At 40.7% G+C, this 288358-nt stretch overlaps 10 protein-coding genes, 3 long non-coding RNA genes, 1 other non-coding gene and 4 pseudogenes across 36 annotated transcripts; 10 read left to right on the forward strand and 8 right to left on the reverse strand.

The window, feature by feature from the left end:
* The first annotated feature begins 12016 nt into the window (after positions 1 to 12016).
* LOC146361458 (uncharacterized) lies at positions 12017 to 73366 on the forward strand. Of its 3 annotated transcripts, XM_084921023.1 has the most exons (28): positions 12017 to 12307; positions 13883 to 14074; positions 20610 to 21038; positions 21181 to 22819; positions 22936 to 23196; positions 28474 to 28896; positions 28996 to 29403; positions 29549 to 29956; positions 30126 to 30533; positions 30721 to 31119; positions 33697 to 34116; positions 36716 to 37129; positions 40377 to 40781; positions 44370 to 44804; positions 50506 to 50937; positions 51515 to 51964; positions 53529 to 53957; positions 58289 to 58723; positions 60193 to 60600; positions 63859 to 64290; positions 65144 to 65407; positions 65524 to 65778; positions 65864 to 66112; positions 66254 to 66511; positions 70179 to 70481; positions 70582 to 70851; positions 70973 to 71056; positions 71203 to 73366. In XM_084921023.1, the coding sequence occupies exons 3-28, from the start codon at positions 20648 to 20650 to the stop codon at positions 71264 to 71266; spliced, it is 10344 nt and encodes a 3447-aa protein (XP_084777149.1). In that variant the 5' UTR covers positions 12017 to 12307; positions 13883 to 14074; positions 20610 to 20647; the 3' UTR covers positions 71267 to 73366. The 3 variants fall into 3 exon arrangements, with proteins under 3 accessions (XP_084777149.1, XP_084777151.1, XP_084777150.1); XM_084921025.1 differs by lacking the exon at positions 50506 to 50937; XM_084921024.1 differs by lacking the exon at positions 13883 to 14074.
* A 23407-nt stretch (positions 73367 to 96773) lies between these two features.
* On the forward strand, positions 96774 to 101805 carry LOC146361459 (uncharacterized). The gene is made up of 6 exons (XR_014799494.1): positions 96774 to 97601; positions 97811 to 99922; positions 100076 to 100225; positions 100658 to 100721; positions 100861 to 100939; positions 101097 to 101805. It is a non-coding gene; the product is annotated as an uncharacterized LOC146361459 (long non-coding RNA).
* Positions 101806 to 107551: 5746 nt separating this feature from the next.
* Positions 107552 to 108705, forward strand: LOC146361460 (uncharacterized). Its single transcript, XR_014799538.1, has 3 exons — positions 107552 to 107627; positions 107721 to 107780; positions 108597 to 108705. It is a non-coding gene; the product is annotated as an uncharacterized LOC146361460 (long non-coding RNA).
* Positions 108706 to 112462: 3757 nt separating this feature from the next.
* Positions 112463 to 120812, reverse strand: LOC146361461 (NACHT, LRR and PYD domains-containing protein 12-like; annotated as a pseudogene).
* A 4555-nt stretch (positions 120813 to 125367) lies between these two features.
* On the reverse strand, positions 125368 to 137116 carry LOC146361462 (prolactin receptor-like; annotated as a pseudogene). The gene is made up of 8 exons (XR_014799468.1): positions 137024 to 137116; positions 133907 to 134048; positions 132221 to 132390; positions 130772 to 130950; positions 129295 to 129448; positions 128593 to 128680; positions 128260 to 128329; positions 125368 to 126692 (listed from the first exon to the last, which is right to left on the reverse strand). The product of XR_014799468.1 is annotated as a prolactin receptor-like (transcript).
* A 10885-nt stretch (positions 137117 to 148001) lies between these two features.
* Positions 148002 to 148898, reverse strand: LOC146361463 (uncharacterized). The gene has a single exon (XM_084922352.1). It carries the CDS (start codon positions 148896 to 148898, stop codon positions 148002 to 148004), a length of 897 nt encoding a protein of 298 aa, XP_084778478.1.
* Positions 148899 to 149548: 650 nt separating this feature from the next.
* Positions 149549 to 150445, reverse strand: LOC146361464 (uncharacterized). Its single transcript, XM_084922353.1, has one exon. It carries the CDS (start codon positions 150443 to 150445, stop codon positions 149549 to 149551), a length of 897 nt encoding a protein of 298 aa, XP_084778479.1.
* Positions 150446 to 156056: 5611 nt separating this feature from the next.
* LOC146361465 (uncharacterized) lies at positions 156057 to 156965 on the forward strand. The gene is made up of 3 exons (XR_014799509.1): positions 156057 to 156084; positions 156222 to 156290; positions 156453 to 156965. It is a non-coding gene; the product is annotated as an uncharacterized LOC146361465 (long non-coding RNA).
* A 1876-nt stretch (positions 156966 to 158841) lies between these two features.
* Positions 158842 to 161283, forward strand: LOC146361466 (uncharacterized). Of its 5 annotated transcripts, none has more exons than XM_084922503.1 (7): positions 158842 to 158965; positions 159040 to 159131; positions 159241 to 159355; positions 160032 to 160133; positions 160335 to 160503; positions 160629 to 160784; positions 161021 to 161283. In XM_084922503.1, the coding sequence occupies exons 4-7, from the start codon at positions 160131 to 160133 to the stop codon at positions 161095 to 161097; spliced, it is 405 nt and encodes a 134-aa protein (XP_084778629.1). In that variant the 5' UTR covers positions 158842 to 158965; positions 159040 to 159131; positions 159241 to 159355; positions 160032 to 160130; the 3' UTR covers positions 161098 to 161283. The 5 variants fall into 5 exon arrangements, with proteins under 5 accessions (XP_084778629.1, XP_084778633.1, XP_084778631.1 ...); XM_084922507.1 differs by having other exon boundaries at positions 160335 to 160497; XM_084922505.1 differs by having other exon boundaries at positions 160036 to 160133.
* Positions 161284 to 164029: 2746 nt separating this feature from the next.
* On the reverse strand, positions 164030 to 167283 carry LOC146361467 (uncharacterized). Its single transcript, XM_084922354.1, has 4 exons — positions 167042 to 167283; positions 166426 to 166591; positions 165323 to 165633; positions 164030 to 164113 (listed from the first exon to the last, which is right to left on the reverse strand). The coding sequence occupies exons 1-4, from the start codon at positions 167222 to 167224 to the stop codon at positions 164030 to 164032; spliced, it is 744 nt and encodes a 247-aa protein (XP_084778480.1). The 5' UTR covers positions 167225 to 167283.
* Positions 167284 to 170469: 3186 nt separating this feature from the next.
* On the reverse strand, positions 170470 to 172820 carry LOC146361468 (E3 ubiquitin/ISG15 ligase TRIM25-like; annotated as a pseudogene).
* A 2217-nt stretch (positions 172821 to 175037) lies between these two features.
* On the forward strand, positions 175038 to 176168 carry LOC146361469 (general transcription factor II-I repeat domain-containing protein 2A-like). The gene has a single exon (XM_084922355.1). The coding sequence runs from the start codon at positions 175038 to 175040 to the stop codon at positions 176166 to 176168; it is 1131 nt and encodes a 376-aa protein (XP_084778481.1).
* Positions 176169 to 177941: 1773 nt separating this feature from the next.
* On the reverse strand, positions 177942 to 230825 carry LOC146361470 (CLIP-associating protein 1-A-like). 16 transcript variants are annotated; one of them, XM_084920956.1, is made up of 42 exons: positions 230531 to 230825; positions 229695 to 230126; positions 225020 to 225098; positions 223449 to 223552; positions 222936 to 223027; positions 222425 to 222500; positions 220954 to 221051; positions 219959 to 220029; positions 205023 to 205163; positions 204809 to 204885; positions 204610 to 204702; positions 204375 to 204520; positions 204118 to 204253; positions 203704 to 203774; positions 202925 to 202984; positions 201561 to 201638; positions 201273 to 201440; positions 200029 to 200075; positions 199557 to 199760; positions 198908 to 198934; positions 196675 to 196770; positions 196256 to 196444; positions 195739 to 195843; positions 195462 to 195518; positions 194114 to 194211; positions 193958 to 193987; positions 193383 to 193630; positions 192589 to 192652; positions 192024 to 192187; positions 191408 to 191630; positions 191133 to 191228; positions 188365 to 188517; positions 187771 to 187877; positions 187075 to 187197; positions 185289 to 185439; positions 184919 to 185156; positions 184773 to 184826; positions 184474 to 184676; positions 184256 to 184384; positions 183964 to 184170; positions 183629 to 183745; positions 177942 to 183075 (listed from the first exon to the last, which is right to left on the reverse strand). In XM_084920956.1, exons 2-42 carry the CDS (start codon positions 229902 to 229904, stop codon positions 182992 to 182994), a joined length of 4914 nt encoding a protein of 1637 aa, XP_084777082.1. In that variant the 5' UTR covers positions 229905 to 230126; positions 230531 to 230825; the 3' UTR covers positions 177942 to 182991. The 16 variants fall into 16 exon arrangements, with proteins under 16 accessions (XP_084777082.1, XP_084777080.1, XP_084777079.1 ...); XM_084920954.1 differs by having other exon boundaries at positions 193964 to 193987; positions 196250 to 196444; XM_084920953.1 differs by having other exon boundaries at positions 196250 to 196444.
* Positions 225414 to 225542, forward strand: LOC146361471 (U4atac minor spliceosomal RNA). Its single transcript, XR_014799579.1, has one exon. It is a non-coding gene; the product is annotated as a U4atac minor spliceosomal RNA (small nuclear RNA).
* Positions 230826 to 234001: 3176 nt separating the features above from the next.
* On the reverse strand, positions 234002 to 243159 carry clcn4 (Cl-/H+ antiporter 4). The gene is made up of 12 exons (XM_084921563.1): positions 242955 to 243159; positions 242282 to 242436; positions 242075 to 242174; positions 241664 to 241851; positions 241460 to 241582; positions 240980 to 241186; positions 240772 to 240852; positions 240147 to 240692; positions 239877 to 240063; positions 239262 to 239660; positions 238961 to 239177; positions 234002 to 237254 (listed from the first exon to the last, which is right to left on the reverse strand). Exons 1-12 carry the CDS (start codon positions 242968 to 242970, stop codon positions 237164 to 237166), a joined length of 2310 nt encoding a protein of 769 aa, XP_084777689.1. The 5' UTR covers positions 242971 to 243159; the 3' UTR covers positions 234002 to 237163.
* A 2541-nt stretch (positions 243160 to 245700) lies between these two features.
* LOC146361473 (E3 ubiquitin-protein ligase TRIM21-like) lies at positions 245701 to 247335 on the forward strand (annotated as a pseudogene).
* Positions 247336 to 260947: 13612 nt separating this feature from the next.
* Positions 260948 to 262705, forward strand: LOC146361474 (E3 ubiquitin-protein ligase TRIM39-like). The gene has a single exon (XM_084922540.1). The coding sequence runs from the start codon at positions 260962 to 260964 to the stop codon at positions 262609 to 262611; it is 1650 nt and encodes a 549-aa protein (XP_084778666.1). The 5' UTR covers positions 260948 to 260961; the 3' UTR covers positions 262612 to 262705.
* A 14209-nt stretch (positions 262706 to 276914) lies between these two features.
* On the forward strand, positions 276915 to 278803 carry LOC146361475 (E3 ubiquitin-protein ligase TRIM21-like). Its single transcript, XM_084922128.1, has one exon. It carries the CDS (start codon positions 276924 to 276926, stop codon positions 278616 to 278618), a length of 1695 nt encoding a protein of 564 aa, XP_084778254.1. The 5' UTR covers positions 276915 to 276923; the 3' UTR covers positions 278619 to 278803.
* Positions 278804 to 288358: the final 9555 nt, after the last annotated feature.

Genomic DNA, 288358 nt, shown 5'->3' on the forward strand with positions numbered 1-288358 from the left:
AACACCATAGTTCTCAGACGTTACCGCTTGTTTTACAAGCACAGTCTTCTTCAGCTCTGTTTATGTAGCTTTTATGAAACTGATTTTCCATAGTACAAGTAGCATTTAATTTTTCTTTGCTCTCCAGTATAAATGCACAAATTTGCAGGCTTCATTGAAACTGTCACAAATGTAACACTCAATGCCAAAAACAGGGTTGATTAATGTTTCTATGAACACTGCTGCGTATATCAACAGCTCTGAAACCCCCCTTTATTTTTTTTAAAGTAATGCAGGACAGGCTCTCTGTTACTCTCTGTGTCTCTAAAAATCCCAACAAAACTTCCACAACAACCTCTAAACAATGGTTTATGGATTTTTATCACCTGCAACACCATGTAACACTTGGATGTTAGATTCTTTTACCAGTCAGTGTTGTTAGCCCCAACCTCCAGGCTCCAGGTGTCTGAGCTCTAACAATGGCTGCCAAATGTCCCCCTGAGGCCTTTGTGTCTTTAACACCAGACTAAGTTTGTAGTCCTATCTACTAATATTATTTATTTTTTATAGCATAAGGTTCAGTTAGGTTACTACTTTGACTTACTCACTTTGAGCACATTTCTGACCCGATACTTTATCAAACCTTTACTCGAGTGTTTTTGACACTAGCAGCTGTACTTCTACTTAAGTAAAAATTGCCTGCACTTTTGCCACATCAGTTGCCACTTTTCTGGAGTTTGTGCAGTTTTTATATTGACACTTTCAACGTTTTGCGTGTTATCCTTGATCACAGTTCTAAACAAATTAACTTCTTGACATCAAAGTAACCCAAAAAAGCAACTATATATCCAGTTCTCTTTACTCCAAAACTGGTTTAAGGCTATTCTGTTGTCGTGATATGGCCATACAAATAATATTAAGTTGAATTATTCTTAAGAAAAATATGGTTGCTTCATGGCTACCTGTTCAGAGAATTTGCAGGCTTTTATGGAAACTGTCACAATGTAACACTCACACTGTCAAAACAGGGTTGATCCATGTTTCTATGAGCACTGATTCATATATCAACAGCTCTGAAAATCCTTTTTTTTTTAAAGTAAAGCAGAACAGGATCTCTGTGACTCTAAAAAACCCAACCAAACTGGCAATCACCTTTAAACAAATGGAAGTAGTTTTATGGCTCTTTATCACCTGCAACACCATGTAACACCTAGATGTTAGACTTTTTTTTACCAGTCAGTGTTGTTAGCCCCCCAACCTCCAGGTGTCTGAGCTCTAACCCTTTCTGCCAAATGTGCCTCTGAGGCCTTTGTGCCTTTTACGACCACACTAAGTTTGTAGTCCTATCTACTAATATTATTTAATTTTTTTTATTATAGCACACGGTTCAGTTAGGTTACTACTTTGACTTTCTCACTTTGAGCACATTTCTGACCCGATACTTTATCAAACTTTTTACTCAAGTGTTTTTGACACTAACAGCTGTACCTCTACTTAAGTAAAAAAAATGCCTGCACTTTTGCCACATCAGTTGCCACTTTTCTGGAGTTTGTACAATTTTTACATTCACATTTTCAAGGGTTTATGTGTTATCCTTGATCACAGTTCTAAAAAAAAGTTAACTTTCTTGACATAAAAGTAGCCCAAAAAAGACAAATATATGTCCAGTTCTTTTTTACTCCAAACCTACTGATCGGAAAACATTATGTGATGCTGGAAGTTTTTATCCTATCCACCTCCAAAACAAGTTTACCTGTAAGCCAACACATTAGACTTATACAAATTTGTGAAATTCCTGAACAATATGCTTTGTGCAGTAGCAGTAGTACTAGAACTAGTGCTAGTAGTCGTAGTACTGTGCAGCAACCAGGCTTCAAGAGTGATCACTATTCTGGCTTGCAAATGGTGAAAACATGTCACAGTCTTAGCTGCAAATCAGAAATGTTGGTAAATTTAAAAAAGGAGTTTAAACTTCAGGTTTGGCATAGACACAGACTTTATTAATGCCACACTCGGGAAATTCACATGTTACACATGATTTAGCTCACCTGCTAAATCCCCAGAGCAATAACCACATCAGCATCATTAGCCTGAGTGTTGATCCTCCAGGTGAGTGAGTGGAGTTGAGTGTGTGTGTGTGTGATCAGAGGTGAAGCTGCTTTCTGCAAAGTCTCATCAACAACATCTTTAGAAACAAACATCAACAACCAGGAAGAGTGTAAAAGCACTGAATATGAAACAGACCATTTACCATACCCAACACTGAGCTCCTGCACAGTCAGATGGAGTGAAACATAAGGTCCCAGTGGTGTTCTGTTGGATTTAGCAGGTGAGCGTTGTTGCCAGTCAAAACCTTTTTGGAAACTCTTTACAAGTATCAATGTAATTATTTGTTTTACAAACAAATGTATTGGTTTATATACCTGAAATAAAACTTTTTTGGAAACCCGTTACATCAAATAAAACTTTCTTGGAAAAGCATTGCAAGAATCAATCGCGTTATTTGTTTTACCCCGTTCAAATCTATTGGTTTCATTACATCAAATAAAATAATTTTGGAAACTCATTACATCAAATAAAACTTTCTTGGAAAAACTTTACATGAATCAATGTAATTATTTGTGTTACTCGAATCAAATGTAATGGTTTATATACCTGAAATAAAACTTTTTTGGAAACCCTGTACATGAAGTAAAAGGTTTTTGATGTTGTAAGTTCTGGCTTTAATATTTTCAGCTGATAAAGTGAACTTCATACAAACTCTGTGTTAGAAAAATCAAACTGTGTCTCGTGAGTGTGTATTGTGACTGCTCCATCACAATGTATAATTTGACTTGTGAGGTACACACAACAAGGCCAAGAAGAAAAAGGGGATAGTTTACAAAGTGTGTGTAACCCTCAGTGTTACTGACATGTTCCACACTGATGCACAACAATACTCTGTGCCCCACACTGTTTTATTAAGTATGTCTAATCACTGTAGACATTACATGTACCTTCTTAGAGGAGAGGTCATACAGTGGAAGATCTTGTTTCCATAATTACTGAAACTTTCCAGTTGCATGGGGAATTTGGACTGCTATACCAAGACAAAGACTTTGACAATCAGTTTTTCAGTGTCATCTCGACTGCTGACTTGTATGACAAGGCCACTGTTAAAGTCATCCTTAAAGAGCCAGTAATCACCCTTGACTTACAACCAGTATGTGAATCAGGATCATCGTCTGCATTGAACTCTTCGACCCATCCTGCAAGTACTACTGAAACGGACATCTGCCCTGCCAATCATGATGCACCCTCACAGGTGTCCGACTGCGCATCGTCAAGTTCCAGTGACACCATCATTCTCCCTGATTCATTTCGCCCTGCTGCGTGGCCAGTGCCATTTCAAGTACCGGAGTTTTCCCGAGACATACAACTAATCCTCGCTGAGGCAAACAACTCATATCGCAACACTGGAAGACCTTTCATGGATGCCAGTGTTAAATCAGCAAGAATGCAAGACCTTGCAAAAGTAATTTTTTCGTACACTGCTTACCCAACCAATCAGCAGATCCTCTCAGTGGCTGAAGCCTTGGTTTCAAAGTTTCCATGTCTTAAGGAGCCAGGATCATTTGCCAGCTTATATGGCTGGTGGCAGCGCATAAAAAACAAGATGCACAATTACCGTGCCAAGCTAAGATCTCGAAAATTTTCTTACCCGGAAATTGAAATTAATGCCTTAAAAAGGAAGCATCCAGCTGATGCAGTGCCATCAAAGAATGTAAAAAAGCCAAAAAAAAGCAGAGGTTAATTATCTCCCTCCGCATCCTACTGGAGAAACCCAAGAGACACTGGAGAAAGAGAGGCTGGAATTAATTTATGAAATAACAAAGAAAAACAACGCAAAGATAATTGCAGACAAAATGAATAAAACGTTCTCTAGCCGAAGACTTGGAGTGGTCAGCCTCTGCCCCTCTGTGGGTGAGTTAAAAGAAAGGTGGCCAGCATTATTCACTGAGGCTCAGGTGAGTATGTGTGATAACTTTTCCTTCCCACCAAAAAACATTCATGTTATAACTATGAGATCTGGTCTGTCATTTGAAATGTCATTTTTTTTGTCCCCTTACTTCTTAGATCATCGAAGAGTTCAGACGCATCACCACAGTTTCTTTGGTGGAGACATTCATGCTGAAACTTGATGAGTACACACCAGGTCTTTTGCAGCTTATGCCTGCCAAAGGAGGAGCTGCTGGTTCCAAGATGAGACCTCTGCTGGACACTTTGAATGACGTATGTTATTTGACTTTTTTCACAAATATGTAATTATGGAGGGCTGCAGTGGGTTGCAAGAAGGTCCTGGGTTCAAATCCTGGCCCAGGGTCTTTATGCATGGAGTTTGCATGTTCTCCCTGTGCATGTGTGGGTTCCCCCCAGGTACTCCGGCTTCCTCCCACAGTCAGAAAACATGGCTGTTAGGTTAATTGGTCTCTCCAAATTGTCCTTAGGTTTGAGTGTGTGCGTGCATGGTTGTTTATCCTGTCTGTCTCTATGTTGCCTTGTGATTGACTGTCCAGGGTGTACCCAGCCTCTCACCTGTTGAAAGCTCTGACTTTACCTTCTCATCAAAACGTTAATATGCCACACACTGTCACATTTGTGGAGAACATATAGACTAACTTTTTCCCCTCACATCTGTAGTTCAGAGCTTATGTTTTTGTTTGTTTGCACCACTGATCTCAACCATTCATAAATTCACGAAATAAAAGCAAAGATGTTTTAGCAGCAAAGGGAAGTTAAAGTATAGAAAGTAAAAGCACAGGTGAAACAGTCTTAAATATGCAACGGAATAGTTATTATTCTTGCATTCATGTATATTTTAATGTCCTTCTTCATCTTTAAGTGATTGAGTTGGAAACAGGATATCTTAAACTATTTGGGAAAATGTTTTTAGAAGTGCCTTCAGCTTTGAGATGAATAGGAACTCAGAGATGAGTGCCATGAATGCAAATACCAGACAGTGTCGGACATAACAGGAGAACTTAAACACTGAAATAAATAGATATGTTTAGATTAGGCATCATTATTGTTTAGCAATAAATCAATAAACTAAAAAAGAAAACAAACAACAGCAAGTTTGATCCAAACACAGCAGAGCTCAGAGGATGGCAGATGTTCCAGTGGAAATAATGACACTGGGGGTTGCTTTGTGCAGCTCTTTCAGACTCTGGCAGCTTGCAGGCTGCAGGTTTTCTGGTGTCATGGTTGGGATTTGAAGTGTTGGTGAAGCAGGTTTGTGTGAGTTACAGCTGTATACAGTGCTGATAGTGATTCAAAGGTAATCATTTGACTTTAGGTCCCAGTCTTTGTGACTGAAGCCATCACTGATTCTTAGAAACTGTGCACTATTATCAGCTCCCTTCTATTTGGTTTCACTTTTGGTTTGTAACACAGAGAAAAAAAACCTCATGCTCCCTTAATGCAAAAGTAAACTGGAGAAAAATAACCACCTGGTGAGCAGTTATGGAAAAGTCTTCAACCCTCAGGATGATAACAAAAACACATATACCTTAACATATCGTATATATTATGGTGTACCTCCATAAAGCAATCAAGTTTACATAAGCAAATCTGAAATCTGAAACCTTGCCCTACAGTCACACAGGAAAAAACATTTTTGTGGTCCTTAGTTTCTGTGTAGTTAACAGTCTCATGCATCACTTACCGTCTATATAAACTGTCTACACAATCCTACTGACTTCTATAAAACAGTCAGTTGAAATAATCAGATTAATCAAAAAATCATGGTCCTCCAGTCTCCTAGCTCATATTCTCCTCTCTCGCTCTTTCTCTCTCTGTGTTTCTCTACCCCTCTCTATCTGTTGTCACTAGCCACACCTTGCTTTGTAAAGGCATGTCTCAGCTTATTTGCACCTGGGTCAATTACCACACCTATGAGAGATTTGGTCATCAGACAGATCCCATTTAAGCCACAAGAAGACATTCATTCATTGCTGGATTGTAGACTAAGCTGGTTAGTAAAGTTGGCTCGCCAACATATGAACATTTTTCTCCATCGCCTGTGTGTTCCCTGATACTTAGCTTCTGCTCCTGTCTGTGCAGGAATCCCAGGCTGAGTAAGTGTTCACACTGGGTTTTGGACTTGTTTCTGGTGTTTCTTCTGACCAAGCCCATGACGACATTTGGAGCCTTCAGCCACCTCAGAACCCAGTCGCAAAGATTGTTGCTTTGCTGTGTGATCATGTGTCACTGTAAATAAACACACTGTACTGAAATCTGCATTTTGAGTACTTCCGACCACTAGCCATGACAAAAATCATCGGGATTTGACAGAAGAATAAAAGAAAGAATTCAAACTCGTACTTAGAGAAGTCATTCACATGAATATCACCTCTCTGTCCAGCAGCTCATGTGTATCTCATGTAACTCTATATGTTCTGTTTCTATATCCCTCCCAGTAAAACATATAAATTCATCAGTAGTTAATCGCTCTCCTGTCACAGTTCTATTTGTTTAAACACACCTCTCTGTAATTTGAAACGATGCCAGAAAGTGGTAAAAGTCAGAGGTCAAAGTTCAACCACTGCTAATGGATTTTATTTACCGCCACGGATCCTCCTTATGCTCTCAGGGGCTGACCCACCTTCTCTCTAATCCAGCCACAATTTGTGTCCAAATCATGGAAAAACGTGTTTTTTTTAGCGTTAAACTTTCTATGAATCAAGTTCACACAGATGTGATTATCCTCTTTTTCAGCAAAACGTCCTCAGTTTGTTGAAATAGTCGACACCGTGTGAGAACAATAAATCTATCACTTTATATTGTAACCCACAAGTTGAACAGTAATGAAACGACTCTCAAAGTAAAACATCACTGCTTCCACGTCCAGTTGGTTGGCCTGCTAAAGGCGGAGTCAACTGGACCCACTCTCACTGCCCAGTGCACGCTCCCGAGCAAAGGGGTCAGGTGACGCTTCTTCTGCACTAAATGACAGCTGCACATCAGAATCAGAAACTTTAAACTGCATACATTTAAACATTTAAGGCCACTGTGCCAGTCTAATAAAAGATCTCTTAGCTTGAATGCAGATCAATCTAAAATTAATTTGACTGATTGAAGAACTATTCTGCAGTTCCTGCAGCTACCAGAGTTTTCCTAGTTTTACAGCTTCCTGACTGTTTAAACAGGGGCGGATCTAGAGAAATTAGGGTGGTGTGAGGGTGGCAACGGAATCAAATGGGGTGGAAAAATCAAAGGCTTTTTTTTTCAAACACATATACAGGTGGTTACATATGGTTAAAATTATTCAAATTCAGTAAGTATACACGCTTTTCATATAAATATAATCTTAATTATTAATAAACTTAATTATTTTCTGTAGCCCACATAATTAAACACTTTAGTTACATAAAACATGCAAATTTTGATACTATGTACTGTATAGCCTGTATAATAAATAAATATGTAGCCCACTAAGTATACAATCCAGAAAGCTACACAACGTGGGGCGGTTCATTTACAAACACAAGTCTAACTTAAGTGTCACACTTTTTTGTTAGAAAAAAAAAATCTAATTGTTACAGCTTAAATTACACAAAATGTCAGAAATCTGCACTGTCATGAACAAAAATTTAAACCAAATTTTTCATGATTTGTTGGATTAACCCACTGAGGTCTAAAATATAACCGTCCATTTTTGAATCCTTTTGATTTCACATTTGTATTTCACCTTTAAATTTTTTCATTTTATTTTTTTGTCTTGCCTTGCTTGGTATCATTCTTTTCAGCTCAACCTCACGAGTTTACAGTTGTTTTTTCATTGACATGCTGTATTAACACAACTCATCTGAAATCACACAAAAAACATAAAATCCTAGTCATAGTTTTTTTTTTACTGTACAAATCACAGACATGTTGAGTAAATTATTTTATAAGTTGAAATGTAAATATAAATGTACATTTTGAAAACGTATGCACACATTTTGTAAACATGTACAACTATTTATCTAAAAATGCAGCCAGTACACCTGCCGTTTTTTAATTTTGTGCAACCAATTAAAAAAACTACTATAACTAAAATGAGAGAACAATCAGGTGTCGCAATAAGATGCCCCACAAATTATTTGTTCCAGTAAAAAAAAAAAATGTTTGTCCGCCACAAGACAGAGGAGAACACCACAGGGATAAACCTGCAGGCCTGGCAACAGGAGGTGTATCACTCCTCTTTTCCACCTAGAGACGGTGTTTACATTGTAATCTGCATTTGTGACAGTCATTAGTGCCCTCATTGACACAAAAACAACATAAAAGACTAACTACACAACGCACACTACGCACTCCAAGCTAAACGTCACAAATCTCCCCCATCTCAAAACTCGCTATCTCTCTCTCTGTCACTTTCTTGCTCTGTCTCTCTGCCCCCCTCTTCCTAAACAACCAAATCCCACGTGTTGACTTTTTAAAAATTGGTCGACATGGTACATTTTACTTTACTGTTTTCACGCTGACCTTAGAAAATGCTTTTAAAACAAACAACAACAACAACAACAAAAAAAACTATTTAGAAAAAAGCATGGCTTATATATATTTTTTATCATAACTCTGGATTTAGTGGCCTGTCATTAAAATTTAAAAACCAGTGTATACTTTGAAGTCCAAACCTTCAACACTGACTGAGACTGCAGCAGTTGCAGCTTCAATCAGTCATGTGATTTGGAGGTGGTGTCTGTGGACCCCAGATGGTTAATAACACTCACCTTCATTCCATTTCCAGAGTGCAACAACCAGCCACCTGTGTGAACTCTGAAATTCCCATGGTGTTGTTCAAAATGTGCTCTGGCACAATCATAGGCATTGCTTGCTCCAAAGAAGCCGGTCTGCACTATGGTCTCAACCATTTGTTATTGGTGGACTGGGGGAACACTATGCAATATATTCAGTTTTAGCATTTATATTCACTGTTAACTGTAACTACGCTAAAAGTGTTAATGCTATCTTATTTTTAATAAACAACACTGTCATATGCAAAACTAGGGTGGCACTTGGGGTGGCAAGAGATGATTTTAGGGTGGCACATGCCCCTCTATGCCACCCTTCTAGATGCGCCCCTGTGTTTAAACAGCAATTTTTACATAATTTTTTAACCAGACGGGTTTGAAACGTGGTGATTTATGGCCTAGTTTTTCATACAATGGCGGCATCTAGTGAATCCTACAAGTACTTCCTACTTCCCAATCAAGCAAAGTGAAAGGAAAAACAGCAGCCGGCATTTTTTTGTTTCTTTTTTAACTATCCACAGCTTATGGATGCAGACAAAGAGGAACGATTCTAAAAGATGTGGTCTCTGTGATGTTTGGACACACTGAACTAGTACCATACTGGTAAGATTCATGACGAAGAGGCGGACAGTTTTTAAGCTTTACTTTTCGGCTGTTTCTCTGATTCATGAGTAAAGAAAGCACACAGCCCTACCCTCTGGTTCCCATAAACTGCCTCCCCTCTATGGAGTAAAACCCTAATGTTATATAACTCAGTGAAGTATTCAGAATCTAGACTTTTAGTCTCCAGTGTTTCACCTTCCTGTTATTTTTGCACTAGTAATCTTAAGGAATGGAAATGAATTGTAGATAAATTGTAGTAAAGTGGGTCACTGGGTCCTAGTCCTATGTCCTTGTGTCTCTTTTCTGTCATGTGCCTCCATGTTTGTTTCTTTCCTTGTTTCAAGGGTGAAGTGTTTTCACTTCTCTCGTCACCCTTCTGTATATATTCTGTCTGGTTTCCCTTTGTCCCTTGTCAGACTTTCTGTTCTTCTCATGTCACATTCCAGGTTGTTCAGGTTTTAAGATCTATGTATCTACTGTTTAGTATTTTAGTTCTCCCAGTTTAGTTCTAGTTAGTTTCGTCTGAGTTTCCTTCTACCAATTGTTTTGTATTCTTCACCAGCCTTAAATAAACAGCTGGCTCTTGGTTAAGATTTAGTTTTGCTTCCATGCATCTGCTTCTGGGTTCACATCACAAACTCCACATAGTCTGCAGCTGCAGAATCTGCAGACTATGTGTGTGTGTGGGGGGGGGGGGGGGTGTCTTGGAGAGCTCTATAGATTCTGATTAAACTTCAGTACAGCAGAGCCAAATTAAATAATAATGTACAGCTTAATAACTTGTACATGTATACAGGGAGTGCAGAATTATTAGGAAAGTTGTATTTTTGAGGAATAATTTTATTATTGAACAACAACCATGTTCTCAATGAACCCAAAAAACTCATTAATATCAAAGCTGAATGTTTTTGGAAGTAGTTTTTAGTTTGTTTTTAGTTTTAGCTATTTTAGGGGGATATCTGTGTGTGCAGGTGACTATTACTGTGCATAATTATTAGGCAACTTAACAAAAAACAAATATATACCCATTTCAATTATTTATTTTTACCAGTGAAACCAATATAACATCTCCACATTCACAAATATGCATTTCTGACATTCAAAAACAAAACAAAAACAAATCAGCGACCAATATAGCCACCTTTCTTTGCAAGGACACTCAAAAGCCTGCCATCCATGGATTCTGTCAGTGTTTTGATCTGTTCACCATCAACATTGCATGCAGCAGCAACCACAGCTTCCCAGACACTGTTCAGAGAGGTGTGCTGTTTTCCCTCCTTGTAAATCTCACATTTGATGATGGACCACAGGTTCTCAATGGGATCCAGATCAGGTGAACAAGGAGGCCATGTCATTAGTGTTTCTTCTTTTATACCCTTTCTTGCCAGCCACGCTGTGGAGTACTTGGACGCGTGTGATGGAGCATTGTCCTGCATGAAAATCATGTTTTTCTTGAAGGATGCAGACTTCTTCCTGTACCACTGCTTGAAGAAGGTGTCTTCCAGAAACTGGCAGTAGGACTGGGAGTTGAGCTTGACTCCATCCTCAACCCGAAAAGGCCCCACAAGCTCATCTTTGATGATACCAGCCCAAACCAGTACTCCACCTCCACCTTGCTGGCGTCTGAGTCGGACTGGAGCTCTCTGCCCTTTACCAATCCAGCCACGGGCCCATCCATCTGGCCCATCAAGACTCACTCTCATTTCATCAGTCCATAAAACCTTAGAAAAATCAGTCTTGAGATATTTCTTGGCCCAGTCTTAACGTTTCAGCTTGTGTGTCTTGTTCAGTGGTGGTCGTCTTTCAGCCTTTCTTACCTTGGCCATGTCTCTGAGTATTGCACACCTTGTGCTTTTGGGCACTCCAGTGATGTTGCAGCTCTGAAATATGGCCAAACTGGTGGCAAGTGGCATCTTGGCAGCTGCACGCTTGACTTTTCTCAGTTCATGGGCAGTTATTTTGCGCCTTGGTTTTTCCACACGCTTCTTGCGACCCTGTTGACTATTTTGAATGAAACGCTTGATTGTTCGATGATCACGCTTCAGAAGCTTTGCAATTTTGAGACTGCTGCATCCCTCTGCAAGATATCTCACTATTTTTGACTTTTCTGAGCCTGTCAAGTCCTTCTTTTGGCCCATTTTGCCAAAGGAAAGGAAGTTGCCTAATAATTATGCACACCTGATATAGGGTGTTGATGTCATTAGACCACACCCCTTCTCATTACAGAGATGCACATCACCTAATATGCTTAATTGGTAGTAGGCTTTCGAGCCTATACAGCTTGGAGTAAGACAACATGCATGAAGAGGATGATGTGGACAAAATACTCATTTGCCTAATAATTCTGCACTCCCTGTAAACTTGAAAATGATCTAAATTATTTTATATCAATATGGCACCGCTGAAGATCATTCATGCGAGTCCAAGCTGGTGAAAAATAGAGAATACAATCTAGTTTCTCTCCCAAGGATTGGCTTCTTACCTCATCTTCTTCTGGTATCATTTTCAAAGCATATAAATAAATAAATAAATAAATACTTAAGCACAAACTATGACAAAAAGAAAGAAAAAATCTAAATTACATTGTTTAACTTGAAAGTCTTGAAAGTTTTTATTTACTGAAAATGTTTTCAGATATGTAAAACTATATGTCCAGCAATGTTATTTATTCCCTTCACTCTTCTTACAGTAGTGTTTATTTCCTCATCATTTCCAGTACTCCACACTGTGGCATATTTTTACAGGGCTGATTCTCAGCTGATGTATGTGTTCTAATGGTGACATCTAGTGGATCCTAAAAGCATTAACAGAAAGTGAAAGTAAAAGCAGCTCAGCTGAACACACCCAGAGTGAACACCGGTATCAGAGATTAAAAGAACAAGTTTTGAGAGACTGCCAAAGGAAAACCGTTTCTATGATATCTGGAGGCAGAGAGCAGCATCACACAGGTAAGATTATAAGAAAAAGATGGACAGTTTTCAAACTGCAGGAACTTCGTTTTAAGGTTGTTTCTAAATGTGACACGAAACCATTGTACAGACTTTTTACAGCCTTTTGGTTTCCACATCGCCTCCGCACAGAGGTCACCAGCTGTTGAGGTGAACTGGAAATTTGAGATAACATAATAAATATTTATATATAACTCACTGCGTTATCTCTAACTCTAAACTTCAGGTTTAAACTTTCTGTCTGTCCGTTTGGAGATCCGCGTTTTATGTTCTTTATGGTAAATGACCCGCATGTGTAGGCTAACCCGAGGAGCTCAGTGTTAAAGGTCAAGGTTTGTTTTTTTTTTCGTTTCGACGAAAAACAAACCGGATTTTTCGTACGTCATATAAACCCTTTGTTTACATTATTTTGAAACAAAGGGATTCATGTAACTTTGTGATGTTGCTGGTAAATAAGGAAGTTTTATTCTTGATCAACAGCCCTGTACTTTGTCAAGTTCCAAATGCTACAAATTAAAATCTCCGGGATCATTAACACAAACAGTGTTAGAGACGCTCAGAGAGAAAAACGGAGATCTGTGGTTAGACCGCGTAGACATGTTTTGGGATCAAGCCTATAAACGCAGCTTTCTGTAAAAGAGCCTCTCATGCTCAGTCATTTGGGAGCTAACCACTGCTAGCTCGGAATGCCTCTGTGTCCACCCGGAAGAACTGGAGGCAGCCTCCACAACTGCCAGCTTATGGAAGTCGGTCACGTGGTGGTGACAGTTATCCTCGTTTGTGTACAGCTGAACTGTTATAATGAATTTTAAATTCAGATTTATAAGTGCAAAGTTTATCATTATCATTACTATTATTAGTAGTATTAATTGGAGATGCAACAAGCATTTACAGATGATACCTAACTAAAACGAAACTAAAACCTAACTAAACTTTTAGTTTGGGAGTAAAAATATAGCTCACACTTTTAAGTGCTGAAGACTTGCTGCTGATGTCAGTGTCCTGATGCTGCAGACTTGCATTTTAATAGCGGCTTCATTTCTCTCATTTATTTTCTAACATGCAAGTTTTTTTTCTTTCAAATGTGAAAGTATAAATAAAAACTCTTTTACATCATCTAAAGTATATAAATATCTTCATATTTTACAAATGAATTTGTTTAGTTGTTAATAAAGTTCTGTCTGTATTCCAAATGTTTTATAAATATGTGACATAAATGTTCTAATGCGGTCTTAATTAATGTTAAATTATATCACCATAAAAAGCTGATAAAAAGCTGATGATTTTTGACATATTTGAACAAGCAAACATGTGATCTTTTTCAAAACATTGTCTACAAATAAAGGTGCACATTACACCAAAACTACAGTTAACTAAATGCAACAAATAATTTGTTCAACATCAAGTATTATGTTATTATGTGGAAAACAAAACAAAACATCAAACCGTAGTTTCTCCCCTTTTAGATGCTTTTTCACTCTTTTCACTCTTTTTCACTCTTTATAATTGCTGGACAACAACAACAAATGAGTATTTAAGAGTAATCCTGTCCTGGATTTTTCTCAATTTTTTCAGGCTGCTAATTCTCCTGCTGCTGCTATCTGGACAAAGTTTAAACCATGACAACACCAAACCAATGAAGTCCACTTGGTCTGCAACTCATCATACTTACCATAACACCAGCCAGGATGTTAACCCCCTAGCTTTGGTGTATTAAACATCCACTTACTGGCAAGGGGCATCTTGTCCAGGATCTCCTCTCTAACTGTAAGTTAGACTTCTTGACTGAAACATTGCAACAGACTGGAGACTTTTTCTCACTCAATGAAGCCACTCCATCCGTCTTTTTGAACCTGTCATAATTGAGGCTTAGGGAAGAACAGGGGTCTTGCGATGATCCATTGCAAGCACTGGAAAGTTCTTCCCGTCTCTGTTCCCATCTTTCACTCATTTAAATTCACCACTTTAAAGCTCCCTCTACATACTCTTAAAATCATATATATTGTTTACCGACCACCTAAGCCAGAGAAGTATTTTTTTAATGACTTTGCTGCTCTTCTTACTCATTTCTCTGTACTTTCTTCTAACATGATGATCTTTGCTGATCTCAACATTAATTTGGACAGTGATAATAACTCCCATTCCAGACAATTCACATTCTCCTCTCCCTTAATGCATTAGGTGGTATACAAGTGGATTGCTATGGGCCTTAACAAAGTAGATTAACACTGGGGAAGCAGGTATGTAAGCAGGGTGCCAAGCTTGGTAGCATTGGAGCTGAACTGCATCTATAAGACTGTATGCAGTCTCTGGGTGTCCTCCAAAATGACAGATGTTGCCTCAGGTGTTAAATCACTGGGAAATGAGGAGTAATCTGGTATTGGGTCTGAGTGGCTCATCAGGCAACAGCTGTAGTGTAAAAGAAAATTCCCGTATGAAGCAGACAAACAGAGTAACAAGCTCCAATGCATTTATTTACTTGAAAGAAGCCAATAGCATGCACAATAAATGTCTATGCAAGAGCTCACCAAGGCAATCCTGCGACTTTCATTTATATACTCCCTCCAACGTTATCCTATAACAAAAACTCAAAAGTTATAACAGGGGTCGGCAGCCCTGGGAAGGGTTAACTAATGGCACAACACGCAGTGAATTAATCTGAGAAGGTGCATTAAAAATGAATGCCTGGGTCAGCAGTGCACATCGCAAAATAGCCGCTTCTTAATGACAGTATCATAGCTAACAACCCCAACTACCAGATTCAACTTGTAATTGGCTAAAAGTAACTTAGCCTACCAGTGAGAGGGATGTTGCTAGCTGGCAGTTTTTTCAAGCGATGTTGAAATTTCCACATTCCGACCTTCAAATGCTTCAGGAGCTGTCCACTCAGCACAGCATCAGCACCACGGAAATACACAGATACATCCATAGACTCGAGACAGAATTCACAATGTGTTTTCAGGACTTTCAGGTGTATGGACCAATGTTTTCTTTTCTGATTAACCAGAAAGCTTTAATGAGCAGCTGGATTTGTCTCGCATTAACTGGCTGGACACAGAGGACATCGAAATGCAGCTGATTGAACTGAAAAGCTCGATTCTGTGGGGGTCAAAGTTTGCAGAACTACGAACGCAGCTGGAATCCACAGCTATGCGTGTTCAGGGAGTTTGCATTTTCACCTGCTGGACATCACTACCAGACAAGTTTAACTGTCTTCTGAACATTGCAGAGGCCTTATTGACAGTATTTGGCTCTACATATCTGTGTGAGCAGATTTTCTCTCACACGAAGAGTGTCCTCAGGTAGCCGTCTGAATGCTGGACACTTGGAGACCTGTGTCTCTGAGTGGGAGACCAGAGATCACATTTGCATGTGTATCCCTGAAACCACTGCAACCCCTCCTGGCTTCTGCTCCGCAGCTGCTGAGTGACCCCTCATCTGGGGCTCTCCTCAGCTCTTTCCGGGAGAGTGGCACAGTTGCCCGTCCAATGGTCTTCCTTTGACTCTTGCGCTCTGAGGGTCTCTGGATGTCTGGAGCCTGGATCTCCTCCATACCTGCTTCCTGCCCTGGGGGACGGGGCTATGGCTCCCCACACCCTCTAGCACAGGGGTCGGCAACCTGCGGCTCCGGAGCCGCATGCGGCTCTTTAGTCCTTATACTGCGGCTCCGCGTGGTTTGGGAAAATAAATGACAAGTATTTAGCTGAAGTGTATTTTTTGTGTTAGTTATTTTTAAACTTGTAGTTCTAAATTGGAAGATTATTGTGATTTTGAAATATAAAAATAAAATTATATTTTATTCTTTTTCGTCGCTCAAAATAAGCGTCACACTCGCGGAAGCCGGCATACCTGCCGAAACGCCGTGCATTTACAGAGGACTTTCAACCCCAGGTAGGCCAATTATAATGGCCTGCTGACATAATGTGGATCTTCGGATCCACATTATGTCAGCAGCTGCACCGTGATCTATGTTAAAAACAAACTCCGCTCACACCTCACAGATGACAGCTTACAGCCCTGCGTAAAGATGAAAGTGACTTCACTGTGCGCAGAGGTTCAGGAGCAGAAGTTCCATTGTAAACATACCACGGCAGACCCGATGATGTTTGCATGAACATGCTTTTCAGCATCTCTTTATTGACCACTTTTCACACACGGTTGCTGTACGCATACAGCCGGCTGTAGCTTTTCAGCTCACAGCCCGACAACACAAAAGCAGAGAGAGCACAGACTTTAAGGCGGCGAGGCGTGATTGCGGGTGCCGCTCAGGTGCGTACGCCTCCCATGCAGCGGCACTGCAGACCACGCCCCGCCACACACATTTAAAAAAAATATAAGTAAATAAATAAATATTTATGCAGAATTTTGCAAATATTTATTTTTCTTAGTAAATAGCCTGTATTTGTATAGCGCTTTACTAGTCCCTAAGGACCCCAAAACGCTTTACACATTCAGTCATCCACCTATTCACACACTGGTGATGGCAAGCTACATTGTAGCCACAGCACACTGACAGAGGCGAGGCTGCCGGACACTGGCGCTACCGGGCCCTCTGACTACCAACAGTAGGCAGTGAAGTGTCTTGCCCAAGGACACAACGACCAAGACTGCCCGAGCCGGGGCTCAAACCGGCAACCTTCCGATTACAAGACAAACTGCCAACTCTTGAGCCACGATCGCCCCGTTGCATAGTAGCATAGTAGCACAGTGCTTTTTTCCAATTATTTTTTAAAATTCAGGTCAAGGCTCTGCTACGCTCCAAAAGCCCAAAGGCGATATAAGGGTGGCGGTACACAACAGTTTTTCTTTGCTACATGGATCATTTTCCTTTTTGTTATATTTCTTTAAGAGTTCAAAATGTGTTCATTACATAAATAAAATGTAGTTTTCTCTGTAGCACTTCATGGATTTCATAAGCAACACACTTTAGTTGTTCACACAAAGCATAAAGGCAAAAAACAATATATACAGTGTTATCTTCATTTGAGATGTCAAAAAGTATTTGTGGCTCCCAGTGTTTTCCTTTGCGTAGAAACCGGGTCCAAATGGCTCTTGGGGTGTTAAAGGTTGCTGACCCCTGCTCTAGCAGATTGTTACATGAATGAACCTTTTGAATACAAGCGCGCTCATGCTCACAGGTGTACACACGGGTGCTCACAGACACAAACCATACCTTTTTTGGGTGCTACTTCAAAGCACACTGTGCGCTGTCGATCTTATGTGCTGCACAATAATATTCAATATTTAGTATTTACTGTTATATTCACATAGATTATCAGGATGATGTTGTTTATTATACTGCTCTGTTTTGTTTTGCTTGTTTTCTCTTTTGTTTTTTTCCTCAACAGGTGATCCAGGTGATTGATATATGTGTATATATACATACACACATATGTGTGTATATATATATGTATATATACATACACACATATATATATATATATATATACATACACACACACATACATATATATATATATATATATATATATATATATATACACACACACACACATATATATATATACACGCATATGTATATATATATGTATATATACATACACACATATGTGTATATATATATATATATATATATATATATATACATATATACATATATGTATTAGGGGTGCAATAATACTCGTATCGATATTGAACTGTTCGATACAGTGCTTTCGGTTCGGTACGCATATGTATCAAACAATACACAATTTTTTATTTATTTTATCAACTTTTCTTCTGACGATGCTGTCTGTGTTGAGCGCTCAGTGGATCTGCGTTCGACTACTCCGCCTAGGCTGCACTGTCGAGTGCAGATTCACTGAGCGCTGCGCAAGCTAGCAAGACAGAAGCTAAGCTCGTTGCAACATGGCAACTGCCTCAACGCTACCCGAAATTGAACCTCCCCCACCCTCACTCAGATCTGGCGTTTGGAACTATTTTGGTTTTCATGTAACATATGACCCTGAAGGTAAGCGCGTCATGGACAAAAGTAAAACAGTATGTTGGATGTGCCACGCAATGCTCAATTGGTGGGAACTAGTGCGTTAGCGCAGTTAGCTTGTTAACGTGTTGACGCCGTCCAGCCCCACGCACGGGGCGATCCGCGGTAGCTCGTTAACGGAGATTTGCGTTGCACCCCTAATAAATATTAGGGGTGCAACGATACACAAAATTCACGGTTCGGTTCGATTCGATACTTTGGTGTCACAGTTCGATATTTTTTCGATACAAAAAAAAATGTTCATGCTTTTTTAATTTGTCATTTATTAAAATTATAAATATATATTTTAACTGAAAAGTACAGTTTTTAAATTTTATGTTGCTGAAACAACAAAGTAATAAAATTAAATAAATCTATCTGATCAGAAATCACTCATCTTTGGAAAAGCGAGTTTATTACAGAGAAATGGCTCTTTCCAAAATAAAAGCTATACTATACGCTTCTTCTGGGCTATATTCTCAGCAGCATATTAAACATATCAGGTCCCCATAAGGAGAATCATGTGCTAACGGCTGTCTAAATGACTCGGGTAAAGTTTGTAGCATGCGTGCTTGTTGTTTTTGTCTGCTTCCACTTGTCTTTGCACTAGGATGATGTCGGAGTAAATGTGCAGTCATATTCGTTGTGTTCCCACTAGTGCTGTCAGCGTTAATCTCATTGAAATGACGTTAACACCACAACACGGCAAGTCTCCGTTAACGAGCTACCGCGGATCGCCCCATGCGTGCGGCTGGATGGCCAACACGTTAACGAGCTAACTGCGCTAACACACTAGTTCCCACCCATGTAATTGAGCATTGCGTGGCACATCCGACATACTGTTTTACTTTAGTCCATGACGCGCTTACCTTCAGGGTCATACGTCACATGAAGACCAAAATAGTTCCAAACGCCACATCTGAATTAGGGTGGGGGAGGTTCAATTTGCCATGTTGCAAGGAGAGCTTAACTTCAGTCTCGCTAGCTTGCCCTGCGCTCAGTGAACTTGCGTTCGACTACTCCGCCTAGGCTGCACTGTCGAGTGCAGCCTAGGCGGAGTAGTCGAACGCAGATCCACTGAGCGCTCAACACAGACAGCATCGTCAGAAGAAAAGTTGATAAAATAAATTTAAAATTTTGTATTGTTCGATACATATGCGTACCGAACCGAAAGCACTGTATTGAACGGTTCAATATCGATACGAGTATTGTTGCACCCTTAATAAATATATATGTATTTTTTGCCCCCCCCACCTTTTTTTTGTGCCCTTAATCACTGTTCCTCTTCCCCGCTGTTTTTCTTTCCCTCCCTCTCTTTCTTTCTCCCTTTCCTTTCCTCCAGTCATGTCTGTCCCGTATGTAACAACTGAAAATAAATTGTTGTAAATAAATAAATAATAATAATAAATAAACAATAAAAAGGACAATCAAATGGACCAATACGGCTGGGATGGTCCACTTGGTATAGTAAATCCGTTGGGCATCTTTCTTGGCCTTCAGACAATAATTCTGATGGCAAAAGAACCAAACGGGACAGGCAGCAAAAAAAAGAAAAAGAAAAAAAAAAAGCATGTGTATCCCTGTATTAACAAACATGCCATATTGGAACAGTTTATTTTTCTTATCATTGTTGTGAGGAGACCATAAATAGCATTTGCATTTTCTGTTGTACAGTTCATTTGCTGTTATGGATAAAAAGTGTCTTTTTTTGTTTCAAAATAGCTGATAACTATTCGCTGATAGCTCCCAACATCTGCGAACAAATATAATTCTCTAAAGTTGTTCTATAGAGTGTGTAACTGTTCATATAGAGCGTTATTAAATTTATTGCTAATGCAATCATATGGCACATTGACTTCTGAGGAAATTTTAGATGGCACTCATCGTCAGAAAGGTTGCCGACCGCTGAGTTATAACATACAAAGAGCTGAAATGAAAATCAGTGTTAAAAACAATGAAGTGTCACTGCAGCCATTGTCTGTGCTATAGCTGCATTATTTTGTGATCTTTGACATTTGTTTTCATATTTCTCTCATTACTGGTGAACTCCGTTATTACTCCCTGCTCTATTTCAGGGAGTAATAACTATTTCTTGTCAACCAATATCATTATCACTGTATATTGTTACAGAATTATTCTCAGTATTATCGGATTGCTAATTTTATTGAATTGCAAGTCATTGTTAAGCTGTAAATATTAATTCAGTTTAAATTACATGCATATAAAACCTAATACATCAATGATATAATAACTATAAACAGTTCAAATCTAGTTAAACTTTTTAAATGAACATTTTTAAATTAGTATTTTGATCTGCAGGTCAGTGAAGTTGGGTCAGTGTGTACACATAAGGAAACATGGCCTGCACATCACAGTCTGCGTTAGACTGGGTCACGAGTGCCAAATGCCACCTTATAAGTGGATTAAAGGATCTCTCTGTGATTTTGGAAAACTTGAATCAGAAAAAAGTTCTTGGTGATGAAGAAGTCAGCAATATAAAGGCAGAGAAAACTGATGAAGAAAAAATAAGAACAACACTGATCTCAGTCACAAAAAAAGGGGAAGCAGCCTGCTATGAGTTACTCAAGATTATCGACATGACAAGGAAAAGGACTTTAGAGAAACTGCTTCTTCCTCCTGAGAAAAACAGCGATGCTTCCACTGAGAAAAACAAGTTTGATCTGCATCATTGGATCAGCTGCTTTTCCTTCAAGGAGGAGACTCAAGTTGATACAAACTACTTACAAGGTAATTTTTAGTAAAATCTTGATTTAAAAAAATCTTTGATGTACTAATGAACTGCACTTTAATGCATTGCACAAATGTGTCTGTTATTTGGAAAGACAACTGATTTAATTCATAGTGAATTTGTTTTGTCACTGTTTTTTAGGGCCAAGGTCATGCCACAAATATCAAGAAAAGTTAAAGTCAAAAGCAAAAAAAATATCAAATGACTTTTGGGCAGCAAGTAAAAAATGGTTTGAAGGAAACAAGAGACCTGATCTGTCATACACGTCACTTATATTAGACGCAGAGGAAAGTGTTTGTCCATCTAAAATAAAAAAATTTAAAAAAAGGAAATGGAAGCTGGGTCGCCCTAAAAAACTGAGGACATACATCCCTGAAGAGAAACCCACCATTTCCCCCACTGTGCTGCTGAAAACAGATAAAAACATTATCTTGGTTGGAAAACCTGGAATTGGAAAGACAGCGCTGACTCGTGAAATGTTGAGACTCTGGGCAGAAAGAGAAAGCAAAGAGCTTGATTACATGTTTTACTTTGACATGAGGGAAACAGCACAGATCATGAACGCCAAGGATTTGGAGGAACTTCTTTTCAGCTTTTATTGTGGTCCAGATGAAGGCAAAGATGAGGTCTTACAGGACATAGAGAGACACTCTGACAATGTTACAATTATTTTTGATGGACTCACAGATCTCTCTTCACCAGTGGCGGAGAAACTTCTGAACAAAGACCTACTGCCGCTCGCAAAGATCATCATAACATGCAGACCAGATGATGAGGATGAAGACTTGTTTTCTGGGGACTTTTACAGAGTGGAGGTGAAAGGCTTTAGTGAGCAGACTATAAAAACATACTTATCTGCAACACTCGGTGAAGATCAGAAGAAAGTTTTGAGTAACTTGGAACTGATAACTCTTTGTTATGTCCCCATGTATGCACTGATGATGGCTGTTTGCTTTTCATCAAAAGATGCTCCACAGCCATGTACAGTAACTGAGATCTACATCAATATTGTTCGATTCTGCCTTCAGATAAACAGCAAAAAAAAGAACAAAGATCTAAATTCCTTCATCAAAACCAAGAGAGAAGAAATTCTGTCTCTGGCTGAAGCTGCTTGTCTTGCAACCCAACAAAAATCTGTGAACCTGACAGACCTGACCTGTGAAGACATCTGTGTCCTGTCCTTCCTGAAACCACTTCTCATCAAGGTGGCCCCGACTGAAACAATAACCACACATGCATTTCTCCATTACACAGTGCAGGAGTTTTTTGCAGCACTGTGGATCCTGAAGAATCCTGATAAAATCAGAGATGTTTTTCAGCAGTGCCTCACAGAGGAGAAGAAACACATGAAACATCTGATCCCTTTCATGTGTCGATTGTTGAATGAGAAGAGCCCAAGTTTGATGGAGCATCTGATTCCAGATCAGTACCTGAAGAATACATCTAACTGGTTCTTCAAGGAGCTGATAAACACATTTCTTCCTCATCTGTGTGAGCAAGAAGAGGCTGATACTGAGGACAGTGGGCTCCATGTCGACATACTGTTCTTATGCCAGTGCTTGTATGAGTCCCAGAGTCCTGAAGCGTGCATCTACCTTCTAGACAAACTGGACTACCATCTTGACCTCAGTGGAGACAGTCTGGATCCTTACCCTTGCTGTGCTGTGGCCTATGTGGTCACTCAGTCAAAGGAAAGGAAAATAAGGCTGAACCTCAAGGACGTGATCATATCAGAACAAGGAATGAGACAGCTGTTTGGATGCTTTGAAAATGTCCAATGGTAAGAATGAACATGTAGTTTTAGGGTTATATTACTGCTTAGGTTACAACCTGTAATAAGACTCATATTCTTGGTTAGTTTTACAATGAGATAATGATCTCTTCTTTCAATTATAGGTCTGACTCTCTGGCTCAACAGCTGTGGGAGCTTTTTCTTATCAGTGAAGAGCAGATGGACTTTGTAACATTACTCAGCCTAGATGGAAACCTTCACCTTCCAGTTGATGGTGAAAAGCAGCTTTATGAAAGAGCTGTGGAAGTCATGCAGAGGATGCCTACAAAGGTTAATGTCTGCCTCTACTGGGACAATGAAACTCCTTCCTGTCACAGTCAGTGTGAGTCTCTGCTAAAGGCTTTCCCGTTCATCAGCTCAGTCAGGTATGTAGCTTTTCCTTTCAAATAATTATGTACCTGCTTATTTTTATAGTCTGTGACTGTTAAAAAAAGAGACTTATTTTGTGGTGGCATTTTAAAAAATAGAAAAGGAGCTTTAAATTTTGAACTGAAAGCTGGATAATGTGATTACCATAAATCCCGGACTACAGAGCGCACCCGATTAAAAGCCGCATGCTCTAATTTTAGAAAGAAAATCAATTTTGTGCTTGTACAGGCCGCACTGGATTTAAAGCCGTATGCGTTTCACTTGTAATATGAGATACACAGAAATATTACACGTGAGGATTTTTACGGTTTAATTTAATCCGTAAGGTAACATAAACATGGTAACATAAACATGGTAACATAAACATGGTAACGTAAACATTATGGTAACATACAAAAATACATACTGCAAATGCTTTTTTTCCTCGAACAGCGCCTTTAACACGGCTACCTTTAAGTATACGTACGTATCGGTAACACAGAAATTACGATGCTTGTGGGTTGTTTACGGAACAGTGCACAAACAACATTACAACGTCTCTTAACAACCGGTAAAAAAATATATACCGTATATATACTACTTATCAATTTTATTAGTCTACTGTTACCAGGCAAAATGTTTTTGGCCGCATGAAAAAAAATATGCATTAGCCGCCCGTCAGTATAAGCCGCAGTGTTCACAGTGTGGGTGAAAAGTAGCGGCTTATGACCCGAAAACTACAGTAAATCTGAGGCCTTACATTTCATAGAATCCGAGAGGCCTCAGGCTGGTCTCATGGTGCTTGATGAATCTGAATGTCTAATTTGTTAGTTTTCATTTCATTCATGAAACCCCAATTCTGAAAAAGTTCAGAATTCGGGGATACTATTTAAAATTTACATAAAAAACAAATAGGAAATCTCAAAAACCCATATTTTATTCACAATAGAACACAAAACCTATTAAATGTCAAAACCTGTTGTGAACCAAAGAAAATTTAACATTTTAGGGAAAATATTAGGTCATTTTGCATTTATTGGCAGCAACACATTTTAAAAAATTTGGGATGAGGCCAACAAAAGGCTGGCACTAAAAAGAAAAAGCTGAAGGGATGTTTTGCAACTACTTAAGAGCATTTACCATTCAGAATGTAGTGTAATGTAGTGTAAAAAAAAAAGACTTTGAAGATCTAATTATCTACAGTACATAATATCATCATTAGATTCAGATAATCTGAAAAAAATCTCTGTGTGCAAAGGACAAGGATGAAAAACAATATTGGATACTTATGACCTTTGAGCCCTCGGGCAGCAAACCAGCATGATTATGTCATGAAAATAATAATAATAATAATAATAATGATAACAATAATGGATTGCATTTATATAGCGCTTTTCTAGACACTCAAAGCGCTTTACAATTCCACTATTCATTCACTCTCACATTCACACACTGGTGGAGGCAAACCACAGTTGTAACCACAGCTGCCCTCACACTGCAGATGTTTTTCTGCAGTGTGAGGCACTGCAGAAAAACATCTCTGAGGACACAACAACCAGGACAGACAGAGCATCACTGCATGAACTTGGGAATATTTCCAGAAATCACTGTCTGTTTACACAGTTCACTGTATTATACCAACGCAGTATCATGGCAAAGCCTGTTATAGACATGCTGGCCCACAATGTCCCTTCCATGCTTTCCCACACCAAAGCATGGACAGCATGCAAAGGTGAGGGTATGGACATACACCGACTGCTGAATTGAGAGCTTGACTTTTACACTCAGGTCTCTCTTCACCGTGACAGACCGGGAGCGTTCGGATTACTGCAGCCGCAGCACCACTCTGTCTGTTGAACTCCCGCTCCTCGCTCACGAACAAGACCCTGAGCTACTTACTTTTCTGGCAGAGGATCATGAGCTCAGACTTGGATTTGCTAATTCTCATACCTGCCGCTACACACTCAGCTGCGAACCACTCCAGTGTGAGCTGGAGGCCACCACCTGATGAAGCCAACAGAACCATATCATCTGCGAAAAGCAGAGATGAGATTCTGAGACCATCCAAGTGGAAGTCTTCTGCCACTTGGCTACACCTAGAAATTCTATCCATAAAAATTATGAACAGAATCAGTGACAAAGGACAGCCACTGCTTGCCAGAATCTCTTTGAGGCACTCCCAAAGTCTTTTTCCATGGCCTCACTGAACTCCTCCCATATCCCAGTTTTTGCTTCAGGCACTGTTAAAGCCATGCTCAGCTTAGCCTGTTAAAGCCATGCTCAGCTTAGCCTGTCGATGCCTCTGAAGTTCTTCAGGCTACCCAAGTCAGATAGGACTCCTTCTTCAGCCTGATGGTTCCCTTCAGCACTGGTGTCCACTGTCTGGTTTGGTGGTTACCACAACAACAGGCATCAACATGCCAGCATAGATCTGATAACATGATTATCTAATTGATCATTGACCTGTGGCCTAGAGTATCCTGGTCCCACGTGCACTTATGGACACCCTTATGTTCGAACATGGTGTTTGTTATGGACAAACTGTGGTCTGCACAGAAGTCCACTAGGAGAACACCGCTTGTGTTCAGAACTGGCAGGTCATTTCCCCCAGTCACACACCTCCATGTCTCACTGTTGTTGCCTGCATGAATGTTGAAGTATCACACTAGGACGACAGAGTCCCCAGGTGGAGCACCCTCAAAGACCCCACATAGGGACTCCAAGAAGGCTGGGTACTCTGAACTGTACGCGCAGACCATAATCGGGACCTGTTTCCCGAGCAAAGGTGTAGGGAACCAGACCCTCTCATCCATTAGGAAAAACTCCAATGTACAGGCAGCACGCAGAGAACATACTAACCCACCCCAGTCTGCCACCTCTCATTAAAGGCAACTCCAGATTGAGACAGTCCAGCCCCTCTCCAGGTGACTGGCTCTGGAGCCCAAGCCATGTGTTGAGGTGAACCCAACTATATCTGGCCGGTAGCTCTCAGCCTCATGCACTTATTCAGCATCCTTACCCCACCAGAGACGTGACTTTTCATGTCCCACTGGCTAGCCTTGGTAGCTGGGGATCGGTTTGCCAATGTCTCCACGCCTTCAGTGATGTAGATGGTGGCCCTACAGAAGGGTGAGCCCATGTTCTTTTTGTGAGCTTTGTATGGCCAGACCCCATGGATTCAACTTTCGCCCTTATGCATATTCCCTGTGCCTTGCAGCAGGGTGGGGCCCCTTTGACCCTATCCCAGGCAGGGTCAGCTGTTGCCTAGGTCTTTCACTCATAGGGGTTTTGCATCTGGGTCCTTTTCTCCCCATCACTAATTGTTTCCATCCGCCCGCTCAATCACATGACTGCCTGTGTTCTTCTACTTTTCTTTTCTTTTCAACAGGTGCAGATTATCAGTGTTTTCTCTCTCTCTTTCACTCTCTATCCATCTTTTTCTCCTCTATTTTTCTCTCCCTCTCTTTCTATTAATTTTCTCCCCAGTGTTTCTTTCTTGTTTTTCTTTTCCATCCCCCTGTCTTGTCCATTATGGTTGTAATAACTCAAAATAAAAAAATCCTAGTAAAGTTCTAATAAAATATGACTACCAAGTGGACCATTATAGCAAATGTTGAAATGCTTCAGTAGTGAAAATAAATCTGCTTGACATTTTTTAGGCTTCAGACAACAATTGTGATTACTACACTGCCAGAGAGGATGGGGGGAAAAAAGTTTCAGCCTTGGCCGATAAGGACCTGTGTGTGTGAAACTGGTTGCAGAAATTCGAAATGAAAAGAAATGTGTCACCAGCCCATCGTTATACATGATTCTGAATGAGAGAAATTGTATTAAGTATTTTTTAATTGTTAAACACAAAATCATAATTTATACATGATTTTACTGATATTTAACCACGCTTAATTAAAATACATTAAAATAAAAAATATAATCAGGTCTAAATTTAACCAATATAATGAAAAAGAAAATATCATCTACGAAATGATTCTAATAACAGCATCTCACTGACATTTCATATGGTGTGGCTTGTTTAAGCTACAAGATGGCCTCAGAGACTGTGTGTTGATGTGAGAGAGAAGGATGGGAGGGGGAGTGAGTGAGACACTAAGGAGCAGTAATCTAAAAAAGAATGTCTGACTTTGACATGTATGATTTAAAAATAAGTTATATTTAATATATTGTGACCGACAAAATAAGGTTATATATATGGTATAAATATAAATATTTTTTTATATATATACATATATATTATTTCCCCCTGCTGGTACTGGAACTTCTGCATGTGTGCCCATTTAACACTTTGGAGAGGGAAAATGTGAAATGGCCACAGTGGAACGCCATGTCTATTACACACTTTACCATGATATCGGGTTTAACTCTACATGTTAAAGCTCATATAAGATCGTGTAAAGAAGACATATGAGAACATGAAACACTGCTCCAGAAACATTGCTGTCTTCTCTAGAAAATTTGGACCCTCATCCTCTGGACTAAAGTACTTAGTCCTCTGTTCAAAAGCCTGCATCTCTGACAGTATAGAGCTGCATGGAATCTGCAGCTTGCTCAAACAGAAAGGCATCATCACTGCTAAAACTTATAAACAGGTTTTAGAGCAATATATATATTATATATATTAAGTATTAAGTTTAAAGGCATATTATATATGCCTTTAAACTAAAGACAATGACCTTTTTTTAGGGAAGGCCCTGCATATTTCAGTCAGATAATGCTAAACCAGATACTGCTTCATAGTAGAATAGTTCAGGTGGTGAACTGGCCTGCTGGCAGTACAGACCTTTCACCAGTTGACACATGACAAAATGAAAAGAACCATTGAGTAGCTTGAATCCTCTATCAGGCAGGACTGGGACCACACTCCTCAGATCCCAGGTGTTTAGTGATTGTTGATAAAAGAAGAGAGGGTGCTACAGAGTGGTAAACATGGCCTCATCCCAACTTTTTGGAGACATTTTGCTCCCATCAAATTCATTTTCAACATTTGATATGTTTTTTTTAATGTTCTATGATGACCAAAATACTGCTTCATGAGATTCGCAAATCATTTTACTCTGTTTGTATTTATATGTCACACAGCATCATAGCTTTATTAGAATTCGGTTTGTACAAGCACTGACATTCTGCACAAAATATCCATCATAAATGTTGTGGTTACCTATTTGTACTACAGCATGGCACGGACTCTGTGTCTCTTCCCTGCTGTAAATTGTATTATTTTTTTTTTAAGATTAAGATTAACACAAATGTATTTGTACATGTGAAATTCTCTTATTCAGCTTCAGAGGTCCAGTTTCATGGAGCCAGGAGAAGTACCATGGGACACTGGAGAGGGAGCAGAAGAGGCTGTTCATGGATTTATGCCTGAAAGCAGCACTTCATGATGGACCAAACTTCTACAATGTAGTGAAGATGCTTCTCCCATTGTTTCCTGTTAAAACTGACTTGGACAACATCTTTCTTGATTTGTTTCAATATGTGAATAGCAAAGAGTTTTTAGGTGACTTTCAGGGTTTGAGGCCATTTTTCCAGTCAGCTCCTGCAGTCTGGTCCATAAACCTCTCAGAGAGAAAGACCTCCATCCTCCTGGAAGTGCTGAAACTCCAACCAGAGAAGAAACAGGTGGAGCTGACAGGCTGCTCACATGAAGAGAGTGAAGTGAGGAGTTTCCTGCAGTGTCTGCCTTATATCTCACAGCTCAGGTAAATATGTTGGATATCTATTTGAGTTAAGCTGCTCAATCAAATTATTGTATGCCTTCAAAATATTATGTATTATATTTAGAATCTGTATGATTTCAGATTCATTTCTCAGTTATCAGACCCTTCAGAGGAAATCAGATTCTTGGGAAATCTGATCTGTGCAGCAGCAGAAAGAGATCAGCAGGCAGGAGAGAAAATACTGGAGCTGTTATCATCAGTGTGCAGATACAAAGGATTCCCTCTTAAAGACATATGGTGTGATTTACTGCTTGATCTGTACTGTTATAAGAATAAAACAGGCTTGAGTGTCCTTCCATCATTACAGTCAGTTTTCCAGTCAGCTCCTGCTGTCTGGTCCATAAACCTCTCAGAGAGAAAGACCTCCATCCTCCTGGAAGTGCTGAAACTCCAACCAGAGAAGAAACACGTGGAGCTGACAGGCTGCTCACATGAAGAGAGTGAAGTGAGGAGTTTCCTGCAGTGTCTGCCTTATATCACAGAACTCAGGTAAGTTGTCAGCATTTTTTTATTTGTGTTTCTCTTTGATGTTTTCTTCCTTATGCAGATTTAAATATTCCAAGAACATTAACATCATTTAAAGAAGCTATCAGATTGTCATTGAAAACATATATATATATTGCCTTAATTTCAGTTTCAAGCCTCAGGCTTCACAACCTTCAGAAGAAACCAGGTTCTTTGTGAATCTGTTCTGTGCAGCAGCAGAGAGAGAACAGCAGACAGGAGAGAAGATACTGGAGCTGTTATCATCAATGTGCAGCTATCAAACATTCACTCTTAAACAGAAGTGGTGTGATCTTCTACTTGACCTCTACCCCAGTGTGCTTGAAATGGGCTTGAGTGTCCTTCCACCCTTGTGGTCAGTTTTCAAATCAACTCCTGCAGTCTGGTCCATAAACCTCTCAGAGAGAAAGACCTCCATCCTCCTGGAAGTGCTGAAACTCCAACCAGAGAAGAAACAGCTGAATCTCACAGGCTGGTCACATGAGGAAAATGAAGGGAGGACTTTCCTTCAGTGTCTGCCGTATATCTCACAGCTCAGGTAAAGTATTAGCTTTTATGCTTTTATGTTTTCATAAGAGTCTCTTTGATGTACTTCAGCATTTCGGTTAACAGAACAAGGTACGAAATGTCATACTAGAAGCATTAAATATTTCAACTCACTTTCATACTACAGTTTTCATGAAATGTGCTGATATTCTTGATTTCAGTTTTAGTACTACAGCATCAGAATCATCAGAAGCAGTCAGGTTCTTTGGGGATCTGTTCTGTGCAGCAGCAGAGCGAGAACAGCTGACAGGAGAGAAGATACTGGAGCTGTTATCATCAGTGTGCATATATAAAAATCTCCCTCTGCAGGAGATATGGTGTGATTTCCTAATGGACCTGTACTATTATACAACGAAAACAGGCTTGAGTGTCCTTCCATCATTACAGCCAGTTTTCCAGTCCACTCCTGCAGTCTGGTTCATAAACCTCTCAGAGAGAAAGACCTCCATCCTCCTGGAAGTGCTGAAACTCCAACCAGAGAAGAAACAACTGAGTCTCATAGCTTGGTCAGGTGAAGAGAGTGAACTGAGGACTTTCCTTCAGTGTCTTCCTTATATCTCACAGCTCAGGTAAATTATTGTCTTTGCAATGTGTGTTTGTTTTTTTTTTTATTTAATTATTCTTAAATTAAAGAAATTGCACCATTGTACATTTTTCTAGTGTGTAAAATAAACAAACACATTTTGTACTGTTTAAGCAAATGTTTTGCTCTGTCTGTTAAAAATCCATATCTTAAGGTTCATTCTTTCATTTCAGTGTTGTTCCTGAATTCTCAGAAGAAATCCGGTTATTTGGCCATCTGATCTGTGCAGCAGCAGAGAGAGAACAGTGGACAAGAGACAAGATACTGGAGCTGTTAATATTAGTGTGCACATATAAAGGATTTCCTCTTAGAGAAATATGGTGTGATTTCCTACTGGACCTCTACTCCAGTGACTTTGAAATGGCTTTCAGAGTCCTTCTATCATTACAGCCAGTTTTCCAGTCAGCTCCTGCAGTCTGGTCCATAAACCTCTCAGAGAGAAAGACCTCCATCCTCCTGGAAGTGCTGAAACTCCAACCAGAGAAGAAACAAGTGAAGCTGACAGGCTGCTCACATGAAGAGAGTGACGTGAGGAGTTTCCTGCAGTGTCTGCCTTATATCTCACAGCTCAGGTAAATGAATGACATTTTTCTAATTTATGTCAGAGTTGTCAAATTTATTTCACAATATGGGCCACATAAGCCCACTTTGATCTTAAGTGGACCATGCCAGTTAAATTCACATTTCTGTCAGTGTTAATAAGTTACCATATTTTTTGAACCATAAGGCGCACTGTCGATGAACGGATCTGTTTTCATACATAAGGCGCAATGGATTATAAGGTGTCACGGCTCGTGGGATGAGCCGTGTGGAATTATTAAAGGACCCAAAACGCAGGCAAAGGACGGATGATATGAGTGAATGTTTATTTTCAAAGTGGCAAAAAGACAGCAACAGGCAGTGGGGGTATGAGAAGTAACTGAGGAAACCTAAACTGGGAAAACTAAAGAGCAAACCTAAAATGATAACCAAATGGGGTGAAGGACAGAGAGACACAGACAGATGCAGGGAAACCACTCAGGATGATGGAGGGGATTAATGCAGACGAACCGGCAATAGGCAGGAGAACACACAGGGCTTAAATACACAAAGCAGTAATCAAGGGATGGGAGACAGGAGGGTACAAAAACGTATTTTATTTATTGTGTCTTTTATTGTATCTCAAATTATAGCGTCATAATGATTACAGGACATCAGATTACTTGTTCTTATCACTTAATAATGCAGAGTTCATCATATAGAAATAAAAAACCTGAAGTTGTGCGCTATTTGAACACCTTGCCTGCCTGCAGCACTGAAGGGCTCCGTGAGAGACGTCTGTCTCGCCCTAGCAGCACCTGTCCCTGTCCACTCCTCCTCTTCAGTTCGCCCCAACATACGCTCGTCATATTCTGTGATAGAATTTACTCTGAGGTGTTTGACAACTTTGTGGTGTTACCACAACACCTCACTTTCTTGCCACATGTATCGCAAACCACGTCTCGGCTGTTTGTGGATGTAAAATACGTCCGCACATGACTCCAATTACACTCAGCCATTGTTGTGAGTGCGCACGCCAAGGGGCTGCGACACATTTATACAGCCGTATTTTGCACATGACTATGAAAGGCGGAAGAGGAAGTAGTTCCTTCCAATGTAGACAATACGAATGAAATAGGTTCTTTCCACTGTGTTCCTGTTAATGTTAAACTACAAATTTACCCTAAATTACTAAAATATCAATATTTTAATGTGAGAATCGATTCTAGAACATAAATGACTGGTATCGGAGGAATCAACATTTCAGTATCGATCCGCACATCACTACAAAACACTGAGTCGTCAGACTCAGGACCATGACATAAGGCGCATTAAGTGAAACAAAACAGTCAGATAAGTCAAACTTTATTCAACTTGTTGTTCTTGCTTCCTCCACTTCCGTACCATTGATTCATTAATGCTGAATTGTCTCGCAGCTGCTCTATTCCCATGTTGTTGCAGTATATTAATGACTAACCTCGTATTGTGGATGGATTATCTCAGTTGTTTTCCTGACTGAAGTTGGGTCCGTTTAAAACATCCTGCCATGCGATTGCATTTGTCCCAAACCATCGGGAACCCTTCCTTTTGAGTGGAAAAAAGTTAGCATTCATCCACCAGCTTCACTGTGTTTATGTTATGCTAACATAACTGTGTCGCTAGCGATCACGTAGCACATCATTATATACCAGCTAGTCCAAATTCAGTAACCCTGCAAAAGTCACTGCTGTTTAGTTTTGTGTCTTCATTTGTGTTGGAAGTGATAGCAGTGTTGTACGTTTTAACGTTTTCAGAAATCTTTCATTCAGAACATGCTATATCATGTTTAGGTGAAAGCTAGCGAGCTAACTTTCTGCTAACTTCCTGCTAACTTCTAACACAGTTAAATTTAATAAATTCTGTTTTCATGGATGCCTGGATGTTAAACTTAATTGTTGCACCTGGTAAAGCAGCAACGCTGATCATTTTATTAAAGATGAAAGAATTTAGACAGTTTTTAACTTTTAGTGATGCTGCAGTGTTCGTTTGACTTTGGGACCTGAAAGGACGGAGTTTTGGACCCAGATTACTCCGGGAGGCGCCTGACTACATTAGCCGTAATGCTCTGACAATCCATCAAGCAGTGCGGCTTCGTAGCTTACCAAAGTCATACTAAAACATTTCTTGACAGATTTTTGAGCGTCGCGTACCACATAAAATCTATTCGAGGCCAGTAAGCACAACCAGAATTCATACATAAGGTGCACTGTCGATTTTTGAGAAAATTAAAGGATTTTAAGTGCGCCTTATAGTGCGGAAAATACGGTATGTGTTAAACTGTGTTTCTATATGATAAATAATAAGTTGCTGTGACAAAGAAAGAAATCTGTTACTAGGACTCTGTGGACATATTGCAAGAAATAAATGTGTAAAATTTCAGAAAAAGTTCTGGTAGCACATTGAAAATCTGGGAGTTGGCCAGTGCCCCCACTGGGCCCCTGTTGGCCGCGCTCTGCCAACAGCCATCAATAATGGCATATGAAATTAATGTTGCATGTACATTAATTTGTAATAGTATCACTTTTTCTGTTCAAAAACTATATTTCTTTTTAGTTAAAAACTAAGTCACATTTTTTTACTCATGATTTCAGTGTCATACCTCCATTGTCAGAGCCTTCAGAAGAAACCAGGTTCTTTGGGAATCTGTTCTGTGCAGCAGCAGAGAGAGAACAGCAGACAGGAGAGAAGATACTGGAGCTGTTATCATCAGTGTGCAGATACAAAACATTCCCTCTGACAGAGATATGGTGTGATTTCCTTTTTGATCTGTACTCCCATGTGAAGGACTATGAGATTAAAACAGGCTTGAGTGTCCTTCCATCATTACAGTCAGTTTCCCAGTCAGCTCCTGCAGTCTGGTTCATAAACCTCTCAGAGAGAAAGACCTCCATCCTCCTGGAAGTGCTGAAACTCCAACCAGAGAAGAAACAAGTGGAGCTGACAGGCTGCTCACATGAAAAGAGTGAAGTACTGAGTTTCCTTCAGTGTCTGCCCTATATCTCACAGCTCAGGTAAATGAATTGTACTTTACATGATATACTCTACATATAGAGTGTTGTGATGTAAACTAGGTAAATTAATCAAAGCTTAGTATATTATAAAATTCTGATTTTGTTTTAACATTTAGATTACGCTTTTACAGCAATTTACCACAGAAAAGAAAAGATGCTCTTCTGTGTTGTACATTACAATAGAATTGGGCACCTGCATGTCAGCACTGGATGAACCAAAAGCTCCAAACAAGAGTCAGTAGAAGAATGAGATTTTTTCATGATTCCAACACACATACTTAACTCTGCTGCTCACTACACAAATGCATTTTCCTTACAAGTGTGGCACCATTTAAGAGCAAACACACAGACTTTCCAACAGCTGGTAATGGCCTGTTTGAAGCTGAAGCTCCTGCCCATGGGTAAAAAAAACCTAACACAGTGCTTCAGAAACACTGTGCTGAGGCTTGCTTCAGCTGAACAGAATCATGTGATCAACGATTTCTGAACTTCATTTGGTACATCACTGCTTCAGTACCTGATTCAATGGTTTATAAGGAATTGAATGGCGGGATTTGTGCTGTGTTTTGGTAATTTTGTGTGAGAGATGGCGAACCGGTGTGTGACACAATTAGAGACATGAAGCCAGGAAAAGAGGACGCTCTGCCTATTCCTAAATAAAAACCAGTACATCAGCAATTCTGCTCCCAGGTCTGAAAAGTACATAAGAAATACAAGATATTATTATATTTATAATTATAGAAGTTATAAATGTACCTGTCCACTGGTTAATTACATAATCACATGGAGGCAGCAAACATACTCCTAACTTATTTTAAGATTGTGTTGTACATTGTTATATAGAGTTTTTGTTATTTCTATTAATAAAAACACATCAAGAAGTCATAAACAAAATGAGAACACTCCGTGGTACATGTTTAAACAAGGAAGTCTTATTCACCATATCAGCCCGATACCAGACAGAACTGTCATAAAACAGAAGCTGTCAATTCAGCTCTGTAGAGTGGGAAATCATAATGAAGCAGTTCATTAAAGGTTGTAGATTCAAGCTGTTTTTCATATTTTTTGGCCACCAGATGTCACCATAGATGACTGTGTTGAAACGCTTTGAGTAATGAACTGTTTTTCAATACAAGCTTCAATGCTTCAGAAACCTTCATTTGGCCAGCAACAGCAACAGCAGAATTTATTACTAAGAAGTATTGTGAGAACAAATAAATAGCTGACCAAACACAAATGTCCTTACCTTTTTTGCTAAGTTTATATACAAGAGGGCAATTGGGGGAAGTGAGCAGCTGGATAACATGACACAGGTAATCACAGTCAAGCACAGTGAGACTAAACACAAGACACTGGAGACAAGTAACTATCCAAAATAAAAATGAGCAGTGAGAACCAGAACTAAATGTAAAGACAGACACAAGATCTTAGCACAGAAGAGTTGACATAACAGGATGGGGGAATGAAAAGCAAACTGAGACACAAACTGGAACAAAGAAATCAAAACTAAGAAAAAGGAAATGCATAAAATGTTAAAAAAAAATTGAAATAAGAATTAAACAAACTATTCAGTAGCAGACTAACAGATATTTAACAGCAACATAACTTAAAATTTCATAAACCAAAACACTGGGTCAGCAACCAAGGACCATGAAATGGGCAGTCAGCACACCTTGATCCAGCTAAACATATCTAGTTCATAGAAGGTAGCAAAAGGTAAGTGGCTAAAGCTAACACTAGCCAGAGCTTGGAGCAGAGGTGGCAAAAGTTTAGAAATTATGTATTTAAATAGAAGTACAGATACTTGTTTTAAAAAAAATACTTTATTAAAAGTTGAAGTAGTGATTCAACTTTGCCTATTTTCAGAAATAAGTGGGGAAGAGGTTAAAGTGGTATTCAGCATGGGGGGAGTGGGACCTGAAAATCAGTTGTAGTGGCTCAGGATGGGGAAAAGAATCACATCTCAGAATAATTTTTATTGAGAGCTCCAGTAGATTTTCTTAGTGTTGTTTCTTAGTGTAGAAGTGATGTGATTAGCTGATCTGGGCTGCTGCTTTTCTGAGATTCACAGGTCTTTGAACTAAATTCAACAAGATGTAAGCAGATGTTTTATAAGGTGACTGTTTTCATTTTTAGTATGGCTAGCTAGATGCTGAAGTACTGCAAACAACACTTATGGACACCTGCAGTTGTTTGGGTGTTGTGCCAAGAAAACAAAAATGCCAGCACTATTTAACCCTGATTATGGCACACAGTTTTGCCTCTTAATGTCTTTTTTGGAGGGGGAATGTTTTAGTTTTACATGATGTCAGGTACAGTTGGGAAAATGGGAATCAGCAAAAAAAAATTTATTGGTAGGTCAATCAACAAAATTCCACTAAATGCATCTCTCATTCTCACTCACAGCCGGTAATGTAACAGGTCCAAGTTGTCATGTTTATCTTCAACAGTTTGTGCATCTTTGCACATCCAAATCTCTGGGATGAACCAGGACATCCCTGCATAAAATAATGTTGAAATGTAACAGTTTTATATAAATGATAATGGACATTTCTGTAATGCAACTGACTTCTGACAAAATGTTCAATTTTCCTTCCAGTTTCTCTCCTTCATTTTTACTCTCAAGTCAAACGGATTTGACATGGGAAGAAGCAGAGAGAGAACAGCAACCAGAAGAGAAGATACTGGAGCTGTTAATATCAGTGTGCAGACATGGAACGTTCCCTTTTAATGAGAGATGCTCCTGTGCAGACTGTGATTTCCTGTTGGATCTGTTCTCCCATGTGAAGGATTGTGAAACTAAAACAGGCCTGAGTGTCCTTCCATCATTACAGTCAGTATTTTCAGCTCCTGCAGTCTGGTTCATAAACCTCTCAGAGAGAAAGACCTCCATCCTCCTGGAAGTGCTGAAACTCCAACCAGAGAAGAAACAGGTGGAGCTGACAGGCTGCTCACATGAAGAGAGTGAAGTGAGGAGTTTCCTTCAGTGTCTGCCTTATATCTCACAGCTCAGGTAAATATGTTTTCCTTTAAAAACATATCTGCATGTGTAACACAGTATACTTCACTACTACAGAGTGTAGAGTAAGTTAGGATCTTTGGGCTTATGTTCTCTAGGTACCAACTAAGGAGCAACTGACACACAGCTAAAAGAAAACTTAAAACAATTATTGAAACAACCCCATAAACAGCAGTTTAACATTTCACAATATTGAAATTTCACAACATTTCAGTCTTCTCACTTCAGGTGTCTGTATAGTGTTATTGTTAGTAGTATTACCCGGATAATGTATTGTATGGAGATCTCATAAGATTATCAGTCCAGAATTAATGCAGCTATCACTTCTAAGTAGGCTGGAAATTTTGCTGCATCAAAGCTGGAGATCCTGAATCCTGACTCATCAGAGGTGGATTAATGTGTCGCACTTGAACGATTTTAGACTGCAGAAAAAAAAACAACCTGTACAGGCAGTGAAGCCATTTTGCATCAATGTTGCATGATAACTTCATCACCACAAGTGACTATATCTCTTCATATATAACAACTTAATGCAATAAATAAAAAACTGAATTAAAGGACCTTAAAACATTTTCCATCTACAGCTATCAACACAGTCTTGTCTTTTGTGAACAGCAGCTGACAGATGGAGAGAATAGACAGACTGTTCCCTGTTTGTGAAGGACTGCTAGAAAAGTTTAAAATAACTAATTGTCTGTCCTGAATCAGTCTTATTAGGTAATGTTCAAATAATTTTATCATTCCAGTGTTTTCAGTGTGGGAGAAAGTACTCAGGGCCTTCAAGTTACACACTATGAAAGGCAGCAACAAGTTTAATATTCAGAAACCTAAAGTATGTATCAGCAGCAGAATGGACCTAAAAATAAATGTTTGTTTCAGTTCTATGAAGCTTTGAGTATTTTGGATTAGTAGTACTGCTGTGTTTGTTGCATCATATTGCTGTAATTGTTTATATGCTTTATATATTCTGAGGTAAGTTGATCTATAGTGTTACATCATATTCTATAAGGATGATATGTGTTTGGATACTTTCTGCTCAGTTTGACCCATTTAGCAGAAGTCAGCCAGTTTAAGGCTCTGATATCTATTCTGTATGACTTAAAGCAGTTATGACATGGTCTGATTTTCTCACCCAATAAAGGAATATTTAATATATCAGTCTACTCTTCATTCTATCAGAAACAGTTATCACAGCTCGTACATTTTCTTTTTACACATACGTGTAGGCATTGAGCCAAATTTAGTTATGCCAACATAATAAAAGAACAATATTTGTCTCTTATATATTATACATCTATATATATCTTTGAGTAAATCTTTAAGTGAAGATTTAAGGTGACAGGAAATATAAATAACTGCAACTTGAATCTTTACTGAAGCTCAGTATTGGGCACAGAGTTCAAGTTCACTGCTGTAATAACTATTATGGTTAATATAATAAAATGACTGTTCCGTTTCAGAAATGAAGCCCAACAATCATGTTTTCACAGTCCCGTGGTCTCAGCCTCAGATACTTATCAATCACACAATCATAAAAAAACAAACAAACAAATGAACAAAAGATTTTCTCCTTCATTTCTGTCAAACAATGTTGTATGAAACGTTTCCAGCGGTTGGTATCACGGTTGCTAGGCAACATGGGCAGTGTGACGGAGGCTAGACCGTCCCATTTCAGAAGCCTCGCACTTCCGGCCTTAGCGGTCTTTGAGTACGCGGCCCTTGTAGACTGTTAAGGCTGCGTAGTTTAAGGCTGCAGACCCTGAATTGGGATACAGCCACAGACCCCAAAGCATGTAAAAAAAAAAAGAAAAAAAAAGTAATGGCAACCCAAATATTTAGTGGAGGATTCTCTCCATTCTTTTCCACCATGCTACACTATGCAACACTAACTCATAAAGCTCATTGTATGACACCACTCTGCTGCAAACATTCTTTTTCCATCCAGCAGAGCACATCATAAACAAAACTTCAAATTCAAATTTTATTTGTCACACACACACAACCATACACAGTATGACATGGGGGTGAAATGCTTGTAGCTGTACAATGCCCGACCATTAAATGACAGAAGAAAAGTTTTACAATATTTACAATTTACAGTTTACTACAAAAATTTACAAATTAACTTAGGAATTTACAGTAAAGAATGTGCAAATAGCAGAAGAGATTATAAAGATTATAAAGATTATAAATTATAGGAATTATAGGATTATAGGAAATGTGTGGTGGTGCGTGTGGTGATGTGTGTGAGAGTCCAGTCTTATAGTGACGTGTGTGGGAGAGTCCAGTCCTACACCTGGTTCAGGGCCCGAATAGCCTGGGGGAAGAAGCTCCTCCTCATTCTCTCTGTTTTGGCCTTAAGTTGATATAGTTTTAAAAAATATATTAACTTAATTTTTTCTTTTTTTAATCTTCCAGCAGCACTTCTAACAGTAAATTGATCAAAATCTAAATTAATTATTTACTCAGTAAATATTGGTAAATGCAGTCCTGATCAAAAGTTTAAGACCACTTGAAAAACGGCAGAAAATAATTTTTTGCATGGTTGGATCTTAACGAGGCTCCAAGTAGACATGCAACAAGAAGAAATGGGAGAGAGAAAACATTTTTTGATCATGCAATTTATTAAAAAAACGACGCTTAAAGTGTACAGGCTGTTTTATAGCCTTTGATTTCTGTTTGTCGGGGATACAGGTTTTTTTGGAGGTGTGGTCTTAAACTTTTGATGTGAATATTAACTTTTGATAAATAATAGGGAATATTTCACAGAGCATCACAGACAAGTGTAAACAGCACAAACATAATGTTCATATTTAAGTGACAAAAGCTGTCACATGATAATGCAGGAAAGTGTCTCTGGGACGTTTAAGAGTTTTTTCTTTAGTTAATTTATTTAGTTCATTCATCAAGTTCAACTTTCCTCTGGTTTGTAGTCATTTAGTTTTAGCATACAGGTCAGCGTCCAGTCAGGTTCAGTTCCAAAGAGCTCCTTAAGTAAAGTTCTAAGTTTTCTGACTTACAAAGAAATAAAACAGTCTGTAATTTTTTTTTATCATAGTTTAATTTTACTGAAGAGAGACAGAAACAATAGCAACCAAACATCCAGATTAAACACACAGACATGATAAAGTGATTTGTGTGTCAATGAGTGGAATTAGCATTTCATCCATTAGTAGTGTGTGGTTGTTTTTATGCAGCTCAGATCAAATTATCACTAAATATTTCCTTCTTATTGTTCCAGTGTTGATACTAATACATCAGATGAAGACACAACAAGGTTCTTTGGGAATCTGTTCTGTGCAGCAGCAGAGAGAGAACAGCAGACAGGAGAGAAGATACTGGAGCTGTTGTCATCAGTGTGCAGATACAAAAATAGTCCTCTTAAACAGAAGTGGTGTGACTTCCTCATGGACCTGTACTCTTATGAGACTAAAACAGGCAGGAGTGTCCTTCACTTACTACAGTCAGTTTTCCAGTCAGCTCCTGCAGTCTGGTCCATAAACCTCTCAGAGAGAAAGACCTCCATCCTCCTGGAAGTGCTGAAACTCCAACCAGAGAAGAAAGAAGTGGAGCTGACAGACTGCTCACATGAAGAGAGTGAAGTGAGGAGTTTCCTTCAATGTCTGCCTTATATCTCACAGCTCAGGTAAATGAATTCTTCTTCATACAATTCACACTGCGTCAGAACAGATAACATCTTAAACAAAGAAAGTTGCGACAGTTTTTTTCATAATTTTCATTCATTCACTGCTGCGGTAAATCAACTCAAACAGTACAAAAAAATTTGAACTTTACATAATTAAGTCTGTATAAAATGAGATGCTCCCTGAAATCAACAGTGTAAGTATTTTATGTTCTATGAATTATAATTTAATTGTAAAATTTTTGCGGGAGCAGCAGTCTAAGCAGAGAAGCCCAGATCTCCCTCTACCCAGGCACCGCCTCCAGCTTGTCCGGGGGAACACCAAGGCATTCCTAGGCCAGCCGAGAGATATAATCTCGCCAGCGTGTCCTGGGTCTACCCCAGGACCTCCTTACGGTGGGACATGCCTGGAACGCCTCGCCCAGCATCCTTGTCAGATGCCCGAACCACCTCAACTGGCTCCTTGCAAGGAGGAGCAGCAGCTCTACTCTGAGCCCCTCCCTGGCTGTACTTCTCCCCCTATCTCTAAGGGAGAGGCCAGCCACCCTCCAGAGGAAGCTTGTTTCCACTACTTGTATCTGCGATCTTGTTCTTTTGGTAACTACCCACAGCCCAAGACCAGGGTAGGGACGTAGATCGACCGGTAAATTGAAAGTTTTGCTTTTACACTCGGCTCTCTCTGCACACGGCAGACTGGTACAGCGTCTGCATCACTGCAGCTACAGCACCAATCCGTCTGTTGATCTCCTACTCCCTTCTTCCATCACTCATCAACAAAACCCCAAGATACTTAAACTCCTCCCTTCTCCAAGTCCACAAAACAGATATAGACTGTATCCTTGTGTTCCAGTGTTCCACGACCAGGACTAAAACCGAATTGAGCCTCCTGTATCTGAGGTTTGTCTAACAGATGGAATCTCCTTTCCAGCACACTGGCATAGACTGTCCCGGGGAGGCTGGGGAGTGTGGTCCCCCTACAGTTGGAACACACCCTCTGGTCCCCCTTCTTAAAGATGGGAACCACCAACACGGCCTGCCAGTCCAGTGGTACTGCCCCTGATCTCCACGCACATTGCAGAGGCATGTCAACAAGACAGCTTTACAACATCCAGAACCCTCAGGAACTCAGGGCAAACCTCATCCACCCCAGGGACCCTGCCACCAAGGAGTTTTTTAACTGCCTCAGTGACCTCACCACCAGAGATAGATGAGTCATCCCCCTCATCCCCAGACTCTGCTTCCTCCATGGGCCAGTGGGATTAAGGAGGTCCTCAAAGTATTCCTTCCACTGCCAGACAATGTTCTCAGTCGAAGTTAGTTGCACTCCACCCGCACTATACACACTTCAGGTAGAGCACTGCTTTTCCCTCCTGAGTTTCCTGACGGTTTGCCATAATATCTTTGAAACAGTCCAAAAGTCTTTTTCCTCTCTGACGTCCTCCCACACAAGAGTTTTTGCTTCAGCCACTGCCCATGCATGCCGTTCCGCTTGGCCTGTTGGTGCCTATCAGCTGCCTCCAAAGTCCCACACACTAACCAAGCCTGATAGGACTCCTTCTTCAGCCTGGTGGCTTCCTTCAGCACTGGTGTCCAGAATTTGGGAGTTACCATCACGACAGGTACCAACCACCTTGCGGCCGCAGCTCAGTGCAGTGGCTTTGGCAATGGAGGTGCTGAATATTTGGACTCAATGCCCTCAGTCTTACTCGGAATAGTGTTGAAGTTCTGCCGGAAGTGTGTATTGAAGATCTTGCCGAGCAGGGCCTCTGCCTGGCATTCCCAGTGCACCCTCACTATATGTTTAGGTGCGCCAGGTCTGCCCAATATCCTCCCCTGCCACATGATCCAACTCGCCACCAGGTGGTGATCAGTTGACAGCTCAGCCCCTCTCTTCACCCGAGTGTCCAGATGTTACGGCCCTAGCAGGGCCTCCTCTGGAAATTACCCTTGTGTGGGTGTGTCCTGCCATCTCTCCTGCCTTAGGTGCCATCTTTTTTGTACAGCTGACTCCCATCAGCAATTATGAGTACTTAAGGCCAGAGAAAGGTGAGCTCTAGTTCCAGAGAGCCATGTTGGGTTGCAGCTAGTGAGCTGTGTGTGTGTGTGTATGTTTGGTTCTGGTCTGTGGGGAGGAGTGTGTGTTTGGTCACTAATCCTAGTTACTCCTAGTCCCAGTTTTTTGACCAACAACTAAGTTTTGTTTTGTTTCTGCAAAAGGTGGCTTGTCCGTCTCTTTTAGTTTGGTTATTATTGGAATATAACACCTTTTGTTACTTCCCCTCATCCCATGGACCTTTTTAGGGGAACGTAACACCAGAACACATGGTTGCAGGTCTGGAGATATGACTACAAAATTGATCATCGATCAGCAACCTAGGGTTTCCTGGTGCCACGGTCCACTTAAGGACACCCTTATGTTCAAACATGGTGTTCGTTATGGACAAACTGATTTTGCACAGAAGTCCAACAACAAAAAACAGAGAGGCCGTTCCTCCCAATCATGCCCCTTCAGGTCTTGCTGTCATTGCCCACATAAACACTAAAGTTTCCCAGTAGGATAACAGAGCCCCCAGGTGGAGCACCCTCAGGCTGGTTACTCTCGTCCACTGGGAAAAAGATACAGACAGCAAGCCGAGGGGATACCAGGATACCCACCCAAGCCTGCCACCTCTCACCAAGGACAACTCCAGACTGAGACAGAGTCCAGCTCCTCTCCAAGAGGCTGGTTCCAGAGCCCAAGCCATGCGTTAGGGTGAGCCCGACTATATCTAGCCGGTACCTCTCAACCTCACGCACTAACTCCTCTCTTCCCCACCAGAGAGGCAACATTCCATGTTGCTATTCTTGGAAGACGGGGATTGGTCCGCTAAGGCCTCCACTCCTGGCTGCCACCCAACACACACAGCACCCAACACCTACAGCGCATCCTGTTGGTGGTGGGCCTACAGGAAGATGGGCCCAAGTCCCTTTTTCAGGCTGTGCATAACCTGATCTAAACCAGGCTGTGTATTCACATCTGTTACCATGGTGATCAATCCAGACATTGCCGAAAGACCTGACTTTTAGCTCTACACAGCTAACTAACCCATTAATCTCTTTGTGTTCCACAACTCTGCTGGAGCAGAAATTATTCTTCTCAATGTAATTTGACAAACTTCTAAGAGCAAATTAATTAAAATCTAATTTATTAATTGCTCAGTCAATATTAGCAATTGTGTGATTTCCACGTGTGTGATTTGAGCAGCAGGTGAAGCTGCTGTTGTACAAGATATGAAGTGTAGATGTTGTTGTTTAACTCTGTGTTTCTATGTTGTTGATATTTAGTGTTTTACTTTCTAAAGTCAGACAGTAAATAAAATGACAGCTACAGTTCAGTACACAGTGATTTCACACACAGGATTAGTGTTTGTGTTGTGAGTCAGTAACAGTCTAAAAACAATGTTCAGCTGCTCTGATGGAAGATGGCTTTAAAATGGACTTTCATTATATACAGGACACACATGGACAAGATGGAGTCCATCACTAGTGTGTGGTTGTATTTATGCAGCTCAGATCAAATTATCACTAAGTGTTTCCTTCTTATTGTTCCAGTGTTGATACTGAGTGGTCAGATCATCATGAAGCAGTCAGGTTCTTTGGGAATCTGTTCTGTGCAGCAGCAGAGAGAGAACAGCAGACAGGAGAGAAGATACTGGAGCTGTTATCATCAGTGTGCACATATCAAACATTCCCTGTTCATGAGAGATACATGGATGATTCTTATGTGTCTGATTTCCTGCTGGATCTGTACTCTCATGTGAAGGACTGTGAGCCTGAAACAGGCTTGAGTGTCCTTCCATCATTACAGTCAGTATTTTCAGCTCCTGCAGTCTGGTCCATAAACCTCTCAGAGAGAAAGACCTCCATCCTCCTGGAAGTGCTGAAACTCCAACCAGAGAAGAAACAAGTGGAGCTGACAGGCTGCTCACATGAAGAGAGTGAAGTGAGGAGTTTCCTGCAGTGTCTGCCTTATATCTCACAGCTCAGGTAAATATGTTTTCCTTTAAAAACATATCTGCATGTGTAACACAGTATACTTCACTACTACAGAATGTAGTAAGAGTAAGTTAGGATCTTTGGGCTTATGTTCTCTAGGTAAAAACTAAGGAGTGATTGATACACAGCTAAAAGAAAAGTTAAAACAATAATTAAAACAACCCCACAAAGTGTTGGGTCGCAAATTGTGAAGCCAATATGATAACCTTATCCCACCAACGCTCTGGAGGACCAGCTTTCCAGATCTAATTAAAATCAAGTCACTCAAAAAGATCCTCCGGAAAAGAGTATAATTCTTACAAGACAGAGTTTTATTAAACAGTGTCATTTGGGGTGGCTGTAGCTCAGGTAGAGCAGGTCATCTACTGATTGGAAGGTTGGTGGTTCAATTTCTGGCTTCCCCTTGTCTGCATGCCAAATATCCTTGGGCAAGATACTAACCCCAAATTGCTCTCCGATGCATCCATCGGAGTATGAATGTGTATGAATGTTAGCAAGGAAAGCACTTAGAAAAATGTGCTTGTGCGAATGGGTGTGAATGGGTGAATGCACAAGTTGTATAAAGCGCTTTGAGTGCTCAGAAGAGTAGAAAAGCGCTATATAAGAACCAGTCCATTTACCATATGAACAGCAAAAATGGTACAAATACAGCAAGGAAGCATAGTGAACTCCGGGGTGTAGAGCACAAACAGCAGAGACACACAAAATGACAGACAGGAAAAAAGCAGCCCCGGGCGTATCTGACCCTCCTTCATGTAGGATCAATAACCCCTACTCCTGCTGTTGGGTAACTTTCCATTCCTTGTTTTATTAATCGGACCGAATTAACTTTAAACTAATAAGTATTTTCTCAACTCTACAAGCGTCAATATTATCTCAATTGTCAATGTAATATGTTTGCCAATACTTTTCCCCAATCAGTTGTCAATTTGCACTTTTTTTCTTCTTTAATCTCTGACACTTGTGTTACATAACTTTCTGGCACTATTCCGTAACTTTTGGAGCGCTGTTCCCAGCATCCATCATTTTTAATTGGGTCCCTTTGACAGTTTTATGGGCAGGCAACAGAAGGACCCAAACGCAAACTCGCTGAAACAAAAATTAAACTCCAAAAAACACAGCTTTATTGCTGCTGTGGTGAGACACAAATAACAATTCAAAACTAAACTGGGGAAACTAAATCACAAGGAGACACAGGGAAAGTCACACACATCTATGAGGGAGGACGCGACACTGAACACCGGAAGACTGAGGACTTAAATACACACATGAGGTGATCGGGAGAAGTGGCAACACATGGGGGGACAGCTGAAACAAATGAACATAATGACATCACAGGGGAAGTGTAAAACTAAACAAAATAACACAGGAACACAGGACCCCTTTCAAAATAAAATAGGAACCATAATGAAACTCAGACATGACTACATGAACTTGACCACAAAAGACATGCAGATGTGAAACACATAAAGGACAAGGGAGACTTAACAGGGGGGATGAAAACACAAGGGGAATCTAATAAACAAATGAACTTAGATAACTTAATGAATTTAAACAAACCATAAACATCAAAATAAACTAAAACTCAAAACGCTGGGTCAAAAGACCCATGATCGTGACACTATATGGGTTAAGGATGGGTGGTTCACCACCTTCTGGCAGCGCAGACAGGCGGAGAGGCTCTCAGGTGCATCTTAGCAGGGCCAAGTTTATTTAACCCTATGTTTGGACTTGTCACCGTTGGCCATAACACAGTCAAAGGTTACCTGTTGATCCTAATGACTACGTTTAAGACAGTATTAATCACATATGCTCATACAACAAGTGGCACAAACTTCATTAATATAATTAAAGTTAATATTTGACCTAATTATGTCGGTCTTGTGATTTGTACCTGTAGGTTAGATGCTTATCACAGTGATTCTATTATATAAACATTCCAGTGTAGATACACTTATAGTGTATACAAGTATATATGATTACAGAGTATATATGTGAGTATTTGTCCAGTGTATACAGGTATATATGTCATAAAAAAATCCAGAACAAAACAGCAATTTAACATTTCACAATAAGGAGTTCTAACAGTCCATGTTTGTCAGTCCGCATACTCAAGTTTCATAGTTCACAGTTCTTTTCAGTCTCTTCAGTTCAGGTGTCTGTGTAGTGTTATGTTAGTAGTACTACCCGGATAATGTGTTGTGTTGAGATTTGATAAGATTATCTGTCCAAAAGTAATGCAGCTGTCACTGGAAATTTTGCTGCATCACAGCTGGAGATCCTGAATCCTGACTCATCACAGGTGGATTAATGTGTCTCACTCGCACAATTTCAGACTCCAACAAAACTTCTGTGCACAGAGCACTTAACCATAATTATTCAGTCTCTTTGGGCAGAGCAGTGTTAGAGTACTGCTTAAGTCTCACAAAACTCTGTTCAAGTTGGACTGTTTTGCTAGTTTTCTGCATACTCAGTAAAAAGTAACTTGAGACTCATCTTTGATATATTTGAACAAGTTGTAGCATCATAATTAATGGAGACCATCGCCTGTTACAGGAGATCACTGACAGTATAAAACATGGACTGTGACATCGCTCATTGTTTGGTGAAGTCCCTTCAGTCCGACTGTGAAACCAAGTAGACATCCAAGCTTGTTATCTATTGATATCTAATCATTATTTAATGATTTTTGATTGACAATTCATTAGACAATGAGCATGTCTGGGGTCATCTAATTGTGACATTTTATAAAATGAACTTCATGTTTTATTTATTATGGGCTGAAAGTGAACGCATAAACACATCAGCAAAGTCTTTGCTGAGGTCACAGCGTGATGGAGGACAGAGCCATTTTCCCATAGATTTGAACTGCAAGTCCTTTTGTAAAAAGAGAAGTGGCCCCTTACTTGATGTTTCAAAGAATGCAAGAAATAAGATATTTCCACTTTGGCTCCACGTTTCAGACCAAGAAGTTACATCTATCTTTTATGCTGTCTATGGTAGATATTTAACAGTTCACTTGTCACTAGAGATGCACCGGTCGACCAGCTGGGGACCAAAACTGAATCCAGCCTTGTGATAGACTGGTGATCTATGCAGAGTGTACCCTGCCTCTCACCTTATGAGAGGTGGGATTTTCTCCAGGCCAATCATGACCCTCAATTGGATAACTGGAAGAAAATGGATGGATGGATCAGCACATTGGTCTGAAATGGAAACAAGAGAATCAGTCTGAGACGTTTTCAATTCTGAGCTAGTTAGCGCTAAATGTTTAGCGTTATGCAAGCACAAATTTTAATTTCACAAGTGATAAGACAATAATGTCACAGTCACATGCTGTTAGTGTAGAAGTTCTTCACTGACACTGTACATGAACAAGATACCAAGATCAAAATGTTGTGATGCGTGTATGGCAAAAAGTAGACCATTGGGAACCTCCAGAAAAAACATTTGGAATAACAAACCTTATGAAAGACTTAAAATACCTTCACCCGGCTGAACATGCTCAGTTTAAAGAAACTAAAAACTAATACAGGGATGGCCAACTCCAGACCTCGAGAGCCGGTGTCCTGCAGGTTTTAGATGTGTCCTTGATCCATCACAGCTGATTCAAATGGTTAAATTACTTCCTCAACATGTCTTGAAGTTCTCCAGAGGCCTGGTAATGAACTAATCATTTAATTCAGGTGTGTTGACCCAGGGTGATATCTAAAACCTGTAGGATACTGGCTCTCAAAGCCTGGAGTTGGACACCTCTGAACTAATATGCTGAAACTAAAGCTAGCCAGAGCTGGCTACAAGCCAGTGGCCCTTCTATCTTTCCTTGGTTTGAGCAGTGAACAGACCAAAGCAACTAAAAGCAAAATTATAGAATTATCATCGGTAATCGGTGATCAGCCGTTCTCCATAGATGAGGACAGAGGCTTCAGAAAACTGATAATGTAACTCAACCCAAAATACTGAAACACTTTAGTGAGTAGGTGTTACTTTTTATGTAACACCTACTCATGTTACCAAAGTTGTTAAATCTTGTTTCATGACACACTCAACTGCCACAAGCTGATCACAAAGCAGCAACTGATACATTAATGTATATATATATTTTATAAGTTATCAACATAGTGAAAATGCGTATCTGATCTTTTTTTTCTTATATAAATCTGCTGCAGCTGCTTTTGTTTGTTCAGGTAAAATATGTCCAGGAAAGCTGAGAGTAATCCTACAGCAACTCATTTTCAGTGAATTATTATTTGGACTTGTTTCCAGCAGCAAAGCAATTTCTCATGAGGATGAGAGAAGATCCTGTAACTCAGTGCATTTGGGAAACATTGTAAAGTTCAATAATTAATTTTATTATGAAACCAAAATTCTTCGTCAGTGAAAAGTAGAAATGTGTTTGTACTTGCTCTTAGTGACTGTTCTTAAAAAGAAAATAAATTAGAATCAGCAAACCATCAAATTGGCAAGTCAAACTTAAACATCTTGATGCATGCTCAGTCATCCAGATAAGTAAAGTTTTTTCTGCTCATCTCGACGTAGCGTTTTCAGTGGGAGAAGTGTTTTGTCACTCATCAAAGTGACTTCTTCAGTCTCAGCTGACTGCAGTTTTCCCCAGTCTTATAAACATTACATGTGCATAATGACTGAAACTAGTTGCACTGAAGGAACAATGGGCTGGGAGGTCAGTTCCTTGATCATTAATAGAAATGTTATTTGTCATATACACAGTACAAGATATAATGAACACGTAGTTAAATGCTTGTGTCCGATCTGCAGATGTAGTCGTGCCATTCAAGGGCTTGGGTTTAGCATGGGGGGGGGGGGTGTAAAGGTGCGTAGACTTACCACTACACTATCCAGCTGCCTAATATGCAAATTCTCATGACCATTGATAACAAACCACTGATCAAAGCCCACTGATCAAAGCCCACTGATCAATGGCCATGAGTACCATTCACAGAGAGTTGGGGAATGGCTGCCATTGAAAGATTGTGAAACATGTACCCTTAGGCCCCCTCCTCGATTGTTAATTGCCAGGATTGCCAGGATTTATACATCAGGAAAACCAAACAACCTCTGGCAAAGCGGATGGTACAACACAGAAGAGCTACCTCGTCAGGTCAGGACTCTGCAGTCTATTTACACCTACAGGCCGGTGGACACTCTTTCAATGATGAGGATGTACACATGTGTACACATGTGAAAAGGTAAAGACCATCTGTGAATCGAGGAGGGGGCCTAAGGGTACATCTTTCACCATCTTACAATGCTGTGATTGCAACCATTCCCTCATAGCCATTGATCAGTGGTTGTTGATGAATGGTCATGCAGTCCCTGCAGTCAGCTGAGACTAAAGAAGTCACTTGGATGAGTGAGGAAACAATTCTTCCACTGACAACACTACGTCCAGATGAACAGAATCAACTTTTGGGGGTCAGACTTGAACAATTAGAAATCTAAGACTGTCCATTAAAAATTAAAATCAGCACATCTCTAGTTCTCACTAGAACCAGTAATGTGATGGTTTTGTGGTCCTTTTTTTCTCTACCGCTTTTTACTCTGTCTACATTTCAAAGATCAAACATAATTCCTTGCATGATATAATAATAGTTACTTATAACAGAGTGGTTGTAAATGATAATAGTCATCTATGTTTCTGATGTTATGACAAAATGTTCAATTCTTGTTTTAGTTTCTCCTCTTCATTTTTAAACTCCACTGAAACCAATTTAATGCTGGGAAAAGCAGAGAGAGAACAGCAGCCAGGAGAGAAGATACTGGAGCTGTTATCATCAGAGTGCAGAGATGGAATATTCCCTTTAAATCACACAGATGATGACTACGAAGAGATGGAGTATCAGCCTGATTTCCTGTTGGATCTGTACTCTCATGTGAAGGACTGTGAGACTAAAACAGGCTTGAGTGTCCTTCCATCATTACAGCCAGTTTTCCAGTCAGCTCCTGCTGTCTGGTCCATAAACCTCTCAGAGAGAAAGACCTCCATCCTCCTGGAAGTGCTGAAACTCCAACCAGAGAAGAAAGAAGTGGAGCTGAGAGGCTGCTCACATGAAGAGAGTGAAGTGAGGAGTTTTCTTCAGTGTCTGCCTTATATCTCACAGCTCAGGTAAATGAATTGTACTTTACATGATTAAAAAAAAATTTTTCTTTAAACAAAGCACATCAAAAACGAAACACGATATAGTTTTTAAAAATATATTAACTTAAATTTTTTTATTTCTTCATCTTCCAGCAGCACTTACAACAAAAAAAATGATAAAAAATAAAGCAAACACAATTAAGTACACAATAAATATTTTTAAATATGCATTTTCCACTTGTGTGTGATCTGAGCAGCAGGTGAAGCTGCTGTTGAACAAGATATGAAGTGTAGATGTTGTTGTTTCACTCTGTGTTTCTATATTGTTCATATTTAGTGTTTTACTGTCTAAAGCCAGACAGTAAATAAAATGACAGTTACAGTTCAGCACGCAGTGATTTCACACACAGGATTAGTGTTTGTGTTGTGAGTCAGTAACAGTCTAAAAACAATGTTCAGCTGCTCTGATGGAAGATGGCTTTAAAATGGACTTTCATTATATACAGGACACACATGGACAAGATGGAGTCCATCAGTAGTGTGTGGTTGCATTTATGCAGCTCAGATCAAATCATCACTAAATGTTTCCTTCTTATTTTTCCAGTGTTGTTCCTCTGAGGTCACGTCTTCGTGAAGCAGTCAGGTTCTTTGGGAATCTGTTCTGTGCAGCAGCAGAGAGAGAACAGCAGACAGGAGAGAAGATACTGGAGCTGTTATCATCAGTGTGCACATATCAAACATTCCCTGTTCATGAGAGATACATGGATGAGTTTGAAGCTGAAGAAGTTCAGATTGATTTCCTGCTGGATCTGTACTCCCATGTGAAGGACTATGAGAATAAAACAGGCTTGAGTGTCCTTCCATCATTACAGTCAGTTTTCCAGTCAGCTCCTGCAGTCTGGTCCATATACCTCTCAGAGAGAAAGACCTCCATCCTCCTGGAAGTGCTGAAACTCCAACCAGAGAAGAAAGAAGTGGAGCTGACAGGCTGCTCACATGAAGAGAGTGAAGCAAAAATGTTCCTTCAGTGTCTGCCTTATATCTCACAGCTCAGGTAAATGAATTCTACTTCATACAATTCACACTGCGTCAGAACAGATAACATCTTAAACAAAGAAAGTTACAACAATTTTTTTCATCATTTTCATTGATTCGCTGCTGCGGTAAATCAACTGAAAAAGTACAAAAAAAAATTTAATTCCAGAAAGTTTACTGTTATTGTATGATTTAAAATTTAATGTAATATTCTTGTCTTTGAGTTTGTTTGTTTTTTAGATATTGTGATTTTTTTTGTCACACATCAGGTAATTTTTCAGTTATATTTGTACTCTGTCTAATTTCAGAGGGAAACATTGTTCTCTGTACACTACTGTGTTTGTTTTATTATTTTTAGTTCTGTGTTCCCCTGAAGGCTGATATCTTAATCATGTGTGATCACTTCATAAAAATTAAGCCTTGTTATCAATTCATCACGCTCATATAAAAAAGTAATTTGTTAGTTTCCAGATGCTCACATTGATTAATATATTTTCAAAGTGTCAAATCAGTTGTATTTCAGTGAGTTGTTAGCAGCTGATCCAAGTTAATGAAAGTCACTGTGTGACTGAACAAATGAATCACAGAAGAGTGTGGAGTACACAGATGTTATTATTTGGACTATTTGACTGAAAGAGCCTGAAACATGTGATAATCGTCTCCCTGTATGAAAATGATGACATCATGTGATGAAAAACTGTAACTTAGTAACAACAACACAGTCATGTTGAAACATCATCATCAAAGATCAAATTAATACTAAATACTAGTTTTGAAAAACTGGAAATCAACACTGCTGTTGGGTTTTGGAATAGCATGTCAGATTTAAGTTCATAAAAAAGAAAACAGCTGTTACTATATGTGAACTATTTATATCTTTAAATTTTTTCAGTGACATATTTTTATGTTATAAAAATATATTTGACAGTTTATTTGATCGCAAATTTGAAATTAAATTGGTGTGTCACAGTGCAATGTATCAAATCATGTTACTATAATCATTGTATCATGTTTGTATGCATCCTCTTTGCTAGCAAATATTAATACTTCTTATAAGTACTGACAAACTGAAGGACAAAACTGGCATTGCTTTGTAGAATAGCTCACCAGCGTCAAGTAAAAAAATTAAACAAATTGTTACTATACAGATGAACTAGCATCCTTTTCAGTTTACTCTAATAACACATGAACATGTGTAGAATAATTATGATTTCCAGGTGTGTGATCTGAGCATCAGGTGAAGCTGCTGTTGTACAAGATATGAAGTGTAGATGTTGTTGTTCCACTCTGTGTGTTTCTATGTTGTTGATATTTAGTGTTTTACTCTCTAAAGTCAGACAGTAAATAAAATGACAGTTACAGTTCAGCACACAGTGATTTCACACACAGGATTAGTGTTTGTGTTGTGAGTCAGTAACAGTCTAACAACAATGTTCAGCTGCTCTGATGGAAGATGGCTTTAAAATGGACTTTCATTATATACAGGACACACATGGACAAGATGGAGTCCATCAGTAGTGTGTGGTTGCATTTATGCAGCTCAGATCAAATCATCACTAAATGTTTCCTTCTTATTGTTCCAGTTTCTTTACTCCGGAGTCAGGGGAAATCACTTTTTTGGGGAATCTGTTCTGTGCAGCAGCAGAGAGAGAACAGCAGACAGGAGAGAAGATACTGGAGCTGTTATCAGCAGTGTGCACATATCAAACATTCCCTCTTCATGAGAGGTACATGGACGCAGAGTTCCAGTGTGCCGTTCTGCTGGATCTGTACTCTCATGTGAAGGACTGTGAGACTAAAACAGGCTTGAGTGTCCTTCCATCATTACAGTCAGTTTTCCAGTCAGCTCCTGCAGTTTGGTTCATAAACCTCTCAAAGAGAAAGTCCTCCATCCTACTGGAAGTGCTGAAACTCCAACCAGAGAAGAAAGAAGTGAAGCTGAGAGGCTGCTCACATGAAGAGAGTGAAGTGAGGAGTTTCCTGCAGTGTCTGCCTTATATCTCACAGCTCAGGTAAATGAACTCACTCAGTGGAAAAAAAATATTTTAATTTCCAACAATTTACTGTAATGATACAATTTGATATTTTAATATTATATTTTTGTCACCAATATTTCTGCTTACACATTTGATTTCATCCACTTGGAGTCCATATTTCAGTTATATTTCTACTGTGTACCTAATATCAGAGGGAAACATTGTTTTCTGCACAGCACTGTGTTTATTTAATTATTGTCAGTACCTTGTTGCCTTGAACCTGATATTATAGATGTATAGATGTGTGATCAGTTCAAAACAACTGAATCCTTATGACATATTCTTCAACCATACATAAAAAAGTAATCTTTTATTTTCAAAATATTGTTTTATTTAATTTTATAGTTGTAATCAGTAATATATTTTGAATGTTTAAAATCAGTTGTGTTTCAGTGAGTTGTTAGCAGCTAATCTAAGTTAATGAAGGTCCCTGTGTGACTGAACAAATGAATCACAGAAGAGTGTGGAGTACACAGATGTTATTATTTGAACTATTTGACTGAAAGAGTCTGAAACGCGATAATCTTCTCCCTGTATGAAAATATTTGAAATAATGCGATTAATGAGAAAAATGTAGCTCAGTAACAACAACACAGTTATGTTGAAACATCATCATGAAAGATACAAATAATTCTTGAATGTTCAGAAACACTGTAAATCACCATTGCTGATGGATTTTGGAATATCATGTCAGATTCAAGTTCATAAAAAAGAAAAGAGCAGTTACTATGTGTGAACTAGTTATATCTTGGTAAATGGACTCATTCTTATATAGCGCTTTTCTACTCTCCCGGAGTACTCAAAGCGCTCTATACAACATGTCACATGCATGAAAGCTGGTGCAACAACGGGACAATTATAAACAGTCACTGCTCCCCGAACCTCGAGTACATGTCGGTAAGATGCCGGCCTTTCTTTCTACCGAGAGAGCTAACAGTAGTGATCATCACGGCTGTGTACATTCCACCCGATGCCAACGTAAACACGGCGCTCTCTATCCTGCTGAACACCATTAACGAACAGCAGCGGGCCCACCCGGACGGTGTTCACATTATCGCAGGTGATTTTAATAAGGCCAACATAAAGACTGTACTCCCAAAGTTCTATCAGCATGTCAAATGTCCCACCAGAGGAGAAAACACTCTAGATCATGTTTACTCCAACATCAAGCATGCATATAGAGCCATACCCCTCCCCCACCTCGGTCAGTCCGACCACCTCTCCCTCCTGCTCTCCCCAGCCTACACCCCCCTCAGGCGCAGTGCCAGGCCCACCACAAAGACGGTTACAACCTGGCCGGAAAATGCTCTCTCCAAACTACAGGACTGCTTCACAGAGACAGACTGGGACATATTTGAACACCAGGACCTAGAAACATTCACAGGATCAGTACTGGACTACATCAAGTTCTGTACTGCAAATGTGACAGTGGACAAAAGCATTCGGGTTTTCCCAAATCAAAAACCCTGGATGACCAGCGAGGTCCGCTCACTCCTCAAAGCCCGTGATGCCGCCTTCAGGTCAGGTGACAGAGCTCTGTACAGGGCTGCTCGAGCTGACCTGAAAAGGGGGATTAAAAAAGCCAAGTCAGACCACAAAAGGAACATCGAGTCCCACCTGTCCAGCAACAATACACGAGAGGTGTGGCAGGGAATGCAAGACATCATCAACCACAGAGGCAGCACTGCGAAAACAGAAAACCCGAGTGGGCAGCTGGCAGAGGAAATAAACAGCTTCTTCGCCCGCTTTGAAACACCACAACAGCAACACTCATCTGCTTCAGCCCTGCTCCCATCCTCATCCTCACCTGGTTCCTGCACCGCTCCACTCACTGTAACAGAGCACGATGTCAGACGTGTGCTCCTAGCAGTGAACCCCAGGAAGGCGGCCGGTCCAGATGGAGTACCTGGCAAGGTACTAAGAGCATGCGCACACCAGCTCACCCTCATCTTCACCAGACTCTTCAACCTCTCACTGGATCAGGCAGCCATCCCATCCTGTCTAAAATCAGCCACAATCATCCCAGTGCCGAAGAAGTCTCCCATCTCCAGCCTGAATGATTACCGCCCTGTGGCCCTCACACCGGTAATCATGAAATGCTTTGAGAGACTAGTCCTTCAGCACATCAAGGATTACCTCCCCCCAGAATTCGACCCCCACCAGTTTGCATACCGTGCAAACAGATCCACAGAAGACGCCATCGCCACAGCCCTCCACGCTGTGCTGAGTCACCTAGAGCAGCGGCAAAGCTACGTCCGAATGCTCTTTGTGGACTACAGCTCAGCCTTTAATACAATCATCCCGGACATCCTCATCACCAAACTGGTCACTCTTGGCCTCCCTCCTCTCACATGTGCCTGGATAAAGGATTTCCTCACAAACCGGCCCCAGACTGTAAGACTCGGCCCTCATCTCTCCTCCACTCGCACACTGAGCACCGGCTCCCCACAGGGCTGTGTGCTGAGCCCCCTCTTGTATTCTCTCTACACCCACGACTGCAGTTCGACCCACAACAACACTCTCATCATCAAGTTTGCTGATGACACCACGGTAGTCGGACTCATCTCGAAGGGAGACGAGGCAGAGTACAGAGAGGAGGTCCTGAAGCTGGCAGCCTGGTGTTCAGAAAACAACCTGGCACTGAACACCAAGAAAACCAAAGAGCTCATTGTTGACTTCAGGAGACACAGCACCGACTTGGCCCCCCTCTACATCAACGGGGAGTGTGTGGAGAGGGTCCACACTTTCCGGTTCCTTGGTGTCCTCATCTCTGCTGACATCTCCTGGACAGGAAACATCTCAGCGGTCATCAAGAAGGCCCAACAGCGGCTGCACTTCCTGAGAGTCCTCAGGAAGTACAAGCTGAACTCCAACTTGCTGCTGACCTTCTACCGCTCGTCCATTGAGAGCCTGCTAACCTACTGCATCACGGTATGGTACGGCAGCTGCACCAAAGCAGATAGAGTGAGGCTTCAGAGTGTGGTCAAGACAGCACAAAAGATCATCGGCTGCCCTCTCCCCTCCCTGATGGACATTTATTCCTCCCGCTGCCTCACCAGAGCAGCAAACATTATCAAGGACAGCTCCCACCCTGGCTTCAACATGTTCAGCCTGCTTCCCTCAGGGAAGCGCTACAGGTGCATCAACACAAAAACCCACAGACTAAAAAACAGTTTCTTCCCCAAAGCGATAACCACCCTGAACTCACACATGCACAGATAACACAGCCCCCCCACTTCCCACTTCCTCTATGGACCACCACTGTGCAATACCAATCCTATGTGCAACAACTCAACTGTATATACATAACACTATTTATACCAATTCTATGTGCAATAACTCAACTGTATATACATAACTCTATTTATACCAATTCCATGTGCAATAACTCAACTGTATATACATAACTATTTATACCAATTCCATGTGCAATAACTCAACTGTATATACATAACACTATTTATTACATATTACTTACGGCTTGTATATTGTACATTTTTTATATATATATATATATATATATATATATATATATGTTTTTCCCTATGTTAATACTGTCCATATGTACATAGCCCTGCAGAACTGTACCCCCCCCCAGCATGTTTACACTGAGTAGGAGATGCTCTGTATCTCATTGTACAACTGTATAGTGACAATAAAGGCATTCTATTCTATTCTATTCTATTCACCCAATCTCACAATCACTGACTGTAAACGGAGTGCTGTCTAACTACATTCACACACATTCATACTCCGATGGATGCATTGGAGAGCAACTTGGGGTTAGTAACTTGCCCAAGGATACTTGGCACGCAGACTGGAGGATCGAACCCCCAACTTTCTAATTAGTAGATGACCAGCTCTACCTCCTGAGCTACAGCCACCCCCTTAAATTTAATTCTGTAACACATGAAGATGTGCAGAATAAGTGTGATTTCCACGTGTGTGATCTGAGCAGCAGGAGAAGCTGCTGTTGTACACGATATGAAGTGTAGATGTTGTTGTTCCACTCTGTGTGTTTCTATGTTGTTGATACTTAGTGTTTTACTCTCTAAAGCCAGACAGTAAATAAAATGACAGTTACAGTTCAGCACGCAGTGATTTCACACACAGGATTAGTGTTTGTGTTGTGAGTCAGTAACAGTCTAACAACAATGTTCAGCTGCTCTGATGGAAGATGGCTTTAAAATGGACTTTCATTATATACAGGACACACATGGACAAGATGGAGTCCATCAGTAGTGTGTGGTTGCATTTATGCAGCTCAGATCAAATCATCACTAAATGTTTCCTTCTTATTTTTCCAGTGTTGTTCCTCTGAGGTCACGTCTTCATGAAGCAGTCAGGTTCTTTGTGAATCTGTTCTGTGCAGCAGCAGAGAGAGAACAGCAGACAGGAGAGAAGATACTGGAGCTGTTATCATCAGTGTGCACATATCAAACATTCCCTGTTCATGAGAGATGCATGGATGATTCTTATGTGTCTGATTTCCTGCTGGATCTGTACTCTCGTGTGAAGGACTGTGAGCCTGAAACAGGCTTGAGTGTCCTTCCATCATTACAGTCAGTATTTTCAGCTCCTGCAGTCTGGTCCATAAACCTCTCAGAGAGAAAGACCTCCATCCTCCTGGAAGTGCTGAAACTCCAACCAGAGAAGAAAGAAGTGAAGCTGACAGGCTGCTCACATGAAGAGAGTGAAGTGAGGAGTTTCCTGCAGTGTCTGCCTTATATCTCACAGCTCAGGTAAATGAACTCACTCAGTGGAAAAAATGTTTTCATTTCCAACAATTTACTGTAAGGATACAATTTGATATTTTAATATTATATTTTTGTCACCAATATTTCTGCTTACACATTTGATTTCATCCACTTGGAGTCCATATTTCAGTTATATTTCTACTGTACCTAATATCAGAGGGAAACATTGTTTTCTGCACAGCACTGTGTTTATTTAATTATTGTCAGTACCTTGTTGCCTTGAACCTGATATTATAGATGTATAGATGTGTGATCAGTTCAAAACAACTGAATCCTTATGACATATTCTTCAACCATACATAAAAAAGTAATCTTTTATTTTCAAAATATTGTTTTATTTAATTTTATAGTTGTAATCAGTAATATATTTTGAATGTTTAAAATCAGTTGTGTTTCAGTGAGTTGTTAGCAGCTAATCTAAGTTAATGAAGGTCCCTGTGTGACTGAACAAATGAATCACAGAAGAGTGTGGAGTACACAGATGTTATTATTTGAACTATTTGACTGAAAGAGTCTGAAACGCGATAATCTTCTCCCTGTATGAAAATATTTGAAATAATGCGATTAATGAGAAAAATGTAGCTCAGTAACAACAACACAGTTATGTTGAAACATCATCATGAAAGATACAAATAATTCTTGAATGTTCAGAAACACTGTAAATCACCATTGCTGATGGATTTTGGAATATCATGTCAGATTCAAGTTCATAAAAAAGAAAAGAGCAGTTACTATGTGTGAACTAGTTATATCTTGGTAAATGGACTCATTCTTATATAGCGCTTTTCTACTCTCCCGGAGTACTCAAAGCGCTCTATACAACATGTCACATTCACCCAATCTCACAATCACTGACTGTAAACGGAGTGCTGTCTAACTACATTCACACACATTCATACTCCGATGGATGCATTGGAGAGCGACTTGGGGTTAGTAACTTGCCCAAGGATACTTGGCACGCAGACTGGAGGATCGAACCCCCAACTTTCTAATTAGTAGATGACCAGCTCTACCTCCTGAGCTACAGCCACCCCCTTAAATTTAATCCTGTAACACATGAAGATGTGCAGAATAAGTGTGATTTCCACGTGTGTGATCTGAGCAGCAGGAGAAGCTGCTGTTGTACACGATATGAAGTGTAGATGTTGTTGTTCCACTCTGTGTGTTTCTATGTTGTTGATATTTAGTGTTTTACTCTCTAAAGCCAGACAGTAAATAAAATGACAGTTACAGTTCAGCACGCAGTGATTTCACACACAGGATTAGTGTTTGTGTTGTGAGTCAGTAACAGTCTAACAACAATGTTCAGCTGCTCTGATGGAAGATGGCTTTAAAATGGACTTTCATTATATACAGGACACACATGGACAAGATGGAGTCCATCAGTAGTGTGTGGTTGCATTTATGCAGCTCAGATCAAATCATCACTAAATGTTTCCTTCTTATTTTTCCAGTGTTGTTCCTCTGAGGTCAGATCTTTATAAAGCAGTCAGGTTCTTTGTGAATCTGTTCTGTGCAGCAGCAGAGAGAGAACAGCAGACAGGAGAGAAGATACTGGAGCTGTTATCAGCAGTGTGCAGATACAAAAACAGTCCTCTTAAAGAGAATTGGTGTGACTTCCTCATGGACCTGTACTCTTATGAGATTAAAACAGGCTTGAGTGTCCTTCCATCCTTACAGTCAGTTTTCCCGTCAGCTCCTGCAGTCTGGTCCATAAACCTCTCAGAGAGAAAGACCTCCATCCTCCTGGAAGTGCTGAAACTCCAACCAGAGAAGAAACAAGTGGAGCTGACAGGCTGCTCACATGAAGAGAGTGAAGTGAGGAGTTTCCTTGAATGTCTGCCTTATATCTCACAGCTCAGGTAAATGAATTCTTCTTCATACAATTCACACTGCATCAGAACAGATACCCTTTTAAACAATAAAAAGTTATGACAGTTTTTCTTTTATGTCACTTTCATCCATTCTTTTGCTTCAAATTTTCCCTGAAATGAGTCATGCTACACTTTCATACTACAAAGGTTTCTTGAATCACCACTCTTGGAAGCTTTTTATTCAACTCTTTTCATTTGTAGCAAACATACAAATCACATGTGTGACATAACACTGTATAAAACTGTATTCAAAGAATTATTCAGTTATTTTTATTTATAGCAGACTTTCTTCCATATAAAGTATAGGAGTGTTTTATGAATCACTCAGTGTTGAAGACAAACAAAACGTGTAATCACATTGTAATTTGGATTACTAAAACAAATCTCCACACATCTAAATATGCAAAATAGTGTGTTATTAAAGAGAGTTTTGCAGACCTTATGAAGCTCTACTGCCTGGCTGGTGGAAAGCAAGAATGGACCTAACAAGAGAGCAGTCAGGTTTAACAATAGAAAGGTTCATACAGCTCCTTCAAGGACGAACACCACCATTGAGTTTGGCAAAATGTTGGTTGTTCCCAATCAGCTGTGATTAAAATTTAGAGCATATAAAGCCAAAATTGAAATATAAAAGGAAAACGTAAGGGCAGATCACAGAGGTGGATGGTCGAAGCAACAGAACAGAAAAAATATTTTGTCCTGAAAAAATAAATTGCACAGCAAAATAATTTACAGTATCCATTTTTATCTCATATCAATGACCCAAACAGTTTATGCACAGGTGTACACTTTATATTAGAATATTTTTCTCATTGCCTGGTTAGAAATTAGCTTTGCAATAGCAAAATAATTTTACAGGATCTTGTCACAGAGCAATCATTGTTAAAAAATTTCCTTCAGGAAAAGCGCATCAACTCAGGAAAGGTATATAAAACTTATATCAACTTCAGAAATTTTACCAGGGGCTATAAACGTATTTGAAGTCCGCCCCTCCCTGAGCCTGGTTCTGCTGGAGGTTTCTTCCTGTTAAAAGGGAGTTTTTCCTTCCCACTGTCGCCAAAGTGCTGCTCATAGGGGGTCATATGATTGTTGGGTTTTTCTCTGTATCTATGAAGCGCCTTGAGGCGACTTTTGTTGTGATTTGGCGCTATATAAATAAAATTGAATTGAATTGAATTAAATTCACCAAGTGTTGAATTCATGAGTTGACAGATTATTAAATTATAATTTGTCATCAGTATTACAGTTGTCGTCAGAAGTTTACAGACACTCAACATGTGTATCAGTGAACCTTTATGCTGTCCACTTTCAAACTGTTTTTGTCGGAGCTTTTTCTGCAGTTTAATATTTTAAATAGGTGGATGAATGCAGAAAGATGAAGCAAATAAGTACAAAGAAATAACAGACATCTGGAGACTCAAAATGAAGACTCAGAGATTGTAATCAGTGCAGAAAAGCAACTTTTTATTTTACTAGTATTTCTCCGATGGGTGAGTTCACCATTGTAGACCACGGGATCTTTTCAGAGATGGGTGCTGTATTACATTACCTAATCATAGAGTATGATATAGTTGTGTGACTTGCCCATTTGGATTTTGTCAAGACTTAAAATTAGGGATGTGGCCTCTCTCACTGACAGGTAGCAGCTGGAATGGTTGTACAAGATGACTTTAATGATTAAAAAAGAAGAAAAAAAAAAAACAAGATTTGGATGCACAAGTTTGGATTTATTTGGGATTTTCTCTAATTCACGCCAGATTAAAATCATACAGAGAGACTTAAATATATACATAAACCCCCACTAAATTTTAGTTTAAATGTTTGACCTTGACCAAACACTTTTAGTTGACATCAACAAGCTTCCAACATAATGCTGGCTGATATTTGACCATTCTTGGCAGAATTTGGAAAGTTCATTTAAATTTGTTAGTTTTCTGACACAGACTCAGATTTTAAGTGTAGTCCACAAATTTGCAATAAGATTTAGGTCCAACCTGAAGGCCATTCCTGAAGTTGAATGTTAGTCTGCTTTGTCCACTCTAAATCCAGTTCTGATGGTTTTTGGAATCATTATTCTGTTGGAGCAGAAAACTCTGTGCAACGTCAGTTGTTGAGGTAACATGAAGTTCACGAATTTGGAAGTAGTTCTTTTTCATCTTTATTATTATTATTATTATTATTATTTATTATTTTCATCTTTATTAGATTAGCGACTGCTGTTGTGATTTGGCACTATATAAATAAAGTTGAATTGAATATTATTATTATATTATTTATTATCAATCCCTTTTGTTCAATGTACCAGTACTATTGGCAGCAAAACAGACCTAAATGTATTATGCTACCACCATTATGCTTGACAGTTAGTACAGTGTTCTCAGGTATTAAAGCTTCACCTCTACTCTTCCAAAAATATCTCTTTCCATTGTGGCCAAGTAGCTCAGTCTTAGTCTCATCTGACAATAAAAACCTTTCTCCAGAAAATGTGGGCAGCAGTAACATTGAGTTGATCAGTCAAAATTGAAGGTGTCAGTTTTGGAGCTGTGACTTGGGGTGTTCCTGGATTGTTCCTGAACATCTTAGCCAATTTCCACCCATATGACAGTGACAGTTAATGCAATGATGTGAATAACAGGATTTTAACAAAAAAATAGCATCAACTTTTTACATAACTTTGGTGCTTTGAAATTGAAATATATATAAATCATACTCAACATGTTGTTGCACTAACAAACTCTGTTTTAATAGATGAGCAACTAAAAACTGTTAAACAGAAAATTTTGTATTTAGCTTTTTGAGTTTACCATGATGTGTGAATACATCAAATAACAGGGTGTTTATTACTTTTTGTCTCCACCTGCAGATGGAGTGTCGTCATATTATTATTATTTTTTTACATTTTGAAAACTATAAGGGCTTTTTGGAATAATTCATCTGCTCAAAGTTTTAAAAAAATTCTATACAGAAAGGTTGATTCTGAATCAGAATGAACCTTTTGGGATCTCCTTACCTGGATGTTTGAGCATGCATCGAGACAACACAAGGAGGATGTTGTATGGTTACACATGTGTCATCTAAACAGCAAAGTGAAGATGTTGTTGTTCAAGATATAAAGTGTAGATGTTGTTGTTCCACTAATAGGTTTCGAATTAAGTTTAATTATATGCAGAACACACATGGGCCATCAATGTGTGGTTGGCAGCTGTAATCAAATCATCACTAAATGTTTTCTTCTTTTTGTTCCAGTTTCTTTACTCTGTGGGCAGATGAAGCAGCCAAATTCTTTGGGAATCTGTTTTGTGCCGCAACAGAAAGAGAACAGCAGACAGGAGAGAAGATACTGGAGTTGTTATCATCAGTGTGCACATATCAAACATTCCCTTTTATTGACAGAGACATAGATGCTCAATATAAATGCAATTTCCTGCTGGATCTGTGCTCCCATGTGAAGGACTATGAGTCTAAAACAGGCTTGAGTGTCCTTCCATCATTACAGTCAGTTTTCCAGTCAGCTCCTGCAGTCTGGTTCATAAACCTCTCAGAGAGAAAGACCTCCATCCTCCTGGAAATTCTTAAAGTCCAATCAGGGAAAAAACAGTTGAAGCTGAGAGGCTGCCCACATGAAGAGAGTGAAGTGAGGAATTTTCTTCAGTGTCTACCTTATATCTCACAGCTCAGGTAAATAGAAACAATACAGTACTTAGTCAGTAGTGTCTTGGAAATAATCAACTTTTCATTAACAGTGTAAAAATGTAGACAAATGACATGTATTGGTCAAGTAATTATTTCAACTTATCTATTGCTATGTGAAAACAGCCTGGTTTGATAGAACTTATTTTTACTCTAATCTGAAAAAATGTTTTCACCTGGACCTCAAATCAGCTGATTTGTATTTCTTTTTTTAAAGTTCACAGAAATTAGTTATTTAGTAATTTATTTAAAAAAAAAAAAACTCAGATAATACAATATAGGGGAGGGGGAGTAGGTGTTTGCATGAACATTTAGCTAGTAATTTCTACTGAAGCCATCCAGAATTTTGATTAAACGTTAATATGAAACATGGACAAGTCAAAGTTAGTTACGAACTACACCTTTGTACATGCTGTATACATGTTTAGTCCTCACCCGTTCACTGAATGATCATGGCTGTATTTCCCTGAGTAAGCAGAACTTCAAATTTAACATTTAGTAAGTGAGGAACTGTACATTTTCATGTGAATATCTACTGTGCTTCTTAAGCCATGAGGATCAACATGCTGGAAAAAATAACATGGATCCATGCATGTTTACTTTGATGGCCTATAACTCTAAAAATACTAATGAAGAGGAAGTTGGGCATTTCTTCATTAAATTTACTAAAGTGCAAAAAATTCCCCTGATTAATAGAGACCCTGATTTTTCATGGAATGACAACAAAACTAATAGCTAGTTTTATCAGCTTGTTCATCGATGAATGAAACACAAATTGTGGTTTGTGGTAATGTGAGTAGGTCTGCCTGTGTTTTCTGATTTCATCTCCACTGTGATCCAGCTGTGATCCAGACTTCTTCCAGAGTGTGTGTACATCCATATCTGTAAGATCCAGAGAGGAGGCCCAGCAGCTGGAGTCTCTGCTGCAGCTCCTGGGGTTCCAGCTGCTGTTAACAGGAGAGTTACACAGGAAAAGCTGCTGGTCTGTGGGGAGAGTTCTCAAACTGTGTGGCTCTAAAGTGGATCTCATCCTCACACCCAGCAAGATGTCTGCCAGAGGAGCTGCTCTCCTCTTTAGACACACAACACAACTACACAGTCTGAGGCAGGAAGTGAAATCATGACTCTCTTGTTCTTCTAACACCATTTATCTGCTGTCCACTTTGAATCTTTAGTTCTTGGTGTTCATCATTTCTGCTCTTTTGTTTCTGTGATCTTCAGGCTTTCCATCGACATGTCCTTGCTCCTGTTTCAGTGGGTAAGAAGAGGCAGAGTGGTCTATCCACTGGCTGTGGAAGAGCTTTCTCTTGTGCCTAAGAAAGCCCGACCATCACAGAGAGTATTGTTGAGGGCTGTCAGTAGTTTGGCTTCCCTGCTGAGACACTGGACAGTCGGACGGTTAGACCTGACTGAGACCTGCATCCCTGCTCAGGGTCTGATTACACTGCTGCTCCATGATGGTCCTCTAACAGTCAAGTAAATGTCTTTCCTGAACATCACAGGCCAAATAAAATGTAAATTTTTTGCTTTAAAGCTTGTTTTATATTTATGATCTCTGCAGACTGAGTGAAGAGAGCTTTCAGCAGCTTCTGTGTCTCCTCCATGAAATCCAGGACAAAGACTTGACGTTGTCCTTCTTCAGTAAGGTTGGCAGAGACCTGACCTCCTGCTGTCTGAACTGGGAGCTTCTTCACTATCTGCTGCAGCAGTCGTCAGCTCAGACCATCACTGTGAACCTGAGGAAGAACCTCTTCTTACAGGAGGAAACCACACGTCTGCTTCCCTTTCTGGACAGGATTGTGTTTAAAAGGTGCTGAATGTAGTTTGATCTTTTACCAAACACAGTTTCTGCTGTTTAATCAGGAGGATTTGAAATGCTGTCTCATCTTTAATCAGAAGTTTATGGATCCTTTAAACAAAGTGTCCTTAGAAATAAACTCTTTGTTTTCAGGCCCAGTCCCAACTTTGTGATGAGCTCCATCAGAGAGCTCTACAGAGCTCATGACAGTCATGCTGTACCCAGTTTACTGAGGTCACTTGGTCATGTGATCAACCTGAGCAGCAGAGAGCTGGACTCAGTGGACTGTGCTGCTCTGATCTTCATCCTCAAACACGGAGACGGAGTCAAACTGAACCTCCTGTGGACCTCCATACCAGCAGAGGGAGCAGAGTCCATCCTCTTCATGCTGGACAAAGTTTCTCATCTCAGGTCAGATATTAGTGCTTGTTCCCAAACTTTTTTTGCTAGGCCCCCCTGTTTTACAAGAAAAATGCCCCCCCCACCCGCGCGCGCACAAACCCACCCTCCAACCACACACACCCATATTTTGCTCCATTGCGGTTTATTTCACACCTCAAACATTTAGTAAACAATTAAGCAAATACAAGCAATCTGCAATAAATTACAGGTAGTAATAAAATAAACTACTAACTCTTTTACGCTACGCAGGGCTGGACTGGGACAAAAAATCGGCCCGGGCATTTTGACTAGAAACCGGCCCACCAGGCATTATAGGAAAAACCATAAAGCCTTTGAATGAAAACAAACGCTGTTGTGACAGTGATGTACACTGTCTTGTTGGTATATATGTATCAATCTAATAAACTTAAATCTACACCATCCTCCCTATTCTGGTATTCTAACCCGAAAGTAGACTGCTTGGTCGAGTTAACCTCCTGAACTATCTACAACACATGGTGAAAACCTGAAATTAAAACAGAGAAGACTAGAGGTGAGACATGATCATTACTGATTACTGATGACAGATTTAGATATATTTTCATAAACTATTCATTTACCACATCAATAAACAGCATGGCAGGGCAAAATATTTTTTCTAACATGGCAACCTTTAAAAAGTGAAAGGAGACAGAAAGACAGGTGAGAAAGAATAAAACTTAATTGACTTTTTGATGGTATTTTACACACAGTACTGGTACAGTATCTAGAAAATGTGGGAAAATACTGGCATCATATACAGTACTTAGCTACTTCTGAAGAAATTATGATGGGACCCTAAAAAAATTACTATGTACAAAAATGGATTTCTATACATTTTACATCAGATGAAAACGTTTGTTGTAAGATTCAGATAATTATTTATTCAAAGTTTTTAAATGATATAACAAAGAAAAGAATTTCTTTGTGCCCCCCTTTTCCTGTTAATGCCCTACTTGGGCCCCTGGCAAAACTTTGCTAGACCCACCCCTGCACAGTTGCCAGCTGTCAGCTACTTAGAAAAGGATCCTGGTGTTATTTGTCTCTCAGAAACAGTTCATAACTTCCCTTCAACTCATTCATGTCACCTAAAAGGTAAACCTGTTTCTCCATCACCTGTTCAGCTCTGATGATTCAGTAAGGACATCTCCTGGTTTCATCTTCATGTTTCCCTCTCACCAGATATCCAAACCGACATCATGACCAGCAGCTTTACAGCTGTGGCTCCAGCAAACATCAGCTGATACTAGAAATTAACCCTTTAAGACCTACCATTGAACCAAGTCCGCCAGAGCTTATAGTATATTTTTACATGTTGTAGAGCCATTTTTGGGAGCATTTCAAGTTGCTATACATCAATACAACCACTACAGCCTAAATATTAATAATATGCATGCTTTAAGTGCATCATAATTACATAAATTGCAAAAAAGTGCAATAAACTACAAAAAAATTGAAAATCGTTTTTGTTTTTTAACATATATTTCTAGTTAGAGAAATTTAAGAGGCTTATCCCTCAAAACTGTAAATACAAAAAAGTTGCACAAAATAGTTTCCCACCACAGGAAATTTATTTTGAGTGTCTTCATAGTTTTATTTTTGAAATACACCAATTTCTATACACTGCAGGAAAAACGAAAATAAATATTATAGTGCAAATTTGCAAAAAAGCAGCATATGCATCAAAATAAACCATTTCCAGCAGTGCAATGAGTCCTAAGCATCCCAGAAATGACACAGAAAGTCATAAAGTCAAACATAACTTTTAAAAACACCAGCATAAGCTCATGAGGCCTTGATGGTAAAAAAAAACAACACTACATTTCCGCGAAAATGACGTCACTTCCGGTTTCGGGCATTGTCATGGCGGACATGCGATAGTTCGTGCTGATGGACGTAGGAAGTGTTATGAACAGCTGATCGGATCGGCAAAGCCTGTTTCTGGAATATTATGTTTTTGTTGCTGCAAGTGCTTTTTATGCAGTTTTTGCAAAGTTATATGTGGAAGGAAACTGTGACCTAGGACAAGCTGATGGCATAAGATGTAAGTACAATTCCTCTGGTTTCATATGCAAAAAAAATTATTGCGCTAGCTTACGTGGTTGCAGTGCTACCGGGATTTAAAAATAGTTACGCAAAATGGAGCGTGCTCTGACCGGTTTTAAAGGGTTAATATTAAATAAATTCTAACAACAGCTGATCAAGCTTAAACGTGCTGCTGTTGTTTAACGCAACATCCGCTGGTTTCCTCTTTCTGGCGCAAAGTGGGCGATAAACAAACAAGAGAGATGATCAGCTGATCATTGATCAGTTTCATGATTGAAGTAGAAACAGGAGAGGGAGGGGAGAGAATGACAGAAGAAGAGGCAGCTGTGCAGCAACGACACAGAATAACTCCAGCTTTGTGTCTTTTTCATTCTAGCTGAAGTCCGGGACAAATCGCGTTCCTTTTCCCCTCAATACGAAACGCGCAATATTTTCTCTGAATACCAGACGATTACGTTTTTTACGGGACGGTTGGAAACTCTAATAACTAACCTTATAAATAAAACAAGATAAAACAAGTTCAACATCAACAATATCATAGCACCCACCCAGCAGTATTTAAGTTATGATGGTTGGGGATCGTGCTTAGGGCAGTGTTCACATCTGCAAGCACGTCCTTTCAGATGTTTTGTATACTATGCCAGCCACTTGGTTATGGCGCTCCATTTTGCATCCTGCTGTTAAGTGCTGGGTTTTCTCAGGGGCATATTTCTACAGCCTGCAGCTGGGGTCTTGCCTGGTGTGGTAGACCATGTCCTTGTGCTGCCATGGTTAGTGCCTCTGTGCTGTCTTTCGGTCCAGGTTTGTTCAGCCATTTGCCGGATTTCTCGATATCAGCCACTTCCTCTTTGAATCTTTGTTTTTTTTACCCTGGACTGTTGTTCTGACACTCACTAGTCCTTGGCATTGTTCCTTTTGCTTAGCATACAGTCTCAGGGTACTGGATTTTGGGGTGAAACATTTCACACATAGCAAGGGGATTTCTTTTCTTAATGACAGTGTTTTCTATCTCCTCCTTTGGCCAGCTAATATCACAGCAGGATACATATAGGTGGTGATTGCCCCAATTCTGTTGTTCCAATTCAGCTGACTCTTCACGACTTGCCTTACTTTCTGAGGTTATGTTGCAGACGCATCTTTCCCAATGGCCTCTTCATGGTTCCCATTTGTTCAAAGGTACTTGTACCTGTCCTCAATGCTATTCTTCACTCATGGCAAACAGCTTGATGTCCCTGATGTAGAGCAGGTGGCAATGGTTTATACAGTAGTGGGGACTCTCTCCTTGGTAAATCTTGTACTTTATGGTGACTTGTGCAGTTGGCTTAAGGTTGGGCTCTAAGAGTTTCCATATCCCCATTATCTTCCCAGTGAAAGGGAGTTTTAACATTCTTACACTATTACCAAGTTTGACAAATAAGCGCACATTATCATGAAGGCAAAAATGGAAATGGACAATAAATTCCCTTTAAATTAATTTCCTGTGTTTTATTTTTAGTTTGTGATATTTGGATTTGAAGCTGATGTTAGTAACTGATCAGCTGAGGTAAACTGAGTAGTCATAATTGTATCTGTGTATGAATTGGTTTATGTTTGCCTGTATTTTTCCTTGCAGTCTTGACAGGAATCAGCTGCTGAGGTTCATCCACTGCTGTGCTGCCTGTGACGTCCAGCAGGAGGCAGCGTCAGGCCTGCTGAGGACTCTGCAGCACAGCTTGGATCTGTCCTGCTCCTCCTGTGTGGAGCTACCAGAGGAGGATCAGCCTGAGCCTCTGAGTCTGACTGCTGATGACTGCAGGGCCGTCTCCACCATCCTGACACACAGCAGCCAGGACACACAGCTTGACCTGCGAGACTGTGAGGTGGAGGACAGCATGCTGGACCTGCTGTTTCCTGTCCTCCACAGGGTCCGCCTCAGGTGGGAAAGACCACAGAAGAGTCTAAACCAGAGAGAAGCTTGTTCACACTGGTGTTGATGCATCCTGACAGTTTCTCTTTGCTCTGTTTGTCCTGTTTAGAGTCAGTAAAACTGTCCTCCTCCAGCTGCTGTCTCTGGTTCCTGTGAACAGTGAGAGGGACACAGTGAGGCGGGCGGTGTCCCTGTGTGGAGCCCTGGGTGGAGAGCTGGATCTCAGTCACAGCACGCTGGATCAGAGGGTCTGTGGGGCTTTGGTCCAGATGCTGGACTCGTGTGAAGGGCTGACAGAGCTGGACCTCAGTCACTGTCAGCTCACTGACCAGCTGCTGCTCCCTCTCATCACACATCTGCACAAAGTCCAAGTCCTGGAGTGAGTGTCACACACTGATCCTTCTCTGGGAGGCACCAATAACCATCAGCCTGTTCACACACACTACAATAATATGATGTGCAGCAATCACTTAGAGCCACTTGTTGTGTTTGTGTTACAGTCTGAGTCACAATCAGATCACTGATGCTTCGACTGATGTGTTACTGCAGCTGCTCTCCATCAACCCCTCCATCGACTGTGTGCGGTGAGCCAACATGAATCAGTCCCCATCAGTGAAGGAGTTTCTCCTCAGACTCTTAGAGGAATCATTCACAGTCTGAGCTCACATGGATTCATGTTGTTCTGTGTCAATGAGTGACGTCTGCTCTCTCTGCTTTGGTCTCTTTCTAGACTCTACAGCAACAACATCGTGCACAGAGCAGCCTTCAAGGAACACAAGCAGTTTGAGATATGAAGGAATCATCGTCAAGTAGTTGTTGGTTTTTTCTCTTCTTGTCATCATTAAATGAAAATATTGGAGGAAGTATGAACACTGGTGCTGTGTTCATGGAGTCAGCAATGTACGACACAGTAACATTAGATTGCTATGTTAATTTTTTTTTCTTTTTTCTATGATCATTAAGAAGACAGTTTATATGGAGGCATGTATCTCATCCTGATGTATCTTTTGTTTCTCAGCTGCTACAGATTTTTCTTTGATGGAGCTCAATTGTCTAATCGAGCTCCATTATAGTAAGTAAGTAAAGTAAAGTTACTAAGTGCTTTTCACAGACAAGCGGTCACAAAGCACTGTTGACAAAAGGCTAAAATAAACAAGAACGTTAGGTGCCAAAATAGACGATACAAAACATAATAAAATACAGTAAAGTTAACAGGTACTTTTAAAATAAAATAAATAAATCAATTAAAAAAATCTCAGCAGAAAGCCTGATTAAACAGAAAAGTTTTTAACTGCGTTTTAAAACAATCCAGAGTCAACAAAATGTAGTTGTGGTGGTAGACTGTTCCACAGCCTTGGTGCCACAGACTGAAGGCTCCGTCCCTTTTCGTCTTTAGTTGTGTTTGTGGAACAACCAACAAATTCTGAGTCTTTGAATGGAGACAACGAGCAGCAGTGTATTTAGTAAGAAGTAGACATAATCTGGGGCCAGGCCATTTAGTGCTCTGTATGTTAAAACAAGAATTTTGAAACAAATTCTAAAATCTATTGGGAGCCAATGTAAAGAGTACAAAATAGGAGTAATGTGAACATGCTTACTAGAATGTGTTAGTAGTCTGGCCGCAGAACTTTGTGTAGCTTGGGAATCGAGAAATAGATGATTTGTTCAAGTTGGTAAAAAGGACATAACAATAATATAAACACGATGACACAAATGCATGAACAATTTTTTCCAGTTCAGCTGTGGAGACCTTATGTCGCAATTTAGAAATGTTCCTAAAATAAAAGAAAAATTAATGATTTTACATTCGAGCCAAGGCCCAGAGGAGAATCAAATATTTCTCCAAGATTTTGAATGTTAGATTAAAAGAAGATTAGATTACCAGTAGAGCTGTTTCTTCAACAGAGGAGTTACCTCAGCAAAATAGGATGGAACACAAACTTGCCTCAGTGACACGTTGATGATAGATTGCAGTGTGGGACCAACACTGGTTAGAGTCCCAGATGGGACAGAGGGAGGTAGTATATCTGGGCAACATTTACTTTGGGTTCTGTTTACATTTTGAGTATTGGTTATTTTTACTTCTTTGTGTTTCAGTTAAGTACAGCCTCGCCTGTGTCCATTTGTATCATGTTGTCAAGTTTTTATCTTTGGCATCTGATCCTTCATGTAGTTACTTCCTGTTTTATTTTGATATTGATTTGTCTCTGGTATAATGTATTTATATTTGCTTATGCATCTCATTATCCTGATTGGTTTCAGCTGTGTTTTGTTCCAAAGCTGTTTTACGCTCCTTTAATTTGCCTATTTTTATATTTACCTATTTTTATATTTACCTTTTAAACCTGAGAGTCCTGCAGGCAGCTACCTGGGACCTGTTTTCAGCTGAACCTTGACAGATGACCATCCTGATGTTTACACATCTGAAACTTCTGTAATAATGGTGATTCAGTTATTTTATTTTTTGTTAGACTATTGAGACAAAACAAAGAGGCCAACTTGTTTTTGTTTTTTTGTTTTTTTTAATCAATGCAGTGAGTCGGCCATATTTATTCATTGTACTTTTGTCATAACTGTACTTATTCTACTCAGCATTTTTCAGTCAGGACAGAGTAGAGAGACTCTATAATCACTTCTCAGAGGAACGATGCAATAAGTGAGCAATCAGGAGAAAACTATGTTTGGTACTTTGACATAACTGGAACAAATGGCCATAAACATGTTAACATATATCGGTTTTCATATTTTATATTACATGACATGGGTGAAAGTGGTTATTTTTTCTGTGACAGTTTTCCTCATTAATGGAACATGTTAACAAAACCTTCTACCATATTAGTTTACAGCTGCAAATGGACTCAGGGAATAAATTAAAAAAGGCCAAATGTCTGTAACTGATGATTCCGTCTCAGTGATTTATAGTTGTAGTAAATCATGTTCATGTTGCAGGATCACAGTCCGCTTCAGGTGCTGACGAAAGTTTCTGCAGATAAATTAAGATTTAAGACCGGGTTGACTTTAAAAATGAAGATTGGAGCATTAAGATTTAAAATTGTTTGGCCTTACATACTAAAGAGCACCAACAGGACGGACCCTAATTTACCTCACCAGTATCCAGATGAACAAGTAATAAAGCAAATTCAGCTCCCTTGTACAGTTATGTTTTTTCACTCTATTACTTCAGCCTGATTTAAGTGTGACTGATCTTCCTCCTATATATCAAAATATGTTTTTTGTTCTATATTTTATAGAATATTTGTTTACAATGATTTATTTCCGTCACACTGATGGCATGTATCCAACACAGCATGTTTCATGGAAGAATTAAAAGCTCAAACATTCTGGAAAATTATTCAAAGTACTGAAGAGAAACAAACCTGATTTCATAGCAGAAATGCAAATTGGATTGCATCATGTGAGAACAAACAAACAACTCAAAAAAGAAAGAAAGAAATTCAAAAGACAAGTCATTTCAATGAGCTCCGCAAAACACATGTACTTTTGTGAGTTGATTTCAGCCCCTAAACAGTGACCAGAGGAAAGAATTGTCAGAATAATGTGCACACATTTTAGAGAGGTTTTCCTGTAGGTACTCTGTACAAACACTAACACCAGACACCGACAGTAAAGCGTGCAGCTAGAAACAAAGCTATGACTCTACATGGCTATCAGAGGCTTATGAATTTGTGATTGCACAGCATCTCACATTCTCTCTCACACACACACACAGGCAGAAAGTGCAGAAATAATATATATTAATAAAATCAATAGCATTATTCCAGCTTTTAATCAAGACCATGGGCAGCAGTGGTCAGGGGAATGGACACGTTTAAGCTAATGCTGTCCACTCAAACCAAGTAACACAAAGATGTTGTAACATCTATAAGTTGCGAACAAAAGAGAGAAACCCAGTAACCATAGGCCCTCACAGATTGGATGTACCAAACAGACACTCTCATTCAATAAAGGGTTGAATGAGAAACAACAGTTCCTAATGAATCAGCTTCTAGATATACATTTCCATATATAGTGCACGCACATACAATGAGTGCATATTTTCAAGATTCAAATGTGTCAATATGTTAATATGAAAACATTTTAACTGCTGGGCTGCCAGCAAAATAACCCTTTAATATGTTGCCTGTATATGTTGATAAAGCGTTGTCCTTCCTGACATCTACTAAAAATGTAAAAAACAAAATTTGGCTTTTATTGAGCTGCAGCTACAGTTCATATTGTTCAGTTCTGATGAATTTCTATTGGAGGGTGTCATAGTTTGCAGTGAAAGCTTAAATATCCAATAAGGCTCTTGGTATTATCCAACCATCAGAGCAACCCTCATTCTTCTGATCTGCAGTCAGCTGTCTGGTTGGAGAAACTAAAGTCATACTTATGCGTATCTCAGCCTTTGGGATTATCATTAAATCAATTCTTACTCTGGATCAGCTGGGATGAGTGATGGATGGAGGGAATTTTATTGCAATAACATCAAAGAGATAATGTGAGTTTGAGGATTGATGGCACTGCAGACCAAATCCACCAAATCTACCTTTGAGTACACCGTAAAATTAGTTCCCAGAACTAAAAAAAAAAAACACTATGCAAACTCAGTGCCTCAAAAAAATTGAGTAAAGCTTACTTAAGATGACTACAGGGAGTGCAGAATTATTAGGCAAGTTGTATTTTTGAGGAATAATTTTATTATTGAACAACAACCATGTTCTCAATGAACCCAAAAAACTCATTAATATCAAAGCTGAATGTTTTTGGAAGTAGTTTTTAGTTTGTTTTCAGTTTTAGCTATTTTAGGGGGATATCTGTGTGTGCAGGTGACTATTACTGTGCATAATTATTAGGCAACTTAACAAAAAACAAATATATACCCATTTCAATTATTTATTTTTACCAGTGAAACCAATGTAACATCTCCACATTCACAAATATACATTTCTGACATTCAAAAACAAAACAAAAACAAATCAGCGACCAATATAGCCACCTTTCTTTGCAAGGACACTCAAAAGCCTGCCATCCATGGATTCTGTCAGTGTTTTGATCTGTTCACCATCAACATTGCGTGCAGCAGCAACCACAGCCTCCCAGAGACTGTTCAGAGAGGTGTACTGTTTTCCCTCCTTGTAAATCTCACATTTGATGATGGACCACAGGTTCTCAATGGGGTTCAGATCAGGTGAACAAGGAGGCCATGTCATTAGTTTTTCTTCTTTTATACCCTTTCTTGCCAGCCACGCTGTGGAGTACTTGGACGCGTGTGATGGAGCATTGTCCTGCATGAAAATCATGTTTTTCTTGAAGGATGCAGACTTCTTCCTGTACCACTGCTTGAAGAAGGTGTCTTCCAGAAACTGGCAGTAGGACTGGGAGTTGAGCTTGACTCCATCCTCAACCCGAAAAGGCCCCACAAGCTCATCTTTGATGATACCAGCCCAAACCAGTACTCCACCTCCACCTTGCTGGCGTCTGAGTCGGACTGGAGCTCTCTGCCCTTTACCAATCCAGCCACGGGCCCATCCATCTGGCCCATCAAGACTCACTCTCATTTCATCAGTCCATAAAACTTTAGAAAAATCAGTCTTGAGATATTTCTTGGCCCAGTCTTGACATTTCAGCTTGTGTGTCTTGTTCAGTGGTGGTCGTCTTTCAGCCTTTCTTACCTTGGCCATGTCTCTGAGTATTGCACACCTTGTGCTTTTGGGCACTCCAGTGATGTTGCAGCTCTGAAATATGGCCAAACTGGTGGCAAGTGGCATCTTGGCAGCTGCACGCTTGACTTTTCTCAGTTCATGGGCAGTTATTTTGCGCCTTGGTTTTTCCACACGCTTCTTGCGACCCTGTTGACTATTTTGAATGAAACGCTTGATTGTTCGATGATCACGCTTCAGAAGCTTTGCAATTTTGAGATTGCTGCATCCCTCTGCAAGATATCTCACTATTTTTGACTTTTCTGAGCCTGTCAAGTCCTTCTTTTGACCCATTTTGCCAAAGGAAAGGACGTTGCCTAATAATTATGCACACCTGATATACGGTGTTGATGTCATTAGACCACACCCCTTCTCATTACAGAGATGCACATCACCTAATATGCTTAATTGGTAGTAGGCTTTCGAGCCTATACAGCTTGGAGTAAGACAACATGCATGAAGAGGATGATGTGGACAAAATACTCATTTGCCTAATAATTCTGCACTCCCTGTATGTTAGGACAACTTATTCATTGCAACTATACAGTACTAAGAATAACTTGATGTTTCTGACTGCAATACTAATTGTTTACAAACTGAAAAACATTTCAAGTTCTACTAAATTAAAAAGCAATTTGAGGTAACTTACTATTTTTTAATCATATTATATTTTGTCATCCTTGAAATTTCTAATACAGCACTTATATTAACATAACACTGTTTGCATGATTCATAAAGAACAGTTAACAACACTTCTTGTAATAACTTTGAGTGGAAAAGGACAGAAAAACAACATGTGGATCCTGGAATAATTGTAGCTTCCATCATTAATGGACTGAAGAGGAAGAAGTTCCCAAGGAATCATTTAGAAGAGTTTAGAACATCAACTGATTGAATCCATGAATCTGGACACATTTCTGAGTGAAAGAGACAGACATGTATAGATTGAACTACCTGTTCAACCGTCAGAGAGTTTCTCTAACAGGAGGACACTCTTTACACTCAACTCAGCACAGACACACTGAAGAACCAGGACGGACTCTAAATCCAGGTTAAAGAGGTTCAATGAATGTGGTGTTGAAGGTGTGGAGGTAGATCAGAGTGTCAGAGGAGACTCTGTAGAAGGACAGAGTGCCACATACACTGCTACTCTGTTAGAGACAGAGAAGGAGATTGATGATACTTTCTTACAGTGTCAGACACGAGAAGGACCATCATCAGAGCAGTACAGACTCCAGGACTGCTCATTCCCTCCAAAACAGCAGTCATTACTGTCTCCTTTCCTTGTGATTCTTCTGTATCTCACAGATATATAATGTCCCCTCTCCATTCAACCTCCCAGTAACAGCGACCAGTCAGACCATTTGTACACAGCAGCTGAGGCCAATAATGAAATCTGTCTGTATGATCAAGATATGACTGATCCTCCTCCACACGTGTCACCTTCCTGTTGTTATCAGACAGTTTGAGGTTTGTGTGTACTGTGTTTGTGTTGATTGTGAGTTGTCAGGAATTTGATGGAGAGAACAAACACAGTCCAGCTGCAGTTATTGATCCATCATCTGTTCATTGATTGACAGTTTGATGATGACTCCTGACATCAGAGATGTGAATGAGTGATGTGATAGTTTGAAGATGGTTGAATGTGAGCTGCTTTGTTTTCATGAATCACATTAAAAACACACTTACACTTCCTCAGACCTGGTCTCAACCATCGGACTCCAGCAGGCTCCACCCTGAAAGGAGGAGGGGGGTCAGACCAGCACTGTCTCTTTCAATATGCACACATGGACATTACATCACTCTCATACACATAATGTTAGACACTGATGAAGGAACAATCCAACATTTTCACGAATACACTTCAATCCATACACACAGACTGAAATGATTCACAGCCTTGTTTCTTTCATAGACAACAAGTTTCCAACCTATCTTAACCTGTTCATCCTTCAGTCAGTGTCACTGACTGTCATTGTGACTGTGGACATACAGCATGAGAAACACACACATTTAACATGACTGACACTTTATTAGGTACAAAGTGGCCACTTTCTTATGTACAGTACACCTCTGGCCAGAGGCAGGAAGTAACGAAGTATTTTGTTAATGGACTTAAGTAGAGTATTTACTTCTCTGGCAGCTTTTTACTTTTACTCCAAACATTTTTAAACAAATATCTGTACTTTCTACTCATATTTTGAGAAGAGGCTTGTTAGTTTTGGTTTAACACATTTGTGGGGAGTTATTTCATGTCACTGCGAGCCTTCACACATCAAATCAATTTGAGGCTAGACATACTGAGAAACTGTGCTGCAAAACAAACTAAACTAGACTAATTGCATTATTTAAAGGTTGTTTAATATTCTACAGTATGTTTAACATGTTGATCCTGAACACAGGCCATTGCTATAAGTCAGTGTTAGAGTCAGATTGGTTCTTTATCTTTTTGGTGACCTCACGCCAGTGCATCACTGACTGAATTCCACCCTCATACCAACTTTATACCATCTAGAAAACAGACAGCATATACAGGTACTGTCAGTGTAGAGGATGGAAAACAGCCAGGACAAGTCATGAAACATCTGCTCAGATCTGGTTGAATTCAGTTGTGTACATCCACATCCCCTTTAAAGAAAGATCCTGTTAGTGAAAACAGGCTCCAGGATGAGCATCTACCATGATTGTTTGCAGGGTGAGAGGAAAGAGAAGAGAGGAGCACAGAGACACAAGAACAACACACAAACTAAGGAGAGAGAAAACAAAAGTTAAGGATATGCAGTAGTGACATATAAAAGCATCAGGCTGAAAAGATGGGAGTGGAGAAGAAAGCAGAGCATCATGGGAAGTCCAGGTTTTCTTTGTGTTAGCTGATTTGACAAAACCTAAAATCCCAGTCAGAGATGATGAGTATCATCACTGTAATTATCATTTCTCTGTTAAACCAGGCTTTCTGCTTCAGGACCTATACATGCTCACATGACAAGGAGCACTTTAAACATCATTTCACAGGTGTTAGTGTGCATGTGTGTGATGTAGATGTGTGGGTTTGAGCTCTCCACCGCAGCTTTCCATAAAACACAAGATACCATGATAAAACCATTCAGGAGCTGATATAATCGACTCGTACCTTTGGCTTAATCATTGCCCTGCATATGTGAAATGTCACCGCCAAAGAAAGCCTCAAACCTAGGCAAGAATAAGACCATCGGCGGATACATTAGCAACGCTAATGTTAGCGAGCTTGATGCTAATGATAGCTGCACCAGCAGGGTTTTGGTTGAGCCTAAAGTCGTCACTCCGGATGACAAGGGTGAAATGTATAAGATATGCCAGGAAATATGCAAGACAATATCTAAATCAATCCTGGAGAAACTTGATGAGCGGTTTGATGCTTTTGAGGCCAGGTTCCAGTCAGTGCTGTCCATACAGAATGACTTACAGAACCAAACGGAAGGTCAGGAATTAGCAGTCAATGCGCTGGACGAGCGAATGGATGTGCTTGAAGCCAAATGCGAGGACCTGGCAAAGCTTGTTGATCAGTTTCAACCCAAACTATTGGACTTGGAGGTTCGTTCTCAGAGACTTAATATAAAAATTGTTGACATAAACGAGGGCTCAGAAGAAGGGAGACCGACAGAGTTTATTTCCATCCTCATCCCCGAATTATTGGGTAATAATTCTGTGTGTGTGTGTGTGTGTGTGTGTGTGTGTGTGTGCGTGGGGAGGGGGGGGTATTGTTTTGTTTTATAGCTCAGATTCGTGTGTTCATTTATATTTATAATGGCTGGTGTCCAGGGTGGTGTAAAGGAAGAGGGGAGAAACCTGCAGTTGATCTCATGGAACGTGAATGGACTAGGCAATCCTATAAAAAGGGGAAAGTTTTCAAGCATTTGAAACCCTTATCTGCAGGTATTATCCTTCTGCAAGAGACTCATATTAAAAAAGACACACAACATAGATAAAGTGCAACTGGGTATCTCAGATATGTCAGTCACCATATTATTGGGGAAGAATGTCCCATTTCAGATGACTTGTGTGGTTAGCGGTCCCTTAGGTAGATATATAATGGTCTCTGGTACTATAAATTCTCACTCATTACCACTTCTAAATATATATGATCTAAACACAGATGAACAGAGTTTCTTTAAGAGAGTTTTTGATCTGCTCACAGATAACAAGGATTCTAATATAATAGTGGCTGGAGATCTTAACTGTTATCTTGACCTCTTCCTAGATAGATCATCCACACGACTAGCGTCAGAAACATCCATCCATCCATTCATCCATCTTCATCCGCTTTATCCGAGGCCGGGTCGCGGGGGCAGCAGCCTAAGCAGAGAGGCCCAGACCTCCCTCTCCCCAGCCACCTCCTCCAGCTTATCCGGGGGAACACCAAGGCGTTCCCAGGCCAGCCGAGAGATATAATCTCTCCAGCGTGTCCTGGGTCTGCCCCGGGGCCTCCTCCCGGTGGGACATGCCCGGAACACCTCACCCAGGAGGCGCCCAGGGGGCATCCTTATCAGATGCCCGAACCACCTCAGCTGGCTCCTTTCGATGTGGAGCAGCAGCGGCTCTACTCTGAGCCCCTCCCGGATGGCCGAACTTCTCACCCTATCTCTAAGGGAGAGGCCAGTCACCCTTCGGAGGAAGCTCATTTCTGCTGCTTGTATCCGCGATCTCGTTCTTTCGGTCACTACCCACAGCTCGTGGCCATAGGTGAGGGTAGGGACGTAGATCGACCGGTAAATTGAGAGCTTCGCTTTTACACTCAGCTCCCTCTTCACCACGACGGACCGGTGCAGCGTCTGCATTACTGCAGCTGCAGCCCCAATCCGTCTGTCGATCTCCGGCTCCCTTCTCCCATCACTCGCGAACAAGACCCCGAGATACTTGAACTCCTCCACTGGAGGAGCGTCAGAAACAGCATCTGCAAAACTTTTAAATAAACAGTCTTCTAAATACTCCACTGATTTACTTAGGTCCAGTCTCTCAGCTCATCCTTATGTTCCCCAAGGAAACTACAAAGACTGAGGTATACAGAAAAAGTAAAAAAAACAGAAAAGTAAAAGAAATAGCGGTATAAAATAATTTATGCCAGGTGGGGAGTGTGTTGTTATAGCTTGAATGTGTTAATATGCTTTTGCTTTGTATGATTTGGCATCCTCTTGTGGCCACAGTTGGTACTTGGGAAACTTGTTATGCCCAACTAGTTCGATACAAGTGTGCAGTAGAGGTGAAACTTTTGCCCATGCATGCCTGTAAGTGCCTGCTTTAATCTGACTCTCTGATGTCTCCTATGTGCCGATGAAGCTGCTGATGCTCTGCGATTTCCTGATAGAGTTCAGTTCCATTTTAAATCATTTTGCCATTTTGTAAGAAAAAAAACTTGAATGACTTCACTCCAGGAAATAAAAAGAAAAACCCTGAAAATCAAACAGAGGGTTTTTGTTCTCAAACATCAGCTATGGAGGAGCAAAGCCAAGGTAAAGAAAATAAAGTCAAACTGAAAATTCTTTAAAAAGACATTTTGAAAAATAACTACAACAGTTGTGTCCGTACACTAGACCAGGTGTTTTTTCCTACTGACCTTCCTTCGTCATTTCTAAAATCAATCTGGCCACCTCCATCACACGGCCAGAAGTGTATGTCTCCAGCATAAGATCCACTGTTTTCATTCTGCTTGCGTTCTCCAGATGACTCTTTTTGATGGTTGGAAAATCACCTACAGGTACATTCAGCAGGTACCAGTGGAAACGTTTCAGCTCCTCCTCTCCCAAATCATCCAACAGGTCTAATAGCTGCTCCTGAACAGGCGTCTTCATCTTAAATCTACAAAACATGAGAGGATATTTTGAGCAGAGGGAACAAAGTGAAACAGGATCAGTGTTACAACACATCATATTGTCTTTGCAGTTTTTTTGTTGGATTCTACTGTTTATTTACTGCAATGACATGATTTTAATGAAAAAACCTGCCGCTCATACAGAATCCCAGGCAATTAGACTGATACTATAAAACCTGAGGACGAGGAACTCTGATCTAAAAACAGCCAAAGATCAATAAACTTAATCAGAGGAAAACTAGACCTAATCCTGATAAACCTGAAGATGATTTTTGCCTTTAATGTTATTGCAGAAGAACTAAGAACATGAACACGAAAATCAAATAAATATAGACCCGTGGAGAAGAGTGTGTAAGAGGGCAGAGACATTTGTGATTATTTGCTAAGGTTTGATTAATGTCATGTTGCCAGAGAAGAAAACACATACCATAATATAAACTCTGACTCTCTAATATGAAGCAACACTGCACTCTTAAATAAAGAAAGCAGTTTAATATCTACAAACAAGTTCAGTAACAGCTTTAATTTTTTTGAGATTTTTGAAGTTAAAAAAATAAGTTGTTCAAGTTGTCCTTTTAGTAGCTCAGTGATCACATTCAAAGGTCAAGTTGATTGAACTTTTCATAATCTTATTTCCTTCTCTCGGGTCAAGTTTGTCCAATTTTCCCCTCACTTGAGGTATTGAGTTATCAGCTTATTCCAATTGTTGGGTCGGAATAATTTGTCTTTTGGGTCATGTTCATACACCATGTGCCATTTGAGCATGTAAAGGACCGAGTCTGGTATAGTTTTTATTAGTTTATTTGGTTTCCTTTTATCAGTCCTTTAGAACTGTAAATATGTCACGATGTTTTAGATCGTGTTTATTCGTGAGAATATGTTGGGTTTTTTTTAATTATACATATTATATATATACTCTGACATTTTATGCGTGTTGATGCATGCTCAATCATCCAGGTCAGGAAATCCCAAAAAGTTGGTTCTGTTCATCTGGACATTTTCAGTTCTTCAGTCTCAACTGACTGCAAGTTTCCCCAACCTTATAAACATTACATTTGCATAATGAGTGAAACTAGAAACCACTGAATGAACAATGGGCAGCATTGTAAGATGGTGAAAGATGTACCCTTAGGCTGCTGGGGATTCCCATGATACACTGAGTGTTTCTTCAACACTCATGTGTGCATAGTCAAGTTCTGTTGGAGGTTTCTCCCTCTTGCTAGGGGTCATGTGATTGTTGGATTTTTCTCTTCTATGTATTATTGTAGGGTCTGTCTTACAATATAAAGTGCCTTGAGGCGACTGTTGTTTGATGTGGTGCTATATAAATAAAATTGAATTGAATTGAATTAGTAAACTCAGGATTTAACCTGCATGTTGACATAAAAAGAGGGTATGGCTAGCAGCATTTGACCAATCACTAGTGTACTGACATCAGCATGGCTGATTTTACAAAGGAAGCTCTGTACAGGAGTTTAATATTAATAGCACTGAAAGGTTGTGTAAGTGCTTTAAAGTTTTGCCTGTTTGAAGAAGGAAAGAAACTGTTTAAGCTAATAGGCTGATCAATATTACAGTCGTTCAATATTATATATTATATTAATATTATAATAAAGTGTTTAAAGATGTTTCAAAAATTAATGTTTGAACACAGTCTGAGTTTTTATTCTTTCAGGTGCAGCCTTGCTGGAGTTCAACACTCTGAGAGGAAAGAGCAGAAACTGAATTCCAATGTGGGATCAGACTACAAGCAGATCTGATCTGAGGTCAGCATTTACAAACAGGTGTCCTGTTCTTGGATGATATATTAATGCTTTCAGAGCAATAGAGTTTGCAGCCAAGTGGGAAAATTCGTGTCTAAGAAATTATATTTCTGACTGATCATCAAGGAAACAAAAAGACTTCAAATGCCACTGAAAATGTTCAGACCTCCTACTGTCCACAAATTAAAGTCTAAGGGATTTTCCAGAGATAGTGGCACTATTTTCTGGAGATCTGATTGGTCAGTAGGTAATGAATTTATACCGGTTGATCTCTAGTCTGGAATCTGCCCTGCAATAGCAAAAAATAATGCTACAAAGAGAAAATAAAATCCAGGCTATATCTAATAAATGTTTGTTGAAATCAGACACAGAACATGTTTTGTGATAGTGGGTGCAACCCAGCACCTTTGGGGATAAACTGAGAGCTCATGTATGAGCTACTGAGTTTTTTTTTTGTTTTTTTTTTATCTTACGTCTCGATGCATGTTCAATTATCCAGGTAAGTAATTCCTAAAAAGTTTATTCTGTTCATCTGGATGTAGCGTTTTCATTGGGAGAAACGTTTCGTCACTCATTCAAGTGACTTCTTCAGTCTCAGCTGACCGCAGGTTTCCCCAACCTTATAAACAGTATCTTTGCACAAAGACTGAAACTAGAACCACAGAATGAATAATGGGCTGTGAGGTCAGTTCCTTGATCATTAATATGCAAATTGTTTTGCCCATTGATCAACAACCACTGGTTGATCAATGGGCAACCAGTGGCTGTGAGTACCATTCACAGAGAGTTGGGGAATGGCTGTTAGAATTACGTTTTTTAACAAAATAATTTCTAATGAGCAAGAACTAATTTAAATAATTTTAGTTTCAACCCTGTTTTGAATTTGAGGAATAGGACCCAGTTGCATCCTGCTGATAACAGAAACTTTGCTTCATTCATTCCCCCCCAGACTCTGCTGCTAATATGTTACATGGCTTACATTACAACTGAAACAGTAACTACAGCAAGAGGAAGTAAGAGGAGGTGTGTACAAATGCATGTGTGTGTGTTAAATGCAGACCCATGGTATGATATCTGAATAGAGTGTTTCAGAGTTTCACAGTGAGTTGTCAAGTGGAGGATTTTTTCATCTATGAAGGTTTTAAATGTGTAGCTCAACATTCCTTTGCAACAGTCAATGGACTAAGACAGAGAAGAAGAAAACAGACTTGAAGATTCTCAGTGTGGATCAGTATAATATCAGCCCTATGTCTGCAGTTTAGTTTAAGCACAACGTTCACATCATATTAATCTCAGCACAACTAAAACATGGTGACTGACCTCAGATACTCCAGTCTGCAGCCTGAACTCTCCTGAAAACTATGCAGCTCCTTCAATTCTGAATAATGCAGGTTGTTGAAAGTCAGGTCCAGATGTTTCAATTGGGAGTGGTTGGACTTCAGAGCTGAGATCAGAGAGGAGATTTCTGACAAACCACAGTTCATCAACCTGTATAAAGAATGAGAGATGTAAGTTTATCAGAGAAAGTTTGCATTTGAAATCAGTGTTTCATACCTACAGTTCTCTCCTGTCCCTGGTGGACATTTATTCCTCCCGCTGCCTCAGCAGAGCAACAAACATCATCAAGGACAGCTTCTGACCTATTCAACATGCTTCCCTCAGGGAAGAGCTACAGGTGCATCAGCAAAAAGAATGACAGACTCAAAAATAGTTTCTTCCTAAAAGCCAAAGCCACCCTGATATCACAGGACTTCCCTCTTGTCAGGCGTTGTGTGTGGAGGCGTGGAAGAGATGACCCAAACTCAGGACTCACGGTGCAGAAATGATGGGGATTTATTGGAGCGGGTGAATGAACAAAGCAGGAACGAAGGACTGGCTGGCTGAAAGACTGAATGAATGGCTGGCTGACTAACTGAACATACATACGGAAAGACGACAGGAACATCATAACATCAATGACACGACAGTGAACGAGTAGAAACAGAGGGCTTAAATACACAGACTGATGAGGATGATAATGAGAGACCGGTGAGTACACAGCTGGACATAATCTGGCTAATGACACGAGACGAGCTGACACAGGAAAAGCAGGAAGTGAGAACATGGAAGTGGCAAAATAAACTGAACATGAACAAAACTGAAAACACTGGGTCACCGACCCAGGAACCCTGACACCTCTACACAAAAACTACACAACTGTCATCACCAATGTGCAATACTTAATTTTACATGCAATAACCCACACTGTAAATATATAACACTATTTATTTATTTTTCCCCCAATTTGTATATTTGTACATTTTATATATATTTCTTGAACACTATTCATATGTATATAGTGCTGCAGAACTGTGCACCTCACAACCCCTTTCTTTTCCCACGTCTGCACTTAGATGTTCTGTATTTCATTTTACATATGTATAGTGACAATAAAAGACCATTCTATTCTATTCTTCTATTCTATTCTGTTCTGTTCAGAGCTGAAGAAAGTTCAGAATGTAGAAGTTTAAAAAATGGAAACTCCAGACAGCTGAAGCCAACAGGATCCATTTTTAAAACTCTTCAAGAAACTCCAACAAATTTTTTTTCACATTTACATACACTGATACTAGGTTCCAGGACCATTTAAAACATCAAAATACATGCTTTTAAAGACATTTGTAAGACCTACAATGTGAATCATACCAAACGATGCTGAAATTGTTGAAACAAGCTAAACTACTTAGCAGGAGAGTGATACTATAGAAATCCAACTTCCTGAACTCACACACTAAAAACATCAAATTGAAATACATTTATCATTTATTTAATTAAAATGTAAATAAAGAGAATAACACTTATTTTGGCTGCTCCCTTATTCAGAATGTGTTGCCACAGCAGATCTGCACATTTTGACCTGTTTTTTTTGTTTGTTTTTTTGTTTGTTTGTTTGATAATGCCCTTATTAATACCTGGTCTTAAGCAGGGACATGTCAAATTTTAGGTAAATGTGTAAACTATACTATAGAGCCACTAAAGAATGAATATGTGGAATAAATCAAATCATTAATGGAAGAATTTATTGAAAAAAAAATCAACTATTTGGTACTATTATTATGTTTTTACAGTGACCTCTTTTTTTCAGTTTTCCAGTTAGACTGGAGAAGGCTAAGAATGAGGCTTTCAAATGAATAAAACCTGTCTGGATCTTAAAAAGTTAATTCTGTTCATCTGGACGTTTTCAGTGGGAGAAACGTTTAATCACGTATCCAAGTAACTTCTTCAGTCTCAGCTGACTACAGGTTTCCAACCTTATAAACAGTACATTTGCATAATGATGACACTAGCACCACTGACTAACAATAGGCTGTGATGTCATTCATGATCATTTCATCATCAGATGTGAGGGGCCTTTAGAGAGAAACCAAAAAAAGCCAATTCATAACAGGATGACACAACATAGAGCCACCTTGACAGGACAACACTCAGCGGTACATCTGCATCTAAAGGTCAAAGGTGACTCTGTCTAGGATGACAATGTCCACATTTTGGAAAGAGAAAACCGACTCACATCTTGTGTCAGGTGACCTCAATAGGACACATGATAGGATGAGGCAAGGTCTCACAGCTATTATCCGCAGAGGTTTCCCCTGAAACTTCATAATGTAGCTTCATAATGTAGAAGTTCAGAAAATGGAAACTCCAAACAGTTGAAGCAAACAGGATACAGCTTCCAGCAGTTTTCAAGAAACTCCAACAAAGTTATAGAAAATTCATTTTTCTCACATTTTATCAACAGATCAGGATAAAGTGTTGGGTATCCAACCATTGAAAAATAATCCCCAAAAGACAGTATTTGATGCTTTTCTTTGACACGCATGACAGTAAAGTCAGTCTTTTTGTATTCTGGAGTGTTGCTCAGACCAAAACATAATTTGAAAAAGTCACTGTTTCCACTGTTTGAGATTTCTGCATGTTTGATGACCACAATAACTGGTTTTCCATTAACCATTTAAAACCGGTCGGAGCGGGCACGCTCCGTTTTGCATAACTATTTTTAAATCCCTGTAGAACTGGAACCATGTAGGCTAGCGCAATAATTTTTTTTGCATATGAAACCGGAGGAGTTGTACTTACATCTTATGCCATCAGCCTGTCTTAGGTCACAGTTTTTGCTCACAGAGGGCTTGGGAGGCAAAGTCTAGTCTAGTCTAGCTTATCTTTTTTCCACCTCCTCTCAGACTGACGACAGATACAACGTAAATCTCATATAGAGTCATTTAACCAGGATTGAGGGGAGGATCTAAGACGCTTCATCTTTACGGGGGCCACTAGGCAGGGCTCTAGACTAACTTTTTGCCACGGTTGCACTGGTGCACCAGCAAAAAAGTTAGGCGCACCCGAATTTTTCAACCGCATCGCTTAACACCACAGTTTTACATGTGCACTTTTTGTGGGGGTAAATTGATGTCCATACAGACAATATTGATTTGTAAATGATTAACTAACAATCTTGTGCTTAAAGTGATTTTGCACTCTTCGGAAATATTGAAGACAATATTAAAATTAATCATCACATTGGCCTCTGATGACCTGTTTGCTGCTGCCTGCCGCTGAAAGGCAGTGGGGAGAGGGGACACTTGGGCAGTAGGGCTGGGCTATATCATACCGTTCACGGTAATATCGGTGTAATTTTGGGCAACGATAGGAAAATGAAATATCGCGATAGAATATGGGTAAAACGCGCATGCGCAGTGCCTATGTTTACATACGCACATGGCGGCGACGCAGAATGAGAAGAGCGAAAGTGGATCGTTAAATGAAACAGATGAACCAGAATTGGTTTGTAAAAATGCTGCAACTTCAGTGGTGTGGAACTGGTTTAGCTTTCGTCCGTCAGATACACAACAAAGCACTATTTTTGGTAGAGCATGCTAGCAGGCCGTCGTTATTACCGTGTTGTTTGGAAAATACGGCACACTTAAAATCAATCCTTTGATTTTTCTGAAAATCGACAGTGCCCCTTATACTCCCGTGTGCCTTATGTATGAATTCTGGTTGTGTTTACTGACCTCGAAACGATTTTATGTGGTACACAGTGCTCGAAAATCTGTCAAATGTTTTAATACGACTTTGCTAAGCTACGAACCCGCACCACTTGATGGATTGTCGGAGCATTACGGCTATCGTAGGCAGGAGCCTCGCGGAGTGATACGTACTGTGCTTCAACATAATATTACCGTATTGTGTGTGTATAACCTCTTTTTAAGTTTTGTGGATATTATACATGGCTATGCTGAGGATATGTCGGCCAATTTCCACTGGAAATGCCTTTTGGTTAAACTGTCAGCGAGGAATTTGCACTGTTAAATTTTTATATAACTTTAATGCACAAAAAAAAAAAAAACAGCTGCTTGTTTAAGTGAAAATACATTGATGGGGTTTTCTGCACTAATAAAGTTGTGGAGTTGTAAAGTGTTTTGTCTAGTGTCAATTATATCGTCAGTTATATCGTTATCGCAAATTTTCAAATGTATATCGTGATAAATATTTTTGGTCATATCGCCCTGCTCAATTGGGCAGTGCATTTATCACGACATGTAATGTGTTTTCTGGATACACTGTGCTTTTTCAGTGTTCAAAGATTGATGGCTCCGTGTCAGAGCACTGGCTATGAATTTCAGATGGATCAGGTCTTAACTTAACCTCTTACTTTTGCAGCAAAACAGCAAAAGTAAGAGGGAATTCATGACGATGTTTGTTAAATGTGAAGCGTAGTTTCAGAGGTTTTTTTTTTTTGTTTGTTTGTTTTAACTCGAACAATTGGTTGCACCGGTGCGACCTAGGATTTTTTTTATTTTTTTTTTTAGACGCCCCATTAAAAAATGTTGTCGCACTCTGGAGTCCTGCAACTAGGTCCAAGGTGGTGGAGCATGAGGATAACATAGCATTCATAACTTCATCAGCTGAGGGGGGAGTACGACACTTGGGGTCCATCATATCAAAGACAGTAGTGAAATTATCCACAATCTCAGAGTTGATTACACGTACAGGGCAACAGAGATCAGCAGTGTTCATGTGTGTTACACCTAAGGCAGCAATAAACGTAACCAGATGATGATCAGAGATGCCAACATTGTCAATGTCCTTAATGTCCTTGAAGCTAGAGAATGTAGGAAAAGGCAGTCGCTGAAGTTTAAGTTTATTTTTAAAAACCATTGCTATGCCTCCACCCTTCCCTGAAAGTCTCGGTTAGCTGAAAAAAACACAGTCAGGGGGAAGGAGTTCAGAGAAGGAGAAAAGCTCACTGGGGCGAACCCAAGTTTCGGTCAGGAACAAAACATCCAGGTGCAGGGTGAGAAAAAGATCATTTAGGATGAAGGTTTTATTCACCAGTGATCTTGTGTTAAGCAACGCCATAACGCTCTTAGTCACCTTGTCCCTGACAGAGGCGCGTCTCAGCTTGCCTGTGTTGAGCGCAAGTCCCAAAGGTCCCAATCCAGGTCCGAAGCGATGAGCACACCACTGGAAAGGCCAGATAAAATTGAAGTCCAACAGTGCAGATCCAGCGATGGCTGAGCAGTTTGAAGGATGGCCGGCCGTGGGAGGTGAATGGAAATTGCAGAAAGTCAAGTCAAGTTGGCTTTATTGTCACTTCAACCATATACAGTTAGTACACAGTGAAGCGAAACAATGTTCCTCCAGGACCAAGGTGCTACATGCAACATAAATTAACAGAAAACACTAAACTAGCTAACTAAGAGGCCTAGTTAGCTGGCTAGCAGAGACAAGACAGACTGACCTAACATAAATTACAACATAAATTAACAAAAACTAACTATCTAAGGAAGACTTTTTTTTTTTTTTTTTGTTAACAGACAGCAGACAACAAAGTGCACGTGCAAATGTGCAAACAAGAGCAACAAAGTGACAGTGTGACAAAAAAACACAACGTAACATAATAATAAGGTTTTGTGATGATGAGTTGAGGTAGTGGAGGAACAGTAAACATTCCTTAGTGTAGCAGCAAAAATTAGGAAGTAAAGAAGTTAGTGCAAAAAGTCCAGTAATGATATTGTGCAAAAGAGCATTTACAGGTTGGTGTGTACGATAGTTTGGTGGTGTAGGTCAGTGTGTTTGCGCTTGTGTTGATTAGACAGTCCAGTCTCAATGTTTTGAGGTAGTTGAGTTAAGCTGAGTGATAATGTTTGTGTGTGTTTTTGTTTGTTTGTGTGTGTGTGTGTGTGTGTGTGTGTGTGTGTGTGTGTGTGTGTGTTTGTTTGTTTGTTTGTTTGTTTGTTTGTTGTGTGTGTGTGTGTGTGTGTGTGTGTGTGTGTGTGTGTGCGTGCGTGTGTGTGTTTATCAGTCCAGTCCCTTTTTGCTGAGGAGACGGATGGCTTGTGGAAAAAAGCTGTTGCACAGTCTGGATGGGAGAGGAGTTAGCCGCAGCATGTGCCTTAAGTAAGGCTTTAAGGCGAACCCGAAGTCCACTCCGCTTACCGTGCTTCTTCTAGCGCCTCTTGAACAGGGAAGGTGGAGGCAGGCAGAAAGTTCTAGTAGACGGGCAGGTACACGGCAGCGTAGCGTCTCCTAGGTCCCAATGTAGCTCCGGCTCATGGAAGAGAGGTGGCCGGAGATTTAATAGAGTTAGCCGATCATATGTGATTAAAGCATTGTTCTCAGGTTTGAGACCGGATGTGGGGTTGTACATTTCCGGTAGCTTTACTTTGCGGTCAATCGCTACTGCGAAGATATACTCCAAAATCATGTCCAAAACTCGAAAACGGAAAGATCGCGTTAAGTTACAAAGAGCAGAAGGTGGGAACACTCACCACTGTTGTGTCATAAAAAAAATCTAATGATCAATTTTGACGTTTAAAGAGTTTAGATCGATCAGTTGTTTACATCACTCAACACAAGCAGAACTGCATCACTGCAGCAGAAGACACATCGTCCACATTCAGAAGCACATCTCTGTATAGTGACTGGTCTTATGATTTAAACAGGCAAATGTTCAGCATTCAAACTACAGGTGAAGAATAGTCAAACCAGATGTTTCCCCCATTATGTCGAGATCAGCTAGTCAAGTACACACCTACACAGCATGTTAACAAACCGTGAAAAAAGCCACACAAAAATGAATGATTGCTGGTAAGGGTTTCTATACATTAGTATGTACGAAGGGTATGTTGTGACTTACCTTAAAAATTACAGTGGTCCCTCGCTAATAACGCGGTTCACCTTTCACCTCGCTGTTTCACAGATTTTTTAGTGCAAGTTTGCATGCTTATTTTTTTTACGTCACATTGTGTCCTGTGTCTGGATCGCTGCAGACGATCTCCTCCGTGACGTCTCTCCTGTACAGTACAGAATCGCTGCATCGATTGCTAGCAGTGTGACTCTAAAGTGCAGTACTGTATGTCCACGATGTCCACGAAACGTTTTGCACCGTCAAAAAATAAAATTGGCTACTTGATTTCACCTATCCCTGGTTATTTTTAGAACATAACACCCGCGATAAACGAGGGACAGCTGAGAAATATAACATTTGAATCCATTTTCTCTTTTGCTCTGAGGCGCGGGGAAAAATATCGACAAGTCGATGAACATCATTTACAGATATATTGGGTAAATGCCCAAGACATCTATAGAAATGTAAATCGCTGCTTGATTCATTCATTTGCTTAACTTGTTTTGGACCGTAAACAAGGCGCGAATAGGACACCGGAAACAAAGCTCCCCACAGGAGTTTCCGCACTGGAAGTAGCATATGCTAACGTGCACATAGTCAATAGGGAGCCGTGGGGGTTTGTTTTCTTTCTCTTGCCCTCTCTCACTAACCTTTTTCGCTTCACGCCACACGTGAGCCTTGTGTTTGCGCTGAGCAGAGGGGGGAGGGGAGCAAACACAGCTGTGCGTTTGTGCCCCTCCCGCCTCTGCTCAGCGCTGGGCAGAGGGGGGAGGGACGGTAGTTACACTCGCAGCAGCAGTAGAACACGAACAGAGCAGGAGGGAGAGAGAGAAAGAGAGTAACAACAAGAGACAACGTCGTCAATTTAGAAAGGTACAGTAAAGAAAATGAGTGAAGCAACCAAGAAAACAAGCAAAATCTGGAACCACTTCAATTTTATTGACAGTACGAAGGCAAAGTGTAGAGTCTGCAAGAAAAGAATTTCATATAGAGCTGGCCCCACAAACAATATGCGTAGGCACCTGAGAACTGTCCACCCATCAGTGCAATGGGAAAAAAACCCACAGTCAGTTGAGGGTGATATAAATGAAGGTGCTAGTGTGTCTACTGCAACTGTTGCTGCTCCTTCTTCTGCTGCAGTATCTGAAGCGTCATGCAGTATACCACCTAAACCAAGCCAGAGCTCAATGAGACAGTTTTTGCAGAAGTCAGTGACCCCAGCAAGACAGAACACAATTGATGAAGAACTGGCAAAAATGATAGCACTTGATTTCCAACCATTTTCTGTTGTGGATGATAAGGGATTCAGGACTTTTATACATGCACTGAATCCCATGTATGTAATTCCAAGCAGGAAGGCTCTCTCCCAAAAAGTCATCCCAGGCATATATGAAAGAGAACGCGCATCACTGCAAGAGAGGGTTAAAAAAGCCACAGCAGTGTGTCTAACAATTGACAGCTGGACATCCCAAACCACCACATCCTTCTTGTCAGTTACGTGTCACTTTATTGAAAATTATAAAATGGTATCCTGTCTTCTGGATTGTTTTGAGTTCAGCGACAGACACACTTCTGAGAACTTAGCAGAAGAGCTGCTCAAAGTGGCAAAAGAGTGGGATGTGGAAAAGAAAGTGGTTTGCTGTGTTACTGACAATGCAGCTAACATATCAAAAGCAATTAAAATCCTGAAATGGACCCACCACCCATGTCTTGTGCACACAATTAACCTTGTTGTGAGAGATGCTTTGAAGGTGATGAAGCCAGCTGTGGACAAAGTGAAGGCAATAGTGGAATTTTTCCACAGGAGCACAACAGCCACACACAAGCTCAAATCTACCCAACAACAGATGGGCATGCCTGAGCTAAAGCTCAAACAAGAATGTATCACAAGGTGGAACTCAACCTTTCATATGCTAAAACGGATTCTGGAGTCCAAGGATGCAGTCATCTCTACCCTGGCAGTTATCAATGCACCGGTCGACCCTCTGAGCCATGAGGAATGGGAGGTACTACAGGAGGCATGCACTGTTTTGGAGCCATTTGAGCAGGTCACTGTGGAAATCAGTGCAGACAGGTGAGTGTGCAAATGTTATTGCATTATTATTATTATTATTAGTAGTAGTAGTAGTTAGTTGCATTGCTGGTTGCATTGCTGGTATGAAAAGTAGATTAGACATGATCATAAATAATACTATACTGCTGAATTTTAAAAAAGCATAATTTTGAAACTTGTTATGTACTCTTTTTCAGCCATGTCACAGCCTCCAAAATGTTAATCCTGTGCAAGGGTCTGCAGAGAGTGACAGTTGAACACCAAACCAGAGTAACTACTGGAAAAGTGAAAGAGTTGGTGGATGCTCTCTGTGCATCCATGGACAGAAAATTCCACAGAATGGAATATAATGCTGTTCTCTCTGAAACCACCATTCTTGATCCAAGATTCAAAAAGCTGGTCTTTAATGACAACAGAGCGGTGGATGAAGCTCTTCAGAGAATAACTGCAGCAGCAAGATCCAGCCAACCAACTCCACTGCCAGGGAACCAAGAGGGAGAAGAGGCAGAAGAGGATGAACAAAAGGAGCAACAAGCATCTGCTGTTTGGAGGTTCTTTGAAGAACGAGCAAGTAGAGACACTACCAGAAGGAATCCCTCAGCAGATGCAATACTGGAAGTGAGATCCTACATTGATGAGCCCCTTTGCCAGAGAAGTGCAGATCCACTGAGCTGGTGGGAGACAAAGGCTTATACTTATCCACGTCTTACCCAGGTGATGACACGGAGACTTTGCATTGTAGCAACATCAGTCCCCTCAGAGAGAATCTTCTCCAAAACAGGACAGATAATGAATGACAGAAGAAACCGGATCAGCTCCTCAAAGCTAAGGCACTTGATATTCCTGAATGCCAACCTTTCCGTCAATTAAAGATCTGGTTGTTCATTTTTTCTTTTTGTTTTGCATATTTTAATTGATATTTTATTGTGTTGTGGTTTGTAGTGTTTTGTGTTCTTTCGTTTTGAATTGGTTTAAAAGGAAAAAAGCTGAAAATTTAAAAGGAAAAAAGTTGAATTGTAAATAGGGCTGGGCCATATTATACCGTTCACGGTAATACCGGTATAATGTTAGGCAATGATAGGAAACTATAGAATATGAGTAAAACGCGCATGCGCAGTGCCTTTGTTTTCATACGCACATGGCCGATTGTTGAGTGAAACAGATGAACCAGAATTGGTTTGTAAAAATGGTGCAACTTCAGTGATGTGGAACTGGTTTGGTGTTTGTCCGTCAGATACACGACAAAGCACATTTCTTTTGCAGAACATGCAAGCGGCCGTCGTTATTGTCGGATTTGTCGGACTAAGATGCTCTTAAATCTGGAAGTAATCTAGGTCCTAAACTCCGTATGTTTCAGGTCAAACGAACACTGCAGCATCACTGAGAGTTAAAAACTGTCTCATTTCTTTCATCTTTAATAAAACGATCAGCATTGCTGCTTTACCAGGTGTAACTATGAAGTTTAACTTCCAGGCATCCATGAAAACAAAATTTATTACATTTAACGGAGTTAGACGTTAGCAGGAAGCTAGCGGAAGTTAGCTCGCTAGTTTCGCTAGTTACCTAAGCATGATATTGCATGTTCTGACTGAGATTTCTGAAAAAATTCAAACGTACAGCTCTGCTATCACGTCCAACATAAATGAAGACAGGAAACTAAACAGCAGTGACGTTTGTAGGGTTACTGAAGTTGGGCTAGCTGGTATATAATGATGTGCTACCTGATCGCTAGCGACACAGCTATGTTAGCATAACATAAACAGTGAAGCTGGAGGACGAACACTAACACTTTTCCACTTATAAAAGTTAACGTTAAGGTTCCTGATAGTTAGAGACAAATGCAATCGCATGGCAGGATGCTGTAAACGGACCAAACTTCAGTCAGGAGAACAACTGAGATAATCCATCCACAATACAAGGTTAGTCATTAATATACTGCAACAACATGGGAATAGAGCAGCTGCCAGAGAATTCAACATTAATGAATCAATGGTACAGAAGTGGAGGAAGCAAGAAGAATGAGTTTAATAAAGTTTGATTTATCTGACTGCTTTGTTTCGCTTAATGTACCTTATAATCCCGTGTACCTTATGGTCCGAAAAATACGTACTGCACACTGCAGTTTAATGTTGCAAAGCACCTCTTTTTAACTTCAGTGGATATTATACATGGTTATGCTCAGGATATGTCAGCCCATTTCTACTGGAAATGCCTTTTGGTTAAACTTTAAGCAAGGAATTTGCATTTGCACTGTTACATTTTTATAAAGCTTTAATGTACATAAAAACCAGCTTCTTGTTTAAGTGAAAATAAATGGAAGGTTGTCTTTTTGCGCTAGTAATGTTGTGGAGTTGTATTTTGTCTCGCATCAATTATATCGTCAGTTATATCGTTATCGCAAATTTTCAAATATATATCGTGATAAATATTTTTGGCCATATCGCCCTGCTCTAACTGTAATTACAGAACCATTAGTTGTTGCTGAGATGAGTTTTTGTTTTGTAGTTATGTGCATTTGCCCAAAATATTGGACATTGTCCCCATAGCTTAAATCAGCTGACTGATATACGAATTCCCAGACTGCACTTTGTTTATTTATTTATTTATTTGGTCTGTGATTCTTTCCTTTTATCTCTTAACTTTTCTGATCTCCTGAGCAGGTTGTCAACATGGAGTTTGAAGGGGGTGTGACGGCAGCCTTTTCCATGGTGGCATTCACTGAGGAGATTTGTAAGTGAAAAACAACCATTTACGGCAGCAAGGTAGGACTGTAATTAATGTCTCTGGGAAAGATGAGAATGAGACTGAAGAAAATCACATAGAAACACATTAATTAGCAAATGAATTATATAAAAGTAAAAGTGTGAATTCTTACAGATACAGAAGGTAAGAAACATTATATATCACAGCACTGTTAATCCTTATAGACCCTGTAACAGTTCAAACTGTTAGAAGCATGTTATTTACTTCACAGGACAAAGGCACTCTTCTGCATCATAAAGCAGAACCGCAGACCAAAATCACCCATTCCATAATATGTTGAAATATGGTTTAACAATGATATGTTATTATAATTAGGGATTTCCTGCCTCGTCATACTTTCACAGAAATCTGTGTATTTTCATGTTTTTTTATGACCATTTGATTTAAAAACTATTATATTTTAGCAATTCCTTATTTGATAAAACTGATTCAGTTGTTTTACAATACTTTCAATTTTGCTTTGTCCTGTTTTTGAGGGTGTCCAAAGTTTCAATATTCAGACAAAAACCTTTTTGATAAAACCAGTTCGATGAGCTATCATTCATACTACTGATGTGCGGCTGATGAAATGATATCTCCTTGAATCTTTAGTATTTGGATTTGATAAACATAGAGTTAAGTTTGTTACTAAAATTCAGCTCTTTCCTACATAATGAACTGGATCTTCTCAGGGCGAGCTCTCATGCAATGGCCACGAGATCCATGTGTTCAACTTCCTGACCCAGAAATCCAGAAAGCACACAGCAGACTATAACACTACCAGGCAGTTCGGTATGAGTGGACACCGTGGAGCAGACTACTGCCTTATGGATGCCTTCATTTCTGCTGTGGCAGTGAGTGCTCATTACTCTTTTTTTATTTTTTTAAATATCTAATTTTAGATAAGATTTGTTGTTGCTGTGTTCTACTTCCACTTGAGATTGTCTGTATTTGCTTTTCTTGTACCTGTGATGCAGGACTTAAAGGATGCATGTGTCGTATCTATGTGTATCTGCTCTGTGATGGCTAATTTTTGTTTTCATATATCTTTATATGCATGCAGAACAATGATCCATCACTGATACGGTCTGGTCCTGTGGAGACACTGCAGAGTCATTTGCTGGTGTTTGAAGCTGAGCGCTCATGACTAGAGAGCAGAGTGCTGCACTGTGGGGACATTAAACAGAGCTAAAAAAAAAAATACCTACAACATTTTTTTTTAGCATATTTTGTTATAGCTTCTTAATAAGTCAGTGTAGTAGTACCTATATTGTTAGTTATTGAACAAAACTATTAAACTTTCTCATTTGTCAATTACTAGATTTATATACACACACTGACATATATAACAAGGACTTTTTTCTAGTGAAGCAAAGATGTCCTGAGAACGTATGATGATTAATGACAATGACACTCACTTCCTAAAATGATTACATAACTGATTCATGTCAGAAAAAGAAATATTAATTTCAAGGGACTACCTGGTTTAATAAATGCTAAATAAAATCTGTTTTTAGTCTTGTGTCTTTAGTTTCCACATTTTTTTTTCTTCCACACACTATCACGCTACAAAACCTGACACTAGTTTTGAGGCAGTAGGACATGGAAAATATGTACTATTTAAAGAAAAAAGTCATCTTGAATTTAATGGCAACCGCACTCAAATTTTGAGACAGTGTGTCACATCCAGTCTTCAGCACCTGGACTCTTCTGCTCCAAAGCCATGCTATTGTAAGACATGCTGTTTGCCATCGCTTTGCTGAAATGTGAAACCTCTTCCAAAAAAAAAAAATGTTTGGATGAAAGCGTATGATGCTCTGAAACCTGTAATCTTTTTTTTTTTTGGTCCCAATAATTTATTACATTTTGACATTAGGACTAATGGAGTACATGAGACCTCAGTTATTAATGAAAACATGAATTTCACAACTTATCACACCACTTTACAACTGCTCATTGAGGCAAATGGGTAGGGAAATATTGGGTGAATGAATGGGCACAAGCACAGGACTCTGTCAGATCTTTATGTAGCAAGAAAGCTTATTTACACAACACCAAGACACTGAAGAAGTCACTTGGATGAGTGATGAAACGTTTCTTCCAATGAAAACGCTACATCCAGATGAACAGAATCAACTTTTGGGGATGCAGAACACCAAGTGCAGTAAAAAGTGATATTTTTTTAATTAAAAATTATTTTTTAAATGGAGGCTGTATGATAAAAAAGTATTTCTATACTATAAAATTAAAACAAAAAGACATTTTAAAGTGGCACATGGCAGCAGGTTTCTATGTAACAAAATTATGTTGTGAGTCCATTGTTGCTATCGTTACCGTTTAAAGTAACATAAGATATATGAAACACAACAAGGAAAGGTCTTCACCATTTCAATCCAGAGCTTGGAGAGAAATTGACTATCACAGCGGTTGCAAAGCAAGGATTTACTAGCAAGCAGAAATTTGTTGGATTGCAAAACCACTGACCATCGACTGACAGCATGGGAAAAGTAAGTGCATGAATAAATGAATGAATAAGTTCTTCAAGTCATTTGTTTTTGAATCAGGTGTTTAAACTTGAAATTCATATTTGCAAATCTAAAGATTTTACAATTTTTTTACATTCCTGCATTTTTTTCTGTGCAGTCCTGTGAAATGAAACCTTTTGAATCACTGTTTTGTTTTTTAACTTTTAGTTATTGTATTTATTTTGAACCTTTAAAGCAGTTTGTGGTAAATATAACAGACACTCTGTCACGGTCCTCGGTCGGTGACCCAGTGTTTTGTGTTTTGTATTATTATTGTTATGAATTGAACTTAAATTTGTTATGATTTTTCATTGCTAGTCTCTTGGTTTTTGTTTCTGTATTTCTAGTTCTGTAAGCTCTTTAGTATCTCCTTATTTCCAGTCTTTACGTTTTGTTAATGTGCCTTCCCTCTGTTCACTGTCTTGTCTCTCTGTGCCTTTACTGTGGGACACAAATTTCTTGTTTTCCAGTTTCCTGAGACCTTACTTTTTTTAGTTTCTAGCTAATGTAAGAATAATAGTCAGTATCTTAGGTGCTTAACATCAAGTGATATCTCACAGCTATGCCCTGGTCGACGAGTGAGGAGATCCAGCCCTCAGCCCTCCACCTCTGGCTTCCAGCATAGACGACCGAAGGATGCCAATCAAGAGGTGAGTAGAAAGCATATTCATAAGCTCATAGACAATGTAAATGTTTTGACATCTTCTAAATCCTACAAAAACAAGAACTGAGTGGTGAAAAAATACAAACTGGCATTGTAGACAAGCCAAGAGTTTTGACACACATTACTCCATCTCTAACAGGTAAACACTGCCCAGCCAGTGAGGAGGTCAAGCCCCCAGCCCTCCACCTCTGGTTTACACTTGAACTGTGACTGGAGAGCAAGGAGATCCAGCCCTCAGCCCTCCACCTCTGCCTTCAAGCGTGGGAGAGAGGAGGCTGACCAGGAAGAGGTGAGTAATCACAATCCTGCAAGCATCAGTGGTGAATATTTCAAGAAAAAAAATACTGTTATGTATTCACTGTATTCACTTCAGCTTTAAATGTTTGTTGTCTGATCTCACTGTGCTGCACACACACCATACCCGCAGTCATTAGTGGCTTATACAGTCTCTATTTCTGACCCCTTCTATGCACATGACTGCCACCTTCTGGCACTAGCAGCATGTAGCAGCACACTATATTTGAACTCATGTTGGTTACATAAAGGTACATTTTGTTGCAGTTTGCTAACTATTTCAGTATTCACAAACCAATTACCACCCCCAGTGTGCATACAGAACTGACTTCTGTTGAAGTTATCTTTTTGAAAAAATAAAAGAAACTGCTAATGTAAGAATAATAGTCAGTATCTTAGGTGCTTAACATCAAGTGATATCTCACAGCTACCCCCTGGTCGGCGAGTGAGGAGATCCAGCCCTCAGCTCTGGCTTCCAGCATGGACGACAGGTGGGTGCTCATCAGGAGGTGAATAGAACGTATATTGTATGCTCACAGAGAAGTACATGTTTTAACATTTTCTAAATTCTACAAATACAAGATGTGAGTGATAAAAAAAAACACTTGTTTCTAAAACTGGCATTTTCAGATAAACGAAGATCATGTGGTCCAACCAGTCTTCTACCTCTTTTTACAACCCTGGAAGAGAGGAGGCTGACCAGGAAGAGGTGAGCAATCACAATGCTGTAAGCATCAGTGGTGGATATTTCAAGAAAAAAAAAACTGTCATGTATTCACTGTATTCACTTCAGCTTTAAATGTTTGTCCTCTGATCTCTAATGACTGGAGCATTTTTAACCTGTTTGTTCCTTTTCGTTACTGCAGCAGGAACGCCAAAGATTCCGGAGCGGGTATTACAGAGTCCAGACTGACACCGATGGGTCCCGCCCCACCGTGTGCTTCCCTTATTGTTTTCTACCAAAAATTGTTAATGTTAATATTTTATGTACTGGGTATGGTGTCGGGGTGGTGGAACAGGTCTTCATTTAGACCACAGATGGAGTAGTTCTCACTCACTCAAGGGCAGTCTCCATTAGAGAGTCTTTAAGTGGCAAATCCATCAGCCACACATTTCTTTACACATTTCTTTTCCTTCCTACCTACATAGTTACTGCTAAGTTTAAGATATAGAGTAGTAATGATAAGTTATTCGAAATGTACTAATAGTACGTTCAGAATATCTCACCATCTCTTTTTTTAACTTTAAAAAAAGTTTTTAGTGTTTAAGATACAGTAGTGATAAGTTTAGATTTAGATGTTCTGTCAATTCTGTTATAATCCTTCATTTACAATAAATTTTTGACTTTTCATGTTATGACATAAAACAAACAAAATAAAAACCAACTAATCTAATGGACCAGTTTTAGATTTTTATTGATTTGATGGGATGTTTCCAAAGGGTCGCGCCTATCTGTCTTTTAATGTTTTGTTTTATGTTTTCATTTATTTTATGTTTTTTAAGGTTAATAAAAATTTGCTAAAAGATTCAGTAAAGCCTTAACATTGTTTGCATTAAACTAATTCATTGTTTGGATTTTGAGAATATGGTTTCACTTCTTTATCAATCTGCAAACTGCCACTAATGAAAGAAAGCTCATGCTCAAACCATTATCTGCCCTGGTTTATTGATGAGTTTTGTTGTATTGCTAGTTCATTTTTCTCTCGCTCTCACAATGGTGTCATTCATTGACAAATGTACAAAGTAGAGAATGCCGCCGCCCAGTACACATTGTACCTGACCCCTATGGCGCCTCCTGCAGGAGGATAGGCCCATGTCCCTTTTTCAGGCTGTGCCCGGCCGGGTCCCAAGGACTAAGGCCCGGGCACCAGACACTCGCCCTCGGCCACCCTCCCTGGGCCTGGCTCCAGGGCAGAGCCCCGGTAACACTATCCTGAGCAGGGTGAACTGTTCCCTTGATATTGTATTCATAGGGGTCTTCTGAACCTTTGTCTGGTTCCTCACCCAGGACATATTGGCCATGGGAGACCCTGCCGGGGTACCAAAGCACCCCGAACAACACAGCCCCTGGGATCCCTGGGACACAGAAACCCCTCCACTACTATAAGGTAGTTATTCGCAGAGGGGATGGTGTAGAGCGTAGCCTTAAAAAAACCCAGCAAAGGCCTATCTATTTTAGCTAAAATCCTTATCATAAATGTCCTTTGTTTCAAAGTTCGAGGAGTCAATTTTAAGGAAGGGAAACAGTGAGTAAAGGCTGAGGTATGCCAAACACAAGAACTGGACTGAAAATCAGTGAACTCAATTCCTGTGGTAGGATATATATATTAACACGTGATTCAGAACCATAACATTTGAAAAATACCATAATGCAACATTAATAGTGAAACACGTATAACAAAGTGGAAAAGGGTATAAAATCAAACAGGAAAAGTCAATAAATTTAGCCAAGTAGCTTTGGTATAGCAGCTAGTTATGTACAGAAGTTCCACCATTTGCGGGGATAGCAGAATAATACAACTTTGTACAGTCAGACAAGTAGCACTGAAAATGTCCAACTGCTGAAGTCATGAGATTAACTTTATTACCATTACCTTTTCTGTGGACAATACTCTCGTTGATGTGTGCAGTATCCTTTGTGTATGGAAAGCCTGAATATTGCAGTAATGGGAGATTGTTTTGTTTCAGATCGAGCTTCTCTTTGATGTGCTGATCCACATCGTTAGCATTCTGGTTCAGCAACATCCTCTGTTTTTCCTGATTCTTCACACTAGATGGAGCCATCTAGTGTGAAGCACTCCAAGCACTGAATGTTGTTCCAAATTTGATACTGAAATTAGAGATCAGCAGGTATAAAATCACCGCCCACTGACCATTCAGTTCTTTGGAAAATAGTGTCACCATTCCTGGAAGATCCCTCTGACCCCCTGCAAGCAATTTTGTTTTCAGATCATTACACAGCTCAACAGATAAAACTGTCTCTTAAAGATTGATTTAATGAAATACTTGATAATAATCCTTCTAATTGCCCTGTGCCTTAAACACAGAGCAGTGATATTAAGTCTGCTAACTTAAACAGCATTTTTGCCACCTTGCTTTCCTGGCTATCCATATATTTCCAGTCTCGCTGACCAAAGTCCTTAAACACATTCAGAAATTCACACACCTCTTTTGTTACTAAACTACTGTAGAGCCCTTTTCCTTTCACACACACGCTCATGTCACTACTTTGTCTGCAGCAGCTTTATTTTTTCCGCCTGTATTGTGAGTTTAATCTCTTAATATTTTTCCGGTAGTATAGTTTTATCTTCCTTTGAAAAATCAACTGCTCTGCTGCCACTACACTCTTTCATGTTTGTGATTGGTCAGATGCTACCAATGCCACTCCTTACATGGAAACGTGCAGGGGAAACCCTGGATTTACTCAACAAGTTGTTAACTAGCTTTGTGATCACTTTTTTTTGTTGCAGATGTTAGGGTAAGTGAATCCAGATAACAGAGAGACACCCTGAGTATATTGAAGGGAGGCAGGCAGTGTTGGACTCTTTAATAACTCTGCTGGAAAACTGAACTCATATTTTCCAGCAAAGATTTCACATGTAGAAACAGTTTCTTCTCCATCGGTAGTGCATACAGCTCCCCCTTCAACTCACCATTCTTGGTTATCAGGCTATTTAAGCACTGGCAAGCCTTAAGTTAAAAAACATCTTAGCGTTTGTTTTTAAAAGGATTCCAACATCAAGGGGACCTAATACCAAGCACAACAGATATCTATTACTTTAGAAGTTGGCAAAATCACAGTGAAACTGACTCTGTGCAACACTAACCCTGAAACACTTGTCTTCAGTATGCTGCATAGTTTTTAGAAATTTCCTGTTATCAAATTTATCAGATTTGTCAGGTGTGGTTGCCCTGATAGTCCTCAATTCCGCTAACTTCTCTCCCATTCAAGGATCTGAAAACCAAATCAACAATGAGGGACAATTTTATTAAGAAAGGTGGACTCAAATGTGCATTTAAAAGAAAAATATAATGGACAAAATAATGACCACTGCTAGTGCTAGTTCAGCCTCTTAGTAGATGAATTTAAAAATCCTTAGTGGCTTCCTTCTTGCGTGATTCACTGGAAGAAAACTTGATCTTTGATTTTAAACCTTGAGATCAAGGTCAGCAAATTGTACTTAGATTTTTGAAAATCCTACATCTTCTCATTCTTGAGTCATCACAAAGTTGGATGTCCATGCCGAACGTGTGGCCATCCACCACCCGCCTGGTGGGGTGACAACAATACCCTATCAACCGTTTATGACTGAAGGGAGAAAAGCTGCAAAGGATTCACAAAAGATGCCAACATTTAAATTTGAGAAAAAAATTATTTAAAAAAAAAATGAAAAAACAAAAGTCTCTGTAACTGACAGGTTTTTAACTCCATCCATCCATCATCCATCCATCATCCATCCATCCATCCATCCATCCATCATCCATCCATCCATCATCCATCCATCATCCATCCATCCACCCATCCACCCATCAATCCACCCATCAATCCATCCATCATCCATCCATCCATCCATCCATCCATCATCCATCCATCCATCCATCCATCCATCCATCATCTATCCATCCATCCATCATCCATCCACCCATCCATCCATCCATCATCCATCCATCCATCCATCCATCCATCCACCCATCCATCCATCCATCCATCCATCATCCATCCATGTGAAAGATGTCTGTGTAATCAGGATTTACTGGTTATTATTTTGTGTTGCATCTTACAAGCAGCTTTCAACTAAAATTATTTAAGGAAAAACAAATGTATTTTTATTCTCAGTTAACTTACTCACAAAAATTATTCATCAGTCAGCATAGACACTTGAAGAACAAAAGCTGGAGCTGCATACCTGTGTGATGTGTTCTCCAAAAAAATAGTGATTTACAGAAAAAGAAAAACTAATTTCAATTAAATAAGAAAAGGAAGCAAACTTCCTGCAAAGTGCACAAAAACAATCCAAAACTCACAAAAAAGGTGACGATCAACAAAAAATACAGTATCTAATTCGCCCTCTATCCTGCTGACACCCGGTGTCATTGTCCGTGTGAGCAGCTGGGTGTGGCCTGTGTGGATCTCAGGGCAAGCCTCCCATCTTCTCACCTGGGCCACGCACATGGAGTTCTTGTATGACTTTAAAAGTCTTTAAACAATTCAATTCATAATTCAATAATTCAATTCAAATAAATATTTGCCCCACAACATTCAGAACTTGTTCCAAATAAGACCAAATACTCATGACCTGAGAGAAGTCCTTGTGTTCAGTAAGCCAGTACTAAGGATTCATGTTAAATATCATACATTACAGCCACAGGCATTAGTGTGTGGAACACCTGTACAGATGAAGTTAAGAAAGGTACATCTATACAAAAATGTACACAATTGTTTAAAAACAATAAATTGTATGAATATAGGAAATGTTCCTCTTAGTGACTGAGATGTCCTATTGTGTTATAATAAAGCTTTGTCCTGATTTTTATTAATTAATTGATTAAGCAAAGCGTAACCCAAACTTAAAGTATTCATTAAGGTGTTTGTCACATAGGCATAATTCCATATGAAGCAAATTACAGCTTAGGTAAAAATGTAGTTTGTTGTTGTTTTGGTTTATGAGCTTAAATTGTTTCATGTGTGTATTGTATATGAGTGTAGACTTGTATACAGTTAAAAATGTATGGATTGTTTAATGTCGAATTTGGAATATTGATTTGTAAACAATGGAATTTGAAATAAGAGGGTAGGAACAGAAAATGTGAAACTTCATCTTACTTCTTTTTGAGCATAAACATTGTGTAGACATAGAAATATTCATGAAAATATAATGTTTTCAAGTTTTTCATTCCTCTTGTAAATCTTGAAATATCTGTGTATCATTTTCAGAGCTTCCTTGTTCTTGTTAGACTTCAGTCTCAGTTTTAGAGGTTTGATTTGTGTCACGGCTACCGGGGCAAGCCATGTGGTGTTTGTTGAGAAAGGACCCAATATGCAGGAAACGGCAAGATGCAGGTGAGCGTTTATTTACAAAATGGAAAACAGGAAATGAGGCACGAGAGAACTACTTAAAACCTAAACTGGGAAAACTAATAAGGAGACCTGAAATAATAATAAAGCAAGATGAAGACCAGAGAGACGCAGGACGAATGAAGAGAATACCATGAAATGCAGATGGAGTGACAACCAGCATAGGCAACACACTGTATATATATATATATGTATATATTGTGGGAAATACATCATTTTTTACTAAGCTTTAGTAGTGGCATTTTGTGAAAACTTTTATTACATAAGTAGTGATGATCATTTTATACACACATTGCAAATGTGCTCATGAAGAGTTAGCATTCAGTCTTCTGAGGGTCATAAGCTTCATCTGGCGGGACTGTCCAGATGACATATTGTGAAAGGTGACTTAGAGTGCAGTAGAGGTCAATGCAAACACGCTTACAGACACAGACAACACGTAGATTCACTTCTAGGTCAGAGGTAAGCTACATTTTTCTTGCAACTGCATTTTGTGCCTGCACAATATGACACACATATCTGTACAGACACAAGGTAACAAGGGAACTAGACACAGGAGGGAGACACAGCTGAACCTAATGAACATTACAAGGAGGAAACAGCCAGAAAGCATGAAGCTAGATCCAGAAAAACTAGACATTACACAGAGACTATTAAGGGAAGTATAGTGCATCTGTAGAGGACTGCTCAACCTGTAATCTCACGATTATGTATTTTCTTCGGTTTTGTGGCGGTGTACCTACAAGCTTTAATTTGTATCAAAGTTCACAGGCTGGCAAAATGACTGCTCCTGTCCCTGCCATCGTGGTAGGAGGAGGATGTCGGGGTGAAATCTACTCCCAGTATGCGTCTATTCATCCCGAACGAATGAAGGTTAGGAGAGGCTTGTGTTTCTGAGGGAAACATTTGTCAAAACGTCAGCATGTCTTTGTCTGTCGAAAGGAAATACCTGAAATCTGAAATTAGTCTCCTAATTATAACCGTTCTTTGCTCAAGTCATTGATGTAAGCTGTTCCTACCAATGTCACGTAGTAAGTTGTAATATTTAACGGGGCGTACCTTGATTTATTCACTTTGACCTCCTCAGGTTGTTGCAGTGGCTGATCCACGGAAATTTGCAAGGACCAAACTTCAAAAACAACACAAAATCGTGGAGGAAAACATATTTCAAGGTGAGAGGAAGAGAGAAAAAGTATCAAATCCTTATAATTATCTGCCTTGTCCTTACTGAGTCCTCTTTTATCCAGACTGGCAGGCTGTAGTTGAAAGAGACAAGTTTGCAGACGCTGTGTTAATTTGCACCCCAGATCGCCTCCATAAGGTAAACATTGTCTGCAGCAAATATTTATTGGTTTAAATTACTTTGAGATGTTCTTAAATTAATTATTATGGTGATCACATTTATGCTTCCTAGGAACCTGCTGTGGCCTTTGCAAAGAAGGGATACCATGTTCTTCTGGAGAAACCAATGGCAGTGAGTGTTTGTGGATGTTATTGATGAATTGATTTTACAGTAATAATTAATCCCTGATTTGCACCAAAAGTTTTATTGTCTGAAGTTTGGACACACAGTTTGATTTTAGCTTTTTAAAAAATACTTTTTAACTTGTATTGTTTAGAAAAATGGCCCATTGAACCTCTCTCAGACCATTTATTTTAGCATTCTAAAATCTGAGGCAGTGTTTGAACAACAGTATCAACATCAAGCAAAGATATTTTCTTCTATCTTGAAATTTGTATTTAGAGAAGACAGTTTAAAATATAATGTTAAAAGTTGTCTGTGTTTTCTTTTAATTTTCTTTAATGTGAACTTTATTATTAGTGTGTGTGCTCAAATATGGGACTTTACAGGACACCATAAACTGGCTAATACTTAGACATTTTTTATGTATCTGTTCAAAATTACAGATGGCAAGAAAGACCAGTGAAAATTTCAGGCTTATCCTGAATAGTGTTTTAAATATTAAATATCTTCAAACAGGTCTTTAATGTACAAAAAAAAAAAAAACTTCTGAAAGTGGGTCAACAGATTATTTTTTTCAAAGAAAGGACATCTGGAAAACTATTTGATACATGAAGCTAAATTTTTACAGCAATTGTTCTACGTGTCCAAACTTTAAAGCTTTAAAATCTGCTGATTTGAGCTAGAGTGACCCAACAGTTGTTTGTTTTTAGTTGCTTTCACGATTCACTATTCTGAGCAAAAGCTTTAACAAAACCACACACCCTCAGTATTTTACATCAAACTGAAGCACAGCGTCCCTCTTTTAATGTCCCCACATGACTTCAGACAACTGCAGAAGACTGCACGGCGATCGTGGAGGCTTGCATTCAGAGCGGCGTGATGCTGTCCGTGGGTCACGTTCACCGGTACGATCCAGTCATCCACAAGATAAAGGTGAGCATTTTCTAGTGCACTTTATCCAGCTGTGACAGTTTTCTTCAGCAGGTAGTGGAATCTATTGTGGGTTCAAACACTTAAACTTCATCTGCCTAAAATCTATAGGAACTCTTTCTCATTCAAAACAGCCACACATTTACAGAATCAGCAGGATTGAGGAAAAATAAGCAAACAGAGCACTCTTTTGTGTTTGTGAAAGTGCAAAAACACCCCATCAAAAACAGCATTTTAATCAAGAGTGCTGAGGCTGTTTTGACTTGATTAAGTCAAAACTACAATTTTCTCATACTTGAGAAAGTGGTAAAGAAAATTTACAAAATCTGTATGAGGGTTTTGCTGTTTTTGTTTTTTTTTTTGTTTGTTTTTTTTTGTTTTTTTTTGTTTTTTTTTATAAAAATAAATGGTCTTTTACAGGAGCTCATAGACGCTGGAGTCGTAGGTGAAGTGATCCATATTCAGCACCTGGAACCGGTGAGCAGGCAGATACGATAGAAATAATAATAATTATTATTACCATTGTTAAATTGAATTTAACAGACACATGTTGATTTTTCTTTTGTTGTTAATATTATATTGCAATATAAGACATAATTTCATAATTAACATATTCATTAAGAAAATCGTAATTTGGAGACATTTGCACATAGTTGTGGCCTGTGGACAAATTTTTGTAGCATTGTATGTTTTTGTTATGTTTTGGGTTTTTAATTTATGTTTTGGGCATTGCTGCTTTACCAGGTGTAACTATGAAGTTTAACTTCCAGGCATCCATGAAAACAAAATTTATTACATTTAACGGAGTTAGAAGTTAGCAAGAAGCTAGCGGAAGTTAGCTCGCTAGTTTTGCTAGTTACCTAAGCATGATATTGCATGTTCTGACTGAGATTTCTGAAAAAATTCAAACATACAGCTCTGCTATCACGTCCAACATAAATGAAGACAGGAAACTAAACAGCAGTGACGTTTGTAGGGTTACTGAAGTTGGGCTAGCTGGTATATAATGATGTGCTACCTGATCGCTAGCGACACAGCTATGTTAGCATAACATAAACAGTGAAGCTGGAGGACGAACACTAACACATATCCACTTATAAAAGTTAACGTTAAGGTTCCTGATAGTTAGAGACAAATGCAATCGCATGGCAGGATGCTGTAAACGGACCAAACTTCAGTCAGGAGAACAACTGAGATAATCCATCCACAATACAAGGTTAGTCATTAATATACTGCAACAACATGGGAATAGAGCAGCCAGAGAATTCAACATTAATGAATCAATGGTACAGAAGTGGAGGAAGCAAGAAGAATGAGTTTAATAAAGTTTGATTTATCTGACTGCTTTGTTTCGCTTAATGTACCTTATAATCCCGTGTACCTTATGGTCCGAAAAATACGTACTGCACACTGCAGTTTAATGTTGCAAAGCACCTCTTTTTAACTTCAGTGGATATTATACATGGTTATGCTCAGGATATGTCAGCCCATTTCTACTGGAAATGCCTTTTGGTTAAACTTTAAGCAAGGAATTTGCATTTGCACTGTTACATTTTTATAAAGCTTTAATGTACATAAAAACCAGCTTCTTGTTTAAGTGAAAATAAATGGAAGGTTGTCTTTTTGCGCTAGTAATGTTGTGGAGTTGTATTTTGTCTCGCATCAATTATATCGTTATCGCAAATTTTCAAATATATATCGTGATAAATATTTTTGGCCATATCGCCCTGCTCTAATTGTAAATAGTTGGTTTTTGTACTTATAATTTATATTTTTTTTACATTTTTTGTGCTGTGAATAAAAACAAGAATATTTATATGATAAATATTTCTAAATAAAAAAGACATTTTTTACATTAGTAGTTCATTGTGTGCATGATTTTATATTGTTGTTAATAATAAATTACTTAAAGCAACAAAACAACCTGAAGAGCCGGTTCGGAGCCGAAAGAGCCGGCTCCTTTTAGTGAGCCGAGCCGAAAGAGCCGGTTCTCTAAAAAGAGCCGGAAATCCCATCACTATAATACTGGGTATAAGCAGGAGCTGAACACATGTGAACTATTCAAGTCTGGAGGTTTAGTTTTTGTTCTTCATTTTATGATCTTAGTCTGAAATGTTTTTGAATGTTTCCTTCTCCAAAGCTCCTTTTATTTAAATATCGAACTGTCATCATACACAGTTAATGTTTTGAAAATTAGATAGACAAAATATTCCAATACGTGAGAGCTTAATCAATCCAAAAAATATTTCGTTCCACCCTGGTAAGAATTTTAACTGAAGAAAACCATGAGGAGAAACTCAAGGTGAAAATGAGTGAGTGTGTCAGAGTGAATTGTCCGATGGAGTACATTTTCATCTATGAAGGTTTTAAATGTGTAATTGACTATGTGCACGTTAGCATATGCTACTTCCGGTGCGGAAACTCCTGTGGGGAGCTTTGTTTCCGGTGTCCTATTTGCGCCTGGTTTACGGTCCAAAACAAGTTAAGCAAATGAATGAATCAAGCGGCGATTTACATTTCTATAGATGTCTTGGGCATTTACCCAATATATCTGTAAATGCTGTTCATTGACTTGTCGATATTTTTCCCCGCGCCTCAGAGCAAAAGAGAAAAGGGATTCAAATGTTATATTTCTCAGCTGTCCCTTGTTTATCGCGGGTGTTATGTTCTAAAAATAACCAGCAATAGGTGAAATCAAGTAGCCAATTTTATTTTTTGACGGTGCAAAACGTTTCGTGGACATACAGTACTGCACTTCAGAGTCACACTGCTAGCGATCCATGCAGCGATTCTGTACTGTACAGGAGAGACGTCACGGAGGAGATCGTCTGCAGCGATCAGGACGCAGGACACAATGTGACGTAAAAAAAAGCATGCAAACTTGCACTAAAAAATCCGCGAAACAGCGAGGTGAAAGGTGAACCGCGTTATTAGCGAGGGACCGCTGTAATTTTGAAGGTAAGTCACAACATACCCTTCGTAAATACTAATGTATAGAAACCGTTACCAGCAATCATTCATTTTTTGTGTGGCTTTTTTCACGGTTTGTTAACATGCTGTGTAGGTGTGTACTTGACTAGCTGATATCGACATAACGGGGGAAACATCTGGTTTGACTACTCTTCACCTGTAGTTTGAATGCTGAACATTTGCCTGTTTAAATCATAATAACTGTCACTATACAGAGATGTGCTTCTGAATGTGGACGATGTGTCTTCTGCTGCAGTGATGCAGTTCTGCTTGTGTTGAGTGATGTAAACAACTGATCGATCTAAACGCTTTAAACGTCAAAATTGATCATTAGATTTTTTTATGACACAACAGCGGTGAGTGTTCCCACCTTCTGCTCTTTGTAACTTAACGCAATCTTTCCGTTTTCGAGTTTTGGACATGATTTTGGAGTATATCTTCGCAGTAGCGATTGACCGCAAAGTAAAGCTACCGGAAATGCACAACCCCACATCCGGTCTCAAACCAGGAAGTTAGCATTGTCTCGTGCACATAGTCAATATTGTTCTGGTACAGTCAATGAACTAAACCAGTGAAGAAGAAAACAGACTTTACCATGAAGGTCCTCAGTGTGGATCAGTATAATATCAGCCTGCTGCTGATGTTTGCAGTTTAGTCTCAGCATAACATTCGCATCATATTTACCTCAGACAAACTGAAACATGGTGACTGACCTCAGAGTTTTAAGTCCACATCCTGGACTCTGCAGAAAACCACACAGCTGCTTCAGTCCTGAATCCTGCAGCTTGCTGTTAGTTGGGAAAAAAACTGTCACTACTCAAGTCCAGATGCTTCAGGGAGGAGTTGGTATTCAGAGCTGGGATCAGAGAGCTGACCTCTGATGAACCACAACTCCTGGATCTGTATAAAGAATGAAAGATGTAAGTTTATTAGACAAAGTTCGTGCCTGAAATCATTCAGTGTTTCATAATCTGTTAAGAGCTAAAAAAAAAAAGGTTCAGAATGTATTTGTCACATCTGCTATAGCAGGTGGCATGGAGTAGAGAGTGTGTGGACCCAAATACAGACAACGGAGATGGAATGGAACATTAACAGAAAGCGTCTTAATGCATGCTCAATCATCCAGGTAAGTAAATCTCCAAAGGTTGATTCTGTTCATCTGGACGTAGCGTTTTCAGTGGGAGAAACATTTTGTCACTCATCCAAGTGACTTCTTCAGTCTCAGGCTGAAGAAGTCAGCCTGTCACGTTTTACCCTCTTAAAAAAGAGGGTAAAACGTGAGCAGAAGTTAAACAGCAGAAATAAATATACAAATAGATAAAAATAAATAATAAATAAAAATGTTAAAAAAACAAAGTGACACTGGCTTTAAAAGCACAAAAACACTCTGCTGTCTATCTAAATGTGGGTTTTAGTACTGACTTTAGAGACAATTTAAAAAAAAAAAAAAAACATTCGCCCAAACAACGTCACAGATAAACAGTTAAAAATATAAACTCAAGAACTGAAGAAAAATCGTCCTGATTTTAAACATCCGCATCAAGATAAACTTGCAGATTTATGAGTCAAAATGTGTCGAAAAGTCTGTATCCTTACCTGAGAGTTTCAAGTTTACAGTGGGGACTCTCGAGTCCAACACGCAGAAAATCCAATCCAGAATCCTGCAGGTTTTTAAGCTCAGGTCCAGCTCTCTCAGATGATTGGATGGGGAGCTGAGAATTGAGGACAAAGCTTCACAGCTTCTTTTTGAGAGTGTACAATAACTCAGCCTGAAGAAGAATAACAATGAAGACATATTCTTTTATTCATCTAATAGTATTAAACATTTAAAATTATTAATATATTTACTTACAGAGCTTTGTTGGAGGCTTTGACCACTGGCAGCAGCCTTAGAAGAGCCTCCTCTGAACTAGAGTATTTCTTTAGGTCAAACACGGAAAGATCTGATGACAGTAAGATGAAGACTAGAGCTGACCACTGGGCAGGAGACAGTTTATCTGTGGAGAGACCTCCTGAGCTCAGGGACTGTTGAATCTCCTCCACTAGAGAACGATCATTCAGTTCATTCAGACAGTGGAACAGATTAATGCTTTTCTCTGCAGACAGACTATCACTGAGCCTCCTTTTGAGGTACTGGACTGCTTCGTGATTGGTCTGTGGGCTACTTCCTGTCTGTGTCAGCAGGCCTTGTAGGAGAGTCTGATTGGTCTGAAGTGAAAGACCTAGGAGGAAGCGGAGGAACAAGTCCAGGTGTCCATTTGGACTCTGTAAGGCCTTGTTCACAGCACTCTGGTAGAAGAGTATCTCTGTAGATTCTCTTGTTTCAGACTCCTGGGAGGTTGTTTGTTTCTCTTCCAGCAGATTGACTCCAGAGTTGATGAAGGTCAGATGGACATGAAGAGCAGCCAGAAACTCCTGAACACTCAGATGGATGAAGCAGAAAACCTTGTCCTGGTACAGTCCTCTCTCCTCTTTAAAGATCTGTGTGAACACTCCTGAGTAGACTGAGGCTGCACTGATATCGATGCCACACTCTGTCAGGTCTGATTCATAGAAGATCAGGTTTCCTTTCTGCAGCTGATCAAAAGCCAGTTTTCCCAGAGACTCAACCATCTTCCTGCTCTCTGGACTCCAGTGTGGATCTGTCTCAGCTCCTCCATCATATTTGACCTTCTTCACTTTGGCCTGAACCACCAAGAAGTGGATGTACATCTTAGTTAGGTTCTTGGGCAGCTCTCCTCCCTCTCTGGTTTTCAGCATATCCACCAGAACTGTAGCAGTGATCCAGCAGAAGACTGGGATGCGGCACATGATGTGGAGGCTTTGCGATGTCTTGATGTGCGAGATAATCCTGCTGCTCTGCTTCTTATCTCTGAATCTCTTCTTGAAGTACTCCTCCTTCTGTGGGTCACTGAACCCTCTGACCTGTGTCACCATGTCGACACAGTAAGGAGGGATCTGATTGGCTGCTGCAGGTCGTGTGGTTATCCAGAGGTGTGCAGGGGGAAGCAGGTTGCCCTTGATGAGGTTTGTCAGCAGCACATTCACTGAGCTGGACTCTCTAGGGTCAGTCAGTATCTTAGTGTTCTTGAAGTCCAGAGGAAGTCGACACTCATCCAGACCATCAAAGATGAACACAACCTGGAAGTCTTCAAAGCTGCAGATTCCTGCTTCTTTGGTTTCAGTAAAAAAGTGATGAACAAGTTCCACCAAGCTGAACTTTTGCTTTTTCGGAAGATTCAACTCTCTGAAAGTGAATGAAAATATGAACCGGATGTCCTGGTTGGCTTTGTCTTCAGCCCAGTCAAGAGTGTATTTCTGTGTTGAGACTGTTTTCCCAATGCCAGCCACTCCCTTTGTCAGCACTGTTCTGATTGGTTCATCTCTTCCAGGTGGAATTTTAAAAATGTCTTTTTGACTGATTTGACTGACTGGTCTGTCTGGTTTCCTGGATGCTTTTTCAATCTGTCTGACCTCATGTTCATCATTGACCTCTGCAGTCCTGCCCTCTGTGATGTACAGCTCTGTGTAGATCTGATTCAGAAGGGTTGGGTTTCCTGCTTTAGCGATCCCCTCAAACATGCACTGGAACTTCTTCTTCAGCTTAGATTTTAGTTCCTGCTGACACACCTCAGGAACCCCCGACTGACATGATCGCTGCAGCACCGGGCAAACCTCCATCGGCCCCACTTCTGCTAAACAGGTGAAAATAGATTTAAAAGCGACAGCAATTAGTGCCGCTGAATCTTGGATCTTTATTTATTTTTTTGCTGTTTTACTTGATGTGGGCTGCCACAAACGATTATTTTGATAGTCGACTAGTCACCGATTATTTTTTGCGATTAGTCAACTAATCAGATCATGCGTCCATTGGACATAAAACATACAGCTTATTGCATCAGCATGTGTCTGCTCTTATATAACTATCATTAGCTTACAGCTTTAAGTGTTTAAGGTATGTGCTAACTAAAAATAAAGACAAGATGATAGTTTATTAAACTTTTAATGACATTTGCAGAATGTCTCGGGGGAGTTTAATAAACTCGTCCGTCTGTTCTTTCTATGTAAAATATAACAGGACACTGGAGTAAATTCTCGACCATTTCACGCTTCTGTTTAATCAGTTCTGTTTGACATTTATTCAGCTGTGTAAAAACTATAACTTTAATCTCAGCCAAACCAATTTATTGAGGAACAAATAAAACACTGAAAAAAGCCAAACATTAACAATGCGAAAGAACACAAAGGGGTTTGAAAATGATGTGCCGGGAGTTCACTGTTCTCGCCGGCTCTAGTGAACCTTGAACCCTCTAGCTATTGAGCGGGTGGGTAACAGACGTCTCCGAACACGTCAGAGCCCTTTTGCAAATATGTGATGTCTTGATAAACCGAGCAGAAATTTGTAAGTAGCTGCCGCCATTGTTGAAAACTGGAATTGGCTGGGCCGCGCTATGAATTGTGGGATAGGTTGGGCCACGAAGTATACACCCGACCCATCCTTCAAATCTGGGGAAATGAAGGACGCATTTTTCGGCCGCGTTTGGGGGAATCTTCGAATTTGGACAGGCTTCGCTGCGTCGCTGTAATGTAATTGGCCTACAAATGCTGCCTCTGAAGGATGCAGCCGCTAAATTTGGACACAGCTATGAAATCGGACACTGCTTCTTCTTCGGGGTTTAACGGCAGCTGGCATCCTTGTACATGCAGTGCTGCCATCTTCAGTTTCAGTCTGTTATTACACTCTTAAATCCTACTTATTCCTGCGTTTTTCGGGATCTTACAAAGCTTCAAACGAAGCATCAACTATTAAATTTGTCGTCGACGATTTAAAAAAAATAAATAGAACTAAACGTTAAACAAATTTCTTAAAGTCAAAGACTGTTTCATATAATTTAATTTTTCCTCAATGCCATGTGCATAAAACTAAAAGATTAAAAATAATAAAACATTTTTTAAAAATAGATTTTTTGATTTGATTCTATTTTATATTATCGATTATACAGAAAAAAAATGTATTCAGGTTGTGTATCATGTTTTTAAAAAGTAACTAAGTAATAAAGTAACTAATTACTTTTGAAAATAAGAAATCAGTAAAGTAATGGGAGTAATTGGAGAAGTAATCACCAATTACCATTTTCAAGTAACTTGACCAAGACTGGTTATAACTCAGTGGAAGGTTTTATGGAGAAATATTCAATTCAGTTTTATTTATAGAGCACCAAATCACAAAAACAGTCACCTCAAGGTGCTTTATGTTGTAAGGAAAAACCTCAACAATCATTTGAGCCCCTATAAGCAAGCGCTGTAATGACAGTGGAAGGAAAAACTTCCTTTTATCAGGAAGAAACCTCCAGCAGAACCAGGCTCAGGTAGGGGCGGCCATCTACTTTGACTGATTGCTTGAGAGAAGGAAGCCAGGATAAAAGACATGCTGTGGAAGAGGGCCAGAGATTTATTATAGCTGCAGATTAGCAGCTAAGTGGTGTATAAACAGGCAGAGAAGAAGAAACACCCAATGCATAATGGGAATCCCCCAGCAACCTACACCTGTTGCATCGTAACTAAGGGAAGTTTTAGGGTTACCTGATCCAGCTCTAACTATATGCTTTAGAAAAATGGAAAGTTTAAAGCCTAATGTTAAAAGTAGAGATAGTGCCTGTGGCGAGCGAATGTGAGTGTGATTGGTTGTCTCTATGTGTTAGCCCTGCAACAGACTGGCGACCTGGCCTGGGTGTACCCTGCCTCTCGCCCTAAGACAGCTGGGATAGGCTCCAGCGCCCCCCGCAACCCTGAAAAGGATAAGCACAAGCGAATGGATGGATGGTTAATAAATATTGATTTGCTTTGATAATATTACAAAAATAGCATAATATACAATACAGTGTTCAAATATTTAATAACTTTAGTATATCGTTTCACTTAATAAAAAATTAATACATTTCTAAAAACTCTGGTTTAAAATTTAAAAGCCATTTGAAAGCACAAAGAGTGAACGTCTGAATGTATTATGAGATCCTAAAGCATGGCCTGTTTGGATATTTCTGATCCCAAACAGGTTAGATGCTTTTCTATTTTTTTTTTAGAATCTGCTATAAACCATCCTTACATCTCATCTAAAGGTCAGTTGTCCTCAGTTTTAACTGGATCTGCTCCTGAAGCATTAATATGAGGTAAGTGCTGTTATAACCAGTGAACTAAAGCCAGAGATTTTTAAACCAACCAGCCATTCATTCATTACAGCTCTGACATACTGGAGAGCTAAACTGAGGCTACAGAGATATCACATGGAAAGAATCAGAGCTCTGATTGGTCAGCTCAGAGTTTGTGTGTTTCTGCCTTATCCACGACTCTTCAGACAAACTCATGGAATCTTACCTTCTGATTCTGATAAAAGTAATGAAGCTTCCTGGACTGAGGGACTTCCTGTTGGAGAAAAGTGCACTTTGAATCATGAAATGGTCCTTTTAAAAATGAAAACTAGCGTGTCTTCAAAATAATTATTAGATTATTTGAGGAGGAAAGACAAAATTAAAATGTTTATTATATAAAATAAATTGTGAGAATGTTGTGTTTCCTACCGCATTGTTTGTTTCTTCTTTCTCTGAATGACCTCTTTTAATCTTCTTTAAAATCAACTCCGCCACCTCCATCACATGGCCAGTAGTATACAGGGAGTGCAGAATTATTAGGAAAGTTGTATTTTTGAGGAATAATTTTATTATTGAACAACAACCATGTTCTCAGTGAACCCACAAAACTCATTAATATCAAAGCTGAATGTTTTTGGAAGTAGTTTTTAGTTTGTTTTTAGTTTTAGCTATTTTAGGGGGATATCTGTGTGTGCAGGTGACTATTACTGTGCATAATTATTAGGCAACTTAACAAAAAACAAATATATACCCATTTCAATGATTTATTTTTACCTATGAAACAAATATAACATCTCCACATTCACGAATATACATTTCTGACATTCAAAAACAAAACAAAAACAAATCAGCGACCAATATAGCCACCTTTCTTTGCAAGGACACTCAAAAGCCTGCCATCCATGGATTCTGTCAGTGTTTTGATCTGTTCACCATCAACATTGCGTGCAGCAGTAACCACATCCTCCCAGACACTGTTCAGAGAGGTGTACTGTTTTCCCTCCTTGTAAATCTCACATTTGATGATGGACCACAGGTTCTCAATGGGGTTCAGATCAGGTGAACAAGGAGGCCATGTCATTAGTTTTTCTTCTTTTATACCCTTTCTTGCCAGCCACGCTGTGGAGTACTTGGACGCGTGTGATGGAGCATTGTCCTGCATGAAAATCATGTTTTTCTTGAAGGATGCAGACTTCTTCCTGTACCACTGCTTGAAGAAGGTGTCTTCCAGAAACTGGCAGTAGGACTGGGAGTTGAGCTTGACTCCATCCTCAACCCGAAAAGGCCCCACAAGCTCATCTTTGATGATACCAGCCCAAACCAGTACTCCACCTCCACCTTGCTGGCGTCTGAGTCGGACTGGAGCTCTCTGCCCTTTACCAATCCAGCCACGGGCCCATCCATCTGGCCCATCAAGACTCACTCTCATTTCATCAGTCCATAAAGCCTTAGAAAAATCAGTCTTGAGATATTTCTTGGCCCAGTCTTGACGTTTCAGCTTGTGTGTCTTGTTCAGTGGTGGTCGTCTTTCAGCCTTTCTTACCTTGGCCATGTCTCTGAGTATTGCACACCTTGTGCTTTTGGGCACTCCAGTGATGTTGCAGCTCTGAAATATGGCCAAACTGGTGGCAAGTGGCATCTTGGCAGCTGCACGCTTGACTTTTCTCAGTTCATGGGCAGTTATTTTGCGCCTTGGTTTTTCCACACGCTTCTTGCGACCCTGTTGACTATTTTGAATGAAACGCTTTATTGTTCGATGATCACGCTTCAGAAGCTTTGCAATTTTGAGATTGCTGCATCCCTCTGCAAGATATCTCACTATTTTTGACTTTTCTGAGCCTGTCAAGTCCTTCTTTTGACCCATTTTGCCAAAGGAAAGGACGTTGCCTAATAATTATGCACACCTGATATACGGTGTTGATGTCATTAGACCACACCCCTTCTCATTACAGAGATGCACATCACCTAATATGCTTAATTGGTAGTAGGCTTTCGAGCCTATACACCTTGGAGTAAGACAACATGCATGCAGAGGATGGTGTGGACAAAATACTCATTTGCCTAATAATTCTGCACTCCCTGTATGTTCCCACCATAAGATCCACCACTCTCCTTGTGTCTGCTTTCTCCAGGTAGCTCTTTTTAATGGTCATGAAATCACCTCCGGGTCCAATCCGCAGGTGCCAGTGAAAACGTTCCAGCTCCTTTTTACCTAAATCATCCAGTATGTCCAGCAACTGTCTTCGAACCGGCTTCTCCATCTTTGATCTGTGAAACAAGAGAGCATGTGAATCATGGTCTCATCACAACTTTTTTTGTTTACTTATTTAGTATATTTCACAGCAGATTTCATGTTCAATCTGTATTATTTATACTGGCACCAATCTGATATCATGTTTCTAAACCTGCTCTGGTATCAGGAACATGGTACCAAGAAGGAATCGTCACAATAACAGTTACAATATAATTATCTGATGACGGGATAGCTCTGGTCATTGGATATATTCTCATGTTCCCATTGATCCTAATGAGCTGGTTATCCTCTATTAGAGCAGACAAACATAAGGATCGGCTGAGCTTAAAGCCACTCAGGGCTGCACGAACAGGCTAGAACGGTTTCACATAAGTTTCACATAAATCAAATGTCTCACTAAACAATTTGTCCTCGTCCATCTAGCAACACCTGAAAGTTCCTACCTTCACTGTGTTTGAAGCAAAGCACAAAGGAGACAACTGCTGGAGCAGCTGGAGTCCTACAGACACTCAAAACACCTCCTGCAACATCCATTCTTTACACTCTGACTGCTGTGTTTGTGGAAACACAGTCATGGAGTCATGTACAGTTAGAGATGGTCATCTCACCTCTGAGCTTTGGTCTGGTGTAACCCAGTCATAGATTCGCAGAAACACACCGGTTACACTGGCTCTCAGGTTCCCCACACAGAGTAGTTTTAGAGGGAGGGGCTCCCTTCTCTTTGTCTCTCTGATCCATGCTGCTAAATCCACATCCACCTCAATTTGTGGGTTACAACAGAAAATGATACATTTCTTGTTCTCCCGTATTATAAGACGGGATTATTTCATCAAACAGAGGACATTTTGCCTGATAATTATTACCAGAATTCCAGGAATAGTTAGTTATTATTAGGGCTGTGCGATATGACCAAAATCTCATATCCCGATATAAGAATTCTTTCGTCCCGATAACGATATAAATCACAAAAATGTAACATTTTCTGTAAATTCTGTGAATCTCGGGCAGCTCGACTTGCGGGAAGTGTTTCCAGCTGCGCGACATGTAGCTGGAGTCGAGTGTTTTAACCAATGCATGAAACTATACATTTTTAGACATAAGTTGTAAAGGCCGCCGTTTTTTTTGTGAGTATTTATTACACGGCGTGCTGCGGGGAAAAGCCTGTTCTAACGTTTGAGTCTAAGGTTTATTTTTTAGCACCTGGCAGCTCTTTTTTAATTTTCATCCGTAAATAATCTGCTCTTTCACGTGATTCAGTTTATTTTGAAAAGTCTCAACAGGATCTTGAGCTTTATTGTGAAAGGTTTATGTGGAACATAAACAAGCGGACACGCGATGCTATTACTGTCATTGTTGCTAACCATAACGCATTAAAACAGGCGCTTGTCCGTCTGTAGTGTGGTTATATAAAATATAAGAGAAAGAGAGAACTTTAAGAAATTAATATAGCCACTACAGTGACCATCAACGATGAAAAATATTGCCGTAAACAGTTTATTTTGCGACACCACGAAACAAACGATAGCGTAAAATGAAACGATAGACGTTTTTATATCGTCATCCAATATATATTGTTATATCGAACAGCCCTAGTTATTATAAGAAGTGTTTGTGAACTAAAAATCAATAAATAATAATAAAACGAAAATGCTTAGACAGTGCTAGCATGATGGACAGGTTTTTGACGGGACTGTCACACAAACGCAAAGCAGAAGATGAAGCATTGTCAAACCAACTTGCTTTTAAGCCAAATACTAGAAAATATGAAGAAGAATATCTTGCCTTTGGCTTCACCTGCACAACGGTTGTGCCAAGATAGGTATCTCCGACAGAATTTGTTTCCCCTGCGCTGGGCTGTCCAAATCACGGACAAACAGTGGTTGCCAAACTTGTTTTGCTACACCCCCCCTTATTTTTACAAGAAAATCTTCGCCTCCGACCCCCACCCCCCTTCTCCTCAAAAGGGGGGTGGGGGTGGGGAACCTGCTTCCCTCTGCACGCCTCTGGATAACCACACGACCTGTGCACCTCGGAAACTCCCTGATATCTGGCAGGTTGTGATTTATTTCTGCTGGTTTTCCTGTTTGAAACACAAACACATCTCATTACTTTGTTGTTCTTCTTGGTGCGGCGTTTGAATATTTCAGCACCAAACTGATTTTTCTTCAAAGCTCGTTTCGACATGTTGAAGTCTTGAATGAAAGTGCAGACTGAGAGTGGATCACATGCTTTTTAAGTGCATCATGTGACATGTTCAGTATTGTCACACATGTCTAGATTGCCCCTGATATCATAACTGCTCAAACACTGATTATTATATTTGAAGAATTATTACTGATGGCAGCAAAGTTGATGCTGATTTGTCGCCCCCTAGAGATCAAAACACAAACTGCATGATGTCAGTGCAACTCATAGTGAAAGGAAGTGTTTAAATGACTGAAACACATTCAGCTTTCACAGCCAGCCAATATCCTGTGACACTGAACATGTACAAACACAGGTCTTGAACTTTTCCACATTTTGTCACATTACAGCCACAAACATGAATCAATTTTATTGCAATTCCACGTGAAAGACCAACACAAAGTGGTGTACACGTGAGAAGTGGAACGAAAATCATACATGATTCCAAACATTTTTTACAAATAAATAACTAAAAAGTGGGGCGTCACCAGGTCATGACTACAACCCCCGGGTTAAGCCTGTTGGATTTATATTTTATTATTGTCATTTGTATTGGGAAATATCTAACCATATATGCTTAGAGGTGTATAATCAGTTGTGTAGTGATAGGATATGTGATCCTTAGTGGTCTGCAACGACTTTGTTTTCTGGTGTTCTGGCATTCACACCCACATCCTGGGAGCATGGGAGAGGTTGTACCTTCTCTTATTGTTTTATGGTAGGATAAAATATCTATATCTGTTTTAGTCTAAGTGCCTTTTGTTTAGATGAACTGCTGGACTTCCAGACCAGCAGGTTTAGGGAAGTTGTTTATGGGGTCACATTCTGGGGTGCAGGTGTGTCACTAAGGTGCAGGAGAGGCATTCCTCCTCTGTCCCCTTCTGGTCACCTGTACTTCAGTTTTATTCCACATCCTATACATCCACATTACTCACACTATCATAGCACATACATATAGGGCCTTGGGGGGTGGGCATGTTATATGGCATCCAGAGGACAGTCTGGGTATTTAACCTCAACTCTGGTGTCGGTGCCCGTCTCTCAATTTTAAATGCATGAAGATATTGAGGGTTCTCGGGAGGGACCATGCTGACACCGGCTGCTCTCTGGCAGGAAGAACCATGCCTCTTCTATGTTTTAAATACACTTTAGAACAGCTTGCAGCAGCACCACATATGAGCGGGAAGAGGGAGACATGGGGTCTTCACACTCCCATTCTCTATTTATCATCGGGACGGAGGGGCTGGGAGGAAGAGTTGGCCATCTGGTGGGGGGTCTCCCTGCTGCTCCGGGACCGGGGGTGGTCTGCTTGTCTCCACCCCAGGAAAAAGGCTAAAATCTCCTGGGTCTGGGTACCAACACCCCTCGGGGGTGGTGGTGCCTGGACCTGGCATATAGAGCATGTTTGGAGAGGGTGTGTACAGTGTCCATTTATGTTTGTTTCTACGTTGGGCGAGTGACGAGTATTTGTATGGGGATGGGGGGCCCTTGGACCTCGGGCCTCTGGGCCTGGGGCTTGGTGCACTGTGGCGTGGCTGGATGCCAGCAGAGCCCACAGGCACATCACCACAGCTCCCTCTGGCTTCTGCTCCGTGGCTTCTGGGTGACCCCTTGTCTGGGGCTCTCCTTAGCTCTTTCCAGGAGAGTGGCATGGTTGCACCTCTGATGGTACTCCTTGGGCTCTCACGCTCTGGGGGCCTCTGGATGTCTGGGGCCTGGATCTCCTCCATGCCTGCTTCATGCCCTTGGGGACAGGGCTATGGTTCCCCACACCCTCTAGCAGATCGTTACATGAAGAAAACCTTTTGAATGCAATACAATACAATACCTGAACATGTGGGTGCTCACAGACACACACTATATCTTTCTTGGCTGCTACCTCAAAGCACACTGTGCGCTGTTGGTTGTACATACACAACTGTTATACTATATTAATGTTCAGCTGCCAATGGACTTGAGGAGTAAATAATAAAAGGCCAAATGCCTGTAACTGAGGATTCTGTCTCAGTGATTTATAGCTGTAACGTGTTGGGTAAATCATGTTCATGTTGCATGATCACAGTCCGCTTCAGGACCTGACAAAAGTTGATTAAGAATTAAGACCAGGTTTACTTTAAGAAGTAAGATCAGAGCATTATTATTTTTAATTGTTTGGCCTCACATACTGAAGAGCACCAACAGGGTAGACTTACCTTTAAGCTTCACCAGTGTCCAGAGTAATTAATCAAATTCAGCTCAATGTACAGTTGTGTTTTTTTTACTCTATTACTTCAGCCTGATTTAAGTGTGACTGATCTTCTTATTATACATTTAAAAAAAAGTTTTGTTCTATGCTTTATAGATTTTATAGAATATTTGTTTACAATGATTTATTTGCATCACACCGATCACATGTAACAAACACAGCATATTTCATGCCAGAAATAAAAGGTCAAACATTCTGGAAAATTATTCTGAAGTGAAACAAACCTTATTTCATGGCAGAATCATAACTAATGCACTTTTGTAAGTGATTTCAGCTCCTAAACAGTGGCCGGAGGAAAGAACTGGCAGAATAATGTGGCACATGTTAGAGAGGTTTCCCTGTAGATACTCTGTACAAATATTAAAACGATTAAAATCATAAAATTATTAACACCTGCCTTTTGAATTTCCCCCATAAAGACAAGAATGATCACAAAAGCAAATCAAATATAGACCAGAGTCATCTAGCTACATATAGATCACTATCTTTTATAGATACCGATATTAAAAAAAAACACCGTGTTTAGAAAAAGTCATTCCAGCACCCAATAAAACACACACACACATTCCTCCCCATCCCCATGTGCCTCCTACTTTCTGCTCCACCACACCCACCCACACATGCAGAGCCTTGGGGTGCAGGTGTGTCACCAGGGTGCAGGGGAGGCATTTCTCAGCACACACACACAAAAACACACAACAAATCCTCCCATACCGAGTTTTTCACTGTGTAATCCTGAGATGAGACAAAACCTCACAACAATCATTAAATAATGGATGAATTGTATTTCGTATGCATTATTTATTAATCGAAGAAGAGTTCAGTCTTTTTTTTATTACACAAAGGTTTTCTCACATTGTTTTTGATCAGTTTGTTATTTGATGATATAAAAAGTACACACAAATTATATATACACAACGTTAGCGCAACATAACCGCAGACCAGCTTTTATACACGCTCTCTACTTTCCTCTGCATCTGGAGGGCTGTGTTGACGGAGCTCATGCTCCAAGTTGACTCTCCTCTATCACATTTATCTTCACAAAAACAGACTGAACATCCAAATGATGCTTACCAAAGCAAAAGTAAAATAATTCCTGCTTATTAACCACAAAATAACTTCACTGATGACCTGACTGACCGTGTCCTCCAGAGCTACCCTCTGGGTATCGTTTCTAACTGAATTCTCTGTCACACCAGTGCTGCTGACTGGTGGATGTGCAGATATCCCTTATGTATTTTCCCATGGTTGTTTTTCTGCAGCCGCCTCACACTCCAACTCACACTCACCGTACATCATATGCAATCACAGATGCATTTCATCTAATACTCTGTGTCAGTTTTCGCTTCTCTTGTTCTTTGTTCATCCTTAAATGTTTTCTGTGAGTGGCCGGAATTTGTGGGGGGTTTCTTTTTTTAAAATTAAACAAATAAGCAAAGAAATAAGGAACAGGATCTGATTCCAGTCAAACCAGCAGGATACAGCAGATTTCACTTTGCATATGTTAAAAGTCTGCATGTTGGATGCATTCCTGTTTTTTTGAAGTATATGGATCTACTGCTTGTCAGTCAGCCCTGTTGTCAACAGTAACAGGCAGCACAGGGACAGCTGCCTCGTTCTTCTCAGAGTCAGCCCCATCATTCTTCTTCTCTTCCTTCTCTGTAGCTTCTAAATCAACCCTCAGAAAAGATGCCAAGCATGGCACTAGATGCACCTCGCCACTTTCCTTTAAGAGCTGGACACAAGTGTAGAAGTTTTGTGATGAGTGGCTGGTGCTGAAAGTGAGTTCTGGGACCAGGACAGTATTGGGACCGCAGGAATATTGCATCATGCTGTAGTCCGTCCCGGGCAGTGAGACGATCTTCAGCATCGGCCATGGAGAAGGAATACTCCGAGGTTTGGTGAAGGCTTCAGTGGGAGAAGAGCAGTAAGGTGGCACGCTCTGCACAATCAATGTAGGGTTTGGAGCTGTGAGCTGATGGTGGGCGGACACTTCCATGGGTGCCGGGTTGCAGGGAACTAGTAAGGTGTCCCTCTCTGATTCTGTAGGGTTGTGTGGATCGCTGTTGTCCTTTGATGTGTTTAGATAGAGGTCATTGGCACTCACATGGTCCCAGACCTCCTCGGAGGAGCTTGGAGGCCTGTAGCTGTGGAAGTTACTGACAATTGATTTCATCCAAGTTCCCCTTCTATGGATGGAGGTGGGGGTGGGAGGAGGAAAGAAAGACAAAATTGAAAAAGTAATGAAAATTAAGATATGGAAGAAAGTGGGAAAAGAGGAAGAACAATAATCTTAAAGGAAATTACAGGAAGACAAAGTGATAAAATAAGAGGAGAATGGAGCAGGGAAAAACATATATGGAGTGAGGCATGAGAATTAAAAAAGAAGAGTCTTGATGCATGCTCAATCATCCAGGTAAGTAAATCCCAAAAAGTTGATTCTGTTCATCTGGACGTAGCGTTTTCAGTGGGAGAAACATTTCATCACTCATCCAAGTCACTTCTTCAGTCTGAGCTGACTGCAGGTTTCCCCAATCGTATAAACAGTATATTTGCATAATGACTGAAACCAGCCCACTGAAGGAACAATGGATCAGTATTTAAGGTTTGACTCTCATCATCCACTGGAGCATAAACTGGATGTCATCAGGATGCTACAACACAGAGCGAACACCATCCCCACAGACACAGCGGCCAGGAAAGCAGAAGAACATCAAGAAGGCCCTGAGTAAATGTTGCTTTCCCAGCTGGATATTTATGAAAGCTGGGAAGGCGCCAAAAGAAAGCTCCAGCTGATCCAGGAGAGAAGGACAACCGCTGACTAAGCGAAAACCTGTAGGGATCCAAGTATTGGAACAGTTGAGACGCATTTTTTCTAAACACCGTGTTTCTGTGGCTTTTAAATCCCAAAATACGCTGCGCCAAAAATTGGTCCACCCCAAGGATCGGGTCCCCCGACACAGACAGCACAGAATAGCTACCTCGTCAGGTCAGGACTCTGCAGTCTATTTACACCTACAGGCCAGTGGACACTCTTTCAAGGATGAGGATGTACACATCCTGGACAGGGAGGAACAGTCAGGGAGGCCATTTACGTGAAAAGGGAAAGACCATCTCTGAATCAAGGAGGGGGCCTAAGGGTCCATCTTTCGCCATCTTACAATGCTGTGATTGCAGCCATTCCCCAACTCTCTGTGAATGGTACTCATGGCCATTGATCAGTGGTCTTTGATCAGTGGGTTTTGGTCAGTGGTTGTTCATCAATGGTCATGAGAATTTGCATAATTAAGATTAAGGAACTGACCTCCCAGCCCATTGTTCCTTCAGTGGGCTGGTTTCAGTCATTATGCAAATGTACTGTTTATAAGTTTGGGGAAACCTGCAGTCAGCTCAGACTGAAGAAGCCACTTGGATGAGTGACGAAATGTTTCTCCCACGAAATGCTACGTCCAGATGAACAGAATCAACTTTTTGGGATAAAAAAAGGAGAGAGAGATGAGGGAGGATATGGGGAAACAAATTAGCCTTAAAATGTAAATATAAAATTAAGCAAGAGGACATGGAAAAATTATGGAAAAGAAAGAAAAGGGCAACAAAACACAGGGAAAAATTGGACTTGACAATACAATTAGAAAAAGGGGGGAGAAGAGATTTTTTTTTAAAAAAAGAGACAAATGGAGGGAAGAAAAGAAAGGAGCAGAAGTACAAGGTCAGAACAAATGGCTTAAAAAGCAGCGCTGCACACAGGCAAGTTACCTTCAAAAGCACGGGGTCAATGCCAATAATCTGTGATTTTGGAATGGCCGGCAGGAAGAACTCTTTTATTCTGAAGGTGAACGCAGACAGTGAGGAGGGTTGAAAATAGCAAAAATGAAAACAAAAGCACACAACACATTCATCCTCCAACACCGTGACTGTGTGACTGCAGTAACTTCTGCTAACTGAGGTTCTAAGGGTTCTAAATAAGGTCATTGTAATGTTATAGCTATTATAGTGATCAAGGTAAGACCAAAACCAAGTTAATGACTAGCATTTGATACAAAGTCAGCAAGTAATTTTATTTTGAAGGAAAGATGTGTTTTTTCTCACCTCTTGGTCTGTAGAACAAGACTAAAGGCGATAACAAGCAGAGCCAGAACACAAACTCCAGTCTCCAGAATCAGCACCAACAGTTTACCTGCACAGGTAAAACACATTTACTCAGCTTCTGTTTCCTGCTCTCCATCAGCTTTATGACACAGTGACACATTTAACTGGAAAAGTTACAGTTCTTATAGAGATTCTGTGTGTAAGAAGCTGTTGTTTTTTATTATTATTTTAGCATCTATAATGCATGTAACAGAAATATGCTTAATGCAATTACATAACTTATCTTTTATTAGTCGGCAGGATTAATGTCTTCTGTCGAGCTCTAGATGTTTGACACATTTGTTCTTTCCTGCCACAGCACAGCTGTCATGGACTTTGTGTTCAAAGGATTTTGTTTTAGGTGATTAATGTCTAAAAAGTCTGTGCACAAAAATGCAAAGGGATTTTACGCCTGCTTAATAAATTTTAGTTAAGCACTATCATAAAAAGTACTTACATCTTTTTTATGCATAGCCAAATTGGTTTTACATGGACATAATGAGAAAAAATACCAGAAATTTATAAAAACCAAACATTAAAAGTAGAAATACAACTGTATTCACTACAATTAAAACTAAAATAATGGTAACAAATAAAAACAACTTACTAATCATCAAAAAGTATGTAAATCAGCGCCATATTGCCATCTGCCTGCTGACATACCTGCGGACGGTTTTGGGGGGATGCTCATCACCAGCGTGGTGCTCCAGTCACTCCACAGCTTGGAGTGCTGCGCACGGCAACGAACTCGGACCACGTAGTCGTCAACAGGGAGTCCAAGCAGCTCCACCTGAGGCTCACGCAGAGGATGCTTCACCTGCAAACCGACAGCATGTTCTATGACATGCAGACTATAATGAACTACTTTATTCTTGAAAATATGTCAGCAGAAAAGTAAAGAACTCTGTCTAATGAATAAAAATTTTTTTCATTCTCTCTTTTTCAAAGTCTTAGTCTCTCACAGTTCGGGGTTTCTTTTGTATTTTGTTTATTTTTTGTTTTGTTTTATGATGCTGAGTTTGGGGTTTTTGTCTGTATGTTATTGAGAGTTTTTTGTTTGTTTGTTTGTTTGTATTTTATTGTTTTTGTGATGTTTCTTTATACTTGTGTTTGTTGATTTTTGTGGTATTGTGACTGTGATTGTCAGTTTTGTGATATGTTATGTATTCTGTCTTGGTTTCTTTTTACTCTTCAAGACTCACAGATCTTCCTCTGTCTAACCTATGTTGTTTCTTTTATTATTCCTCCTTTTTCTCCTTGAGACTTTGTTCATCGAGTTAAACATGCTCACTTTTTTCACAGCACTGATCACAGTTTTTAGAACTTTGATCTTTAAACATAGTTGTGCTTATCATCTTCTGTGCAGATGATACTGTAGAATACCCAACATCTTCCTCACAGCCGCATCCTGACTTCAGTGAGCTACAGTAAACTCTTATTCATCCCACACCAGAGTTAGAGTCAATGAAATTACTGTCATCTCACATCTGAATGGGTTTCCTGCACAAACGCAGAACTGAATACGTTGAAGGCTAATTTAACCAGATACAAATACAGAAAGGGCTCAAATGTTATGTTTTCTATTTTAATGTTTCTTTTAGCATATTTAAAACCTTAAATATCTGCTGAAAACACCTTAAGCCTCTTAACCCAGATCTTAAATATAAATCTTACTTAAGAAATAGCAACATCAGCTCTGACGTTCCTTGATTGAATGATCAGGTTAAATTTAAAGTCCAATCTCTGGTCTCACAGTATAAATTTAAATTTATACCCTTTAGAAATACCTGCTTTTACCTAAGGACACCACCTATGAACCTGAATAATGTACCCTCCAACCACAAAGACAATGTTTTTGTAATACACTATATTTTACACTCAATATCACAATAATTATAAGTATTTGTGCAACAAATCTTCATAAATGACCAATTAAACGGCCAAATTTGACTCAAAATTTGACTCAAATGTTCACGTCCCCTGTGGGATGTGAACATTTCTTTTCTCCCCTAAAGAACGTTGCCAGAACAGGAAATGCAAGCGCCTTTACCCAAGTCCATTGTATTATTTTTATGACCTAAGACTGCCACAGTAAAGAGAAGTCATATTGATTGTTCCTCTCCATGTTTTCTCCCCATACCTTCCAGTTGTCAGACTCTGTAACATGTCTGTACTGCAGCTCATAGACCAGTGTGATCCAACCATACTGCACGTGGCCGGGCACCGGGTAGGTCCAGGAAATCAACGCGTTTTGGCCCATTTCATCGCTGCCTGCATTTGTCAAGTTGTAAGTCACGTTGACTGGAATTTCAGTCTGAACTGTTAAACACACACAAAATGTGTTTTGAAACATTAGCTGTGTGTCAGTAAATAGTTCTAGTTTCTATTTCCTGTCTTTGGTGCTCAGGAAAACAAAAAAAGAACATCTGTAGTGAGACCACAAATTTTGATGCTAATGTTGAAACTCCAGCTTTCTCCTGCCGATGCTTCCAGACATCCATCCTTGTTGAGACTTTTTCTAACTGCAGAGTCATGAACTTTAACATGTAACATGCTACATGAGGCCTGTAGATTCTTAGAGGCAGCTCTTTGTTTTTCTGCAGCTTTTCTGAGATTTGGAGTCAGTTTTCTGAGCTGTCCACTCTTGGCATGATTGGCAGCAGTTTCTAAGATCATTGTTGATGTCTGTCCGCTTTATGTGAACACACACCTGAATCATCCAGATCAGAAAACTGCAAAACCACTACTTTTACAGAGGTGCTCACATTTTGTGATCATCAGTTAGTCAAGTGATTTTTCACCTGGCTTCTACTTGTCCTCTAAATTCCTATGGAAGCAGTAAGAGTGTACATAGTTTTTCCACACACTGCATTTTGGATTATTTTTTGTCAAATTAATAGTGTCAATGTCTAATATGATATAGTTCATCTGAGGTTGTATTGAAAAAAATCATCCCCTGGCTTCCAGTGTTGCTATAAAGTTTGCGATTTGGAGTTTAAAAATAGTCAAATAGTTAAATAGTCAGATATAATGATAAAAGAGGTGACAGGCTAAAACACATGTGCATAGTTTACTCCCAAGGCTAATTTAGAGCAAGGAAAAATCCTACCACTCACTAATACCTAAAGGTCACTAAAGGTCTGCTTGCATAAAAAACATATTAGATGTGTTTTTTTTGTGGGGGACAGTCATGGATATGCAGAGAATTATACATAGATTACGGTGACAGTAAAGAAAAGTTAAAGACACACACAGGAGCACAGATGTTTTAGCTGGTTGGCGGAGCATGAGGACTCTTTTCTGGTTTAATTAATTTATAGCCTCGAACTTACTCTTTTTTCATCTGTTTTCTTTGTATCATTTTGTTCTTCAGTAAATAAGCAATAACAAGGAGAAATTTGCACCAATATCTGATTCAATTCAGAATCAAACTCAGAACAGAACCGCTTTGGTTTGTTTTTTGTTTTTTGTTTTTTTGCTAAATAACAAACCAAAAACTAACTACAAAAAAGAAACTGAATTTTGTGTTATGGAGTAATGGAGTTAGTTTGAATCAGTATTGATAAGCCAATGTCATCTCCATCTTTACCTATTTCTGCCACATCCAGGCAGTGCTGCTGGGAGGTGTAGTTTCTGTGGGTGGTTATGGCGATCACGGTCAAACAGTACACCGTCCATATAGACGTATGGCTGCTGTCGAAGTGGCAGCTGTTGGGGCCGCCAGTCACATAGTCTGGACATTCAAGGTTGGGTTCCTGCCTTCAAAAAAATCAAAGAAAAAACACATTTAGATAAGCACTAACACACAAAAAGGAAATCAGTAAATTAACACTGGACATTTTTTTATACAATACCTTTCTTTTGTTTTTGTTTTTTTCACACTTTTTGTTTAACTTCTAAGCAGGTTTGCAGAGTTTAGTGGTGTTAGACAATTTGATATATAGCCATCATGAAGCCATTGTTGTAGCTTCACTCCGCAGTTCAGAGATCCACCCAGAGTCCTGAAGAACTGTTTACAACCAAAAGAAAAACAAGGAATCCCACAACAGATGGTCTCACTCCTGAGGACCTGAGGTTAATTCGTCTGAGACTGAAGTGATGCTCAGAGAAGTTTTCCATCATACCTCAAAACGAAGACTAAACCAAGTCACCACCTGGTATTCCCAACCTCTAAAACCAACTTAAAACCAGTTTCAGAACTAGTCCAAAGACAATGTCAAATCATATTCCAAATGCAGGAATGTCAAGGAACCTGTCTTTAAGTTTCCAAACTTTTGTATATGGAGCATAATCCCAAAATTGTGTTTAGCCTCATTGACATGCAGCACAAACATCAGTGAGGTGTGCCTGCAGAGTGCAATCTCCCTCTCTGAGCTGTGACTTTATTCCTAGTTGCTTTGGTGTTTGGTGAAATTTTGTCTTTTATTTGTCAGATAATCCCTGATCTACATTTGTTTTCCCAAACAAGCACTGGTGGGAGCGCTGAAGCCACGTGGAGGTCAAAAGCACAATCCAATTTGTCCTGATTAGTGGCAGCGTTTTCTTTGCTGTGGCTGCCATCTGGGCCAGCTGGCATCTGTTTGTGGCCACGTGAGTCTGCGTTCAGGATTTCAGAGCAGCTGAAATGTGAACGCTTCCCAGTGACACGAAGCACGAGAAATCAAACTGCACAAACTCACCTGACCCAGAAACTTCAGTGTGCTGCTGATCTGGGGCTTCTTTTATAGTTTCACAAGGCTAAAACAAGGCTCTTATTGTTTGTTATGGACTCTGGCAGACGCCAGTGCTTCTTACTGGGCTCTCCTCTCAGAAATCTGTGCCCAGTCTTCAGTGAGCTAATATTGTTGGTCTGTCTGTCTAGCCTCCACTCTCCTTGTCTGGATCCTTACTCCCCTGTTCCTCATTTACTGTTCCATGGAGTCCAGTGCTGCCTCCGGCTCTTGCTTCTGCTTAGCCACACCTCTAACCTGTACTCAAAGGACTTCCTGCTCATCTTGGAAAACCTCCATCTCTAGGGAAGTTTGATTAAAACACATTTAAAATTTATACCCCAGAATAAGTTTTGACTTTGATATAGCGGGTTTATGCCTCTTGCGTCTTTTGTGGAGCATTTCCATCAAGTTCAGTTCAGAATTTTGGAGAGCCACATTTGTCAGTTGGTATAATATCCTGCCATCCCTGTAGGATGTATTTTTGTATATTTCTACGTATTTTTTACAATGTGGGCTAGTTTTACTTATAAAATATTTTTAATTGTAATGTGCAGTGTTCATACTCTGTAGAGTAGGTGAGGATGTGGGTGACTTGCTCGCCATCTGTCAGGTTGCTGAGTGGATGCCACCAGCAGGTGAAGTCCTCCATGTTGGGCGAGCGGCAGAAGTAGATGTGAGGCGTCACTGTGGGGCCACCGGTTGTCTCTGTGGAGTCAGACACAGGTGGTGTTACAAGTAGGGATGGGTACCGGTATCCGGTGCCATAATGGCACCGGTTCTGACATAAACGGTAGTAACCAGACTGAAAAGCAGCGCACATTTCGGTGCTTTATTTCGGTGCTTTTTTTCCTGAGATGTCATACACTTTGGATTCTAGCCAATCATTTTACCTTTCCGAGGATAGTAGGCGGGCCCAGGTACGTACGTTCTTTTAGAGCAGAGCTACAGATTAAAAATGCCCAAGGTGAAGCGGTCAAAAGTTTGGCTGTACTTCACAGCAAAAGATGCAAACTCAGCAGCCTGCAACAAGTGCTTTAAGGTGATACTGTGCAAAGGAGGTAACTCCTCGAATCTGATGAAACACCTGGCGACGCATAGCGTTTTGTTAAAAGCCGAGAAATGCGCCGTATTTGATAGCTTGCTGCGAGACCTCACACCGTGCACATCTACTGCGGGTGTGGTGCCTGTTATCGGACCCGGAGTTAGCAACATCCCCCAAAAACCCGAAGAGGAGAGTCCTGGCCCCTAGCCCTGCCAGTGTAGCAGAAATGATGACGGATGATGATGGCAGCAGCAGCCGTTCTTCTCTGTGTGAGTAGCTTAATGTTGTTCGTGTGTAAGCTAACCACGTTATTAAATTAATGCATGTAAGGTGAACTAGCAAACACCGTTGTAGTTACATGTGGCTGTCTTCTTGTTTGATGGCAGATACTCCCTTCACCCTGGCCAAAAAGGCTAAAATGACCAAAGAAAAAGTGGGAAACAGCTAAACATGAGAGGTTTTTGGACAAAGTTTGTGTTTTTTCCATTGATTAAGCACTGCTTCCAGCCAAGAGTGATGCCATAAATCCCCTATAGCTGCAGAAAAGGCTAACATTGTTATCTTTTTACAAAAAACAGCTAAACAATTTTGTGTTCTCCATTCTTTAAGCACCGGTTCGAGCACCGTTTAAGCACCGGCACCGTTTCAAAAGTACCAGTTTGGTACTGGTATCGGATAAAACCTAAACGATACCCATCCCTAGTTACAAGCAGCATGATGCAGTAACACTCTCTGCCAATTATTCATAATTTTCTTCCAAGAACGATCCTGGGAGGTTTTATTTTAGATTTATCTTATTACTTGCAGTTGCAATACTTTTTAGTTGTTTTTTGATTCTGATGGAGTAACTTTGTATTATCAAAAAGTGGAAAAATATTAATTTCTCTTACTGTTATCTCATTTTGTGTCAATTTATCCTCCTTTTAATCTAATCCCTTTTGATTATCCAGCCTTATCCAGCCTTTTTTATTTCAGGCGTCCACTTTTTGTTTAATGAAGCAATGAGGCAGAAATCCCCTGCCTCCAAAAAAACAAGTAAATCACAGTGTTATAATTGTAAAAATTTAAAGTATGCTACACAGATTCTTAAATATAGGATTAGAGGTTGTATATGAAAGGTTTCTGCAGTCACAGTGCTGTTAAATAATAATCAAAGCTCTGATAGTAACGGATGCACACAAACAGCAGAATGAAGTTTGTAACTAGAAGAAAAATAACTTCTCTGATACTGCAGCACATCTTTACCCTCTGGAGCTCTTATCTAGTGGTTGCTGGTCAGGCTTTTGCTGCTCCTCTTCCCTCAGCTGTGGAACTCCTACAGAGTTTATGTAAAGATGGGCGTAGCTTTTGGTTTCTGGATGCTGTAGTTTGAATCCTTTTGGTTGCTGTTGTGTTGGTTTTATGGATCAAGAAGTAACGATATGTGTATGAAAGAGTGGAGTACTCAGTTATCAGCTAATCTATAAAATGTATGAATGTAACACCCAGACTGAGATACCTGCCAAGGAGTAACTTCTGTGTCCTGTTAAAGATTTATTACATAAAACATGGAGACTTTAAATATAATTTTGTGTTAGGTAACTGTTTCACTGAGTTTAAAAAAAACATATTTAGGCTTTTTACTCGAGTAAAAGTTACAATCCTAGTTAAATAGCTTAAAAGTAAACAAGCTCTTAGAATCAAAGTAATTCATCTTGTGGGAATAATATAAGTGTCTATGTATCAGTCTTAGCTATAGAGAGCATTCTGTTTATGTAAAATGACCATTTCATATAGATTAAGGTCATAATCTATATATTTTTAAAAAATATATAATATTTGTGAAAATATAATGGCGTAACAGCAGTGGAGTATAAAGCAGCATAACTACCTCTAGGCATGCCCCTGCCAAAAGCACAAACACTCCAGTTACTGAGTTTAATTCTTAGTAGGGCCTCAGTGTGGTGATTAATGTAGTGAAACCCTGCGTGCCCATCAAGATGATGCCATGGGAAGTGAGCAGTAATCCATTGGAAAATCTGTGGCGCTTCAGTCTGCAGCAGCAGGGAAAAAAGGGAAGGCCGTATGTTTGCACATGCATCCAGTATGCAGATTTATGGCTTTTCCCTTTGATTTTCCCTTTGAGATTTCGCCAAAATGCTGAAATAGTTTGTATATATAGTTTTGTATAGAATAGTTAGTACATAATTATTATATACTATGATTAGATAGTCTTTGCACTTTTAAAATGAAGAGCCACCAGTTGTTGTTCCACGATGCCTGTTGATACTAGTTTTTTACAAATTGGTGAAACTGCCTTTATTTGTGCAGGAGTTTCACTCCCTGTGAGGTTCAAAGAGAAATGTCTAAAGAACAGAAAGAATGGCGGGATGACTTAAAATAATCATGCCTTGGATTGATGTGAATCCTGTCAGAGGATTTACAGTAATAAACACATTTTTCCTTAAAAACGTTTTATTCCACTCAAATCAAACTGTTATAATTTCAGCACCATGGACCGCACACACAGTTTTTATGGTGATCTCATAAGCAGTCATCTTACGCTTGACTTTTGAGTAGTGGACCTAACATGCACAAAATAAAAAGAAATCACCAGTTTGAAAAACCGCCAGTCTTAAGCGGTTGCTCTCAGACTCACCATGATCGTGTCTTTCTGTGTGAGCGATGTTCTTGGCGACGATGCTGCCATTGCTCACTGGAGGAAGCAGAAAGAACAGCAACCACAACATCTCAGATCTATCTGGTAACCTGTCAACACAAACAAATAAACATTCAAAGATGAAAACTGGAGAAAACGCCACTAAACCCCTAATGCTCTTAATACTCTTACTGTGATTTTTTTACTGTGATTGAGTGTCAGTGTCCACTTGTGTCTGTGTCAGGCCAAGAGGCCAAGTACTAGGGATGGGTACCGGTATCCGGTGCCATGATGGCACCGGTTCTGACATAAACGGTAGTAACCAGACCGAAAAGCAGCGCACATTTCGGTGCTTTATTTCGGTGCTTTTTTTCCTGAGCTGTGATACACTTTAGATTCTAGCCAATCATTTTACGTTTCCGAGGATAGTAGGCGGGTCCAGGTACGTACGTTCTTTTAGAGCAGAGCTACAGATTAAAAATGCCCAAGGCGAAGCGGTCAAAAGTCTGGCTGTTTTGTGTTCTCCATTCTTTAAGCACCGGTTTGAGCACCATTTAAGCACCGGCACCGTTTCAAAAGTACCGGTTTGGCACCGGTATCGGATAAAACCTAAACGATACCCATCCCTACCAAGTACATCTAAGATTTTCTTAGGTTGTTTCAAGTTAGCGTTTGAAAGCTGTACTACCAACCAAAAGTCAAGAAACAACCTCACTACTGGACACTGGACACATAATATTGGCACCATGTTTTGAAATTTGAGGGCTTTTTGCCTATGTGTCAAGTAAGATACTGACCATTTCAAGTCCAATCTGATGGGTTCATTTTACCACAGCCAATATTACATTACTTAAAATCAGCTAACTTCTTAACTCAGACTTAATTATCACTCCAAATACTTTACGTTGCATTAAAAACACATCTTCTGTGCATTTTAAAAAAAGAAACTTGGTGTATATTCCCTTTCAAATTCTGAATGATTTCCAAGTTGTTGTCTTTTGTTCTCCTCTGTAACCCTGACAACAGCTGCTGCTCATTAGTTCCAGCTTACATTCAGATCTTTCTAAAAGTTAATAACCCTGCAATGTTTCATGAACTAAAAAATATTTCTGAGAAAATATCATTGCCTTGACACCGACCTTTAGATTTCTGTGTTCAATCATTTCTATCAAAAACATCAGATATTAGAGGTTCTGTTGAAAGCTTATTATTTTAAACAGCTTAGTCCACTGAACTGCTTCCTCAGGCTGGGCATGTGCAAGAAGTCATAGATGCACATTTACACACACTGTTGAAGGATCAGGAGAGTGGACTTATTGATATGTTTTGGTAGTTTTCTCTGAAACCAACATAAGGCGCTGATGTCCCTCAGATAGAGGGGAAAATAGAGAAATAAAGTCAGTAATAAGCTGTTTGAATGTTGGATTTTCCTGAAGCTGTTGAAGACTGCTTATCTGCAGCTTCCTAGAATCAGCTAAAGTGACCATAAACAGATTTTTCCAGGAACTCTTTCATGAGCTCAGGAACATTGCAGGGTCTAATTTGGTTCCTGGCCTGGCCACCTTTAATATTTCAGGAGTGGCAGTTACCTGCCATACAACTACAAACCTCTTTATTCCTGATGACCTGCACTGGCTGTGAAGTTTATTTCTCTTTGCAAATTGTAGAAAAACCACTATATTCCCCTCAGCAGGTGGATGCAGCAGCATTAGACGTAGATGAGACTTTAAACCCAGGAGTCTCGGACATTTTCCTTTGCTTTCTTCTCCTCTGTTTTATTTTTTTCCTTGTTTGTCTTTTTCCATCCTTACTCACTTTCCTTTTCATCACATTCCTCTTCCTTACACTCCTCCTCTTCTTTTTCCAACTATTCCTTATTAATCTTTTCCTTCCTGTTTTCCTTCCTTCATTTTTAACTCATTTTTTTCCTCTCTGTGCTTGCCTCTTCCTTTTCATCCTTGCACCTTAAAATGTTCAACCTTTTCATCCATCATTTCACTGTCCCTCCTTATTTCTTCCCTTCCCTATTAAGTCTTCACTTTAACCCTTCATACTTGCTTTTCAGCAGTCCTTTTCCCTCCTGACCTTCTTTTCTGTCCTTACTCCTGCCCTGCTTCCATATAATCACTCCTGCTTATTTTGTTTCTTTACGTACTTTTACCCGTCTTTTCTTCTTCTTTATGTACTTTCGCTATTCATCCCATTGCCTCCTTTTTTCCTCTAAATCCCTTTTTTTTACTACTCATTTTTATTCTCGTTTTTCAGTTTCCTCTGATCTGTCCCGCTTCATTCACCTCTGTTAACTCTGCCTTTCCAGCTCATTCTTGTCCAGCAGCTCAGCTCAATCCTGGAGTACTAAGACAACAATTACCTCGAATAATCCCCACCTTGATCTCACAGGATTACTGCGAAGCCTTTTTGGGTTTTATCTGGCAGCCTCGGCTCACACTGACACGCCACAAGGTGCAACATGACTGCCTCAAAAAGCACAAAAAAGAGTGTCTCGTCCTTCAGACTGACCCACGTCAGCAAGCACGCAAACTTCTTCTGCAGGTTTCTAATCCCTTGGCGTCCCTCACCAAACATCTGACCTACAAAAAGCCAAACACTTGTTTTAAAAGCTTCAGATTTTATGTTCCCCAAAATTAAACCCCATGCTCTGTCTTGTAGGATTTAATAGGTTTTTTGCATTTCTTTATGAGATTTTAATATTTATGTAACAGCAACATGTAATTTGCTACAGAGAAGAGGGCTATCTCTCTGCTCTACTCATCAAAGAAAATGAGTGAAATGAGTTTGACACACCGGTGTGCTTTGCTTTGAGATGCTGACAGAAAGTAAAAACCCCAGACTAAATCCAGTTATTTGGATCTTTAAAATCCAAAAGCAACAGGAGGAAATTTTGCCCATAACCCAGTGAGCTCATAGCCTAATTAGAGGGGGAAAGTCTTAATTGACAGATAATTGCATTTGAAAGCTTTGTCACTCAAGCCTGACCCACCTGCAACTTGTTCAAAATGCAGCCGCAAGGCTCCTGACGGGTACTAGAAAGAGAGAGAATATTACCCCAGTACTCGCATCTCTACATTGGCTACCAGTTAAACATAGAATCGATTTTAAGGTTTTACTATTTGTTTTTAGAGCTCTCCATGGTTTGGCTCCAGGTTACATTTCAGATCTTCTTAGCCTGCACTTACCCACTCGATCTCTGCGCTCCTCCAGTCAGATGGTTTTATCAGTTCCACGCTCCCAGCTCAAATCTAGAGGTGACAGCGCTTTCTCCATTGCCGCCCCGAGACTCTGGAATAGTCTTCCCCCCTTCATAAAATCCTCTTCATCCTTGGAAGTCTTGAAATCGAATCTCAAGACCTACTTATTTTCCAAGGCTTTCGGATCTCTTTGATATCTTTTTTATTCTGTCTATTTAGTCTCTTATCTTATTGGATGATGTTGTATGTGTATATACGTTATGTTCACATATGTGTGCTTGTGTGTGAATGTGTACAGTTTTGTATATGTATGTGCATATTTGCATGTACATTATATGCTATATACTCTTACATGTCTTACAATTATTTTTTTAAATGTTTTCTTTCTATTTTAATTCTTTTATTATATTATCCCTCTGTTCAGCACTTTGGCCGACACTTGATGTCTTTTAAATGTGCTATATAAATAAAGATGACTTGACTTGACTTGACTCCAAAATGAACTAATGGCACAAACACACCTAACAAGATAAGTTACGTAATGCCAATTAGAAGAGATGAAGGGCAAGACAGTCCTCCTCTTTAAAAAACACTGGTACTCACACTTTAAGGTGAAACAAGCATCGTTATGACTGAAACAGCTTGCTCTGATGTAGAAATAATCTGAACTTTCCAGATATTGTCACTTTAATATATCAACACAATTTTGACACTTTTTTAAATCAAAGAGGAAAAAAAACCCAACAAATTAATTATATGTAAATTTTCCGTTGTTTTTTGTAAAATGTTACATTTATTGGATTCGGGTCAAATGAAATGTAATTTATTGATTGGCATACATTCAGTTTATACCTGCTGAGTGCACTCAGTAAATTATAATCCCTGCTGGTTTCATTGATGTCTCTGAAATTTTTATGTTTTTTTCATCAAACAGAAATGAAAATTGAACTCTGTGCGATATTAAAAAGGTCAACCATGGAACCAAATAATTATAAAAACTTATGGGTAGATAACTAGTTTAACTCCACTATTTAATTAAATTAAACATGTAAAACAAAGTGTACACTCAGCTGGGAGAGGATCCAGAGTCCTACTCAACATCAAAACTGGATCAGCGTCTACAGTTTGATCAAACAGACAGTCTGAGACACACAAGTAACAGATTCACGAACAGGCTGAGCGGGTGTACATGTGTTAGTCAGACGGCAGTTTCACTGTCCTGTTTAAATTGATTAATTAACTAATTAAAACTTGGGTTGCACTTTCGGCTTTGCCTTAATAGGTTATTGATATGTTATTAAATAGAAACAAACAGTTTTGAATTTTGCAGCACTGTTTCCTGCTTATTAGACAGAAATTACCCCAGGTAAATGAGTAGTAATTACTCAGAAATTACCACATTATTACATTCTTGTTTCTTCCTTGTTACCCTACTATTACCACTTTATTAGCAAGCTGTATTTCCATATCCTTGCCCCCAGTTTTAGGGCCCTTATTGTCCAATCACACACATTTCAGCATAATACTGTAACCACTGGTACTACCATGATATTACTTGGATATTAAGTGGTTATTACTTTGGTAATTGCATGGTAACACATTAGAAATTAGTACATTAGTACATTATTACATTCTTATTTCCCCTTGTTACCCTACTATTACCCCTTTATTACTGAGCTGTAATAGAAAGTATTATTATTTATATGAACTGTTAATAGATCAGCATGTGCTGTTAAATTGCAACACACCAAATAACATCGGTTTTATAAGTAATTTGATTTCTTGTGCTTAAAAAAGGTCCATGGTCTAAACTAATTGCTCCCGTGACGCTACACCAAATAATAAGATGTTGTAGTAAACAGTGGCTTGCTGCTCTGAACACTTAATTAATCCTTCATTAGTTCGTAATGTTAAGACTTTAAGGCATTTTGTCTCTGGTTTAAATTAAGTTTGTAAACTGGGATCTTCTTGTTAACCTTACAAACTAGCACATTTGACTAGCAGATTATAAAGCAGGAATCCGTCTTACCAGGAGTAAAGCTCTTTAACGCCTCATGTGGCGCGATTCCTCAAACATGAACCCACACCGGGAGCAGGAACCGGCTGGAGGCCCGTCGATGGATGAAGTCCGTACAAAGAGTCGGGACCTGTTCTAACAGCTGCTGATGCTGCTGCTTGGTGCTGAAGTGCCATCCATGGAGCAAGTGCACCTTTCACCACTCTGTCACAGTATATCTGCCCCCCTCCCCCCCATAAGGCGCTTTTCCTCCACCTGATCCCGCGTCATAAACACCAGCTGGAGCTCCGGACCCCAACCCTTCCCTGTGTGTGTGTCTAGCACTGCCAATATTAGAGTATATAAGTGGCACAAAGTAATTAAAATTATACTGTAAATTTCAGAATAATTTAGGTACAAATATAGTAATATAGTAAATGAAAGAGAAACAAACAAGATTATTTTACAGTATGGTTAATGTAAAAATCTTTAAAGCAGGAAAAAATCATGTAGCAAATGTTGCTTACAGTAAAAGTACTGTAAATTTCTTTTACTGAAAATTAGTTGTAAACTTAATTTAAAACAAGATTTTCCTTGCTACAAATTACTTTCACGGATAATTACTGTATTTTCTTTTACAGTAACTTACTGACACCGAGCTGCCATTAAGTTATTCTAATATTACAGCAACCTGTTTACATGAAATTTTGGAAGAACAACTGTGTGTGAGAAATATTAATAATATTAAATATTAACTATAACCAGGAGATCTGTCATGTAAATCAAATAAAACAATAGCGTGAGACAGCTGGAAACAGTGATGATGTCTAAGCATAAACTGTGCTCTCCCGCTCTCCCAACATACCAAAGAGCTTCAAATTTATAAACAGTTAGCAAACTCTAAACCTGCTTCAAAAAGTCCAGATTTAAGCTCAAAAGAACACAAAAGAATAAGATGTTGTAGTAAATAGAACACAAGATCCGCTTAATGGTTAATTCATCCTTCATTAGATTATAACGATAAGACTTTAAGGCATTTTGTCTTTGGTTTAATTGAAGTTTGCAAACTCTGATTTTCTTGTTAACCTTACAACACTGGCATTTGACCTGCAGATTAAACAGCAGTAAACCATCTTACCTGAAGTAAGCCTCTTTAACACCATCTGTGGGGAATTTCCTCAAAAATAAACCCACACTGGGAGCACGACCGGCGGGTAGCCTGCCGGTGACCTGCCAGTGACCTGCCGATGGAGTGGATAGTGTGGCTGAACAGACGCTGACCTCACAGCTGCTCCTTGAGGACATGCAGTTATCAATTACTGGTTAAAAATCTGCAGTTTTTTTTTATAAACAGTTTTTATTCATTATCAAGAACAGCATAAAACATAACAAAGCAGACAAAAAAGAAAGAAAGAAAGAAAGAAAGCCCAAAGGGAATATATTAAAGTCATTATATACCTGTACAAATACACATATGGTGTAAAGAGGAGAGAGAAGAAAAAAAAACAAGAAAAAAAAACATATTTTCGCTCAATTACCCACAGATTTAGAAAGAGAAAAAGATAAACTCCAAGAGTGAATTGTTGTCCTTTACGCTTACTTCCTATTTAACTGAGAACATCTTAATCTCAACCATCCCCCCTCAACAGTTGGGACAAATCATTTGGCAAATAAGAAAGCAAAGGGGACCAAACATTGAGAAAGAGACCCTCATTTCCTCCTAAAATAGCAGAAGTTCTTTCGTGAGGAATAACTTTAAATAATTCTCTGTACCACAAAGTCACAGAGGGGGGTTTATCCTTAACCCAATTAATGAAAATACATTTCCTAGCTACCAGCAATAGTTTGTCACATAATTTGCACTGCAAGTGATTCATCTGCAGTTAAAAAGAGACAAAACTGCAGGACTGGCAGACATAGGGAGCTGAAATGACATTGGAATATTAAGCATTAGATTAGATTATTCAGCTTTATAATTACAGGCCCTGGTAAAACTGTGGCATCAGTATAATATGAGATTCGTGAATTAGCTGTATCAAGAGTATTATAGTGGTTATATGATGCTAGGAGAAAAGCTGTAGCTGTAATGGAGTGAGATTTTCACATACCATGCTGCAGCAGTCTTGCCTTAATGCAGGGCTGGGATAGATTTGGATGAAAACAACAAAAAAAATCTGCTGAAAAAAGCCTAACAAATTGTACCTCTAATGTGTTTTCTTAGGTTTTGTGCACACAACATATATTGTACAATGTAATGCCATGTTTTAATGCCTTTTTAACCTGCTACTGACAACTCAAAAAATAGAATTTGCAAAGTGTTTTAAAGACACATGTAAAAATAAAAAATAAGAATACAAAGATTTTCATTGCTGATTTCCTGCTTTTTCACTTATTGTCCGTGCAGTCATCATACCTGACCATTTGCCTTAACAAACAAACAAAACAAGCTATGGAAAAAAAAGACAGACAGCTTAGCAAATAACCCATTTTAGGTCCTAAGATACTGGCAGCCAGCCACATCTGTGACAGATCTTCTGACAGATGGTGATCATCCTGAGACTCCTCCTGTTTATTTGGGATCTCTTCCTGCTTAGAAGTAAGAGCACCTTTAGCACTAGTGACTCTGTCTGAAGGCTGAATTTTCCTGGATGTCCTCCTTCTAACTTTGTCATCTTCTCTGCCTCCTGCTAAGAGCTCCATCATGTCGGACTGGAGTTAATTCAAAACTGGAAACTTAAGGTTTTGGATATAGGACTTCACATAAATGTCCAGAGTCTGGCTGTTTACTGCCATCATCTCTCTTTTACTATTTTCTACCCTAATAATCTCCAGTCACTGGTGCAGAGAAGTTCATGGACCAATGCCAGCAGGGGGTTTTCTAGTTCTAGTTCTGCTAATCAGCTTCTCCTGTTTATGTAGTAGGATCCTGGGACCTTAATGCTGACATGGATCGTGCAGCAGAAACAGCCTTACCAGGCTGGATAGGAAGTTAAGACCCAGAGTTGGAGCTGGAGTGATCTTTGCTCACAAGCAGTTTTTGGCAAGTGCAGAATATTTTGTGTATACATTTATTCATTTAAATAAAGACTCCCAAACTTCTGCTGTGCTGATTGAATCCATGGTTAACAGGGTCAGGCTACAATGATATTTCATCTTACATTGTGAAATTAGAAAAAAAAAATCAAAATAACAGATGGGTTCACTTCTTGTTTACAGTGGTAATAAACAGGTTGACAGCTGAGTTCAGGCAGGAGTTTCTGTGGACTGATGTTTGTAGAGACATTGAGCTATAGCGAAAGAAGAGAGTCTGGCGAGGTGGAGGTAGGAGAGCAGAGAAATGAAAGTCAGTAGAAGTAAGACAGAATTCGTATGTGTGAATGAGAGAGAGACAGGTGTAACAAGGAGAAGATGTAGTGAGTCCTGCCATGATGTACAGTTTGGAGACAGTGGCCCTGACAAAAAGACAAGAGGCAAAAGTGAAGATGACAAAATTTTCATTTGGAGTGACCAGGAGGGAAAGGATTTGAAACGAGTACATCAGAGGTACATCAGTTTTTCTAATCAAAGACACAGTCAGTTCATTTCTGTATAATCAGAATCAGAATCACAATCAGAAAGGGTTTTATTGCCAAATGTTGAGCAGGTTTACAACATTAGGAAATTGCTGCTGTACTTAGTGCAAACATACTGTCAGATAACGCTTAAATAAACATAAAAATAAAAATTAAAAGTGCTAAGTAGATAGATATATACATAAGTGCAGGTGGTGATCAGTGCAAACATGGAATGATGCAGTGAACACAGCGTAGGGTCATGTGTTAGTGGTGGAAACAGTCATATGGTTATTGTTCATGAGTCCAACAGCAGAGGGGAAGAAACTGTTCTTATGGCGAGAGGTTCTGGTGCGAATAGACCGGAGCCTCCTACCTGAGGGGAGCAGGTCAAACAGACTGTGTCCAGGGTGAGAAGGGTCAGCTGAGATCCGAGCTGCACGCCCCAGTGTCCTGGAGGTGTACAGGTCCTGCAGAGATGGGAGTCTGCAGCCAATCAGCTTCTCAGCAGAGCGCACAACACGCTGCAGTCTCTGTTTGTCTCTGATAGTGGCTCCAGCGTACCACATGGTGATGGAGGAGGTGAGGATGGACTCGATGATTGCAGTGTAGAATTGCATCATCGTCCGTGTTGGCAGGTTGAATTTCTTCAGCTGCCTCAGGAAGTACATCCTCTGCTGGGCTTTCTTTATGACGGAGGTGATGGTGGGCTCCCACTTCAGGTCCTGGGTGATGGTGGTACCCAGGAAGCGGAATGAGTCCACAGAGGTGATGAGGGTGTCAGTCAGGATGATGGGGGGGGAGTGGGGCTGTGTGCTTCTTGAAGTCCACAATAATCTCCACTGTCTTCTGGGCATTCAGCACCAGGTTGTTGTGGCTGCACCTGGTGCTCATGTCAGAGCCACAGGTCTGTAGTCATTTAGTCCAGTGATCCTTGGTTTCTTGGGGATTATGGTAGAGGACTTGAAGCAGGGGTGTCAACCTCCAGTCCTCGAGTGCCAGTGTCCTGAAACTTTTCCACGTGTCCCGGTTGAGACACACCTGAATACAATTAGTAGGTCATTAGCAAGATGCTATAGAACTTGACTGCATGCTGAGGTGGCAATTCAGCCATTTGACTCATGTTACAGCAGCTCATGAGTGAGTGAACATGGTGCAATAAAAGTACTTCTAGTAGTACAGTTTTCCAAACACTTACATTTACTTAAATTTACTTGAGTAGGGTTAGGGGGCGCCACTTCAGCATGCAGTCAAGTTCTATACTCTTGCTAATGACCTACTAATTGTACTCAGGTGTGTTGCAACAGGGACATATGGAAAAGTTCAGGACACCAGCCCTCGAGGACTGGAGTTTGACACTCCTAATTTAAAGCATCCACTAAAACCTTGTGAGTTAAAATAATAATAATAATAATAATAATAATAATAATAATAATAATACTAAAAGCAAATCACTTGTTTTGAGAAAAATCAATGATATTTTTGAACTATAAAGTTTAAACTACAACACATTACATTAAACTCAACGTTGTATTTTATTAAATCTTTTGCTGATGTCACATGCTGTAGGTGATGATTTCTTCTCAGGGAGAGGCAGCTTGGCAGCAAAAACAGTCTTAAAATTGCCAGTCAGTATAAAAGAGCTCCTCTGAACGTCCCTGGTCTTAGTGAGATAATTTGTTCTTATGGCCCTGTCATGTGGAATTCCTTTGATGTCATCTGCACCTCTATGATGTCACAGAGTAGACCTGCTTTTTGTATGCTATCTCCTTTATCACCATTGAACTTAGAAAAACCATTCAAGCACCATTAGATTCCTCTTCTTTTGGAGATGTGTGCTTGTATTTTTCTCATTTTTGGCTGTTATGTTTTTTTTAAATTATTCAACTTTATTCAACAAAAATTTTCCATGTAATTCAAAGGGAGGATCTTCAAATTCTCATTCACCTTACTCGTCTTTCAACTCTAACTACTTCCACATACATTCACATAGAGACACCATTAAAACTTTAAAACGAAGCCAAGACATTGAACTATTCAGCTTGTATTTATCTATTTATCGTTTTATTTTAATGAAGTTTACTTTAAGTGTTCAGATTTGTACTCATTTTTATTTGACTACATTAAAGTAATCAAATAAAGATAGTTTTGATGGAGCTCCTGATGTCAGATGGTGCCAGAGGTTGTGCGTTTTCTCAAGTCTATTTTCTGTGAGACAAGTTCTAAAGGATTTTCTCGATGGCACAGCGGATGTTGGTCAGAAACACTTCATTTCCCTTCTTGTTGAAGTGAATTCCGTCCTGTCCGAATAGGGTTTCGTCATAATATCTCAGGGAGGGATGTTCAATGATGAAGCCTCCAAAGGAATGAACTGCCTTTCTCATGATTGAGTTTACAGTTTTTTCACCCATGTCCATCATGTACTTTGGATTTCTGTACCTCCACACTTGGCGTTCGTTGATGCAGGAATATAGGATTGTCATGGAGGGGATCCTTGCATGCAGTTCAGTCAAGTCTTTAGTCATTGCAGAGGAAAGTTCCTGGGCGGATACGAGTCCCAAGTCGTTCCCGCCTGCATGAATGACCAAAATATCAGGTGGACTCTTTCTGGACATCAACTCTGCATAAAAACGAAGATGGACGCCATCCCAGCGCATCCCTGTTTTTCCAAACCAATGAACATTGGCATCAAGTCCAAAGTTTTCTCCAAACATGTGGCGTGCTGCCCATTCTCCTCGCTTTATGTAACTTGAGCCGATGATCCATATGTTAGGTACCCTCTTCTGTGTCTTGCTCATTTCAGTGTGACTGCAGGGTCTCTCTTTAGAGAAACGCCGTTGCTTCTTTGCTGTGGAGAAGCTTCTTTTGTCATCAAGTCGATCCTCAACTTCAGATCGCTTTCTTTTTGATGCAAGTTTGTTGCTAGTTAAAGCAGATTGATCAACCAATGATAGTTTCATCACACTGGGTGGACTTTGCACTCCAGTGGAGAAACTGCTCTGTACTTGGCTTGTAGACACTGGCTGTTGGGTTGGATCATCTTTTAGGCTCAAAGCCTTCATCATTTTAGTGATGGTCTTCATCCAAGATGAAGAGTATTTCTTTGATAACCCAAGCATGATATCACAGCAATGACTTCAGGGACTTTTAAAAACCTTTTGTCAAGACGTGTGAGAATTGCAACTATAAGCTCCGAACTGAAAAACAACAATGAAAAGAGTTGAGGTTACAACCTCTATTTAAGGGCTTTTGAAGGTCTGTCATGTGACACCCTCTATGATGTCACAGAGTAGACCTGCTTTTTGTATGCTATCTCCTTTATCACCATTGAACTTAGAAAAACCATTCAAGCACCATTAGATTCCTCTTCTTTTGGAGATGTGTGCTTGTATTTTTCTCATTTTTGGCTGTTATGTTTTTTTTTAATTATTCAACTTTATTCAACAAAAATTTTCCATGTAATTCAAAGGGAGGATCTTCAAATTCTCATTCACCTTACTCGTCTTTCAACTCTAACTACTTCCACATACATTCACATAGAGACACCATTAAAACTTTAAAACGAAGCCAAGACATTGAACTATTCAGCTTGTATTTATCTATTTATCGTTTTATTTTAATGAAGTTTACTTTAAGTGTTCAGATTTGTACTCATTTTTATTTGACTACATTAAAGTAATCAAATAAAGATAGTTTTGATGGAGCTCCTGATGTCAGATGGTGCCAGAGGTTGTGCGTTTTCTCAAGTCTATTTTCTGTGAGACAAGTTCTAAAGGATTTTCTCGATGGCACAGCGGATGTTGGTCAGAAACACTTCATTTCCCTTCTTGTTGAAGTGAATTCCGTCCTGTCCGAATAGGGTTTCGTCATAATATCTCAGGGAGGGATGTTCAATGATGAAGCCTCCAAAGGAATGAACTGCCTTTCTCATGATTGAGTTTACAGTTTTTTCACCCATGTCCATCATGTACTTTGGATTTCTGTACCTCCACACTTGGCGTTCGTTGATGCAGGAATATAGGATTGTCATGGAGGGGATCCTTGCATGCAGTTCAGTCAAGTCTTTAGTCATTGCAGAGGAAAGTTCCTGGGCGGATACGAGTCCCAAGTCGTTCCCGCCTGCATGAATGACCAAAATATCAGGTGGACTCTTTCTGGACATCAACTCTGCATAAAAACGAAGAAGGACGCCATCCCAGCGCATCCCTGTTTTTCCAAACCAATGAACATTGGCATCAAGTCCAAAGTTTTCTCCAAACATGTGGCGTGCTGCCCATTCTCCTCGCTTTATGTAACTTGAGCCGATGATCCATATGTTAGGTACCCTCTTCTGTGTCTTGCTCATTTCAGTGTGACTGCAGGGTCTCTCTTTAGAGAAACGCCGTTGCTTCTTTGCTGTGGAGAAGCTTCTTTTGTCATCAAGTCGATCCTCAACTTCAGATCGCTTTCTTTTTGATGCAAGTTTGTTGCTAGTTAAAGCAGATTGATCAACCAATGATAGTTTCATCACACTGGGTGGACTTTGCACTCCAGTGGAGAAACTGCTCTGTACTTGGCTTGTAGACACTGGCTGTTGGGTTGGATCATCTTTTAGGCTCAAAGCCTTCATCATTTTAGTGATGGTCTTCATCCAAGATGAAGAGTATTTCTTTGATAACCCAAGCATGATATCACAGCAATGACTTCAGGGACTTTTAAAAACCTTTTGTCAAGACGTGTGAGAATTGCAACTATAAGCTCCGGACTGAAAAACAACAATGAAAAGAGTTGAGGTTACAACCTCTATTTAAGGGCTTTTGAAGGTCTGTCATGTGACACCCTCTATGATGTCACAGAGTAGACCTGCTTTTTGTATGCTATCTCCTTTATCACCATTGAACTTAGAAAAACCATTCAAGCACCATTAGATTCCTCTTCTTTTGGAGATGTGTGCTTGTATTTTTCTCATTTTTGGCTGTTATGTTTTTTTTAAATTATTCAACTTTATTCAACAAAAATTTTCCATGTAATTCAAAGGGAGGATCTTCAAATTCTCATTCACCTTACTCGTCTTTCAACTCTAACTACTTCCACATACATTCACATAGAGACACCATTAAAACTTTAAAACGAAGCCAAGACATTGAACTATTCAGCTTGTATTTATCTATTTATCGTTTTATTTTAATGAAGTTTACTTTAAGTGTTCAGATTTGTACTCATTTTTATTTGACTACATTAAAGTAATCAAATAAAGATAGTTTTGATGGAGCTCCTGATGCCAGATGGTAGGTTGGGCTTGCCAGAGGTTGTGCGTTTTCTCAAGTCTATTTTCTGTGAGACAAGTTCTAAAGGATCTTCTCGATGGCACAGCGGATGTTGGTCAGAAACACTTCATTTCCCTTCTTGTTGAAGTGAATTCCGTCCTGTCCGAATAGGGTTTCGTCATAATATCTCAGGGAGGGATGTTCAATGATGAAGCCTCCAAAGGAATGAACTGCCTTTCTCATGATTGAGTTTACAGTTTTTTCACCCATGTCCATCATGTACTTTGGATTTCTGTACCTCCACACTTGGCGTTCGTTGATGCAGGAATATAGGATTGTCATGGAGGGGATCCTTGCATGCAGTTCAGTCAAGTCTTTAGTCATTGCAGAGGAAAGTTCCTGGGCGGATACGAGTCCCAAGTTGTTCCCGCCTGCATGAATGACCAAAATATCAGGTGGACTCTTTCTGGACATCAACTCTGCATAAAAACGAAGAAGGACGCCATCCCAGCGCATCCCTGTTTTTCCAAACCAATGAACATTGGCATCAAGTCCAAAGTTTTCTCCAAACATGACAGACCTTCAAAAGCCCTTAAATAGCCCTCTGGTCTCGTTCAAAATCACCACCCTGTCAGCTTGTTCGTGGCCAAAAGTGGCCACCTACAGATTAGGTCTGTAATTTTTATTATTTTTGTTTTTTTGCCATTTTTTTTGCATAAAGCTTTTAAGTAACTTCAGTTCTTTCCATAAATATAAAATAATTATTCCTTTTTTATTTTTTAACCCTTTAAACACCAGTTTGTTTGTCCACTGCACAACAACCTCAAATCTCGCAATTTTATATAATTGCATTGCTACTGAAATTTCTTGTATTATTAATAGTAGAGTCTGGGGCATATAATTGATTCACATCAACATTGATTATAATGCATTGTTATTTTAGTGCAGAGAGAGCAAAAACATAAAAACTCCCTCTCAGACTGTTCGTGGCCAAAACTGGCCACCCCTTGTTTACATTTACAAAATGCTATAAAATTCATATATATTAAGAAAAATGTCCAGTTTTTTTTACATGATTTTTTAGATTAGCATCAGGGCTGTTCATGAAAATCAAAATTTCATTAAAATTCTGAAATTTAACCCTTTAAATACCAGTTAGAGCACATAATCATAACAACTCATAAATAGAGAAAATCATAAAATCCCAGTTTTTTTTCTAAATAATACATGCCATCTGATTTATTTGCTAACCATGATGAAGGTTAGATGCATAGCAATAATTAACAGCATCAATGACATTTATGCAACATTGTTTTTTTCTGCAGTGGCAGAAAAACAAAAAAACTCCCTCTCAGACTGTTCGTGGCCAAAAATGGCCACCCCTTGTTTACATTTACAAAATGCTATAAAATTCATATATATTAAGAAAAATGTCCAGTTTTTTTTTACATGATTTTTTAGATTAGCATCAGGGCTGTTCATGAAAATCAAAATTTCAATCAAATTCATAATTTTAACCCTTTAAATACCAGTTAAATCACATAATTTTAATGATTTACATAGGGATAAAAGCATAAAATCCCCATTTTTTTTTCTAAATAATACATGCAAACTGATTTATTTTCTAACCATGATGGAGGTTAGATGCATAGCAATAATTAAAAGTATCAATGAGTTTTATGCATCTTTGTTTTTTTGTGCAGTGAGAGAAAAACAAAAAAAAATCCCTCTCAGCTTGTTCGTGGCCAAAAATGGCCACCCCCTGTTTACATTTACAAAATGCTATAAAATTCATATATATTAAAACATTTTTCTACTTTCGTTGACTTGATTTCTTAAATTAGCACCGCTTCTAGTCATAAAAACCAAAATATAATTCAAATTCTGATATTATACCCTTTGAATACCAGTCAGGTTATGTATTATTATAGTAAAAATAGTAATAAAGTTCACATCTTTTAGCATATAAATGGTGAAACCTAATATGTTTTTTATCATCATTGCAGGTCAGTAACAGTAACTGTTACAATGATTTATTTTTACTTTATTTATTTATTTATTTATTCTTTCTTTTTTTTGGAGGGGGGGTGAATGGCTAAAAGCAATGTCACAGTGAGGCCAGTGAGGCAATTTAATGACCAAATAATCCCTGCAATCACCAATAAAATGATCAAAATTTATATTCCAGTATCTGTGTGCTTCTGTGTGCATCCTCATTAGCAGCAAGATGTACTAACCACATTAGAGTGGTTTTTGTAGGCACACTTTCTACACCTGGTTCAAGGGGCTGCTGTTCCGTTCCTTTCATGCATCATTTATTCCCCATCATCGACTGCTGGTTCCTTGTGTGTTGCTGTCAAAAGAAGCATATTCCTCCGTTGCTTTGGCATGTGGGATATTGCTGTGGTAGTTTTGGTGAAGCCAAAGACAGACAACAAATTCTTGAAGGTGTGCCGGTTTTCATCTGAGGAGTTCCTCTGCCAATGTGACCGAAGGAAAGACGTTGTCCTCAGAGCTCCTCCGTCAGTTGGAGTCTGAACCCCATGCCTTTTTTACTTCCTGAGAACTTCCAGTGTTTTCATCCAACATGCTATGTATTGCTTTATTCTGGTGTAGGTTTTAGCTCCATTTCATCTATAATCCTCCAGTCCTCACACCTTGGCCTCCCGTGCAGGTTTGTAAGGGTGCACAGCAGCTAAAAGATCTCCTTTGTTATAAAAAAGTCAAAAGTAGATCTCAGGCTGCTAATGCAGGAAACTGCATACAGGGTGACCCCTAGTTTGATACCAGTGGGTACTGGATTGTGGTGCAGTCTCTCTTCAGTAGTGGGACCCACATGGTTTTCCTTTCTTGGCGGATCCACTGAGTCGCCGGCTCCTCGGTCTCAGAAAATGCTCCTATGTTCTTTTGGGGGGGGGGGGCTCCACCTCCATGCCCCCCAACCCCAATCCTCCCCCAAAGAAGAGGATTCGGGCACTGGCTAGAACTCAACATCAGTGGTGATGCAGTCAGCCTCTTTGAAGATTGTCCCCTCATCTTCTGGAGAGGAGGTTTCTTCATCTTGGGCAGATGTATTTTCTTCAAGGGCAGAGGACTGCTTGCTGTCCTCTGACTAGATCATATAGGCAGTGCTTGAAGCAGTGATGACCTTCTTGCCATATTGCCAGAATAAATGATCTGGAAGCTGTTAGGCTTACTTACAGCAGTAGCTCTGTCTGCACCTGCATAAACTCCAGGACACGTTTACAAATAGTGTTTGTTGATGTTTGCGCTGCAGCTGCAGGTTTGAACTCTGCAAAATGGCCTGTGATTGGGGTTTTTTTTGTTTTTGTTTTTATTTCTAGAGTTGATATTTTGGGTATGGTATCTTTTGATGAAAAATACAAGAGTAAAAGTGCTTTTAACATGTGCTTCAAAGCTGAGTTTGACTGGGAACCTCAAAGCTCAATATCCTGCATCCACAGAAATTCACTGCAGCCTATGTAATGTTTGAATTTATTCCAGTCTATCTTGCAAATACATGTTTGTACTGCAATGTCATGCATAAACACAAACTATTAGATCCTTAAGATCAAACCTATGTCAAAATTGTTTCATTATTTTGGTCCATTGGAGTGTGGTAGGCCATCAAAGGCCGCTACTAGAAACTCAGAATATTACATGAAATTGCTTGCTTGGCCAAAAATGGGTAAATGATGTAATTTGGTAAAAAACATTAAAAACTACAATTTTCATGTGTTGAGTTTAGAATGAAAGCAATTTTACCTAAATCGCATGATATAGTACTGTCAGTAACAAGGAATCAAAAAAGGTGGTTATAATGGGTTTCAATTGGCCACAAATGGCCACGATAGAGCCAAGGGGAGCAATTTAGTGTATAGTGAATATTATTGACATTATTAAGGAGCTGATGTTGAAAATTAAAAAATCTGAAAAAAATACACACCTTTGGGAAGTTTCATTCCATTTGCATTAACAGAACAAAAATGGTTGAAAAGCGAAAAGCAAAGTGGCAACAAATGGCCAGGATAGAGCCCAGAGGGATAGAGGTTGTAACCTCAACTCTTTTCATTGTTGTTTTTCAGTTCGGAGCTTATAGTTGCAATTCTCACACGTCTTGACAAAAGGTTTTTAAAAGTCCCTGAAGTCATTGCTGTGATATCATGCTTGGGTTATCAAAGAAATACTCTTCATCTTGGATGAAGACCATCACTAAAATGATGAAGGCTTTGAGCCTAAAAGATGATCCAACCCAACAGCCAGTGTCTACAAGCCAAGTACGGAGCAGTTTCTCCACTGGAGTGCAAAGTCCACCCAGTGTGATGAAACTATCATTGGTTGATCAATCTGCTTTAACTAGCAACAAACTTGCATCAAAAAGAAAGCGATCTGAAGTTGAGGATCGACTTGATGACAAAAGAAGCTTCTCCACAGCAAAGAAGCAACGGCGTTTCTCTAAAGAGAGACCCTGCAGTCACACTGAAATGAGCAAGACACAGAAGAGGGTACCTAACATATGGATCATCGGCTCAAGTTACATAAAGCGAGGAGAATGGGCAGCACGCCACATGTTTGGAGAAAACTTTGGACTTGATGCCAATGTTCATTGGTTTGGAAAAACAGGGATGCGCTGGGATGGCGTCCTTCTTCGTTTTTATGCAGAGTTGATGTCCAGAAAGAGTCCACCTGATATTTTGGTCATTCATGCAGGCGGGAACGACTTGGGACTCGTATCCGCCCAGGAACTTTCCTCTGCAATGACTAAAGACTTGACTGAACTGCATGCAAGGATCCCCTCCATGACAATCCTATATTCCTGCATCAACGAACGCCAAGTGTGGAGGTACAGAAATCCAAAGTACATGATGGACATGGGTGAAAAAACTGTAAACTCAATCATGAGAAAGGCAGTTCATTCCTTTGGAGGCTTCATCATTGAACATCCCTGCACAGAGTGAACCTCAGCCAAGACCAGTGCGCTGGAAAACACGTGACAGACAGGGAGATTTTATTCCTCAAAGACCATCAAGCAGTCGAAGTACTAGTTGCATGCCACGTGGTCAGTGTTCACACAACCATTGATTTTATCTCACAACTTGTTTTCACCAAAGAATTTCAGTAAGTAAATATTCTTCAATCTCTCTCTCTCTCTCTCTCTCCTCCCCCCCCCCCCCCCCCCCCCCCCCCCCCCCCCAGTGTCCAGAGATCAGCATCAATGTCCACGTGAAGAACCTAGTTATGTTGCCAGTGTCAACCCAACAAAAGGTACTTTACCTTCTTGTATATATTGTGATTTCTGTTTACTTTCATATTTGTTGTTATAGTTGAGTTATGCAGGGCTTTTGGGCAGTCCTAAGAAACATACTGCCTAGAGTGTTTTTCACTTTGTGGAAGAGTTTCTTCCTTTCTTTATTTTTTTTCTGTTAGTGTATGGAACTGAGGTGCTTCGTCAGGAGCTCCTTCAGATGTTGGAGGATGGAGAAGAGGACGCAGCCATGACTTGTGAGACGTCGTCTGAGTCAGCTGCTACTCACTGGGCGATCAGAAATATGGTGTCCTCGCAAAAGTGGAAAGAGGCCAGGCCTTGTCTTATAGACAATATGTTAGCTACTCTGGATCCACAGTCACACCGTGTGTGTCAGTGTGGCAAACAAGTAGTTGTGAGGTGTCTGGACTGCCTGCCTCTTCCATTCCTTTGTGCTGACTGTGATATTGCAGTTCACACACGCTTTGTCCTGCACAGCAGAGAGGCAGTAACAGGAGGGTTTTTGCAGCCTTCATCAGAGTTTCACAAGCCAATAGGTACGGTTTTTAAGTCTTATGCATTTCTTGCTATGTACGAGTATGAGTGGGTGCTGTTATTGTATATTTATTGTGTATCAGTTAATTTCTAATTCTTTTTATATATATTGTGTGTTTTAATGTTAGTTCAGCTGTTGCCTGTGCAAAGGCCAGACCATGTGTGTGACTGCCCAGCAGGTAACGTTGAGGTTTCACCCGGCGCAATTGTGGCTCTTGTAACCATAAATGGTAAGTTGCCCTTTTGTCACACACTACATACACAATAGATGTGTTTGGAGGTTTTATTGCAAATTGTGCATTGCTATCTTGGTTTGAATTACCCTCGGCCCGCAGTATATGTGGGCACCTGTCAAAGGTCATTTGGATTTACCAGACCGATTTGAAAACAAAATGAAATCTTCACAACATGAAAACAATGAATGCTTTGAGCCATGACTGAATTTATCCTTATCCTTTCTAAAGGCCGTTATAACCTTGCACTGCCAGTGGTGAGCTGCACCAGCTGTGGCCTAATGTGGTCCCCCTCAGTTAAGGACATCCTGGGTAGTGGCTATTGGCCTGGCACCTTAAATTTCTGCACCCTGTTTTCAATGGATGTCTTTCAGTCTTTCTATGACATTAAGAAGCTGCACCAGGGATGTCACTTAAGGCATTTGTCAAAGTGCTGGATGAACGAACAGCCCATTTTGGAAGGGTGAGTTTCTAAATTTGCCAAGTTTAAGGAAATTGTGCAAATCAATGTTTATGATGACTGTCCTTGAATATTCTGTTGTATGTCCTCTATGTAAAAGACTGGCCGAATATCAGCTGATGCCTTCAGTAAAAGTTTCTTGGAGTGGAGTGCTGTAAAGTTTGAGGTGGACAGGATGTGCAAGGAGCCATGCTTTAGCTGCCCTGCCTGCACTCCAGACATGCTTGCCGTCTCAGTTAATGGAAACCGCAAGCTTTATCACTTTCAGTCTAATGCAAGGTACGTTATGCATTGTGTACATAAGTCAAATATGGATTTGTAGAAAAATGTATTTTAATGTTTCTTTTCAAACAACTGTCACTGTGTTCGTTCAGCACTTCAGAGCAGGGGAACTTTGAAGGTGTCTTCATTGAAAAAGATGAGGAAGTTGCTGAGTTTGTGAAATACATCCAGAGACACACAAATCATGTAAGATACACATATATATTAGTGCTGTTAGCGTTAATCTTGTTAAAATGACATTAATGCCATAACCATATACACATACGTGTGTGTGTGTGTGTGTGTGTGTGTGTGTGTGTGTGTGTGTATACATATATGGATGGGTGGATATTTATTTTATTTTTCTCTTGGTGTTGTCATAATACTATTTGCTTTACTTTATCTTAATGTGTACTTAATTTTGTCACCATGTGTATTTAAAAAAAACAACAACATGATTTTTATTTTGTGTTATCAGTGCTGTCCTGGGGAGATATGAGGTCTTGTGTGACTCAAGGCTAATTCAGCTAATTGTTATGCATTTGTTTTAAAAAGTTTGTCCCTGATAGGGCTTAATCATGCCATGTCTTTTATGTTAAAATCTTTGAGTGTATAGGTCCCGGGGAAAGGGTTGTGCGGATCTTCATCTTGGACTGCAGCAAAGGAGTCGTCCAAAAAGTCCACTGGGAAGTTGGATGAAGAGGGCATGGAAATAGCTGTTTGTCGCCACGGAGTCCTCTTAGCTGCATTGAACATGTTTCGAGGGGAGATCTTTGCTTACCCCCTTTTTCTCCAGAGGAAGTTGGCAGCTAACGTCCCAGGACATATTACGTTCCTTTGCTCCGATGTGGCCTGTAAATATTTCCCCTATTTAACCAAGGTGGCTCAGCAGTGCCCTGAGCTGAGGAACCTCTTGTCAATGCTTCCTTTTCTCTCCGTCATGCATGCAAAGGCTCACACTTGGAAATGCGAGGTATACTGGAGCTTGTAGTTTTGGATTAGTTTGAGACATTTTGTTATAAGGTTGAATGAATTCAGCAGTCATGTATTGTGACCTCCTTTCTATAGATCAAATGGGGAAGTGCGTTTCAGGATGGGGCCGGTTCAACAGTTGGAGAAGAGGTGGAACAAGTAAACAGTTTCCTGTCTAGGGCGGCCATCACAACGAAGTACATGTCTAAAGCAGGTATGTGTCGGTGTCTGAGATTCCACTCAGTCTCCTGCTCATTAATTCTTATTTGTAGACTAACTGAAATGCAGGGCGAACAGACATGCTGACCCTCCTGGCTTTGGGGTGGAACAAAAGGAAAGTGGAACAACTGGGCCGCACTTTGAGCCAGAGATATCTAAAGGTGATTTTTTTTTTTTTTCAAAAACCATTTTAATGTGTGTGGTAATGGGGGAAAAACACCAGTACTCTTTTAATGTCAATATGAATGACATTTATTAATGTATTCTTAGATCATAAGGATCCTTAGAGAACAAGTGGAGAGCCTGAATGCGACCAAAAATGAGCTGGGTGTGGATGACGACACACTGCAGCAATGGGTGGCCGATGTGCAGAAATGGGCTGAAGGTGAGTCTCAATATAATGCACTCGTGTATAACAATAGGACCCACCATGGCCTCACGGGGCGACCGTGGCTCAGGGGGTTGGGAAGCGTATCTGTAACCGGAAGGTCACCGGTTCGATCCCCGGGCTCTCTGTCTGGTCGTTGTGTCCTTGGGCAAGACACTTCACCTACCGCCTACTGGTGATGGCCAGAGGGGCCGATGGCGCGATGTGGCAGCCTCGCTTCTGTCAGTCTGCCCCAGGGCAGCTGTGGCTACAACTGTAGCTTGCCTCCACCAGTGTGTGAATGCGAGAGTGAATGAATAGTGGCTTTGGGTGCCTTGAAAAGCGCTATATAAATCCAATCCATTATTATTATTATTATTATTAAAGAACTTAAGGTAGAATTAAGATCTTTCTGACAGTGTCAACAAACAATGAAAAATAAGCCTTGTAAAAGCAGAATTTATGGCAGAGTTGTTGCGTTTCATTAAATTGGATAGAACCTGGGTTGAAATGATGTCGTACTAGTTGGTTTTATAAACCTGAACACCAACATACTTGTTATCTAATGATAATGCAGCACATGAAGGCTACAGATGTCTTATAATGAATGTCATCAAGTCAGTGATTACAGAGTCCACTGTAGTTTGGTGACTGTTACTCATCCTGTATTCTGATTAATATTCCTCTCACTTAGAAAGTGATCAAACTGATGGCAGCCTTGGAGCGTTGCAGGCACGAATAGAGGAGCTTGTCGTCGTCATCAGAGTGCGAACACAAAGTCTTTACAGACAAAATGGTACGTCCCAGTTTCTTTGAAATGGACCGTTTGATACTTAGTTTGTACAGCTTGTACAGCTACTTTGTAAACAGAATAAAATCAGATCCAGGTTTGTTTAAGCTGGATGTGATTTGTTCTAGCAAACAAATTGATGAGTGTAGATTAAAATGTAACTATATACACTATTTGAAGGTGTGAATTTTTTATGATTATTTACAGATAGCAATTAAGAGGCGACACAGAATTCGCAAGGTCATCTTAGTTGAGAAGAAACGCTTGGTGGCTGCTGTTGACGACTACAACAAGCTCGCTGAACCAACAAAGCAAATCGTATCCAGTGATGCCCTCATGCAGACCGATATTTGGCCCTGGCAGAGCACAAGTGAACGTAAGCTCTTGATTTCTAAATATCCTTTTTAAACAAACTCCCAGTATCTGAGCAGTAGTTGAATGTTTTGTTCTTGAATCATAATATGCTACTATGTTTTCCCATCTGATGTTGTTAAACTGTAGCTGCTGCTGACCTCCGGACAAAGAGAAAGGTCTTTGAGAAGGTGATGGCTGTGAGGCGCCTGAGAGAGGAGGAGATGATCCTTTGCAGGGAGATGCGGCATCACTGGACAGTGTTGCGAACGCGATCTGTGGTGTTGGGGACAATCTCCTCAGACTGTAAGCACATCTTTTATTTATTAATTTTTTGATGAATCGATTGAAAATAAGAGCAGATGCTAAAGTCTTACTGGATCTTTTACCTATATCTAGATTGCTAGCTAACACTGCCTTCTCCCTTTAAAAAAAAATGTTTAATTACAGGATCCTAATTCCTTGTGTTTATGAAGTGAGGTTTTTTTTTTTGTTGTTTTTTTTTACTTTACTCATATTTATTTGTTTTGTTCTTTTTACAGCCTCCTTTGTTGGCATGTTGGAGGATGCACAGAAGGGACTCTGTAGCCTGGTTTTAAAAAAACAAAGTGAACTGTAAGCTGAAATGCTCAAAGTAAAGGACGTGTACAAGAGAATCCTCAGCCACCAACCACTCCTGGAAATGGACTCGGAGGAGGAGGAGGACATTCCAGACGATGCCACTGAGAGTGATTTGAGCACTTCTGATGAAGACTGATTGTGTCATCATTGATGTTATGTTTGGTAAAATAAAAAGTTAATCACATCTCTGTTTAATGTGATTTTTCAACAGACATTTTACATTTTGAGAAGAAAAATGGAATTTCCTTGGTGCAGTTGTTTACCCTGAATCATTCTTTCCCATCTAATTTAATGACTAGTGTACATGTTCAGATACGATAACATAATTTAATTTATGGGATGCTTTCTGGGCTGCTCAAATTATCACAAAATTTAAAAGCACCAGGCAGCACACTCACAAGTAAATTTTTTGTTCAGTGTTTTGTCGAAGAAATCAACAAGTACAATTGAGATGTTTGCTGTAGTGGTGTGTTTGTTAAGAAGCATGCCAGCACACTGGTGAACTGACAGTCCCAGAATGCACCCGAGCCAGTGACTCGCCCCAGAGCAAATGAAATTGCTTATCCAGAAAGACAACCGTCATCAAAGAAGAAGTAAAAGAGTAGGAAACGAATGGTAAGGGAAGGTACTGTGGGGTAGGAAAGAAAGGCCAGAGCTGTGCAAAATGACCTCCAGCAGGCCACAAATGTGCACGTCTGCTCAAACGGTCAGAAACGGACTCCATGAGGGTGGTATGAGGGCCCGACGTCCACAGGTGGGGGTTGTGCTTACAGCCCAACACCGTGCCGGATGTTTGGCATTTGCCAGAGAACACAAAGATTGGCAACTTTGCCACTGGCGCCCTGTGCTCCTCACAGATGAAAGCAGGTTCACACTGAGCACTTGTGACAGAGTCTGGAGACGCCATGGAGAACCTTCTGCTGCCTGCAACATCCTCCAGCATGAGTTTGGCAGTGGGTCAGTTTTGGTGTGGGGTGGCATTTCTTTGGGGAGCTGCACAGCCCTCCATGTGTTCGGCAGAGGTAGCCTGACTGCCATTAGGTACTGAGATGAGATCCTCAGACCCCTTGTGAGACCATATGCTGGTGCGGTTGCATTGATCAAGGAACCAACCCAATAGGAGCTAAAGGAATCCTCTTGACATTACTTCACTCAGTAAGTTTATACTATGTTTAATGTGCATTTTCTTCATCAGTTTAGAACATAACATGTTAGCGCTCCCTGGTCCTTTTTGGAGACAGATCCTGAGACAGCAGGCAGCTATGGAGAACTCGTGTCAGCTGTGGTAATTAAGGAATACTTTGATTTAATATTGATTTCATGACAACTATCCTCAGGCACATATTCCTGGATCTATATAATGACATAAGTAAACTCCCATTTTAGAATCATTGCCTTCTTTGATCTGACTTATTGCCTCAGACTTTGGCCCTGTGTCCCCAAAAGTATAGAAAATCCATGACACTGAGTAAGAGGCCTTTATCATGTTATAAGTGAGAGAGTTTGGTGTAACAGTGGTTGAACATGCCAAATCAATCCACAACATACTGCCATTCCCCAGCTGTAACCTGCATATGCATCAAACCAAAATCTAGTATCATAGCCACATGATAGACATAAAGATGAGGTTAAAAGGGTTGTATCATTTTGCCAGATAGCTTCATCCCAAAAAAGATAAACATTCTTCAAAAATTAAAGTTTGTGAATATTTCCAGTATTGCCAGGCCTAAACCAACCTGTTAAACTTATCAAATTATTGTCATAGATACGAACCTATTGATTGAAACAGAATAATCCATTGAAGCCTCCATCATCATCCAAGATCACTGTTACTGTTCAGATTATTTTATCTCTATTTTCCTCTAGAATGTTTTGAAAATCAGCATTTGATCAACAGACTTTTTAAAAGTTTATTTTGATCCTATTGTTTACGTGTGTAATTGCATTTGTATTGAAATTATGACAGGAAAACCCTTAATCAAATTGTATCTTTGATATCTAATAATAATATTAACAATAATGTTACATATGTAATATGTACACAATAATAATGTGCAAACAAACAAGAAAAATAGCAAAAAATGTCAATTTTTTTCTAATACCCTGTATATAAAAACCACATATGACCACAAGTCCAAATGTGCAATTGTCACTGCATCTAAACATGACATATTACAAAAAGGTAGAAACATATAATATACAATATGTTCTGAAGCTGGTACTGGTGCAGTTAACTTTGCTTTAGGCTCCCATACACAGTAGGTGTTACTTACTATACGTGCAGTGCAGTATTACTTTAACTTGTAATATGTTATAATAAGCAAGTCACTTCTATATTTATGAGGATGTAGACAATAATGTTGGCTGATATGTAAAACTATGAGATATCGAGTGCAGGGAAGATATTATTGATCGATCAGATTCATGAATGTGTTAGGTACTTAAGCCACAATTAGAGAGTGAAACAGAGACTGACACTGGTTGAAATGTATAGTAAATATTTTATTTTGAACTTTTATGCTCAACTACAAACTGTGAACTGTGCGATCTCTGCGACCTGTGGTGCCTGGTTTACTGTGTGTAAAACTGCGCAGGTTCCCATGTGTCATCCCACACTTTGCCACTGTCAGGAGAAAAACATAACAAACAACAACCACAACCACACACAAAATAGGATAATTTAGGTTGTGACATATGACAATTTTTTAGGATGAAATATCTTCTATATTCATGTCATGCTTTATACACCTTCATTGTAATATAAATTAATCAAATCAAGTCAGAGAGTAATAATATATGTAGTAGATGTAAAGCAGGACCACAGCAGCAGCCATGATCCTTCAGAACCTGCTGGATGAGAGAGCACAGAAACTCCAGGGAAGAAGTTTAGTTAGTAACATGCATGAACTGCATTACTGAGACATGTATGTTTACAGATGGTGAGGGAGAGGGGGAGAGTTTTTAGTAAAAGGAGACGTGACTGCATCTTCAACCAATACTGAGCCTGCATAACCCTGAAAGAGACAGACAGAAAGAGGGGGGGGGACACTAACCCCCAGCACTCTGGTCCTATTACAGCATAACTAAGGGCTGACCTGAACCAGCCCTAACTATAAGCTCTATAAAGAAGTAAAGTCTTATGCCTACTCTTAAAAGTGTTGACCATGTCCACCTCCAAAACTCATAATGGACTTTGGAGGTGGACAGCTATCAAGCTCCTCACAGAAGAGGAGCTCGATAGCTAAAAGCTCCCAATTTACTTTAGTCCAAATACATGAATTCAAATTGAGGTGATAACTATTTATCAACAATATGAATGTCTGTTCCCGTCCAACAAAGTTGTTACTACATACCATGTTGAGCAAGGCTTCCACTTGACTTTAACTTCTACTTTTTCCTGAAAAACATGGTATAAACAAACAATTAATTAAGAAAGACATGCAAGTTGCATACAAAAAGGAGCTTATAAACATTTGTGTACTATTGAATGGCTCAATATATTATACAATTAGTTTACAAAAACATCAATCACTCCTTCTGAGCATGATGTCAGGAGGACTTTAAAGAACGTAAACATCAGGAAGGCAGCACGACCAGGTCGTATCAGGTGGTATGTTCTTATTTAATGTCCTATTTGGAGTGAAATCCTGACTCAGTGGCTGAATTAGTGTAGATTCATCAAATACAAAAGCTTATGGATAGTCAGTCAGGCACAGTTCAAATCCGGGAAGTCCAAAGACGCAAACACATCTGCACAACAGCAGGCTAAATTACTTACATTTACAACTCTCCTGTCTACTATCTCTTCATATTTGAAAATCTTCTGTGTACGGTGTTTTCAGCATTCTGAAAAATAACAAATGAAATATTTACATGAGGTCTGTAAAACTGGAGAAAATGCAAAAATTAAGAAAAAGAAATCTTAACAAACTTAACGAACCTGTCATGTGTTTCGCACATTTACAATACCATAACGTCTAACCTTTCTTTGTCCTTTTTTTGTTTGGGACATCCGAGGTGTACACCGTAGAAATTGAGGGAGATGCAGGATGTGGAGATGGAGAGGAGGATGCAGGAGGAAGCAGAGATGGAGAGGAGGATGCAGGAGAAAGCAGAGATGGAGAGGAGGATGCAGGAGGAAGCAGAGATGGAGAGGAGGATGCAGGAGGAAGCAGAGATGAAGAGGAGGATGCAGGAGGAAGCAGAGATGAAGAGGAGGATGCAGGAGGAAGCAGAGATGGAGAGGAGGATGCAGGAGGAAGCAGAGATGAAGAGGAAGATGCAGGAGGAAGCAGAGATGGAGAGGAGGATGCAGGAGGAAGCAGAGATGGAGAGGAGGATGCAGGAGGAAGCAGAGATGAAGAGGAGGATGCAGGAGGCTGACAGAGGGAAGATGTTGGTACAGGCTCTAAATGAAGAATAAATTCCTCGTTTAGAGCCTCTGGGTCTGGGACTGGTCCAGCATCGACACTGTCAGCAGAGGATGGTCCAGCTGCTGGTGTAGAACTTTTAGCAGGAGGTGAAGCTTGTAATTCTGAAAAATTTTAAATATTAAACATTCATTAAAATGGGTTGAAAAAATGTACAGTACACATAAACACATAATAAGTAGTGATTTGCATGTTTTCAGTTAAGTTTTTACTAAAGTTTCAACTTGTAAATATTGGCATCAAATAAGTCATCTCACACACTCACTGACCCAAATCATTCAGTACAAGTGCCCTCTAGGGTAGTGTGACATCTGTAGTGCTTTTCTACATTGTACATTAATAAATTAATGAGTGTGACTATAAATCCAGATAGCTAATGACTTTTTTCCTCTGATGACACTACTTTCCTGACTTTGTAGTGCATAAGATTTTCGTGAAGATTTTTAAAATTACATTTGTATATACATGAGTGTGAAAGACCATACTATACACACACACACATACAAAATTGTTCAGGTGGGTAACACCAGAGGTTCAGTATGGCTAGCTTTGGTGATGTGAACGCCACATGGGGAGGTAATAAGGCATATATAACACTATTTTCATGTTAGCAACAGGACATGTAGGGCAGCTGTCACCTCACAGCAAGAAGGTTACTGGTCTGAACCTTGGCTGAATAATAGAATAGAATAGAACAGAATAGAGTAGAGTAGAATAGAATAGAATAGCTGGTGACTGTTAACTATCCTCATCCTCACCATCTTGTTTGTCTCTATGTACCCCGTGGTGATCTGCCTTCTTATCTAGGGTGTACCATGAGTATCACCCAAAGACAGCTAGGATAGGCTACCTGATAAGGACACCTGGTTACAGATAATGGACAAAGCATATCTTACTTCTCAGAAGGTGTTCATAAAGCTTCCTCATCTTCATGAGGATGTCACGTGCAGCACCTTCCGCTGGTTCGATGTGAGTGATCACGTCCCCTACTATACGGCCCTTACGGTCAAACTGTCCAAGAAACAGAATTGGCTGGTAGCCCAGGGCGTGTAGTTTTGAAACCTGCAAGAACAACAAAGAAAAACATGCAGCCAGTCTTTCATGTAAGCAAATTGATGTATAACAAACCTTTAAGTTTCACATCTTTGTTGTTTTATTGTTGTCGATAGTTAAAAAGTATTTATGGTGACCAAACCTGTAAATGTATGATAAAATCCATCTTGAAATGTTTTGTCTCTCAGTTAATAGCCGATTAAATTAAAAATCAGAAGTAGCTTAAATAAAAATAGTTTTTAACAAGTTTTTTCTAGTTTGATGTCTTTAGTGTGATGATGTTATTCTGATGTGAATAACTTTTTTATTTATGCTCTTTTATAAATTAATATTTTATGTGTATATACATGTCTTGTTAGTTTCTTACTTCATGATATACAAGAAAACATTGACAGCTGTGATTAATAAAGAATTGTCTAGCAGACCAACCACTTATTAGATCAGAACTTTTAAACTTACTGACAACTGGGCTGAATTAACCACCCTGCTCGCATTTCTGTTGTTTTTAACAGAGGCAGCCCAGTTACTGTTTTTAAACTGTTCTTGTTTTTTTTTTTCAATCCCTCCTTTACGTTCAGGCTGCCCAGGCATCCACTGCATGTCTTCCTGTTGCAGGTGTTTGGAGCCTGACAGGAAGGGCATGGTTTGGTTTTTGGCTTTGTCATTTCTGCAAATGAAAATGGAACATGTAGGGATTATTTCAGGTCTGTTTTGGTTAAATGATTACAAAAATAATTTATGACCAAAGAAATAACTTATATTACGAGGCAGTATTACACCATATTTAGAAAAAAAATCAATTACGAGATTAAAGTCGTTAATATTGAGTTAATTACGTGAATAGGGTTAAAAAAACTGAATTGATTACAGAAAAGATACATTGCTAAAATAGAGCAGTACTAACATTAGCTGGGTGGCCAAGCAAGTGTCTTACACATGAGAATACATCACAAAAAAAAATTAAATTAACTTTTGCAGAAGTAGTTCTCTTGGTACACAGACTGCTCTGTGAAAACATTTCAAGTTTAATATCAGTTTAATATCACTGAAATTAATATTTCAGTGAACATGCAAATTACCCACAGTTTATCACAACTTACTTAGCTAGGATTATGGAAGCCCGTTTCCGCCACTAAATAAAAACAAAAAGGATCCATAACTCAAAATTCCGAGTTATTTTCTCGAAATTTCGAGTTACTTTCTCGAAATTTCAACATATTAACTCGAAATTTCGATTTATTAACTCAAAATTTTGAGAAAAGTAACTTGAAATTTCGAGTTAGCGCTGCCAATCAGTAATCTACGTGAATGACATCATTTCCTCGTTACCCGGAAGCTGAAGCCCTCACCTACAAATGCTACAGCTAAGCTACCGGTATTACATCCAGTCGTGAATGCACAGATTGCTGAGTGTTTTCAGCCTGGCTTCACAAATGATGAAATCCCTGTGTTATTAGCTGAATCACATGGTGTTACTATCAGCAAACGTACTCGCGAAAGTGCCAATTTGTTGGGATCCGTTTTTGAGTGCGCGTTCCTCTGCACCATATGCTTCCGGGTAACAAGAAAGCGACCTCATTCACGTATATTTTTGATTGGCAGAGCTAACTCGAAATTTTGAGAAAAGTAACTCGAAATTTTGAGTTATATTTCTCGAAATTTCAAGTTAGTTTTCTCGAAATTTCGAGTTAATAACTCGAAATTTCGAGAAAATAACTCGAAATTTTGAGTTATGGATACAAGCTGTTTTGTTTTTATTTAGTTGCGGAAACGGGCTTCCATAAGGATCTGCCTCGTGTCGAGTCGAAAAATTCGCTGCAGGACCGTGAGTTGAAAGATACATTTACTACGACTCCCAAGATGCATTGCAGTAAAAACCATCCAATCGCCTTGCTTAAGATCTGTTGACGTGTCGCTAAAGGCGCGCTGTAGATAAATATTGCAATTTGTAAAAAAATAAAATAAAATAAAAAAAATAAAATTTGCAATTTTTAATTACATAATTAAACACTGGGCCAGTTTATTTTCGTATTATCGCTGGTTATTATTTTAGAGTAAATAAAGGAATAACGGGTAGCACCAAGCTGTTGTTATCGTCATTTCCATAGCAACGGCAGTTGAGGATTATGGGTAGTGTGCAGTTACGGGATTAGTGCGCCGTCTGCGTAAATTGGTCTGATTGGTTGGAGCCCAGCGCATCCAAAACTAACAGGAGTGGTGAATGAATCTATAAATGTGTTTTACGTGTAAAATGAAAATAATAAACCTAACAAAGGATTATGTACGTTAAATCTGCGCACTTTCAGATCGTGAATCACTTTGGAAAACACTGTGTGATGGCCACAACATGAAGCGATTTTATTGTTGAATTATCAGTGATACTTTCATGTGTTTTTGTTGAGAAATGTTAACGATGTCATTAAAAGAAAGCATTAAATTAGGGAGAAAAACCCGTTTGCGGAGAGGGTCCCCGGTTCTCCAGTAAGATTGTGCTTCACGGGTCATGTTTTGCCGTGACGGGGTTATTATTGGAGTAAATGGATGGCTGGAGCCTCTGCTCGAAGCGTCTCTGATCGCCGCGAGCGGGTTCATATTGGAATGAATTGACAACCCACAGCATCGCATAAAAACGTGGAAGGGTACCTTTAGCGTCAGCATGAGAAGTTAAGGGACGTGACAAATCGTCAGTATTTTACGAGTCGGGAGTGAGAACGGATGTGAGTGGGCGTTAAGGCATCTGGGAAGGGATCTCAAAACTGGATTATAGATGGCAGACAGTTGGTGTCGTAAACCACCGCCTCTGTTCAAAGATGGTCGCTCACAGTGGACATAGATGTCTTCTTTCACTCCTCTTATAAACCATCTGTCCTCTCTGTCCAAAATGTGAACATTGGCATCTTCGACAGAGTGACCTTTATCCTTAAGATGCAGATGGACAGCTGAGTCTTGTCCTGTGGAGGTGGCTCTTCTATGTTGTGCCATGCGCTTGTGAAGTGGCTGTTTGGTCTCTCCAATGTAGAGGTCTGGGCATTCCTCGCTGCACTGTACAGCATACACCACATTGTTAAGTCTGTGTTTTGGAGTTTTGTCTTTCGGGCGAACCAGTTTTTGTCTGAGCGTGTTGCTGGGTCTGAAATGCACCGGGATGTCGTGCTTGGAGAAAACTCTCCTGAGTTTTTCTGATACACCGGCTACATAGGGGATGACAATGTTGTTGCGTTTGTCCTTCTTATCCTCCCTCGCTGGTGTCTGATCTTCTTTTCTGTGCATCATTGCTGACTTTATTAACGCTCAATTAGGATAACCGCATGTTTTGAGTGCTTCCTTTACATGTGTGTGTTCCTTCTTTTTCCCTTCAGGCTTACAGGGAACATGTTCTGCCCGGTGGTGTAGGGTCCCAATTACTCCAAGTTTGTTTTCCAGAGAGTGATGGGAGTCAAAGAGGAGGTACTGGTCCGTGTGTGTGGGCTTCCGGTAAACTTCGATGTTGAGGTTGCCATTCTCTTCAATGTGCACAGCGCAGTCCAGGAAATGACCTCAGGAAATCGCATGATAGGGTGGACCCAGGTTTCACAATGAGCTCACCCGAAACCCTGGCTGATTGTGACCCACACCCGTTTTCACACCTTGGCTCATGTGATTAGGTAGAGGATCATCAGGGGGTCCTTTGTCCCTCTTTGGGGGGAAACTCCCACTGGGTTTAAATCTGGGACTCTCCACCATTTGACCATAGAACTGAAGAAGCTTCTCAGATCAGAGGTGGAACATCTTCAAACTTAAACAAGTCCAGACGCTTTTCCTTCCAAGCTCCTTAGACTACGATGACTGAGAACCTTCACAGACCCTGACACAAAGAAACACTGGGCTTAAATACACTGAGGAAGTCATCAAGGAATAGAGACAGAAGGGGAACACAGCTGGGAGGAATGAGACCTAACGAGACAGGGGGAGCAAAGCTTGAAACACTGACATCAGACATGAACATGAACCTTCAAAGTAAAACAGGAAACAAGACACACTTAACTAAGACACGGAGTAGACAGAGTGAGACAGACTGAACTCAACCTGCAATAATGACAAAATACAACCAGAACATTAATCATAATACAGCAATATACCAGAATAACTGAAACATAGATTTATCATAATAATCAACAAAGCACCAGAGAAACAGACAACAATCCATCATTCAAAAATAAATCAAAACATAAGAAACTCAAAATGCTGGGTCAAAATGACCCAAAACCGTGACAATACCAATTCCAACTAGATTTTTAAATCTTAATATAAAATGAGTAACAGTAGGGTGGACATTAGGTAAGGCTGCACTTTTTGCAGCGATCTCATATAAAAAACTATTCCACGCGTATATAAAACAGGTCCGCGGCTCTGAACCGTAGTAAAGGGACCTCTGGCTAATACGTCGGGTTCCTGACGGGCTCGTAGCCGAAAACTAGCTTTCCTTTCTAGTCTGGGTCAAGTTTGCTAGCGAGAGACAGAGAGAGGCGTTGAAAGGCTGCTCCAACGGAACTTATTGTTTTGGAGGAAAACACGAACACAGTGTACAGTCGAGTCTTAATAGCTTACTTACAACTGGACTCGTCAGGCTCTCTTCTTGGCTGCAGTGGTTATTATTATATTTAAATGCCTTCATCTCCCGTTTCTGGTCGGTGACAACTCGTACTTTTCCACTCCCCTTTTTCTCCCTCCCTCGCTCACAGACACATAACTGGTATGGCAGTCCATTCTCCCTGCAGCACAGACTACACTGCCCATGAGGCTGCATTCTTTAGGGCTATGCCTGTAGCACTCTGCCTATTGCCTTCATATTAAATTATTTTTTGAATAATAATTTTTAAAAATATTTCTTCACGTCATTATGCGGCCGCAAGTAGAGGTGACATGGGCCGCGAGATTGAGACACAGGCATTAGAGCCTCTTAATGCCTGTTTTGTTTGGGTTTCCACCGGCGTGGAATTACCAAAAATAGAGAGGGGACAATCTAACATATTTCAACAAAGTAACTGTATTCTGAATATCACCTTTTAAACAGTAACTGTAATGGAATACAGTTACTCATATTTTGTATTCTAAATACGTAACGCCAGTACATGTACTCCGTTACTCCCCAACACTGATCCACTGCATACTGCTGGACCCTCGTCAGTTCAGCCTCAATCAGCTTCTTCATGTCTTTACTGAGTGTCTCTTTCAGCTGATCCACAGCTCTCACCACAGTCCCCTCATATGATGTTGGATGAATACTGACCTCTGTCCAGTCCTTGGTGGTTGGAGCAGCTTTCAGGGATGAGAAGCTTTGGAGGAGGTGGAGGTGATCTTTAGAGCGTGAGAGCTGCTCCACCTCAGAGCTTCTCTTCATCAGCTCAGAGATTTCCTGTTCCAGATCTGTGATGAAACCTTCAGCCTGTTTCTCTGTTGTTTCCTGTTTATCTTCAATCTCCTTTATGAGCTCATTCAGGCTTCTGTCAACAGACTCCTTCAGAGCAGTGAAGACCTGAACACCTTCTGCTTTCTCTCTGTCTGCAGCATTTTTACTCATCTTCACTGACTCTTTGATCTCCTGAATCTTCAGTCGTCTCTTCTGGATCATCTGTTGAATTTCAGCCTCAGTCTCCCCCAGTTCTGCCTTCTTTCCTTCATATTCTTCTCTCAGAGGAACAAACTCATGAGTCTTGTGGTCTATAACAGAGCAGAGCATGCAGACACAAGTCTGATCGGTCTTACAGAACAGCTCCAGAGGTTGATCATGTTTCACACATAACCTACTTTCCAGGTTCTCCTCAGGATCGATCAGTTGATGTCTTTTCAGATGTGAAGCTGTCAAATGAGGCTCCAGGTGAGTCTGACAGTAGGAGGCCAGACACACCAGGCAGGACTTCAGAGCCTTCAGTTTGGTTCCAGTGCAGATGTCACAGGGAACTTCTCCTGGTTTGGCAGCTTGTTGCTCTGAGCTGCTGCTGCTGACTTTCTGCTGAGCTTCAGATCTAAACTCCGAAACCATCTCAGAGACGAAACTGTTGATGTGCAGCTCAGGTCTGATCCTAAACACCTTTTTACACAAAGGACACTGACACCTCTCACTGATATCTCAGTGTTGACTGATGCAGTTTTTGCAGAAGTTGTGTCCACATGGTGTGGAGACTGGATCAGTGAAGACATCCAGACAGATGGAGCACAGAAACTGATCTCCAGATAGAAGACAGCTGGCAGCAGACATGTCTGCACTCTGAATGAGAAAGAAAAGAAATGATTTTATTTAAAATTCAGTTTTAATTCTATTTAAAGAGGACTTCTTCTGCTTTTCCTACTTTCCTGTCACATGTCTCCTGTTCCAGTGGTGGATGTTCATGCTAAACATGACCAAAGTTTTAAATAATGTAATGTAATCCGTGTGAGCCCAAAGTTTACACTTCAGACTGCTCTAAAAACTCAGTTTTACACAGTTTTTTTTAACTGTTAGATCTGTTTGATGACAATACCAGTTGTGGGTGTTAGGCAGTATCATGAGTCCAAAAGGGTGATGTTGAATGTTGTCAGTGTAAATACTCAACAGTCAGAAGAGAAAGAAGAATTCTGGAGTAGGTGGATCAAGTGGTAGAGGGTGTCTCCGGTGGGGGAGAGAGTGCTGATTGGAGCAAACTTTAATGGACATGTAGGTGAACGGCATAGAGGCATAGAGGTGTTGAGGAGATGCTGGATATTTATGATGTTAATGAGAGAGAAAAGGAAGGACAGATGGTGGCGGAGTTTGTGAAAAGGATGGAAATATTTGTGAACACATATGAGATGAAGGAGGAACAAAGGAGTAGAGGAATATGTCCACAGTTAGACTACATCTTAGGCAAAAGGTTCAATATGAAAGGGGAGACATTAGGGGAGAATGTTGATTGGCAGCAGTGGTGACTTTGGACGCCAAGAAGAGGAAGAATGTGAAGGTAGAGCAAAGTATCGAATGATGGAAGTTGAAGAAGGAAAAATGGTCCATCTGTCCTCTTGCTGTGTTGTTGCTCTTTCTCTTCTTTTCCTCTCGTACCTTCTTCTACCTGTTCATTCTGTGCAGATAACCTGGAGATCATTGATAAGGAGACTTTGGTTTCTGAGAGATTCTGTGCAAAAAGGAACTGTTGAATTGTCTGTGTGTTTGGAACCTGGACTTGACTATGCAAAACTTTTACCTGAGCTTTTGTGAACCTTAAATTTTAAACAGAACTTTGTTAAACTTTTTTCTAGAGTCCTGCATTTGACTCTAACCTGTTTGGTGGCCCCGAAATAACAATATAGCCAAGATATGGATCTGTGACTAAATGACAACGTTAACAAACAATCAATGTGAATGAACAAAGTGAACTGAAGATTTGTGCTGTACCAGTAAATTATGATGAGTTGCACTTACCAGTGTTTGTAAAGACGGCTGCGTTATTGAGGAAAACCCGTTGATCCAGTTGATCCTGAGAGTAGACATTTAGCTGCAAGCTTCTTTGTCTCTAGATCAGGGGTGGCCAACCCACGGCTCTCGAGCCGCATGCGGCTCTTTGCCTGGTTCCATGCGGCTCTTACGTTCATATCAAAGTTTGTGTTTGTATTTTGGGGTTTTTTATGTTGTTGTTTTAAAATGTGCGCGTTCGCTTCGCTTGAGTTCAATACGGTATTTTCATCAAATGCGCATGTGTGTGAGATGAAAATACCGCAAAGTTTCCCAGTAGGAGCAAGTTCGCCCTTAAAATGGCAGGAAAAAAATGCACAGCAAAAAGAAAATATGAAGATGAACACAGGACGTTTTTAACAGAGTGGGAGAGTTTATATTTTTTTGTTGAACGCAATGGCAAGCCATTCTGCCTTATATGTCAGACGTCATTAGCGCATTTCAAAGCTTCAAATCTTCAGCGCCACTTCAGCTCACTCCATGCTAACATCGACCAGGAATTTATAAAAGGGACTGAACTTCGCAAACACGAGTTGGCCACTTTGAAAAGTCAGGCAGAAAAGCAGATACAGTTTTTCCAAAAATTTACGAAGCGGTCAGAGACCATGACGCTCGCATCCTATCAGCTGGCTTGGAACATTGCACGGGCTAAAAAGCCATACAATGAAGGGGAGTTCGTTAAAAAATGCCTCAGTGACGTTGTTGAAATCCTGTCTCCTGAAAACGACAAATTAAAACGCATGGTATCAGACGTCAACTGTCCCGCCACACTGTTGAACACAGAATATCGGACATTAACACGGCTATTGAATCACAGTTGCACTCTGACCTTCAAGCATGTGAGTATTTTAGTGTCACATTGGATGAGAGTTGTGATATACAAGACAAGCCTCAGTTGGCAATATTGTGTCAAAAATATCTGTGTCAAACGATTGTGTGATCAAAGAAGAACTCCTGGATATTGTGCCATTAAAAGACAGAACCCGTGGCATAGATGTGAAAGAAACCATGATGGCTGCATTTGAAAAAGCAAATCTGCCCATAACGAAATTAACTGCAATAGCCACGGATGGAGCACCAGCCATGATGGGATCTGTGAACGGGCTTGTGGGGCTCTGCAAAGCTGACCAAACTATTCCTGACTTTTGGATCATCCAAATGGAGCAACTCGTGTCTAAATCATTGAATTTAGATAACGTCATGAAGCCTGTGATGGAAATCGTCAACTATATCCGCACACATGCGCTTAACCACAGGCAATTCAAGAATCTCATCGCTGAGCTGGACCAAGGGCTTCCAGGTGACCTGCCGCTGCAGTGCACTGTGAGGTGGCTGTCAAAAGGCCAGGTACTCTCTCGCTTCTTTGAGCTTTTGGATGCCGTGAAACTGTTTATGGAAAAGAAGGACAAGGACTATCCCGAGCTCTCGGACCTCAAGTGGATTATGGATCTGGCCTTTTTGGTCGACATGCTGTGTCACTTGGAAAGACTGAACCTGACCCTGCAGGGTAAGTTAAAAATGCTGCCTGACCTGGTGCAAAGTGTGTTTGCGTTTGTCAACAAACTGAAGCTGTTCAAGACACATATTCAAAAGGGAGATTTAACGCATTTTCCCACTCTGCTAAAAGCCAGCGGGCAAGTCGCCAGCGCTGCCCTGAGTAAGCAAAGAGCCAGATATGCAACGCTGATTGAAAACTTGCACGAAAGCTTCGTGACCCGGTTCCATGATCTACAATTGAAAAGGCCACAGATTACGTTCCTCGTCGACCCATTTAATGCAGAGACCGGCTGTTTGAAAGTCCCGCTAGTCACAGATGAAGCTGCGGCTGAGTTGGAGATGATCGATCTTTGTGAAGAGGACCAATTGAAACCTGCTTTAAGGGAAGGGACCATTGAGTTCTGGAAAAGTGTGCCAATGGAAAAATACCCCAATGTCAAACGGGCTGCGCTTAAGATACTGTCAATGTTTGGGTCAGCATACGTCTGCGAGTCTGTGTTTTCTACCCTAAAACATGTGAAATCAAAGCATCGATCTGTTCTGACTGACACACATGTGAAAGAATTGCTTCGAGTGGCAACAACGGAATACAAGCCAGATTTAAAGAGGAGTGTTCAAGGCAAGGAATGCCAGAAGTCCCACTAAACAACATGCATTGTAAAAGTAAATGCTATTGTAGATTATTATATTTTTGTTTGTGGACTTGGTTGAACTGAGAGTTTGTGTGTGTGAGACAGTGCACACAATGTTCATTGTTGAAAATGACTGGCCTGTGGTTTTAGTACTGTAGGAGTCCATTTCTGTCATTATCATGTTGGTGTGTGACATTTACAATAAATCTGGCTGAGCAGAGATGTGTGTATTTTGTGTGTGTGTGTGTGTGAGAGAGAGTGAGAGAGAGAGAGAGAGAGAGAAAAGGATGGGTGATGTTCATGTGTGCCCATGCGTATGATGTGGCTCTTTGCAGTAACACAGTAAAAAAAAGTGGCTCTTGGTCTCTGACTGGTTGGCCACCCCTGCTCTAGATGATGATCCATATTTGGACTTTCAAACTGTTCAGTCATAATTATCTGTACTCACCAGTGTTGGAGAGAAGCTCTGTTGTGCTGATATGAAAGGATCAGTGAGCCCAGTTTAATGTTCCTTTGGAAAGAAACTGATTCTTTTCAAGTGAAACTCTGCTGTGACACAATTTCATCTGGTAAATGTTGGAATGCCATCCATCTAGAGTTTTGTGTTGACTCATACCGCACCTTTGCTGGCTGGTTGGATTCCTCCTCAGAAACATTTGCAGTGCTCAAGTCAGTTTATTTTAATGGGAATTAGAATCTCAATCCAACATTTACAATGTACTGCATCAGTTCCTAAATTGTTGAACAACTAAAGACAAAAAATTAATCACTTTTAAGCCAATCACAGCTCAAGATTAACTGTAAATTATTCAAATGAGAGAATTCATGTTTGTCAATAAAAGTGGACTTTGCTTGTCTTTGTATTCTTTGTTTGATTCCTAATTTGTGAAAGAGGAGAATTTACATTTGGTCTTTTCAACCAGCATCATCATGATCACCTGTGCTGGACAGAAGCCCTGCTGTGCTTTGTAGCAAAATGTTCAATGAGCTCAGTTTCTCATTCCTCTAAACAGAAACTGAATTTGTTATGCTGCATCTCTCGCTTTCAGGTTCACTTCTGAATTTCTAGTCTTTCAGATGTTGCGCCACCTCTTTCAGCAGGTGAGACCCAGTGTTTACCAGTAAAGATTCAAATGTAGTCTAATTTCTGATTTCAACTGAATTTCGACCTCTGCCTACGGTGCCTGCAGGTATTTATGGACCTTCAGCTGTGGTAAGGAGTTTCAACTCATCATGGTCATGAATCCAATGGTAATCTTATGCTTTTAATGATTTCCTTGTTTTTGCTTTTTTAATGATTGTACAGCATACACCTTTAATAATTTCAAAAACCAAGAAGTTTCAATTTATTTTCGATTTTCTCTAATTCACATATGGTCAGAAGTTTACATACAGCCTCAAATATGAACATACATGGCCATTAATGTCTGGTTAAATTTTTAGCAGCTGCACCTACGGCATCAATTTCATAATCCTACATCACCTTGTTCTTGAGTGAACATTCAAAAACTTTGGTGTTTATGCTGTCTGCCTGCCCAGCAGGGTGACAACAATATTTCATCAGCCTTTTACAATGACAGGTAATAAAAACAATTTTAAAGCATATAAAATGGGAAGAATTTTCCTCCACTTGTCCTTTAAATCTATTAATATTTAGTTGAAATTTGCTCTTTATTAGATACCTGTGACCAAGATTAAATTGAGTTTAGACGTCAAATGAATTCGTAGAAAACTGGACCTGGATAAAAAACACAAATAAATGTTGTAATAAAGACAATAGAGAAAAGAAGTTTGATAGTTTATTTCAAGTTCTGCGAAATCTATCACAGGTGAAAGAGAACCAAACATGTAAATATATACAGTCATACACAGGGAAATAAAACAGAATATAAATACTGTGTCGCATGAAAGGAAACTAACCAACTAAAAAAACCAAACTGGAGCCATGCACTGTAAGTCGTTCGAATGGAAAAAAAAAAGCTTGAAGCGTATTTACAGCATCATTAAAAGGTTTTCTTCTCGCCTTCAGAAGCAGTGAATCATAGTGTTAGTACAGGTTAGTATTGGACAGAACAACCAGGTGTATTGCAAGAAATCTTTCCTCAAAGGCACTCAATCAGGAAATCAAAATAATGTTCTCAAATCTTAATTTCAAGTTGACTACATTTAATGATTCCTGTGACACACCCATGCAGACGCAGTTTCAAGTTACACTGTAGCTTGAAATAAAGGGAACTGAGTTTTAGTTGCCAAAACTGTAGCCTAAACTGCAGCAAGTTTAACACCGGATCACCACCACTGGACTAGACACGCTATGGAGGACTTCGACATTCAGTTCAGAGGGAAACGCTGATCAGATTCTCAAAGCTGAGAAGAGTGACAACGGCCACTGGTACAGTACATTTAACAGTCCAAGTAATGTGTTGGAAGAGATTCAGTAAGGCCTGGAAACATCCTTCACTTTTAAAGACATTCTGGGAAATGTTTGCTTTTTACTGAGAGTCAGATGTATGTGCAGGAATGTGCAGAAATAAAAACTGGGACCCTCAAGAGAGGGTGGGTATATCATTTTGGAAGAACAGAAAGCATTTTTATTTCTACATGCATCCGACAACACACTACCTCTGAAGATGTAAACACAGATTCCATATTGGCTTCACTTTTCAGCCCCAGAGGTTGGAAGTAAAACTAATGCTGAAACTGAAAATCCTCTAATGTGTGCTAGAGGCAGTGTCCCCATAGACTACTGTGGTAAAATGTCCAAATTTATAGCAGAAGTAAACATCTTTACAGCCTGCTACAAAAACAGTTTTGGTCAGAGCAAGAGCTGCAAAGTTTTGTAGGTATTGTAATTTTATAAAAACCAGACTGACAGACAAAGCTTGATTTCACTGAGAAATTCCACTAGTTTAAAGTGGAGACCATGCTACGCTGGGATCACCTGTTTCACATGTATTAAGGCGTGGCCTATCTGCTTGATAGCCAGATGGTGTGTCACAGGCAGCTATAGGTTTTAGCTGTCTGGTAGACTTCACCTCAGCTTATTGGAGTTCCTAAACTGGACCTCTGGCTTGAGGTGATTACTATATTTGGATAATAAATAGAATCACATCATCAGCATGTAGTGGCAGTTTGCGCTCAGTCCCTTTTGGAGCATTTTAATGCATCTGACACATGATATGCATTGTGTTGCTGTGATTAGCTGTTCACAAAGTTTTAGTTTTATGGAGTCAAATTCTAGGATTTTATTTGGATGTTCCTTAGCACTGTCTACTATTGTATGTTAGGTAGTAAAAATGTAGTTAAATTAAGCTAAATGCTTAAAAAAATCAGATAAAGTTCTGACATTCTTGTAAATATCTAAAATTAAGCTTGTAATGATGGATGATCTGTAATGTTTGGATCCCCACGCAAGCCATTTCTACACAAGGGAAAAGGGTCCAAATTTACAGAATGGAATCTCATCTGACTCTCAGCAAGAAAACAAATCACTTTGCTGGAAATGTTGGATTATTTCTCATCTTCTGCCCCCTCTGGAGTGTTTGTTTGGACTCACTCAGTGTGGGTGGAGTTCAGCACCAGGAAAGTGCAATCAGTCAGTCGATCAATCAGTATTAAAAATTTCAGTCGTTTTTCCATCGTCATCGCTTCACCTACACTTCCTGCTGAGATAAAGTACATACACCAGAGTGGTTAGGCGCGTTTGTTAGTATTATAATAAGCAGCAGAAGGTTTAATTATAGGTGCACTTATTTGAAAATGACACTTTTTTACACTGACCGGCGAGAGCGTCTCAAAGGAGGACCTAAATGGGAATCTACAGTGTTTCCACAAGGAAATCCCAGCTGGATTTCTTGAAGTTTATTGCTAATGTCCACTCTGTTTCTTGTTTTACCACTGGCACTTCACCATTCAGCAGTTCAGCATTGTCGCGCTCATGTAGTAGCATCTAATGATTCAGATCGTCAATCTTTCCCACAGGTTTGTCATTCACATTTTAAAGGTCGAAAAAGTGACTTACATTCGATTTGGGAGCCGCTGATGCAGAGAGCACGGCCGCTAATACTATTTCTGAGATATTTAGGCCTTTATTTTGACCTTCAGATTGAGCTTTAATATATATATTACAGTATTTTGGAATGAAACTCCCCTAATCACAGTAGTCTAAACTTGACAGCAGTCATTAAAACTAATAAACTCCCAGTTTAACCCAAGCTGGGCCGTTCAATTCACAGGAGAGAGCAACACTGCTGTCATTACAGTGGTTTTAATTAGGATCTGATTGACCTTTTAGTTTTTGACAGCCATTAAAAACCCACCATAGCTGAAAAAAAATTAAACTTATGTGACACTCATCAGCTTGATTTTCCATTTAAAACTCAATAAAAGACAATTTAATCATTTTTGTTCGTTATATCAGTCTCATATTTACGTAGGACGATGAGAAGCTTTCTACCTTTGGCCTGAAAAAAAAATCATAAATCTGTATTTAATTACTGTCTCCTTTTGGTCACAAAATGTGCAGTTCTTTTATTAACATTTACAAAGTGAGTTCAGTCTTTACGTTGTCTAATATAAATTAGATGATGGTGAGGATATTTACAGTCCAAATGAGTGAATGACCAAAGCAATCACCAAAAATATGTTTTCTTTGGAATTTTTCTTATTGTGGTCCTCAGTCTGTCAAGCTGACAGTCATTTTTTACATTTTTTTTTATAAATAAATACTTCTTTTTTTTTTGTTTAATGAGAAGATGGATTAGTGCTATGCTTGAAATTAGTGATAATATTTAAATGTTTGTGTGTAATTGAAAAGTATGGCTTTAAGTGTCCTGGTTCTTATATATACTTATACTTTTATGAAAGTATGCAGTTAAAGTTCTGACTGGAAATAGGGGAAAAGAAGAAAAGCTCTCCTTAAATTTAGGATCCATCCATGTTCTACAGCTGTGTGCAAAATGTACTTCCTATCACAACTTAAAAGAAATCTTTGTCTTTCAATAAATCTGCCTGTTATGTTCACATCAGCAGAAATGCTACAGAGAAATCTACACGTGTTTAGGTCAGTATTTTCTGCTGCCGAGTTATCTTTGCGTCATATGCAGAAATCTGTAATGAAAGCTTAAATGAAGTCACATTTTATGTTGATAACTGGAACACATATTTGAACATAAATATTGATAATTTAATGATGATTTAAAGACTAATTATGCTATTTTTCAAACTTTTTCTAATAATTAGAAATGAAGTCCAACGCAGTATTTTAACAGCTTGCTTCTCAAACATTGCAATATATTAAAACCTTCTTAAAAACAATATTTATATAAATAAAAGGCAGCATTAAATTTCAAAACTTCCTAAACTAAAGTTAAGATTACTTAAATCCTACAATCAGCTCTTCAACATGCTTCTGTAAGCTGTTTAATCAGCTGAAATTTACCCTGCTGCTGCTAAAGCTTTTATTGTGAAAGTCACGTATACAAAAAAGTGCTGTTCACGCGTGTGTAGAACAAATCTAATTTCCAACACTGAATATTAAATCTGTGCAGAGTGGTCTGTCTCTTTCAAACCTCCACCTCATCTCCAACAGCTCATTTAGACAGCTAACTAAAGCAAACCTGTGATTTCAAAATAACTCTCACTCACAAGTCTAGTTCTTCATTTAAAAACACGGCCGTTTCAATTTGACATTTTTTTCCAATTCAGGTAGAAAACTGTGATCTGTGAGGTGAAATATTTAGCCTTGACTATTAAATGGAAATCTAACTGATGAGTGCCACAAAAACAGAAATAATTTGTTCCTTCTTTTTCACACCTTAAAAAATGACTTTAAAATATAAACACTGCTGTTTTCTGCTGGTTCTCGGGCCCAGAACAATAAAACGTTGCTGATTTGTAGTGCTTAAAATCATTGGCCAGCCAAATGATCAATCACTGTAAACTGAGACGAGCTTCACATCTTTTGAAATAGATTATTCCAGGACTGAGTGCAACCCCGTCGATTCTCCCATCGCACTCACAGAGGCACGAGCCCATTTTCAAAATAAAGCTTGCGTTGATCTTTAGATTATCTCTGGGATTCAGCCTTTTAAAGACTGTAGTGCCACTTTCTGTAACAACTCATTCAAATGTTAAAAACTGGAAAACGTCCCATCGAAGAGGCAGTAGTTCACGAAGGAGACTCGCGCTCACTCAAAGCTCTTTACATTCAATAAAAGGTTTGATGTGTCAAAGCAAAACAGTGTCCAGGAAGTGGATTAAAGGTACTAAAAAGGAATAAAAATACTGACAGAAGGAGGAAGCTACACTGCAAAAACTCTCCTCTTCAGGTCCTTCATGGTTCCACGATCTCCTCGGCTTCAAACTGCACCTCACATCCAGGAGATTAAAGACGACGACGATGATGATGAGATGAGGAAGAGGAGATCTTGGTTTCAGGCACACGGCCTCTAAAAATTGATCATTTCCATACTGGAAGATGGAAGATGAAGTCTTAAGGCTAATGCATCTAGTGGTGGATCTTCATGAAACGTCTCAAAAGCCAGGGTCACCCTACCTCCAAAAAACGAGCTGAACTTTATGGATGATGGACATGAAACTGGAGCCATGACAGCATGAGCTCCTCAGGGACTTCAGCTCCATCAGCAGCTGAAGGAATGAGATGGAAGATGGTTTGGGAAACAGAAGCTGGTCAAGAAGATGAGGTGCCAGGCACCTGGTCCTACAAAGAAACTGATGATGATCCCACTGGTGGTGACGTCGCCCCTCAGGTCGATCACCGGCTGATGGAATGAAACAGTTTATAAGCGTGTCTGTGAGGATGGAAGCTGCAGGAGTTAGTAGGAGGAGATGTCGGAGGAGCTGCTGCTGTTGCTGGTGGAGGTCTGCGCCCGCTTGATGTACAGGTTCAGCAGCTTCATCTGCAGGAGGAAAACAGCGGCACGGTCAGAGGACTCCAAGAGCTCTGCAGATAATCTAAAGCTCACTGCTATACTAAAGTTAAGTTATTGTAACAAAACTTGATTTATATGACAACATTCAAACAGGTAAACACAGTTTAGGTTAGTTCACAATTAAGAAAAAAAAACACTGGGAAATTTATGAGAAAAAAATATAAAACACGCAAGAAAAATACTGTTAAACAGAGATGAAAAAAATGGAAATTTATGAGAAGATTGTTGATAAATTTATGAGAAAGATTTACTAGAAAAAATTGTCAAAATTATGAAAAAAGAGCAAATATCTGGCAAAAATTGAATATTATTAAGAAAAAATGTAAAAATTAAAAACTTCTGTCAAACGTACAAGAAAAAAAATTTACTCACAAAAATAGTGAATTTAAAAGAGGGGAAAAAACAGGCAAACTGCACGATTGCAAATGCCCTTTCACTGTACTTTTAAACACTTTTAATATTTCTGCGGTGAATCGTCTCTACGTGTAGGATGCCGTTTCAGCTGTGTGGTCTGAAATACCTTGCTGCCGGTCAGCTGAGCCAGGTAAGGCTTCAGCTCCTCTCCGATCACAGAGTAGATGGCCACCAGGCAGAAGACGCTGGCCTTCCTCACGCTGCTCTCAGTGTTGTCGTAGCCCTGAAACAGCAGAAGGAGAGACTGATATCAACACAATTGAAACAAAAAAGAGTTTATCTCACCAATTAACCGATGACTGTGTGAATAATTTCTAAATACATTTCAGTTCACACATCCTGCATACTGGAGCCCAAATGGTGGACACAAGTCCGTAACATGAGCTAATCTTGCGTGTTTATGAGCAGTTAAAGTATCTACAAATTAAAAAAATGAAAAACCTGCAGGAGTCCGGGTATGATGTCGGGCAGCAGCTGGTGCAGCGGCTCTCTGGTGATGCGTTCGATGGCCCTCGTCTGCATCTTGATGGCGGCCAGGTTGATGGGGTAGTCGGCCGTCTGCACGATAGGGCAGAGCACCTTGATGCACTGCTCGGGGTGGATGGAGCCCGCCAGCGTGGAGGCCGCCTCCTCGGCCGCCCGCACCACCTTCAAAAGAAGAAAAGAGCACCATGAGGGGTCAGAATCACAGGAAGACCGGAGGAGTGGCCTCTGGTTTCTTTTTCATCCTCACCTCCTTGTGCGAGTCTTTGTGGGCCTCCAGCATCTTCATGATGGTGAGCTCGGCGTAGTTCTTGAAGCGGGCGGGCTGGTTCCTCAGAATCTCCTTTAGGACTCGCAGGGCGAGTGCCCGGATTGTGTGCTGGGACAGCGAGAGGAAACGAGTCACTCACAGGACATTTACAGCAATTGAAAAAAAAATCAAAAACAACGGAAGCCTCGCGTCCTCACGTCTTTGTCTCCCAGCGTTTCGAGCAGGAGCAGCAGCATGGTCTTAAAGTGCTCATCCCACACCACCAAGCTGTCCTCCCGGGCCACCTTCAGCATCTCCAGCAGGGTCCCCCGGCGCTCCTCAGGGCCCCGCTCCCCTGCCTGGCCCTGGGAGAGCTCCTTCAGCAGCTCTCCGACCAGCTCCAGCTGCTCAGCAGCCCCGGCTGTAGGTGGAGGGGAAAGAGGTAGTTTTTTAAAAAAAGTGAGAAAAAGATCAAATAAATAATTTGTTCACCTCTGAGGTTTTCTGGTGAGTTTACCTGGGAAACCTTTGGGGTTCAGGATCTTGTTTTCCACACTTTCCTGCCGGCGGCCTGCAGAGTGGGACGGGAAAGACAGAAAAACTGAATCTTTACCGACGCAGCAGGACACACACTCCTGCACAGCTTTTGTCCTAAGGTCCCACCTTCTCGCAGCTGCTCCACAGCGTCCTCGTACAGCGCCTCCTTCAGCGCAGCTTTATCCATCGTACTGATGCCGTCCGTGTAGTTGTATGGGTTGTACTCTCGGAAGCGCGGGCCGGCGAAGGATCGAGGAGACGGCGTGTTCAGCAGAGAGGTCTTGTTGTCCAGGGCAGTGCGCCCGCCCTCCACTGCATCACCGCTGGGACGAGGTTCGGAGTCCGAGGACGCCCCGCCTCCAGTCTAAGATTCAGTGACACCAGAGCAGATGAGTTATTCTGGAGTTTTTACTCCAAGATAAAATAATCTGTATTTGAATATGTTTAACAGTTATTTCAGTTATCTGCCATCTGGTTCCTCCCTGTAACTCCTCACCATAACGCCATCCTTCTTGCCGTCCCGCCTCAGCGGTTCCACCAGGTCCTCCTGGCTGCGGAAGCTGAAGTTCTGGATGGCCTCGGTGACACCGCGCAGCGAGCTGTAGATCTCCTCGGAGTTCAGGTTCTCGCTGTCGTACTCCAGCATGCTGCAGCACGAGACAAGTCCAATGGGCATTTTAGACAGGATGTAGGCAACATCGTCAGGGGATCGTCACTTAAAGGGAGAGTTCATTGCTAAATCAGATTCACATGTTTTTCCTCTGGCCTGTAGAGCGTGTTATCCATATTTACCTGGAGCTGTAGAGGCGTCGGCCCCAGCACTAAATCGCCCTGAGGTGCTCCAAGCACCAAAACACATTTGGAAAACTCAGCAGTAATGACTCCAGACCTGTTTGGGTTTTTTGGTTTTTTATATCCCCAAACACAGAGGTACTTTCATCCATTAGATCATGTTTATCCAGGATCTTCAAAGCAGGATTTTCTTGTATGCAATTGGAATTTAATGCTATAAATATTTTTCTTTCCCTACAAACTAATAGTTCTCCCCATTTTACTTTGGTGGTCAGTTAATCCACTCGAGGTTTGAAGAAAACTGGTGTTTAGATCAGACTGTGCTGTGTTACTTTTTGTTTGTCTTGTAATAAATTTCAGTTTGTAAAAACTCACCACTAGATGTCAGTAGGCTGCAGCAACTGAGTTCTGTTTTCTTACCCCTCACATGTTCAGTGCATAATTCTAGCTACAGTGGCCACTGTAGGACAAACAGCTCTGTCTGCTGATCATCTGTAGTGAGTGTAGGCTGTCAGTCCGCTGTTTACCTCTGCTGTCGATATGTGTCCACATCTATTAACTCTGGAGGAGGGTATAAAACTTTGTGAAAGTAGTCTGATACGAGTCGATATAAAGGACATGTTAAACTTGTCTCTGTCTCCTGCCGCAGTTAGCTGCTGCTAGAAAAACTTTGAACTTTGAAGTGGAGCGTTAATGTTAACGCTCTCTGGCAGGTGTAAATGCCAGAGAGGCCGAAAAAGATGACTGGAAAGTTACTGAGGGCTTGTGTCTGTTTACAAGAGATGAGAACCTCGATCAGCGCAGGAGACATGTGGGAACAGTCGATTAAATCAGAGGATCACTGCCCGCATAACTGCTTCTAGAAGGACATTTAATCATCAATATATCCAAAGCATCAAAACAGTGTAGATGAATAAAGAGCATCACAGGTCAGAGGAAGAACGTGTGCCTCTGTCTTTGAGGTGGACTGTCCCTCTAAGAGACTGGTGCAAGTACAGAGGCTCTTCTTTTAACAGCACCTATGATCCCTTTAATGTCAGCGACATGAAGCAGCTCCATTTTCATCTTGAAGATTGTGAATGACGACTGAGGGCATTTTCCTTGACATGGATCAAACACAAAAGCATCTGCGTGCCAAACAAATTAGTCAAATCTTGTACCAAGGGATGGTTTGTCCATGACCAGGAAACAGGAAGTGCAGAGCCGTGCATGTTGACGAGCGCACGCGGACAGATGAGAGACAGAAGGAAAGCCACCTTTCAGTCACCATGACGACAAAAAGAAAAACAGACACACGAAGCTGATGGAGGCACCGAGGCAGCAGAGGTGACGACAGACTGACGGAAGCTCGAGGTTTCACAGAGAACTCCAAAATATCTTTAAAAATAAGCTTAGAAATCCATTCATCACTACAGAGACAGATCCAACTGTTAAACTGTGAAACCCCGTACAGAGGAGGGAGGAGGAGGAGGGGGAGGAAGAAGGGTTACCTGGGTGAGTAAGCTCGCCGCAGGGCCTTGAGGGAGGAGTGGGCAGTGGGTGGAGGAAGAGGGGAGGGGAAGGGTGGAGGAGGGAACTTGGAGAGGCCGTCTGCGCTCCAACCCCACAGCCGACTGCGACCAGCCGGGGAGGAAGAGGTGGAGGAGGAGCCCGGAGAGAAGAAGAGATGTGAAAAGAGTGGAAGATAAGGAGAAGCAGTGCTCTCAGTCAGAGTTAGTACAGGCGGAGGGATCATTAGTATGACAGCTGTGAGGAAACCTGCTGATTGGCTGAGAGGAGAAAACGTCTAAAATCACACGAAGCTTCAGGAAGAGACGCACGGAGCCGAACATGAGCCTAAAATTCTGACGTTCATTTAAAACAAAGCATCAAACTGCAAGTTTAGACTTTGAGCTTTGGCTCTGATTTTGAGCTCTTCAATGGCTCGACAGTGGAGTGGTCAACATCTAAACTCTGTGGTGACCCCTCAGTGCAGCTTTACACTCCTCTGTTAACGAGCGAACAAAGAGAAGACACGGGGAAATACGCCTGCTGCGTTATAACCTGAGCTTCAAAATAAAAGTCTGGATGATGGCGGAAATGAAGGATGAACTGCTGAAGCCAGAATTTTATCGGTGTGGATAAAATTATACACAGGAAACGTGGTTTGAATTTTTGGTGTGGCGATGGCGGGGCCGTTTCTGTACCTGGGGGAAAGGCCGCCGTGGGAGCAGTTGGTGGGGGAGGTCAGCGGGCTGCTGCGGCTGCTGGGCTGTCGCAGGGGCGTCCGACCTGCTGAGTTACTGGGAGACGCCTGCGGATCCATGAAACACAAGTGTCTGGATTTAATGTGAGAACATTTGGAAAGCCACAGCTGTGATGATGTAAGGATAAGAGGAACAGCACACATACAGAAACTACTATATTTATCTTTATTTATATTTATATGTTTGTGCATCTATACAACACAAACAACAAAAAAAGCCTAAAACTCATCTTTAAAATGATTATTTTGTCTAATCAATAATCTTAAAGTCAATTACAAACATCTACAGTCATGTGACATATTTATTGTTTGAGTTAAAGTCCTAAAGTGTGTTACGATATTAGTTATCAAGGTCAGGCTACGATGATTTATCAATATATTCTGGTATGGATCAATAAATACAGGAATAAGACCTCCTGGAAATAAAATCTTAAAAAAAAAAACATCCTGAAAGAATGTTGTTTAAATGAATCTGAATGCAAACATCTCCATATTTGAGCCTCTGTGTGTGTGTGTGTGTGTGTGTGTGTGTTACCATGCTGATGCCGCTGTTGGCACTGGTGTTCCTCAGGTGGTTGTGCAGCAGCTTTGTTGTCCCGTCCTGGAAGGTTTTGGGCAGAGCACCCAGCAGCATGGTGAACTCTGGAGTGTTCAGCTCAAAGAGGGCGATCAACACCACCTGGGCCGCCTGCACACACACAAAGAAAACATGTTACACATCACTTTACTGACATTTAATGACTGTCACTGCACTGATTTTGGCACTGAACATGAAGAAAAGCTTTTGCTCTGTTATAAAAGACAGCCAGAAGTAAATTAACCTGTTTGAAATAAAACAAAATATTGTTTTGCAGCATTTTAGTGCAACAGTCAGCCGCACTGAAGCACCATGCAGATGTGAATGATACCAGATAATGCTGTAGTTCAAAATAAAAGCTTCCTGTTAGTCACAGGAATTTTACATGATGCTTTAGTTTCACTTTTTCCAAAATAAAAGCATCTAGCTATTTATTGCATGACGCTTAGGCTACGTTCACACTGCAGGCGAAAGCGAAACTTTTTTGACCCTATGCGACACATATCCAATCATGGCATGACAGTGTGAACAGCACAAATCCGATATTTTCAAATCCGACCTGGGTCACTTTCGTGTGTGGTACTGAATCCGATACATATCTGATGTTTTAGAAAGCGACTGCTGTTTGAATGACCATGTTGCATTAAATCCGTCTTTTATGTCACTGACACAAGACAGACGCCAATTATCAGCGCCCAATAAGACATCGCGAACACTTCCTGGCCATCCCGTGTAGATGTTAGTGAAACTGTTGGGAAGACAACGTTGGAGAAATGTGAATATTTTATTTGTACTGTATAATCTGCAGATTCTGACAGAAATCTGCAACTATCCTTTGAAGCACCGCTCCTCTCTAAAACAGCAATAAGGATCATTATTAGGCCATATGTAAATAACAAAATAACTTTATAACTTAAAACAATACTGTTTGGTCTGAGTCTAAACAGAGCGCGTTGTGTGTGACGTCGTCTTTTGCGCATGCGGGCCGCTTTGAGGGTTCACACTAGAGCGCATTTGCTGTCACATTTTATTTGCAGTGTGAACAAGCAGACAAAAAAAATCAGATTTGATCAAAAAATCGGAATTGAGCATTAAGACCTGCAGTGTGAACGTAGCCTTAGATACTTCAGTGTTGTGGGACTTTTAAAGTAAAAGTCCCCAGTTAATTTTAGAAAATTAACAGGATGTTCAGACCTTCAGAATAAAAGCCTTCAATTTCATGCACAAGTTTATCAGCATGCTTTAATGCCCAGACCTTTTTTTGTTTTTAAGTAAACCTGTTTACCTCCAACCTTTCAACAGTTAGTAACAGACAAAGTCCAGCAGTAACAAAAACCGTATCACAATTTCTCCACAAATTAAGACAGAGTGCTTTCAAAGATTAAATCCTCCCACAGAGAAATCAACTCTAGTAAACATGGCTTCAGCCGTGTTCACTTATTATAACCCTAGCTTCCACTTTAAAGTGGACCTATTGTGCACCATATTTTAATTCTGGGCTTTGCATGATTTACAGTTCAAAATATTCTTTGTTTATTTTATTCTAGTTTGTCCACAATTAAGCCAGCTTTTTTCTGATTGGCTGCCCTTTGCAAACTCAAGGTTTGAACAGCAGGTGGGTGGAGCTTCTGTGACAAAAAAACAAAACAAAAACTGAGAGTTTGGAGCAATTTGACCTTTTGTTAAGTGCCAGGATTTATACATCGGGGAAACCAAACAACCTCTGGCAAAGCTGATGGCACAACACAGAAGAGCTACCTCATCAGGCCAGGACTCTGCAATCTAGTCACACCTACAGGCCAGTGGACACTCTTTCAAGGATGAGGATGTACACATCCTGGACAGGGAGGAACGCTGGTTTGAGCGAGGAGTCAAGGAGGCCATTAACGTGAAAAGGGAAAGACCATCTCTGAATCGAGGAGGGGGCCTAAGGGTACATCTGTCACCATCTTACAATGCTGTGATTGCAGCCATTCCCCAACTCTCTGTGAATGGTACTCATGGTCAGTGGTCTTTGATCAATGGTCATGAGAATTTGCATAATTACGATTAAGGAACTGACCTCCCAGCCCATTGTTCCTTCAGTGGGCTGGTTTCAGTCATTATGCAAATGTGCTGTTTATAAGATTGGGGAAACCTGCAGTCAGCTGAGACTGAAGTCACTTGGATGAGTGATGAAATGTTTCTCCCACAAAACGCTACGTCCAGATGAACAGAATCAACTTTTGGACAAAGACTGCGATTCTCTGAAACTTTGACCATTTTAATTGGAAGAGGAAAAAATATAACACGAAAAATAAAAGTAATAGTTCTGTTAACATGCAGAATGTCAATTGAACTTGTTAAGCAAAAGCTAAAGGAAGCATTTATCACTCAGTTTCCTTTCAAATGATTCGAATGTTTCATGTTTTACTGTAAAGGTTAAAGGTCAGACTCATGCCTGATAATAAGAGAAACATCATAATGGTCGGCAGAGTTAGTCTTAAAGCTGCACTCGGCTGCAGCATCTCATGCACACACCTCAGGTACACGGATACCTCTCCACCTTTTTCACTGTTTGCCAGCAGTTAGTGCTGAAAAGCATTCACAGAACCCGCTCACACTCTCAGGTTAATGTCCTCTGTACGCGGGCCTGAACAAACACGCTCACAGCAGCTTCCCGCTTCTTTGTGACCGGGTTAGACGAGGTTATTCACGCTGCGCATGCTCACTGGTAGAGGATCTACCTGCTTGCACCTCTCCTCCAGGTTGCCCTCCCCGGGCAGAGAGGCCACGGTGCTGGTTCGGCCTGAGAAATCCTCCCCCGCCCAGTTATGAAGGGTCTAAGGGTGAGGTGGGTGGAGGGAGGACCATTAAGGGGGAAAAATTTAAGACATGAAACAAAACAAAAAAACAGAACAAAACAACTGAAAATTAAAAAAAATGAAACATTTAGAGGAATTTAAAGGGATGAAAAGGGGGGAGTGTTTTAAGGAAGACGGAGGCTGACATGCCCTCCTACCTTGCGGACATCGGAGCTCTTGGGCTCGGTGGTCCAGGTGATGATGCGGGAAACGGCGAGGCGTGTCTCGCTGGAGTTGACAAAGTCGGCCGGGTCCATCTGCCTGGCCAGAGCCTCGATGTAGCGCAGGATGGCCACCTTCACCTTCAGGTTGGGGGTCTGCGTCTGATCCACGATGAAGCGCATCAGGATGTTGAACTGCTGCTCGTATGGGAAGGACTCCCTGCATGGAGGCGGGAAGGAGGAGAGAAAAACATCGTCAGAACACGAGATGAAGTTACACCCTCTTTTCTATTGACAACAGCTGCTCTTGCTTCAGTGAGTTCACACAACATACTTTATATTATATTACCACATATTCTAAAGTAATTAAACTTTTTAAAAAAATATTTAGTGCAAAATATCTCCTGTGCTCCACCTGCAGTACCAAATTAAATAACAGGATCACTTTCCCCTTTACTAAAACTGTGACTCGTTGCTCTTTTGTGTTATTTCCTGCACAGAGGAAAGTCCCATTAATTACTTTAAATCCAGTTTGGTTGATTGGAGTTTAATTTGCTGCAGGATAGAAGCATACAGGACTTTTCTTTAATGATGAAAAGGTTTCAGTCTTAACCTCGTGACATCCAGAGCCTTCTGGACTTTGGCCTGGACAGAGCCCAGCAGGTCGGCGCCCATCTTCTTCAGCAGCTGTGTGAGCAGGACGAAGAGCCAGTCCAACAGGTCGTCCCTGTGCAGCACGATGAAGTCCACCAGAGTCTCCAGGAACATGCTGAAGACCTGTCACAGAGTCAGGGGTGATGATGAGGAGATGTTTGAGTGTTTGTCTGCACATGTTGGTCTGAGACGAGTACACACGCAGTGAAATATGACAGCAGACAGTTCTCATGTGAGTGAGAGCAAACACTTACTCTCTGGTGTTTGTTAGAGTCCGCAGCAGCGAGGAGGCATGCAACAAGAAAACACACACTGTTAGTTTGTCCTGCTGTTAGTGACGACACGAGAGCAGTGAAATCAGCCACGACGCTCACGTCCCAGCTTCAGAGTCACAACAAACTCCCAGGTTTACCCCCTCCGGCTCTCACTGTCCCCTCTCTCTCCACAGAAAGTGTGAACTGCTGCTTTCTGACGTCGGCTTTCACTTTTAATAAGAGTACGTGTGAACCATGCTGCCGTCTCACCTTGCTGTGAGGGTCCGCAAACATCCTGGTGAAGATCTCACAAAGCCTCTTCAGCTCCACACGACTGAAACAACAGGCACGGTTATTTTGTTGTCCTTGTTGCCAACAGAAAGCTTTTATGTGCAGACAGAGTAAAGAAACAGGAGACATTACAGTTCTTTACTTTACTGTAGCTTCATTAGATAAACTCGACTTTGGGAGGAAGAGAAAATAGTGAGGTGAGACGCACACTCATTTTCTCATATCCTTTTTTGTTTGTCTGTTTGTTTGTTTGTTTTAAACCAGAGGAGTCGCCCCCTTGCATAAATAAAAAAAGACCAGGGGTCATGAGAAACTTGTATCTAGTGATGGGTGTGGCTTTTTAGACTCAGAATACACGTCCATCACTATATACAGTGTATAGCTACAACAAAGCAAGTGGCTGGAGATCATCTCCTGAACCGCACACAGTGCATTTCCAGTAGCTGAAACAGATCTGAACAGAAGTAAGAGTGTGCTGAAAACACAGCCTCTGGATCTCAGCCTGGACTGACCACTAAAATCTCTCTGCTTTAACCTTTCTGCTGATTGTCAGCATCAAGGTACAAGCTTGATTAGAAGTCTACAAAGACTACAAGGTTACAAGGTTTCTTTTATTAAACCCTTCTTTAACAAAACTCCTGACATTAAACTCATAACCCAGCATGTTTCCTTACGATTAAACCTTATCCACCGCCCCTTTACCTCAACCAAAAGTCCTCAAACCTGCAGAGGTGGAGCTTTTCAGACCCGTTTTCCACCGTTGGCACACCCACCTGAGCATCCTCTGGCTCTTGAGCAGGTTCTGCAGTCCCAGCAGTCCCTCCTTCCTCTCGGACCAGTTGGCGCTGGCACAGTGGTTCAGCACCTCCGCCACGTCCTCCGTCTGACGCAGGTAGTGCGGCGCCACGCCGCCGTTACGTGAGCTGTAGGAGCGCTCAGAGCAGGCGCTGGAGGCGTCGCTGTTGGCGTCGTCGTCTGAGTACATCCCCGGCGACTCGAACCGCCGCCTCACTGGCCTCCGCTACATCAGAGAGGAGATGAGAGAGGCTAAGTGTAAAGACGAGACTTCACAGGGTAAATGTACAGCTGTCAGAAGAAGTAGCATGCAGCTACACAGGCAGACTCATGGATGCTTCTGGTGTCATCGCATGAGATGGATGAGGTTACTTTGGGGGTTTTTCCCCCTCTCTTGTGAGTCCATATCAACATGCTGCTTTTAATGGAGCGATAAGCAACTTTTACCAAGCTAAAACAACTTGAAATAAAGCAAATCACTGCATCCATGTTTAAAACGTGAAAGTCAGTGTGCACAGCTCATGCTCTGCATGCAGTGACAGGTGAGATCTACCTGTACCTTACTCCTCGAGTCTCCTAAGAGCTGAAATGTACACAGTCCAGAGAGAAAGAGCAGAGAGGGCATTAACACAGAGCTGAAAGAGCTGCGACAACATCTTTGATTCACATTTGTATTCACATTAAGGCAAAAACAGTTTTCTGTTCTCACCAGAGCATCGGCGACCGCAGCCTCGACTTCGGTGCCCGTGTTGAGGATCCTCATGGCATTGACTGAGGCAGAGAGCCGAGCCTGATGGGACAGCCGGTCTGATGGGAGGAGGTCAGAGGAGGAGAAGCAGTTTGATTACAGAGGCTTTAAAATCCACAGGCACGCCTCAATATTAAACAGAAACATCTCCTTCATGTAGAACTGATGATCAATAACAGTGACGTGAGTCTTGGTCCCGTTTTTGTGAATTCAGACAATTTAATGAGCTCAAATTACATGAGAAGAATTTGTGTTATTTACCTGTGCAGGTTGCAATTTTTTAAGTAACTGCTTTAAACCAGACCAAACCCACAGTGATGAGCAGAGAGGCTGTTTGAATGTAATATGATATAACACAAGTCCAGATCTGAGCAGCGAACAGCCTGTTTAATCAACTCAAACACAAAGAAATGCAAAACACAAGCAGAGCTCCAGAAGTAAAACCCAGAAGCGCTTGCTAAAAAATGTGAAAAATAACAAACTCCATAAACTGCATGAGAGAAATAAACTTCATGATGCTCTGCAAAAAAAAAAACACCAAACTGAAGGAGAAGCAAAACTTTATCTTCAGTATTTACAAGCGTGAACTCCTGTTTCCTGTAGCCGTTTCATAGCAACAGGTAGGGGTGTAACGATTCGCCTGATCCATAGTCAGGTTAATTACAAAACATACGGGCAAGTATTTGTTTTATCACAGGCATGATCAGCTGATAATGAATTAAGTATTCCCAGTTTTCTCTTTACTTGAAGCATCTTTAGCTTTCACCATGCTAACAGCCCACCAACAGCCCAACTCATAATGATGAGTTTAATAAACAAAAACGAGGAACTTTGTTAGAGAATCTTGACTGTTTTTGTGAGTATGTTGTACTCTGGCACAGAGTATTCCACCTTAAAGCTGCACCAGCTTATATTTATCTGACAGATTTACCGGGTGGAGGCAGGAGACTGCCGACGTTTGCACCCTGATTCAGAACCGTTACACCCCTGGTAGCGATAAACATGACAAAGGCAGCTATGACTGTAAGGACCAGGCCAGACTGGTTTAGTACCGCCCCCTGTAGGTGAATGAGATGTACTGCTTTACATGCACCAGAGTGGGAAACTTCACTTAAGCATCTTTAAGGTTTATCTGTGGCTGGAGGCTACATCTGATTGCTCTGTAAAGGTTTCCAATATCTGACTGATTATTGATTACTTCCCACTCTGACCACAGGAGGCAGAGTCGACTTTGGCCATGCAGGGTGAGGCAGGAAGCTTTGAGCCGCTTTTGTTTTCGTTATCTGTTTAAATCTGCTCCACTGGTCACCTGAGTAGCACTCTGCAGAGGACAGGGCGCTGGTGGAACGGGAGTGACGGCGGGACGCTGAAGGAGGACGCAAAGTTAAGGAGAGACCAGGAGTGAGGATGTTATTTTACAGAGGAACTTAAAAGACAACAATTAGCTGCACTTTAAAGGATTACCAGCAGACACAACCTGGACAATTAGACAGAGAGCATGCAGATAAAAAAGCAGGAAAAGTAAGGATTTAGTCAGACAGACGTCTGAGATTGTCTCAGCCTTCAGTCTTTGATACCATACTCACCCAGGGGGGAGAAGCCCCGCGCCGGGCTGGTGTCGCGGCTGCTCTCGCGACTGGTTTCGCGGCTGCAGCCCTGACTCATGCTCGGTCGAGGGATGCGACTCCGGGCTGCAGAGGCGGACACACAGACAGACAGAGAGCGGTGCAGGGAGGAGAGGTTAGGCAGACATGACACACCTGAAGCTCAGCAGAGACGGTTAGTGAGTCAGGCAGGAGAGCGAGACAGAGACAAAGAGGGGGGAGGCAGCAGGTGTTAGCATCAGGAAGAGGAACCAGGAAGATCTTTCGCCTCCAGTCGAGCGTGCAGGTCGACTCACATACAAGGAGTCCGATCTGCCAATTCTGACCGGCTTTACTGTTTCAGACAGCATCATATTTATACCAAGTTCTCAGATTTTTACTTTCAGTAATTCTTTTTCCACTTTTCAACTTGAACTCCTTCACAAATGCTCCCAAACCTGTGTTTTAAAAAAAAGGCTTTCATTTTTAAATGTGTCTGTCTTCCCTCCCATACCCGTGCCTGATCTGGTGGGGCTGGTCTCTCGGCTGCAGCCCTGGCTGCGGTGACCTCGAGGTCGGCTCTTGTCGGTCAGGCTGGTGGAGGTGCTACCCGTGGCGGCGGCGGTGGCACCGGTGCCCATGGTGGGCCTGGGGATCCGGCCATAGGTGGAGCTCAGCAGCCGCCCGGGAGAGCCTGACCGACTCCCAGCTGAAACACAGGAAGACATATTTCGGTGAACCAGTTCATATGTCTGTCACACCTTTGTTTAGGTTTCCAAATAAGTGCTAAGATTAGAAAAGTATGAAAAATAGTTACAAATCCATTTTTTAGTCACAGAAATGTTATTTAAGAAAAACCTTTACATTTTCTCTATATATTTGAACAGACTGATATCTAAATTTGATCTATATCACTAAAAAAGCAGCAGAGTTACTCACGCTGGGACTGAGAGACGACTTTCCCTCGACTCCGGCCCCGTGTGTCTGTCACTGACGGACCGTTTCCTGAGCTTGTCCTCCTTGTTCGCACTCGACCTGCAGAGGCAGAGACGCAGGAAGACAAAAGCTCAAACACACTGAAGTCTTAAGACTGCTGTGACACTTCCTACATGTGTGCTTCATGCAGAAACAGAGGGACTGAGACTGAAGGGAGGAAAACCATACAGATCATCCTGAAGACCAGAGAAACACAGAGTCTGTCATCCATGAACACGAGCTTTAAATCCATAAAGACAGCGGACGGTAACATTAAAGGTGTTTTTGTGGGTAGCAGGGGTCACATAACAAGCGTTTATTGGTCACTGAGAACAAATTGTTTCTCTAATGTCTTAGCTGCCAGATTCAAATGTGGAGACAGAAACAGATGGAGGAGATATAAAGACGCCACAACATTTACAGACTCGGAGAGGAATCTGTGCCTCATGCAGACGTGCTTGGAAGTCTCAACACGTCACCAACAACCTTTCATTCCGGGTTAACGAGCTGTAATGTGAGTGAACTGGTGCAAAGACTCAGGAACAATTACGTTATAAAGTTCACAGTAAAGGAGAGACACGTATACACACACATAGTAAATACAGCTGGCGTTGGTTGGGAGTCCTGCCTAACTCCATCTGGGTCACATGTCTTACATTTGGGTCCACTCAGTGCCCCATCACCTCCTCCTCTCCTACATTAGGAGCTCTGTGTGTCTATAGGCTGCTTCTGTTTGATTCGTCTGCCTGATCAAATACGAGCAGAGACACATGACTGACTGCAGTCCTGCTTTTGTACATGTCTGTAGATGCAAGTGTGTCCTCTGCTTCCAGGAATCACTAGAAAGTCTGAGCAGCTGCTTCATGCACTGCAGAGAAAGCTTTTTTCCCCTAATCTGTGGATACAAACATCCTGAGCTCTGAAATAGAACAACGAAGGCCATGTCATAACAGCTGCACAAGCCAAGAAGTGGAAGAAAACAGAAAGCAGGACAGTTTTTCATGGTCTCCATGTTCGCTGATGGGCAGGTGTTACAGCCAGACGAGTGTCAGAGCCTGGGTGACAGAGACGGGGTGATAAAGCATCCACCAGTGCCCTCAGCAGGTCGGCACTGCTTCTGCTTTGGAGGCACAGCGAGGATCAGGAGACTCTTTTGTGTGTTTTTTTCCTGTTGTCTTTTCAAGTATACATCAATCACAACCTGTGCCCGGGAAGCCTTCAGCCACAGTGTGCATCTGCGTCACAGCCAGCGATGAAGTGCTTTCTTCATCAGTAACTACGCCCGTCTCTCTGTTCGCTTTCTGTCAACACAGAGACTGTGGAAGTTTAACATTGGCCGAGGCCACAGAGACGCACATTTGTGAAGTCTTCCAAAAAAAGGCAGCACGAAAATATCTGTAAGTCAGTTACTCACAGGCTGAAAGGTTAATGTGAACAGTAAAAGGAGCCACAACTGCACGTAAAGCTCAAACGATGGCTACAGTGAAGAGTTTTAGGTTTATTTGTTTTCACAAAGAAGTGAATTCAGCCTGCTCTGCAGCTGAGGGCTGAGTTAAAGGAGCCACAACAGCCACAACATCACAGGCTGTTCCTCTTATTTCTGACAGATCTGACACCACCATGCAGGGATGTGAATTACAGGATGAAACCCTACCGACACCAGCACAGGAAGGTATTTTGTTTACTGACCACATGGAGAGCAGTTCAAGCCTCCACGTACTGACAGCCAGAGCGGGACTTCAGAGTCAGTGAAGTCTGAGCTGTTTGCAGGCCGACTAACAGAGGACTAACACTGCACTTCTCAGGACAGGAAACGTTGATTTTTTTCATTCTGATGCTTTACATTTATCTACATGTCAAAACTACAGCTGAGGAGCAGAATCAGTTATTTACACAATCAGCTGACTCTGTTCTCAAGCAAGGAAAAACTGCATGTGATCGTAAAACAACTTCAGACTCAAAGCAGAAGCTACGGCGGGGAAAATCTCGTGCTGCTCACAGGTTTCTTTGTAACTCTGTCATCATATTTGTCTTTGTAACCGCACAGGTTGGTAGTTTTCCAGGTGTGTGTGTGCGCGTGTGTGTGAAGCTGGAGTAAACCATGCACAGACAGTCCATGCACTGACATTTCCATTACAGATGACCACCATTACAGAACTGATGGAGGTAAAACACCGACCACACCCACACAGCTTACCGTCTGCGTTAACAGACCACGGACCGTCTGACAAGCGAGCGAGCCCGGGAGAAACACAACAGGGTTTAGGGTCAACAGGTTAGGCTTTAGAGGGGCGGAGGAGGGGTGGTGGTGGGAGGGGGGGGCATACACAGCAAATTTGATTTGGATGCTTATCATCAGATCAGATCAACCTGAGACAAATGCATGAACGGCCCACACCAATTTATTTATTTGAGATTGATTCAGTAATCGTATTATCAGCCAACATGACAGTTATATAATGAAAAAATAGAAATAGCATCTTGATCCTGATCATAAGACCTGCTGCCTGAAAGACATCAAATTATATAAAAAGCAGCAGAATCTGAAGGTGAATAAATGCAATTATTCAAAGTATTTGTTTGGGTTTCATTAGCACCAAACAGCAGATGGTGATTTTTTTACTACAAACTGTTATTTTAGTTTTTGTTGTGGGAACTTTTGAGCCATCTTTTTGTTTTTTGTTTTTATAAAGTGTGCTCTGTGATTTTGCATAAATCGGCCTGTGCTCGTGGTCGTGCTTTTAGGTTAAATACGTTGCTATAAGTGGAGCTGCTGGTCCAGTTTGCAGCTAGAAGCAACAGCAGAGTGTGGAGCAGGATAACTGCAACGTGAGCGGCTGTCTCACCCAGTGAAGCGTAGGATCCAGGAGGCAGCGCCGAGGCAGAGCTGAAGGGCGAGGCCGACGACGGCACAGTGGAGGGTACGGCAGGCATCCTCGTGCGGGCGGTGGCGCTGGCCGCGGCGTTTACGTCCACGTCGCTGCGGGAGCGCTGGAGTGAGCCGGGGGAGGAGGCGGCAGCCGGCATCCTGGAGGTGTGGGCGGGTTTGGCTGGAGAAGGACAGATAAAGTCAAACTGTTTAACGGCAAATCAACTTGATCAGAGGCAGATCAGATTAGATCACCTCTGGTGCCTTTTTTGCTTTAATAAATCGAATTTTCTTGCATTTAGGTGATAACAGAGCTTTTATTGAGGAACACACACTAGACAAATACGTGCTCCTCTTAAAGCTCAAAGAAAACATGACAGGAGATCATCTGCTGCATGCAGATTTAGGTTTTTCTAAATGAACAGAAAAGCCAAACAAACAGTCCTTACATCGGGCTGAGCTGCTCCCAACAGTGCTTTTTGCAGACAGAGGTCGACTGTGGAAGAAGCGAAAGAGAGAAGCTTGTTGAGAACAGCAAACAAATGGTAAGTGTGAGATATCAACTGTCACAAAATCATTCAAGACTTCCCCCAAAAATCTGCCAGTGCTGCTCCTTTGTGTCAAAACAAAAACCCTTTGACATGAGACTGAAACACTGATTGACCTGCACTTACAGCGCTGTGGAAAAGTATTCACTGTTTTCCTGATTTCTTTTTTTGAAACTAATAACTGCTTGTTCCACCGTTGGCAGCAAGAACTGCAAACAAGTGTTTGTGATAGCTGACAATGAGTCTTTCACATCACTGTGGAGGAATTCTGGCCCTCCACTGAATTGTTTTAATTCAGACACATTGGAGGGTTTTCCAGCATGAACAGCCCGTTTAAGGCCAAAACATTTCAATCGGATTTAAGTCCAGAGTTCGACTCGGCCACTTCTTCAGTGTATGAATTGATTACTTTTTCACACAGGGCGAGGTAGGTTGGATACATTTTACTTTAATAAATGAAATCATCATTTAAAAACTGCATTTTGTACGTATTCAAATGTGTGACAGAATACCATACTGTAATATCACAATCCCACCTCATCAGCAGGACGGCTTAGTTACATTAGTTACACTCTCTGCTGCTGTAAATCACATCTTTTAAAAAAAAGACCATATGTGACAAACAGCTCATCCGCGGCGCACACACATCAACACAGCTGCTTTTTATTAGACGTGGACGGCACAAAGATCAATGAGGCCCTGAATATGTTAATGAGACAGGAGTCAAGTGACAGAGAGGAAAGAGACGGGAGCAAGAAAGTGATCTGCAAAGGCAGAAATTCATTCGAAGCGAATGAGCGGGCTGGTGTGGCAGCAGCACTACTGTATGTGACTACAGGACAAGTTTAAGCTTAAACAGCTTAATGCAGTCATTTCTATTCAGTCTATGACAGCAAACAGATCAATAATCAGTCCAGGAGCAGAAAACTACACATAGATTAGATGTTTCCATTATTTCTACATTAAAGATATGTTATTGGGTGAGAACTAGTCTTCCATCCTTGTGTTTTCCTTTTTGTGAGAAGATAAAGAGATGCGAGTTAGTCAAAAAACTAGATGAAGGGCCACAAAGACTAAAACCTTTTCTCCCTTTATGACTTTAATCAATAAACTGATCAATCGGGGAGGAGGAGAGGAAGTCTCACTTGAGGCTCTCCTGAGAAGAGGAGGAGGAGCGGTCAGAGGCGGGCAGCGACATCAGACTGTCTCCGCTCCTCAGGTGAGCCTGCAGAGCTTTCTGATAGGACGACTCCAGGCCCTGGAACAGCTGCTCCGCCTCCCGGCTGAAGTGACTGTGGAAGCTCCAGTAACACCTGCAACATCAAGCCAGAGGGCCACAAACCTCCATTAGGGCACAGGCTGATAAACATTCTGCTTTTATGTCCTTTTCCTTTGTTTCTGTAGGTTTAAGGTACGAGTGCGCTCAGACTTACTTTCTGGCCACAGAGCGAGCCTCAGCGTCTGCATCATGGATCCCTTTCTTTATAGTCTCCATTAAAACTGTGCCGTGCCTGCAGGTGGAGGAGAACAGGAAAACTGTTCGTGTACCTGCTTTCATTGAGAGGCAAACAATGCTTGAACATGCGCGTGTTTATTTGTGTGCTGATTTCTTTTCTCCATCCTCAGTGTTCCTTGTTGTTAAGATGTGTTTTGTACATACATACATATATGGTGTCGACAATACCCAAAGCCTTTCAGGCTGAAAATAAGCAGGTTTAGGGACACATGGTTAGCTAAATGAAACGTTTATAAAACTTTAGGGTTTTGCCACCCTAAAACCTTTAAAGTTTGATCTAGGATATTTTATTAATATTTATTATTTTATCAGCTTAATGACTGTTACAGCTGCTTTAGCTTTGCTGCCACTTTTGCGTCCCACTGAGATCACTGTGGCTCAAAGTTTCAGTGGCGTTAGCATTAAGTACAGTCAGTGAAGATAAAAACAGGCCAAACTACTCCGTCATTCAGCATGGTCAAACTCAACCACCATGCATGCAGCACTATCTCACAGCTGTAATGACAGGAAGAGTCACAGCCTGCACACGTCCCAGCATTAACTGCAGCAGTGACCTTTAAACTGCCATCTGCTGTGCAGTCTACACTCCATCAGCTCTGCTGGCACTTTAGTCTCTTACAGCTCTATTAATCAATATTTAGGGATGTTGCTCAGTTTGTGCTGAATGTGCAACAGGAGGCAGTTGCCTAGAGAACTTTACCAAATAATTTAAATCTGATGGAAAAAGTAAAGCGATCACAGCTTGTTTTTAATAACAAAACCTAAAGAAAGGTACTGAGGTTCAAATCAAAGACCTAATTTTCTCAAATTAAAACATTTTAGTCCTTTCTCTTAGTAAAACTGATTTGTAGCTCAATGACTCAGATCCGCACACAGACAGCCTCTGACTGAGTGATCGATGAGAACCAGAGCGCTCCCCTGACACTGAGGGGTCAGCTCGGGTTTCTCCCTGGCGGCGGCGGCTGCAGGAAGCAGCCGGGTGGAAACACAAAGAGCTTTTTGGTGGCAGACAGAGATCCCCCGGCATTGCCATGGAAACCGCTGAGACAGACCTTGACCCGGCCGGTGTCGCATTTCCTCACAAGGTAGCATGTAGCGCTCCGAGTGTCCCACAAATCACTGTCACTGCTATTGTTTTGTGTTTACTGCATGGCTCTCTGCGTATTCCACAGTTTACACACAGTTAGTGCTGAAGGCACGCCTCAAATACTACTAACCATTAATCCAACTAAAACTGTGAACCCCTGCCATCAGCTGACCCACTGTTCTATTTTTCCTCACCTCTCCAGACAGCTCGTCTGCCATTCCTGCAGCAGCAGGTCCAAGAACTCGAAGCAGCGCCTGCAAACAGGAAGAAAGCAATCAAATTATTTTTGAAATAATCATGAATATTAAAATCTAAATCAATGTAAAAATGAAGCAAGAAAGAAATACATAAAAATATTATAAAACAAATAAATATAAATGAAATTGAAATATATATAAAATAAAGCTAAATTAGAAAAAATATTAGAGTGAAATAAAAGAAAAAAAAAGTTGATAAATTCACATTTAAAAATGTAAACAAATATTAATAAAAATATATGAAAATATAACATAAACACATGAATATAAATGTAATAAAAAAGCTTAATTAAAAGAAAATACTGGGATGAAATTAAAACAAGAAATGAGGAAATAATAATAATAAAACATGTTTATAATTAAGAAAATAAATAAGTATTAGAATAATATAATTTACATAATACAGACATGTATAAAAACGACTACTTATAAAATAAAAAAGAAATCACATATGTATGAAAACAAAAGCAAAATATAGAAAACACAAAAATAAAGGAAAAAACTAAAAACACAATGCTACATATACAAATAAAAGAAATTAAACAAAGACAACATGAATTAATGATAAATATAAACATATAATTATAATAATAAAAACTATAATAAAACAAACTGAACTCAAAGGAGAAACTGGAAAAAAATAAAACCACACTAAAATATTATGAAACAATTATAAAGACAAAAACGATCAAAGAGAAAATGTGAGTGTGTCTCACCTTCGCACAGCCACAGATTTGGAGGTACAGTTGCTGGTGATGATGGGGATGAGGCGTGGGTAGTGTGTGTGCTGTTGAGAAAAAGGCAGAAGGAACTCTCTTAATTTACTTCAGACAGACAAGCTCCTGCATTTGAATTCATTTAAAAAGAAATTTGTTCCATCTGACAACAGTCAAGTCTTTTCTTCTGGACATGAAATGTGATTTGCAGGATCAAATTTTCCGTGAAATCCATCCTGTTATGACATCAAGCTAACATTGTTATGTCTGGAGAACATGTTCAGATCAGATAGAGCAGCTAAGTCAAACCATGCATGGATTTAACAGATTTAAAGTTAAACTTTTTCTTCCTTAAATGTCATAGTCAGTGATCAGCATCGAAACCGCTTGCAGCCTCTGCTTTATCGCACGTACTCGGAGGATGAGACGGATGGCGGCCACGCCGGACGTGGCCATGACTTTGGCACTGTTGGGGACCAGGTTGAGGAGTGTTGGCATGATGGCCTCTGCTGCGTGATCGAACCGGTTGCCGAGCACTGACGACAGGTGTCTGATGGATGGAGAGGAAGACAGATGGATTCATTTCAGCTGTGCACTAATAACAGGCAGGAGGAGACGATCAGCCTGGTTTTATTTTCCTTTTCTTTTATCTTGTGAGCCATGTGCCTTACCCCAGAGTGATGCAGGCCTCCCTCACCACCTGAGATCGCAGGTCCTTGGCAGACAGCTTGAACGCCGCCTCCATGAGACGCAGCTGCTGCAGGAAGCCGTCGAACTCAGGTGCACCGGCCAGTAGCAGCGAACGCACTTTCTTCAGCTGGTGGAGCACAAAAAAAGTACAGTACACACACACCTTCACTGATATTTCAAACTGAGGTGAGGGCCAAGGTCAGGACATGTTCTTACAGCTGCCACTCTCAGCTCCCAGTCCCGCTTGTCGTCCGACAGTACGTCACGAATCTTCGTCATGGCTTCCTCCACCTCCCTGTTAGAGTAGATCTGATGGAGGAGAGAGAGAGGAGAAGGTCCACACACAAGCAGGAGTCTTACTCCCTGCAGATGGAGATGGTCAGCAGCTTGAAGTACATGTCACATATGTACTAACCTGCACTGTGGGAACATCTTCAAACGCCTGGATGAAGTCCTCCTCATCCACGGCTCCAGCACTGGACCCGTCCCTCCCTGCAGAAAACACAGCAGAAAGAATTACAGATCCACAAAACGCACCTGGATTTTGCCCATCTTACATAAAAAACTGTCATCTTATTTTTTTTTACATCCTCATGAATAAATTTGGGTGGAGATGTGGTGGTTCTGACCTGCAGACTTGCTGCTGGAGGCAGAGGCAGGGCGTCGAAATGAACCCATGCTCACCGCCTTCCTCCCGGACAGCGAGGTTCCTTTGGACGAGGACGAGGAGCGGCCGCCGTCCACCGAGTCATCGTCCTCGAAGTTCTTGTCTTTTGGGGAGGAAGAAAAGAGAGGGACAGTCATGTGACTGAACAACAAAGTTCTCACAAAGAAAAACGCCACTGCCGAGCATCCAAACAATGCGGCGCAGCAGGAGGACTCTGACATTTCTGCGATTGGACTTCAGCTGACGCAGAGGGCATAACTCGCATTCCTGTAACACCGAATTAGCGAGCTGGTAATGGCGAGGAGGGCAGCAGGTCAGAGACACAATGCCCTGACAATAAAGACAACAATTAGCCCTGTGTTCCCAGCCAGAGCGACCACAGGAGGACCGACTCACATCCTCAGGGCAACCATCTGAAAACTGACTACATTTATCCTCCACACGCTCAGATTTTATGATTATTATAAACAAATAAAAGCTTTGCTTCATCAGAGAGTCACACTGATGGTTTCCCTTATCTCCCCTGCTTGATACTGACACATTATCGCATACAAATGATCATTTATGAGACAATCCGCTGGTTTCAGACTCTCCAATGTGAATATTTGTTGCTGTCATACATCATTATAGATATGATAAATGGACACGGGTCATACTGAGTATTTTTATTACTTATCTTTAACAAACAAATGTTTTAGTCCAGCTAGTTACACACTGCTGTAATGCCAAATATATATTTAATTAATGATGTCAGTGTATGTACACATAAACCCACTGAGCCTCAAAGTTCTTTACGTGCTCAGTTTTTTTCTGCTCTCGGATCTGTATGATGCCACTGAGCAACAACATGAGACTGATCCCAAAAAAAGAAGCATATATCCCTAATTATACAGACACCTACCTGCTGTTTACAAGGCCCCGTTTTGAAAGTAAAAAACGTTAGAGGAGGAGCTAAAGCATGACAGCCCAGTATAAGACAAGTATGGATTATTTTGAATTGTGAATCATGCAAAGCTACGGTAGCATAGTAAATGAATACACTAATAAAATAATTTGTTGCCCTTTAGAAACAGGAAACAATCATTCAGAGTAAAATGCAGCTGAAATATATATTATCAAAATTAATCATTAAGGGAAATGTGTTTGGTATAAACTGAATATATGCTAAATAGTACATTTCATTTGATCAGATTCCACTAAATTAAATATTTTACATTGTACTTTTAAACAAAACTTACATGTAATCTAATTACTAATTAAAACCAGTTTTCTGAGAGTAAAGATTGTGGATGTGGAAATGAGCAGAGCACATAGCGATGTCTTTGTCTTCTCTTCCTGTCATGTAAAACAAACAGGCAACAAATCCTCACAATTCAGGGGCCAGATCTGGAGAATATCCAGCAAACCATCTGTTTCACCTCTAATCATTATAAATATAATCTATTACATTTGAACTGATCAGTAATTGAACCAAAATACAGCAACAAGAAGCAGCTGAAAGAGGCCCAGCCCTGTGCAGATGTCTCCTGCGGTGGACGCCAGAGCGCCACGTGAGCCCCCCTCAGCACAGGAATCTGCCAGGCCAGCAATCAATCCTTTTTCATTATTTAGAGTTTCAACACACACATGCACACACAAACACACACAGAGCAGCAGGGAGCTGAGCCAACACATCAGTCATGTGACATCAGGTTGGAGGTCTTCCTCACAGCATAACACACTGTGAGTGTGTGTGAGGGAAAAACACAGCCTCACCTGTCATCTCAAGTTCAGCACGCTAACACAAACATAGCGCGACACCGAGAGAGGACCAGGACGGTGACGAACATGTTAGCACCAGATGAAAATCCACCCACAGCAACTCTGAAACTACAGCTACTAACAGCGTGACATAAGAAGATGTTTGGACGGCGCTTTGCTTTCTGTCGATCGATGAATTTAATCTTATCACGGCTTCTCTGAGAGGGGTATCATCATCACCAGCGTGATGTCCTACTGTTAAAAAGCCTTGTAAAAGCCTCGGGTGATGTTTCATAAGGAAAAAAGAAAAGCCTGCGTCGGTAAAGCTACTTTCTGATCAACAATCTGTTTTCACATGTTCAAGGATCCAGTTGCAGGTCGGACATTAGCCGGTCTTTGACCTGCTTGCTCCTAATTACAGGAGTCTTTTCTTTTCACTTTAAACATCACGGCTTTGACTCAGAGAGGGTCATCTGTTAACAAAACTCTGGAGGAGACATATGCCGACATATGTCAGCAAAGATAATGACTCGAGTGTGAGGTTAAAAGGGCTTAGGTACAGAATAAAGAAAGCACTTGTATGAGCGTGTGGGTGAATGAGGCTTATTGTAAGCAAGTACTATAAGTGCTTAATCTGAGTAGAAGATGACTGTAAAAGTACCAGTCCATTCAAACTCAACACAGGCACAGGCTCTTAAAACACACAGACGATTTCCAGCAGTGAGAATGTGTCTGAGGCAGAATATTTCCTGCTTAGACATGAAAATAAAAGATTGTTACCAAACGGTACAGAAAAGACGACAATTTCAGTGCATCAGTCCAAACATCCACCTGGCTAACAGTGAACCACTGAGGTTACATTTTAGCCACAACCTAAAGAAGCACAGCTTTGAATCAAGCCTCATAATTCTTCAGTTCTAACCTCTGCCTGTGGGTATGCCTGTTAAGTAAAGGAACAGACGTGACCATAAACATAAGAGTAAACAGGCCCTCGGTGGATTTCAGAGCTTACTTACTGTACTTGTGTGAGGATTCTTAAAAATGCCAGAGACAAAGAAAACGAGGTGACAACAGCCCTCAAAGTGCACCACAGACATAATTTACAGAATCAGAGGAGGACGGGCGACAGAATGAAGCCTTTCACATCAGATTTAACCTTCACTGCTGAGTTTTTATCAGCTCGTCCTTCCACTCTGATCACACACAAGTAGATTAAAAGTTTCAGTGTTTACTCATCACACTTGCTCCTGCAGCTTCCTGACCTGAACCCTAACACACATCACTTCCTATGCATTGTCCACACAACAATCCAGCAGAGAGCAGGCCAGGAAAAGACAAAATCCTGCTGTGTTTACGATCGAGACCAGGCGCACGCGTTCCCCCTGGATTCACAGCTGTACCCGCACCGCACCTTCATCACCGATCACGGCTGCGAATCGATATCAATATTTGATTTAGTCCAGAGGAAGAGGAGCTTACAGGAGCAGATCCGCCTGCAGACCAGTTTCCTCAGCATGCCGGCAGACAGACGGGCAGACAGACAGACAGTCAGGTGGTCCTCCGCTCCTCTGTGCTCCTCACATCTTTTCCTCCAGCTGTGGAGAGAAAAGAGGGGAGGGAGAAGCCGAGCCTCCCCCCTCTCTCCTGTCAGGGAGCATGTGCTTCCAAACGCTTTTCCTCTGCGTCTTCGTCCTCTAATCCAAACACGCTCGCAGTGAGGACAGAGGATGGAGGAAGAGGAAGAGAGGGGATACAGAGGAGTGATAGAGGCGGGAGGGGAGGAGGGGAGGGGAGGAGCAGACCAATGGGAGGAGGAGAGGAGGAGATGGGAGGGGTCGCTTAGGGGACAAACCCCTGCGGTTTCTGGAGCGGAGGCGGTGCTGGTGGGCGGCGCTAGAGATGAGGGACAGCTACGGAGCCGTGATGACTCAGGAAAGAGGGAGGAGGGTGGGAGGGTCGGTCTCTACAGGAAGCCGGTCCCCTGTCGGCGTTAACGTCAGGCGTGGAACCTCCACCAAGGTTCCTCCGTCAGCCCACAGCAGCAGCAGCAGCTTTATCTCAGCAAGGTCACTGCAGCTCCACACGTGTGAGAAACTTCACTGTTAGCACTGAGGTGGAGCAGGGGGAGGCTGAGAGATGTCACAGAGTCTGTGTGTAAAATAACAGTTTCTAGCGTATGTCATCTGATCTGGACGAGACCCAACGCTGTTTTTAGGTTATACAGATTTATTGATATTATAATTGACTTATTATTATATTAGTGTTCTGACAGGAGCTGAGTACCGTAACTGTAGTACAACATAGCTTTACTTTTTAAATCTCACACTATGCCCACTATACACGAAATCTTGTGACATAAAGTAAAATATGAGGATCAGATTAATCTGAGAAAGCGTGACTGAAGGCCTGAAGGAGGAGCCAATAAACTTATGTGCGATTAGAACTCGGCCATCAGTGTGAAATGAATTTTGATGAAGTCGCATTAAAGGTGGACCTAAAATTAACTGCGCATAGAAATAATGATAAACCATCAGGTTCTTATTACGAAATAATAATAAAAAGAGAAATTCTTCACATGTTGTTGTTGAAAGGCCCATTTTGTTTCACTTCACAAATCTGTGTGATATCATATTCCTCTTTTAGGTTTTGTTGCGCTATTTTGTTCAAGCATTTGGCAAGAAGGGAAAATCCTCCTCACATTCCTGCTCAGATGTGACTGACAGAGCTGATCCTGTCCACTCATGACAGCTCTCGTGATTCCACAGCTCTCTGTTGTGACCGTTTGTCACAGAGAGCTGCTGAGGAGGGCAGGAAGTCAGACAGAGGAACGGCATAGAGCATCTGGTCTTTTTTCAAAATAAAAGACACCATGAAAAATACGTTTGCTTCTGAAGTTCTCTCAGTGCGATCTGAAGCTGCGAGAAGCACCCAGTTAACCCAGCACCATCACAGTGATGTAAGAGTTGGTTTTTCTTTAAGTCACCAAACAACACTGCTGGTCTGCACGGATGATGCTTTGAGCCCTGATTGCACAAACTGTAACGCCATCAAAGCATCACAATCATTCATAATCATGTCTGAGGAGAGCCTGACCTGCTGCGGTCTTCATCTCTGAGCTAACGTATCATACATAGACCAATACTGACCGACCTGCCCGCCCCCTCGTGCCTCCAGACCTGCCACTGCTTCGTCCACCACTTTACACAGGTAGCATGACAGGCTAAACAACATCCAAGCCAGCCACATGGCTCACATGTGCAAAGACGACAAAAGTGAGCAGAAAATGTCAATTAAAGTCTCCAATATATGGCCATCGCTCCATTTCTTCTTCAGTTCAACTTTTCAGCCAATCAGCATTCAATCAACTCATAGATTCATCAACACGGGAGTACACGCTGTTGGCTTTGAATCATTTAAATTTCAACAATCCCTCTGTCTCAATCACAAAACAGACAACAACACGGTGCTACAAACTACAAACATGGCGCTTAAAACCCTACATTACCCAGGCTCAGCACAAGGTTCATTTTCTTTTAGAAAGTAGATGAAAGAAGATGTCTCTTTTACAAACCTATAAGCCGAGCTCTGATTGGCTCATGGGTTTTCCTCCCAGAGACAACAGCAATCAATAAATAAACACCAACTGTTTCAACTGCTATGCTGATCAAAGATTCAGAGGTTTAGGACCGATAATCAAATTTAACACGTCGTTTTAAAGAGACCGAGCGTGTCTCAGAGTGACTTCAGTTGACTGTTAAATGCACCCTCTGAATGCAAGCAGAGCACCTCCACCTTTAACCCCTCAGGAGAAAACACACAGACACTCCCCCTGCTGTCACCGTCAACTTCATTTATATTCATCAGCATAACCTTGAAGGTCAGACAGCAGGAACTGCTCAGTCTGGTTTAAACAGTTTTCCGATCAAAGGAGATACTCGTGCACATTATATGTCAGAAAGATGCTCTGCTTCCACAAGATGGCACAGTTACCACACTTTATGTCTTTATGCTGACAGTTAGAGCCATAACACATTTCCTTTCACATCCTCGTTCTTCTAGTACGCGGGCAGGGAAACAGGAAGACAGCGCGGACATGCAGAAGGTCAAGAATAAAAATAACAAAATATCAGTTCTTCAAATAATTAAAACAGTTTAAAGAATCATTTCCTGCATTTCTTACTCTATCTTCTTCTTGCACTGTTGTCTTGTTTTTGCTTCATTTTTGAAATATCTAACAATCTCAGCGGCCTATAAATAAATGAACTGCCTCAACAAGTCTTCATTCATATAAATCTGTCCCTTCACGCTTTTTCACAGTGATGCAAAACAATAAGCCCTCAGTATCACTACATGCACATCCTGAATGTTTGCTTAAGAAACACCATCTTGAGTTTAAACAGAGTAAACAAAAACGCTCAGAGGATGGACACAGGATGAAAAAAAGCACCAACACATAGTTCTTTACACACAGAGCAGCTCTGAGATGTGTCTAGAGTATCAGTCGGACTGATGACTCCCAAGGGTTTAATGCAAACTGCTCCACTGAGAGTAGGAGGACAGTTTAGATGGATGAACACTGGTGACAAAGTGTTTTCTCAGTAAAGAGATCTCTGTTAGCGTCCCAGGACCTGGCGTCCACATATGTGGACATCACATTTTGGGTTGTCTAGACCAAAATACTAAATTGTGCTCTACAAGGGCGTGATATCTACTTACGAGGACATTATACTGCCACTGTTTGAAATTTAATGTGAATCTCATTTTTCTCAGAAACAAAAATCAGGTAAAAAAAAAAAAAGAAATCACATAATTCTTTGTTTTTACATTCATCAGCTTCCAATCAGCCCAAATAGCAAAGAGAAATTAAAAATGCATGCCATGAAAGAGTTCAGGTCTTAGGAGGTTAAATGCTGGAATATGAAATATGTGTAGCTGTATTTGTATTTTTAAGCTTAAAACAGAGGCGGAGCTGCTTTCTTAGAACCAACAACATTTCTGAAGTGAGCGCTAAGACTACAACTTAGAGCCACGTTTTTCATTTCCAACAGTGAGTCAGCCCCCATAGACTCCCATGTTAAACTGTTAAATTTCAGCCTTCATAACAATCGCAAAGGAGGTGACTTTATTCCTAATTCACCTGTTCAGGTGTATCAAGGCTTAAAGTGTGTATTATTAGGGCGAGTGACATCTTTAACTGACACAGTCAGCTGACAGTCCCTGAGCTGGATCTCTGGAGCATGTTGTTGCTTTCTGGAGCATTTTAAATACAAAAAATTTAAAATATTTTACAATTTCACTGGTGTCAGTGGGCTAAATGATAGATAGTTTGGACCATTTGGGAGCCAAATCTCACATTTAAAATGGCTTTACTTTGCTAAAAACAAAACAAAACCCCCTCAAATCTCCATTTTTCTTGGGTTTTTACTAACAGTTTCATATAAAGAGAGTTTTGGGAGATTACATGAAAAAAAGTAAATAGTGTTTGACATGTTAAATATGTGAAGTTCGCTGTTACTTTTACAGCTTTACCACAGAGATATAAACAACTGCTCCCATCTGACAGATCCACACTTACGACTAATAATCATAATCGAACAAATCTAACAAAGCGACTGTGACTAACTATGCACCTCCTCGCCATGCAAGGTCACAAGTTTCCCTCCTGGCAGCGTCTCAAAGTCTTCGGGGAGCTTAGACACTGATGGGGTCTGACAGCTGATCGCCCTGATGCAAATGCACAAAATGACCGGGGAGGAGGTGAAGCGTTTACGAAGGGAGGTGTTACATCACAGACCTGGGAAGAAACCTGAGACTGGGGAGCCGTGGGAGAACAGACTCACAGCGGGTTATCCCTTCCTGCACAGATCAAATCAGCCTTTTTAACCCCCCGCCCCCCTTTGGAGGCTTCAGCATAAAAAAAAAGAAACAACAATTACATGATCAGGCAGCCACAGGCTTAAGGTAACACTTCAACATGCGACGGCGAGGTGGGAAACACCTCCCTGCCTTTCACCTGCAACGACAGTGGGAGGAGCGTTCCCACAGAAATCTCAGGCTTCGGTCACGTTTTCTCATCAGATTACAGCCAAGAACACACTGTGGAGTTACAGCGTGTCAGAAAACATGTCTCACCTTGAGAACACAAAGAAAAGCTGCAGATCTGTACATCTGAGAGGCCGAAGAGGTTAAGGTTGAATATTTTTGGCCCCCTGCATGCTGTCAGCCATCAGCAGTGTCTGCAGCGTTAGGTTCATGCTGCGCTTCTTACGCAAAGCTCAGTTTTTCCAGCTCACAGTTTGATCTGCAAACAGATTAATTCATGTTTACTGAAGCAGAAAGTTAGAACTGCCTGTTTCTTTACCTCCGTTCTCTCCTGTTTCTTGGGATTAAACTGCTTTGAGTTACTGTCCCCATCCTTTTTACATATCACGCTTCACTGTTAAGACTCCTGTTTTAGCAGGAACTCAGTCACATTTTCAGGCGGGTGTGCAACAAACAGATTCTAAATAAACAAACTGAATTCAAATGTTACACTTGGAAACCTCTTTATTATGAAAGGTCTGAACATGCGCAGCTATGTAGATGTTTGTGTGTCGGGTTTTGAGGGTCAGCCAGTCTTGATTCCTGTTGGGAGTGAACATTTCCTGTCTGGTGTCCTTCTGTCTCTGTGGAGAGGACGGTTCCTGTTGTGTCGTTGGACAAACCCTCAGAGCTCCAGTCAGATAATTTTAAAGTCTGGAAAAACTGCATCCCTGCACCTCTGAATGTTTGTGGTGTCAGAGGTCAAGGCCCAAACCTTTAAAATAACAACCGATCTTAACCGATCAGGTCAGTACTACAGCACCCAGCAGCGAGTTAGAGGCTGTGAGCCCTCGGTCTTTGTTCTTTTATTATTCTGTTTTCCAAACAGCCGGGGGAGTCTCTGCGCTGCGCCGTGTCCTTTCTGTCTCTGCACAGCCTTCATTATTCACGAGCTTTCCAACTGTGCAACCCAAGTCCTGCTGGCAGCCTGTACCTGGCCTCGTCTGTCAGCACCTCCCACCTGCGGGACCTCCTGCGTCACGCAGCGAGGTCAGAGATAACACATGAAACCAAAAAAAATCCCAGAGCAGGAAAATGAAAGCGTTCGTCCCGACCGCAGATATGACAATCTGACGTGCAGAAGGTTATTTATGCGCACTGTGTGAGCTGCGGGGCTTCGGTAAAACTATGTAATGAGATCACATGCTCAGGATCAATGTTAACATCCCTTCACTGTGTTATGGCTGCTTTAAGAATACAGCAGTAAATCAATTATTCACTCATAAGGGTTTAAATGGACTTGCCTCGAGCTCTGTCTCTGATTTATAACAGCTCTAATGTACAGGAGAGCAAAGTGATCAGAGAAGCAATGAGATCTGGTTGATGTCAGTTTTTAAACCACTAACACTTTACCTCCTATTTATCTGCTTTTATGACTTCTTTAAGCCTCCTTTAAGAAACAGAACTTGTTTCAAATCAGGTTCAAGCCCGACTTAACAGGTAATCTTCCTTTGAGAAACCCGAGTACTTCAACAACAAGCAGAACAGAGGCAGAAAGCAGCAGTTTTCCTCAAATTAAAGCAGTCATTTCTCCCAGGATACTGGGAATGAGTGAAATGCTTCAGCAGGAGCAGAGCAGCAGGATTACACACATCAGCGCGCTTCAGCTACTTGTGGCATTCGGATCCTAATTATGATGTAATTATGAAGGATTACAGAAAAAGTCGTTTCATTAATCAGCTCTCACATGAAGACAAACATGCAGCTCAGATCAGATGTCCTCCCTGAACTCTGCAGACGGTTACAGCAGGTCTGTAGGTTTCACAGAAAAATGCTCCGACTTGTTATTTACCTGCAAACGGCAGTCTGCTTGCAGAGGCGACACCGTCCCCTGTGGATCTGCAGGAGGACAAATGCTGGCGTCCTGTCAGCCACTCCGAGCTAACGCACAGCCTGCAACGCCTGCCTCCTCCCTTCCCCTCCAACCCGGTCTTGTGACTGTAGGGACGACAGCTGACACTGCTCTTACAAAATAAGAGCCCTGGGCTCTGAGAGTAAAGGCACTTCTTCTTTGTGACTGACTCCCACTTTGTTTTATTATTCCTTTCTTTTCCTGCCTGTCACTCTGGTCCACTTCTCTGCTCTCTGTGACTCCCGTCCCTGTTTTCCAGGTCAGTGTGAAGTTTCCTGCTCCTCTGCTGTGCGGCTGAAACACACTGATGAACACAAAAACCTTCCTAATTAGTTTTTTTTAAGTGACACCTTTCCCTGAAATAGATATTAATAGGCTGGCCGCTCTGTAATCTTCACCAGTCTTCATCAACAATCAGGCCGCGTGTCTGAGGAAAGTAAAATAAGTCCTCCGTATCAGTTCAGCTGACAGACAGGGCCCAGCACTACACACAGGAGTGAGTCTTTATTAATGTCAGGGCTCGATTAGTCATTAGCTGTTCAGTCAGCTTTTAAATGTGACATCATCACTTCTGCAGAGCAGCCAATGTTATCAGTCCAGCTTGTCTGCTTGTCTGTTTGCCAGCAGGATTACTCAGTAATCAGAACAGATCTGCGGGAGAATTTGATCAGAGCTCAGTGCGGTTTAAAGTGATCAATCTTTGAAGTGCAGCTCAGAGTCCAGTAGTTTTTGGAAGGATACATTACAACACTGCCCTGTGAGACATCAGGAAACTGGACATTTTCCATAAGAGCTTTGCAAAAACAAATCACACTGAAATCAGAAAAATTGTCTGCTTTTGTCTTGAAGTTCTCAGGAAGATATCACAATCTAATCCAGATCCAGGGATCCTTCTGGATCCAGGGGTCAGTGTGGTACTAGATTTCATTTACTCGTGCATAATGCCCATTTATGTTCATTGGATGGTCAGAAAATAACAGAAAAATACACAGATTTCTGTCAGGTAATGTAACACGGACTCATTACAGGTGCTGTGCAGTTAGCAGTCATGCTTACGTCACCTTATAAATGAATCAGGATAAACTGTTTACTAAAACTAGAGAGACAAAGTGATTCTTAATGAGTCAGATTTAGTGAAGATGTAGAAAAGTCAGAGTTTCATCTCTTGTGTTTTTGTTCCTGTTATCTGAAACAAACCTGGTTATTTCACTTCAGTTTATTATATTTATATACTTAAATAAATGAATGTGCTGTTTGATGAAGTTTCTTTTTCTTAAAGATTAAAGTTGAGCAGACTTAAGGTTTATAAATATGACGTGTGTCAGCTGCTGTTTTTTCTCTGTATGTAATCATCTGTAAACACTGGGTTTTGTGGGCCTCAAATACCTTCTGTTGCAGTAACGCTGAAAAATCTTGGGACATGTTTGACCTCAAATATGGCAGATATATTAATTAACAACAAACCTGGGATGAATGATAATCAGGCTTTCCTAAAGGAAGGTGGTTGTGCCTTTTCTTTTCAAGGCTGAGCACCTCCTGAGATGAAAGCTGACCCATGTGACCACAGAGATGGAGCGAGGTAACGAGTTCATGAGACCATCAAACCAGTTTAATGTCACTCGCTCCGGTCTGCTGACCATAACCTCTGTGCACAGATCACACAGAGACAAACAAAACACATCTGCTCAGAAACAATATTCATCCACTTTAATGACTGCTCAGCAGTTTTCCCTGTTCTGCCACACAGCCATAGCACTAAACATAAGTAGCTGCTTTTCATTGTGTAAACTGTCCCGTCTGTGTTCTGCAGGGTCACTTTTCCTGCAGCGAAGTGACTGAAATCTGCTCATTTCAGTCCACAGGAACAAAGAAGGCACTCGGGTTTCCTTCTCACTGAAAGATAGCACGCACAGCTTTACACCATGGAGAGGGCTTCCCAGCAGAAACACTGAGACTCACTGATGAGTACAACGTGTACTTTCTCTCACTTTTAGATTTACAGCCTCCATCTGAATCCCACAGGACCAACAGAGACAAAGAGAGGAATAAATCCAATTAGCAAATTAAATCTTTTTAATGGGCCACAGAATCGATATGTGGGTTTTTTATTTTTGTATGAACTTATTTTTATGAGCAAAATATTATCAGAAAGTGAAAATTACAAAATTCAAACATGCTTCCATGCCAGGACATCCCCGGATATAATTGCACGTTTGCTGTAAAACATGTGTAAGGAACTTTGTGTGCTACCTTAAAAAGCGAACACCTTCTTCAGTGGGAAAGTCTTTCCCCTCAGTTCCTCCTTATGAAGCAGAAACTTCTTATAACTGAGCAGAAACTATTGAAAAGAGCATTAATGGTGTCACACATTACTGGGCCTGTGTGTGTTTCAGACATCTGAGCCACATCTCTGATTTCTTAAAGCTCCTCAGGCCTTTATGACACAGTTAGCATTATAGAAATGAGACAGATGGTCTCATCTGCAGTACACAGAAATCACAGTTATCTTAGTTAGTAACTGTAATCTTGATTATTTAGCATCATTACTTATTAACTTACCAAACACCAAGTGTTTGTTATGTGAAAGTGAAAAGAGAAACCAATAAATAAATAAACAGAAGAAATGGGTATGCACACAGGACCATCTGTTATTGAGTCAGGCGTCTAGGCTAGCGAGTGTTTCAGAAAAAGCCCACTTTGAAAGGGCGACCACTGTTCGCTATTGGCTGTCATGAATGGAGAGCCGACCAGCCAATCAAAACTTTGGTCAGGCATCACCAAAAAGGATCCGGAGAGAGATCGGAGACGAAGGCAGCTCTACCAGTTAATAATCCTTCACAGGTTAACTTACATAACATCTTACTTCCTCTAAGCAGATCTTGTTCATCAAAATCTTTCCATCTATTCATCACCAAACCAGTCCAAACACATCTTCATGATTTGTTCCTTTCCAGAAATTCATAAATGTTGGTCTTTTTTTTCTTTTTTCTGATCAAAGGACGCTCAAAGTGTGTCAGTATCATTTTTCTTGAAGACAGAGAACTGCAGCTGTTGTCTACTGATATGTCTAACAAGGTTTCCTGTTTTCTGCACTGAAACACAAGACAAACTCAGAGCTTTGTAGGGAAAAAGAACAAACAAAAGAGAAACTGTTTTATCTCCAGTTTTATCTCCATTATCATGCTTTCATAATCACTGAAAGTCAAGATTATAATTAAGATTAACCTCTGATTAATGGTCCAACCCTAGATTTGGATGTTCTTTATCTCTGGATGTGAAAACATAAACTGTGTGGATAATATCCTGCTCGCTCACAGCAGAAACCATCAGGCTTCAGTTTTCCTCAGTTTTGCAACTTTGTAACTTGATATGAACTCTTTGTTAACTCTGTGTTATACTTTTTTTTTTTTTTAAAAAAAAACATCGCCCAGGAAGCTAAATCTGTGAAAACATCTCGATAACGTCTCAATCATCCAGGTAAGGAAGTCCCCAAAACACGAGAGGAATGAGAAGCACCAGCTGAGTATAGTGTGAGAGGACAACGTGACAGCCCTGTTTGTAGTTTTCTCCCTGACTAATTGATTTTGTGCATAAACACAGATGAAACCACAACACAGAGATTATCTTTGACTTATAAAAATGAATTCCCCATCCCAGCAGCACTGGAAAACACTGGAAATATTTCCTGCTACCCAAAAACAGCATTCAGGACTTTCCATGGACGAACTCAGTACATATAAACCATAAACCGGGTGCAAGTCAGCTGGTGATCAACAGGAATAACTCGGATGCTTCTGGGTTTATTTATGAGGCCTATCATGGAGTTCAGCAAGTGTGCACATACAGGGCTCTAGAGTGCGACTTAATTTGATCGCATATGCAACTTAATTTCTCAATGGTGCTACAAAAAAAAAATCCTCTCCAAGTCTGAAAGTCTCTGTGTTGTCAACAACAGACACACATTATGCCCATATCGTGGTCTAAACCAATAAGAGATAGTCAGGGGCGGGACCTCTCTGATTGGCCTGATTGGTCCTACACACGTGTATGTTTGAAAGTGCAGGCAGATAGAGAGAGGTGAGTAGCTTTAATAAAGCGATATCGATTCATTAAATCCTGAATCTACTTTTAAATATAAACGTATTTTGCCAGAAATGCCAGAATCTTAAAAATTAGCTGTGTCTCTAATAGAACCTCTGTAACTTTGCTCTGCTCTTCAGCAGCATGTTTATATGTTGACTCATGGTTTTCTTCAGTTTTTGTTCTACTGCAGAATATTTTTAAGCTTATCTGCTATAAAAAGCCAGGCCAGGAAAATATTCTTCATGTTTTTCTGTTTTATCCTCAGTTACTTTGACACAAAGGCATGTGGTGTGATGCTTACACCTCTGATGAAGTCTCACAAGTGTCAGTACTGACAAATGATCAGAATTATAGTATTTCTGACTGAGTCAAAATTGAATGGAATCGAATCGGGACTTTGTGAATTGGAATCGAATGGATTATAGAAATCAGTGATGATACCCAGTGAGAAGCCTGGGCCTGACAGAAGTGGATGTAGCTGTGGGTAATGAGAAAAGATGAAAAGACCTATTGATAAATTTTCCGTTAAGTTAAGGCCTGATCCGTCTAAAATTCATAGCCAGTGCTCTGACACGGACCCATCAACCTCTGAAGGCTGAAAAAGCACAGTGTATGCCTATGTGTCCCCTCTCCCCACTGCCTTTCAGCAGCAGGCAGCAGCAAACAGGTCATCAGAGGAGGCCGAGATGATGATTAAGTTTAACATTGTCTACAATATTGCCAAAGAGTGCCAAAGTACTTTAAGCACAAGCACTTTTTGAGTAACTTCTCTTTTTGTAGAAATGTGCTCCAAATAAAGACAAGATCAATAGTGTCTGTATGGACAGCAATTAAAAAAATAAAATAAAGAGTGAACATTTAAAGCAGTGGGGTTCAGCGATGCGGTTGAAAAATTTGGGTGCACCTAACTTTTGTGCTGGTGCTCCTAAGAAAAAAGTAAGTCTAGAGCCCTGACATAGACAGACAAATTTGGTGCAGTTTGGGAGGGTCACATGTCGCGTGTCTTGGGGCTGCTTTCAACAATCGACAATAGAAAATATTAAATAAACAAATTAACGCTGCCATGACAACAGAAGCATCATCATAAAACTGCCCCCGGCACCATAAACCAAACTGAGCTCATCAAACGCTGCAGGACTTACCCGACAAAGGTGACAGGACCATGTTCCCCGACCTCTGGACTTCATCGAACTTACTGAAGATGACGTTCAGCCTGCACACAGAGACGGAGCAGACAGTCAGAACAAGCTGGTGTTATGATGTCAGGAAAGCACCAAGTTAAAAAAAAAAGGCCCTGCTGGCTTCAAGCGTGCAGAGTGTCCTCTGAAAAACAGAAAACTGGCTCATTTCAGGCTCCTGAGAGAGCGTTTAAATAGGCCAAAGTAACAGCACAGAGTCTACAGCCTCCAAAAATACACAGACGACGGCAGATATTATTAGAACAAACACCAAGAACCACAATCTCACTGTCACATCTGCTGACCTGATGGACAGTTTGAGGAGGAAGCACCCATCATTCAAAGGACGAGCTATATTGATAACAGTCAGTTACTGTTTGTGTGATTAAAATGAAAACTATTTCCTGATTATTCAATTAATAACCTAATTATCTGTCAGTTAATCAGACACTGATCATCAGATTAAAGCTGAAGTTAAAAGTCAGTTAATTAATAAGACCATCACTGCCACTCTAAGCAGTGAAAAACCCAAACATCTAACCACAGGAGCCTGAGATGAAGCATTCCCTCCTCTGAGTTTTCACTAATTTACTTTGCTTGTTGAGGTTTTTCATTAACAGCTGTAACTTCCAGCAGACAGCCACTCTTCCTCTATAGCTCTATCTCATTACTGACATAAAACACATGTAAGTGAAACTCTGGTGTAACAGGACACTCTGCTGATCAATGAGTTCATAGATTTTCTAATATTTTCTAGATTAAATAACCAATCAATCAATAAAAAACTAATCAGAAACAGTGTTTTTAAAGGGCTGTGAATGCCTTTCCTTCTAATGTGAAGAACAGTTATTCAAAAGGCTGTTACTTTTCTACATGTAACTGAGTAATGTGAGTGTGCACCAGCAGCAGTACCACAGAGCCCTTCACATGATGAGATTTACAGGGAGCGTTGAACGCACCGTGACTGAGGCAGGCCCTTCTTTCCCAGGTCGATCCGCACTCGCTCTCCGACGTGCCGGTAGATCTCCACCAGGCAGTTCATGGCGCCATCACGCACCTGTGGGCCGACAGGTAAACACATTACTTGAACACAAAGAGCTTGCTTGTTTTAAATCATCCTGAATATGTGGTCGACACTTTAAAAACAATTAAAATCATCTCCCATGATGCTCTTTGGCTGCTGTCACAGCAGAAAAACCCATGACTGTGATGACATGTTTAACTCTCCAGGTGTCTTTTTTCTTTACTTTGTGTCCTGGTGCAAATCCATCTGTGTGTGTATCAGCATTTACAGTGACGCGTCCACATTGATGTTCTCACTCTTATTTTGAAAGAAGCTCTACGTTACACCGGTTTAAATCGTTCTCTTTGTTTTCGTCTAGATGCAGATTAAAAGCAACAATAAATACACACCGACTTTAAACTAAACATCTGAACTGTGTTCAAAGCTGTGACTTTTTTCTCTCTGCAACTGATTAGTGATGAAATCAAACAAAGACTATAGACTTTAAAATCTGATAAGGGTAGTTGAAGGCCTCACTGAGCATGCGTGAGTGTGTTTGGCTTTGGAAAGGGAAGTTCATGGGCACGGCTTCCTGTCCTGAGGAGGAAGTGCGATTCCGGTGATGACGAACCAATCGGTAAACAGCAAACAGAGAGGGGAGCAGACAGATGATAGCTGAGGATCCTGATGCAGAGCTGGAGGATCACAGACTTCATCCCTGTACAGCGGTGTGGGTCTGACAGCAGCTAAAGCAGGTCTGGTGTGGTGTAATGTTTGAACTCCACCAGCAGAGGGCAGTCAAACACCAAGATTACTGCAGATTAAAGAAACTGTTCTCCAGCTGGATGTGGAGGAAGTTGGCTGACCTGCACAGTACAGCTGTTTAAAGCCATCACACTACTGCCGCTCAGCTGCTGTCCTGAGTGTTAAGTCCTTTCACTTGTTTCTGAAGCACTCCAGTATGTAAGTCTCAGATACTGACTGCATATGAACCACTACAGCCCCTCAGGCCTGCTAATCTCTGCTAGATGAGCCAGAGTTTAGCAGTAAAATGATGACTGGTGAGGGGGTTTTAAGTTTTCACACAACGGCTGGAAGCAGCAGAAATCTTTCAACCTAAAACATCCTCAGCCTTACTTTATTAAGTAGCAGCTTGTCTTTTTAAGACAGCATTACTCTTTTCACTGATTCACTGCTGAATTATTGCACATTTTAATATATTTTCTGTCTTTTTAAAGTAATTTATCTAGCGTTACCTGGTTTGATGTGAGAACATGTCTGAAGCGGACATTTTCCAGCTTCCTGTGGGAAAACATCCGACTTGATCCTCAAGAAGCTGTTCACAGTGCATGTGTGAAAGCGGCTCAAACCACAGTGTAACCTGGTGTGTGTGTGTGCGTGAGTGTGTGAGTGAGCAGGCATTGTACCTGGCTGGTGGGGTCTCCGAGGAGGCTGCAGATGTGAGGAACGATTTTACTGAGCGTCAGACTCTGAGAGCCAAACCTGAAAGATCAAAACACAAAACTGACTAAAGTCAAGTAAAACTGGAGGTGAGCTCAAAGACACGTGACATCATCAGTACGCTTCCTTTACTATGAATAAAACTTCCAGTTTGTGCTCTTTTATTTTGAAAATCACCCTCACACTCATTTCTGTGTTTTTTTAAAAGCAAAAACAACAAAAGCATCTCTAGCTTCTCGCACGTGAAGGTTTGAAGCTTTTCTTTTATCCCATGAACCAGTTTTAGGTTTGAACTTTTGAAATAAAAATCAGATGTGACAGTTTTATATCTGAAGCTGTGATAAACCTCTCTGAATATTTCCTGAAACTTTAGAGCTAAATAAACAAACAAAGAGTTAACAGAGTCCCAAATATAAGCGCCAAACCTGCTGTTACATTATAAATCAGTTACTGCTTTCAATAATATTAATAACTTACACGTTTAAAGTTGAGATGAGACACAGGCAGAGTCCCTCTCTGGTCCTGTTGTTCTTGTGCTTGAATCCTCCCATCATTCGCTCCCACACATACTGAACACACGGAGAAGACAGAGAGACATTAACATGTCACCTGTAACGTTATGGTGACGCTCTGTTGGAGGATGACACAGTGGTGGATAAATCCAAACATGCGGGTGGAAATGTGAGTGTTAGACTATTGTAATTTACTTTTCTGTGAGTTTAAATTTGAATTTAAATGCCTGATGGCAAAATTTCTCCTGTGCCGTCTTTTTTCCCTGTAGTTTGCAGAGTTATGACACCATATGTTATAGGTCAGCACCACCATGAGGTTATTATATCGTGCAAAACAGTTGTTTGACTGTTTGAATATCAGCTCCCGAGATGCACTTAAATTCAACAAATGTTGATGGTAATTGAACGTATTTCTGCTAAGGTGGATCTCCTGTGACCAAAGGTGTGAAAAAGGAGATAAGATGAAGAGTGAGTGTACCTGTGGGTTTGCAGCCTGGTCCATGATCTTCAGCAGAAGTGCCTGGTCCTGCTCTCGGACTTGATCCTTGGCGTCTCCCAGTCGATCGATAAGACTGGGCAGGACTGAAACAGGAAGCGAGAGTTGGTGTTTACAGCCTGCAGTGATATCACAGAGAAAGCTTAAAATCTAAAGCAAAAACCTCCATGTTTGGATATTAAAGCAGTGTTTCTCAAACTAGGAGAAATATAGAGAGAATCTAAGCTTTGGTCAGGAAAATAAAATCATCTGTTGAAGCTGAAACTGTGGGGTGTGAACTCTGAGAACTGAATCAATTTTCTTATTGCTGCACTCGTGTCATCTGATTATAGAGATGACTTCCATTACTTCCATACAAGCACAGAGAGTAAGTTAAGTGAAAGACTGAAAATAATGGCTGTGATATAAACATTAAGTCTACGGAGGATTATTAAAGTTTAAATAAGAGAAGCACAGAGTAAAATGGGATTAAAATCTGTGAGCCACATGAATGAAATCCTTCCTGTATCAGTGGTTTTATCATAGTAACAGTGAGGAATGGGAGGAACTGTCTAATGCAGACAAATAAATACATTTGAACTTCCTCACAATACTTCAAAAATAACATAAAACGCGTGTTTGGCCACACTGTAGCACGGAGTTTGGCTTAAAGTTTCAAATAATTTTTGAAGAGGTGAGCACGATGTGTGAGAAAACTAGTTAAAAACGAATTCTGCTGAACTCAAAGCCTTTAAAAAATAGTCTGTATTCAGAAAGACACAATTAGACAAACATGACACGTGTTCATGATGCTCAGCCTTTAAATACTAAAACTACAAAAGAACCAGTTAAACACGGGAGAAGACATGATGATGGACACAAGCCCTCTACTAGAAATAAGGTCACACATTTGGAATAAATATTTGGCTGTAACAGTCAGTCTGAGAAGCTGGTTCCTGTAAACTGTTTTTAACTGTTTGTAGTGTTTTCTCTTTTATTGATTCAAACTGTTGTGTGTTTAATGTGAGTAGCAGGCTCTTTTCTCTCTAACAGGTCTCACTATCACTTTATAAACCCTCTTGCTGGTGTCCTTCTATCACACACCATCGTGTAAATGTAAGAAAACACAGTTCTTTCATTTTTAAGTGTGTTTTTTTTTAATTGCAGTGTTTGATATTTTAGTATATCGAACTATCATTCCAGCCATTTCCTCCTATGAAAAACAATAAAGTAACATTAACCTTAAATAATAATATAAATTACATTTAATACACACATGTAGAGATTTGCAATGAAAACATAAAATAAAAGACACTCAAGGTGCATCAAAATGTAAATTAAACACTTTTAATTTGAGAAAAAATAAAAAAAAATACATATTTACATACATTTCGTAACATTTCAAAATATTTAATAAAATAACGGATTTTTTTAATGCACAAAGTATTTTTTTTAGTATAAATACATCTATCTAAAACTAACAAAAACAGGTTAAAGTAATTTTTAAAAGTAAGCTGAAGCTCATGTTGTTATACTGTTATTATGTGTGCAGTAAATAACGAGGAGAGGCTCACCAGTTCCAACCTGTGTCCTGAATCTCTCCTGCAGCCGGCTCACCAGAGCCGACAGGATATCCATCCCCAGTAAAACCACCTGAAACACACAAACCATCACACGGGCGGTTAAACTGATCCACAGTGACTCCTCCTCCTGCGCCGACAGCTCCACAGCGCCGCAGCAGCACAGTATTTGAATATGAGCCGCAAAGGGTTATGGGTAACACGGAAAAGCAGCGGTTTCAGCTCTAAAAAGGTAGAAAAAGGCCGAATAAAGGCTGCTGGTGTACCTGTGATGTGAGCTAACAGTGTGATCTGCGGTCCTGTGAGCTGAAGCGCTGACCTGATTGTGAACCGTGAGTGTAGCCACTGTGCAGATCTTACTATCAGCGCTTCCGGGGACGAGAACATAACTTTCCTTGTCTTGGGGTGGTTTGGGAAACTCAATGAACGCGTAGTGAGAGCTTCCCTGCTGACACCATATCAACACAGACGCACCACCTGAACCGCGAGTTCAGACCACGGTGCAATTTTTGGAAACTCTCAACAACAGAGAGCGATTGAACGTGACTAATGTAAGAATGACTGAAATAAAAAGACCGCCTCCGCTATGGTGCCATCTGCTGGACGGAGAGCGGAACGACAATGACGTAGATATTTGTACGAGTTAATTACAATAAATTTTCATTGTATAACAACGCCATTCTTCTTCCTAGGACTTTATTTAAATTTATGAAGATACTTCGTTTTTATATATTCATACTCAAATGTGTTACATATTTACCTGTAAGCTCTTATATACTTGGAGTGATATTCACTGAGCGTCTTTTAAATTTTATATAATTTAAAAAAACAAACAAACAAAAATTTATATATATATATATATATATATATATATATATATATATATATATATATATATATATATACATTTTTTTTTCAAATTGAATGTTATACCTACTGTATACTTTATACTTTATTTCGGTTCTTTAATTTTTTTTTTAACTTATTCCGGTTTTTGTTGCATTTATGTTTTCGTTCATTGAGCTCTTAGATTTGATTTAATCTCACATGTTTTCAGTTTTCTGTGGAATCTTGTCTCTCCCACTAAAAAGAAGAAAATAAAAAGTTGCCATCCATAAGTCAAAAATTATTAAACCAATTATTGTCTCAAAATTTCATGTTACTGACTCAAACTTTGGAGAAAATAACTTGAAATTTTGCATTATTAAGTCACACTTTTTAGATAATAACCCAAATTTTCATATGAGCTGTGGTTTGGTTTTGTTATTTCAACTAATGATTGTTTGCTTACTAATAAATCGACTGTGTATCTATAAAAGAGTAAAAGATGGGTATTTTCACTGATTCTGACAAAAAATATTAAATACATCATGATGTTAGAAGTGACTAAAATGATTAACTGATAACAGTTTTTTTTCCCTGCATATGAAATCTGTTGGTGTCCACCAAAGGAAAGCCATTGAGGTCACTTATTTTGGGGTAGGTCTCACTTACATAAAATACACTTTTGTTTATTAATTGTGCAATGAATTAATTGTGAAATATGAGGAAAATGCTTTGACATCTTATAACTAAGGTATTATAGACTCACTTTTATAACCGTATGCAGACTGATGGAGATTTGTGGTTCATTCTGAGTGGGAATAATCTGGATTATGAAAAACACTTTCAGGTTTACAGGGATCTGTTTAAATTTTTCTTACTTACTGTCACATGTCTCCCGAATAAGAAGTGGGGATTCATATTAAACATTGCCAACACTTCAAATATGTAAACGCAATCCCAGAGAAGCTAAAGCTCAGGTTTCAGACTGCTCTGAACACTCAGTTTATCACAGTGTTTTCTATTCTCAGCTCCATATCATATCACAAAGAGCAGATATGTAGTCCAAAATATGACCTTTAACCTTTAGATCACCCAAAAACATCTGGACATGAGTATGTGAAGAGGGAGAATTGCTGCTTTTCGACATGATGATAAAGTGAATATCTTTGGATTTTGTGGTGACATTTGAATAATTCGACTACTACAAATAAAATGAGTGTTTCTGACATTTGACCCACTAAAGACAGGAAGAAATCAATGTGGAGATGAATCTAAACATGTGTCCATTATTCATATCATCTTAAATCCCTCCCTCATGTTTAAGCACTTCACTTTTGCCATAAGAGGCCGCCCATAAGCAGCCTGTATTTACAGCTGGCTGGACAGCCTTTTAATTTACATCAGAGGCCTGTGATCGATTAACCCGAGCCATTATCCTAACAGCATGTGAAGGAGCCCTCCTCCATCCTTCACACTCAGCGCTGGAAGGTTTTAGTGCCCTGTTAACAGCAGCGACTGGCTGGAAGCTGAGTCTCTGTCAGACCTGCTGGCTCGCTCACACAGAGCAGGAAACTGGGCTAATGGGTGCTGGTAAATTAAGCTTGCCTCTGCCGTGCTCGCCTGGGAGCCTCGCCGTCCTCGTTACGGCCCCACAGACATCACCAGGACGGACAGGAGGCTGTGTTTCCAGGGCAGCGCGGGATGCAGCGATATGATTGGTCCGTATGTGTCTGCTGCTCTTACTACTGAGTGAAATGATGCCACACCAGACTCCAGTGAAAAATCCGGCATTTTAGTTAATAAGACTAAAAGTTCAGCAGCCGTTCAGGAGCTGTGATTCACATCAGAGGGTTTCCTTTGGTAGACAATGGTGCAAACATCTATTTTGTAAAACAGATGTTTATTAAAAAAACATCTGGTCTTCCACCAAAGCATTTTTACCATTGGGGTTTTCATTCACTGAATATTAACACCGTTTGTTTTTGTTTTTTTGTCTATCAGACAGGAAAAAACCTTCTATTAAATCAGGTAACACAGACTCTACCTATATCAGAAACAAATCCATAAATTTGTCCTGACTTCCTCCCCTCAACTCCAACTAGTCGTACTGTTAAAAGAGAGTTTTTCCTTCCCACTGTCGCCAAATGTTTTTTCATAGGGGGGCCGTTTGATTATTGGGGTTTTCGTTGTGTTATTATACGGTCTTTAACTGAATGTTGCTGTGAATTGCTGCTATATAAATAAAAGTGAACTTAACTGAACCCAACAAAAACACGACCATGAGAAGAACATATATGAAGGAAACCTGAGAGACATTACAGAAGCCTCAGATATGTTGGACGGTTTGTTCCCACAGTCTGGCTTTGAGTTTTAAGGCATTTTTAATAAGTAATATTAGAAAAGAACTGGGTAGCTACATGTAGTTTGTATAAGAAGCAGAGCTGGTGAAAAATGGCAACAGTTGAGTAAATCCATCATCAGGGTCAGGAGCTCTGTAACTGTCCTTAGATGCTCTATGATTAATCGATTAATCAATTATGTGCTTTTATTCAGCATCTGTTTGGCTAAGTCTGGCACATTTACACGCAGCCTTTCTATCTGACCGGCGTGAAACACGAGGGTTCATTGACAGTTTCGTTTGTTTAAACTACACAAACTTAAACAGCAGATGGTTGTTTTTGTTTGATTTTGCATATTTGTGGAGTCAGCACGACTCTGATTCGTCCTCTCTGGCACCGCTGCATTAAAAAGTGACATCATCAGCTTAAAGCAGCTCTACATTACTGTGCACTACTCCCATCTCTATTGATTAACCAGCACCAGCGGCGGCAGCAGCAAACGTCCATGTACAGCATGCTAATCGAGCAGCACGGGGAACCGGGCTGACTGCAGCTGAAGGTAAACAGGCTGGTGGGTTATTCATCAGCTCTCAGACAGAGCAGCGCTCCACGAGGAGCTGCTCTGTCTCAGGCTCAAACACACAAACGAGGTGGGAAATAAGAGGCAGGGAGACTTAAAGTACCACCTTAAAAAATGACAATAAAATAAATCAGAATTCTGGACTCTATTTTCTTCTATTTAACAGAAAGGATGGTTAAATCTCCTTCAAATGGCACTGTACACTAACACAATCTGAAACCAAGAAGCACTGAAAACTGCTCAGCAGGTTTTCACCATCATTTTCAAAGCTTACCCCAAGAAGACTTTTGCATATCACTAAGTTGTTAATAACTTATCCTGGTCCTAAAATAACCAGAAATTCAACTCTTAACTTCAGTCATTTCTCAGGACATCAGCTGACATTACAAAGATGTGTCATTTGTCAACAGGAAGCCAAACATTACAACACCACTGGAGGGTAAAGATAGCAGAATAAACACCACACTTGTATTTAGTGGGGCTTTGTTTGGCCAATTCTCAATTTTATCGAGCTGTTTAAAGCCATGTTATTACAGGTCGGCTTCAAAATTTTTGGTTTCCACAGCTCAGGAATTCCCCACCTTCTCAGAAGGAATACAGTGACTTTCATCGTGACTTAAACAGTGTTTCCTTCCCAAAACGACCAGCCATTCAGCTCTTTTTTTATTAAAGACACTCAGTGAGGGATGAGAAACCTAATGAAATGGTGTGTTAGACAGTTAACACACCCAGCCAACACTCTATATTAAGGGCACTTCTCCAGCCGAGTTTCACAACTAAATAAAAGCACCACTCCCTCGGTACTGCAACAGCTGAGGCTGAAGTGCTGTATTCATGAGCACGCTGACAGATGTGAGGACTGGGATCTTTTTTTTCTTTTTTACCCCATCTCCACCCTCCACCCAGCTGCTGCTGCTCTGCTCACCTTGAAGTTGCTGGAATTGACCCAGGAGCTGGCCACGCAGTCCACCATCCTGTCCAGCATGCTCTGGTCCTGCTCCAGCTCCGGGGACCTCTCCTCATCCAGGATCAGCTCCATGACCTCCTGGCCCACCTGGAGCCTCTTCCCCAGGTCCTTCTGCGTCACCTGCTCCAGCAGGTACTCCATGCTCACCGCCTCCACCTCCTCCTCCATGGCTGCAGGAAGCAGACTCTCCCAGGTGGTCTTGTTTTCCCTCCTCACTCCTCCTCACCTGTGGTCCAGCAGAGGTGTTATAGTTGGCAGGACCTGCAGCAGGATTCGTACTCGGCGCTTGTGCTTAGGAGGCAGCTAATGTGGAAGAAGGAGAGAGCTCCAGGCTGTCCTGCTGCGGAGGGCTGTGCCCGACATTGGGCTTCATTCTCCTGCACAGCTTTGCTGTGATTTAATGAGGGGGAGAACAAAAAAGGCGAGAATTAGAGCCAAGTTTCCACAACTATCACCTCCAGATTAAAAGGCTCCAGCCTGTTGACCTCCAGATCCTAGCGTGGTCCTAGCAGTGCCTCTGTGCTTTCAGCTAACGGGCCGTTAAGTGGCGCTAACACAGGTGACCATTAAGTTAGGTGTCAGGACAGTTTAACTGAGCTGTTAGCTTCAGCTGCTAGCTCGCTGATAGCCTTCTTTCTATCCAAAAATACAGCCGAGCTGGTGCTAGCTATGCGGGGAAATTCAACCCTGTTCTCCCCGCAGGAGAGCCGCGAACGCCTCTAACCTGTCTCTCGGACTCCTGGCGGCTTAATTAACTAGTTATTAATTCAGCGACCGGCTGTAAATCCACTCACCGGATGGACTGACTCGTTCCGAGGGAAAAAAGTCAGAAGTGGCGATGCTGCCTCCGGCCACAAACTACCGTTACTTTCCTCCGTGGGGCTCGGCGATCACTTCCTCGCTGGTGAAATCTTAATCTTCTGGCAGCTCACGCCATCTCTGTGCTTCTAACCCCTCACCTCTCTAACTGACGAGCTGCCCGCTGCTAAGGGGAAGAAAGGGGAAGATTATTATTTGCCGTAGTAAATCAAATCATGACCCCTGCCAGACGCCGTAGAGTCCTGCAGCGAGTCGAGTGAAGCCGCATAGTCGCGACACCTCCCGGCAGAAGCGCGCAACTACAGCCGGAGGAGGGCGTACATGGTTGGGAGGGCTCTCCCGTCAGCCTCAGGTGACCCCTTTTAAAAATTCAAGGTGTGCCTGTCAGAGTCAAGAGGTGTCATTTTCGTTTCTGGAGCAGGCCGGGCCCAACTTGGCTCCGAGATGACAACAAAAATTATTTATTTATTTTTATGGTGAATGAGAAGTTGGAGAGAACTGAGTTTGGAGACCACTGCTCTGTTGCAGATCTCAAAGGTTAGACACAGTGCCTGCATTTTGATCCGGTTGTCTAAAAGTCTCAGAAGAAGTCACTATGCACACTGTGAACGTAAGGGCTGTAAATGTGCTGATTGCTTAGATTTGTTTGGCATATTTGTCGCACTTGCGTGTTTCAGATCATCAAGCAAATTTTAATATATTCTTTTTAAAAGATAAGCCAACTAAATATAAAATGCAGTATTGAAATGATGATTTTATTTATTAGGGGGGGGAAAAGCTATCCATATCTGGCCGTATGTGAAAAAGAAATTCACTGCAAATTACCTGTGGTTAACCACATTTTTGGAAAACTGAGTTCAATTTGAATTAAAACAGAACATGTATGACAAAATGAGGCAGGCTAAAAGAGTTGAAACAGCTACAGAAACAGCTGAGAAACAAAGTCACTGGCATCTATCAGTCTGGAAAAGTGTTAAAAAGCCATTTGTAAGGCTCCAGGAGTGCAGTGAACCAAATAAAGAGCCATTTTACACAAATGGAGTAAACCTGAAAGAGTTGTGAACCTTCCCAGCAGTGGCCGGGCAACCAAAATTATTCCAAGAGTGCACTGATGACTCATCCAGGAGGTCACAACAGAACCCAGAACAACATCTACAGAACTGCAGGGCTCACTTGTCTCAGTTAAGGTCAGAGTTCATGATTCAACAATAAGAAAGAGACTGGGCAAAAATACTCTGTGGACTGATGAGACAAAAGCTGATCTTGAAGATCCTCCACAGTGATGACTCATTGCTAGTTATCGCAAACACTTGATTGCTACCAAGAGTTGCACAAGAACCATTAATGAGGTTTATAGGGCAATCACTTTTTCACACAGGGGCAGGTAGGTTTGGATAGCATTTTTCACTCAGTGAAGAAATGATTTTGTATTTACTTGTGTTTTCTTTGTCTAGTGTTAAATGTGTTTGATGATCTGGAACATGTAAGCATGACAAATACACAAAAACTAAGAAATCAGGAATGATGTAAGTAAGTACGTTTCTGTTTTTCATGAACGCCCCTGCAGCTTCAGAGTGAGGGTCTGACCTCTATGTGGTTAAAAGAGCCTCGTCCATCTCAAGAGAGTCATGAATAAGCCATGTGACAGCCAGGGCCCTGACCTATCAGGGATGTGTCTTCACATCAGGGAAAAATAACACCGAAGTGAAACTAAAATACTGTGGAACAAGCTGGATAGTTCACTCATTACAATAAACAGTGAAGGAACGTTTTACTTCCCCATCCTTTAAGATTTAGTAGCTAAACCTTTAATAATAAATCCCTATGGAAGACTGCCACCAATAACAATGTGAGTAAGCATAATTATGACTTATTATCCCTTAATTACAAGTTAGTATCGCACAGGTTTGATGGAAATTCTCATAACAATCATTTGGTGTCTCATATGAGATGACTTTAGTATGATAATGAACTTTATTATCATACTCATGAATGTCTTTCTTTTGATATTTGGACCTCATATACTTATAAGAAGCTTTGCCTTCATCATATCTTAAAATTAAGATTTAGCATCTTCTAATTAATAATTAACAATGACTTAATGCCTCATATCAGACAATAATGAGCCTTAATATCATAATTATGACTATCTGATTTGTATCCAGTGATGTAATACAAATGCTCAAGGTTATGACTTAATGTGTCATTATTGTCATATTTTTGTCATAATATAAAAACGTTATTAAAGTATCATAACAACAAGTTTCACTTGTATTATTAGTTCATTTGTGGCCAGTTTCTGAGCGTGCTGCCAGATAAAGAGTCCAACACCACACAGATGTAACTGCAAATTAAAGAGCTGTTTATGTAATAACAAAATAAATATCAGTCAGACTGAGGATATAACAGGTTTTTATAAACATGTAGTTGCTTTATTTTGCCTTTGGGGGCAGCACTGTGTCTCTGTTGCTGTAGGTCCCTGCAGGTAATGGAAGAAGTGTGAGAACATCTAAAAAAACAAAAGACTCCCATCATTGACAACCGGTCAGTGCCAACCCACATAAAACACACTCTCACACACATATACTGTGGTGCTGCTGACAGGCAGTGGGGAGAGGCGGAGATGCTGGTGCTGCTCCAGGTCATGTACACCGACCTGGACTTCCTGACGGAATTCCACATGGAGCTGCAGAATTTCCTGTTTGAGAAGTACTGTCTCTGTGTCACCCAGATGGCTGGAAAACCAGGAGGGAAACACCTTTACCTCAGAAACATAAACATCAATTAAATTCAGGAGAAGTTGGTGTTTTTATATAAAAACTGCTGTTGGTGGGTCTGTGGACTCTAAAAACAAACACATAAAAAAGCCTGAAATGGAAATAATATTGCAGTTATGTATCTTTAAAAGTGTAGTAAGCTTTGTGTCGGGCTATTACTGACAAACACAGCTGATGTCCACATCATGGATCACATACAGGAAGTTCAAAGGAAGTCTACACGGTCAGGTTTATAAACATGGCGGTCTTAACATCGGGATGTGTCTCCCTGTGGTTAATGTGGATTTATCTCAAATGCAATGCTCAGACCATCTTGGCTCTGGAGAACCACTGCTGTGCTGTCACCTCTGTCCGCGGTACAACAAAAACACGAGTTCAGCTGTTCACAGCTACAGAGAAAACACGTTTTAACTGTGAATAGTAATGACACAAGGTAAAAGCAGCAGCTTTAAGTTTGGCTCTAATAAACTGCACCATGTTAATCTTACTGCTTTGATGCAGAAGCAGTTTTGTGCAGATCAAAAAGTTGGTATTGAAACACCGAATGAAACAGTTAATATGTAAAAGATATTAATGTGCTCAGACAGTTCTGTTTTCATAAGAGATAATTAGAGATAATAAAAGCAAGATCCAAATGAAAAAAACAAACAAACAGAAAAACTAACACAGTGCAGAGGAAGAGTTTTTATTACAGAGTTGGAGATGGAGAGAGCAACCAAAGAGGAGGAAGTGTCCAGTCCACAAATTGTTGACACAGACTCTTTCTTGAAAGATTACTGGCTGTGTTACATCAGAAATCTTAATAAATAAAAATGTGTGGTGTTAATCTTACAGTTTTTATGGCGTTGTTTGGATTCAGGCTGCTTTTAATGTTTGATGATCTTTAAGAAAGGAGTTAATGCTTCTCACTTCAGAGCAGACTGTCTGTTTTGATCTATTGTATCTATTTTGTAAGGTCACAGAGGGGCTGGAGCGTATCCCACAGCGACAGGTGAAGTCAGAGAAATAACCACACTTAAATTAGGTGAAGCTAATGTGGACGTGTTTGGACTGTGGCAGGAAACAGACAGGCTTGTCAGGAGGTCTGAACGACCAGCGCCATCTGGTGGACTAATCCAGTTCATTTAAACAGATGGATGCTTTACTGATCCCACTGATGTGAAACTGTGAGTAAATATTTTTTATATTTTTTAAAAAATGGATCCAGTTTTGATTAAATTACTGTTGATTCTGTGTGATTAGAGTTTTTAAAAGCTTCTAAGTAAAAAATAAATAAAAAAGGGAAGGAGGACTCAGAGTCGAGTTTATTCTGAGGTTAAGTTCAAAGTTTTCATTTGTTCTTCAGTCCCTTTATTTCCAAAGCCCACAAACAAAAGTGCAGATGTGTGATTTCTACCTCATAACCACCCACCATTCAAATAAAACGTGGAGTTGATGTTATCCTGTCTGAAACACACTAACTTAACAAACACTAAACGTTCAGTATTTACAGCACAGAGAGCTTTCCGGTACATTCTGGTGGCATTTGTCAAAGAAAACACTAAACGAACGAGTTTCCCTCAAAGGTTCTCGTCTGTGTGGAGTGTCAGCAGCAGCCGCGTCTTTCCACACCAACACAAACACAACGAGCACTGAGCACGCTCAGATCAGCTTTAAAATGACTTTCGTGGACACATTATCACATCTTCACATGGTAACAGTTAGTTAATGTCAGTTTACATAACGGGAGCTCACAGTACCTTAAAGTGTTAAAGCAGCATCAGACTGGTGGATATGAAACCGCTGCTTTAAAGGCTCACACACGCAGACACACACCGTTTCTCTGACTTAGCTTCTCTTAGATGATTCACTAGAGTGAAACGCAAAGCGTCGCTCACATGGCCTTTAATTATGAGTGACTTGGCAACATTTTCCCTTTGCTTTGTCTTTAAATCCAGTTTGTGATTAAAAGAAAGAGCTCGATTAGCTTATTTGAACTAGAACTAGGGCCTGTGACTATGTGTGGGAGCCTTTAGAGCAACTAAAGCAGGTTTCATATTGTTAAATAGGAACTTAGAGGAGGAAACGAAGCTCATTCCATCGCCTCCTCGTGCAGCTCTGGACTGCTTCCAGCACCACTGATATTTGGACACAGCTCTCTAAAAGTCCTTTAGTGACCATCTTCTCTTTAAACGAGTCAAAACAAACACCTTCAACACTGAATAAATAAATAAAACGTCAGATGTCTTCAAACCATCTCCTCAACAAGGAGAAGAAAAGAGTCTTTTCAGCTGCTTTAGGGGTAAAATCTGCTGCAGCCGCCCTCTCTCCTGCAAATTACAGCTTTGATCATTAATATCAAATATAAATGTAGTACCAAAGAAATAATGTGGATTAAATGCCTCAGCAGCAAATAAAATGATGAAAATTAGCTTTTTCCCCTCCTGCAGTGCAGGAAAGAAACACTCTGAGCTGCCTGCTCTGGGAGCTGTTCTAATGGACGCTGTTTGCTTTTTAAGTTTTCTGGTTTGGTGTTAAATTAGATGTTAAATCTTTGTGCAATCAGGCCAAACATGACAACCACAGAGCATTTTAACTTCTTACCCACTGAAATTCAACCAGGAGGAAGCCTTAAAGCTCTTCTCTGATCTGATAAACTCGTGAAAACCCCAAAACTATTCCAAAGGTCATCAAACTACAACTTTATGGATATGTACCGAGGTCAAAGCTGGTCATTCAGGGTCCAGGGGAGGTCGTCTCTATGAGGAAAACAGCTGAGATGACTGGAAGCGGTTCAGAGGTGCACACCGATCCTCTAAGATCAGGGTTGCTTTTTGATTTTTATGGGTGGAGTTTAGTTGGAGAGCTTTGTGATTTCCTCTCTGTGCAAAGAATCTGATTGGCTGGTAATTAGAAGAACAACCAATGCTACAGTAAAACAAACAAACAAACAAGGTTTAGTGGTTGAGGGAGCTGGCATGTCCACCAGACGCATGAACACAGGCAGCAGTAATATATAAATATGGCAGCAACACGTACAACAAAACAAGACAAAGTGCAACAAAGTCCTCAACTTCAAATAAAATCAGCTCCAGATGTGTGTGACCCTCACAGCTGGTCCCATTTCACCTCCAGATTTAAAGATACACATGATCATTTTCCAGTTATGACTGAATATCATCTCATTCAGAAGTGTGTGTGTTTCATAGATACTTGCAGTGCATTTTCTTAACCGATAAAGTTGAATTTAGATTCAAAGAAGAGCTAAACTTTCTAAATATGTTGATGTTTCGGGCCTGAAGATCACTCAACAGGTCTGGATCTGGATATTTGGGGAATAGCACTTCACCAAATATGTTAAATATGTTAAAACTTTATAAATCTTTATAAAGTCTGAGTGTTTTAGGGTTAAATATACACATCTAACACACAGAGCCATTTGAGCTCCAAAAGAGAGGAAAGCTAGGCAGAATAAAGACACCCTTCTGAATGAGATCATCTCTAAAACCTACACCATGAATCAATAAAAACAATCATCACGGAGCCTCAGAGGTCCAAATTTCATTTAAATATGATCAGAGATGATCGTTAACCCTGCGATTCACTCCACACACACACACACACACACTGCCCTGAAGTCGCAGTTTCCCTTCATCTGAATCTCTAAACTGAACGAGCAGCAGCAAATGAACGACGTTAAGGTGGATTCACTATGTTTTAAAGCCTTCCTGCCACTGCGGGGGGGATATCGAGGGAGGTGGGAGGGGCTTTTCACAGGTAGCAGAGCAGCGTGGCATCATCTTTCCAGTTTGACATATTTACACCATCAGGGCAGTAAACCCGCCTCTCACGCTAGTTGAACATGATGGACTCTGGATCCTGGTTCATCATCTGGGCCATGTGACGCAAAACGTCCTTCTTGGTGATGATGCCCAGGAGACGCCTGCAAAGGAGGGATGCAAACAAAGATCAGAGGTCGCTGCCCATGTGATGAGTAAAGGAAGAATGTGCAGATTAGAGGAGACAAACTGAAACTGCAACCAGATCAGCTTTACAGCCACTCTGATCACACAGATCAATCAACTACAGGAGAAAGTTGAGTCTAAGACCCAGCTTCCTTTGCTGTTGCTGTTCCTGGCAGAAACAGCAAAGCATGGACACTGCAGGCTGGATCACAAAGTGTCCTGACCTCTAAACACCAGCTGGCCTCTCATATAAGTGAGTAAACACTGAATACATTTGAATACATTGAATACGTTTATTTAAATCTTGGTTATAGGAGACCTATTTTTATTTTTATTTCTTTTAAATAAGTAACAGAGGTAATAAAGATGTAATAAAGATTAAAGAAGTCATAAATTAATTGGTTTCAGGAGTTTTAACAATTATTTATGTCACTTTTCTTCATAACTATTAATACAAATGATCTCATTGAGTCACTAGAGGGAGCCGTTTGACCTTAAAATAACCTAATGAAAAAGCTGCTGATCTCTTTGATCTAAGCTAAGCCGGCTGCTGCAGAAATATGACCTTAAAAACTTCAGCCCAGCTTCACCTTCCTCATCTTTTTTTTTAAACTGTATATTTAGAAAAAGACTGGCACATAGAACAGAAAACACTGCACTGAACACCCGATCTCTATTATTCTAGATAAAGCCCTGAAATACTGGCTGCTCTTACCAACAGAGCAGCCAATGACATCAGAGGTGAGAAGGAAACATGAAGCTGCTGCTTCTCTGTTTCCTGCAGACTGGAGAGAATCCTTCTCTGACATTTTAAAGGAATAATACAGATCAGCTTCTGAGCTACAAACGGTTTCAGGGTTTTTACTGATGAACGTCACTGCTAAAGTCAAGGTATTCACAGTATTTTTGGTGGCAGGACAACTGCAAATGATCCAGTTTGTCACCAACAAAGTGAAACTATGTTTTCGGGACTTTGTAGGTGCTTCCTGAATGAAATCTGACCCTGTTTCTTTGAGAAGTTTCAACCCTCTAGCAGATCATTGAATACAAGCGCACTCATGCTCACAGGTGTACACACGGGTGCTCACACACACAAACTACACCCTTTTTGGCTCCTACCTCAAAGCACACTGTGTGCTGTCGATCCTATGTGCTGCACAATAATATTCAATATTTAGTATTTGCTGTTAACTTCACATAGATCATCACGATGATGTTGTTTATTATATTGATCTCTTTTTTTGCTTGTTTTCTCTTTTTTCTTTCTCAACAGGTGATCCAGGTGATCGATATAAATTTATGTATTTTTTGTCTGTTTGTTTTGTTTGTTTTTGGTTTTTGCTCTTTATCACCGTTCCTCTTCCCCACTGTTTTTCTTTCCCTACCTCTCTTTCTTTCTCCCTTTTCTTTCCCCCAGTCATGTCTGTCCCGTGTGTAGCAAGTGAAAATAAAATAAAATAAACAATAAAAACAAAGGTCAATCAAACAGACCAATACGGCAAGGCCGGGATGGTCCATTTGGTAAAGTAAATCCATTGGGCATCTTTCTTTGCCTTTAGACAATAATTCTGATGGCAAAAGAACATAAATGAGACAGGCGGAAAAAAAAAAAGAAAAAAAGAGAATTTTCAACCGTTTCCATATTTCAGGCTGTAACAGCAGATGGCATTTGGCGTGCTCTTACCCGCTCCTGGTGACCAGACACTGGCGCAGACCAAGCTTGCGGAAGATGTCCACGACGGTCTCCATGGGCGTGTGGTCGGTGACGGTGAATGGGCTGAGGTTGAGGATGCGTCGCAGCTTAAGCGGCTGTGGGTTGCTCGCCGGCAGCTGCGGTGCGTCCTCGGTGAAGTAGACCACTGAGCTGCTCACCACGCCGTCCTGCTTCTGACGGGCGTTCTCTGTGGATGGATCGAGGGGAGGAGTCAGTGGAAACATTTCGATCGGATTCACTAAAGACTAACGTGCATTTGCGGTTGACTTACTGATGGCGAGCGTGAGGTCTCTGCGCTGGACGAAGCCGATGAGCCTCTCTGACTCTCTGGACACGACCACGGGGAAACCGTTGTAGTCCGTGTCTTTGATCAGCGTCTCCACATCCTCTACTGTCGTGGAGTCCTGCGTGAGGACAGCCAGCGGCGGGTCGTTCCTGCGGGGACGCATCACGTCGGTGGCGAGCGTGCGGTGGGTGAACTCGTCCCGCACGTCCAGGTACGGGTAGCCATTTAGCAGGATGTGTGACTCGTAGATGCCCTCCTTACCGAATGCATCTGCCACCCACTTGCTGGTGACGGCGGCGGCCATCAGGGGGACGATGTACTCCAAGCCGCCGGTGAGCTCAAACATGATGACCACCAGCGAGACGGTCATCCTCGTTACACCGCCTGAAGCAACACAAACACAGCTGCTTCATCACAGGAGGAGACTTAATTCAACCATTCACAGTGTGAGAAGTTTCTGCTGTTTACCAGGGGCAGCCAATCAGAACAAAGCTTGGGTTAAAAGGGGAGGAGCTAAAACAGCTTGTTTCAGGCAGGCCTGACACAAGGCCTCATCATGTCTACATCTTAAAGCTTCTAATGGGTGAACAGTGCACTCACCCAGGCAGGCGGCGGCTCCCACCATGGCGTACAGTCCCGGCGTGACGCAGTCGGCGCCGGGCCGGCACCAGTTCTTGAAGATGATCCAGTCGTGGTGATGGTAGGCCATCTGCTCCACGGCGATCCCAACGATCCGCCCGGCGATGGCCCCGACCGCCATGCTGGGGATGAAGAGACCCGAGGGGATCTGAAGAGGAAAGAGATCCGCTCAGGGAAACAGAAACAGGAAACAAACACTGACTTCCAGCCCATCGTCTTCCTCGCACTGACCTTCATGCCGAAGGTGAAGATGGTGATAACGATCTTGAAGATGAGTGCGAGGGTGAGCTGCCACAGGGCGTTGTAGACACCAGGTCCCGCCGGGCGGTCCGGGATGTCGTCCACCGGCCGGCTCATGTTGGGGTTGTTGACGTAATCGCAGAGCTGCGACGACTCGAGCGCGCCACAGTCATTGAAGAGCTCTGAGATAAGCTCGCTGGTGCTGCGGCGGGTGTATGGGTTGGGGTAAGCCAGAAGGGCAGTGATCCCCGTCACGGCGATCACCTCCAAGACCGGGTACTTCCCCAGCTGTGTGGTCTTCCTCCGCCGGCACCAGGCGATGTTGGCCCGGATGAAGAGAGTCCCCCAGAGGCCGCCGAAGACGCCAAGCAGGATAAAGGGCACCAGCTCGGCCATGTACCACGGCGTGTGGTACTCCACATAGAAGAGCACCAGGCGGCTGTTTCCAAATGGGTTGATAGAGCGCAGCGTGAAGGCCGCGACCAGTGCGGCGAAGAAGGAGCGCCACAGAGTCTTCAGAGGGAAGTAGTAGCTGACCTGCAGGAGGAAGCACAGGACATCGTTAGGAGAGAGGAGGAGGAGCTACAGATACTCTGTGTCCGGTCTGATAGCCGACCTCTTCCAGGCTGAACAGGACTCCTCCGATGGGCGCGCCGAACGCCACCGACACTCCAGCTGCTGCCGCCGCCGACAGCACCTGCAGGAGGCAGACACACATACATCTACGTGACTTTTCCTTCATCGAGGGGAGAGCGTGCACACTGTGAGGAAATCTCACTGCCCTTAAAAGGTCAAAGGTCAGGAGTGTTTTTTCCGCAGCATACCTCTCGCCTCTTGCCCTCGTTCTTGCTGTACTTGGAGAAAAGGCTGCAGAAGAGGTTTCCGCAGCAACACGCCACATGGACCAGAGGACCCTCCTTCCCCAGGCTCAGGCCCGACGACACGGCCAGCACCAGAGTGACTGTCTTGATCAGCAGGGTCCACTTCCCCAGGTAGCCCCGGATGATGAAGCCGCTGAGGATCGTCTTGATCTGCACAAAACATGCAAACAGACGGAGACATGTGAGAGCGAACGCACGGCTGAAAGCGCAATCAGACTCCATTTAAAAAGTCCCGCAGGAAAACTGTTAAAAACCATCTAACTATGGTGTCCACTGATGTCATGGCTTCAGTTCCTGTATTTGCATGGGGGCGTGGCCTAATGCCACCTGCTGCAAGTAACACACCTCATTAGAAGCCTGCTCAAATGAACTGCGCCAACTCCAACTGATTGAATTTGTTTATCCAGTGAAAAAGTTTGTTACCTCCGGGATTCCCGACCCGCAGGCGTACGGAGCGAACACTCGCACCAGCGACACCGCCAGGAAGGAGAAGAGCAGAGCCCATAGGATGTACAGGAAGTAGTTCAGCACGTACGCTCCGGCTCCCTGAGAGAACACAGAGTTAGCTCATCACTCTGTCCACTCATTGAAGAAACACACACAACCACTAAAAGCGGGCAACTCAACCTCGGCGTGGCCTGTCATCAGCTCCGCCCACTTCTGCCACTGTGGGCACTTGTCCCGGTCGTCAAACGTGGTCTCGTTGGAGGTCCAGCAGCACTGCTCATGGCTGTACCAGAACGCTGAGAGGCACACACCCTCCTTCAGGTCCGTCATCCAGTCCACGGCGAGGTCGATCACGCCGGCCAGCGTCCCTGTGGAGGAGAAGGGGAGGAGTCAGAGACACCTTCATCACTCTCAGATTGCTCCTGTTTCTCTTCCGGTGTCGCTCGGACATCCAGAGAGACGTCTGCAGCTTCAACAACAGAGTAAGAAACAGAAATAAAGGTAAAAAGGAAGCTAGATAGATGAAGCCTGGGAACTTTAAGCCCAGCAGCACGAAGAGGAGGAGGAGATCAGAGACACGGCGAGCCTGACCTGAGAGGAGGCCGATGAGCAGCATCACCACCCATCCCGACCAGGCGTCCAGCAGGCTCTTAATAAGCTCCCAGAGGGACTCTTTGCTCTTGCTGGTGATCTGCAGAAACACAGGATCAACTTACAGGTTCGCTGTGTGGATTTCAAATAAAAGCTCACGCGCCACGCCTCACAATGAGGAGGGAGAGGAATAGATGAAGCACACACCTTACGGTGGCGGTCCGTGTCCCTGGATTTCTCTCTCAGCCAGTCAATGGTGTGGAAGTCCTCGTACGTGCTCACATCGGGGAAAGGCTCATCCAGGAAGTCCATCAGGTTCCCGGCACCATTCATCTCCTCCGTGGGCGTGGCGGCGCTCACACCTGGAAGAAAGTGAGGACGTCATCAGTGTTAATTTGATTTGTAAACACTCACTGTTTATTTAACGTTAATGTCCATGCTCATCGGTTTAATGAGATTTCACCTGCTCAACACATTCATATAAATAAGAATAAAAGCTTAAATTAAAAATCCACGTGTTTTTAATAATATGCATTTCTGTTTATCCTGAGGAGGAGGAGCCGGGTGCTGTCAGCCTTTATCTCAGCCTTTACTGAATTCAAAGATCACGATGAGTTAAAAGGAGGAGGGGAAACATTTCACCTGCCTCATATCACAGGATGAGGGCAGATCTCCTCACTTTTACCTGAAGAACAACAACAACAACTATCTCCTCTGACATGAATGCAATCACCACCGAGAGTCTCCACTGTGTTTGTCAGACTTCACACCTGAAATGATCCAGCAGCACAAACAGCACTGCGGAGCCTTTATTTACGTTAGCTCCTGAAGCTAACCAGGCTAACTCAGCATCATTTCACTGGCTGTTGTTGTTGTTTACCTTCAGCGACCTCCATGTTGCTCCGTGCTCACCGCTGCGGGTCTAAAATAAAATCTCTTCAATTATTAACTGATACGCTGTCAAATAAAAATGTCATTTTAGTAAAATTCAGCGAGAGAAAAATAAATAAAAGCCGACAGGAGCGACGCAGAAAGCTCCCTGCAACCTGTCAGTATCGCGATACTTCGGGATCGCGCTTTACTTGGACCACCTCAAAGCTCGTCGTGTTTCAGGTGTTTGGAGTCTTTTCTGCCCTCTGGTGGCCACGCGTGGGAATTACAAGAAAGAGTAAAGTTTGAAAAATTACAAACCAGTCAAAGTCAAATGTATTTATATAGCACATTTAAAACAAGAACCGTTGACCAAGGTGGTGTACAATTAAGATAATTGAGAGAAATAAAAACATAGGGAGACATGATAAGATAAACTGAAAAAGAATCATAAAATTAGAAGATTTGAGTAAGAAATAAGATAAATAAAAGTAATACAAGCTCATTCTGATTTAAAAGTCAAGGAATAAAACTGGGTTTTCAGACGGGATTTGAAAGTGTCCAATGTCCAATGACTAAAATTTACAGCTGCCTACATGGACAAGCCAAATAGGTGTCTTCTGGAGAATTTTTTATGGTCAGATCAGACAAAGATGGAATTATTCGGACACAATGATGAGAATGTTTGGGTGAGAAAAGTCAATTGCACCTAAGAACTGTCATAAATCATGCTCTAGGGCTGATTTGCTGTGAAATTCTTTGAAAATGTGTGGGTTAAGTCCATATCAGGAAACTCTTGGCATTTGCAACTCTACCAAAGAGAGTCTCTGCAAATATCTAGCCAGAATTCAAAAGCTTGCTGATCAAAAGGAAACTTGCCAAAAGAGACATTTATTAGTGGCGTGCATGTTTATATTTGAGCCTGTATGTAAACTTGACTACGTTTAGAGAAAAACCTAAATAAGTTCAAAGTTGTGCACCCAATTCTTATTTTTTTTTTAAGTCAGTAAAGATGCATGATGTGCGGTTTACCCCACCCTGAAAAAAAAGCAGTTACAACACCAGTTTAAAGATATTTACAACATTACAGTGAGCTTCACTTCCAATTGAATGTTTACTGGTAAACAATGTCTCTCACCTGCTGAAAGAGGCGGGGGAAAACCTGAAGGATGAGAAGTTCAGCGTCAGAATTCAGAAATGAAAGTGAGAGATACACCTGAGCAAAAATCTATTTCTCTTTAAAAGAACCTAAAACTTTGCTCATTGAGCCTTTTGCTACAACACAGCAGGGCTTCTGTCCAACACAGCTTATACAGGTGACCATGATCAGGCTGTTTTAAATGTCTAAATTTAAACTCTCCTCTTTCACAGTTTAGGAATCAAACATCAAATACAAAAACAACCCTATGCCTACTTCTGTGACAAACATGAGTTTTCTTATTTGGACAACTCTTTGGTAATGTTGAGCTGTGATTGGCTGAAAAGTGATAAACTTTGTTGTTTCTTTGGTTGTTGAACCATGTGGGAACCAGTACAGTGTATTGAATTATTATTATTAGAATTAAATAAACCATTAAAATAAATGTAGTAAGATGTGACACAAAACTCTAGCTGGATGACATTCCACTGATGAAAGTTGGATGATAATGAAGGATGAAACTAAAAGCATGTGTAACAATAGAAATTCACTTGAGCGGAATCAGTTTCTTTTCAAAGGAACATTAAACTGAGCTCACTGATCCTTTCATATCAGCACAGCAGAGCTTCTCTCTAACACTGGTGAGTACAGATGATCATGATTGAACTGTTTAAAAGTCTAAATGTGGATCATCCTCCAGAGACAATGAAGTTTACAATTAAATCTCTAATCTCAGGGTCAACTGGATCCATCAGGTTTTCCTCAACAACACAGCAGAGTCTTTACAAACATTGGTAAGTGAACTCATGACACTCACTTTCACAGCAACTTGTTCATTCACATTGTTTTAAATTTAAAAGGGACCGACATAGTTTGGTGAGAGTTTCTTTGACTTGTATTGTAAAGACACATACTTTGTGGACTTTTTGGTCAGACTTTCTGACATGGGCGGTATCTTGGTGCTGGGATCCAGTGGTTGGCCAGACGTCTATTTTGCTTAGAGGGCCTTCTCATGTGGACCTCCCTAACTACCAACATGCAAGATGTTGTTGTGAGGAAACAGTAATCCCATCTTTGATAGCAGATGATTTATAGTAGTTGGTAACCCAGTAAAGACTTTAATGGGGAAAGACCAGTAGAGAGAGCAGTGGAAGTCATGTGTGTATTTGATCAGGACAGTTTGAAGCTCAGGAGGACTGGTTAAAGGAGGCAAAACACCAAAGGGCAGCTTATACCTCTTGGTTAGCTTTCTCCCTTGCCCGGTGGTCTGGGGATAGAAATCAGAAGAGAGACTAACTTGAGCTCTCAGGGGCATTCACACTGATGACATTCAACATCATCCCTTCGATTTCTATCTTCAAACAGATCTAAGACTAAAAGAACTGTGTGATACTTTTTATTTAGAGCAGTGTGACATGTGAACTTTGGGATCACAGTGATTAATTTCACATACACTGACCTTATTATTTCAAACTTTCATCATGTTTATCTTGACCATCCAGCACTGGAAAAGGAGACATAAGACAGAAATGAAGAAAAAGCAGAACAAGTCTTCTTTAAATATGATTAAAACTGAATTTAAAATAAAAACATTTTCTTTTCTTTCTCACTCAGAGACATGTCTGCTGCCAGCTGTCTTCTATCTGAAGATCAGTTTCTGTGCTCCATCTGTCTGGATGTCTTCACTGATCCAGTCTCCACACCATGTGGACACAACTTCTGCAAAAACTGCATCAGTCGACACTGAGATATCAGTGAGAGGTGTCAGTGTCCTTTGTGTAAAAAGATCTTTCAGACCAGACCTGAGCTGCACGTCAACAGTTTCGTCTCTGAGATGGTTTCGGAGTTTAGATCTGAAGCTCAGCAGAAAGTCAGCAGCAGCAGCTCAGAGCAACAAGCTGCCAAACCAGGAGAAGTTCCCTGTGACATCTGCACTGGAACCAAGCTGAAGGCCCTGAAGTCCTGCCTGGTGTGTCTGGTCTCCTACTGTCAGACTCACCTGGAGCCTCATCTGGCAGCTTCACGTCTGAAAAGACATCAACTGATTGATCCTGAGGAGAACCTGGAAAGTAGGATATGTGTGAAACATGATCAACCTCTGGAGCTGTTCTGTAAGACCGATCAGACTTGTGTCTGCATGCTCTGCTGTGTTTTTGACCACAAGACTCATAAGTTTGTTCCTCTGAGAGAAGAATATGAAGGAAAGAAGGCAGAACTGGGGGAGACTGAGGCTGAAATTCAACAGATGATCCAGAAGAGACGACTGAAGATTCAGGAGATCAAAGAGTCAGTGAAGATGAGTAAAGATGCTGCAAACAGAGAGAAAGCAGAAGGTGTTCAGGTCTTCACTGCTCTGAAGAAGTCTGTTGACAGACACCTGAATGAGCTCATAAAGGAGATTGAAGAGAAACAGGAAACAACAGAGAAACAGGCTGAAGGTTTCATCACAGATCTGGAACAGGAAATCTCTGAGCTGATGAAGAGAAGATCTGAGGTGGAGCAGCTTTGACGCGCTAAAGATCACCTCCACCTCCTCCAATGCTTCTCATCCCTGAAAGCTGCTCCAACCACCAAGGACTGGACAGAGGTCAGTATCCATCCACCATCATATGAGGGGACTGTGGTGAGAGCTGTGGATCAGCTGAAAGAGACACTCAGTAAAGACATGAAGAAGCTGTTTGAGGCTGAACTGAAGAGGGTCCAGCAGTATGCAGTGGATGTGACTCTCGATCCTGATACAGCACATCCTTATCTCATCCTGTCTGATGATGGAAAACAAGTACACTGTGGTCAAGAGGAGAATGATCTTCCAGACAACCCAGAGAGATTTTCTGAATTTCTCATTGTTTTAGGAAAGCAGAGTTTATCTTCAGGCAGATTTTACTTTGAGGTTCAGGTTAACGACAAGACTGAATGGGCTTTAGGAGTGGCCAGAGAGTCACTCAACAGGAAGGAAGTCATGACATTGAGTCCTGCAAATGGTTACTGGATTGTAAGAGTATGTGAAAATATTTGTGTAGCAGTTGATGACCTTCCAGTCCATCTCCCTCTTCAGTCTGGTCCTCAGAAGGTAGGGGTGTTTGTGGATTATGAGGAGGGTCTGGTGTCCTTTCATGATGTAGATGATGTAGATGTGATATATTCCTTTTCTGGCTTCTCCTTCACTGAGAAACTCTACCCATTCTTCTGTCCCGGCAGTAATGATGGTGGTAAAAACTCTGATCCTCTGATCATCTGTCCAGTCAATCAGTGAGTCTGATCTTTTTCCATGAGGAAATTGGAATAAATACAGATTAATCTTAACATTTAAGTTGACAGAGAAGAAGTCCTAAAAACATAACTGAGGAAACTGCACCTGCTAATGAAGATGAAGCTGCAATGAAGAAGCTGCAAAACAAGCCAGTAAACTGAACTTTAGCTGATTTTTCCCATTTGTCTGAGGAAGTCCAGTGTGACAAAGAAGAAACTCTAGTCGTCTTTTCTTGCATTGTATGGCAAAGGCACAGACATTAAATTATATACTGTACACAGAAATGAGTACAAATGTTAATATTTTATTATTTTTACTTATCTGTTGTTAACTATCAAAATATGGCGGATAAACTGTTCTGTTGTCTTAACATGTACAGTATGCTTATTCAGAATGAAAGAATTAAAATCCGAACGTACCATCTTTTTTGATCTTTTCTTTGATGACAATCAGCTGCTGAGCTTCAGCCTTCTTACCTCTGAGGTGATCACAGAATGAGCGGCTGTAAACCTTTAGAAAGACCCACATTTGCATCAGTAAAATTATTAATAACATGCAAGTGTTAAATACATCTTTCAGATGATTTTTAAACATTTTTGGAGCCCTGAGATATTTGATTTAAAAAAAGACACCCCACTGAAATTCATTCATTACTTGTGCACATGTTAAGTTGTGGTTGTGGTATTTAAACATTTTATTAAGGTGGCACAGTAACAGAGCAGTTAATGCTGGGGAGAGTCCTTCCTGAATAACTCACTCTCCAGATCCAGCAACTAGTTGAACTAGTTTTTCAGCGTCACTCTGAGACAGGATATTTCTAACTTTAGAGATGTTGAGCAAATGGAAGAAAGCAGTCTTACATATTTGTTTAATATGTGAGATGAAGGACATATCCTGGTCAAAAATTACTCCAGGGTTCCTCACAGTATTACTGGAGGCCAAGGTAATGCCATCCAGAGTAAGAATCTGGTTAGATACCATATTTCTAAGATTTTCAGGGCCGAGTAAAATAACCTCAGTTTTATCTGAATTAAGAAGCAGAAAGTTAGCGGCCATGCAGGTCTTTATGTCTTTAAGACATTCCTGCAGTTTAACTAAATGGTGTGTGTTATCTGGCTTCATGGACAGATAGAGTTGGGTGTCATCTGCATAGCAGTGAAAATGTATATTATGTCTTATAATGATACTGCCAAGGTGAAGCATGTGGAACACCATAATTAATTGACCTTAGTGTGTGAAGAGGACTCTCCATTTACTTGCACAAATCAGAGTCTATTAGATAGATATGATACAAACCACTGCAGCACAGTACCTGTAATACCTACAGCATGTTCTAATCGCTCTAATAGGATATTATGGTCGACAGTATCGAACGCTGCACTGAGGTCTAGCAGGACAAGCACAGAGATGAGTCCACTGTCAGAGGCCATAAGAAGATCATTTGTAACCTTCACTAAAGCTGTTTCTGTGCTGTGATGAGCTCTGAAACCTGACTGAAACTCTTCAAATAAGCCATTCCTCTGCAGATGATCAGTTAGCTGTTTGACAACTACTCTTTCAAGGATTTTTGATATGAAAGGAAGGTTGGAGATTGGCCTATAATTAGCTAAGACAGTTGGGTCTAGAGATGGCTTTTTGAGTAAAGGTTTAACTACAGCCAGCTTGAAGGCCTGTGGTACATAGCCGATTATTACATGGGAAAAAAAGGGATTGGCCAGCTCTTGGATTTACGTAAGCATCTTGCGTGTATTTAACACAAGTGCTTCATGCTTTAAAGTTAAGTGTAACTATATAGTGTAGAAACTACATGATATGCAGAGAGGCTAGATTAAATTGGTCATATCATGTTCGAGTGAAGTAAGTCAATAACTTACTGCGACACTGCACGGGATTTCAGTCTTGTGCGCTTTGGATCGTGGTTTTAGGAAGGCATCCATCTCAGTCAAGTCGGGCTGCCGCCTGTACTTTTTTTGGTATACCGAAAAAAGGAAATTGGGTGGTTGTTACATTAAAAAAGTCTAACTTTGTAATTTGAACACAATAATTTCATGTTTCTATGAACGTAATTAAATCATGAAGGATCTGTACGAAATTCAACAACTTAATTTGTTCTTGTTGAGATGACATGATACATTCTAGTAAGAGTGGTTAGTTGCTGAACTCATGAAATTCACAAGATCGCACGAGATGTCAAACTGCAGGAAAATCACTGGAGTCACTGGAGGCAGACAACTACACACACACCACGTGTATCCTATTGCTATTTATTGTGGTTTAACCTGTCAAGGCCAAAAATGGTGGTTGTGCTGTTGCTTCACAGTAAGAAGGTCCTGGGTTCAAATCCACAATCTGGCTAGTTTGCACTGGGTTCTCTCTGGGTGTTCTGGTTTCTTCCCACAGTTAAAAGTCATGCAGTTATTAGAGTTAGATTAATTGGTGATTCTAAATTACCTGTCAATGTAAGTGCAAATGGTTGTTTGTGATAGACTTGTGAGCTGTCCAGGGTGTACCCTGCCTTGTAAGCTATCACTTCAGGGTTATTTCACAGCCCCCCTGCAACCAGGATAAAGAGAGGAGGATGGTTGTTGTAGATCCATTCAATTTTTATGAATCTAGACTTTGTTGAACATTATGTAATATGAAAACAACATGTAGTATTTAAGTGACCAAGTAGTAGTCGGGTAAAAGTTATTGAATAGTGTTGAAATAAAATGACAAAATTGTGAAGAATTAAAATATTCCAAGAGCTCAACTTACTTCATCTAAACATGTTTCAATCGCGTTTTATGAACACAAAATGCACAGGTTTATTGAATATGAAAAAGTTGTGATTTAACTCAGTTGTTTAAGTTTCTGCCAAAGCAAAACATTTGTGTGCAACCAATGTCCACTTTTGAATCAAATAAATCCAACATGGCCTTTTTTTCAGTGTAGAGATAGGTTGATCATATTTAAGATCGAAGCATTAATTATTGGCAGGACTTCTTTGATCAGTTTTGTAGGAATGGGGTCTAAAAGACACTTTGATGGTTTGGAGGAAGTAATTATTGAAGTTAACTCAGAAAGATCAATTGGAGAAAAAGAGTCTAACTTAACATCAATGGTACTAAGAGTAGCTGTAGATAATATTACATCTGTGGGATGATTATTGGTAATTTTTTCTCTAGTGATAAAAAATTTCATTTGTGAAGAAGTTCATGAAGTCATTACTAGTTAACGTTAAAGGGATTGTTGGCTCAACAGTGCTCTGACTTTTTGTCAGCCTGGCTACAGTGCTGAAGAGAAACCTGGGGTTGTTCTTATTTTCTTCAATCAGTGATGAATAATAAGATGTTCTGGCTTTGCGGAGGGCTTTCTTATAAAGAAACAAACTATTTCTCCAGGCTAAATGATGATCTTCTTGTGACACGCCATTTCCTCTCCAGCTTACAAGTTATCTGCTTTAGGCTACGTGTTTGAGAATTATACCACGGAGTCAGGTACTTCTGATTAGAGACCTTAGTTTTCACTGGAGCTACAGTATCCAGAGTCGTACATAGTGAAGAAGTAAAATTATTAGATAATAAGATAAGATAATCGACCTCTGTTGGGGTAGCGTTCAGGTAACTGCTCTGCTCTATGTTGGTACAGGGCATTGAAGATGATAACAGTGGGTGGATTATATTCTTAAACTTAGTTACAGCGCTTTCAGAAAGACATCTACTTTGATAAAATCTACTCTCCACTGCTGTGTAATCAATTATTGTAAATGTAAATGTTATCAGGAAATGATCAGACAGGAGAGGGTTTTCAGGAAACACTGTTAAATGTTCAGTTTCTATGCCATATGTTAAAACAAGATCTGAGTGTGATTAAAGTGGTGGGTGGGTTCTTTTACATTTTGAGAGAAGCCAATTGAGTCTAATAATAGATTAACAGATAAAGATAAACTAACATAATCATCCTGCTGCAACCAGGTTTCTGTAAGGCAAAGTAAATCGATTTGTTGATCAATTATTAAGTCATGTACTAACAGAGACTTGGAGGAGAGAGACCTAATATTTAATAATCCACATTTCACTGTTTTACTCTTTGGTTCAGATGTGGATACTGTATTGTTCTTTCTTTGTGATTTTTTATGTTTAAGTTGTTTATTGCTGGTTTTTAGTTTGTTTTTTGTCTGTTTGAGAGCTGACACAGTCTCAGTGGAAATGGGTTTTTTGGGGGGGGTGGGGCGGGGGGGTAACAGGAGGAGAGAAGCTGCAGAGAGGTGTGTAAGACTGCAACTCTGCTTCCTGGTCCCAACTCTGGATAGTTATATTTTTGGGGAGTTTATTGTCCATATTTCTAGAAATGAGAGCTGCTCCATCCAAAGTGGGATGGATGCCGTCTCTCCTAACATGACCAGGTTTCCTCCAGAAGGTTTGCCAATTATCTATGAAGCCCACATCGTTTCTGGGACACCACTCAGACAGCCAGCAATTTAAGGAGAACATGCAGCTAAACATGTCACTCCTGGTCTGATTGGGGAGGGGATCAGAGAAAACTATCCGACATTGTTTTGGCAAAGTTACACACTGATTCAATATTGATTTTAGTGACCTCCGATTGGCGTAACCGGGTGTCATTACAGCCAACGTGAATTATGATTTTACTGAATTTACGTTTACCCTTAGCTAGCTGTTTTAAATTTCCCTCAATGTCGCCTTCTCTGGCCCCTGGAACACAATTGACTATGGTTGCCGGTGTCTCTAGCTTCACATGTCTCAGAACAGAATCACCAATTACCAGAGTTTGACCCCCGGCAGGTGTGTCGCCGAGTGGGGAAAAACGGTTAGACACATGAACAGGTTGGTGGTGTACCTGGGGCTTCTGTTTAGGACTATGCTTCTTCCTCACCGTCACCCAGCCGCCCTCTTTCCCCAGCTGCTTGGGGTCTGCCGGGGAACAGCTAGCGGGGCCTACGCTATCTTAGGCTGCACCAGCTACAGGGGCCTGGGTAGCTACAGGTGAATGAAAGGTGCGAAGCCGAATCTCCAATTCAGTAATCCTAGCCTCCAGAGCTGCAAATATGCTACATTTGTTACAAGTATCATTACTGCTAAAGGAAGCAGAGGTGTAACTAAACATCTGACACAATGAGCAGGAAAGTGCAGGAGGGACAGGTGAAGTAGCCATGGTGCTAGCGAGTCGGCTACGAGCTAAGCTTGCGAAACAGTACAGACACAGTGAGTGAATACTTTGGCTATAAATTAGGTAGTGAGCACACAGAAAGTGTGTGAAGCACGTGAAGATTATACTATGAAAAAAGAATGTATCTAAAAGTTTTTAATTAAATTGCTAAGCAGACAAGCTACTCAAAAACACCACTGTTTGAGCAGGAACAGGAAGTGATACTCTACCGCAGAGCGAGCGAATACCAAGTGACAGCGCCACCAAGACAAAATAAAAACTTATGTTCTACTAATGTTAACTATGCAGTGTTTAATAGTTATTCTTTTCCACTTTGTGTTAAACCCTGTGCCAGGTAACATCTTTGCTGTTTAGTGGGTTGTAACATAAGTGGGGGCTCGTCCGTGATCTCTGGAAAGGAAGTTTGGATTTGGCAGTATTTTGTTTTTGATAATTTTGCTTGTAGGTGGCTGATGGTGTTACATTTTGGAAAATATATCATCCCAGTTATGTTAGGTGAGTGTCCAGCAGAGCTTCTTAAGGTTTTGTTTCGGCTCTTTTTTGTTTTTCCTTTCTTATTTTCAGAGTAATCCTGCACTGCAGTGGCATCAAGACATATGGTGTGTAATGTTGCTGTGTAAGTTGACAGGTTAGGCTCAGGAAGCTTGTTCTGCTCTGTCTGTGAAGGGCTGTTTAGTTTATGAAAATCTTAAAAGTGCTGTCCTGAAAGCCTATAAACTTGTACTTGAAGTCTATATGCAGCATTTTCAAGGTTTGAAAAGGACACGGGACCAATCTTACCCTGACTTTGCTTCAGAGAAGGAAGCATGGCTAATGATTTGGCTTTGTCATATGAGCTAATGCTTGTGGAGGAATTCAAGAACTGTGCCTGAGTGTATTGCTTTTTATGTAAGTGTACAAAGGGTTTCCAGCTTTACATCAGGCTGCCATGCTGGCAGATGAATTTTTGTTAACTGACAATATAAATGCTGTAGAATGTGACATCCCTTCTCACCATAATATACTTTGGAGTGCTTCGAGTGTGCCAGTTGTGAAGGCTGATACGGTTGTGGGTTCAAGACCCAAAGTAAAACTTTCTTCTGCCACATAATGGACCATAATTGCTCAATGGTGTCATGTGATCAATGTCAGAGGTCGACTAACTCTGAGCTGCCACCTGTTGACCATCTTCTGGGTCCCTCCGAATGACCTGCAATGTGACAGATTGTGTATACCCCAACCTCACAAAGTGTTTCAGTAAGGTCTGTTAGCAGCCCCAAGGGTTCTCCATATGTGTTGGCTCAAAGAACTCTTGGCAGACTCTATTTTGAGGAAATTGGGCAACCTCATTCAATGTTTTGGACCCATTGAGAACGTGTTGGCAGATTCCACAGGCTATGCCTAATTGTTAATATAAGGTGTGGTATGTAGTATATTCAAAATTTGGTTGTGATATGATGAAGCAGGTTTAATTAATTGGTTTGCTTATTGCACTGTGTAGGACCCTATGTGACTGACCACTTTTTTGTATTTATGGGAGGGTCTGTTACGGCCCTAGCAGGGCCTCTTGTGAAATTGGTCTTGTGTGGTCATTTCCTGTCATCTCTTCTGCCTTATGTGCCACATTTGTTGTACACATTTGCTGACTCTAATCAGCAATTAAGAATACCTAGTACCAGAGAGCCTTGCTGTCTTTGTAGCTAGTGATCTATGTGCGTGTGGTGTGGCTGTTTGCTCCCGCTCTGTGGAGAGGAGTGTGTTTCGGTGACTAACCTTTTTTTTTTAATCTTTTCAGTATAGTGACTAACTCCTGGTTTTAGGTGATGGCAGCTTCCTGGACCTTTTAGGAAATGGAACAATCCTCACTGCGTGTGGAAGTTGCTGTATTTCTGGCATGAACAAGTGCTGCAACACCAGACTGATGCTGCCACTACGAAGGTCATGTACCAATTAATAATGGATGAAGAAGGTGAAGATAACAGACTATGGCCATCTATGGCTTGATAAAGTGAACTGTTAATTATGTGTATTACAGAAATCTGACTGAAGTGTAATGCACTGATGTTGTAAGAAGTGCGAAGCTGAATTGTAGAGAAACCCTTTTCTGACAAAATGTGTTTGTAATTTACTTTTTACATTTTTTACAATCATTATACCCTGAAAAAAAAAACAGTTGAAAACCAGTTGAAATACTAAAATTAAAGAGAGATTCATCCCCATGATGCATGGAAGCACACCTGTTACCACAACTGAAGGTCCAAAAGTACCTGAAGCCACTGCAGGGAGAGGTCAAAATTCAGTTGACTCAGATCACATTTAACACTGGCTCTTATCTGCGGACAGAGGTGGAGCAACACCTGAAGAATGAGAAATTAAGCGTCAGAGTTCAGAAATGAAAGTGAGAGATAGACCTGAGCAAAAATCAAGGAATCCAACCAGGCAGCAAAGGTGTAGTAAGATGTGACACAAAACTCTAGATGGATGACATTCCATTGATGAAAGTTGGATGATACTGAAGGATGAAACTAAAAGCATGTGTAACAATAGAAATTCACTTGAGCGGAATCAGTTTCTTGAATTCCCTGATTACTCCCCTGTGTATATAAGCCCTGTGTTTCCTTTGTTCTCTGTTGCGTCGTTAACGTCCACTCACCCTCTGATTTCGCTGTGTGTTCCGTTGCCTGTTTTGCCTGCGTGTTAGCTTACTTTTCCCTCAGTATAGTTAGCCTTCTGTTCAGTCTGCAACCCACAATAAAGCTGTTTATTTTGAGTTCAACTTTGCCTCAGTGAGTCCAGCATTTTGGGTCCTTCCTCCCTGCACATAGCCATGACAGTTTTAAGTTCATGATTTCATATTTACTTTGAATAAAGCATTGGGAGTTTAGAAATGAAAGTGAAAGCTGCAAAACATGTTTTTCTCTCTTTCAAACGAACCTCAAACTGAGCCCATCAAACCTTTCTCAACAACACAGCAGCACTTCTGTTCAACACTGAAAAGTACAGATGATCATAATCACACTGTTTTAAATGTTGATCTCCTCTTTATAGTCTACAAACATGGTGCAATTTGTTAAAATATTTTTTTACATCAATGCAGGATTTAAAAATATTTAAAAAATCTTAATCTGCTTATTGCTGCAGTTTATTTCTGCTGATTATGTTTTTGTTTGTTGTTTTTGTTTTATATCAGTTGGACAGAAAAATAACAGTAAAAATTCATAGACAGAACTTATTTACAGTGCAAACAAAAAACAAACAGAAACTTTCACTTTCAGCTGTTGTGATCTGTGACAGCAGAGATGTAAGTGTTGTGGATTTGTCCGGATCCGGTTTCATTTCAGCTGTTTCAGAGTAAAAGCTTTTGTTAGCTAAATAAAAGAGATTCAGAGCATCGTAGAAATGACTCCTAATGATTTCCTGAAATATTCCTGCTGTGTGTCAAACACTTGCAGCTTCTTTCATTTTGAACTGCAGTCAGCACTGAGGCTGCTGTCTGCTTTATGAATGAGTCTATGAAGATATGCACAGTTTGTTGGCTTTGCAGCTGATGGTGACAGAGAGTACACTATGGATGTGGGCAGACAAGGAAGACACTCTGCGTGTGGCAGGAAACCAGAAATGGTTCAATCAGGAATCTACTGCAGAGAAATCATTATAATTTAAGAAATAAATCATTTGGTGCTGATGAAATTTAAAATACTAGTGCACATAGTGCCAGAGAGCTTTGTTGCTTTTGTAGCTAGTGATCTTTGTGTATGTGGTGTGACTGTTTGCTCCTGCGCTTTGGAGAGGAGTGTGTTTTGATGACAAACTTTTCTTTTATCTTTTCAGTTTAGTGACCAAGTCCTGGGTGTTGTTTTCCTTATTTAAAATGTGATAGTGGTTTCACCATCTTTTAGTTTAATTAGTAATAGAAACATTAATAAACCTTTAATTTGACTCATTTTTTCAGCCTTGACACCTTTTACTCTCCCACATCCCCTGGACCTTTTAGGGCAACATAACAATCCTCACTGCATTTTTGCATTTATATGTGGACAGAGACATTTTTTCAAAACTGCACGTGGACAGGATTAAAAAAACAAAACAAAACAAAAAACCCCCGGAAAAACTCCTCACTGCATGTGGATGTTGCTGTATTCCTGTCGTGAGAACTCCTGCAACACTGGATTGATCCTGGCACTACAGAAGTCATGTACCAGTTGATAACAGATGATAAAGGCAAAGATTACAGACTGGGACTGAAGTGTGATGCACTGATGTTGTAAGAAGTACACAGCTGAACTGTAGAGAAACAGCTTTCTGACAAAATGTGTTTTTTAATTTACTTTACATTGTTTAACTACTGAAAATGTGTGGGTTATGTCTAAAAGTCCACATCAGGAAACGGAAACATTTAAATGAACAAATTCTGACAAGCAGATTCTGTCTAGCCAGAATTATTCCAGAAGCTTGCTGGTGGAAATGTCACAGTGAGTGTGTCTATTTACAGTGAAAGAGTTTATTTAACAGTTCAATGTGCAAACATCCCACTCTGATCTCCTCCCAGTTCCCCAATGGTAGTGCATCTCTGTCCTTTTCCAGAAGTAATCCAGTGCACCTCCCAAGAAATCCACTCCTTGCCTGTTCCTAGTGAAAGCAAACGGTAAGTAACGATTCTTGCAAGCACACACTTCCTTCACGACCCTGCAGCTACTACCAAGCTTAATGCAATACTCCAGCACTGACTGTCACCTGACCACACCGTTAAGTAGCATTGCTCAAGATGGCGGATGATAAGAAGCAGCTGGACGCCAAATCAGTCAGATGCACCCGGCGCCTATCTTCCTGAACTGCAAACTTCTGTAAACAACACACCATAGGACAGAGAGGAAGAAAAAGGAGAGGAAAACACAATAACAAAAACAGTGAGGACCGTCCGACCATGACAGGAAATGAAACTTGCCAAGGGATATTTAACCAAATAGTAGTGTGGGTGCATGCCTATATTTGAGCCTGAATGTAAATGTGACCATGTGTGGATTAGAGATAATGTAAAATTGTGCACCGAATTCTTGTTTTTTAAAGTCAATAAAGATGTATGCTGTACAATCATTCTACCCTGTAAAAAAACAGTTGAAAAGCAGTTAAAAGACAAAAATTAATGATTCATGCCCATGATGCACGGAAGCAAACCTGTGACCACAACTGAAGGTCCAAAAGTACCTGCAGTCACTGCAGGGAGAGGTCAAAATTCAGTTGACTCAGACAACATTTAAATGTTTACTGGTAAAATTTCACCAGTGTATCTCTCATCAAATGAGGCGGAGCAACATTTGAAAGATGAGAAATTCAGTGTCAAAATCCAGAAATGAAATTGAGAGATACACCTAAGCAAAACCAGTTTTTCTTTAAAAGAACACGAAACTGAGCTCGGTGAGCCTTTTGCTACAACAGAGCAGGGCTTCTGTCCAACAGAGGAAACCAACCAGCAGCAAAGGTGTGGTAAGATGTGCCACAAAACTCTAGATGGATGACATTCCAATGATCAAAGTTAGATAATGATAAAAGCTGAAACTAAAAGCATGTGTAACAATAGAAATTCACTTGAGCAGAATCGGTTTCTTTTCAAAGGAACATTAAACTGAGCTCACTGATCCTTTCATATCATTACAGCACAGCTTCTCCCCAACACTGGTGAGTACAGATGATCAGGATTGAATTGTTTGAAAGTCCAAATGTGGATCCTCCTGCAGAGACAAACAAGTTTATAACTAAATCTCTAATCTCAGGGTCATCTAGGGCTATCAGGTTTTCTTCAACAACAGCAGAGTCTTTACAAACGTTGGTAAGTGAACTCATGACACTCACTTTCACAGCACTTTGTTCATTCACATTGTTTTGAATAGATATTGGGTCATATAGCCAGAGACCCACTATAGAAACAGTTTTGTCATTTCTCAGGAGTTTGGAGGTGAATCTTCGTAGTCTGGATTTCAATCTGACTACTTTTTTATTGAATACTTACTGTTTTATATTTCTTTTACCTCTTAAAAGAAAAACTACCTGCAAACCATAAAGGTTGTAAAGGTTTTCTCATTTTCCCAAAAGTTGATTCTGTTCATCAGGACGTAGCATTTTCAGTGGGAGAAACATTTCGTCACTCAAGTGACTTCTTCAGTCTCAGCTGACTGCAGGTTTCCCCAATCTTATAAACACTATGTTTGCATAATGACTGAAACCAGCCCACTGAAGGAACAATGGGCTGGGAGGTCAGTTCCTTGATCATCAATATGCAAATTCTCATGACCATTGATCAACAACCACTGATCAAAGCTCATTAATCAAAGCCCACTGATCAATGGCCATGAGTACCATTCAGAGAGATTTGGGGAATGGCTGCAATCACAGCATTGTAAGATGGTGAAAGATGGACCCTTAGGCCCCCTCCTCGATTCAGAGATGGTCTTTCCCTTTTTACATAAATGGCCTCCTTGACTCCGCGCTCAAACCAGCGTTCCTCCCTGTCCAGGATGTGTACATCCTCATCTTTGAAAGAGTGTCCACTGGCCTGTAGGTGTGACTAGACTGTGGAGTCATGGCCTGACAAGGTAGCTCTTCTGTGTTGTGTCATCCGTAAGATGTAATATGCTGTAGCAAGAAAACAGACATCTCATCTTTGACAGCAGATACTTGAAATGGTTGGTAACCCAGTAAAGACTTCAATGGGGAGAGACCAGTAGCAGTGGAAGTTATGAAGTATGTATTTATGATACAAGACAGTTTGGAGCTTAAGTGGACTGGTTGAAAGAGGTAAGACACCGAAGGGCAGCTTATACCTCTTGGTTAGCTTTATCCCCTTACCTGTTGGTCTGGGAATAGAAACCAGAAGAGAGACTAACCTGAGCTCTTAGTGCTGCACAGAACTCATTCTAGACAGTTGGAATTAAAGTCCATGATCAAAGACAATGTTCAAGGGGATTCCACACAGCTAGAAGACGTGAGCAGTAATGAAGCGGCAGTTTCTAAAGCTGAGGGGAGCCTCAGAACAGCAACAAAATGGACAGCTTTGTAGAATTTGCCAATAATAGAGTTACCTGAGGAAGGAGTTAGACCAGTGATAAAATCCGGGGCGGTATGTGACCAAGGCTGACCGGGTGTTGGAAGAGGTCTGAGCAATCCCGTAGGAGTTAAGCTGGAGGACCTATTTTGGGCAAAAACATAGCAGGCAGTAACATATTATTATACTTTCTTTACTAGGGATGACCACCAAAACAGATGGTGATAGTACGTTTTTTTCCCCAGCATGATATGCAATTTAGGCAGTATCTGTCCAAAGTATTACTTGAGGGTGGACCTTTGAAGCCACATAGAGATTGTTGGGTCAATCGTTTCTAGGATCTGGCTTAGCCCACTGAACATCTTGTTCTTTTGCAGCTCAACCAGATAGGATATTTTAGAGTTGCAAGACCAGTAGGTTGTACTTTGCTGACTAATGACTAGGAAGCCCTGAGTCATAGACTGTCTTCATAAAGTCATCCTAAAGCCTACTATCCAGTGCTACCGATCTACATTCTCCACTAATGCCACCTTGCAATCTCCTGTGTCTTTCATATTGCATAAGATGTTGTCCACATGTGTGCACCTTCCTCCACTCTTGCATGTTACCCTTTGTTCCTCCCTCTTCTTATATGTGTTAACCACAACTATTTCCATCCTTTTCACAAAATCTGCCAACATCTGTCCTTCTTCTTTTTTAGGTCATTAATACCATACCTACCCAACACCACCTCATCACCTCTGTTTCCTTCATGCCAATTAAAGTTTGATCCAATCACCACTCTCCCCCACTGGGGACACTCTCTGCCACTTCATCCAAGAATGAATCCAGAATTCTTCTTTCTCCTCAAACTGACATCCAGTTTTCAGGCATTTGCACTGACAACATCCATGTGGTGGAATTAAGGCACGACGGGACCACAGATCCATGTTTTGAGCCATCTTTATTTAACATTTGCATCACACCACCACAACCCCCCTGAGTCCCCGTGTTTTTAACTAGGCGGGCGTGATTAAGGATGGCGTGCAGGTGCGTCCGCCCTCCCTGCACGGCACCGCAGACCACACCCCACCACAATCCAACATCACCCCTTAAATTTCTAGCTTCAACCTTGATATTATCTGACACCTATGGCTGGTCTTTTTATCAAACAGATGTAAGACTAAAAAAACAACAACTGTGTGATACTGAGTGTTTAGAGCAGTCTGAAGTTTGAATGTTGGGCTCAAAGGAATTACTTTCAAATACACTGACCACTTTATTCACTTAATTATTAGTATTTGAACCTTTGGTCATGTTTAGCATAAACATACACAAGTGGAAAGAACGAGAACTTGTGACAGGAAAGAAGGAAAAGCAGAATAGGTCCACTCAAAACAGAATTAATACTGAATTTAAAATAAAATCATTTTCTCTTCTTTCTCACTCAGAGTGCAGACATGTCTGCTGCCAGCTGTCTTCTATCTGAAGATCAGTTTCTGTGCTCCATCTGTCTGGATGTCTTCACTGATCCAGTCTCCACACCATGTGGACACAACTTCTGCAAAAACTGCATCAGTCAACACTGGGATATCTGTGACAGGTGTCAGTGTCCTGTGTGTAAAAAGGTGTTTCAGACCAGACCTGAGCTGCACAGCAACACATTCGTCTCTGACATGGTTTCTCAATTCAGACAGAAAGTCAGCAGCAGCAGTTCAGAGCAACAAGCTGCCAAACCAGGAGAAGTTCCCTGTGACATCTGCACTGGAACCAAACTGAAGGCCCTGAAGTCCTGCCTGGTGTGTCTGGCCTCCTACTGTCAGACTCACCTGGAGCCTCACCTGACAGCTTCACGGCTGAAAAGACATCAGCTGATCGATCCTGAGGAGAACCTGGAAAGTAGGATATGTGTGAAACATGATCAACCTCTGGAGCTGTTCTGTAAGACTGATCAGACATGTGTCTGCATGCTCTGCTCTGTCATAGACCACAAGACTCATGAGTTTGTTCCTCTGGGAGAAGAATATGAAGGAAAGAAGGCAGAACTGGGGAAGACTGAGACTGAAATTCAACAGATGATCCAGAAGAGACGAATGAAGATTTGGAATTTCAAAGAGTCAGTGAAGAAGAGTAAAGATGCTGCAGACAGAGAGAAAGCAGAAGGTGTTCAGGTCTTCACTGCTCTGAGGAAGACTCTCAGGAGATGTTTGAAAAAGTTCATAAAGGAGATTGAAGATAAACAGGAAACAACAGAGAAACAGGCTGAAGGTTTCATCACAGATCTGGAACAGGAAATCTCTGAGCTGATGAAGAGAAGCTCTGAGGTGGAGCAGCTCTCACGCTCTAAAGATCACCTCCAACTCCTCCAAAGCTTCTCATCCCTGAAAGCTGCTCCAACCACCAAAGACTGGACAGAGGTCAGTATCCATCCACCATCATATGAGGGGACTGTGGTGAGAGCTGTGGATCAGTTGAAGGAGACACTCAGTAAAGACATGAAGAAGCTGTTTGAGGCTGAACTGAAGAGGGTCCAGCAGTATGCAGTGGATGTGACTCTTGATCCTGATACAGCACATCCTTATCTCATCCTGTCTGATGATGGAAAACAAGTACACTGTGGTGAAGAGGAGAATGATCATCCAGACAACCCAGAGAGATTTTCTGTGGAGCGTCTTGTTTTAGGAAAGCAGAGTTTCTCTTCAGGCAGATTTTACTTTGAGGTTCAGGTTAAAGAAAAGCCTGACTGGGTTTTAGGAGTGGTCAGAGAGTCAGTCAACAGGAAGGAAGTCATCACACCGAGTCCTGCGAATGGTCTCTGGACAGTAGGAACATATGAAAACATTTGTGGAGCTCTTGAAGATCCTACAGTCCCACTCTCTCTTCAGCGTGGTTCTGAGAAGGTGGGGGTGTTTGTGGATTATGAGGAGGGTCTGGTCTCCTTTTATGATGTAGATGATGTAGATGTGATCTACTCCTTTACTGGCTGGTCCTTCACTGAGAAACTCTACCCATTGTTCTGTCCCAAAGTTAATGTTGATAATGATGATGAGAACAGTTGTGGTAAAAAAATTAAACCTCTGATCATCTGTCCTGTCAATCAGTCAGTCTGATAGTTTACCATGTGGAAATTGGACCATATACAGAGTCATCTCAACCTTTCAGCTGACACAGAAAAGAAGTCATAAAAAACATAACTGAGAAAACTGCAGCTGCTGATCATGATCATGATATACAGTTAGAAGCTGCAGATTAATCCAGTAAGCTGAGTCGAGTCAGTTGAGTTTTTGTTAAACTGTTTTCAAGTTGAAAAAATTATTACAACATAACAAAATAGAAACTCTCCTTTTCTTTTGCTTTCAGTGTTCAAAGGCACAGACATTAAAGCATATACTGTACACACGTTTGAGGAAACATGTTAATATTTTATTCTTTTTATTCACCTTTTCTTAAATATCAAAATCAGGATTTCAGAAAATATTTTTTTAATATGTACACCATGCTTTTTCAGAATACAATAAATACAATTCTAAACTTTTATTTCTTCTTTGATGATAATCAGCCGGTGAACTTCAGCCTTTTTACCTCTGAAGTGACAGCAAGACCAGTTCTTTTAGAAAGACCCACATTTACGCCAGTAGCATGAAAACTATCATACATGTCATAAATAAATTTGGAAAATGCAATTTTTTAGTTACATCTAGCTAGCTAAGTTTTCATTAATTTTTCTCTCTGATGTTCAGCCCGGATTAAGACGACAAAAATGCAGCACTTTAAGTGAAAATGCAGCAGAGGGCGCTCTTAGCCAGGCCCAGTCTGTTCTTTATTTAAAACATTTAAATCATTGTGTGTGTTTGATTAGTGATTATTCAGCTCATCAGAGCTGCTTCAGTGTTTCACTCTGTTTCTTCTTTATTCCAGCTTCACTGTGCAGCACATGTTGGCTTTATTTTGGAATTATTTTCTCTTCTCCTCTAAGACATCTTTGAACTAGTTTTTGTGTTTGTCATGGTTTATGTCCTAGTTCTATATTAGTTTTTCTTCAGCTCAGTTTTCCGCAGTATAGTCTCTGTGTCTTTCAGCCTTCCCAGTCACAAACCCATGACTGTCTGTTTTCTCCCTAGTCCCAGTGTCAAGCCCACGTGTCTTAGTCATGCTCTCGGTGTTTGTACTTCCTGCTTTGTTAATCTTCCATCTCATGTGTATTCTGTTCAGTTTTGCTTCCCCTGCATCGTCATTCAGTTTAGTGTCAGCTGTGTTCCCACCTGTGGCCTGTTCCCTTGTAGTCCTCTTTGTGTGTATATTTGGTGGCAGCAGCAGTGGGTTTCCAGGCCAATTAAGGAGTGGAGAAGATGTCTACCCGAGCAAAGAGGGGGCTTGTTCCAGAATGTGAAGCAGATGATTTACAAGATGGCAGCGACCAACAAGGGGCAACAAGTGGCCATATTGCTGGACAAGAGAATGTGGCTGAATTGTCCAAACTTTTGCAAACTCTGATGCAACAGCAGGCTGAACGCGATTCTAAACTGGAGCAAGAGCACAAGCGCCAGGAGGACAGATGGAGGCAAATCCGGCATCAGTTTGCCCAGCTTCAACAGCAGGTGCAGCATGGCAATCTAGAGCATCAGTTACTTGAAGTACAAGCATCTACATCGGCTTCTTCGAGAGCACCTACTCCAGAACCATCTGCCAGCACACAAGAATCAAATAGGCTTGACTTGGAGCCGGTACATCAACGCAGTGAGGCACAGCTTTCAACACTGGTGAGACATTCAGGCTGGAAGGGGCCAAAAATGCAACCTTACAATGAAGGTGAGGACATTGAACATTATTTAATCACCTTTGAAAGAATTGCTCATGCTTGCCAGTGGCCGCAAGATGAGTGGGCTCTTCACCTAGCACCACTGCTAGCTGGTAAAGCACGTTCCGCTTATGTAGCCATGGATATTGATGACACCATGGACTATGCAAAAGTAAAGTGTGCTGTCTTGCAGAAATATGAAATAAGTGTTGACACCTATCGAATGAGGTTTCGTTCTAGTACCTTTGGAGCAGAGGAAACACCAAGGGAGCTGCAGGTCCGCCTAAAGGAGTTGTACATCAAGTGGATGAATCCTGAAACAAAGACAAAGGATCAAATCGGAGACGCCATCATCATGGAACAGTTTCTCAAGGTTCTGAATCCTGATCTTCAGACATGGGTTAAGGAACGTAACCCAAAGACTTCCAAGGAAGCAGCAGAACTGGCTGAAGCTTTCTTAGCAGCTCGTCGACCATCAAAAGACTTCACACCAGTTAAGTCAAATTCCAACATGCCATTGAACAAGTTAGGTGGTGGCACTGACTTGAAAGTTAAGCACACAAGACAGAACTGGTATAACTCAGATCCTGCCAGATCTGAGACAAAAAATAAAACCAATAAAGCATGTCATTTGTGTGGTCAAATAGGTCATCTTAAAGCTCAGTGTACAAAGATGTCTGTTAGTAAAAATGACATGTGTTCTGCTAGACAAACTAAAGTCAGTGAGAATCACAAAAATTAAATTGAATGTCAGCAACGTGAACCATCAATTGGGGTATTTGTTGAAGACAAACCCTGTGTAGCTCTGTTAGATTCAGGAAGTAATCGCTCTCTGGTTAGACAAGACAGTCTTCCTAGGGATGTGATCTTTTCAGGAGCAACAGTGGATGTGTGCTGTATTCATGGTGATAAGGTATCATACCCAGTTGCTGAAGTTGCAATTGAAGTAGAAGGCCAGTGTTACACTCTTTCAGTGGGAGTGCTGCAAACTCTGCCTTATCAAGTGGTGTTGGGCCGTGATCTCCCTGTACTCACAGAGCTAATAGCCAAGCATTCCTGTCAGACTGAAACCGTTGAAAGTTTGTTGGCAGTCACAAGGTCAAAAGCTAAGGAGCAACAGGTTAATGTTTTGGGCTGGGATGAATTACCTTTTGCAAGTGAGGATGCGCCATTGGACGAGTCTAGTACTCGTTCTAAACCAAAAAAGAGCAAGAGACAGAGAAGACATGAAAAGGTGAAGGGAACAAGAATAGCTGAACACATTTTAGATCCTTTAAAGACTGAGTCTCTCCCCAGTGCTAGTCTGGTTGCTAGGCTTCAGAAAGAGGATCTAACACTAAAACCATTGTTTTCTAAATGTGTTCCAGAGTCAACTACAGTTGAGGGAAGGCAGGAAGTGTTTGTGGTTAAGGGAGATTTGTTGCATCGCCGTAGCAAGATTGGTGACCAGTTGGTGATCCCAGAGTTTGAGATCTACCATTTTGAAAAATGAGTCATTCGATTCCCTGGGCAGGACATTTGGGACAATCTAAAACATTTTCTAGAATGATTCCCAGATTTTACTGGCCCCAACAGTTCAGTGATACGGTACAATACTGTAAAGCTTGCCCACAGTGCCAGTTAACAGCTCCAGGCAGGAAAGCAGATAGAGCTCCGCTTATCAGTATGCCCATCATTGATACACCCTTTTCACGCATTGCCATGGACATTGTTGGCCCACTAGAACAGAGTAAAGCAGGTCACAAGTACATACTTGTAGTTTGTGACTATGCCACAAAATATCCTGAAGCCTTCCCCCTGAAGAAAATAAAGGCTCGTCAGATTGTTAACTGCCTGATTCAGTTGTTTTCCAGAGTAGGTATCCCAAAAGAAATCATCACAGATCAGGGTACCAATTTCACTTCCAAGATGCTCAAAGAAGTATACAGTTTGTTAGGGATCCAGGGTGTCAAGACCAGTCCCTATCACCCACAGACGGATGGCCTTGTGGAGCGATTTAACAAGACCTTAAAATCAATGCTCAGGAAATTTGTGAATTAAACAGGGTCAGATTGGGACCAATGGCTCCCATTTTTGTTATTTGCCTACCGAGAGGTTCCACAAAGTTCTACTGGGTTTTCACCATTCCAGCTACTTTATGGGCATCCTGTCAGAGATCCAATGGATGTTCTGAAAGAAGCTTGGGAGGGTTCGATGTCAGAGCAGAGGTTTAGTGAACTCTCACATGTCCTCAAAATGAGAGACAAGCTAGAACATTTCCAAGAACTTGCTAATAACAATCTGGCCCATGCGCAACAGCGGCATAAACAAAGATATGATAAAGTGTCAAGAAGAAGAGTCTTCCGTGAGGGACAGAAAGTTCTTCTACTGTTGCCAACTTCTGAGAGCAGTCTTTTTGCAAAGTGGCAGGGGCCATATGAAATCACAAAGAAGACAGGCCCAGTCACATATGAGCTTCATTTGCCAGCTCGTCGAAAGAATCATCAAGTGTTCCACGTCAATCTTTTGAAAGAGTGGACTGACCAGCCACAGGACTCAACATCCATGTGGGCATGTACAGTTGTGGATGAGGAAGAGCCTCAGGAGCAGTACTTCCATTCTTCAGCTGTCAAAACTGTGTTTCCAGACTTATACCATCTGCCTTTGGAAAGACGTCAGGAGGTGCAATCGCTTATGACCAAGGAACTCTTCAGTCTAAAGCCAGGTCGTACACACCTCATTGAACACAAAATCATTTTGCATTCTCCAGACCAACGGCCAATTAGAGATACCACTTGCCGTATCCCAGCTAAGCTATTGCCTGAGTTGAAAAGTGAGCTGGAGGAGATGCTGGCTGCAGGAATCATTGAGCCATCGCACAGTGAGTGGTGTAGCCCTGTTGTGCTTGTACCAAAGAAAGATGATCCTAAGCTTAGATTTTGTGTAAACTTTTCTAAGTTAAATTCTGTGTCTGCTTTTGATCCTTATCCAATGCCGAGGGTTGATGAACTAATTGATTGTTTGGGAAATGCTAAATTTCTGACTACCCTTGACCTCTGTAAAGGTTATTGGCAGGTTCCCTTGACAGACTCATCTAAGGACTTAACAACATTCAGAGTGCCAAGTGGACTGTTTAGATTCACAGTGATGCCCTTTGGTTTGCATGGAGCACCAGTTACATTCCAAAGGTTGGTGGATCGAGTGTTGAAGGGTGCAGAACAATATGCAGCGGCCTACATTGATGACATTGTTGTTTACAGTGGTACATGGGAAGATCATCTGAAACATCTTGCTGATGTGTTTCGACGTATCACGAATGCTGGACTTGTCATAAATGCCAAGAAATGTCACATCGCCAAGCCCGAGGTGCAGTACCTGGGTTATGTAATAGGGGGTGGAGGCATTCGCCCTCGGGTTGGGAAAGTGGATGCAGTTGCTGCAGCACTCTTGCCAAACACAAAGAAAAGGTTGAGATCATTTTTGGGATTAGTAGGTTGGTACCGTCGACTAATTCCAAATTTTTCATCAAGAGCAGCTTTATTGACTGACATGACAAGAAAATCTAGTCCTACAAAGATCAGGTGGACGAAAGATGCTGAGAATGCATTTAATGATTTGAAAGACTGTTTGTGTCAGAAACCTGTTTTGCAGTGTCCAGATTTTAACCTTCCCTTCACAGTACAAACAGATGCCTCTGAGGTGGGTCTGGGAGCTGTTTCACTGCAAGGAGAGGAAGGGCAGCAGTTGCCTGTCCAGTACATCAGTCGAAAACTTTTTCCAAGGGAAATGAGGTATTCAACCATTGAAAAGGAGGCATTGGCGATTAAATGGGCTCTAGACACCTTACGATATTATCTCGTTGGGAAAGAGTTTGTTCTTGAGACTGATCATCGTGCTTTGCAATGGATTCATAATATGAAAGACACTAATGCCAGGATAACAAGATGGTATTTATCTCTCCAGCCTTTCCGTTTCCAGGTCCAGTATAGACCCGGACATAAGAATGTCATTGCTGATTTCCTGTCCCGTGACTCAGAGGAGTAACGGTCTTGGGGGGAGGAGTGTGACAAAGTGGGTGAGAAGACCATTTGTCTATATTCTTAGTTAACATTCTTGTTTTGATTTAACCATATTTCACATGTAATCTGCAATAGGCAAACATCTACTATCCCGGGTTTGTTTATGTTTTGCACTTTTACAGATTATATAATATAACATCTTGGTTTAAATCAATTCCTACAAGTCTGTTAAGTTAACATGTTCTTTATTTCAACTGTTAATTTGTATTGTTTAGAACTTACCTTACCTACCTGTCTTCCAGAAACAAAAGGAGGAAATGTAGTTTTACTTCCTGTTTTATACCTTCTGGGTTCATCTGAGGTCACAGGAAGAGACTAAGTGCAGAAGGGGAAGAACTCTTATAATTTAATAAAGTTGATTTTAGAGGGTTTATGAAGAAATAGATTTATTGTTGTAATATGTATTGATTACACCACAGAGTTTATGTTGTGTGGAGAGCAGGGTAATTATTTTACTGCTATTGTTAATAATCATCATCATTACCATTGCATTAATAATATAATCTACAGTATTGATATTGCATTCAGATGTTTAAACAGTGTGTGTCTTTCAGAAAGACTAAAGCCACAGGCTGACAGGAAATTGCAGGTTTGCAGAGTGTGCCTTTTGCAGAACTGAAACCGAAAGCAGAGTCTAAGTGCAGGTTATTCTGAGGATTACATGTAAGGATGAGCCTCTGTTCTGGTAAAAGGTCAGAAGTGCAACGGGTGAGATGAGAGAGCATATAAGGTCGACACATACACACACACACACACATACACAGTAGATAGACGCATTTATAGGTGAGAGGTTAGTCATGTTTGTCTCTGCAAAAGAGGAACAGTTTCTTGGTGTCTCTGCAAAAAGAGGAAGTTTCTTGCAGGATGTGTGTCTTGTGTTCCAGACGAGAAGTGAAAGTCAGAAGGGACAGGAAGCACCTGGCGTGGAGACGGAGACAATGTTCTTTTCAAACTGTGTTAAAAGTCATTGTGGTTTTGAGTTGACGTATGCATATATTGTATCTGACGCATGAGGGGGCGTCATTAAATTCAAACCCTGATGGTATAAAATATCTGTTTATGTTTTGAGTAGTCGGAGATCAGCCCTGTCTGCGAACGGAGCTGGTCTTCCCACGCGTGTATTTCATTAAAATCAATTGTTTGACCAAGTTCTGGACCAATGGTTGTTTGTACTCTCCTTCCTCAATATTTGAACCTTAACAGTTGCCAGTAAAGAGGAGTAGTAGAGGTTTGAATATAATCATGCTCATCTTACCTACATACTGAATGGAATAGTCCAGAGGAGAAATTGTTTGGTTAAGTGGACTATTTAAGCAGAAGAACTCAGGTGTTTCAAGAGAAAGGTTCAGGTCAGTGTAGCTGTGTGCAGTTTGACCTTAATTTCCGTTGATTTAAGTTCAGTTATGTTTATTTGAACTGAGTTAATTATAGAGTTGAGTTTCTTATTTGTTTCTTTGTAAATATTGTTTGGTTCACAAAATGGTGAATAAATCACTTGCTACACTGGACAGCATCAGTCTCCTGCACTTCTTTGACCGCTTAAGTCAAGTTCTACCACAAAGCCCTAAATTTGCTAAGAACTGCACATTTTTCAGGATTCTATTACTGAAGTGTGATGCAGTCATGCAGGAACAATGGATGCAGGCAATCCAGAAGTTCCTTTGGTTGTTATAAGTTCATTATTCCCCATTGTATTTCATATTTGAACTGCAGCAATGAAAGCACTATTGGGGGATGCTCAGAGGAAGAAGAGAGTGGCTGGCACAAAGAAATGTCATTTGTCAATCTCATTTTGTTTTCCATGATTTAATTCCCAGTTTTGATTGGGTCTTCCTTTGTTATTTGTAATTAGTTATTGTGTATACTTGATCCCCTGGGTTTGAATTTTCCTGCCATCCTGTTTTCCATGTGGCTGTGAAGTCTGTGTTTCTGTGTTTGATGTTCCCATGTTTAATTCTTTCCTGTTTTATTGCGATAGTCTCTTGTCTTGTGTGCATTGTATTTAGCTTTGCTTTCCCTGTCTTTAAGTAATTAATTGTCTTTAATTTCAGAGGTGTTCTTTGATGATCCCCATTTCCCTACTTACCTTGTTTCTATTTATATCCTTTGTCTCCCCTCAGTTCTTTGTTGGGAATAAAAGGAAAAAGGATACAGTCATTTCATTGCTCAGACATGGGCATACTGATATAAATAGGAGATTACTCATAATAGAAAAACACCACGCAGGAATCTTAGTAATGAAAATTAAACCGAACCTTATTGATTCCTTCCAAACAACGAAAGAAGTCAGGAAAAGAGATCCTGGATGTGCTGACCATGGTCTTTGACCACAAGTTGGAGGTGATTTGCTGGACTGATGAGGATCTTGTGTCAATTTACAAATACCTTATGTGACAGAATCATTCAAACAGAGAGCTGTGAAGCTAAACTTACTCCTCATTACACCAAGTATTCCTCATGAAACTCCGAACACTGGATCCAACTTAAAAAGAAATCAAAAGGTGAAATAGATTCCTGAAACTGTCTAAGTAGAGCTAACAATAGAAAACATCATCAGTCTTGTCAAAGTCTTGTTGAGATTACATGAACACAGCTTGTTAAAATTCACCGAGCATTAAACAAATAAAGATGAGCTCTAAACGAGGTGTATTCATGTAGAGACTCCACTCAGATTAATCTCTCAGTCCACTGTGTGGTAGAAATCTCTGAATGAGTTTATTTCTCCTGTTCCTGTCAGATATTCAGCAGACAGCTGAGGGTCTATACATCAGTGTGTAGTGTTTAATGTTTTAGATTTGACTGTGAATTTAAATCTTTGATTCACAGAAACTTTCCTGTTCATGGGTGTCATTAAATCAAAAGTAGATGTTTCTGCTGTTGATGTAATAGTAAAGTCTGATTTCTCTTGCTAAGGTCTTTATAAAAACACATGTCTTTTGAGCATTAAAACATGAAGTGATCAGGGTAATGTGCTATAATAAAGAGTTTAAAGACTTCATTTCCAGCTGTCTGCAGATATTCTAGTTCCCATCGAGAGGTGAACAACCGTACTGTAAACTCGTCCTAAGTGGGAAAACGAGTCTGAGCTTCACAGCGGCCTCACAGTTACATTGTGATTTTTATACACACAGGTTTAAATGGTTTAAATTAAGTATTAAAGCTCAGAGCGCCCTCTGCTGGATTTTCACTCAAAGTGATACATTTACATTTGGAGCTGTCATGTTAATGCAGGCTAATCATCAAATTGGGAAAATGGTGAATCAGTACAGCCTAAATGACCCTCAGGATGATGAAGCTGAGGGTTTGCTGGATTGAAGAAAACTGCAGAGCTCCTAATGGCTCCTAAAAACACAAATACACATAAAACAGGAAGTTTATCACCTGGTTTCCTGCAAGTGTGAGAAAAAAATAACTTTGTATAATTTTTGTATTTTTGTATAATTCAGCTGATATTTATGTGACCAGAGTCACAGAGTTTTACCTCTGAGGGCTTAAAAGATACGTCAGAATAGTGACGTCAAGCAGATTTGTTTTGCTGTATTGACTGGGTGTGACCTGTACAAGGACCATTACTGCCACTGAATAATTTACTCAAGTTGAAGTCGAGCCACCACTGACCTACACTTACACCAGAGACGCACCACTATACCTCTGTTATGCTGGATGAATCCGTCAAGGCTATTAAAATACAGTTGTTTCATAGAAAACTATTTTTAAAAAAGAGGTGTTACGACCCTAGACAGGCCATAACAGAGGGAAAAGAGGGAGTGATACGACAGCGTTCCCCGGGCAAGGCAGTGGATCTCCACTGGTAAGCATGATACTCTGTAACACACTGTCACTCAGAAGAAAATTGGAGGAGTTGATCAAACTGCATGGCCTTTCTCTTGTGCGTGCAAAGAAAAAAAAACTTGGGGGAAGAACCGAGAGGGTTGGCAGCTGCATGTTTGTGGGGACAGTTGGTACAGAAATGACACCATCAGAGAAACTGATTTCTGAAGCACTGGGGAAATCCCAAAGACTCCACCTGTGTTTTGTTTGTTGAAACCATCTCTGCTTTTAATGTGTTAAAGCATCATCTCCTTTTACAGAACCCAAGTCAGGTGTCTGGTGCAGTTTGCCATGAAGGTGATGGAGGACTGAAGACCTCTCCATACAATCCATTCATGAGTGACCTGTATTCATTGAGTCACAGAGCTTTATTAGACCCTCATCTATCCTCCATCCTGAGGAGTAGCTCTTGCCTTCTGGCAGAAGAGACAGAGTCTCAAAATGCTGAAAAACATTAAAAATTAATTTGCCTGCATGTCAATCAGGGTTTTTAATGATCATTTTTAAAGTTATCTGCGCAATATGAGAATTGTGGATTGTTTGTTTTCACTAAATTGACTGGTTATTAACAGATAGACTTCTGTTCTTTATCAATTTATTTATTTCTCTTTTATTCAAATGTTTATTAACACTTTGTGAAGGAAGCTTCAATGACAGCAACTGAGCCCACAGCAAATATTCCTAAAGGACAATAAAGTATGACTCAGTGTAAATGGTGTTTTTTTTTCCAGATTCAATGTTTGAATATACTTGAGTTGAGGCTTCATATCAAACAGCAGACGATTCACTTTCTTTGATTCCATCATAAAAAAAAGTTTTGCTGTTTTTCCATAAGTGTGCAAGATAGTCCTTGTTTGTCTCATCACTGTTTCAGCTGAAGAACCAAAACAAAGGTCTGCGTCCTGCCACTTCCTCTTTCCTGGTGCTCGCCACTTGTGTGGGTGTCTTGAGCGTTCTCCACATGGCGCTGCTTATCTGCCAGGATGCTCTGTGTGGCTTTGGTCTTCTCATATCTGGAGCATTAGTTACACAAAGATAAACATTTAAAAATTCAATTTCAGGTGTAATGTGTCACAATGGTCTGACTAACTTTGTGCTCTTCAACAGATGTTGTACAGATTTGGGGAAATAAAAAATGCAGATTAAGACAGAACAGCATTTCAGAAGTCAAACCAAACAGAAAATATCAGCACAAAGATTTCGAATTCAGCTTTTCCAAAAAGCCTGCTCCATGTGACTGAAATGTAACACACATACACGCAGGTCCATAAGTACCTGCAGGAACTACAGAAAGAAGCGGAGACTCAACTTAATCAGACTACATTTGAATGTATCCTGATAAATATTCATATTGATTCCCCATAGGGATCAATAAGGTATACATTACATTAAAAGTTGCCGCTGAGCCGGCAGAAGGAAGAGGCGGAGCAGCATCTGAAAGAATCTAAAAGTGAAACTTAAAGTGAGTTTCTCTTCAAAAGTGCATCAAACTGTGCTCATCCAGCCTTTCTCAGCAGCACAGCAGAGCTTCTGTCCAACACTGGTAAGTACAGATGTCCATGATCACACTGTTTTAAAGGGCAACTGTTGATCCTCCTACTTTATAAACCTGTAAACAGGATGAGGGGAGACCCCGGTGCGACAAGACACTTTCTGTTCATTAAATCCGTCAGCAGCGCCGATTCAGAGTAAAACTAACCAATTAAAGGGGAATGAACTGGATTCAGAGCATGAGGAGACTCATAAAAAGACCCTAGAAATATTCTTAATGAGTTAAAGACATCAGGATTACCTACAAAGGTCAGCGGTGCAGCTTCTTCTTTCCAGATGTTGAACTTCAGCTCTGCACAGAGGCTGAAATGCAACAAACTTGTTTTGTTCTTCGGTTGTTGTTTCAAAAAGGTTGAAATGAGAGTTGACTTTATAGCGGCACTCATCAGACTACATGTGTTGGACTGAGACAAAGAAGTTTACAGTTAAAATCTTTGATCTCATCACAGTCACATTAGTTCCAATTCACTAGCTTGGACCACATCCTCATGAGGTTTGACAGCATTTCTAACAGATACTGGCAGATGGCTTGAGCATGACTTGAGTCTGCGGTTTGCGGAGGGTGGTGGCTCCCCTGGCCTGGCAGATCTTTGTGTACTAATGAGAAGTAAATTACCTGAAAAGAGTGGGAGGGGCATGGAAATAAGAACAGCCTGTAGTGCAGGGGGATCATATATAGACAGAGAACAGGAAAGGGCATGTATGGAGGTGTGGTCCTGCGTCTGAAAATCAGAAAAATGATCTCTTCTAAAAATGCTATCATTCAGCCACAAATCCACTGTGGAAACTTAGCTGTCACTTCTCCGGACTTTGGAAGTGAATTACATGGTTTGTATTTCAGTCTGCTTGCTTTTATTACTGTTTATTCACTACTTCTTGTACTTACTGTTTCTATTTCTTTTTTCTCGCTCACAGTAAAAACATAGCCAAGGATTTATTTTATTGTGAAGGAGTGACAGGAAATATAGTGTGTGTGACACTGAGTAAGCAGAGCTTTGTTAACAGGGATGTTCTTTAATAAAAAACAATCTACACAACAGAACATGAACCATTTATCAGTAACAGTTGATCCTGTTTAACCTGCTCATCACTCTACCTTTTACAGCATCCAAATGACTGATGATCACATCCTAACAGTTTTTAAAGTGGACTTATTCTGCTTGTTTCCAGCTACACATTTTTATACTTGGACTGTCCTAGAGTAGCATTGCATGACAATTGTCTTGGACCATACATGCCAACCCTCCCGATTTTTCCGGGAGAATCCAGAATTTCAGGCTACGTTCACACGTACATGGGCATTTTTAAAAACGGAGATTTTCCGTTTTCGTTTTTAAAAAAAAAAATAAAATTCTGTCCACACATAAACGCCAAAAACAAAGGAAAACGCTGCTAGAAACATGTCAAAGCAACAGGTGGCAATATATTCCTAACCATGTAGAAATGTTGGCCAATCAGAAGTCTAGAAGCCTTTGTGGACATATATATAAGACACTTAGATAAGTTATGAATGTTATTGTTTGACTTTTTTCAGTATTTTATTTGTTCGTGAGTAAATTGGTTTGGCAGAGATTAAAGTTATTAGATTAGATTAGATTAGATTAAATAAAACTTTATTAATCCCTCGGGAGGGTTCCTCTGGGTTTTCTCAGGTGGATGTAGTCGACACGAGTCTGTGTTTTGAGTCTAATCCTGCCTGTAAATAACATAATGTTCTGCCGGGTGTGTTGTTGGTTTTCCCTCGATTTCTGAGTCGACAAGCGCCTTTGTTACTGGGACCAGTAATTTTAAGAAAGGCCCCCATTAGAACCCATGAGAAATGCAAGAAATGCATTATTGCTCAGTCTGCAATATCTTTTCCAGAACAAACACCAATTGCAAATAACATACTAAAAATAAACCTGAAAAATCCGTTTAGAACAGCGTACTATGTTGCAAAGAGTGAACTACCACTGGCACAATTTAGCAGTCTTTGCAAACTTCAAAAAGCAAATGGCCTCGATCTTGGTTCCACTTGCCTCTTACCTGTGACTTCAGTGGAAATTTCAAATTCAGGATCTGACACAGACTGATTCATGTCCTACACAGTTCTTACAAGTTCATAAAAATTTCTGTTCAATTAGAACCAAGTATTTGAGTTGATGATTGTAATTTTTATACAATGTTGTCATTTGTGTTTCAACAATTTTTTGATTAATGTTTTGTTTCCGTTACAATATTATACATCAAAGTATAATATTGTAACGGAAACAAAACAGGAAACAAAACATCAATCAAAAAATTGCTCTCTTTTGTATTCGGGCTACTTAAATTTATTTTGGGCTACCAAAAACTGAAGAGTCTCTGCCCAAAGGGCTACCAGGGATTTTGAAATTTTGCGAGCCCTGCATGGTGATCAGTGATGGACATTATATCAAGTGTAAAAGTGGAGTTGTGACAGTAATGAACATTTTACATGTACTTAATGAAGACAATGTTTGAAATAGGGCAGGAAATGTTAATAAGGTTGGACTGCTCCCGATATTCACAGATATGTGATAACAAACATGGTGAAACTTCATCAAACTTACTCCACAATTCCTCTTTCTCTACTGCCCAACTGGTGAGACATTCCTGATCATGTCTAACACCTCCACAACAGCACTGACATACTCATCCTTCAAGATTATCCATACACTGTTTCTTTTCCTACCTACACTGTGGTAGAACAGCTTTAAGCTACCTCTGACGCTCATAGTTGTGCTTCCTTGCTATGCTTTTTCATGCATACACAACTCATTTACCTATACTCTCTCAATAATATCAGCACTTTACCAGTCATAGTTGCTACATTTAGTCTGTATTCTCATCTGCACATGGATGCCTCTCCTCATCTCTCACTGCGCTTGAACATGCCTTCTCCCTCCCTTCTTCCCCAGGCTTGAGGTCAGCACTAGGAGGGGACTGGATTGTGACCCTCTTGTGGCTGCATTTGTCCCACGTAGAGAAAGTTATCTGAAACTCAGTTTGTAGAGCAATCTGTAGTCTGAACTTTGAGCTCACAGGGATTACATACACTGACCTTATTATTTAAAAATGAACATTCACAAGGTGAACAATAGGAGATATGTGACAGGAAAGAAGGAAAAGCAGAAAAAGTCCACTTTAAACAAAATTTCTTTTCTTTCTCACTCAGAGTGCAGACATGTCTGCTGCCAGCTGTCTTCTATCGAAAGATCGGTTTCTGTGCTCCATCTGTCTGGATGTCTTCACTGATCCAGTCTCCACACCATGTGGACACAACTTCTGCAAAAGCTGCATCAGTCAACACTGCGATATCAGTGAGAGGTGTCAGTGTCCCATGTGTAAAAAGGTCTTTCAGACCAGACCTGAGCTGCACACCAACACTTTTATCTCTGACATGGTTTCTCAGTTCAGACATGAAGCTCAGCAGAAAGTCAGCAGCAGCAGCTCAGAGCGACAAGCTGCCAAACCAGGAGAAGTTCCCTGTGACATCTGCACTGGAACCAAACTGAAGGCCCTTAAGTCCTGCCTGGTGTGTCTGGCCTCCTACTGTCAGACTCACCTGGAGCCTCATCTGACAATGAAAGGTTTGAAAAGACATCAGCTGATCGATCCTGAGGAGAACCTGGAAGGCAGGATGTGTATAAAACATGATAATCCTCTGGAATTGTATTGTAAGACTGATCAGACATGTGTCTGCATGGTCTGCTGTGTTTTTGACCACAAGACTCATGAGTTTGTTCCTTTGAGAGAAGAATATGAAGGAAAGAAGGCAGAACTGGTCAAGACTGAAGCTGAAATTCAACAGATGATCATAAAGAGACTACTTAAGATTCGAAAGATCAAAAAGTCAGTGAAGATGAGCAAAGATGCTGCAGACAGAAAGAAAGCAGAAGGTGTTCAGGTCTTCACTGCTCTGAAGGAGTCTGTTGACAGACGTATGAATGAGTTCATAAAGGAGATCGAAGACAAACAAGAATCAACAGAGAAACAGGCTGAAGGTTTCATCACAGATCTGGAACAGGAAATCTCTGAGCTGATGAAGAGAAGCTCTGAGGTGGAGCAGCTCTCACGCTCTAAAGATCACCTCCACCTCCTCCAAAGCTTCTCATCCCTGAAAGCTGCTCCAGCCACCAAGGACTGGACAGAGGTCAGTATCCATCCACCATCATATGAGGGGACTGTGGTGAGAGCTGGGGTCAAAGCTGTTAGTCAACTGAAGGAGACACTCAATAAAGAAATGAAGAAGTTGTTTGAAGCTGAGTTGAAGAGGGTCCAGCAGTATGCAGTGGATGTGACTCTTGATCCTGATACAGCACATCCTAAACTCATCCTGTCTGATGATGGAAAACAAGTACACTGTGGTGAAGAGGAGAATGATCTTCCAGACAACCCAGAGAGATTTTCTGAATTTCTCATTGTTTTAGGAAAGCAGAGTTTGTCATCAGGCAGATTTTACTTTGAAGTTCAAGTAAAAGACAAGACCAAATTGATGTTAGGAGTGGTCACAGAGTCAGTCAACAGGAAGGAAAAATTCACGGTTGAACTGAACCGAACGAAAGGTTACTGGATTGTAGGAGTATATAAAAATAATTATATAGCTCTGGAGGGTCTTCCAGTCTGTCTCTCCCTTCAGTCAGATCCTGAGAAGGTGGGGGTGTTTGTGGATTATGAGGAGGGTCTGGTCTCCTTTCATGATGTAGATGATGCAGCTCTTATCTACTCCTTTACTGGCTGCTCCTTCACCGGGAAACTCTACCCATTCTTCTGTCCCTGGAATGTTGATGATGATGGTAAAAACTCTGCACCTCTGATCGTCTGTCCTGTGATGATGGGTGATGGTGATGAGGATGATGATGATGACCATGATAACTGATCATCATCTGTTCTGTCAATCAGTCAGTCAGATATTGGAGTGTTGAACTAACACCAATGGAAAATGGACAAGAAAAGGTCAAAGCCATCAGGTGCTTCAGTTTAGAAAAAAAAGAGAAAAGGAGGTGAAACGAGAAAAAGATAAATGTAAGCAGATGTGTCATGTGTGGGTAATGGCAGGTAGCATGTATGACATGTATCCTGAAACAAGATAACATTAATTAGTAGGGATAGTGATAAACTTCTGTTTACCTTTGTTAGCCACTTGGCTATGATAATAAACAGTAGGCAGACAGTAGATACTGATGTTGCTTATTGAATCTTTTGGACTGTGTTCAGCACAATATTAATTAGACATTAATTGGAAGAGATGTATTGTTGATTTGTCTCCTCTACGAATTATAATGGCTGTTTGTTAGCCGTTTGCATACTATGCATACTCTCTTTCTGTGTGTGTGTGTTTATCTGTTTAAATTCAGTATAGTTCTGACAACAGTTATCACAATAAAATATGTTATTGCGCAATCCTTAATATGTTTTGTGTGTGTGTGTGTGTGTGTGTGTGTGTGTGTGTGGGAGGGGAGTGTTCACCCAGGGCACCAAACAGGCTAGGACCGTCCCTGTGTGGAAGCATATTAATGTCAAAAGTCACGCCACAAAAACATAATCATGAGCAAATAATTTCATGTCACCACATTTTCAGATTATCTGGCATTTTAGAATAATTGGTGTTGGTCAAACAGATATGCTTTTCAGGAGCCGCAGACAAACCAGGAAACAAACACTGGATATATCTGTGACATTTGTGTGGTTCAAATACAGTCTGTCAGTTTAGGTTATCGAGAATCTTGCTGTCTTCATCATTATTCTTCTAAAATTTTATTACTCTGATTTGATTTCAGCATTGTTGCCTGCGGACTAAAGCATGGACTTTACAGTGTCTGCACTCAAAGTGAGTCCAGTCCACTAGTGCCGCCTGTGGCCATGTGTCATAGCCTACAAGCAGAGTAACTTGTGACACATCTGCACCTGGCTCTGTCAGCACATTGAGTGGAGGCTGAGTGGCTGCACTCACACCTGAAGCATTCAAATCGACCCACAAACATGTTTAAATATTCAATGCCAGTACATTGAATTATCAAGACTAAAATCAGTCATTAAGCATGAATCATTTATTTCTGTTTATTTAAAATGTGTCATAATTAATCGCCTTCTGCAATCCGGTCTTTAAGTGATGACGTGATGAATCCTGCTTCCGGGCCCAAAGTAGTCTGCATTTAATAAGGCTGTAGTGTTTTTAATATGTTTTAATGCTTTTTATCTTGTTCTATTTAATCTCAACAAGCCCCTAAAAACAGCCAGTGGTCACTCTCAGCTTCTCTCGGTTTTTATTACCGCTAATCACTTTAAAGCTCAGTTTTTAAATCCTTATGATGTAACTACAGCCCAGCCCATGCAGCAGTATATTAATAACTAACCTCATATTGTGGATGGATTATCTCGGTGGTTCTTCTGACTGATGATTGGTCCGTTTACAGCATCCTGCCATAGGATTGCATTTGCCCCTAACCATTGGGAACCCTCACATAAACTTTTATCGAGTGGAAAAAAGTCCTCCGTTTGTTAGCGTTCGTCCTCCAGCTTTACTGTTTATGTTATGCTAACATAGCTTTGTCGCGCTAGCGATCACTTAGCACATAATATACCAGCTAGCCCAACTTCAGTAACCCTACAAACGTCACTGCTGTTTACTTTCCTGTCTTCATTTATGTTGGAAGTGATAGCAGAGCTGTATGTCTTAATTTGTTTCTTAAATCCCTCATTCTGAACATGGTATATTATATTTAGAGGGAAGCAAGCGAGCTAACTCCCTGCTAACTTCTAACTCGGTTAAATGTCATAAATTCTGTTTTCATGGATGCCTGGATGTTAAATTTAATTGTTACACCTGGTAGAGCAGCCACAGTGATCATTTTATTACAGATGAAAGAATTTAGACGGTTTTTCAACTCTCAGTAATGCTGAAGTGATCATTTGACTTAGGGACCTGCAGCAGAGTTTGGGCCCAGACATGGCTAATAACGTCAGAATTAAAGACCGAATAGGGAAGTCCATGCACACTGTGTGGGTCTTGTGTGGGACTTTCCACAGCAGATGCATTCAATCTGAAGAGAGAAACATTTAATGTTGTCAGTCATTCATTTAAAGTCAGTTTGTTGAATGAAGCAACTAAAGATGTGTAAATGTGCAGTTACTTCAGAATTCTGTGCTTCAGTCTTAGGTCTGGATTTCGTTATCTTACCCACTCATCAGTTTCTGCACCAGAGCTTCTCTCAACACAGCAGAGCTGGTAAAGATGATCTGAAAATATATGCAACAGTGAGGATATGCATATAAATATTTTAAATTAATATTGAGAGAGCTGTTTCTGAAGTATACCTGAGAGAGCACATGTCCAGTCTTAGCCTGGCAATCCCCTCTTGGTCAACAGGAAACTATTGTTGTATGTGATAGGAGCTGAGCATTTCATGTTAATTAAAGTCTGTGCTTATTCAAGTGCAATACATCATGACCATTATAGCTACCTTGCATACAAAGACACCGCAGGATGTAACATCCTGCTCTTCGAGATGGGCAACAGTTGAGTATTTCAGTTTTCCGAGGGTTGGAATTTTCCTCCTAACCAGAGCTCTGTACAGAAACAGATACTACAGTTTTTGAACTTAACTCAATGCAAGAGCCAAGTCACCTTGTACCTTTAATCTTGCCCTTTTTTTTTATTTGCAACAGGGCCTTTATCTGTTTTAGATACACAGTCTTCAAAAAGTGAAAACTATTAAACCCAGGAATTTAATTTACAGGTTTCATGGTTGTGTCAAGATTGCTGTGATGGACTTAGTTGAAAAGCAGGATCAGTCCCAGGAATTATTATGAAAAGAGGGGTTTCCTTTGTTTAATCCTAAAAAATTACATTCACCAAAATAATAAATGTCAATCTAAAAAAAGAGGTCAAAGAAACCAGACTGAATTCAGGCAAACAAAATGAGGACTCCACATCCCAACTGACTGCCCAAACAAACTAAACTGACCTAACCAGGGAGATAAGGTTATATATAATGGTTGATAGACCACTATGAAATAACAGGGGTAGTTAAACACAACACAATCACAAAACACAAAAAACAATCCAATCCAGTCCAGTTTTTTAAACAGTAAAGAAGAAAAAAAAAAAAAACCCTCTAAACTTGAATCAAATGGTGAGTCCCAGATTTAAGCCCTGTGGGAGTATCCCCCCAAGAGGACCCCCTAATGACAGAATACAGTTACTCATATTTTGTATTTTAAATACAAAACACCGGTACATGTATTCCGTTACTCCCCAACACTGGCTCAGTTCAGACATGAAGCTCAGCAGAAAGTCAGCAGCAGCATCTCAGAGCAACAAGCTGCCAAACCAGGAGAAGTTCCCTGTGACATCTGCACTGGAACCAAACTGAAGGCCCTGAAGTCCTGCCTGGTGTGTCTGGCCTCCTACTGTCAGACTCACCTGCAGCCTCACCTGGCTGCTTCAAGTCTGAAACGACATCAGCTGATTCTGATCCTGAGGAGAACCTGAAAAACAATATACGTGGAGCTGTTCTGTAAGACCGATCAGACATGTGTCTGCATGCTCTGCTTTGTTTTTGACCACAAGACTCATGAGTTTGTTCCTCTGAGAGAAGAATATGAAGGACCGAAGTCAGAACTGGTCAAGACTGAGGCTGAAATTCAACAGATGATCCAGAAGACATGGCTGAAGATTCAGGAGATCAAAGAGTCAGTGAAGATGAATAAAGATGCTGCAGACAGAGAGAAAGCAAAAGGTGTTCGGGTCTTCACTGCTCTGAAGGAGTCTGTTGACAGATGCCTGAATGAACTGATAAAGGAGATAGAAGACAAACAGGAAACAACAGACAAACAGGCTGAAGGTTTCATCACAGATCTGGAACAAGAAATCTCTGAGCCGATGAAGAGAAGCTCTGAGGTGGAGCAGCTTTCACGCACTAAAGATCACCTCCACCTCCTCCAAAGCTTCTCATCCCTGAAAGCTGCTCCAACCACCAAGGACTGGACAGAGGTCAGTATCTATCCACCATCATATGAGGGGACTGTGGTGAGAGCTGTGGATCAGCTGAAGGAGACACTCAATGAAGACATGAAGAAGCTGTTTGAGGCTGAGCTGAAGAGGGTCCAGCAGTATGCAGTGGATGTGACTCTTGATCCTGATACAGCACGGGCGATCGTGGTTCAAGAGTTGGCAGTTCGTTTTGTAATCGGAAGGTTGCCGGTTCGAGCCCCGGCTCGGACAGTCTCGGTCCTTGAGTCCTTGGGCAAGACACTTCACCCATTGCCTACTGGTGGTAGTCAGAGGGCCCGGTGGCGCCAGTGTCCAGCAGCCTCACCTCTGTCAGGGCAGCTGTGGCTACAATGTAGCTTGCCATCACCAGTGTGTGAATGGGTGAATGACTGAGTGCGCTTTGGGGTGCTTAGGGACTAAGTAAAGCGCTATATAAATACAGGCCATTTACCATCCATATTTCATCCTGTCCTATGATAGAAAACAAGTACACTGTGGTCACAGAAAGAAGAATCTTCTGGCAACATAGAAAAGAAGTCCTAAAAACAAAACTAAGCAAACTTGAACTGCTGATGAAGATCATGAGATTCTGTCAGAAACTGCAGAAAAAAATGGGTATCCGACCTTCACTTTATTGTTTTGTTAAACTGTTTTCAAGTTGAAGAAAGTAATCCATTTAATCAAACTTCAGAAAGTAGAAACTCTCCTTTTATCTTCTTTCAGTCTTTAAAGGCACAGGTATTAAAACATATACTGTTCACAAATATGAGTAAAAATGTTAGAATTTAATTATTTGTGGGCCTGCAGCCAAACAGGTCCACGTCATTGTTCTCCTCATCAAACTCCACCTCATCAGAAACAAAGCTGTCCACTTTGACTAACAGATTGAAATGTTATATTTACATTTAAAAAAGCTTAACTGTGAGTTCAGGTTTTATCAGGTGACACCAGCACGTTAGTCTGAAACATAGTGTTTAAAGTTGGAGTGGAATATCGAGATCTCTCCTGTCGTCCTTACATACCTCCACACTGGTGACCCCGAAGGCGAACACGCGAAGGTTCGCAGACGCCAGCTCAAGCCTGGAAGCACGGCGGCTGCAAGACTTCCACCTCCGCCTATAGCTTCGTTTGCTGTGGCGGTTAAGCTGCCGGATTTTCGGCTTCATGACCCTCCTTCATGGTTCGTGCACGTCGAAGCAAAGTTTGCTATTCGTTCCGTTTCTGTCATGGTCCCTGTGTCTTCCCAGCCAGCCCTGCAAGGCTACATGTGTTTTTGTTTTTATCTCTTTTCCCCTCCCTCCCGCTCCTGCATCACGCGGCTGGGGCGGAGCTCACCTCGGGCTCCCGTCTTTGGCATACACACTTGCCTGGACCCTTCCTGTTCCCCGCTGTTTGGAAGATTGAGCACGAGCGTCTGATCGAGTGGAGGAGCGTGAGTGTGAGCTGAGAGTGAGAGCGGAGTGTGTCGAGCGGCTTAGACTCGGCGAGTGTGGAGCACCTGTCCCTTTCCCCACCACCCCAAAATCCCTCACTTTGTAAATAGCACTTGGTGTTCAATAAAGTTAAGAACTGTGAACGTGACCCGCTGCTGCGCCTGAGTCCGACCAGCAGGCATTTGATAAGCTTGACCATTAGCCCAAACTAAGAAAAGTAAAGAAGAAGATAGCCTGGAGGCAAACTGAACTGTGTAGAACTTGAAGCCCCAAATAATGTTTCTGATCTTAGGTGGATCTTGGAATGATCCACTACGTTATGCTGCTCTGTTGTTTGTTAATTGCCCCTTGGGGATAAATAAAGTCTTCTGATTCTGATTCTACTATGGGCTCGTAGAATGCGTAGTTGTGAACTGAGTTTTGCAATCTTGTAAACCAAAATATCTGAAAATATTTATGTTTGCGCATCCATAGATGAGAATTTGTGTGTGTGTAAAAAAGATTTACACAAGTTACACTTTTTTTGTTGAGATCTGGTGACAGATACAAAGGAAAAAACTATGTGTAAAACTCTGCGCTCAAGTGCCCTGGCTGTAAGTTTCATCTTGCAAGTAGGAATTTTGATCCAATTTTTGTTCGTTCACAAATTTAGCTATCCAGTCAGAGAATAGATGGGTTTGCCTGTCCACCTCTGACAACCACACCCATCTGTTCTCATCAGTATTTTTCACACACACACACACACACACACACACACACACACACACACACACACACACACACACACACACAAACAAATTCTTATCTATAGATGCACAAACATAAAATTTTCAGATATTTTGGTTTACAAGGTTACAAAACTGAGTTCACAGCTATGTAGTCTGATTCACAAGTACAAAATATTTATGACCACAGTTTGAGCCGTACACTACTTTGCCATATATTTACCAAACCTTTCTGAGGTCACTAAACCCCTCAAAGATCTACTCAAAAGTGATGTGACTTGGATTTAGTACACTACTCAGGAAGAAGCATTTAGTAAATTGAAAGAACCTGTGACTAACTAACCTGTATTCGCATTTTATGATGTAACCAAACTGACTATTGTCAGCGCAGACACTTGTAGTTATGGTTTAGGGGGAGTAATGGACCAAGACCATAATGGACAGTTAAAACCAGTGAGCTTCTGTTCACAGAAGCCGAACAATGATAGGCTCAGATAGAAGTGAATTGCAGCAGAGAAATTCAACAGGTACCTTTATTTTACCCTCTTCTGATTTTTAGCGCAGTGCAAACAATAAATTGATAAACTTTCACTTTCAGCAGTCCTGTTCTGCAACAGCAAGATGGCGCTGCTTGTTGGGACAATCTGGAGCTGTGGAAACATATTTATGTCAAAGGTCATGCGAGAAAAACATAATCACAAGCAAATATTTTCTAACTATAACTGTATTCTAATTTTCAACTTTATTTTATTGTGATTATTTCTAGTTTTTACTTACATTGACAGCAATACATTAAGAAATACTTTAAACGGCTGCAGAGGTTATAGATGTTTTGATCCTGGGTCTCTTAACCAGCATTCTGTGTTTTTTGTGCTTTTATGTTTTACTTAGATATATTTACATTGTTTCTTAAGTTTATATTTCATGTAATATTCCTAAGCTTTATCTGCCATCCTTGTGTTCCCTGTGATGTTTTTCTGATTTATCACTTTCTATATTTTACACTAAAATACTGGCACCAGGCTGACTATTGTGCTCAGCCGTAAAAATATTAGAATTATGTTACACAACCACATACTTCGATGCATGGGATTACCTTGGCCTTCAGTAACATTGTGAGGAATCCTAGAGTCCTTTTGACCAGAATGTGTCCTCCACTGTGCATATTAATCATATATGTAGGACTGCTTTCTTGCATTTGCATAATATCTCTAAAATGACAAACCCAATTTCCAAACATCTTTCTAAAACTGGAATAAAAACAAAAATCTATAATTTGCATATCTTGATATAGTGGCAGGTTGTATTAAGTAACAATCACTTCCGAATTATATCTAAGGCCATGAAGCTCTGTCAGTCACACTAGCATGATGGTTTTGAATGCAGTACCTTGTAAGAGCTTCAAGGTCATGCACATTCACTCGTGGTTTCCTTGCTTGGCCTTTACGCACAGTGATTTAAATTTAATGTCATACAAAGGACAAATATGTGCACTGAGAGTAAATACATTTTATTGGATAATATACCAGAATCTGCTAACAAGGTCATACTCAGCAGCTATATTCGTTGATCCTGACATAAAATTCATGCAAAAAGCAACAGAGACAACATTTCATAGAAAAAGCAAAATGGTGATTGTAAACACCACAGTACGAAATTCTTTGTTACACTGCTTGATAGGACAAGCACACACGGTCCAGGACATTGGACCAAGGAGTAGAGTAAGATGCCAATATTTAAAAGAATTAAGATAAATATCCTCATATCCATATCTCAACACAAAAAAAAATGTAAAGAAAGGATGGAAAAAGAAATGACAGAGAGAGTTAAGCTGGACAAAATTAAGTCCTGCATAAAACTGTTCGAGATGAAACACAACAGACAGCAGCAGATATTGTTCTGGCAGTCAGGGAGCGCTTTTAATTTGAAATGAACAATGCAGCAAATAGAACAGTAATGGAATAAGAGACAAAATGAAATCCATGAATTTAATTAAACCTCAGTTTGAAATAAATAATTCATTTTCTTTTACCATGATGGAAAATGTGACTGCAGTGAAAATAATGACCATAGAACATGTTTTATTGCAGAAATATGAGGATGAGAGAAGACAATGGATCCAAAGCCTTAGTAACATGAAAATGAACATGAAACTTATTGATTTCTAAAAACCCCACAATTTTTCTGTTTGCCAGCCACCAGAAGAAATTATTATTAATAATAAAAAAGAACTCAGCAGCTTCACAAACAAAGAAGCCGTCATGCATGTTAGTCTTCTTTGCGAGCGCTGCAGTAGATTGGCTTTGGCTTTGCTCTGTGGAGGCAAAGTTATGGAGTAACAAAAACAGGATTGTATAATAATAATTAGTACTTTATGTTGTGCATATATTATATTAGAAATATGTTCATTATCAATACTGCAGATTATATCAGTAAGGAAGCAGATTAAATATTGTCTGATAATTTATGACGAAAGGGTGGGATTAAATAAGTGTACATTTCTTCTCACTCCTTTTCGATATGTAACTGAATCAGAACAGGTAAAGCGGTATTAAAATGTATTTTGTTTTACTTTGTGTAGCATTTTTATTTCTTTTCTTTGCTAAATGAACTTCTGTATATTGTTTAGATGATCAATCAGTCTGATGGACTCAGGTCCATCTGCTTCTTTGATGTTTCAGCGTCTGAGACATTGGCTGTGTCCCAATTCAGGGTCTGCACGCTTGAAGTACGCGCACTACGCGTACTACGTACGGTGCGTACTCTAAGTACGAGAAGTGCGGAAGTGAGAGGCTTGTGAAATGGGACGGTCTAGCCTTCGTCGTGCTGCTCAGGTTGCCTAGCAACCATGATACTAACCGCGAGAAACGTTTCATACAGCATTGTTTGACAGAAATGAAGGAGAAAAAATGTTTTGTTGGTCATTCACTTTTTTGATGACATCACTTTGATTAGTTGAGTATCTGAGGCTGAGACCACGGGACTGTAAAACATGATTGTTGGGCTTCATTTCTGTGCTGAACAGTCATTTTAAGATTAGTTAGTAAATAACAATTAGCTGATGTTGTTCATGAGACTAAAATCATGTCACTGTGGTAATGTAAATATAATATGGCCAATATTATAGTATTGTCAGATTAGTATGATACACACACACACACACACACACACATACATATATATATATATATATTCAAGTTGCAGCTATTTATATTTCCTATCACCTTAAATCTTCACTCAAAGACAAGTATCTTTGACAGTGTATATATAGATGTATTATGCATAAGAGACAAATATTGTTCGTTTAATATGTTGGCAGTATTACATTTGGCTCAATGCTTACATACATGTGTAATAAGGAAAATGTACGAGCTGTGATAACTGTTTCTGATAGAATGAAGAGTAGACTGATATATTACATATTCCTTTATTGGGTGAGAAAATCAGACCATGTCATAACTTCTTT

This window comes from Perissodus microlepis, chromosome 23, assembly GCF_051167445.1.
Source record: "Perissodus microlepis isolate ML-2025 ecotype Zambia chromosome 23, ASM5116744v1, whole genome shotgun sequence".
Taxonomy (NCBI): Eukaryota; Metazoa; Chordata; class Actinopteri; order Cichliformes; family Cichlidae; genus Perissodus; species Perissodus microlepis.

What these genes read in the sequence shown, in the direction of transcription:
- clcn4 (XM_084921563.1), bottom strand. An exon ending in ACACGGACCGCCACCGTAAG is followed by an intron (nt 242,175 to 242,281) that starts GTGTGTGCTTCA and finishes GTGTTTCTGCAG; the next exon opens with ATCACCAGCAAGAGCAAAGA. An exon ending in GCGGGTCGGGAATCCCGGAG is followed by an intron (nt 241,187 to 241,459) that starts GTAACAAACTTT and finishes TGTTTTGTGCAG; the next exon opens with ATCAAGACGATCCTCAGCGG.
- LOC146361466 (XM_084922503.1), top strand. An exon ending in CTGGCAGAGCACAAGTGAAC is followed by an intron (nt 160,504 to 160,628) that starts GTAAGCTCTTGA and finishes GTTAAACTGTAG; the next exon opens with CTGCTGCTGACCTCCGGACA. An exon ending in GGGGACAATCTCCTCAGACT is followed by an intron (nt 160,785 to 161,020) that starts GTAAGCACATCT and finishes TTCTTTTTACAG; the next exon opens with CCTCCTTTGTTGGCATGTTG.
- LOC146361470 (XM_084920953.1), bottom strand. Translation starts at nt 229,904, where the DNA reads ATGGAGGAGGAGGTGGAGGCGGTGAGCATGGAGTACCTGCTGGAGCAG. An exon ending in TTGCGGACCCTCACAGCAAG is followed by an intron (nt 192,188 to 192,588) that starts GTGAGACGGCAG and finishes ACTCTGTGACAG; the next exon opens with GTCTTCAGCATGTTCCTGGA. An exon ending in GAACCCCAAAGGTTTCCCAG is followed by an intron (nt 184,677 to 184,772) that starts GTAAACTCACCA and finishes CTCCACCTACAG; the next exon opens with CCGGGGCTGCTGAGCAGCTG.
- LOC146361464 (XM_084922353.1), bottom strand. Translation starts at nt 150,445, where the DNA reads ATGCTTGGGTTATCAAAGAAATACTCTTCATCTTGGATGAAGACCATC.
- LOC146361463 (XM_084922352.1), bottom strand. Translation starts at nt 148,898, where the DNA reads ATGCTTGGGTTATCAAAGAAATACTCTTCATCTTGGATGAAGACCATC.
- LOC146361475 (XM_084922128.1), top strand. Translation starts at nt 276,924, where the DNA reads ATGTCTGCTGCCAGCTGTCTTCTATCGAAAGATCGGTTTCTGTGCTCC.
- LOC146361467 (XM_084922354.1), bottom strand. Translation starts at nt 167,224, where the DNA reads ATGCCCTTCCTGTCAGGCTCCAAACACCTGCAACAGGAAGACATGCAG. An exon ending in TTATGAACACCTTCTGAGAA is followed by an intron (nt 165,634 to 166,425) that starts GTAAGATATGCT and finishes AAAATTTTTCAG; the next exon opens with AATTACAAGCTTCACCTCCT. An exon ending in CTCCATCTCTGCTTCCTCCT is followed by an intron (nt 164,114 to 165,322) that starts GCATCCTCCTCT and finishes TGTCTCTTTCAG; the next exon opens with GGTTATGCAGGCTCAGTATT.
- LOC146361458 (XM_084921023.1), top strand. Translation starts at nt 20,648, where the DNA reads ATGGCCTGCACATCACAGTCTGCGTTAGACTGGGTCACGAGTGCCAAA. An exon ending in CCTTATATCTCACAGCTCAG is followed by an intron (nt 30,534 to 30,720) that starts GTAAATTATTGT and finishes CTTTCATTTCAG; the next exon opens with TGTTGTTCCTGAATTCTCAG. An exon ending in CACAAAGTCCAAGTCCTGGA is followed by an intron (nt 70,852 to 70,972) that starts GTGAGTGTCACA and finishes TTTGTGTTACAG; the next exon opens with TCTGAGTCACAATCAGATCA.
- LOC146361474 (XM_084922540.1), top strand. Translation starts at nt 260,962, where the DNA reads ATGTCTGCTGCCAGCTGTCTTCTATCTGAAGATCAGTTTCTGTGCTCC.
- LOC146361469 (XM_084922355.1), top strand. Translation starts at nt 175,038, where the DNA reads ATGGCTGCATTTGAAAAAGCAAATCTGCCCATAACGAAATTAACTGCA.